Here is a 269,696-nt window from a genome sequence, read left to right as displayed (position 1 = left end):
TCGCCCTTTGACCAGATTTGTTTTTGTAAGAAAAATCATACAAAGCTGTTTGGAGCAGTTTTTAGTGCGAATGCCGAAAGCGAAAGAGGTCCCAAAGAAGCAGAGAAAACAAGATTTTACGTAACCAAAAAAAAAAAGAAGAAAGGCGTGGCAGTCAAGTGAAGACTTAATCGTCTGACAATTAGAAACTTGGACCCAATAAATAGTTCGACGACTTGTTGGTTTGGGCCGAATCTTTGCCGGGAAATTGAAAAGTCACGTAGGCCCAAGCCTACCTCCTCGGATTGGCGGACTGCTTGGTTTCTCTACGCTACACTGAAGTGTGAGGCAAAGCCCAATTTTATTTTTGAACATGAAAGGATTCCTATTTTGAGAATGTCTCTATGCCAACTCTGATCCATCCTGGCCCGTATATCCATTTTTCTTATCAGGGAATGGCTAAGAAAATTACATGAGCCAAGTTAATTTGTCAAGTTCATGAACTGATTCATGAGATTGGAATAACCCAACAAATTAAATTAAAATAAATTATGAAACTCGATTCTCAATGATGATATATGAAATTGAAAAAAAAAATAATTAAAAAAAAACATAGAGAAACGACTCGAATTAACCTGTCAAACCAATTATTTGAGTTATGAGATAGGAACACCTTATAGAAAAAAAACCAAAATAAATCGCGAAGTCTAATTCCTTTTTAATTCAATGTTAAATGATGAAACCAAGAAAAAAAATCAATCAGAAAAGAAGAAAAAACTTGAGTCAACTGAATTAACCCGTCAAACTCGTGGTTTAAGTTATAAGCTTTGGATAACCTCATAAACGTAACTCAATTCTTAATAAATTTAATGTTGAAAATTTAATTAAAATAAAAAAAAAAAGATAAAAAAACTATTCTATGTTATGGGAGGAGAGGCAAGTAAAACCCCTCATCATCTATTTTTTTGTTAATCTCTTTCGTACTATGGAATATGGGCATCTTTGAAGGTTAACTTTTCCGAAATTAAAACTCAAGGGAAGCTGAGGAGAAAGAAACTGTAGAGTTGATACAACACTGTTTTTTTTTTATTATTCTATAAAGCGCCAACAAGTTGTGCTTGATGTTAGGAAATGCCCCCCCCCCCCCCCCCCCCCCCCCCCCCCGAGAAGAAGAAGATAGAAATTTACTGTGAAAATTAGCAGCTCTGTCCAATTGATAATGATAGAAAGTAGAAACACTGCTCCATGCTCGTCTGAAAGCGGTTCTTCCCATAAGTGGGCTTGGAGGCCATGGACCTACATTGGGCCTTCTGGTTAAAATATTTGAGCAGTGTTTCTATCATTATAGAGTGAGGTAGCCTCTCCAGCTCCGGGGAGATGCGTGAGGTGATATAATGACCACCTCGGAACTGACTTTCTAATATTATCTCCATATATAACCCTCAACCCAATACATTTGATCGATTTTCTAATATTATTTCAAGTTAAGGCACCAGCTCGTGATAACGAGAACGACTATTTCGCTTAAGATCCGATAGCCATTTTTCATAACAAAATTAACTACATATTTAAAGCTAAAATATTTTACTTCAAAATATTTCATCTTTGACTTTAATCTATTCTTTTACCATGCATATGAAAATATTGGGGTGTTTATGAGTGTGATAGTGATTATTTTTTAAGATTTTTTTCACTTGAAAGTACATTAAAATAATATTTTTTAAAATTTATTTTTTACATTAAAACAATCCAAAAATATTTAAAAAATTTAATTTTAACAAAAAATAAAATAAAAATAAAACTCAATACTAAAAAAAACCTTTATTTTTATATGGAAACGCAACTTAGGCCCAGCAGCTGCTCTCGGCCTGTCATGTGATTGTAACAACTAATAATTACAAAGATTTAAAACAATACTGTGTTTTTGTAATCAAAGTTCAAAACAAAATGTGGTCTTCGCACCTTTTTCAAGTACATACTAAGCTGTCAAGCTGCTATGGGTACACCAGGACGATGTTGTTCCCTTGACGATCGTGTTTTTTTTTCCCTTCTGTTTTTCTTCTCTCTTCGGGATCATTGAAGATACAGGGCTATACCCGGCGCAGTCATAACCAAGGCATTGGGTATTATTTTTTTCTAAACTTCTCTCAGTCATTCCGAGACAACGATGATGATGTTGACGGTGTCAGTTAAAGATTATAAGTGGGTAGTTTCCGAAAATACCTCTTCAGGAAGGAAATATACTCTCCTCGAATAGTTTGATTAAATATATTAATTATTCCTAACTTATTTTTCAATGCCCGTAAACACTGGAGAAATATTTTTCAGCACATGGAATAGGTGGCGACCTGGAGGAGAACGGAAGAGGCATGAAGAAAAACAAAACGCTAAAATCTAATAAATCCACGTCACCACCCTTGTAGATTGCAAGATTAATTAATAAAAAGAAGAAAAGAAACTCTCCAGAAATTGAGGCTTGATATCCGGCTTAAAAAGAATTGACCGTCAAGTTAAGATATTAATTATTACTAACTATTTACAAGATGGCCACCAATTCCGCTGATTATAGAATAATGATGATAAAGCTGAAGATATCATCAAGTTGAAGATATCATCAAGTACTGTCAGTCGCTGTCTTGGGTGACAGAATGTTGGCAGCCAAAAAGATACATACAGCTGGCAAGCAGGTAAATCCACCGAGCAGGTCCGTGCCAGACAATTGTCATCCATTCATGCACTTGCCCGCTTACCCAGGAAAATAGAATAATAATTAAAAAAAAAAAAAAACAATTGTTTTATCAGGCATGACACTCGTAGAGTATTTTAGAGTGTAGATGCCGTCTTAATCCATCACATCGTCCACCACCTAAGCTTTTATTACAAAAGAGAGAGAGAGAAAGGATATTTACATGTGACATGGGTTTCACGTAATCTAATACATGTTGAAATCAATAGGATATGGTTTGACTTTCCTCAATCCGTGTCGTACACTACTTGCTTGCTATAATTTTTTATTTTTCAATATCAGTATATTAAAAATATAAAAAACAATAATAATAATTTATTTGGAACAAGAGCGCAACTACACAACAAGAGTTTACTGCTGTGTTCCTAAATAAAAAGCATATGGAAGATCGGATGCAATTGTAGCCGAACGGAGCCTAATCATCTTCACATGCAAAGGCTAAGAAGGGACTGCCACTTCATCATCAGGGCCCAACAACCACATTTTTCACTACCCATCATTATCTGGAAATGGATTTGGTACCAGACATGGAAAAGGGGAAAACATGAAATAAAGCAGCAACTCATGATTTAGGCGATGATGACATCCCAATAAATAGAATTCCCGCCATTTCCTCTACAGAACGGGATCATAACTGTTGGTTACAAAAAAAAAAAAAAGAGCTGCTGGGAAACACATTGAACAAAAGGGATTGATTATCATTTGTGTCAGATCCCAATGAAACAAGAGACGAAGAAAACAAAACGACGGACAAATGAAAGCTAATCCACTCTTCAAATATCTGTCTATCTGCATTTCCTACACTCAAAAGCACCAGAAAAATATAAACTACCAAGCCAAAGGGTGGGGGTGGTAAGAATCACAAGCTAAGCATTCAGAGAGAGCCACTCCTACCACAACCGCCTGTTTACAGACTGATATCGCTAGACACATGACTTCCTTTACCTTCCTTCTCTACCGTCCATCTGCTGATGTAAACGACTCCGCAAAGCCAGATGGCCGAGTAGGTATGCTAGTCTGGGTATTATCCCCACTGGCAAGAAATGAAGAGCTGCTTCCATCAAATGCCTGCCACTTCAGGAGCACTTCGGGCAAGGGCATCTCAAAATCAATCCCATACATTTCATCAGAATCTGGTTCTGCTGGTTTCCAAATCTCAACAAGAGATGACAGAACATTAACCACGTGACCCATGTCTGGCCTTTGGTAGGGCTCCCTTGCAGTGCAGTGGCCTGCTAGATCGGCAACTGTGCTAATGCTACCAAGGGTTTCCTCATCAAGATTAATGGTTGGGTCAATGGTTTTACGGAACGTGTCTTTGTTGATGTGCATCCTACGGAACCAAGTAACAAGATGCAAGCTGTCCTCAGGCTGGGTCTCATCCAGTGCCTTCCTTCCTGTGATCATCTCCATTAATATGACTCCAAAGCTGAACACATCAACCTTGGTAGTCACTCGACCAGTCACTGCCAAGACGTACAGAAGAATTCAGGTTTAGCTCCTGACTTATCAAACAAAAGATACAAAATTCCTTTAACATGCTGAGAAGTCTAGACAAAGAAGAGTGGATCATTCATCATTTGAAATGCAAGGAATTTATTTGGCTACCAGTGACCCACTTGAATTGAAAACCAAGAAAATAAAATACAAAAGGGAGCACCAGCTGACATTATAAGAGAATGAATATGTTCCAGTTCAGTTCAGTGTGCCCAATAAATACAATAAAGCAAAGTGAATCGTTCATCTCAGCCAATGCAGTCATGCTAACTATTATCATAAGCATGCAAACACAAAGATCATTTATGTGTCAAAACAAGGACCAATACTGTGTAGGAGGAGGCTCTTTTATAGTTTTATGAAATCTCTCCTATACCTACAAATGTTGCACAAACAATACAATACCATGGATCAGGTTTATTCACTTTATTGATTTTTTCTAGTTATTTAAGGTAATAACATGGTCCATTGACAGAAAGAGAACTCTGGTGTTGTTTCTGCAATGTTTTAGCCATTAACAGCCTACATGAAAAGGAATTTTCAAATAGAAAATCCTTCCAAAAAAAAAAGAAATAAAAGTATCAAACTCAATTGCAATTCTTTGCTGCATCCTCCCCTGTCCTTCTCATGCTTTTTTATTCATTCAGTTATGGTTTTCTCACAACCTAATGTTCGTCTATTTCTTTTATTGGTTACTCTACAATAAAATAATAGAATAACTCTAGGCATGCAAAGTATGGAAGTTGAAAATTTAGTTACCTGCATATTCAGGAGCAAGATATCCAAAAGTTCCAGCTAGTCTCGTTTCAATTGAAGCTTTCCCTTCTGGAGCAAGACGAACCAATCCAAAATCAGCCACTTTGGCCCGCATATCATCTCCTAGAAGAATATTGGAAGGCTTGAGATCCCTGTGAATAAAACTTTGATGTGCCAGCCCATGTAGGTATTCAACGCCTCTAGCAACATCCAAGCCAATAGTTAATCTTCTAGTCCAGTCGAGCGGTTTGACACCCTCCTCCTTCCAACTAAAAAGATGACTGCTAAGAGTCCCCCGAGGCATATATTCATAAACAAGAAGCCTCTCATTTCCATCCAAGCAATATCCTAGAAGGGCGACTAGATGGCGGTGTCGAACCTTGGTAAGCACTGCAATCTCAGACATGAACTCTGCTAGACCCTTCTCGCTAATCACTCCCGACTCCATCCTCTTTACTGCAATTTTTGTTCCATCATGCAACTCCCCCTTGTATACAGTCCCAAATCCACCTCTTCCCAATATATTTTCTTCACTAAAATTATTCGTAACATTTCTTAAAACTTGAATTGAGATCACCATATTCTCAGTCCTGACCACTTGAATGTCACTGGGTCCAACACTATCAGTAAAGCTCTCAACTCCACTATTTGCACTTGATCCAGCAACAGTGATTTTCACCTCATCCTGATCCCATGAGCGGCGCGGGTGAATAATCATCATATTTGGACTCTGAACCTTACTAGATCGCTTTTGTTTCTTACTATAAAAGAATACACCTAACCCAACCACACATACAACACCAACAGCACCAATCACAGAACCCACAATCTTTCCACTAGCTGAGTTCTTGTTTCCACTACCATCCGAACCACCACCTGTACCAGAAGGTGTACTTCCAGGAGCACCAGGGGGAGCATAGCTAGTGTTAATCTTTCCAATATCAGGATTTCCACCATATTCCACTTGCACATTACTTCTAAACTTGGGTATTTGACCAGAGAGTTTATTATTCGAGACATCTAATAAAGCAAGATTAGACAAACTTATAAGCTCATCGGGTATCGTACCAGTAAGCATGTTATCAGAAAGAATCAATTTCTGTAGTCTCGAAATCAAAGAAAAGTCTGAAGAAATGGTACCGCTAAGTCCTGCTTTCTTCAAGTTAATCACCAAAATATCCCCTCCACCACAAGTAATTCCTTTCCAGGCTTGGGTGGATGTGCAAGGATCATTTCCTTTCCAAAGGTCAGCAAGACTAGCAGGGTATCCAAAGTTTTTTGCAACCGACAACAAAACATTAACAGTAGCATTACAAGCAACACCAGGATTATCCAAACAAAAATTATTAGTCCCGGGAATCATATCCGCATCAACTGTCCTAGCAAAACTGGGCGTCGGTCCCTGGAGCTTATTATTAGTGAAATTGACAACACGAAGTGTAGAAATGTTCAGCAATGATGGCGGAACAACACCCGTCAAGCTATTATCCCTTAAATTCAAATCTTCCAATGAAATCATCCCAGACAAATCAGGCAAAGGACCCGTAAAATGATTTCCTTGGAGCCAAATTTCTTTCAATGAAGTCATGTTTTGCAGGATAGAAATAGTACCATTTAGCCTCGAATTACTCTTTTGGCCGTTAAGCCATAAAGATTGTATAGTAGACCCCGAAAAATTGAGGGGCAATCCACCCTCAAAATAATTAAAAGCTAAATGCAAAGTCTCCATGCCAGGAAACACATCGCTGTTAAAAAATTCAGGGATTTTGCCAGCTACATTAGCACCGTTCGCCGAGAATTCCTTCAAAGCACTAGCATCCTTGAGACTCTCCGGTATCTCCCATGATTCAAAAGGATTGTAATCCAAATAGACGCTGGTTAAGGACGTCATTCCGGCGAAAAAATCAGGAGGAATTGAAGAGAGAGTGTTGTTATGTAAAAAGAGGACTTGGAGAAAGCTTAAACCTGATAAACTCGGTAATGCGCCCGTTAACTGGTTGTTCATGACCTCGAACCGAGTTAGCTGAGTCAAGTCTTTGAGTTCTGGGGGGAGAGTACCTTGTAAATTCTGATTGCCTATTTGGATCCGAGTGACCCGGTTATCTAAGCAACCCACGTGGAGCCAGTTACATGGGTCAGAGCCAGACCAGCCGAGAGTAGATGGGTTGCCAAGGCTGCCTCTCAGTTTCATCATGGCTGCTGCGTCGTCGTTTTGCTGAGAATTGGCTAGACATAGTAGTAGGGAAAGAAAGAGTGAGAAATTGGTGAAAAGCCAAACACCCATGTGGCGTTTCAGAGAGTTTTTTTTTTTTAAGAGAGAGAGGGTTACTCTGCTAGGGTTTACGAAATCAGATGAGAGAAAGAGATTTTATTTATTTATGTTTTATTTGCAGGGAGAGAGAATTTTGGCAGAAAAAAACGCGGAGATGGAGGTGAGGAAGAGAGTGGCGAGAAAAGTGTGAATTAAAAAAAAGATAAAACCCTTTTTCTGTCTGAAGGAACGCAAGCTTTCCTTGTATGTATTTTGGACTGAAAACTCTACGGATTCCACGTTGGATCTTTTTCTCGGATTACAGTTGGCACAGGTGAGTGAGTCCAGCCTTGACTAGTCTATTCCGGGTTATGTATTTGAATTTCTTTTTAAAAATATTTCATGTTTTTTATTTGAAAATATATTTTATTTTTTAAAATTATTTTTAATATTAATATATTAAAAAAATTTAAATAAAAAAACAAACGGGTTGATAAATAGGAGAAAAAAGCAAGTCTTCCACCGTCAATTAATTAAACCAGGAAGGCATCGAGGAATCATCTCTGACTTTTGATATTTTTCACGAACACCTTCTATATCCTGAATTTATAGATATAAACAGATCTTTTACATATTTAAATTAAATATTAAATATTTCACATTCAAATTAGTGATTAGGATTATAAGGAGCCGGCCGGTTACTATTGTTTTGTTGTGGTGCATAAAAAGAATTATTCAACAATAAGAGAATCTTTGAACTAATTTACATGTCTGCATAAATTAAATTATTTAAAAAGTAATATTAAAAACACATCCTTCACATTGATCCAGTACATTCAAAAAAAAATTATTTGTTGTTGTTGGATTAATTCGATAAATAAATAAATAAATAAACAGACAAACTTATATGTTACTTTCCTACTCAACACGGTATTCATATTTTTTATTTCCTTTTTGGCTTCATTAATTGAAAATTCAATGGATTTTTATTAATTTATGTATTTTGAGAATTTTCATTCGATAAAAAAAATATGGGAAATGACCCAGCACATTGTTCATTCATTCATTCAAGACATGGAAATATTCAAACCCTGGATCCGTGGCTTTTAATTACAGCTACTGCAACTACAGCTATATTACAACTAAAACTAATCGTATACAACTATTACATATGATCAATCAACTTCAATTCCAAGCTCTCCAGATTTCACCACGACCAACTATTCCTTAATTTTAGGAAAAGTTCTGGCATTGTCTCCAATAGATCTCGTGTTCTATACGTCCATAGCCCAGATCTCGACCAACAATGTGACGAGTGGCATCTAGTAATCTCTCAGCCTCCAAGGTTGCTTGGTCTCTTAAGACTTGTAGATTTCTTTTACTTTCAATTTCTAAAAAATATAAAATCCTTCTAAGATCTAATTGCTATCCCTGCAGGTTTGAAAGCAAATGCATCACACTGGGAAAATCCCAAATCAACGCTTCAAAAAAATATTTACACATGACATTCAACACATGGAAAGACAATAAATCACACAAACAAATCAGATACCAATTTTCTGCAAGCAATATCATCAACATAAATAAATATCTACCTAATATCACATTACAAATATTCAAAGCGAATAAAAAAATATTTGTTAGGATCCAGCTATCAAAAATGAGCAAAACATACTAGATCAATAAGAAATAATGTTGGTGTGTGTTGGTCACGCACTTACAAGTTATGTGTTGTTCTTGATAGTGGTGTGTGGTCCTCATGTTGCTACTATAACCTGGAAAAATAAACTTGCAAAAAACAACAACAATAACAACGGGTTTTTAGGTAGAATCAAAGTTGTGGCCTTTGAGTTATCATGGGTGATGATTTAAAATTTTTTTTGTTCGATTTTAGGTTGAGAATGAGTTAAATTTGATGGTTTTTGGCTGGAAAAATAAAAAACTATTTTTTTGACTTGTTTCCTAGGCAGATCAAGGTCGAGGCTAGAGCAAGAAGGTCATGGAGATTGAGTTGGCACATGTGGTAGTGATTGTTGTTGAATTCCCAAATTTCTTATAAGCAATAAATCAAAATTATTCGAGAGTCTTAGAATCTTATTCGACAAATCTAGAGTTGTTTAGAAATTTATTACCTAAAGATCTATTCTTCTTCGCTTTGAATAATTTTTTAAATCGTCCAATTGTCCGATCTCCAACAGTAATTCACAAGAACCATCAATGAGAAATTTCTTAAATCCTTACTCAGGAAAAAGAGATTGTTATGTCTAAAATATTGATTGATGTCAATCTAATATGAGGTTAAAATTTTCTTTTTAAAATTTCTTACTTGAGAAATTTACAAATCCTTACTTGAGAAATTTCTTTTTGAATATGGGGTTAAAAATTAGTTATGATAAACCCGTGTTGATTGATGTCAATTTAATATGACGAGATCTCAAATGCATTTTTTTATAGATAAAAAAAAACTGCTTTGTCCCGCGATGAAAAATAGAACCTTGTTTTTTCTAGACACATTAGTGGCTGGATTCTAGGCACCTATATAAGACGCGTCGTCTTTTTTTTTTACAAAAAATTAACTAAAAAAATGAAAGACCCTCGTGCAGGGCCCTTTATGGGTGGGTCAGACACTAGGCATGACTCTATAGACCCAACAACACCTAGTCTCTTTCATTTTTTTTTAAAAAAAATCTGATTTTTTTGTTAATACTTGTTTTTATGTCTTTTGTAAAATCATTTCTAAATATATGTTTTAATTAATACCCATTCTCTATGATTTTTTTTTGTTTTATTTAGCTTTTTTGAATCAATGATTGTTATTTAGTTAAATTGGGTGTTTTATTTTTTTCAAAGGTTAGTACAATTCATTTGTAATTTTTTTTTATATATATTTATATTGATTTAATATGTATTTTTTTAATTATTTTTAATATATACAGTCTTGTTTATTTTTTTTATTTTATTCAATAAATTTTATTTGTGTCAATTTCTATTACAAATTAATTTTAACAAGCAAATTTATTATACATAATTAGGTAAACGACCAATGTTGCGATATTAAATATCTTAATTTATATTGGTCTCTTAAATTTCCTGAATTACATTTGTATTAATCATTCATGATTTTTTTGTAAAATCTATTTACAAAATGGCTCGTGATTTATTTGATTTGATGCATACATATGTTTATCGATTTACATTTATTATTTTTTTATTTAAGAAAACACATTAAAAAATTCTACATGTTCAAATTTATATCATATATTAATATTTTTCAATTTGATCCTTATTCTTAAGATTTCTTAGTCTTTTTGCTTAATCTTGTTTATAAAAATTTTATTGTTTATAGTTTTATTTTTTAATCCAACTAAATAATGTATAAAAACAACTATTTAGTTCATCAAGATAATATCCTGAGTTATTGTATTTTTTTTCTTCTTTCAAAACGTACTTGTGATCCCTAAATATTTCAGTGGAGAAATAAGACGGACCCGCATCTTAGCGTGCGCACCAGCCTAATAATATCTATACGTGGAGTTTCCGAGGAGAACCAGCTTTTTTTAAAAGCATAGTATTGCCGATTCTCTAGGCGGATGAAACACACATAGTGGAACATTTTATTCTTTGTCCGCAATATTAATTGGACTCGTTCCCCACCCTCTCTTTTTGAAAGGTGCAACAAATCGCATACCTGTCGTGAATATAATAAAGTATGATTGTTCTTATCTCTTACATTTGTGCCCAAAAAAATCATAAATTATGAATGGTTTTGAGTAAAAAGATGCATATGGGACATGACATTATTGGGTTTCGAAGGCAATCGGGGGAAAAATGATGCGTTTGGGGCAGCAAAAAATTGAAAGAAATAATAAAAAAAAAGGTGCATGTGGACACGGGGCATTCTAGGGCTTGCATGATTGCACTCCGCACAGAATCCTCTAGGAAAGATCGAGGCCTTGGGAAGGCTGAGAAATGCTAAACCCAGCATACGATTAAAGGGAGTTGCTATCGGCACACCCAATCTATCTATCTATCAGCACAGCCTTATATTTTTATTTATATTAAATACATTAATTGTCCTCAGATTCCAAAAATCAAACAGTTTATTGGCTCTCGCAATCTGATTTTTCTCTGCCGAAAATCCATGGTGGGTGATCTGACTCTTCATCTCTATTTTAAAAGGTATTAAATGATCTGGCTATATTAAGGAATTGTGATGCTACATGGCTGGAATTTGTTGTGGCCTGATATATCCAGTGGATGTCATGGTTTTGGTTTTAATTAATTAATTAATTAATTATAGCTATAATAAATATTATTAATTATAGTGATTGGAATACAGGGACAATTCGAGCATTCCATGTGCAAAAAAAATATATAAAAAAGGTTGTGCCAATAGCCCCTTCCATAATTAAAATCCCAAACCAACCCCCTTCCTATGAAATAAATCGCCGGTGAAATGAAATAAATTATTATTATGATTATTGTTATTATTATTATTATTATTATTGCTCCTCTTTGACTGCAAAGCGATGGCAGGCAATCCTTTTCTCTGGAAAGCACACCTCATCCTCCTTAAATTTTGAACCTCAACTAATTACTAGAAATCCCCAATATTACAAATCGTTAAATTCTTTTTATCCTCTTAACAAATCTAAGGCGTGCCTTGATTTGATGGGCTTATGCTCGGCCTGGAAATCGCACTGAAAGCTAAACAAGTCTAGCAATGGGCTGATGGCTATTCAGGCCTGATCTCCGCCTTACGGTGGCGAGGGCTGGTGAGGTAAAAGTTGAGCAAGGACACCGTATATATAAATATCTAGTAGTAACTTTTTTTTTACTCTTTATGAAACAAATATATAATTATTTAAATAAGTGAATTCCGTCCTCTACCGACTTTAGTTATTGTATTGAAATCAAGGAAGTATGGTTAATGTTATGATATAAAGAAGAAGAAGAAGAAGAAGAAAGCATGTGATTTTAGCAATTTTGACAACTTGGATGAGCTGTCTGGATTGAAGTGGTAGGAATCTTCTGAACCAATGTCCACCGCATACGTGAAAGTGATCCTTCTGAACCACTGTTATGAGGAAGGTCTGGTCTTCGTATGAGAACACCTTATGTCCATCAACATTCAACTTTGCGGCGAGTTGTTGCTTTGACAAATCGACCTACGTCCATAGCTACTTCACCATACCTATCAACTTCTGCTTAGTAATTAAAACGCCGCTTATTTTTGCATTTCAAAGGAATTTTTTGAAAAACTTGAATTTTTTCTTGTTTTAATTTTTTTTTGATATTTTTAAATTATTTTAATATTAAAAATAAATATTAAAAAATAAAAATAAAAACCATTTCATTCCTGTTTAAATACCAAAAAAGGAACACCCGGAGCTGAAAAACATCTTAACCCTTTCTAAGGGGTGTATATTGCAAAATAAAACTAACGAAAACGAGGGTGAGAGAATAGAAGGCCCAGAAATATATTTTTCACAAACTAAAAATAGCATACAAGTTATTGCGTGTTCAACTTGGTGAACTTAGTTGTAATTTTTCCAGAACATATTCATATATAGGAGGACAACCCATCAAGGTTAAGAAATCAGACAGTGCAAGCAACCATCAAAAGAGAAGTAATGCTGAGCTCTAATTCCGCAGCTATGAACGCACTTTCAACAGAAACTCGTTAATGGCACGTTAGAAAATTGTCTTTATTAATCCCAAAGTTTCCAAGCAGTTGACAGAGGGGTTAGATATCAAACCACCTGTAGAGGGGGGCTAAAACATGGCGCCCTCCAGCAACTCCCTGGACGGTGGAATTAACAGAAAAGTTTCATTGAGCATGAATTCCTATAACATGGCTTTCTCCATCAATTATCCAAGGCAATGCGCATGCAATGATGCAAATGGTTTCACTCTCAACTACCCTTCTATGGCAAAGCAATGTCTAGTCAATAAGTCTTGCTGAATAGGTAACAATACAAAACAAGGGTGAAGACTCCTCAGCAACAAAAAAGGAAAAAGAGAATAAGATTTACAACTTTTGCTCCTCCCACCTCCCAATGATCTATACATACAAGTGGGGACGGAGGCTTCTCTAGTAGTATACATGTGCTTAGCATCTATTCAAGTTAAACTGAAGTTGGTTAGAAATAATTGCCCGAACCTGTAACTATTTTCGACGATGAATCATCAAAAACCCAAGGAAACCAACGTCCATTATCCACTCGAGACCAAGTGCACCAGCAGGTGATTCAAAATTGCTGGTTCAGATCAACCAAAGAAACTCTCCAATTTAGATTTTCCCAGTTCCCACGAGGCAAGGGGAATCCTATTATGACTTTAAAGTGGATTTGCTATCAAAGAACCTGGCAACTGCCTGATAGAGATTTTCTTCCTCGAAAGGCTTTGAGACGTATCCATCCATCCCACATTTCAAGCACTCATCATGTGTGGCATGTATCACATCAGCTGTCATTGCTAATATTGGAATATGCCACTGTCCTTTTCTAGCTGTTCCTCCTTCTACCATGGATTCACCATTCATCTGCTCATTTGCCTGGCTCTCCATCTGCCGGATACGACGTGTAGCCTCAAACCTGGAGGAGAAAACCCATGTAAATGGTACTTGGAATGTAAACGTCATGCAAAGCATGCCAATTGTACTTGCTTAGTTCCTGATGCAAGTGCAATCAAATCTGTTAAGTATGCATAAGTAGTGGTAGAGAATATGAGTCCTAAGCCCCTAGATCACCAATTTGTGTATCCTCCAAGGTTTGAAACTTATGGGAGCATGAAATTTGCTCTTTAAACTCATTTTAACAAATAATGGAGCCTAGTTACTTTTCAATCAGATGAAAAGATACAAGAACCAGGCAATTCAGATCTCCAGAAACAAGGACCAAATGCCCTTCCATTCCCACTACTGCTCTGATCCCAAGCTCTGGTTGCCCAAATATGACTCGCACAAGCATGGCTTCTTTTAGCCAAAAATATTACATTGCTCCTTGCAAACCACAAATTGGAGCAACTAAAAACACACCTGACCTAATAATTTCTCCATATACGAACTAAAATTTCTTATGCAATATTGTTATATGATGCCAAAAAGGTTCGTTAACAAAAAAAATGGAAAGAAAAAAGAGAGGTAATCAAAGACATTGATCAGTTTGGCTTTTATGAGAAAGGGGTATAGACAAAAATAATTTCATTCTATAAGCAACCAAGGAAGAAGAGCTGAAAAATAAAGGACATTGCAATCCAAAATCATAAAACAAAATCTCAAAGTCATACCCATCCATTTCTGGCATTTGAATATCCATGAAGCATGCATCAAAAGTGTGTGGTAGTTGAAGCAATTTCAGTGCTTCTTTACCACTGTCAGCACACTCGACATCAGCTCCAAACTTCTTTAACGCACCTGCAGCAACTCTGCGGTTTACCCTATTGTCATCAACCACCAGAATCTTCTTTCCACAGAGAAGGCTCTGAAGGAAAGAAGATCCATTTGGCATGCATTTCCCTTGTGATCTCTTCTTGCCCATGCCCAGCACCTGAAGAAGACATGCAGCCACCATACTTGCTCTCAAAGGTTTCATGATCACGGTATCAGCAAAACCTGCTGCCTTTGCTTTATCAAATTCTGAATTGGTAATATTGGTAGCAAGAAGGATCATCTTAGGAAACTTGAACGCATGTCCGTTTTGTTTCCAGTCCAGTTTCCATACATTTGAAACACCATCCTCCCCAGAAATCCATGTATCCTTCTCGACTAGAATCATATCTGGCTGGATTTTACTTCTGCAATTTAAAACAAAGAGGTTATGCCAAGCACAAGGTAGCATGGAATTTCAAATTCTCAACAAAATGTAAATGTAGGAGCTCTATCAATGATCTATTTTTATCGGCCACTTCACGAGTTATCTTTTATAAAAACTATTATTTGATACGTTTTTTATTCAAATCAATTCTTTTATGGTTTCTATATCAGCCAAAACTACAAGTGCTCGCACAATAGAAGTGCACTCCAAAGAATTTAGGAGACACTCCATGAGAGAGTAATTTTCTTTGATTACCCTATCAAGGAAAATTTCAACCCAAAAGTTTTTATGAAAAAAGCTTACATTATTAAGTGAAGGAAAAATATAGGCTTTTATACTTTTAACATGCTCTTTCACATAAAAACCCGGCTGCCCTTGAAGTATGGGTTAAACATAGGCCTACAGCTATCTTACTCTGAAATTATTTTGTGAACATTGGAACTCAGTCGTGACAGTTAGGCCAAAGCTGTCAAGAAGGACAAGGAGAGAAAAAATCCATCAACCATCCCCAACCAACAACTCAGTGCAATAAAGCTTTAGTAGAAATCTTGGCATTGCAAAAATTCAATTACAACTACACACTCCCAACAATGTTCCTGATATGAATTCTATATGACAAACACATTGCAATCTGAATCTTGGGCAGATGATGTGCATCATAGTAGCAAATGACATGAAAATAAGTCATTTCTAAGTTAAAACACAGAAGCCACAATCTAGTAAACGAGCTTCCCCTCCCGAAGACACAAAGTGGCATGAAAAGTGGAATGATTAACGTGTTTTTTCATTAAGATCGAACCAAAAGGCAAACTAGAGACATCAGTGATGGGCAGAAGATTCACACATGTTTCTTGCTATTTCATTAGAACCTTTCAATTTCTTAATTAAGTTAAAATGATTAGGGGCAAAGCCAGCCAAATGAACTTACCCAGATGTTAGAGAACCATTTTTCCCACAGCTACCAGCAGCCACCTTGAGGTTACTCACAACTTCAGCTAGGATACCAAGCCTCTTCAAATGGTATCTGGTTACAGCAGCCCTAACTGGTTTTCCATCAACAACTAATGCTTTCAATCCTCTAAAGCCAGAAGGCAAATCTTCAGCATTGCGTTTTTCCATTTTGGTGAAAGCATTTTTCTTGCACGTGCTAAAAACAGCTGTGAATGAAAATGTGCTTCCAACCTCAGGTCGGCTAATAAAGCTTATTTGACCACCCATGAGCTCAACCAGACATTTGCTTATACTCAATCCAATTCCAGTTCCTCCATAATGTCTTGATGTTGAACTGTCTGCCTGCACAAAGGGCATGAAAACACGACTCTGGGCTTTTAAGGGGATGCCAATTCCTGTATCCTCCACGCATACCATCAAAGTAATATTTTCAGAAGCTTCATTGCTGGTCATTACATTTATTGAGGCATCAAATCGGAAATCTTCATCGGAAAGATGCTTAAAGACATCCCAACTGTTCTGATCATCTGCTGCTTCACAACCACTTAAGGTTTTGAACTTTTGGGACCCTGATATAAGCACACTTTCATTGGACCCACCAATTAAACAAGTGTCTGCTTTTGTATCTGTCGTGGCCTTGGCATGTTCATACAGATGAACTTTAACGAATGTATGTCCTCTTTCAGTGAACTGCCAAACAGAATTAAATGTCAATTATAACAAGAGGTAGAATTCTAAAGAAGGCAATAAAGCTAATGGTGAAAAAAAATCATTATTGGATTAATCATAAACTGCATAGTAAAACATAATATTTGTGCTAAGACAAACCTCTATCACTATTACTGTTGGCTAATTGATAAATGAACTAACAAGAAATCATACAGATACATTCTAGTAGGTTGAACTGTATAACAAAATTCAAGCAATACACTAACCTTAACAGAGTTCCCCACCAGATTTGTGATTATCTGTCTGAATCTCCCAGGATCACCGACAACAATTTCTGGAACTTTATCAGAAACAAACACTGCCAGCTGCACTTCCACAATTGATTACGCAACCGTGTTTCAGGCATTTTTTACAATGAGATAACACATCCAGAATGCCACCACCAATTGACATCAGGAGTCCACGGAAAAGAAGAGAAAAAGAAAAGGTCAGATTCAACATAAAAGAGAAACTTGCAGTTTGTCTTTTACAAAATCCAAAAACCAGACGTGATATTTCAACCCAAGGAAAAGAATGAAACAGGTCTTCGGTCCCTTTAAGAGAATTCATTTCAGCTAACAAGAAAAGATATGAATATACTGACTTGCCCTTATTGTGTTTCCCTAGGACTTACCTCAATGCCTTTGTTTCTAGACTTCTCAGAAAATAAAGAAAGGACATCATCTACTATGGATCGAATATGGAATGGGACTGCTTCCAGCTCTAGCTTTCCAGCTTCAATTTTTGCCCGGTCAAGCACCTCATTTATCAAAGCTATCAGTGCCTTTCCACAGACTTGAGCCGTTTGAGCATAGTCCCTCTGGGTTGAACTTAAATCTGTATCTAGTAGCAAAGCAAGCATTCCTGCAATTGTGCACAGACCATACCACTGATTATGAAAAGACAAGAACCTAGAATATTTTTCATATTCCAGAAAAGAAAAGGAGAGATCTTGCATACCAAGGATGCCATTCATAGGTGTTCTGATTTCGTGAGATACAGTAGCTAGAAACTGGCATCAAGAACACAATGATACTCAGGTAGGAAGATGCTACAGCAAGAAAACAAGGGGGGTTCAGTTATATTCTTTACAGAAATGTTGGGAAAAATACCTGGGATTTTGCAACATCAGCAGCTTCAGCCTGGACTTTCAAATCCTGCATTTCATGGAAATCATCCTCGACCTTTACAATATGAATTGCTGCTTCGTACAAGATGTAACCCACTAATAAACCGATCACAAAGAATAAGAAAGTTGTGGTGAGTGCAGTCCATGAAGTGGGCGCCTTCTCGTGGTACCTGCTCAGATTTCAAATTATAAGCATCTGTATGCTGGAAACTCACTCTTCCATTTATCTTAGGAAATCAAGATCAGTGATTTGATACATTTACCTGCATGTCATCAGATGCCTTCTGAATGGATCTCCAAAATCAAGCTTGCTTTCATGCAAAAGAGACATGTCACCGTCTTGATTTTGGTGACCATACATGATTAAAAGGTCAGAAGAGTTAGTTATGTCATAAACATTCACCAAAATTGCCTGATTCCCAGCAAGTTGTCCAAGTAAATTCTCCACAAGGGACTCGACATCAAAGGCTCCACCAAGGTATCTGCTTTCAATTTGAAATCTATATTAATAGATGAAACCAGATTTTCTACAAAATACATGGCATCAACCAAACTGTAAGGGATGAAGCATTCCAATGCGGGGAGCCCAAATAGCCAGGAAATAAAGGTGACGTGGATGAAATTCCAGCCATAATATCAAACACTACCACAGGCCTAAAAGAGCATTTGACTGTCCGTTTTCTAATTGCTAATAGTGAAATGCAATTCAATAAGAAGTTTTAAATTTCCATCTCTAGACAGCTCAGGAGAGGTAGACTTGAAAAATCAGAAATTGGTTCAAGGTTGTAGAACAACGATCACAATGAGGAGCAAATTTGCATTTAAACACGAAAATATCGCTGAAATTCAGAGGCAGCATAGTGGAAATAAAATTCATCATATCCACATCGAAGAAACAACACCTCAATCTAAACTACACACCTGATACAATAACGATTGCCAAATTTTCATGTCAATGACAAACATATAGAGTAACAAAGGATTTACCTTGCCCAATCTTTTAAGCTATTTTACAAAAATAAAACAATTGAATCATTTTGAAGCAACAAAACTGTCTCTGTGAAACATAACGAAATTTTTTCTTTTTCTAATATACGATATTGTAGATATGCAGCATTGCAGCAAGAAGATAGGAAAACAAGGAAAAGGAGAGATGAAACAAAGTCTCAAAACGTCATATTTATTATGCGCCAACAGATCAAATTTAATGGCATCAAACAAATAATCTCATCACACTAACAAACCGAAAGGCGAAACTTTTAAGCTCAAAATTAGTATCTAAAATAAACTGCTGAAGCATAAAGAGAATTTTTTGAGTAACATCATAGAACCATGTTTTGTCGAATCTTCTAGTCAGCCTATATATTTTTCAAATCGAAATTGAATTTAATTGAAAATGTTAATATAAACCAGCACTCACCCAGCAGTTGCCTCAATGCGCTGGGCCACAGTTGGGCTTGGAGGAAGCTTAGACTTGTAAACAGGGAATGTCAATACAACACCGAGGTGATGAGAACCTAGTAACCTAAAGGGGCCCGTCAAAACAGCTTTCCCGGAAGCCCTAGCCCTCAGTATGTTTTCTCTGTCCTCCTGCATCATGCCAAAGAAAACTTAAAAACTAGATACTAAAACGTAAATGGTGTAAACAACGGATCCAAATTCAAGTCACAGACTCAAAAAATTACCTCCCCTGACATCATGTCAAGAGACTCAATGTAGGAGACCGTCTCCTGAGAAAATATTACAGGTGCATATTCATCTCGAATGGGTGAAGGCTCCCTCTCCATTGTCTTTATTGTCCACCCATGTTGCCTCTCAAATTCCAGCCGCTCTGAATTGACCACTCTTTGTGCATAGGCTACGCCACTTAACAATGGCCTCTCAAAAGCAGTTCTAGCAGTGTACTCAGCAAAGGTTTCCTGCAGTTTTTGTCAAAATCAAATCTCAGCATGCACAATCAGAGAACAAGGTATCGAAGGATGAAAGAACTCCCTAGTCGTATACAAACATTTGACGAAGTCATATCGTGTTTTTTTTACTCTTGCAAGCCAAATCGCAAGGAAATGTAAGTTTCCAATGGCTTCACCATAATTTGTTGAGGAACAAAACAGCCTAAACAACTTCAAAGCAAAAAAAAAAAAAAAAAAACAAGAAGAAGAAGAAAGAAAGAAAGAAAGAAAAAATTCTTCAGAAATCAAAGTTAACTAAACCTTGCATGACTTGTGGCTAAATCGAAGTGAGTTTTCCATTTATTTATTTTTTTGTTTGGGAACAGAACAGCAAACAATCTGAGATTCCAAAATCATCTTCCCTTCTTTTATTTCTTGTCTTTTTCGCCGGCAACCATTTAGAACCTTCAAAATTCAACTAACAAAAACTGAAATCAAAAGTTTCAAGAGAAAGAAAGGAGTACAAACCTGGTCAATTGCAGATGGGTTCTTGTAGTAATGAAAAGTGGAGACAAGAATGGCAAGGGCATGAACATGGTTGACACTAACATTGAATTGATCTTGCAGCATTCTAGCCCTTTGATCACACATGCTACTCAACACCTCCTTCCTCCTCACTCTATTATCAGCATCCATGCCATTGTATATTGTCAAACTAAAAAGTGCCATAGCCATGACCCAGAGCAACAAAATCTTGGGAAGCCAAGTCCTGTTGGCTTGTATAAATGTATACCCCCTTTTGGTCCCCATTTGCTGCCCATTCATTTTAACAGCCACTGAGTGGTGGTAACTTTGCTGTATATTCAACGCCATAGATGGACTCAAGCACAACAAGAACTAAAATCTCTCAGAGTCTTCTTGATTTTCTCCTTGTTTCTCTGACCCCCAGTTCATATCTAACAAGGAAAAAAGCCAACAACACAGGGACACAACACAGCCATGTATGTCTGAGGTAATACTCTTTAACAAGGTAGCAATGTTGCAGCTATCCTTTTTTCTTTTTCTGATGTACAAAGACCTTTTTTCTTCTTCTGGTGTACAGAGAAAAGTGGCACTGCTGTTGCTTAACTACAAGTAAATTATCATTTACAGCATTGTTTAGCGTGATTTGAGCAAAAGAGGAAGCCAAAAGAAATTAGAGAAATAAACAAATCCCTCTCAAGAAACCCATCTGAAGAACTGAAATAAAGAGACCCGGAATTGAAAAGAAAGAGTTCTGGATTGTTAATTAGACACAAGCATGAGGAGTCTCGAAAGGTAGAAAACAGCCCAAATTCCAAAGACACTCTCTTTCATTCACTTCTCAAAACAGACTGTTTTGTATAAAAAGAAAAAACACTAATCATTTTCATCTCCAGGCGTGAAGATTTTAGTATTTTTAATTTTAATTTTCACTTTCACTTCTTTTTTTAACTATGCATGGGAGACAGGAAGAGAGAGGGGAATAGTGTGCGCGAGAGGCAACAAGACAAGGAAGAAGCACGTTCACTGCTGTTTGTTTAGTATTATAAAAACTAGCAGCACTAACTGCAAATCTAAACACATATTGACCAAAGAACACGAACAGCGAAGCACAAGCGAGCAAAATGCTTTTTAGAGATAAGAGGGAGGTTGTTGAAAGAAGGGAACAAACTCAATCAACAATGGTGGGTTTTTCTGTAGTCCAAGAGAGAGAAAGGTGGAGGTGCTTTGAATAATGGCCAAGTTTTTACACGCAGTTTTTTTTATTTATTTTAACTTGATTTGGACAGTCTTGATCTTGGGTTTTGTATTTATTTATAATATAATGTTTGTGTATATGTACACTTTTATCTGCCCCTTGCTTTTTAAAGCAAACTGAATCGAATTTTTAGGATTTTTGGAGATACGCCAACCCTCTCCCTTCTTGCACAATCTATTAAACTATGAGTTATGACTCTTACTCTCTCTTCTGAGAGCCATGAGTCTTCACTGACCCCCTCCCTCCCTCTCTCTCTCTCTCTCTCTCTCTCTTCTCTGTCTTTCTTGTTTATTTTATTAGGGCATCTCCCACGCCATACTTTCTCCCCCCTTCTTGTTTCTCTCTCTTTCTGTTTATAGTTTGCAGTTCACATTGACTTGACATTGATACGTTTTCCTTGTCTGTATTTTTTGAGTCCAGAATACAGCAAGAGGATGCATTTTCAACTCTCCTTTTCCTTTTCTGTGGTTGGATTTGCATTTATTTGGATGACTTTTTGTTTTTCCTCTTACTTTTGTCTGATCTCTAGCTTGGGTTGGCATTAAAATTCAAGACTGCTTGCTATAGAAGCGTGTATTGGTGTATAATGTTTTTTAACAATGTTATTTATTTAAAAGTATATTTAAATATTTTTTTATGTATTTTTTTAATATTAGCATGTTAAAATCTTGCATTAAGAATATATATATATAATATTTTTTTAAGAACAATATATTTTCAAATCGCACTACCAAATAAGCACAAAGTGGCTTCTAGAATCCACACATAAGAGTAATGCTCCACGCTACGACTCTAACATGATTTTGTTGTGTTATTGTTAAAAAAAATTAAAAAAATATTATTATTTTAGTATTTTTTAATAAAAAAATATATTATACATTATGTTACCAAATATGTAATAATAATCAAAATTGTCATAAACTCGTTATCAATAAAAAATATATGGATTTCTTATCTTTAATTTAATTGAATACATAAATAAACATAACATTTTCGCACCTGAAAAAATAATTAATAAGAACTCTAAAATGCGTAGGTTTTTCACTGTAGCAGCAGTTTTTTTTATTATTATTGCTTTTGTTTTTTTTTTTTCAGTTTTGTTTTTTGCTTTTGTTTTTTTTTTAACATGTTTTTTTATGGTTTTTTTTTACCCAAAATTGATTTCTTCTTCTTTTTTTTGTTTTGTTTTTTTTCTTAATTTTTTTGTTTCAAAATTATCTTTGCTAAATTTTTTTAAATATTGAGCTGGTTGAAATTTTAACTATGTAGTTTTCTTCTTTGAAATATTATGGATTGCTATAATATTCTCATACATTGTTTTCTTTTTTTTAATGATTTCTTTATTTTTTTTCTTCAAAATGGTCTTTGTAGATTTTATTTTTTTATATTAAGTTGGTTGAGAATTTAGCTTTGTAGTTTTTTTTTCAAAAAAAAAATTCCCCAATATATTTTTTTAAAAAATTATCTTTATCGAATTTATTTCTTCAATATTCAGCTGGCTGATAATCTAGCTTTGTAGTTTTTTTTTTTTTCCAAAATTGTCATTTTTTACATATTTTATTATTATTATTATTATTATTATTATTTTTTGTCTTTTTCTTTAAAATACTGTAGCTTTCCCCAAGTGTTTTTTTTCGCTTTTGTTTCCTTTTTTGTACATTTTTTTTTCATTTCTTTTACCCAAAATTGACTTCTTCGTTTTTTTTTAGATAGCCTTTGTCGGTTTTTTTTTATATATTAAGCTGGTTGAGAGATTAGCTTTGTAGCTTTTTAAAAAAAAAAAAAAAACACTATGGATTACTACAGTGTTTCCCTTACATGATTTTTGTTTGGCTACAGTGTTTTCCCCACATGTTTTTTTCAAAAAATTATCTTTGTTAAATTTATTTTTTTCAATATTGAGTTGGTTGAGAATTTAGCTTTAACTTTAGCTTTCCCCACTTTTTTTTTCATTTTTTGAAAATTTCCCCACGTTTTTTCATTATAATTATAATAATAATAATTATTATATTATATAATTGTTTTTTCCTTTTGTTTTTTCTTTTTAATTTTTTTATGAATTTTTTTTTATTTAGTTTGTTAATGTTAATTTTTTTTTTATTTAGTTATCAGATTTTCATGATACGAATCTCGGGTTTGATGGGTTAACCTGATTTGACGAATTATTTTTTTCATTTAGTTTAGTTTGTTAAAGTTATTTTTCTTTCTATTTATTTATCAGACTTTCATACTTTCATGACACGTATCCTGGGCTTGACGGGTTAACTTGGTTTGATGGGTTAACCCGGTTAATTCTAGGTAAACCCGTCATTTTTTTTTCTATTTAGTTATCAAACTTTCATAACGCAAATTTCAGGTTTTACGGGATAACCTGGTTTAAAAGGTTGACCCAATTAATTCAATTTTTTTTCCTTTTCTTCATTAGTTTTTTCCTTCCTGTTAATTTTTGTTCTTTGTTTTTTTTAATTAATCTATTTAATTATCACACTTTTATGACACGACCTTATAGCCAGACCCACATCCAGTATTCTTGGGTCCGGTGTTACAGCCAGACTCACTTAAACTTGGGTCATACAAGTTTAATTTTATTATTAATATTATAAATATTACTCTTAGATCAGGCGTTGTAGCCAAACCCAAGATTCTTGGGTATAACTTTGCAGAAAAACCCAATATTTTTAAATTTTTTTTTTAATATTTTTTATGTAAAAAAAATGACCTGCGGCATTGCGCGGGTATCAAAGCTAGTATAAAGATATATATCATCAAGCATAGCAATAATTATTTAAAAAAAAAAGTTAACTTACCATTGAAAAGTTGTATTTGGTATGAATTTTAGAGTACCTGTTTTGTGTTTGGCGCTAACAGTGTTTTTTTTTGTTATATTTTATATTTTTTAATTGTTTTGATGTGATAATATAAAAAATAAATTTTTAAAATAAAAAAATATTATTTTAATAGATTTTAAAGTGAAATTTTTTTTAAAAAAACAATCATTATCACATTCTTCAAAATCTTCTAATACATAATTACTAACAGAGAAAAAATCATATTTAGTTTACTAATAATATTTCCACTAATTTAATTTTTTTAGTTTTTTTTTGTTTATATCTTCTTTTTTATATTAAGAAGGTATTTGACAGCATGTCAGAGATTGTTTTTCAAAGTGTTTTTTTACTGAAAAATATATCAAAATAATATTTTATTATTATTTTTTATATCAACACATTAAAATAACAAAAAAAACATAAAAAATTATAATTTTAAAAAAATCAAATTAAAAAAAAAAACACCTTTTTTCTCAAACATCAATCAATCCAAAAATTGAGTTTCCTCTGTTGTGGTTGCATATCATACCATCCATTTCGACGGTCAAATTGCTGCTCCTATAAAAAAAATTCATCAATGCTCACTTCCTTGTCAAATGCTATCAAGACCGCCGAGAAGGCTGACATTGAGAGGAAGAACAGTAAATTTGACTCACCATCCGAAACAAGTACGAACTGAAAAAAAAAAACCATGGTTTAGTTCATGAATTTTAAATTCAAGATCTTCGTTTGATTCTCTCTCTCTAATTTATTTGAACTGTGCTTGTGAGTTGTGAGTTTTCTTCTCCGTCCTTTATTATTATTGTCTCTCCCTTGCTTTCAATTTTTCTTCATCATGTTGTTGTTTTGTCAATTATTCCCGTGAAAACTTAAAAATGTCAGCTAACCACCATACTTCCAAATCTCATTTAATTTGAAGATCTTTTTTTTGTCAACTATCCATTTATAATTTCAATTTGTCATTTAATGTAATTTTTAATTTTAATTCACTTGAGAAATCTGTTAAATTTACTGAAGAGTTTAATGGAGAGAAAGATTGGATTCTCACCTACCAATTAATTTTTATTTAAGACCCTATTTGTTTTTGTATTTTTAAAATATTTTAAAAAAAAATTAAAAGTTTTTTTTCTTTACTTCAAATTAATATTTTTTTGATATTTTTAAATCATTTTGATGTGTTAATTTCAAAACTAATTTTTAAAAAATAAAAAATATTATTTTGATATATTTATAAATAAAAAGCACTTTGAAAAACAACCACAACCACACTTTCAAGCAACCATAAATTACAGCCGATAAAGATACAAAGACTGTCTCCCACAAAATAAATAAATGACGATGTATTATTGGTAAAAATTCTGTATGTTTGAAAAACCTAGATACAAATTATTATTTAAAAAAAAAAAACGTAAAGCAGAGAAATGAATTTTTCCAGTCTTACAAAAAAAATTACCGGACAGATTGGAACTATAGGGGGTTAGCTGAACAAATTAAAACTATACATGATCAATTGACAAGGACACTAAAACCGGGAAGATAATTAAAATTTACCTTAAATCTATAATTTTCAAAAATATCTTTTTAACATAAAACAAACACGCTCTAAAATAATTTATGGCATAAAGAATCTAAATTTGCAAAATAAAAATAAATGAATAAAGGACAGAGGCTAAATATCACTATCGCATATCTTTGGGATGTTGACACCGAGAAAAGGCAATGGATCTCATTCCCAGCTATTTTTTTTCTATCGCTGTCTTTTACAACTCTACCCTTCTATGTCATGAGGCGACTCCACTCTCGTGTTCTATATCGACACTATTTTCTTTCCTTCTTTCTTTCTTTCTCGTGATAGAATAGGAAAAAAAAAAAAAAAAAGGAAGACGCATATTCAAAATTTATTTCTCAAAAAATTCAGACGGTAAAGAAGATGTTTGGTGAGAATTTGAAAATATGATAGTTTCTGTTTTAAGTATATTTTCCTTCAAAAAATTTAATAAATTGATGTTTTTTTTTTTATTTTAATGTATTAATGTTAAAAATAAAAAAATATATTTTGATATACTTTTAAATAAAAACATATTGATAAAAGAAAAAAAGATAAAGGCATGGAATACAAATCCTTATTGTTCGGTTGACAGAATAAAATAAATTGGAACTAACCCCTTAATTTACAAGGAAGCACATCATTACACTTTTAAATTGATGATATTTGAAGAACATAATCAATAAAAAATATCTCATAGTCAATCACAATCACAAGATACTTTTAAATTTTTGAAAGATGATTTACAATGGAAAACACTCTATAAAAAAAACTTGTATTGATAAATAAATTGGAAATTATTATACAGTCATTACACTTACATTATAGATTCCAATAAAAAACAAAGTCTCGTGGTGAAGTTATTCTTCACTATGAGATAGATAATTGTAGTTTACAACAGTTATTCACGGTGATATTTTTATTTTTATTATTTTTTTAATTTGATCCTTTGATATCATGTGGGTTTTTATGCCTTGTTTGCGCATTGTTTTGAATATCCATGAACGGGGACATTGAGGTGTCAAACTAATACTTCATTGCTGAGTTAATAACTGATTTTGTAAAATAAAATTATATTTTATTTGTTTATATCAATTAAAGTTTTGAGAATCGTATTGAAAATTTTTAAAGACCTTTAATTTTATTTTATATCAAGGACTGGCTTGCTTGGGAAGGAAAAATATTTATGATTTTTTTATATATAATTTTGATCATTATATATATAAAAAAAGCTTCGTGATTTTATTTGATTTCTTTTCTATCAATCTATAGTGATCTCAAATTCTCAATACTAGGATTGCAGGTTAACCCAAGTTGACTCGAGTTTTTTTTTTTAATTCAATACTTTCTTAATTTCATCATTTAATATTAAAATGTTTTACAAACAAGCATCATTGTTGTTGTTTTTTTTTTGCTTCTATTAGGTTATCTTATTCGCATGATTCGGACCACGAGGTTTGGCAGGCTTGCCCGATTTGCTGGTGCTTTTTTGTCATTTTTTCAAAATTAATTTTCTTTCGATTTCATCTTTATGCATCATCTTTGTTTGGAATTGGGATTCATTGTTTTTTTATATTTGTTTTTCTCTTGGTTTATCCTAGTCCAATGAACATAGCTACAGAATTTGCATACTTGCTTAGGTTAATTTAGATAGTTGTTTTTCTTTTTACAATTTCAATCTACAATGAAATCATAGATTTTATTTTTACTTATTTAAAACACATCTGCATCGCCCGTATATTTTCCAATGAACATGGCTATAGAATTTGCATGCTTGCTTATGTTAATTTAAGTCGTTGTTTTTCTTTTTACAATTTCAATCTATGAATTTTTTCTTTTTTACTTATTTAAAATACACTTGCATTGCCTATATTTTTTTAAAAAAAAAAAATTTGTTTAGCACTCAACCATAACGCGGGGCATCTAGTTACATGCTAACACTTCTCTGGGACTCATGTAGATAAACAAGTAAAAAAAAAACTCTTTGACCAAAAAAAACATTTTACTATCTGCATGAAAAAATTTATCACTTTATTATCTCCTTAAAAAGGTTATAGTTGCTCATTTTCTATATTCATTTTCCCATGCGCAACAAACACTAATACATGATTTTCATCTAGAACACTCATACATTAAAAATAACTCATTTTTCAAGAATTCTTTTTAGTATTAAATACATTATTTTTCAAATACAAACGCATCTCTGAATATATACTTTTGGTTCACAGATAATGTGTAAGTGAACCCATTTTTCTTGCATATATATGGTACTAGCAAGAGTTTTCCATGTAGCTAATGGCAACTTAGTTGAATGACAAGGTCCGGTCCTGTTTTAACCACAATGGCCTCCTCCACGAACATAAAAATCACACCAGCTACGTATTGTATTTTAATAAATTATACATTAAAGAGATTACAAATAATCCATATTTATAATGGATAATACATGAAGAAAGAAAATATTATTACAAAAATAAACAAGTCAATTCATTGAATCGCCACAGTAAATCATGTGATCTATCTTCATAAATTTCTTGATTGATTCTTATGGTTTCGGAAGGTTAATATACTCTTCACCATTCCTTCTCAAGACGAGCATGAATCGTAACAAAGGGATCAAATTACAGTTGACAATATTGTGGCTGGAAATACCCACTGCCAGCAAACAGCGAAATTTTGTAACTTGCAAAATACGTGGCATCTTTGTATTGTGCTGGGTTTGTTTGGTGGATATAATCGGGTCACGAGGGGCATTCTGTGTATCAAGAACAAGTCAAAACATGATTAATGGAATTCTTGTAAATTTCTTTGCTTTTCGTTTATGGAATCTAGTAGGACTTTTATTTGTTAACCGGGATTAAACTAATGTGAAATTATATTATAAATTATATATGATTATATGAAATTTATCGGAAAATAAGGATGCAAAGTGATACTATCATTAAATTAGGAAACGTTTTAGATAATCTATCCCGAAAGAAAATAACTCTTGCTTTCAAAAGGTTTAAAGACATGATCATCCTTTGTAAATACTTGATAAGTTTATAGTTCATAGAATCATCTTAAACTTTTTTACAAGTCTTAGTCAAAGACAAGAGTCTTCGTCAAAGACAAAACACTACTTGGTCACTATGCTAGTCGATCACAACACAGGTTATTGAGTTATTTGTGTGTTTTAAAGTATAGTGGTAGTTATTTTTTAAAATATTTTTTATTTGAAAATGTATTAAAATAATATTTTTTTTATTTTTTAAAAATTATTTTTGACATTAGCGCATCAAAATGATCTAAAAATACTAAAAAAAATATTAGTTTGAAGCAAAGAAAAAAATAAAAAATTTTAAATTTATTCAAAAACGCAAAAAAAACAGGGTTACGGATGGGAAAAAGAAACAAGTTGTTAATTCTGTTTTGGTTGATATTTTTTTTTAATTTGAAAAATAAATTTTGATTTTGAAGCATTTTAAAGTGTTGTTCGTAGTTGTATTGTTTATATATATAATTCAAAATATTAATTCAATAAATATAATTTTAATTTAAATCTAAAAATAAATTAACTTGAAATTATACAATTTAAATTCCAAACACAAGTAAAAATAAAGAGTTGACCTGATGTAAACCGGTCAATTCGACGGGTTCAAAGACAACTTGAACAACCAGTAAAATATAGTTTTATTAAAAAATTTAAGACGATATTTTAAATAAAAAAAAACACTAAGGCGACAACATATTAGATCGACTTGGGTCATGATGCCATAAAACAACCTAAGTCTACTTGGATTAACTCGCAAAACTCGTGACCCTTGATAATGAAACTGTGATAATTTCATAGAAAACAAATCAAAATAAAATAAAAAGGCTTAATTCACAATCAACAAAATATTGAATGATGAAACTGAAAAAAAAAATCAATTAAAAATTAAAATAGACAAAACAACCCGTGTCAGTTGAGTTAACCCATCAAACTTGTAACATGGATCTTAAGATCAAGTTAACCACAAAAAAAAAAAATCAAACCACGATAAATTATGAAGTACAATCTCCAATAAATCAAGTGTTTAAAGATAGAATTAGAGAGAAAAATGATAGATTTTTTTTTACAAAAAAAAAATACATTATTTGGACGGGACAAAACTGGAATGTTCCAGCTAGAAACTGGCTAGAATTTATAGAACGGGCTGAGATTCTGAGCGAAATAAAATATATTGGCATTTCCGGACATAACAGAATATAATTGACAACCTTGATTCCAGGGACTAATAGGACATTGTTATTAAATTTGGTCCAACTTTACAAATAAACTCAATGATCTGCTAACTTGATATTTAGTCATAACTAGATTTTAAATTAAATCATGTGGGAGTTGATCTGGTGTGATCAAATCAAACATTTATTCAACTAATGATCCGATCCAAATTTAGTTTGATTTTTTAAAAAATCAATATCGTTTCAATTTTTTTAAAAAAATAAATAAAATAACATCATTTTAAATTCACTAAGTAAATCCACACAACCAAAAATTGAGGATCGGGACAAGTCAGGTCTAATAAATTTGCAATAAGCAACACTCTGTAAGAGGACGACATGATCATGATCATTTATTGAACAGAGAGGGAGGGAGGGGGGTTGTGATGGCAAAGAGAAAGAGGACGACATGATCATGATCATGATCATTTATTGAACATAGAAAGTTAGCAGCCCACATGGCCGACATCTACACACACACTTACTTTGAGTGGCAACAAAAGTTTCTACAAGAGAAGAGTCGTCTTATAAGCCATTGCTAGCAGACAACGCCCAGGTCACACTCTCCCCCTCCCCGTAGTCGCTTTGCCTCTGTTGTGTTGAAAACAATGGTCCCTAAGAAATCTCACACTTATTCCATCACAAGATATCCTTTTTTCAAAGAACAACCAGCATCAACTACTGTTTAAATCTCCTTTCAAAGATATACCCATCACATCAAACCAACTAACATATCCATTGTGGGGACGCGTTAGGTTTTATACCCTCCCCCCTCTCTCTCTCTCTCTCTCTCTCTCAAACACACGGTGCTGCTCATGGAGGTGCTTGCTTCCCTCAGCAAAGATCCTGGCTTGGACTGGGCCTCTTCTTTTCCTCTTTCAATGTCCTGCCATGGCTATGTTGTGGTCCCGTGGTTAGGCTTTCCTTCTCCCATGTGATGCTCTCAGGCTTGAATACGGTTTAACTTGTTTATAAAAATATTAAATTGGTGTTTTTTTTAATTGTTTTAATATATTAATATTAAAAAAATATCTTTATTTATTATATTTATATTTATAATTGACAATGTTAATATTATTATAAAAAACTATAATTTTATTTGAAAACTATGATAAAATTATATAATATTTTTAATATATTTTTATTCATAATCAATTCAACTAAAAAGAATTAGAGAGGGTAATATAAAAAGAGATCAAGTGTTGGCATTGAGGGTCTTGGCCTGACGGTAGGAGGGGCTTGTCTCCTCCTACTCCTCCTGCTGCTCCTGGGTTCGAGTCCTCATGTGCACGCCTGTCATCCCCGTGATGTCTTACATGCCCACTGGGTTTGCAGGGTGTTCAGTGGGCCGTGGGATTAGTCGTGGTGCGCGCAAGCTGGCCCGGACATCCACGTCAATCAAAAAAAAAAAGAAGAGAAACCGGGTGCTTACGGGCCTATAATGCCATGCACTTAGCCTTTAATTGTTTTTCTCTTTTTAATGGATGGACAACACGTAGTTCATCCAATTTATTTTTAATAAAATAGATAACGTGATATCCGTATGGATGAATAAAATGTTATCATCTGGTTCAAATTAAGACCATTAAAAATTGGGGCTAGGATTTTTTTTATCTAAAAAAACCCATTTATCACTTGTTTTCACCTAAAATTACTTAAAATACATCATAACAGCCTATGTAAAACCGTTTTTAACATCAAATACCATAAAATAGATTCAAAATCCAAAAATTAAACTGATTCAAAAACCTTTTCCGGGTTTTGATCTATTTTTTATAGCAAGATAAAAGTTTCAACTATTTTCATGAAATTTTATTCTTTAAAAAGAATTTATTAACATCAAAATTAGTTTTTTTTATTGGCATAATACGAGTGAATGAATGTTTTTTTTCTTGTCTTTTTTTTTTCTAGTAACTTTATCTCTCTTCCCTTAATATTAGAAACTACAACTTAAAATAAAATAAAGTTTAGGATGTAGACATGACATTCTTAAAGAATATTGACCAAGTATATAAAAAATTAAAACTTCAAAATTAAATTGAAGTTTCGTGATATAATTTATTTTCATAAATTATATATTATTCTTAAATAATATTTTTTATTATAAATATCAACTTCCCATTTTAACCTTTAATTGGCCTTTGCAGTTATTGATATAATTTATCAATTCATATATTTTAAAATTAATTTTAGTAAACAAGGCATTTTCTTTTTATTTTTTATTAAAAATTTCTTGATAAAAAAAGCTTAGCTCTTTTTTCGTTTAAAATAATAATAATTCGTGATCAGCATCTTTATTTTTTCTTTTTTCATTAAAACTTAAATTGGAATCCTGTCGAAAGCATACAGCAGGCAAGATAACCAATATATTTAAATAATGCTTAATGGAGAATCTATTAGCCAGGGTTAGCAGTGAAAAATCCATTGCAACGGAAGATGTTCCTAGCAGATCGCAGCTTTACCATTGCCAGTTTGTGAAAATTGTTTTGTCTTATGAGATAAATGAGTCCTCGTTCTTTTCATTATCAACTGCGACCACCTAGATCGTCCCTCACTCGAACCCAGCCTTCACCACCTTGACAATCACCCACGCCACCAATTCCCAAATCAACGACCACAGCAAGCCACCTAGACCGATGATGATGCTGGAAGGGAGGTCAGTGATGAGGAGTGGCTCGGCCAGGAGAGGAACGGTCACGAGCAGGAGAGGGTGAAAACTGTTGCGGAGACAGCTACCGGTGGTGGTTCCGGTGGGGATTAACATGTGGTAGTAGTCGGTGGCTTTTTATGGTTGATTCGAAGAATGTGGTTTTATGGCTTCGGCGGTGGTGGCGAGGGGCAGTTGAGTTAGAATTTCTAGATGGCCAGGAAAGGGCAGGGAAAGAAAGAAACACCCAGGACATCCTAGTTGAAGAATTGTGTCGGGGAATAACTGTAAAAAAACGAAACAAGTCGGAACTGTTGATCGTGCTAACATAGCTATCCTCTTTGTGGGCGCGGTTTCATTCCTTTGTTTCGAAAGGACACGGATGGGGAAGGTGATCATGATGAATCTATCATAGCGAGCATAAAAGAAGGAGAATTCTTGTAAAATAAAAATTCACTTTGCATTATTAGGGATTAAGGTTTAATGAAATCAAGAATATTATCTTTTATCTTTTCAGTAAATTTGAAAATCTTATATATTTTATAATTCCCTTTATTTAGAAATTATGACCATGGCTTTTTTTCAACCAATAATCAACTTATGGATTGATCATGTTCCTACATTGCATAACAATCTAATAAATTCAAATAAGAATAAATTGATTCATTCAAGAATATAAGTTTATTATTATTTTTCGAGTTAATTATTATCAATTTTTATTTATTTATTGTTATTATAGTTTTTATTTTTATTATTAAATTAATTAAGTTTATTAGACTCAATCAAATCAATAATTAAAATATTAGATTTTTTGTTGTTTTCTTTGAAACACTTAGCTTCATCTACGCATTATTTCTTTACGTTGAATTTCTTTTTGACTCGGCCCGTGGGGCACCTTATAGAACGACATTATTTATTATGTGATTGTCTTAAAGGCCACTTGCAAACGACATTGTTTTTAAAAGAAACAAAATCATAGCTTGTGATTTGTGAAGTTAAATTACAATTGATCTTCCTGTAGTAACTGCAGCATACATGTCAGCAGTCTTCTATATCTATATATATATATATATATATATAAACACATACGAGCCAGGCTCACAATCAAGGGCAGAGAAAAAAGACAAGACAAGTCAGGCAACAACTTATAGAAAGTCTTCGTGGCGTATGGACGTACCTTCATCCGAATATTATCTTTTTAGTTAAAAATGTCTATAAATTGAATTCCAATGTACGTAGAATAAGTTCCCAGAAATCTGAGTTGATTTGAAGATATGTGCAGAATTTTTTAAAGCCACAGGCCATCAAGCCAGCTTTGGGCTCTTTCATGATTTGGTATATATGTCCATCTGAGGTCCCGTAATATGCGATACGATTGGTTGTATACCAAATCCTTTTGATTTGCTCACAATAAAATTAAAGCATATATAGAAACCAAAAAATTCTCTTGACAAAGCAGCGCAAACGCTGAATACAAATATGCTGATACTTAATCGACTAGTCAAGACAGGAAAATTACTTGGTTCCATGGTCCAAAAATATGCCCAAAACTCGTGGTAGCCATGCATGCCTATTATTATTCTCATGTTCATTTTTCCGGTTTGGAGTAAAATTCACATCCCATCACTCCTCATCCGATATAGCTGTTAATTGTTTTTTAAAGTAACGTAACTATATTAAAATAATTTTGACATTAATAAAAAAATCTAAAAATACTAAAAAAAATAAATTTTTTATTTATTTAAAAAAACACATAAACAAAACCAAATGAAGTTTCTATACCCCATCATTAGGTGAAGTGGATGTACCACGTGATCTTCAAAAAGCATGTCCCGAACCTGGATGAGGTGGGTGATAGTTTGGTGCTATAGCCACTAAGCTACACAGTAAAATAAAAAACTCCGACAACGCAGATTTCTCAGTATTGTTCGGCGCCCATACTCCAGTTTTGCCTTGAGAGTCTATGAAAGGTGAAAATATAGCTACATGTCATTAAGGGAAGGGAAACAAAATGATAAATATAACTATGGCATAGATTATATTTACTGAGAATTAGCTCGAGAAATAACTTAAATCGTTGAATCATCATGTCAATAAGCAAGTCATCTGATAAATATGAATTAATTATTTTTATTAAAATAATATCATTTTTTTTAAAAAAAAAAATCTTGAAAGTTAATCCAACCAAGTTTTACATGCTTCTCAGCTCAAAAACATTTTCCAACCTCGGCAGGGTTTAACATCTTGTAAGAAATAAAATTGAAAAGACAGATGTTGGCAAGCAGCATATTTTATATGTACAGGAAAAGATGGGCTTGGCCCATTCCAATGTATCTGTTCGACATAGATTTGCACTCAATAACAGTAACACTCCTGGGGCCGAAATGATTTTAGAATCTCCACAAGGACTACTACTTGTCTTTTCAACTGACAGGAGAAAGCGAAAAGAGATTCTTATCCTTTATAAAACGCTCCGTTTCCATGAAAGAGGTGTCTGGAAGTTACTATGATAAAAACACACACAAGCTCGTTAATTAGATGAGTAAACTTGAAGGATAAAATCTGCAGTCTACGAAACATCAAACTGAATTATTTTATTAATAAATTATAAGTTTCCTTACCACTAGATTACTCCATCGCTTTGAATAATGAACTACGACAAACCTAATTTCATTATATATTGTTTGTATATTTGAGTCCTAAAACTTTATTTCCACTAGTGTTTCAGTTCATTGATGTTGAAAAAAAATCAATTTGATCCTTAAAGTTTTTTATTTTTATATTTTTGTTCTTATGGTTTTAAATGTTTGATATTTTATCATAAAACTTCATTTTATTCATGTTTTGATCCTTAGATGCTAATAAAAAAAAAGGAAGTCATTAGAGAAGGGAGAGGAGAGAAAAATTTTGGTTTGCCACTTACCAATAATAAAAAAGGTTGAATTTGATTTAATAATTTTGTATTTGGAAATAAAGTTGAATATATGCGGTTTTTCTCTTTAACCATGTTGGAAGAAAGTAAATCAAGGTCCATAACTGTTTTTTTATTTGATTTTTAAACTAATTGAAGGTTGTTTTAGAGTTGAAAATAGAATTATTGAGGTTTATATGATTTTTTATAAGTGTTTTTTTGGCTAAAATAAGTTAAAGTATAATTTTTAGGAATCACAAAGACTCATATCTCAATTTAGAGTTCAATATTTTAGTAAATGACACTATATTTGCCATAAAAACACTTGAGATTTTCCTTTCATGCCAAGCTGGTAGGTCTAACCTTTTAGCCAAACAAAACTTGGCTTTTTTTTTTTTTAGTTTAACGTGGGTGTCCGGGCCAGTTTGCGCGCACCTCGACTAATCCCACGGGCCCTGAAGTTAACGATCATGTAAGCCTCCAGTGGCCATCATATGAGCAACCACAGGGCTCGAACCTGAAACCACAGAGGGAGTAAATCTCTTGGTCCCAAACTTTTACCACTGGGCCACCACTTAGATGGTTAAAACTTGACTTCTTTGTTTTTTAAGGTTAGATATGCAAGTTTGATCTTGTAAATCTAAACATATCAAGTCATTCTTTGAAGCCTAGTCATGTACGGGTTGTCATTTTTTTTAAGGCTAGAGGCGCCTGCCTTGCCTTGCAAGTCCAAACATGCACGAGCTACATTAACTTAATTAGCCTTTATTTTAAAATAAAATTATATTTAGATAAATAATTAAGATGACATTTAAAAAATAACTTGATTATATCATTTTCTTTAAATGAGATTAGAGCTTTATATGATAATTTTTTCAATTATTTTATGAATAATTATATATAAATCTAATATATAATTTTTTCTTAAAAATATTGCACATGAATATTCAAGAAGAGTAAAATATTTTTTTTTGTTATCATAAATTTTGTATATAATTTTCATGAAATAATTATTGTTTTGTTTTTTCCAAACAAGTGTCTAAAAACTTATTCATGATAAGTTTTTATTTAAAAAATATGGTTTTAATAAAAAAATATGTTTTCTTCAAAATAAAAAAATAAATGAATAAGAAATAAGAGATTTTGACTAAAGAAATATATTTTTTGTCATGAATTTAAATTATTAAAACTCTTGTGAATATTTATTTTAATTACATTAAGTTTTTATTGAAAAATCATGATGTTAATATAAGTGACATGTTCTGTTAAAACATGAAAAATGCATAAATAAAAAATGAATATTATGACTAAAGAAATACATTTTTTTTCTCAAAAACTTAAAGCCTTCAAACTCTTGAAATATTTATTTTAATTGTAATAAAATTAAATAAAAACCAACTTTAAAAATGGTCTCGTTGTCTTCGCTTGAATCTCTATTCCATAATTTATTACCTCTACGTTACCGTTAACAAGCACAACTCTTTATAACCTATACGGATAAAATATTTATACATGTATCTATATTTACTTTTTTTTATTATAAATATCAACTTATACCATTTTAAACCTTTAATTGGCCTTTGCAATTCTTGTTATATTTTATTAATTCATATATTTTAAAATTAATTTTAGTAAAAAAGGCATTATCTTTTTATTTTTTATTAACAAGTTTCGTGATAAAAAATGCTTAGCTCCTTTTTTCATTAAAAATAATAATAATTCGTGATCAGCATCTTTATTTTTTCTTTTTTCATTAAAACTTAAATTGGAATGCTGTCGATAGCATACAGCAGGCATGATAACCAATAGATTTAAATAATTCTTAATGGAGAGTCTATTAGCTAGGGTTAGCAGTGAAAAATCCATTGCAACGGAAGATGTTCCTAGCTGATCGCAGCTTTACCATTGCCAGTTTGTGAAATTAATTGTTTGTCTTATGAGATAAATGAGTCATCGTTCTTTTCATAATCAACTGCGACCACCTAGATCGTCCCTCACTCGAACCCAGCCTTCACCATCTTGACAATCATCCACGCCACCAATTCCCAAATCAACGACAACAGCAAGCCACCTAGATCGATGATGCTGCTGCAAGGGAGGTCATGATGAGGAGTGGCTTTGGCCAGGAGAGGAACGGTCACGAGCAGGAGAGGGTGAAAACTGTTGCGGAGACAGCTTCCAGTGGTGGTTCCGGTGGGGATTAACATGTGGTAGTAGTCGGTGGCTTTTTATGGTTGATTCAAAGAATGTGGTTTCATGGCTTTGGCCGTGCATGGTGGCGAGGGGCAGTTGAGTTAGAATTTCTAGATGGCCAGAAAAGGGCACGGAAAGAAAGAAACATTGAGGACATCCTAATTGAAGAATTGTGTCGGGGAATAAATGTAAAAAAACGAAACAAAGTCGGAACTGTTGATCGTGCTAGCATAGCTATCGTCTTTGTGGGCGCGGTTTCATTCCTTTGTTTCGAAAGGACACGGATGGGGAAGGTGATCATGATGAATCTATCATAGCGAGCATAAAAGAAGGAGAATTCTTGTAAAATAAAAATTCACTTTGCATTATTAGGGATTAAGCTTTAATGAAATCAAGAATATTATTATCTTTTATCTTTTCAGTAAATTTGAAAAAATATATTTTATAATTCCCTTTATTTAGAAATTATGACCATGGCTTTTTTTCAACCAATAATCAACTTATGGATTGACCATGTTCCTACATTGCATAACAATCTAATAAAATCAAAATTGAATAAATTGATTCATTCAAGAATATAAGTTTGTTTGATAGGCAAACTCAAGTTCTTATTTGCAATTATTTTTAGCTTAATATTCTTTGACCATGTTCTTACATTGCATAACAATCTAATAAATTGACCATGTATGAATTAATTTGCAATTATTTTTAGCTTAATACCACATGGATAGCATATTTTCTTGCCCAAAATCAAAATAGTTTATGAGTTCGCACACTCATTACTCGTTATTACCATAATCACACACAAAATAGTGTTTGATTATAAAAAGGTTTGTCTAAATTCTGACAACAGCATAAAATGCTAAAATACACTCAACAATTCACAACTTGAAAACTATACAAAGTAATCATGGCACACGTCATTCTTTATTGATTGGATTGATGTAGCCACTACGAGCAGCCAATCAATAATCAATTTGAGCGAAAATGAATTACAGATGTCTATAATCTAAAATGTCAATTTACTTTTTTTTTTTTAAAAAAATATCATGTTTCGTGCGATGATGATTGATGTGAATTTAATTTAGTATTGTAAAAATCTTTAATCAGAAAATAAGGTGCGATAGAGGGGCTTGAAATCTCTTATCCATGGATAATCACCGTAAAACCGATGACTTGATTCTCTAACAAAATAAATAAATATAATAATAATAAGTTTTTAAAATATTTTTTATTTTTTAAAAATCAATACGACTTCCCAACATCACGGAAGGACGGAGATGCTTAGTCTTGGTATTTACGACTTATCCTACAAAAATAGTCGGGATCCCAGCTAATATCTTAATTATAATTAAGAAGAAAAAATTAATGATAGTAGACGTTAGAAAAAAAGGGTCCTCATCCGAGGCTATCGTCTGGTCTATGGCCTTGTCTCATTTGTGAGTGACATCAACAGGCCACATTATCTTGCAGAACTGTTTGTAGAGAGTATAAAAACGTGTGGGCTAGATGAAGGTTCATGTGCGTGTGAGCTGCAAAAACCAAGTGGGAGAGACGGAGATGGCATGGGAATCCATCTTTACAATAAAAGGGAAAAGAAGCAAGGGGGTAAAAAGACAACGTAAAGAATCTGATATCCAAGTGGAGACTGGAGTACTATTTCTCTTTTCTGTTTTTTTTTTTTTTTTTAAGAAAAAAAGTGGGGTGAGAACGAAATTTTAGGAATGAAATGAAATCACGAACACTTGATTCGAGTGTCTTTTTGGGGGGGCTGTCTTTGCTTTCTCTGTCGTTTTGTATGCTTTTCTCTCTCTCACACATCTTCTCTCTCTTTATTCATGCATTCATTGATATCAATGTACTGTGTAGCTGTTGTTGATTGAAAGACTTGGAAAGGGCCCAAAATTCAACATCAGAGTGCTTATTGCGTTATCTGCTTTTATTTTAATTTCTTCTGTCTCTGACTTATCTGTCTTTGCACCATCCTCTCCATTTCTTCGACTTCTGCTTTCCCACAAGTGCTTGCATCGCTCCCTCTCTCTTTATTCTCTTTTTATCTACTTTCATCTCACTCCATAAGTGGTAAAAACTAAAAAAAAAACTACTTTGATTACTCACACGGACTCTCTCTCTCTTTTCCCAAAACAGTAGTACTATGTCCTTGAAGCTCACTCGAGAATTTCAAGATACCATGTAAGGAACTTCAACCGCCTCCCTAATTATCACTGCATATTATTTCGTTTTTGTACTTCCTTCTTTCGGTTTTTGATTATTTCTTATCTTTTATCGTTTCTTTTGTGTTACTCTAATATCTTCTTTGTTTTTTGGGTATACTCTACATATGCTGATTCACCCTATCATTTAGTGTTTGTTTATGTTCTTCAAATGTACTGTTTTGTTAATGATTTTGGGTTTTATTGATGGCCTGCAGCTGAGTTCAATTTTCTGCTCTTTTTTTCTTAGAGTTGTTGATAATGAGGGCTTTTTGCATTTTTGCCTTTTCCTCTCCCTTGTTTTATAATTGATTTTGCACAGAATTGGAATGGTAATCTGAAATGCAATTTTCCCCCCAATAACTGAGGCAATTCCTGCTTCTTGCATGAGTGTAGAGCTTTCGTTCAGATTGAAACTGCATCAGACCATACAACTAAGAAATGTTTATCCTTCACTTTAACCATTATTTTCGACCTCTTCCAAAGGAGAAGGGGTTGTACGCGCATTCTTAATTTCTTAAAATGCTTTTCCTAAATGTAGGATTTCTTGGTTCTTAACTTAATTGGAATGCCCTTAAATGTAGCCTAGTCATTACATGTTTTGACATGGGGTGGTGTTGCAGTTCTATTTGTTTTAGGTATGGTATGTATTGATATAATGGAAGCCGGCCACTTTTATCTATTCACAAGTTGTGGATCAAGTTAAGAGCCATTTGACATGTCAATTGAAGTAATTTTCTTGAGATAAAAGTTTGAGGAACTACAGATGATCTGTAAAAAATGACGTAGTCTGGTTCTGGCAAAACATTAATTGAATGATGCCTCTGTTGTTTCGAAGAATTATATATGCATGATAGATAATGAAAATTCATGAATTTTGTGGGAGTTTTGGAGATCTGCAACTTTACCATGTGAGGTCAAGTCTGAATAGTTGTGAGATGCTCTGCAGTTCAGAGGTGCATGGTTTTTACTTTCCATCATTTCAAAGGTGTGATGCTACATGGAAAAGTCAATTGGGGAAATGGTTTTTTTACCTTAATTGCTCCCGTTTGAGTGAAAAAATAATAATCTAAAAGCTCCAACACAATGCTTTTTTATTGCAAAAACATTACAAAGTAGTCTAGCACAGACACATAAATACATGCATGTGAACTCTTATAACAGCGATATACATATCACAGACACTAGGAATTAGGAATAACTAACCAGTTCAAGTGTTTACGGGGAACAGGGAGCGTCTAGTGATTTGGTTAATGATTCGTTGGAACTGTGTGATGAAAAAGATCCTCAAAATAACTGATGTGAAATCAAAGCTAAAGTTGAGGTGCTTTGTGTGGGTCAAGCTTATTGGGAGTGAAATCAATCAAGCAAGTTCACAAGTGGCCGATGGACTTTCTAGAAATGAGGTTAAGATGTTGTCTTCATGGAAACAGCAACAAGGCCACAGAAATAGGAGATGATCCCTTTTTTCCATCAGATGCTGCTAACTAGTCGAGGAAATTTTCTTAGAAAATTGATGCACTCATTTAGAAAAGTTGAGGGAAGCTCGTATAGGATGATTCAATCACGTGTATTGTAGAGCTTGAGATATATTAGTGGGTGACCTGCATTCAAGGAGAACAAACCGTGGAATGAAGTCATTGATCTGAAAGTCAGTTTGGCTGAAGTTATAAAAAGGACGGGTTTACAAGGAAAGGATATATATAGGCTAAATATCAACCCTGGACATGACAGAAAGAAAAAGGAATTCCTTAGATGGTTTGGCATGAGTCAGTTGAAACATATTTGAACACTTCAAACTATATTATTTACCTCCTGATTGAGATTTCATCAGCTCTCCCCAGCTGGTGAAAATTTGGCCTAAATTTTTGAAGTCATGAGATGTTGGTTTGAATGGTTCCAAAGTTATGTTCCTCTCCTGGAATGAGAGCTTTTGAGATGATGAGATCAGCCTTTTCTCTCTGAATAAATAAATAAAAAGAATAAAAATAAAAAGTTAGCCTTTCCTGTGGTATCATTCTATTCATTAAGAATGGAAAAGAGAAAAAAGATTTTGGTTGGTTGAATTGTTTGGATCACCTTAACAGGGGCACGTTATGAACGATGTAATGATTGTTAATCTTTTTGAATTGTTCTGGAGTCTGGGGTGTGTTTAAGACATGCAGGGAACTTTGGACAGGATTAGAGTTGTCGTGCTGTGATGTGCTTTTAGACTATTTTGTTGTGCTTTCAAGCTAGCAAACAGGCACTATTCCTTAATTGCTTTAGTAGATATGGTATCGGGATAGAACGAAGCATATATATCTGTTCCAATGTTTACTCTTTAAATTCTCACTTCGAGGCAATTAATTGAATCATTGTAACTGCAGGTGAAGCATTATCCGGTTATCAGCAGTTTTTCTGTGGTAGTACATATTGGCCCAAGTACTTCACTATATCACCCAGTCATGATACCTCCAAAATCCAATTTGGATTTCGAAAATGATTCAGAAGTTAGTAGCCAAGTAGCATCCAACTTACCTATGCATGCACCGTCCCCCGATCCATCAAAGGAAAGCACCACCCCTTCTTCTTCTCTCACAGATCTCATTAAGATTCAAGAGAATCCAGTGCCTGTTTCCCTTGATTTATCACTCCATTTCAACTCCAGTGAAATTGAGTTGAAGGGAACAGGTGAGACTAGCAGTGAAGTGGCTGCCCATGCTCCAAACACAACCATCCCAAGAGTTTTCTCTTGCAATTACTGCCGCAGAAAGTTCTACAGCTCACAGGCACTTGGTGGTCACCAAAATGCACATAAGAGAGAGCGAACAATGGCAAAGCGAGCAATGCGTATGGGAATACTTTCAGATAGATATACTAGCTTGGCTTCTCTTCCACTTCATGGTTCTGCGTTTCGGTCTCTTGGGATCAAAGCCCATGCTGCGATGCACCAAAGTCTCATACAATCTCAAACGCCTGCTAATACAAGAGGTGGAGCTAGGTTTGGGCAAGGCTATTATGGAATGCCGATGTTCATGGAAGAAGATGATGTGGGTTCATATTGGCCTGGGAGTTTTAGGCAGGTTGATGAGGATGTTGGTGGTAACTCGGGATTAGAGTTTGCTCAAAGTCCAAATATGAATTTTGAAGCAAGGGCACCACCATCAAGGACAGATTCATCAGCACCTGATCTTACCTTGAAGCTCTGAATTCCATTTACTTCTTTGAATCTTATTTTTCTATTAGACATGCTACTCATAACAGTCTTCACTTTGTACAGTGAGATATGCATCAGCAATGGCTATGAGCTTTCTAATTTTCATTAGAACTTTGCTCTCTATCTCTTTATTGTTATCAATTTTTTCTTATTGTTGTGTCTTATTTTTCTATCAAACAAGCTACTCATAACAGTCTTCACTTTGTACAGTGAGATATGCATTGGAAATGGCTATGAGCTTTCTAATTAGAACTTCGCTCTCCATCTCTTTCTTGTTGTCAATTTTTCTTATTGTTGTAATTTTACAGCACTAACTATGTTGTTGGACTCCTTATATACGAGAAATATGGAACGCGGGATGTTGACATTTGATTCATTCAAAACTATATCTTTCAATCGATCTCAAGTCTGAGGTGCAAAGTTCTTGCAATATAATTAAATCACTGGTGTTTTTTCTTTATGGAATTACAGTGTCATCCTTCTTGTTCAATTTTTTCCCTGAATAAAGTTATGTATGGTGAAGTCGAATTTTATTTTGGTTTCTTGAAACACTTCAACTAATTATGCTGGTTTATGTTCAAATGGAAGCAAAATCATGGGTGCAGGTCATGCATTCCCATTACCTTAAGGGTCAGTCAATCACTGGTTGATTGCCATCCAGGGAGTGGGATCTCCCTACTTGCATTGCAATTCTAAATGCTTTCAGTTTCCTTCGTGATGGTTATACCTGGCGTGTTGGTGATGGGCACTGTATCTCCACACTACTTGGCATGATCACTGGGTTGGGGATGCTGTCTCGAAGCTTATGGTGCCAAATATCAATTTTCTGGATTATCATTTTTTATGGTTACTGACACTACTTAAAGCTCAAGAACCTGGGACACGTTCCGACTTCATACTTCACTTCCTGGTGATCAGGATTTTATATCTGCTGTTCCTTTAGCTAATCCTCTGCACCTAATAGAATAGTAGTAGAAAGCTGGGAGGAATTTCCTCAGGTTCCTACTCCGCGAAGTCTGGTTGCTAGTTGGTCATGAAGCTGCCTTGCCCACGTTCCATGGGCTCTAACTCGAAGGTTATTAATTTGGAAACTTTGCCGCAAAATTCAGATTCTTTCCAACCAACGAGCTTCGTTATCATAGGGAGCTCACGCCTGATTTCTTGGTGGAAAAGGATTTGAATCTCCAGTCCATCCTGTTCCTGATTGGCAAGAATCTGTTCTGATTAGTTATCCGAGTGGAGTGCCTGATTTCTTTAATGGTACCTGGGATTCATGGCTGCTGATGAAGGTTTTTCAACCCTCTTATTATGTGTAGCTAGAGATTGTAGGAGCATTTATTGTACCTGTTGGCTGGTTTGGTATGCTCGCAACAAATAGGTGATGATCCAAGTCGTTTCTGGTTTGGTGAATTGTTTTCACTTCGGTTTGGTATTGAGAATGCACGGGAGTCGGACTCTGGGAAATAAGGCATCATGCTTTAAGGGAGCTAGAAAGCGCCTAGGGTAATCAATGTGTGAATTTTCTGGCCAAGCTTGGAGAAGCAAGTCCAGATCGATGATTCTCGTATTTAGGTGACTCCACCTTCTGGGTTAATGCCTCAGCTGCAGTGGGGGGGCTGCTTGTGTCCAGTTTTTTAAGCTATCAACGTCGTCGTTACTAATTGTTCTTTGGCACAACAGTTAAATCTCAAGACTTGCGGCCTTGAAAAGGGGTAATTTAGAAAGTTTAAGCTTCTACTAACTAAGATTTTTATAGCTTATCTATAAGAACTAGTCAAATACCGTGCGTGCTCTGCTGTGTCCATGCAAAGTTAATTTTTAATGTAAAAAAATAATAATGAAGAAGCTGTGAACACATTTTTAATTTGTTATCATGAAAAATATAATTTATTATTGGAAAGTTTGTGCCTGTATTTAATAAAATAAATTAAAAACTATCTTATCTTGTAAAAAATTAAAAAATTACTAATACCAACTAAAAACTCAAACAAGAAGCTGAAAAATTAACATAAAAATATTTGATTGCCACAAGCTCTTAAATTTTATTTATTTAATTATTTCAAAAAAAATCATTTTCTAGTATAAATTTTTCTTCTCTTATTAATATATTTTTTGAACATTGTTTTTAGCTATATTGTTTACTGGGTAAAAACTAAAAATAATTAAAAAAAATCTAAAAAATTAATAATAAAAAATATCCTTTTAATAAAAACCTCTTTCTCTTGTTTTTTTTTCTTACTATTATTTTTTAAATAACAACTTAGTGGGTTTCAACCTTCGATAATAAATAAAGAAAAAAATAATGAAATGATAGTTTACGCTTACAAGTTAAAGAACTAAAATTAGTATTTATCATTCATCATATAAAATAAAAATATTAAAAAAATAATCGAGATATGCAGGAGGTAGTCTGGATATCAACATTAATAAAAAAAAATTAAAAAAAATCAATAAATCAACTTTCTAGACTATGGAGGACAACGAAATAGGCCGGCAAAGTGATCACAGCTTTTGAAATTCCTTTTCCGAGATATGCTTTTGCAGTTTCTTTCATCTTGGTCAGATGGAACGATTTTCATCTCCTTTGATCATCGAACCTCCTATCGATCAAACGCTAAGTTCAAAAAACTGTATTGCTTGGATTAGTCACAGCCTGACGTTTTGGTGAGTGCCCACAAGCAACTCTCCCTCTTGGGTAAAGGCAACAGCTGAAGGGGCTGTCCTAGGTTTTTCAGCATTTTCAATAACTTGAGGATTCTGTACACACAGATATGGAATGAATTAGAATTAAAGAGAAGAGATGCCATTCAAATATTCCCTTTCATACGGTCAACACATGAATTTGTGCCATCCCCAATCAAATACCAATAAAAAAAGCAAAACGAAAGAAATACAATGACCAAAACCTCAATAAGCTACCTGAAAGATCTGGACAAACCAATCCAATTTTGTCTGAAATTAGAAGGTTCCCACGGCGGCTTTCACATTATTAGTCAACTGCGCAACAAATAAAAACCATAACTCAGCCTTTTCACAACCCTAACCACAGCTCTCAAACAGCTTTTAACAACGCCATTTCTCCAGTCCTGTTGAGCAACAGGTTCATTATCAACATCTTTATTACCAACACAAAAAAAAATTGATCCTCCCCACACCGGCAACACATCCTCTCTCTATTTTCATCCTAATCTATGGATTTTGCACATGAGATTCAATTTTGGTGTTCTTCACATGGGTCTTCAGACTTGCTATTTGTAGTTGGGAGCGTTTTTACGGGTAGTGTTTCCAGTTTCTACCGTGTTTTTTAAAATTTAAAATAATATTTTATATTTTTAAATTAAAAATAAATTTTAAAAAATATTATTATAATATATTAAAAAAACATTTTTAAAAACAAGTTTTTGACAACATCATACAAGCTATTAAAGCATCCCAAAGAAAATAATAAATCAAAATAAAAAAAATATTAGTTGAAATAATATTTTTTTTCACTATTTTTATTTGATTTGTTATTTTAATATATATATATATATATATATATATATATATATATATTTATAAAATTATTCGGGTCACGTAACATTTATTATGAGTTTATAAGAATGGATTCGAGTTATTTATTTATTTTTAATTTATTTATTTATTTTTATAATTTAATATTAAATTGATTGAGAATTATATAAAATTTTTAAAAAATTATCAAATTAACCGATCAAATTAAGTTATTAAAATAATTATCTATTAACTAAAATATTTTTAAATAATTTTTTACCATTAAAACACACTTAACTAAAAAAAACAATATTCACACTATTAAAAAATATATCATCAATTTGACTTATCGGGGATGTTCCTGGAGCTGGGTTTTTTTTTCGGAGAGCAATCATCCTTGCTTTATCTCGATGAGCAAAAAATGGATGTCTATCATTGACCCACGTCTCCTAGTTTGAAAGAAGAGAGAGAGAGAAAATCCATAGTGCACTGTATACGTGTATATGGCTCCACAGTAAAAAACTCACGGGGAGTGTTTCGAAAAATAAAAATTCATTTATTTTTTATAAGAATTCTTCCATCTACTCGATTCTTGGAGCCTCTGTGGTAATTCATTTACGTACGGCTTTTAGTTTTTTTAAATTAAAAAAACTTGAAAATATATTAAAATAATATTTTTTTTATTTTTAACCAAGTATATTAAATAATGTTTTTTTTATAATAAAAAATCTAAAGAAATTTATTCCAACCATTCCCAAACGGTGCCGTGGAAAACGATTCTTTAAACGTGTTTGCTTTTCTCTGCCTATCCGAACTCGCTGACCAAGGGTACTAATCTTCCCTCTAGGTGTTTCTACCAAGAAAATCTTTCTGTTTTTTTATTTTTTATTTTTTCAGTCGTCCAAGAAAGACGCGTTTGGTGTCAATTTTTTTTTTATAGAATTTGTTATCATTTGATTAAACAGGACACGCTTACGGTTACAATGTTGTTGTTGCTGTTGTTGTCGAAGGAAACGGTGCTGAGTCACTCTGATTAAGGCATTGCTTATTTTTGTATTTAGATCCTTAGAAATGTGTTTGGTACATCAAACAAAAAAATTTCAAGTTATTATATTCTTAGTATTTTATAATGATTTTAATATATTAATGTTAAAAAAACAAAAAATTTAATAAAATATTTTAATAAATAACATTTTTAAAAAATTAATCTACATTAAAATACCGTACACATATTAAAAAAAAAAACTTGACATTTTGCTCAGCCTTTCAATCTTCAGTTCAAATGCTCGCGGTAGATAAACCTGGAGTTACTGTACTTCCACCTTTATCTATATTCATCGATATTCCACTTCTATTCCTATAATAATTTAAAAAATTTCAATGTTACTCTTGTAATTTTATAAAAGATTAAATTTTACCCTTTACATACTTTACGTTTTCCCATTTGCTATCAAATCCCTAAAAATGTTACAAGCCTTGTAGAAACATTTGTTCTTTTTTTCTTTCATTTGTTTGTCCAATAAGACTACACAGAATCTACCGAGTATAGAACTATGAGGCCAAGCTTGCTCGTGTGCTCTAAAAAAATACAAGAAAAAAAAAACTCGTACACAAAATTCAAAACATGGCTATTTAATTGTTGTGGGAAAAGTTGAGACTTTTTCAAAATTAAAATGGTGTTATTGAAAATTAAAATGAAACTCCGATGAAATTTTGTTTTTGTGTTTTAAAAAAAATTTAAATTTTTTTTAAAATGTTCTTATTTTTTTTACTTTAAATTAATATTTTTTAATGTTTTCGGATTATTTTGATGTATTGATGTGAAAAAAATTTTATTTTTTATTTTAATATATTTTTAAATAAAAAAATATTTTAAAAAACAATTGTCATTATACTGTCATTATACTCACAAACAGTAAAAAGATCCATAGGAACAGCAACAACAAAATCCTATCAAATGATTACCATTAAGATGCTAGATCACTGGAAACAAGGATCTAAACCCAGGAGATTCAAGATCTCAGTTTTATTATTTTTTTAAAAAAAATTTATGCATTTATACTTCTTTCTCTTTGGTAAACTGAGTGTTGGGATTACTATGTATATTAATATGTATTAGTCGCATGTTTGACAAGAAACAATGTTTGTAATAAAAACAGAAATAATATTATTTTTTTCACTCTTTTATCTGGTTGGATAAAACTTAAGCGTTGAAATTAAGCGTTAATAATCTCGAAACACCAACGTCATGGTGACCTCTCTAACCATTACTTTGGATTCCTCGAATCCACGTTCAAGTAGCTGGCCTGGCATGTGGCCCTAAGGTCCTAACCTCGGCTTGCCCAGCTTAACTCTCGTTTTCGAGTCCCCTGGCTCAGCACTAGCCCAAACTCAATCTTAACTCCAAACAATCCCCATGATCTCCTAATCTGCTAGTAAGATCTTGACCATAGAAATCTGTGGATCGAACTCTATCTTAAGTCCATCATACTAATTATATTATAACTTATAATGTGCTTCAAGATTTCCCTGTAATCTTCGCCAGGTTAATTTTTGATGTAGTCATTATTACAACTCTTAATGTAATGAGGAATACACTTGCCATCACCGTTATTATATTATAGCAATATACATTATTTACGTTTGAAGTAGAATTGCTGCCCTAACTTCAATGTTTTTTTTTTATATATATATTTAACGTAGGTGTCCGGGCCAGCTTGCGCGCACCTCGACTAATCCCACGGACCCTAAAGTTAACGACCATGTAAGTCTCCAGTGGCCATCATATGAGCAACCACATGGCTCGAACCTGAAACCACAGAGAGAACAAACCTCTTGATCCCAAATTTTTATCACTGGACCACCACCTAGATGGTTATAATTTTTTTTTTGATACAGCGAGCGGTGTTGTTTCGTTGTCTCGAAAGTGTTAAAAATTGCATCCCAAATAAAAAGGGGAAAGACTGCACCTTTCTAAGGTAACAAATAAATGATTTGTGGTCAAAAAGGCACACCAAAGTTCCAAGCAAAAAAAACGATATCGTAGCTTGTTTGATATTTTAGTGATAATTGTTTTTTTAAAAAAAATTTATTAAAAATATATTAAAAAATATATTTTTTTATTTTTTTAAAATTATTTTTGATATTAATATATTAGAACAATCTAAAAATATTTAAAAATATATTTTTAAAAGATAAAAATAATCAAGTGCTGCTTAGAAGATTGACCAGCAGCAACTTATTAATATAAAACAACAGTTTTAGATGACCGGTGAAATTAAATGAGAGAGAGAGAGCAACGACAAGGAGGCTTTAGGGGACAAGGGTCTCGAACAGCTAGATGACGCGTAAACCCCCACCTTTTCCGGTTCCGCCCCTGTCAATTACAGCTAAATTTTATTTCTGTCCCTGTGATTCATCAATATTTCGTTTCTACTCCTTTATAAATCTTTCCAATTTAGTTTCCAAAGAATTCTATCTTTACCCCTATCTGTTATTAGACCTACTTTTTTTTTTTTTTTGAGATATATGTTAATATTCATGGGAATTGGAAAGAATTGGAGAAAAATAAGAAAAGGTGAGTCTTTTAATAGTTGTCTAGCCATAAAGGGTAGAACTGAACCAATGTTTTCATAAGCATTGGAAGTAGATATGTAACATTTCAAGAAGCCACTGACAAGAATAACTCAAATTTTTAAGCTGGACGAGCTGTTCTTTTTTACTCATGAATCCATGCACAACGAGTCCTACTAACCTGTCTTATAATGAAATTTCAATAAATCACTGAGTTTCTTTGCCAATAATAAATCAATGGTCTCTTTGAGTTGGATAATTAGTTGATGTCTTCGTAATTTTATCTATTTTTCTTCATCAAGATGATTAATAGCTATATTTGATATTTAATAGGCCAATATGGTTTATGATTAATACCTATAAAAGATTTTATTTGAAGAAATTGAGAATTCTTAGTATTTGTTTAGAGAGAGAAAATACAATAATATTATAGAGAGAGAATACAATGATATTTTAAAAAGAGATTCTTTGAAAATATATACGAAATAGAGAATGAAGATTGTAAATCTTTGTTCTGAATATCTTATGGTGTATTTACAGCCTATGAATCTTGTTCTTTTGTAAATAGGATAAACTGCAATGTAATTTTACTTTTATGATATTTTGAGTTGTATCATAAATTATATTTCATTTATTTTATTTAGCTAAAAGATAGTGATATAGATGATTATAAAAAACTTTATTGCAACTAACGGGTCTTGATAGAGTATAAACTTATTTAATTAAGTCTATTTATTAAAAAATAATTCTTTTATAATTTTATATAAAAATATATAAAATTAATAATATTAGACTCAATCATCTTTTAGATGTAGTGACACACCTTCACTAAACATGTTCGTGTTTGAAAAAATTATACTCATAATTTTTTTTATAACAAGCTATTTTTTTTCCCAAAGACATACGTTCTGCTCAGTAATAAATTTTTTTAAAAATACTTCTTTTAGAGGAAGCACCCCTTTTTTTGACCTTTCTTTCTCCCCAGATATACATATAAAGATAAAGAAACAATAATAATTAGTACATAAAATCAAAGGTTGGAACAGAGAGAGATTCCTTCCTTAAAAAAATTGATGTTCTGTATTAAGAAAATTCAACATTCACGGCAATGATACAGACCGTCGGCCTAGAATAAAATATTCTATGTACCTTACATGGGATGTTACCGTTAATTAGGCTAAACTAACTCATTACAGCCATGAAACAGGGGAGGTGAACAACTTTCTTTTCTGGGGAAGCTCTCTCTCTCTCTAGTCCCTCTATGGAGAGAGAGAGCTACATTTTGTGTGTTTCTGGGCTAAGAAGCAGCACTGCAGCAGTGAATAGGAAACACGATTTGAGTATTTATCAGCAATTCGAGTAGTCAATAGTGAATACTGTATAGCCGTTTTGTGTAAAATGCTTTGAAAGTTTCAGCCGTTAAAGAAAAAACACAAACAAAACAAGGACAAATCAGAAAGCTTGGTTGTGTGATGCTGCAATGTAAGACTTTTCAGTTAATTGTACTAAAAAAATAAAACCCACCCAACTTGAACTGAGGCAATAACCTTCTCACCCCCTAGATTCCCTCATTTTTTCCATTATGCCCTTCCAGTCCACCATCAAAGCAAAGGTCTCAACTCTCTCTCCCCGTCTCTCTCCTACTCCTCCTTCTCCTCCTATTCTCTCTCCTCCCGTTAAAAGTCTGACCTTTGAAAACAAAACGAAGGCCATGTTTGGAGAGAAAGATCGTGTCTCTAATGGCGAGGCTGAGTCTGAGAGGTCTCTAAACCAAGGGAACCCAGGAGAGAAGATGAGTGGTTTCTCTCAAAAGGGAATTGATTTTCTCAGAGAATCAAAGATGGGTTTTGATGGGTTTGGCTTAAAACCCCAAGAACTTACTCTCAGCTACCTCTGTGAAAACAACCACAATAATCCGAAACTGGGTTTTTCACTCAAGGGAAAAGAAGTTATCTTTTCAGATAATTCAAACCAAGATGAGAAATGGGTTGAGAGGGATTTCTTGAATCTGAGTGAAACCAAATCTAATTCTTCCTCCAAGCGACAAGTTCCCCGTGAAGAAGATGAAGAAGTTGAAGAGAATTCCTCAAGAGACAAGAAACCAAAGCTAGAGAGTACTTTAAATCTTTCTCTAGCTTTGCCTGATGTGTCTCTCTCTCTAACTGCACCCAATGCATTGCAAAATGTTGATCCTTTGATTGAGCGAAATCGACATGAGTTTTTGGGTGCGGCGGCAGCAGCAGCAGCAACACTATCAAACAACAACACACAAACAACATGTTCTAATGATTTCACTGCCGCTTCACTTTCATATTCGTATTCACATCCGTTTTCACATAATCCTAGTTGTTCTATGACTCGCAATTCAACTGAGAATTACGAGTACTCTGTAGGGAGAGATGATCAAATTTGGTGTGGAGGGGAAGGGACTAATGGATCGGTTCATAGCCGGTTTAGGCCTATTGCAGACGGGATTGTTGCTCTGAACAATAACAATCATGGTGGTGGTGGTTCTGTGATGCAAGGTAATCGTGCAACGAATAAGGATTCGTGCAATAATAGTCTCTATAAGACTACCAGTTCTGATAATCTTTCATTTTTTCCATCTGAATTGCCGGCCAGGCCTCGCTTAGATGCTTATTCAGGTGATTCTAGGAGAAGGGATTCGGAGAATTTGAGAGGTTTGGAGAGTGGAGATGCAGAAGGTAGAGCAAAAAAGCTTTCTAGACCGGGGAGAATTCTTCGTCAGATTGTTTCTGAGACTATTCCTGTTATGGCTCAGATCATTCAAGAGGTAGCCGAAGAAACATTGGAATCCACCAAGGAGTACTTGAAGAATCTTATCGCCATGCCTGAAAAGAGAGACGAGTTAGTTGGCCTTCAAAACTGGCTTGAAAGAAGGTCTGATCTTACCAAGGAGACTCTCTTAAAGAGCCAAAAGGACCAGTTGGAAATTTTAGTTGCGGTCAAAATGGGGCATGGAAGTTTTGTTTCTGGGAAAGTTCGGCTTCCTACAAACGAGTTGGTGGAAATTTTCTTGTTTTTGAGGTGTAGGAATGTGAATTGCAAGAGCATATTGCCTGTGGATGATTGTGACTGTAAGTTTTGCTCAGGGAATAAGGGATTTTGCAGCTCATGTATGTGCCCTGTCTGTATGAATTTTGACTGTGCTAGCAATACTTGCAGTTGGGTTGGCTGTGACGTTTGCTCTCATTGGTGTCATGCTGCATGTGGCATACAAAAGAATCTCATTAGACCTGGTCCTAGCTTGAAGGGTCCATCAGGGACGAGTGAGATGCAATTTCACTGCATTGGATGCAATCATGCTTCGGAGATGTTCGGTTTTGTCAAGGATGTGTTTGTGTGCTGTGCAAAGGATTGGGGACTAGAAACACTGATAAAGGAGCTTGATTGTGTTGCGAAGATTTTCAAGGGAAGTCAGGATTTCAAAGGCAAGGAGTTAAATACCAAAGCTGAGGACTTGCTTTCCAAGCTTGAAAGAAAAATGATATCTTCTAAAGATGCCTGTATCGCCATTATTCAGTTCTTTACCTGTAAGTTTTCGAACTTTGAACTCCTGCTTTTTCTATGCAATATATGCGCTATTTCTTCTCATTAGTTAAATCGTTAGATGGTTGAACTATCCAAGTGAATTTGTTGGTGAAAATCTGAATTCTTCTGTCACAAGGCTGTCGTTTGAAGCCTGATAGAATTTCTAGAAGAAAAAAAAAGATTTCTCTGTATGGACAGAGCTTTGTTGATTAAAGTTTGCATGTTCTTTTCTGGTCACTGATGTCTTCTTTTAAGCTGTAACCTTTATCCTTTTTCTCCAAATAAATTTCCTTACATAAATAAATTAATCTGTTGGAGCTCAAATAAATGCCTACAAGGGTTGAGCTAAAGTTTATTGAAGGTGATGTGATAAGTTGTGCATAGGTCATTTTATATTTATCTGTGTGAATAATTCTGCTGGTTTCTTCACCCTAAACAATTCTTTTATAGTAACTATGTTGAGTGTTTGGCATGGCTTTTGATGGTTTTCTTCTAAGCTCTGAGCCTTTTGATGGTTTTCTTCTAAGCTCTGACTCTTAAAGACGGGACATGCCCAAAAACCTGAGGCCAAGGGCATAGAAGTTAAGATCATAAAAGACTCTAAAAGTGCAATTAAAACATATTGACTCTGAATAAGGAGTTAAAAGCTAGGGGTACAAAAAGGTTTTTCTATTTGTATATTTTTATGTTCAAGCTCAGATCAAGCCCAAGTCTGGCATGAGACATTATATCCGAGCTCAGCTCCAATAAATTTTAAGAAGGCTTTGTTTTGGTTTGAGATCCAATTGTTATGTAAAGAGGAGAAGCCTAAGCACACAGATAACTATGTCACACATGAAACTTGGTCTATTCATTATTGCAAGCCAAGCTTGAGTGCCAATCTGAAAATTGTGCTGCCTTTTTTTTTGGCTGCAACTGAACGAAGTTGTTTGGAGGTTTGATAAAATCTCTTTTAGGTTCATTTAATTTTATTATTGCTTATGCGCGAGCATAATTGGAGAGGGTTTATTTAACAAGATGAATTCAAACATGTTTGATTTCATTTTTGAAGAGCTCAATAGATTCATGTTTAGGCTTGTGAACACAGTCATTATTGGTGTAACATGTTCTTTAAGCCCTTTGATGGTGCTGTAAATTTGATAGTTTTATTTCTGATCAGTTGTGGCTGTATAATGGACCTGAGGTGTATATGATGGACTCTTGGGACTTGAGTTTGGTTATCTTGCATTAGAAAATCAATTTGAAGTGGTTGAGCTTGTTTGTAATCTTTTTTACAGAACGGTGTCCAATTCATCAGTCTGTTTACTTGATTATTTTAGATTTTTGTAGAAGACAATTTTAGATAATGCAGATAGAAACAAAGATGGTAAACAAAGATGGTAGATCTTTTTCGAAACCAATAGTGCAGACATGCCTGCCACCTGCACCACAGGTCATGACGAAAGGTTTCTGGAGAAGAATTTGATATTGGGGAAAATTTACAATGCTTTAGAGACACCGGGCTAAAGAGAGCTGAAGAAAAACAATCGATCAGTATGTTAAGGATTGCATTAGTTTGCCTATTAGTGAGAGTATTCAGGCTACAGTTGATAGACCACATAATCCTTCAAAATATCTTTGCATCAAATATATGTTGAAGGTTTTCTTGGTCCTTCCATACATATTACTATTAGCAAACAACTCTAGGGACAACATCAACTGCTCTTCCAACAGCTTTTTTTCCTTTATGAATTATCTAAATCTGTAATTTGTCTGAAACGTTTAGTTTGTAAAAACTTGATTTACAAAATGAATTATCTAAATCTGTAATTTGTCTGAAACGTTTAGTTTGTAAAAACTTGATTTACAAAATGGCCTAGGTTATTTCTTTAATGTAGGATGCCTGGTTTCTTATATCTGGGTGATTACATGCAATAGTTACCATCTAAAAGCGGATCAGTTCAAACACAAGCTCTCATTTCTTGAGCTTTGCAGTTTTGAGCAACGAAGGTCTAGGTCATGCAGTATGTGTGCTTATCCTTTCAAAAGTATGTAGTGGTAGAGAATTTTGGTTACAAGTAACTTGCCTAATAATATGCCTTCTGATGTGGGATTGGTGGCCATGTGTACTGCCTTTTTGATTGCTCTGAACCTCGATGGAGCAAGTCAAATGTTCATGTGATGTCCTGCACCTCGCTTGTGCTGATGTTGTTTCTCATAACCAGGAAATGTCATATCCTTGACTGCTTGCGCTGGACTGTAATATAAATGGGATTTTAGCATGTTTGTTCAATGTTTATTTCCTTATTGTATATGAAGGGGAAAAATCGAAGTAAAATCATTTTTTTAAAAAAAAAAAAAAGAGGAAAGAAAAGTCCCTTCTTTTACAGCATTAATCAACATTTGCTATCCCTAGATTGTGAACTTCAACTTCTTTAATTTTCATGGTTATTTATTTAATTATTTCTTCAGAAATTCAAATTGTATAATGTATCTTCCTTGGGGATTTTAGATGCAGATAATATGTCAGATTTTCCTGCTTCTGGTGTTTCTGCGAAGGAATTGATGCCAACAGAAGCTAGCCTTAGAAAAGATGCAGTCCCCATGCTGTCAGCACCTTCTCTTCCTCCAAAATATACCATTGACAACATGGGCTCTTCAAGTGGAAGACGTGATTCACTACCAAATGATCTACACCGGAATAACATCAAAGCTGCCCTCCTTGATGACCTAAAAATTGGAAGTGAGTTTAAGTTTGGGAAGTTACAGAAGAATGATGGATTTGATAGCTTAGAAAGCGTTGTGCGGATCAAAGAAGCAGAAGCAAGAATGTTCCAGAGCAAGGCAGATGAGGCACGGAGGGAGGCTGAAGGTTACAGGCAGATGATTCGGGCAAAGTCTGATAAGTTAGAAGAAGAATATGCAGAGAAGCTGGCAAAACTGAGTTTGCAAGAGACGGGAGAAAGACGAAGGAAGAAAATGGAAGAACTGAAGGCTTTGGAAAATACACATTGTGATTACTATAACATGAAGCAGAGAATGCAAGAAGAGATCGATGGTTTATTGGAGAGAATGGAAGCCACAAAGCAACAATGGGTGTAATCTATTCCTTTTTATTTATAATTTTGCTGACAGATGATGCTTAATAGTGTGCAATTGTCTTATATCTTTGCCATTTTGGGCCTGGAATGTTTGTCCTCCAAATGCAGAATGCACGACTTTCCTTCCTAGCCGTGAAACTGGGGAGCTTGAAAGCTCATTGCTTTAATATAAAAAGAAGGAACAGAAACAGCGAGATTTTATCTTATAGTATATTTCAGGTTGTTTGATACTGTTTGATATTCTTAGTGGCCGTCTAAAACTGGTAAATACATGGCAGGATCAGGCCTCAGAGGGCGACTGTTGTTTCTGCTTTTGACCCTGAACTCGATGGTATCCCTCCAATATAACTCATGAATTCAAGTCTTTGTCCATATCATTTGATTTACCAATATTTCGACTATTAAACTATAATTGTCAAATATATATTTTGGGAATATAGTTTTCAAAGATATTGTTAGCACTGGTTGATGCAGCTGTGAAGATTTGTACTCTAAAATGTATATATATATTATACGATTCTGCAGATAATATATGAAACGTATTTTATGTGACAAGACACGAATAGCACAATCGTATGATGCTGGGAGCCTTAAATATGGATGCCCAGAAAGGGATTATGATGCCGGCACCATTAATAAAAACCGGGCACTGCGGATTGCACCTTAAATACATGAACCATTGATTCGCTGGGGTGTCGATTTTTACTTTTGACATTAAAGATTTCATCGGTACCATAACCATTAAGCCTTAATTAATTGCTCAATTGACACCGGATATTAATCAAAAGAAGTGCTTCAAAGTTGGGAATCAATGGTGCAAGTCCACCCAACCCGCTCTTGTTAATGCGGTGGGGATCGTGATCGTGCATACATGGTCATGTATAATTATTGTCTCATAAAAATAAAATAAATAAAAGTAATACTCGTTGTTCAGTGAGGTTAGTGAGAAAGTTTGTTCTCTGTATTATTATTATTATTATTCAAGAACCTTTAAATAAATTAATTAGTTTTAATGTGTAAGAATTAAGTGGAATGCCTCGCTTTCAAAAAAAGAAAAAAAAGAAGATATGTTATAGCCCCACTTTTATTTGTAGTTAAAAGTTAAAACCCCATCATGGGTATGGAAAAAATCTAGTGCTTTTATTTGATGTTATTAATAATATCCTCGTGTAAGGACACACCACTCAGCCCAACACTGACCGCAAATAGATCTAGTTAAATTAATTATAAATTTTAGAGTTATTAAAAATTTATATAATTATTAATTTTATAATCTTAAAATTGATTGAGATGTGTATAAACTATCTTGAACATTCAAAATTAAAAATAAAAAAAAGAATCCAGTGAAATTGACGAGACTTTTTCCAGCAAACCCGTCTGGGCAGTGCATGTAGAGAGGAAAAATATGGCCAAGCCACCAAAGACGTGCCATGGCCTGTATGTGCCTCTTGCTGACATTTCTGCACCTGGGAACACAAATGAGAAGAACCCCGGCATCCGATATTGTGTTAGCCAGTGATCAGAACACTAAAAAAATCGATGATGCCGTTAATTAAACTAGCCTATAACACAGTAACATTTGGGATATTGTCCGAAAAAACAAACGGTTTTTCTTGTCCTAACAAGAAAGAAAGATTTACCTGTAAACCAGGTAAGCAGAAAGTGATCAGGCCAAGCCAGGAATGTAAACTAGCCATGTCTTGATCACCCACCTCATGCTTAAACCTGAAAGCTTTTATCTTGGTGTTTTTATAGTTTCTAAAAAAATTCAGTTTTCCCTTGACTGAATTTCTTCGTGTTTTTATCTTCTTGTTTGTATCTCACATTTTCCTCTCAGGTCCCCGTAAATGCTGACAACGTTTCTTAAAAAAAAAATTAGAAAGCTAAAGAAACTCTAAAAACCAAATTAAAAGGTAGGCTATTTAATGGTTAGGGGTAACATTGGAACGTTTTGAGGACAATAAGGATAACATTGAGAAATTTAAAAATAAAAGGATAGAAGTGGAAAAGCCGATGGAAGATGGTCCAGGTTCAAATGTTGTTGACTAATCCTGCAAAAGTTTCCTGGCTCTATTCAATTCTTCGCTTTGTCAATGGAATTTGAATTTATTAGGTTAACGGTTATGTGATCAAACAAGGCATCGTGCTGTCGAGACTTGAAAGACGAATTCGAGATAAAAGTTGGCCTCAACGGACGGGTGGGCCTAGGGTTAAAGAGATGTGTGTGTTCATTTCATTTACTTTTTTTTAAATTTAAATTTAGAGTCAGGGTTTAAAAAAATTATTAAATTATTTTAAGTATACCATATTAATGTGTGAAATATTTTTAAAATTATTCAACAAGATATTTAATTTTGAATATTGACATATATATAACCTAGTCTGAAAATAACCTCACAATAAATAAAATAAATAAAAGAAGTTGCTTTAAAAAATGCCTCTGTATGAAATTAATAAAATCGTTTAACTTGGAAATATAATTTCAATGTACATTTTTTATTCTCTATTTTAACTGATAAAAAAACATGTAATTAGTTAATGCACGTTATATTTATTATACTTCAAATACTATAATCATAAATTTATTTGAAGGAATTATAATTATAGTGCTTTTAAATTAAAAAATATTAAATATTTTTATTTATTATATTATAATAATTTATCTTATCACTCAGTTACGTGATTAGTCATCTCGTAATTATGCTAGTTAATTATTAGTATTAGTGTAGATCATGTTCTTACCTTAAAAAGAAATTATATATAAAAAATTGAGTATAATTTCAAATAAAAGTTCTTTGTGACCTCAGATCGAGAAGAGAAATAACATCATTTAAGAAATTATTTTTCAGTCCTTACAAATTAATAAATATATCTACACTTATGACGTTATAAATACTATTTTATTATTCTGTAAACTTAAAAATAATGTCTTGAAGAAGGCCCGAATGATTGGTGGGCCAGTTGAAGAAGAAAAGGAAAGTTAAATGGTAGGTTTCATCGTCAGCGTAGTTTGATGAAAGTTAGGAGCCCACGATAAAGGCACAGAAAGCCCAACAAGGGATTTTTAGTTTATTATAACTTGTCTGGAATGAAAGGAACATGCAGCTACCAATAGACATGGCCACGTGGCCCGAGATTCCGAAATTATTAATAAGAAAATATCAATACATTATAAGCAACCCCATCACTTGCTTGCTTTCAACGAATCAAGATATAAAATTTTAATATATTCATACCCACACACCGAAAAAAAAGATCACAAACCAATCACAAATCAAAAAATAAACGGTGAAAGACCAGAGAGGCAGAGTACAGAAAAGTCACACATAACGGGCAAGAGCAACCGAGAGATCAACGAATATGCCAAAGAGAAGGACAAAGAGTCCAGTGAAGTTAATCAAACGAGCCTCCCTGTGATTCTTTAGATTGAGGAATGTAGATTTCTCCATCAACCCAGTTAGGGCTGCACATATCGCCATGTATAACAGTGCCCTTCCCCCACTTACGTGCCATGGAAGCATACTTGCCCTTGTACTTGGCGCAGCTTTTGGAAACATGAACGCAGAGAAGCCCAGAACCCACTGCATGGCGACCCAAGTTCAATTATATAGCAGCAAGAGTCACAAATTTGCATAAGATAGATTTATTTGGTAAACAAGCTCACACATAAAGTTAGGCAAAATCACCTTTCTTGTGTTTGTGACAGATAGAAGGTCATATCTCTTATGTTTCTAACTTGGTTGGTTGACATCAAAATTACTGTCTTTAAATAAGCAGTTAAAAAAAGAGCTAAATTGCAGCGCTAAAAAGTATAAATACTTGAATATTGAACGTTTATGAGAAATCCACCCCTTCATTGACTCATCACAATATCCTAGCCATGAAATTACCTCAATGGTGTCTGGACGGTAATGATCCCAACGTCGAGGCTACTGGGATTTTTAAGAAAAAGTTATGTTCAATCCCTATATTTCTTAAAATCGCAATATGGTCCCTTTTTTATCAAACTAATTAATGTGTGCGAGTTATTGATTGCCGAGGCTACTTCATCGACATGTTGTCAGTTTTGGTGTCAATTGACAAAGTTTGAAACACAGAGGGTGAAAATGACCAATTTCCACATACACAGGGGGCAAATGGGATGGTTTTGCCTAAAATTTAATCAGTTCGAAGAAAGACAATGAAAGAATTCTTTCTCATCACTAGTTAAAGTTTATGGTTAAGCAGTGAGTTGTTCACGCACCTGCAAGCAAAATAAGCAGAAGGTGACTAAGCCAATCCATGAATGCAAGCTATAAACATCCTCGGCATGGATCATATCATGATACTTGAAAACAGCACATATGCCAACAATACCAAGACATAAGGCGATCAGATGAAGTATCATGTGGATAGATTTCTTTACGATCCCTCGCGATAATACTGTTTTGTATGCCATCATAGCTGCTCACAACGCCAACATATATTTATATAAGAAATTAGGAGGCTGTAAAAAGTCATTAAATGGACGAGACAGGAGAAAATTACTATATATGTGTACGTACGTTACGTAAGAATCCCAACAAGGCTTGAATTTTTATATCAACAATATTTATTTATTTTTTTGAGATTAATTGTTAATGGGTGCTTGAGAGTTTTGGATTTAAAATTATGCTGTCCCAAAAATGCACTAATAATGAAATAAATAAAATAGCCATTATTCCAACATCAAGTTGCAAATACTTGGAAGATTCTTACTTCTTGATGATTAGGAGTATTTTTGTGAAAAGTTAAAATATACATACCTTCACCAACAAGAAATATGAATCCACAGAACATAAAAAATGGATGAGCCTACAAACCAAAATTAATAACGTCATTATATTAAAAAAAAAAAAACACCAACAACAATTTAATTATAATTATATGACAATAACGAAACAAAGAGTGAGGAAATTTTATTTACATTGAAAACACGATCAGGATTGTCAGAATGATACTCGATACCCCCACGATAATGCAATAACCAAACCAGCATGAGAATGAAAGCCAAGATGCCAAACAAGTGTGCAACTACGGTTAGACGGGAGGCTGATTGCCTGTAAATAGCTCTGCCGGAATCCATCGTTGGATGGGAGGAAGGGTGTTGTGTGCCCAATTAAATACGTGTAGTGTTGATGAGTGCGTTCTTATAAATCTCTCTTAAAATATATAGTGGCATCCAGGGTTCTTGGGATTGCTTGTCTAGTTGGGTTTGGTATATTACTTAAGAAACTTTGTCACTTTTTTACACGAGAAGATGCTGGTTTGTCTTAAGGAAAGCATCATCAGTACAAAGAATGACAGCTCTAATTGTACCAGGGAAAAAAACTCGAAATAATTGATATGTCAATCTAGAGCATGATAAAATGGTTGCTCCTAGATGATTAATCCCTTGATTGTTTTGATGAACCTATTTATTAACATTTATAGTACTGTTAGGTAAAAGTTCATCAATTAGATTGTTTAATTAATTAATTATTACAAAGAAATTAATATATATATATATATATGGGATATTTGGGAGTGCCTTGTTTTTTTAAATATTTTTTATTTGAAAATATAATAAAATAATATTTTTTATTATTTTTAAATTTTATTTTTTACATCAAAATAATTTAAAAAATATTTAAAAATTAAAATTTAACAAAAAAGCACATAATGCCAAACACCCCATGATCGCCCCCCACAGCTTTTAAAAGTACGAGATTTTCTAAAGAAACGAATCACAAAAAGTGTAATTAAGGGTCCGTTCAAAAAAAAAAAAGGTGATGGGATGTGTAGAAAAAGATAGATCATAATATATTTATAAAGAAGTTATTAGAAAAGAAATGTAACACGCTTATTATATATCGCATGTATAGAATCCAAGAATCCTTACAAGTTTAATTTAGAGGGTTATAACACAATTAATTAGATTTTAGATTTATTTTTAGAGATTATTAATTTGAATTCTACAAATATCAGAATTACTGAAGACTTACATAGTCGTTAACTTTAAGACCCGTGAGATTAGTTGAGGTATACACAAATTAGCCCGGACACCTATGTTAATCTAAAAAAAAAAATTCGGGAACATGGTTTTAAGAAATCGTTAATGCTGTTTCATTAAGAAATCTTAGTTTTCTATATGTTATAATCTATTTTCTAACATTAAATAACGTTTATCATCAAAGATCGCAATTGACCCAATCGTTACATATATTAAAAAAATATTGTTTTCTTGTATCATTCTTTTTATCAATGTATGCTAGTTATTCATGATTGATAGTTTTATATAACTTTAGTATATTATTTAGTAATAATTTTTAAAATATTTTATGAATGATAAAATCATGACTGTCACGTAACATCCACGATGATCTGCTTTACCACGATTGAAACTCCAAATTAAAACCATGTTCTAGAAAAATAATAACCATTAATTTACACAATGATTACTGCTGGCTATTTCACAATGTACTCCTTCACTTGATGAAGTGGCGCATATGTACAGTAAAAGCTGGCTATCGGAGGGACGACTAGTATAATTAATGTGCTAATCCTCCCACCTTAATTTAATTTAATTTAATTTAATTATGCAGAAAGATGATGAGAATCATGAAATGTTTATAAATGCATTCCACGTCATAGATTCCAGAGCCATTCGTGTTGCCTTTAGAGGATAACAGGGACGGTAATTGAGATATTTACATGACAGAATGATGCTAATTCTTGATCTAAAGCCTTGACTCCATGATATCTGGTGAGGAAAAAACGTGTTGAATTTGAGTCCACCGAATTGATTTTTTGTACCTGATTGGATAATTTATTTTATATATAAACTTTATTTCTTCAATATTCTTTAATCAACGGTGATTAACTTTCTATGTTTTTTAATAATTAGTTATTGATTAAACAAGTAGAGAAAATCAATATCTACTGTAAAGCTGATAAGCTATGTAGGTCAAGTCAATGCAAGAAGAAACGTTTTGATGATCACGGATCATATTGTAAAACAAAAGATTTTTATTGATTAAAAAATAAAAAGTAATTAACGCTATCATATATGAAACTGTGAAGCCCGGTCCTTTTTTCAAAGAAAAACTCATTAATTAAAATACTAAACCATCTAGGTTTCCTGTAGTTCATTCACAGTGAAATACTGAAATGTGTACAGGAATACAGTAAAATTATTGTTTTTATAGTGGGTTTATCTTTTATTTACTTAAAAAAAAAATTTAGTAAACATAATCCGGTAGATATCGCATCTTTATAGTTTCTTTCTTGGTTATTATTAACAATATTTTTTTTATTTACATAAATGATTATTTATCTATTTAGTTTGATGATTGCATAAGCTTTTCAAATAATATTTTTAATTTTTCATATAGAAAAACAATTGCAGTAGCTAGTATACCTGGTATTTTTCTTTTAAAAAATTTATATCTTACATGCCAAATTCATGATTTTAATGTTTTTTTAGTTTGTTTTTTTTCTTTACACTTTTTTTTAGAAAAAAATTTATTTTTTTATTTTTCTTCTTTGCACCTTTTGTTTTTGGAAATTTATTCTACACAGACTAAGAAAATGGTGTCTTGTTGTACCAATTGCAACATTGTTTAATTTTTCAGTTACATTAAAAATTAGCTTGAGATTTTACTTATTTTTATTAATACACATAATCTGTATTATATTTTATTATATATAAGTATCGACTTTGTGATTGACGGTTATATTTTTTTACTTGATGGAAAAAAATATGTTAATAGCATCTATACATTAATTCTTTTGTGTTGAAAAAAAAAATTATTCGACCTACAGCTAAACAAGTTGAATCGACGTATTAACACTTTATTTTTTGCATATATTGACACAAATAATTCTCATAAGCTTTTTTATTTGTAATTATAATTTTTAAAAAATAAATAAATTTGAAAACTTACATGTTTATTTTTTATTTTTTTTATTAAAAAAAAATTATTCAACCTGTGGCAATTTACAGGTAACGAAACCAATTACAATATTTTGTTCCCCGTGAAACTTCAAATGAAATAATTTCTCTATGACGATGCTTAAGAAAAATAATGTTCGACCTTGATAACAACCAAGTGAAAACTCCACTCGGGAGTTCTGGCAAAGCATTGGAGGGAGTCTACGAGCATTTTTGGCGGTTGAAAGTTTTTACGAGGAAATTTCAATTATTTCTTAGAATATTCAAAATATTTTTTTTTTATCTGTTCTTGGAAAACAAACAAATTTCATTGCTTTGTCGGCCATCAATGCTAACAGTGGTTCGAATTACATGGCGTTTGTTTATATGTAAAATATTTTTCCTTTTTTTTTAATAGTACTTAATAATTAATGATATAAAAAATATAATAGTTGTGGATTAATGATAACATGTTGTTGTTGATAGTTGTGACGATCATAATAATAAAAATAATAACAGTAATGATAATATAGACTATGATGATGAGATAATGGTAAATTAATCATTAAAATATTTTATCAAAATTTATAAATTGAAAATATTTTTTAACAAACTAACTACATCGTCATAAAATGTTTATTATTAACTAAATATTTCATATAATATTTCATGAGAAGCAAAAAAAAAATATTTCATCCAAATCAAACACTGAACAAACACATATGGGCACTTGATAATTCTCGGGGAGCCATGTTCCCCTTGGAAAATATTATATTATGCTATGTATATACTAAATGAACGGGGTGTCATTAGGCCTGAATGAAGGAATAGGCCCGAGGGGATGCCTTCAGGGTTGGAAATATATATGGGGGGCCGAAAAGAGAAAATCCATACTTCCATTTGCTCAAGCCCAGTTCTGAATATTTATAAAAAGTAAAAAAAATAATAGCAACTAGAATGCCGTGGCTAACTTGCGAGCCTATGATCAAAAATTATTTCTCTCAGATTTCAAGATTGAGACCTGAACGTATAGTCTGTTTCTTTCTCTCTAGTTTACCCCTCTCTTAAACTTGACCGGCACTTGCTTCATGGAGTTGGGGACTGCAAGGAAATCATTCGAAACAAGAATTTGATTGCTGTAGATTAGTTGAAGACCGTTTTACTTACCACCTCTCCCTGCCTGCTCCCCGCCACACACACACACACAAACCTTCAAATATATATAGGACCATACGCAAAAGATCATATACACATAATTTCAAAGCTATATAGCAAGCACAAGGGGAATAATGGCTTCTGCTATGATCAAAGACGCTACACGAGTACTTGGAGAAGCCAGCAAATTAGGTCCAGTAGAATCTTAAAGCCCTTGAATATTAAACCTGAGTGGCACCTTTAATTTCTAGCGTCGAATCAAGCCTAACATGAATTTACAGTGAAGGGCCCAGATTTTCACGAATGCTGTCAGCTTGACATTGAAAATATCGATAGATGGCTAAGCTCACACAACCTAAAATGAAGCAAACCAAGCAAAAGATAGAGCATTCAAGCAAAGACTAGTGAAGAAAGGAAGGTACCCTCCACTCCAAAGACTCACTCATGACCATCATTTACTAACGTGGACTCATAATCAACTGACCGCTGTTAGCTGGACAAGCATCCACGAATCTCATTCAGCAGTGCCAATTGAATACCACCAGCATAGAGCCACTGGAAAAGGCCTTGAGGCACGCTCACTTTCCTTCTGGGCCTGTCCATACCAATTAAAAATCATAGGCTTCTGGTCAAGTGCCCGAGTTTGCATGAAATTGAGTAGACAAGATAGGATCACGCCCTAAAAGTAATTCATGTAATTGTAGAATTCCCAACAGTGATTCTTTTTCTTTTTTTTTACATATGTTTTTTGGTTATTACACGTTTTTCTTCAGGCAACTCATTCCCTGACCACTTCAAATGTGTATTGAAAAAGAGAAACGGTTGCTCTGGAATTATTGGTGCTGCCATTATTAGTGCCTCTCTATTTCTTTCAAGAGTGAATTGTTTTTTAATTAGTGTCTAAGTTTGAAAATCTACAACTTAATTGGTTTTTCGACTCTTAGAGACCAATGTCTTATTAAAAACGTTTGTTGGTATTTCTTTTTTCTTTTTTCCTTTTCGTGTGTTTGTTAATCCCAGTCGGTACCTTTAATAATTTATATAGAAAAAAAAATAACATAGAAAGGGATTTGAGGAAAAACCAATATATTTCGATAAAAGAAATGTCAACGAGAGGCAGTGTGTTGATTGTAAGTTTCTAAACATAAGGAATTCAATTACAGCAGTGTTCAAGATCCAGGGATTAAAGAATAATTTGCTCCTCCTTCAAGGATTATCCTCTTCTTTTATTTATCAAATATTTTGATTAGCTAGCTATGGTCATCATTACTAGACTTGCAATCATGGAATTAGCAAACGGAAATCATGGTGTTTGTCAGATAACTAGAAAAACACCTTAGATCATGCTATAGAGTAAACTAAAAAATGTGCCTCCGAGGGCTATTACTAGAACAATCAGATTGCACAACAAAATAATCAATTTCTCAAATGATATTCTCAGGTTCTAGGAAAATTGGCAGAGAGGTTGAACTTGAAAAGGGTTTTAGGCTGGGATGTTGCTATGCAATCCAACGATCCAATTTAAATAAATTTATACGAATGAAGGAACCCAATTTTATTTCGTAGTTTTGATAAAAATTGGTGATTTCTCCCGAGTTGAAGGTCAAGGCTAAACAAACCTTGAGATGATAATTACCTTAAACCATGGTCATGCTGGTTATCTCTATAATTTTCATCACCGCTGTTCCATATCCAGAGCAACTAAATTTAACAAAAAAAAGAAGAAAATATTCAAATTTCGAAGATGTATAACATCTGAAATCTAGACCTGTAGACCATTCCGTGACCTCATCAGTCTTATCTAGAAAGTAAACGTTTCCATCATATCTTGCCAAATTATGAATGTAATGCAGTCTTTTCCAAAGTGGGTGACTTGTTATGTCATAATATACACGCTAATCCACGTCACAACAATGTGGATCCGTTTGGATCCAAACGCCCCCCTACATCTCAATTTGTGAAGCCAACTTGGTTTGTTACCCTTTGATCGCCGTTCATTTCCTATCCCATTCTCTGTAAACTTACACAAAGAAAACAAAAGAATAAAATTGCGATCTTAACTTCATTTATTCTATCATTTTGTTTGAGGAGGACATTGTTAATTCGGGTTGGATGGGTTTTTTTGAGAACAGGTCAGTGACAAGCTAAACAAATCTATCAAATTTGTAGAAATAGTGATATATCAGCCAAGTAGAGAGGGTGCGACCGAGTAGTACAGAATGCGGGAGAAAGAGCAGCCCATGCTAGCAAGGCGCAGGTTAAAGTGACGGACAAATGGTAAATAGGTCTAAAGTACAAGTGAAAGGAACTTTGAACATTGTCAGATGAGTGGGTGGGTGAGCTTTTAAGAGTAAAGAGAGAGAGAGAGGTTTAACTAGAAAGCAAAAGAGCTGAAATCATCTCGCGATGATGATGCGGGATTGATATTTATAGTGCAACAAGGATAACATTGAGCGATCAAGTCATCTAAGTTTGGATGATAGAATTTACTGCAAACATACTTTCAACACATATAATAATAGAATTCTAACCTGCATATTAAATATATATTTAAACATGTAATTGATGTTAATTAAAAATTTTAGCATGTATACTAATAATAAAAATATATATTAAAATAACATGTATTTATGATTTGGGATGAAACATAAAGCATTAAAAAAGAGAGGAAAACACTAAAAAAAAAATAAAGTGGCGAAGAGCATGTAAAGATCTGGAAAAAAAAATGTGTGTAACTTTTCCTTCACCCCTATTTAAGTATTTATATAATGAATTTTAAAAGCTAACCTCAAAACTCACCTTACTTAATAGTTAATACATCTTTCTTTAAAAGTTTAGGTGTTTCTTTGATCTAAATTTAAATTTTTCAACTTTCTATTTTATTAACACCAATAAAATTTTGTTTATTTCATACTGGAATATAATTTGTTTAGAGAGTTTTGAATTTCATTAAAATATATTGTGTTAATGTTTTATATTAAATTTTAAAATAAAAAAAAACTTACGTTTAATTTGACATCAAATATGCTTAATCATAATTTAACAAATTTTCTAACAGAAACGGTTAACTTCGCCAGCATAAGAAAATGGCTACCGAACAAAATTATAAAACGGTCCAGTCTCTTTCCTCGCGTGTACTTCCCATAAGCAACAATGCACAACTGCAGTTATGTAATTCAGAAGGCCTTTTTTCTCTCTCGGTTTTTGTAATCTTGCTGCACAATACACCGTATGATTATGAAAAAGAAAAAACTCAAAACATATCTCATAAAAAATGAAATAACGACGTCTTGTTAAGATCACTCACTTTTACTAATTAAGAGGCCAGATAAATCCAAATGCAAAGCGTGGAGGAAAAGGATATTTTCCGCATTATACGGTCCCACTATTGTATAAAAAAAACATTATTATTGGATTAATCATGAGATTTCGACCAAGTATATTTAGTGTGTTATTAGTAATGGCGCGTAGAAATGTTTTTGTAAAAATAAATTTTAGTTGAGATGTATTAAAATAATATTTTTACATTTTTTATATTTATATATTAAAATTATAAAAAATATTAATTTAATTTTTTTAAAATATAAAATAATTTAAAAAACACTTAAATCCAGGTTAAACCATAAAAATAAACACACCCATGCCATTGTAAGCTCCATTAATCATTTACAGGGTTTTATTTTTAATTTTGTCATTTTATATATCTTAATTTATAAGCAAAAACCTGAGAAGCATTTTTTTATTGAATCTTTTTATTTTTTCATTTCAAGAATGTTTTTAAAAGATTTTGAAAGAAATTTATTTTTAAATATTTTTATATGTTTTTAAATTATTTTGATATATTAATATTAAAAATAAATTTTAAAAAAATATATATTTTTTGAAAAAAAAAATATATTTTTTGAAAAAAATATATTTTAAAACAACTACTATCGGCGCATGTGTGGAGGCTTTGGTGTGTGTGTGTGTGTGTGTGAGAGAGAGAGAGAGAGAGAGAGAGAGGAGAAGGCTTAAGACATGGTATTGTCTTATGTGTGTCATATGTCGGGAATAATGCTATTAATGGACTTACATACAATATATATGACCCATATTTCCATGAAAAATCCTGGGGGCTCGACTAGGGTTGGTAAAGGGCTGGCGTGGGGCCCCACCGCATTCAGAGATTGCCGTGTTTTCTTCGAGGCTTCACAGCTGGGGTTCGGTGGCATCTCGTAATTTTCACATGCAGGCGTGCATGTCAGAGCACTGTCGAATGCTCTCTTTTCTCGCAACGGCTATATTCACATATGATTAAGGTCCCTTTTAACCGTGTAGCTTCTGTTTTTAGATATTTTTAAAATTCATGTTTGTTTAAAAATTTTAACTTTTTAATATATATATATATATATATATATGTTTTTAAATAAAAATTACTTTTAAAAACACAATGCACCATAATACTAAATAAACAATAAAATAGCAAGTAAAGTGTTTGATGTTTGTGCTTCTCACCTAATTATCCTCTGAATTAATTTGGTAATTTGAATTTGGATATCATTCATAATTGAAACGGGAAGAGACGGATAAGAAAATCCATTGATATATCATGACAATAAAAAAATATTTAAAATAATAATAATAATGGTAAAAGGAACATACTTATAATTTAATAAAAAAACTAGAATTGAATTACTACATTGTGATAAATAGGCCAGGGATGTATGCATCCATATATCTGCAACATCTTGTCTCTTGATGTCGCGTATATTATATATTTTTTTATTAATATAGGTGTTCAGATTAATTTGCACGTACCTCAACTAATCCAACGAGTTCTGAAATTAATGACTATGTAAACCTCCAATAACCATTATATTAGCAATCACAGAGCTCGAGCCTGAAATCATAGGAAAAACAAACCTTTTAATTCAAAACTTTTACCACTAAATCACTTACTAAAAAGTATTCTATTTATTGATGCTTTGCATTGTGGCTAAGTGATTAGAAATATGAATGTTTTATTATTATTGTATCGTGCAGCCACTCTCAAAACTTATTTTTATTTAATTTTATACCTGTTAAAAGAAATAATCATAAAGATTACAGTGATTTAAATTCTGGAGCAAAAAATATATTTTCATCAAAATCCTATCTTCTTATTTATGCATTTTTTTATTTTATTTTGATGAAACATTGTCTTTTTTATTAACAATATGATTTTCTTTGAATAAAAATTTAAAGCGAGAAAAATAAATATTCATAATAATTTCAATTAATTGATTTTAAGAGAAAAAATGTATCTCTTTGATAAAAAAAAAATCTCTCTTTTTTATATGAAAACATGGCTTTTTAACATCAGCATCTTTTTAAATCTAAAAACCTAATCGGTAAATCAATTTTCAAACAAAATACAAAATAATATACTGATTAATTTTATGCAACTATATAAAAAAATAAAAAAATATATAGATCTTGTTCTCATTTAATATTCATGTGTGGTTTTCTTGAAAAAAAATGAGAATAGTAATTTCATATATAATTATTGAAAGAATTGCAAATATTACCATGAAAAAAATCTATTTAAAAAAAAAATATGAGATGATTTGAATGATTTTTTATTATTATTTCAACTATTTATTTAAATAGAATTTCATTTAAAGATATTAAAAGCAATAATTAAAAAAAACAGAGGGCTAGGAATACCAAGCCTAAGACACACCTGGGCCTAAAAGGGTAGGCTAGACACGCCTAGTCTTGTAAATTAAGCTCCGAGTTTTTTTACCATAAAAACTCCAAATTTAACCTTTTTCATTTAAAAACACACACCAAAAAAAAAATCAGCAACCTCTACAATCTATTCTCCAATCATAAAACACTTTTTAATAAGTGTATGTAAAACTCAAAATCAAATATCCTCAAGCCTTATATATTTTTTTTTAGTACCATTTTAGGCCAAAACCTTTTTTGTCAAGCTTCTCTTTAAAAAAACAAATTCATTAATACTAAAATCAGAGTTATTAGTGGTTAATATATAGTCGGGTGATGAAAGCTTTTTTCTCTGTTTTTTTTTAACAACTCTTTCTCTTATTTATTGGCTGTTAGAGAATAAAATATATAAAAAATAAAGTTTTATAATTAAATGATCAAAGTTAAAAATATAAAAAAATAGTGATGTAAGTAAAAAAAGTCTTAATCAGTGGTGTACGTCTAGTAAAACACCTAGAAATTTTAGTTTTTGTTTTAATTTTTAAACTTAAATTTATTTATTTTTTATTTTAATGGCTTTGCCTAACATAGAAGATTAACAGGGAGGGTAATTTCATTCATCTTGTAGTAAAAGTCATATTTTGATCCCATTATAAACTCATCAAGATTTCTAAAAAAAAATCAGATTCTTGATTCCTTTTCCTCCTAGGAAGGTAGGCATTTTATTTTTAAATCAGACCATTTTGACATGGTTAAGATGAAAGCATTGTTGGCCAATGAAAGAAATCATTTTCTATTTATTTATAGTTATTTAATGGCAACGATAAGAGCATGCTCAGTTTACTGTGCCAAGTGATCCTACGGCACCGAAAGGTATTTCGATCAAAAAATTCCTAGGCTCTGTTTGTTTCCCCTTAAAAAAAATCCCTTGTGAAAAAAGATAGACGAAGAAAGTTTAATAAGCTAACACGCTTTATTATTTGATGCTACCTAATTACTTGATCCTGTCATATATATAATTTTATACACACACACGCAAACTTAGAGGGGGGAGCAAGAAAAAAAAAATAAAAAGAACCAAAATAAAAGAATTATTTTAAAAAAACTAAAATTTAAGTTATTTTACTTCTTAAATTATAAACATTATCAAGAGAGAGACTGAAAAAAATATTTTCTTGCAGAGACACGGCCTCCTGTCTCCGTCACTGTGTTTGTGTCTATATATATATATATATATATATATATATATATATATAAAAGTTTATGTGCACTTTAATTAATTATCTTTTTCTGTAGCAACTAGTTATTATCTGGCTTGGAAAAAATAGTTATATATATAACAATAAAGGGTTTCAAACCTTAAGATTTTCTTAAAGAAATAGGGACATTATGGCAACCACTTACCAGGAAATGTTTATAATATATTGGTTATTTTTTACTCTAAATTAATTAGCCGTAAATAGTATTAAGACACCAATGAATTTATAATCCAACTTGCATCTATATATATATAATTCTTCTCAAAAAGTTTCATACTCGATCCCTTTTTTAATTATAACAATAGAAAGTTAGTAAAGTTTATCGGTGAAGCAAGCAACATGCTGTACAATACACCTCGTCTCAAAGCTGCCAAGAATCAAGTGGTCACAATTTTCAATTAGGACTGCGGCACCAATAATCAATCTGCCAAATGTTTACGTGTTTAGAGATTTTAGTCAACTTACAAGCACATGCAGCTTTGAAAAGAATGAGTCTTTCTGGGTTAATAACTACTCAGTACTAAGAATATATATATATATATATATATATATATATATATATATATACACCCTCAGCCTGGCATTAAAGGAATATTACAGTATGTTTAGGGTCCAACATTCTCCAAGAGATTAACAATGAGCATGGGACTTGTGTCACGCTGTGATCTTATCATTTACTCCCTTTACGTTAAAAAAAAAACAAGAAATTCAAACAATAATTGAAGCATTTATGCTCGCCCTAAGCTAGCCCAGCCTGATTTTAAAATACGAATTATCGCGCATCGGACCAAGAGCATATCTTTTATTTTCAACTTTATTAAAACATGAGATTATCTCACAGCCTTCCATGTAATATAGTTTATTACTCTTATTGCTATGTATATACAAACACAAATTCACTTGTTTTTTTTTTAAAAAAATCCTAACAGTCATTAAAGCATGGCTCTTTTTTTTATTAATTCGAAAAACTTTATATATTAATTAAGCATGGAGATATTAAAATGATGTTCATTAAATTAAGAAATCAAGAATCAGTAATTACGTTTTTTTTGTGCTGATGACACCTTATCTTGCTAAGGCCAGATCAAGTTAAAATAAAAAAGTTATAGTAATCTTTTAGCAGGTGATCCAGTGGTAAGAGTTTGAAATTAAAAAATTTACTTTTAATATGGTCTCAGATTTGAGTCATATGGTTGCTAATATGATGGTCACTGGAGGCTTACATGATCGTTAACTTCAGAACCTATGGGATTAGCCGAGGTGCGCACAAGCTGACCCGGACACCCACGTTAATAAAAAAAAAAAGTATAGTTCATATATTTTATTCCTGTCTATATTTTTTATGTCACATCATGTTAGGATTATTCATTAAAACATAGTTCAATTTCATGGATGTATTCCTTCAAATAATAAAAACGATAGGTAAATTTTATGAAATTGTTTAAAAATTCATAAGATGCATGGCTTCCTTTATATACATACTGGTTTTCTCTCGAGGATATGAATGCATAAATGTAGAGTGACGGGAAGAACAAATACAGACAAATTGAGGGGTGGGGCTGGGCCGCAGGCCCGCAATGGGAACCGGATAATCCTAAATAGAGTCGGTGACACGGCAATGCATATCTGGACCAAGTCAGCACGCAAGAAAAAAGAAAAGCTGGCAAACGAGGACCCTTACCCGTTTCGACACGTGTCAAGAATCGTTGATGGATCCCACTTCCTGTCGAATAAAAGTTCAATTTAGATAAGGAAGAAGATAGATTGCTTAGAAAGACAGGCAAACATCCTCCCATTCCCAGAGAAAGAGATGCTAAAAAAAGCAAAGTATTTTTTATTTTATCTCCGCGGAGGCAAAGAACCGAAACTCTTGTCCCCCTTCCCCACTATATAATATTTTGATGTGACCAAACTGCCCTTGTTACTTGATTAATTTTACCAACACCAGTACTACCTTCTAGAAGTGTGTTCCTCATTGTAGTGTTGAATCTGAGTTTGATTATGTTTTAAAAGTGTGTATAGTTTAAAAAAATTAAATTAAAATGTTTTTAAGGTTTTGATATGTTAATAAAAAATTAAAAAAATATTTAATATATTTTAACTAAAAAACTTCATGCACCATAATATTAAATACACATTAAATACCAATAACAGTATTGGTTAAATATATATATATATATATATATATATATATTGGAGTCAGTTTTTTTAATTAAGAAATCATTGTAATTTTATTTGAATGACTAGAACTATAATATATTCGCCAAACATCCCCATATCTCCTCAGATAATTTTGTTTTGATTCTCTCAACGTTCACTCTATCAGCAAGAGTAATCGCGTGTGTGGCTCTCTCCTGAATTGCTGTATAGCCTGCATTCTCGTGACCTTGTATGAGATTAAAGTGGTCGAGAATAGTAAATGTTATTTTTTATTTAAATATATATTAAAATAATATATTTTTATTTTTAAAATTAATATATTAAAATAATTTAAAATTATAAAAAATTAATTTAAACACAAAAAGAAACATATTCTTGGTTCTTTCGTACTTATTGCTTTCATTTTAATAATCTATTTTGTGCAAATTAATAAAATAATTAATTATGTGTAGTTTAAGCAATTTATTGTTGAGTTTTCCAACAACCAGCTAGCAGCACAACTATCAAAGCTGAGGCTTCGCGTACAATTCCAACGTGGGTAAAATTCTGCTGGCTTGTGAGGGGAAAAAGGTAGGGACAAGGTATTCACCATGCAAACTTTTATCTCTCGAATTAATTAATTTTCAAGCTCGATTTACTATGATTTTTTATCCATTTTTTTTTCTTTTTTCTAAAACAATAATGGTGAGGAAATTGACAAAAATACTTAACAGAGAATTGACAAAAACAATATGATCAAACGGGGTGCTAGATTGTGAAAAAGGCAGGTGGACTATCGTGTCAAAGTTGAATTTTACAAGTGTGGACAATTAATGTGCCTTGAATCTTCCCATCAATGTTTTACCAACCAGTCCCTCCGTCCTTCCTTGACCATTTAACTGCCATTAACTATGCCAACATGTCCCAACTAGAACTGCAACTAGCTCATTCTGTTTGGTCTTCTCTAAACCCACATAGTCAAAATCTGACATGATTGCGGATTGCCCATCATGGACGAAGGACGATTATCTGCCCCCGCGCACCTCGCCCGTTGGATAATAATGTAATCACACCTCAATCTTTGTTAATTATCCCCTGCGATTAACACAATTAGCAAGGCAGTGCCGGAGAAATCCCACTTGGAGTGTTGATTTGCCAATAGCTACTAGTGGCAAGATCAATGGCTGAGATTGGCAGACTCGGATTATTCTCGCTGGCTAGGGATATTCACTTCTGGTACGGATTCATATTGTGACTCACGTGCATGCATGGTGTGTATCTAGCATTAGCATCACCCTCGGTGCTCCTAGGGATCCATGATCAAATGGAGATCCCCTGTGTGCGTATTTTAGCACAGCATTTGTCTGTTTATCTAACATGGACCCACCCAGCGGGATTAGGAGACAATGCCGTTGAGTCCTTTCCAAGGGAGGTGCACATTTTCCCAGAAAAAAAATCAAAGGTATAAGAAAATGTGAACTTTTTTCAAAAGTAACACGGTATGTATTTTGGGAGAATGACAAGGGATGAAAAGGTGTTTAGAAAATAACACGGTTATAGCATAACTATGTTTTTTAATATTGTGTTTTGTACATGATTGTTATTTTCAATAATAAATGTTTATTTGTATTTTAAAATATATGTTTTTTCAAATTAATTAATCTAAAAAAAATCAAACCAAAATTTTATAAAAAAATAATGGTAAAAAAATAATTTAAAATCCAATAGTTAATAAAGAGAGAGACGATAAAATGATAAGAGAATAATAAGAAGGAAAAATAAAAAAGAATTAATAGGTCACCGGGACACATCATCTGTTTTTTACATACCTAGTATTGTTAGAAAAATCTTGATAAAATATTTATAAGTACACTCTATAAAACTGTCAAATGAGGTCATAATTAACCCTGAATTAATAATGAATAAAATCTCTGACCAATTATGGCCTTATTTGATAGCCATCAAAGGTATGATTGGAATCGTCTCGTCGAGAATTTTCTAGCGGCATTGGATGTGTCAAAAACAGAGCTATGATGTAAGTTACTTTATCTTTTTTCTTTCATTCTTGGCTATTAGATTTTAAATTTTATTTATCAAGCATGGGATCTTCATAAAAAAAAAATTAAGTTGATTTTTGTATATTTAATATTTTAAATGAGATATAAATTCTGAAGCAACCACTATTCTAAATAGCTGGTATATTCAAATTGTTATTTCCCTAACTATTTTAGAATGATAAATAAAAAACGTGGGGAAATAAATCACTCTCCTTACTAAAATTGTAGTGGCTTGATGTTATTAATTCCTCAATTAAAAATTGAATTTGAAAAACACAAACAGGGTCAGTCATGTGATGTAGCCTATACTCGCAAAGTGTTTTTCCTTTTCTTTTCTTTTTTTACCTCAATCATTATTTTAAAAAAAAATCTTTTAATGTTATATTGATTAGAATTTGAGATTGATATTTGTTTTGATTTATTTTAATTATTGTAATTTTAAAAAGATATTCTAACATCTTATTAGTACTTGATTTTATAATAAAGAATTCAATTTTCTTATTTTCAAGAGACTGACAAGGACGTAGGCTAGCAGACCCCGCTTCTTAGCTATTTAAGTGTGTTTGGTATTGTGGTTATTATTGTAGTTGTTGTTTTAAAAAAATTGTTTTATAAAAAGTATTTTTAGTCGAGGTTGGTTTGAAAAAATACATATTTGGTTAAAATTATGGTTGAAATTGAGATTAAACAAAAAGTAATTTAATTTGTTTGGTTAAAAAAATATTTTTCAAATTGAGGTTATAAAATAATTAATATATATATATATATTAATATTAATGATTTTTAATTTAAATATTGTAGATTTAACTACTGTTATTACATCATGAAATAAATAATATTGATATCAAATATTTTTTATTATTCCATTGAACTATGTGCAATGTCATTACATACGAAATCTATCCAATAATTAAATACTAGTTTTTCGAGTAAAACACAATTTTTTTTAAAAAAAAATTACAATTTCATTACGTACAAAAGTCATTCGACATGAACTAAAGTTTCATGATTTTTTGAGCGTGCAATAAAATTAAATAAAATATTATCAGGAATAAAATTGAGATTACAGTATGAGTAAATTTAATTCACCTTAAACTAATTTTTTAAAAAAACAAAAAAAAAATATTTTTCACGACTAACTGCACTGGTTTTTCAGGGAAAAAAAAACTAAACTTTTCTCACTGGTTTTTGTTTTTTAAAAAAACTGAACAGTGCCCACTGTTCCTTAAAAATACCCACGAGAAGCAGCAAAATGCTGCTACTCCAATCTTGCAGCTGGGTAGCAAAAATTAGTGGGTTCTACCAAGCAAAATCAGTTTTGCTTGCTTTACTAAACACTGATATGTGTGGCTGCGGGTGAACTTCACCCGCAACCACATTACCAAACAACGTTTTAATGCCCGCAAGCCTAACCTGTTTTTTCACATCATTTATGTTTTTATTTTAAATCACCTACTTTTTTTTTTGACATCTCTAAATATTTTTTTTATTAATTGAGTGATATACAAAAAAAAATACTTGATTTTCTGTTGAAATTGAAGATATTTATAAGAAAATGAAGAATTTTATAAGCAAAATAATTTTTTAATCGAATTTAAATTATAACTTTTTATAAAAAAAATAATAGTTTTATGTAATTAAATTAATTAATTAAAGTGTTTGTCATGTTATATTACCATGTATTTTTATCTGTTCCTGTTTTTCAAATTTACGACATAGTCTTTAGTGGACAATTTAGTTAGATACGTGTGATGGCAGGGTCCACGAATTAAGCTACGAGGGAGGCATTGGAAAGGTGATGACGCCGTTCTCGACGGACGGAGGCGACCGAGTCCACCGAAATTGAATCGCTTTTTATTCACTTTAACGGGACCGAACCCTTGATTAACGGCGTTAACGTCGCGGAAGAGACCTGAATACCTGATCATTCAGGCCCTTCAGTTGCGGAATTGTGGTTCTAATATTTAAGACGGAAGGAAAAATAAGCGAAGGCTGTTTAAGCGGGTCCCGCATACCAACGGCTAGGACAGTGCATAAGTAGGGGTACGTCATGTCATGTCAGTTTAGGAATAAAACGCCTACTCCACTGTAACTAAGAATTAATGCTGAAAAATAGGAATTCAGAACCAAAAATCGAGTCTATAGAAATAGAATACAAAATTGGAAAAAACGAAAAATGCTGCCATCAGGGGAGCTCAACCAATCCCTTCTGTAATGGCAATATAAACTAGATAATTTCCAGGATCAAGATTTTTTTACATATAAAAAATTAATGTTCAGCCCAAGAATTTTTTTTACAGTGTTTTTAAACTCAATTTAATGGATTAAACTTTAAACCTTTCAACTATATTCTTGTCTAACTTCTAACTTGAAATTCAAATTAAATTATAAATTATTTCAACATCATTCGGGTTAACTTGATAGTTTTAGACAAATAAAACGACCGATAAAATATGATTTACTGTAAAAGTATTTCCATGATAGAATCTTTTAAAAATATATATATAACTTCAAGATAAGTATCACATCAACTCAATATTGGTAATTTTTTCAAGAAAACGATAATTTTGTAGAAGGTAAATTAAAATAAATAATAAAATCTAATTTCTACTATATTACTATTATATTTTGTTGGAGTCATTTTTAATTTAATAGCATGATAAAAAAAAATAGATATTCAAAAAACCAAGCACCAATCAAATCCTGGTGTGTTTTTCTAAGATCACAATAATCTCCTACATGATGAATCAAAATAAATTATAAATTTAATTTATAATAATTATATTTTGTTGATAACCATCTTTTATTAAAAAACATGATGAACCATTTTTTATTTAACAGTATGATAGATAATTTTTTATTTGATAATAAGATAGAAAAAAAGTAGGTGTTCGTAAAATTGAGCACCAACTAAATGGCATAATGATTTTTTAAAACCACATAACCATGTATAAAAAAAACCAAAATAAATAACAAAGCTCAATTCATAACAAACTCGATGCTCGATGATGGAAATGGAAAAAGAAAAAGAAATTAAAATAAATCATGAAATCTAATTCATGATATTTTTTTCATGATTGTTTTTTATTTAATAACATGATAAACTATTTTTCTATTTAATAATACAATATAAAAAAGTATGTGATTGTAAAATTGAACACCAACTTAATATCTTGATATTTTTTAGAAATCACGATAGCCCGTATAAAGAAGACCGAAACAAATATAAAATCTAATTTTTAATAAACTTAATGTTAAAATATAGAAATGAAAAAAAATTCAAAAACTCAATATTTGGAGGGTAACAATGAATAACCTGTATAAAAAAATGAAATAAAAAAATCTAATTTATAGTAAATTCAATATTTAAAGATGCAAATAAAAATAAAACCAATAGAAGAAAAGAAAAAAGAGCATAAAAAGAAAAAAAAATCATGCGAACAATAACATGAGAGGAGAGTAACAGTAATTTTCCCTAGTCACTTAATTCTTGTTAATAATACATCTGCCAGTAACAGTAATTCATGCGAACAATAACATCTGCTAAATTATTTTTAATGTTAATATATTTAAATAATTTTAAAAAATAAAAAAATAATTCAATTTTTTGAAAGCACGGTCTTAATTAACTAATTATTTAAACCAAGAATATTTGATTGAATGACAGCCCCCCTAGACGGAAGCTAATTGTCTAGAGGAGCCATTGTTCATTTGAAGAATTTAAAGGCAATGAAACAGCAGAGGGTGCACCGTATACACTCCCCGTGACAAATACAATGAAGCTGGAGCGTTGATTGTGGGATTCGGCGCTTAAAGTGTGACACGTGTCATGTCCGTGACAACCACCTAAGCGCCGAAATATAGACGCTGTCGCACGCGATTCTCGTTGAATAGATGGCAGCGAACGTTTTTCCCTGCCTTGATCAACGGTATCTTTATCAGAATGCAAACAAACGGGACCCGTAATGGGGGCAAATCAGTAGATTTTGTTGGATTGATGAGGGTATCTCAGGAACAATGTAAACTTAATAAACCTGAAAAAATGGGGCGGCGCGTGACGCAGAGTACAACAAAAAAACGCTGTCCCGTTTAGCTTTAATTTATTTATATTTTGTTTTTAAATGCATTGGCTATTTTTATTTTATTCTATCCATTAAAAAGAACAAGAAATTATTAAAGGGCCAAGCCTCCTTTTGCCCTAAAAGCCTTGATGACAATCATTCTTGCCCTGATGATCTGTCCTTTTTCACACACTGTGCCTTATAAATTTACCAAGTATTGTTTTATTTGAAAGTCTTGCAGAAGGGATAAGGTGCCCATAATCATTCTAGGCGCAATAATTTAAATTAGGATTGCTGTTTTTAAGTGTAAACATTGTGACAGCAGTTGAGATTTAAAATATATTTAATTCAAAAATATATTAAAATAATATTTTTAATATCAATAAATTTAAAAATATAAGATAAATAATTTAAAAAAAAACTATTAAATTTTTTATAAACATGATTTATTCACGATACAAACACCACCGTCATGAATCATGATCTCTCTTTCGTACGGTGGAAGGTGGTTTCCATTTCCGTGGATCTTCTGGCTTGCCTAATAATGACACAAGCAGGAAAAATAATGGCTGTGAATTTTTTATAATATTTTTTTTTGAGTTCTTGGAGTCTTTGGTTAACATAACATTGATTGAATTTAAAAATAAAGTGGTTTCTTAAGACAATATTTGACTAATATAAAAGATATCACGGGGGATCATTACCATGATGCATGTCGGATTACAAAACAAGAACTACATTTGATTTTTTAAATTTGTTTTCTATACTCTGCTCCCTGGTTCCAACGTTCCCTTGTACATGATTGGAATGCCATTCTTTCAAATCTACATTGAAAAAAAAAAACCAGGAAGAAAGAAGGTTGAAAAAACGAACATGTAACAACTGCGAGGATCGTATTGTTATCAAATCAGACAAGCATTTTGAGAAGGAAAATGTTTTAGTGTGAGCTAAGATTATAGAACATACACAATTAAAAAAAAAAAAACAGTCAAGAGCATTACATTGTAGTAAAAAAGGAAATTATATTATTTTCATTCTCCAGAATTTCTTTTTTTTTTTCCCTTTAAAGTCTGGAAAGCCATATAGTGTATACTAGATAGGGGGTGCTCCGCCCATCCAGACCCAAGTTCTTTTCAATGTAAAAAAAGATGTCGAGGAGTCACAAGCGTTCATGAAAAGGTGAAAAAAATTTGAGGCTGCGATTATTGACTCGACTAATTTAAATAGTACTAGTAAAAAAAATGCAATGACAATAAATAAATTAACAAAGAAAAAATGCTGAAAGTGAGATTGAGATAACTTTATAAAAGTAAAAGTGAAGAAAAAAAGTATGAAGATGAATTTCTAATAAATCAAATGTTGAAGAATAAAATTAAAAAAAATAATTTTAAAAAGAAACACAAAAAAGATCAAAGTTAACCCATGTTAACCTTTAAAACCCGTGACCCAATCATGAGCATGAAATTAACATCATATAAGGCAAATCATAAAAAAATAACAAAAAATATTATAAATAAATAAAATATCGAGGGATGGAATTAAAAAAAATTATCTAAAGCAAAAGAAATAAAAATAAAACAATTAAGGACTAAATTTGATGATAAAAAAATTAAAATAAAATACTGATTGATGAAATTGAAAACAAAATTCAACCAGGAAAGGGATAAAAAAACAAACAACAATAAAAAAAATAAAGATCAAATTTAATGTAAAAATTAAATGAAACCAAATGATAAAAGATTAAATTGAAGAAAAAACCAATAATAAATGGATAACAAATAAAAATCAAAAGAATAAGAGTCAAATTTAATAAAAAAAACAAATGAAAAGACACCTTTATATTTTAATAAGGAGAATAAAGAAAAGAGAAAGGGGAAAAAAAATTCATCAGAGCCCAACTACTACGCTACACCATTAGAGAGATCACAACGAGGTGCTTCCAATACTATCGTGGAAAGGTAGCGTTTGGATGTGAAACGATACTTCATGCGCTGTCTATTCATTTATGCGTACGATACACACGCCAATTATTTTTATCCTGAAAGCAATATTTATATTAATAAAAAAACCAAATTATTCGTAATTAACTTGTTAATCACTAAAAACTAGTTTGAAAAAAAAAATCCATTGATGAAAGTTTTGAAAAATTTATTTTAAAAGTAATATAGTATCTATATTACACTTTGAAAATATAAAAAATCAAATTATCCCGATAGATTTTTTTAAAAAAATACTTTTAAAGATACATGATCTTCACAATGTGGTTTTAAAAGGTCAAAATACCGGATTGTTCCAATTTATATGGGGAAAACATTATGATTTTTTATTAGAAGAGCAAAAGAATAATTGCATTATTATAATGAATAGTGACATGTATATGGGAATTCTCCATGCCAATAATTTTCTTTTTTAATGTAGCGTGGCTGTTCATAAAAAAACGTAAAGAAAAGTTAAAACTGCATCCAAATCCAAATTTAGTATTTCTAATTTCCAATTCTGTATACAGATACACTGTACATAATTTAAATACGCGTCAATAATAATAATAATAACCATAAATGCAATACAAATGAAAAAAGAATACCGAGTAGTAGTAGTAGGTTGGGGGACGGTACATTCCAAAAAAACTAAAAACCTTTCTACACAAGAACAGCCCACACCTCTCCCTCCACTGTAAAATGACCTCCCTTTTCTCTCGCTGCTCTCATTAGCCCTTTGCTCTCCCTCTCCTCTCCCCATAGTTCTAGAGGCAGAGATATTCATATTCTTCCACACACCGTTCTCTCCTTCCTCAACACTCTACTTTCTCTCTTACTATATATATATATATATATATATATAAATTCATTCATTCACACACACAGCTAATAGACACCGTTCTTTCATTCTAGTCAAGCGAGGAACTTTCTTCCTCTGTTTGATTTTTTTCAAAAGAAAACACACCATTAACACACAAAAGAAAAGATGGCGTGCTCTTATCTTGGTCCTTGTTTTCTCTTAATTTGCTCTCTTCTTGCGCTTTTTGTTTCTGGGTCTCAAATTCAAAGAACTTCATTGCCTATTATATCCTTTGATGAAGGATACACCCAACTTTTTGGGGATGATAATCTGGTCATGTACAGAGATGGAAAGAGAGTCCATTTATCTCTAGATGAGAGGACAGGTTCTCGTATTTTCATAATTTCTGTTTTGGGTCTATGATTCTGTTTTTTCATTTCCTTATGTGTGTGTGTTGCGTTGGCATCCATTGAGAGTTTCTTTGGGTTGTGTATATGCAGGGTCGGGATTTGTTTCTCAGGACTTATACCTACATGGATACTTCAGTGCTTCTATCAAGTTGCCAGCAGATTATACTGCTGGAGTTGTGGTTGCTTTTTATGTGAGTAACAGTACTGTACATATCAAAGAATTTTAATGTGTTTTTAAATAAATAATGGAGGTTTAATATTTGAATTCAGTTCATCATTTATCAGACCTAAATTGGTGTTTTTTCTTTCTTTTCATGGGGAGTATTTGATTTATCTTTCAAGTCTAGTGCTTTCAATGTATCAAAGAAACTCAGATTGATGTTTCTTTGATTTACAGTTTTTTTCTTCTTCATGCCAACTGTTTTCTCTGTCATGCTAACCTTGAAAGTCTGATCAGACTACAATAAACTCATTCTCATGGGTTTGTTAGTTGTCCATTGATTTTATGGTTCATGTCTAAGCTCTGTTTTAAGAAACTGAAAAAAATACAGTCTACCCTCAGCTTGCCATTTCTCTCCACAAAATGTTTATCTTTTCTTTAAAATCTAGCAAGGAAAATAAATAATATCATTATCATGCTAATTTTCGCTGATAAATTTCAAAATTTTGATAAAAGAAAAATTAGAAAAAAACTCTTCTTATTTCATGTCTGTTTCTTTTCTTAACAGATGTCAAATGGTGACATATTCGAGAAGAACCATGATGAAATTGACTTCGAGTTCTTGGGTAACATAAGAGGCAAAGATTGGAGGATCCAGACAAACATTTATGGCAATGGCAGCACTAGTGCCGGCAGAGAAGAGAGATACAGCCTCTGGTTCGATCCCTCTGATGATTTCCATCAGTATAGCATTCTCTGGACCAATTCTCAGATCATGTAAGCAACAAACCCGCTTCCCCATCTTTTTTTTTCTTCTTGTTTTGTTTACCTGTGTGGTTTTACATGTATTATTTTTCTTGCAATTAGAGCTTTTTAAAGGGTGTACTTTACCTTTTAATCAATAATGACCTCATGGTATATACGGGATGTAATTTACTGTTTTGGGGGGTAGGATGAATGCATTCTCTGTAGGTAGAGACAAAGTTCCTTCTTTTAGGTGACTAGCACAGAAAGTTCTCTGTTCTTTTACCTTTAGGGACATGCACCTGTTTTAACAAAACCAGTCTGGCAGCTTTGGCGTGGCTAAAGTTTGGTAAACTTATTTGTTTGGTTACTGAGAAAAGTTAGATTAAATTCGAGATAAGAATCTATTTAAACATTGATGTGACGGAGCTGTATGCAACCCTGTAATTCTCAGGGAAAGACCGAAAAAGCATCCAATCTTGTCAGATATTCACAATTTTATATACTTGTTTCCTCAATTTTTCACATTTACCAATTAGAAGGTATTGGTTTTCTATTTTGCATATGAACAAGTTGTGCTGATTTTGTTTTAGGAGGATTAATCCTTTTTGGTGCATTGACTACCATTCTAATTCCGTGTCCATTTCTTTTATATTTAGATTTTACGTGGACAACATTCCAATTAGAGAGGTTAAAAGAACAGAATCTATGGGAGCAGATTTCCCTTCCAAGCCAATGTCTTTGTATGCAACGATATGGGATGGGTCTGATTGGGCTACTAATGGAGGCAAATATAGAGTGAATTACAAATACGCCCCTTATGTCGCTGAATTTTCTGACCTTGTTCTGCACGGGTGTGCTGTCGATCCTGTTGAGCAGTTTCCAAGATGCGATAATACAGAGAGTTCTCAGGCGATCCCCACCGGTGTCACACCAGTGCAAAGAATTAAGATGGAGAGCTTTAGGGCCAAGTTTATGACATATTCTTATTGCTATGATCGGGTTCGGTACAGGGCTCCCCCATCAGAGTGTGTGATCAATACCAAAGAAGCAGACCGACTCAAATCTTACGATCCTGTTACTTTTGGCGGAGGCCGGCGCCACCACGGGAAACGACACCACCATAGTCGGTCAAGTCATGCTGAAGTCATTTCCATTTAAGAAATATGCAATGGTGGCATTGTCGTGTGATGGATGGGGGTTAATGTTGTCATCTTATTCTTAGTGCATTTATGCTATTATGATTTAGCTGGGGTCATTTGTTTTTGTTGTGAATAGAGAAAAAAGAGCATAGATTCTTATATGGTCGATGGTGGGTGGTTGGGCGAGGATGTGTATAGTTCTTCATACCTTTAGTTTTCCAGTTGTTCATCTCATCATTGATGTTGTCTCTTGGCTTTACAAATTGAACTTGGTAATGATTTTTTCTGTACTCTTGACACGCTCTAACGGGTTAAATAAATTCTTAGTATATGGAGTCCCTCTGTGTGTTGGTATGGGTTTTGGCTGTGTTTTTGCACTGAAATGGATGTTGTCATCAAGCATCTTGTCTGTTGTCTAATATTTTATTTTATTCTCCTTTTGTTTGATCCAAGTGAGAAAAAAAACATCTGCCGATCAGTATACCCAGGACATGTCTTTAAAGGTCAAGAGCTCGGGCCCCCTGGTCTGTCTAGACGTCTCTTAATATTTTAAAGGTCAGACTTGTCATCTTCGGAGGACATTTTGTCAATGGTTAGTTGGAATCCAAAGTCGGTTTAGACGTGACAACTGGTGAAGGCAACGCTGCTGCAAATGGCAGAATGTTGGACTTATATAGCTCACAGGTTCTGGTCTCAACGGTTCTAAATTTTGGAGAGGGGTAAGAGGGTTTTCTTTGAAATTCCTCAAATATGATGTCAATGTGGAGTAGATATATTTTGTGAATGCTGTAAAAATTACGTTTTTAAAAATTTTAATTTTTTTTTTATTTTTTTAATGTTTTCAGATCGTTTGAATATGCTGATGTCAAAAATAATTTTAAAAAAATAAAAAAATATCATTTTAATTTTAATATATTTTTAAATAAAAAAATACTTTAAAACACCACCATCGTCACAAATCCCCGTAACATTTTTCAAGAACACTGTATCAGTTGTAAAAAGTGAAGAAAGATCGGTGCGTGACAATTGACGAATTTAGATTTTTCTTCTCCGAATACCAAAAGAAAGACCTCAATTTTCTCTCTAGGAGTCAATTTTTGGCAGAAGAGAAGTCGAAGGAGAGTTAGATTGAAGCAAGGGAGACAGCCAGATGAAGACAAGCAGCATCAAGGATTTCTTTGAGCCACTTTGGAGTGTTTTTCCACTCAAAACTTCATGATAGGATCCCACCTGGCCTCGCAATTAGTTGTTCTGTGACTCTTTAATTGGATGCTTTAAAGCAGCAAAGGTTGTTGATACTTCATTCTAAGGTTAATGTACCATATTAATTATAAAGACATTAAAATATATTAGAAAGCAAACCCCAAAAGAGAAGATAAGGCTGACCAGATTGGTAGATTAGATTAGGAAAACAATTAGGGCACTGGCTTTATTGCTTTAATTGTATCGTGTAATGTTTTTTTTAAAGTAATTTTTTTGAAGATATATTAAAATATATTTTTAATTTTTTTTAATATTAATATATCAAAATCATTTAAAAATTTTTAATTTAATAATTTTTTAAGTGAAATATACGCAACAAAAAAAACTTGTTTTTTTCCATCATTCTTTTCTCTTTTGTTTTTCCTTTTCTATTCTTTAGGATAAAGATTTAGATTTGATTTGTATTGAAAGTTTCTCTTAATTTTACTACAATGTATAATTCATTTAATAAGATTTTGATGTTTCTTTACTAAACTATGGTGATTTTCTCTTGTTTTTTGACGGTTTAAAACAATTCTAGAGGAAGAAATCTTTAATCCATATGATGCAACTCATTCCCTTATTAATCTACACGGTTGATTGGTGGTGCTTAGAAATCTCATTATTTTTTTTTATCATGGAGTTCTATTGAGCTTTTGAACGAGTTCATGAAAAAATCAAATGCTACCATCAGTAGGGCAATACATTTCAATCTTAATTTTTTTGTATTATCATGGTATAAAAACAGTGATGTATTTGTTTAACTTAAATCATTAATAAAGTCAAATGTTTTTTTATCAAAAAAGAATTGTAAAATATAGTACTACAATTTGTTCGTGAAATTTTATAATTTCTTAGACACCATAGTACACTCTGTTCAAATTAAAAAAAAATACAGGGAAATAAGGTATAGAATGCCAAATTGATGCAAGGTGATCGTATCCAAGATTACGAGACAATGAAGTATATCATGTTTGCTGACTTCGGGGAATCTCTCACTGATCATAAACCTTGTAGGAACAGATAGATCCTTGTCTCAGAAACTCGGAGGCCTGTCCGTCAGACGCAGCCTCACTCGTTTCACTCCAAGAATATTAATTGATCCATGAATCTTTTCCAATTCTTTTCAAGACAGAATGGCACCAAAACTGCTGCAAGATTACTAACTTCGTTGCCAATGGCATCATCACTACAAACTAATGGTAATGGACTCAAGAAAGGCATCCCGTAAAGCAGGTTTAAACTTTGAAGTACAGATTTGTGGGAAATTATTTTAAAGGCATCTTGCAAAATTTATGCAATCTAATAATCAAGGGTTTGATTTTAACTATAATTATTATATTTTTTTAATAATATAAGTTATTTTTGGATTTGGTTTTCATAAAATAAAAATACCTGTTTATTCTTCACAATTTCTATAATCAAGTGCTTGGGTTTAACTATAATTATTATATTTTCTTAGCAAAATAAGTTATTTTTAGATTTGGTTTCTCTTAAATAAAAATACCTATTCATTTTTAACAAATTTTCATATAAACTATTAATATATCAATTGCTATATTTATTAAAACACGAATTATTTTCTTTTACAGTTTTCCCATGATTTGAAGATACGGGGAGCATACCTCCACGTATCAGTAAGCTGGGATTCCAAAGGTTGGGTATAGAGAAGGAGACAGTAACAGTAAGCAATAAGACTTTAGCCTTTCGCTTTAAAAGTTCAGTTGCGAGGAAAAGATCCATGGCCATAATGAAAAAGCTAGAGACGTGGTTTTTATGAAAGTCTTTGATGCCTCTAACCACAGAGGTTTTGATATCGGTGTCACAGCTGGAAAATGATAACCAGCTTCACAAAAAACATCACAAGCACTCATCACCTTTTCTTTTCCTCAAAAATTCATGTGGGAAGGAGAGCATTTGAATAAAAGTTGTTTTCTTGCTTATCTGACCCTCCGATGTCGCATGGCTGGCCAACTCGGACCTGGATGAATCATAAATAAAATCTGAGTCAATTTACTCGCACAGTTCCTGCCACACTTGCCTACTAATTTTTGTAATTAACTAAACGATCTTGACCACAAGATTTTTAGTCTCATCAAAAGCACCTTTTCTATCAATCATAGAAATCATGTGTGGTGCCTGTAAATTGTTACAAATTATATGATCGCCTTTCTAGTCTAGGTCGGGAAATGATATTATCAATCGGCTCCTACTTTAAGCTTAAGAAATAATACTTTTTATGTTCATAATTTTGTCACTAGCTTCTGCTGGGAAATGTTTTCTGGTGTAAACTTGACTCAGAAAATGGTTTCCCACTCCTTAACTGTTTCTCTTATTTCTGCTGTCAGAATGGTTTGCAAACTCTTCATGCCAGTATTGCTGAACAAAATTTGGAGAAGTAAATTCCATTGCTCTTCCATTATATATTAAATGCTATTTATTAGTTTGAAATAGGAAAAAAAAATTGTCAATTTTTCAGAAACTACTATTGATCAAGGAAAAACGAGCATTCAACACTGTTCTGCCCCTCTTTGTATTCAATCGTGGTGCATTTGATCGTTTTTTTTTAATTTTTAATTTATTTATTTTTATACAGGGTTAGAAGCTTAGAAAGGTCTCGAGGAAAAAACTATATTGCTTTAGTGAATATGATGAGTGTGAAATGTGAATGACTAGGTTACTTGAAAAACCTTGGTTGGAAGAGGTCTTCCTAGGCCGCTTTATTCTCCATCTATGGGCCTTGTCATCTTGCTCAAGAGGCCTTTGTATATTGTTTGGAATGAATGCATCAATGGGCCTGACCATTTTGTGTACGGAAAGGTTTTAATTAGAGGAACAAAATTAATTAAAAATCCAAATCTATAATTACATTAATAATAATAATAATAATAATCCGTTCATACTATTCTCACATTTTTTTCTAAAAACATATTATATATATTAAGAGACCCCATTCCCTTAAATTTCATATTTTTTTTGTTAACTTATTTTTTATATTTTTAAATCGTTTTAATTTATTGATATTAAAAATAATTTTTAAAAAATAAAAAATATTATTTTAATATATTTTTTAAATAAAAAATATTTTAAACCACAGTATCACAATCCCAAAGTCTTAAAACATGTGATTCTCACGTCATCCTCTTCTACCGTTCGAGCAAGGGATGATTTCGACCATAACTTACCAAACAATTGCTAAACATTTGATTTTCATTTTTAAAAATTAAAAAAATATTTTAATATATTTCTAAATAAAAAAAACTTTAAACCAGAATCACAATCCCAAACCATTCTTAAAACATTTGCTTCTCACGTCATACTCTTCTACCGTTCGAGCAAGGGATGATTTCGACCAACATACCTCTCGGTGAGTCATCTTGGAGCTCTAGGGTTCAAGTTCAAGCCAATCGAAGAAATGCCTGATTATTTCATTGTTTCCCTTGTGGAACAAGGCCGTCTCTCTTCATTCAGTTTGGCTATAAACTTGTCAAGACATGATATACTGATCTTTGTTACTAAATCTTGAACTCAACTTCAGACTCAATTTAAATCTTTCATTCAGAAAAACAAAATCCGAAACAACTTTTCCTTTATATTTTTGAAGTTTTTTTCAAGTGCCGATTCAATTGTCAATTTTAAGTTCAAAGGATAATTTTTTCTTTCTCTCCAGTTGCTACAAAAAAAAAAAAAAAAAAAAAAGTCTATCTCCATGGGATTAAAGGTAGCTTTGATTATGCAAGTCCAGTCCAACCCAAAAACATAAGCCCTCAAACAACGCCTGTTGTTTTCTTGCAAGCAGAAGCAGCAGCATTCATGAGACACATAGAGAAGGAAACCAGTCCACCTTCGCCTTTCTCTCCACCTACAACGGAAAACATAGAAAGCAATCGCCTCTTGTATCCCTCTCTTTATTTTTCTCCCTTTCCTTCAGGTCTGGTCTAAGTACGCTGCGTTAGAAGACGACAAGTGTGCTCTAAAATTAGAGATGGGAGTCCTGTATCTGATTTTTCTCCCTTTCCCTCTCTTCCCCTTTTTTGTTGCACGATGGTGATTAATATGGGTAATTCAGAAATGTTTTGTTGGCTTGGTGTGTTTTCTGTAAAGGGCTGAGTGTGCTTTGCTAATGGCGTAGCTTGCCCTCCTCCTATTTCTCCCTGGTTTGTAATGAGGCTGGCGATAATCCATCTTTTCGTGTCGTTCTTGCTGTTTCTGTTGATAGTTCATGTCAATTTTTGGATAGGTTTTGGTTGCTCAAGATTCTCACGAATGAGTTGTCTAGATACAGATCACAGATTAATAATAATAGGCAGTTTAACTCAATATATTTGCGTTGTACCGGATTATCTGCGTTCTAACAGGTCCACACAACTCACAAGAAAGTTCAGCTCTGATAGAATTTTGAACACATATAGTAGATTGGCCATGCTATTGTATCCTATTCCTACAAGAAGCCGCCTTAATTAGTGTGAAGGTACTCGTACTAAATGTTCCAATATGATATGGTACCTGCATATTCCTCCACGATGCTTACTATTGTGAATAACTCCTTTGCAGAGACTAGTTCACTCCATGTTTGAGCACAACATGTCTGCAATTTCTGTTCTTTAGCAGTGTTAATCACTCTTGATTGAATTGAACACCTCCTTAGGCAGACCGACCCCAGTTGCCATCCCAAGTTATCTAGAACAGCAATTGGTTCTTGTGGTAATTCAAATTCGATCATCCTTCTCGCTGTCCAAGTTTAAACGTTATGAATTCATGTTTTCATGTTTAGCAAGGCTGGTTAATGATCTTTGTTGTGTGATTTTTACACCCTTTTTACCTTCCTATTTCAAATTCAAATTCAATAAAATTAATCTGATTAAAAAAGCACGGCTTATTTCAACCATCAATACAAGGGAAATTAACGAGAAAATATCCTAAACGGAACTTCATACACCTGTGGGTATGTGGGGAGAGGAGTAACCTGAATCCTGCTCTCACCGTGGACGAAACAAGCTTAAAATTTCAATAATAAAGGGAGAAAAAAACCCAGTAATGCTAAAGTTTATTGATTGTTTATATCAGTACTTGCATTAAGCTAGTCATATTCAATAACAAGTCTTTGGAAATAGATCTCTATCAGCAGTAGGTTCCAAAACTAAGTGTAGAACTCCACAAAAGAGGCAAACCAGAATGAATCCCTCTCGTGGGACTTCGTGATCACATGGGTGTGCGTGTGCGAGAGCTAATTCAGTCTTGCAGGTTCTTTTTCCCAATAAAGAGGGGACTCCTTATGCTGATTCGACGCATTCATGCAACGAGCCAATTGCTATTTGCTTCAATCAGAGAAAAAATTGTGCATGAAAAATAAATAAATGCCAGTCCAAAAGCTACACATCAAGTACAAAAAAATAAGTAATGGTTTAAAACCCACACAGTAAGAATATGGAAGAAACAGAACTACCAGCCCAAAGGTCCACTGTTTCTGCTGCTTCCTGTTTTTTTACCTTTTATTCACTGTATATCTTGATTCTTGACATGCTTCTAGTTCTCAGATTCAGCCTCTTTTCTCTCTACCATTTTGATGAAATTCCTAACAATTGTCTTGCCTTCAGATGTTATGATGCTTTCTGGATGGAACTGCACCCCCTGCAAAAATTTCAAACATTTTCAATAGCATCTTATAAAGACCTTACTACCTGTAAGAGCAATAGAAAGAAAGTCGATGGACCCATGTAACCAATTGAAATAAGGAAATCATCAGTCATCAGCAAGTCCAAGGACAAACACATCTTGGAATAGTCCATCGTATATTTCTTTTTTTTTCTAGAACCCCAGCATGTTTTTTCTCCATGTGGCTGAGTGTGCATAGATTTTGGCATATTAATACAACAATCTGAAAGGGGCACCTCTGTGTTTCACCGTACGTTGTTTTCTAACCACCATGCGAGACCCCTAGTTTGTAAGATCCTAGCAACATCAATTTTGGTATACTCGTGACATAATAGACCATGCACTGATCAAGAAAACAACATTTATAAATCATATAAGCCTGTAGAACAAGTTGGGGAAGGAACACCACCGACAGGTTGCAAAATGATCTAGGAATACTGATCACATGAAGGTTTCTGGGCAATCCGATGAGTGATTATAATCATACAGCTTGATAGATTGAACATTAACACGGGTCATTTCTAAAATAATAGCTGTCAACTGGTAATTCACAAATAGCTTGAAAGACATATCCCATAAAATAAAATCTCCATTTTTCTTCACCAAATTGATCTTATGCCTTCACGTGGGTAATATCAAGGAACGACTCAAACCATAATTTTTTCCCCCTCAAATTTGAGAGTAAAGGAAAAAAAGCGCCATCATGTTAAAGTAAGAGCTATGACTATGAAAGTCCAATATTTCATGTTAGAGAGCAATTTTCTTGCCCTCGCTAGCACTATGTTTTTCCTTGAAGAAAGGTGGGGGCGAAAGGAAAACAGTTATTAGAATGTTTCACTCTAAATATTCCAAATTTCTTCTTTTTTGTTGGCAGATGAAGCCACGAGTCTATATGCAAGACTTTCAAGTGAAGAAGACAGATCACAACAAATTTCGTGCTACTCTACATCTAAGCAAGCAAATATGGATGCCGAGCTCAGACCTGTCAAATAATTGTATGAAAGGGCAATTTACCAATAAGTGGATAACAAATGAATATATTACCTGCAGATGCTTATATTTTCTATGGCGAGCAGCCATTATGAGGCCATCCTCAGTCCATGCTGTAACCTCTAGTTCTTCACCAGGGAAACTCTCTTTTTCAATCACAAGGCTATGGTATCTTCCAGCAGTGAAAGGACTGCAAAAGGTATACAGATATCGAGGCAAACCATTACCATATACGGACACAATCAAGATGAAATTTAATAGAGAAACTTATGGCAAATCATGGCACGTATATTAATAGAATTTAATGCTTTACCAATTTGTTTTCCCTCGGAATTGTCTATAGTGAGAAAAAAAGTTATTCAAGCGTCAATTCTGGTATAGCATATTAGCAGGCTAACCAGTTCCCAGATATTATTTTTCTACAAACATAGAGGAAAGCTGATGTAAAATTCTAATCCAATAAATTCATAACAAAACACACAGAAAATATCAATGATAAAAAATACCTTTGACACGCAAAGACCAAGGAAAATTTGGAAAAAGATTCTGTCTAAACAGAGAAGTCAGGTTTAAGAGAATCATTTCTCACAGCAAACATAACCCGCTAGCAGTGTAATAGCTGATCAATTGGACAAAATAAATAGCGCCATATACTTGTTGTCATAAGAGCATGATTCAAGTCAACCTATTGCTTAACAAGACTTTGTGAGCCTGTTTGGTATTATAAAAATAATTGTTTTTCAAAATGATTTTTGTTTAGAAATACATCGAAATAATTTTTTTTATTTTTAAAATTTATTTTTGACATCATCACATCAAAATGATTTTAAAAAAATTATTTAGAGTAAAAAAAATATTATTTTTTTGCAAAAATACTTTTCAACTGCAAAACCAAGTATTTTTTACCAAAGATTTTTTTCAATCATTACCTTCCCTCTAAATGACCAACCCAAAGACGTTCAGACCTTGTCCAACATGTTTGCTAATTTTTTGTACTCCAAATACAACTACGATACATCAGTAAATTGAGGTAAGGAAAGGACAAAGCTTGACTAATGTAGTCAAATACGCATATAAGCAAGAGTCAAGATGAATGCCAGTATGAAAGCCATTTTATTAACCACAGAAAAATTCCACTCCCTGTGGCCTTGCTATTTTATTTGCAAATAACTGAATAAGAGGTAAATCTGTCTAGTATCGCCAACTTGCATGTAGGTAAATCTGATTGCATCATATACAAATGTAAATCTAACTAAATTTTGGTTGTGGCAACTCATGAGGACAAACCTACAGCAAGTAGTCACGGCCTTTCACCAATTTTCTATGGTTGCACTTTCCTGTGAATTCAATTGTTTTATTGCCGTTCAAAGTGTGAGTAATGTCTCATGATCATACAGTAAAATGTTGTATCCATGGTTATATGTTGAAGTTCAAAGAAACCCAGCTATTTTTTGTCATTTTGAAAACATTTTAATTAAAAGGTTTGACTTTTATGAACATGTGAGTACAATTAGTAACCGTTATAATTTGCAACCTTTTCATTTACTTTGGAATTATGAATCAGATCTCAATTTACAGTTCACAAAATAAGGATGTAATTCGCATGATAGATGAACAAGTTAAGCAATTCTTTCAAAGTTATATTAGGAATTTAATAATTGCATGTAACTAGCCAGACAAGGCCAGCAAAAAAGAGAGAGAAGATAATAATGTCAGATCAATTGCTCAAAAGTTCCTTACTTAGACAACCCAGCGAACAAGCCATCTTCCCCCTTCTCGTCATAATATACAGGAGAACCTTTTCCATGCACGACACCATAAGGTGAGCGCACAATCTTTCCTGAAACGCAACAATGTACTATGTATTATGTAAAGAGAACTCAATCAGAAGACTGCAGCATGTTAAAAATAAAATATCTTGAACATCGTTCAAGTTCCTTGATGATTCTCGCAAAAGCAAATATCGGACAACTAGATAAACAATGAAACATGCAGATGGCCAAAAAGATTTGAAGTGTCACCTCCAAAAGCCTCTCCAATGCACTGCAACCCCATACACACACCAAACAAAGGCACGGTAGGTCCAAGCTCTAGAACCGTCTGTAGGGAAATTCCAGAATCCTGGGGTGTTCCTATAAAAGGAAATGACATACATAAATATAGTTTTCAACTTTATTTTGTTTTGGTCTTGCTGCACTTTGATTCTAGGCAGTAAAGATAACGTGTTAGCAAAAACTAACCTGGGCCTGGGGATATGAGGACGCCTCTTGGCTTTTTCCTGTTAAAATAAGAGGAAGGTAACAAGTGCAACTGGTGAACACAACAAACACCTCATGTGTGATCCACTCTTATAAATAGGATTTAACACCTAACAAATGCCAGATAACTACATAACAATAAATTCTTACCTTTCTAAATCCTCCACAGTTAACTCGTCATTCCGATACACCTCAAAATGGCAGCCCACCTCTCCCATATACTTCAACAACAAAAGGCAACAGAGTTCAATGTTTTGATCTATAAATCAGTTCAACAAATTGATGAGAGAGAGACGGAGAGCAATCAAACAGAGCAGTATAAAAGAATTAATCATGCAAAACTATAGACACTGACACTTTTGCAGAAGTGATTAAAGACTTTACAAAGTTTCTAATTTTCTCCCAGAACTATAATTTTGATGGAAACTTGTTATAGCTTTCCTTTGACATATCACAGGAATGAATATGATTCTTTTTAACATGTGGAGTCACTAGCAATGTCCACTTCGAAGTGAAATCACTGGTGCTATTCTCAATTGTTGACAATAGTCAGGTCATTTGAAGAAAATGTTCAAATTAAAGAGTTTCTTTCTATGTTTAGCAATGTCTTGAGACTTTTTGCCACGTCATTTAAACAAAAGCTCACCGCTGCAGTCATAGCTGTTAAACAAACAAGGAATGCGTTGCGTGTGCAGTTTTTGGTTTCTATAAATGATGAAAACCATATCACATACACACACACAATTAGAAATGTCATTCCTCTATGGAAACAAAATCTGTGATTTACTTTCCATTTACATAATGCATTTTCTCAGCAACCAAACAGGGGGTACAATTAAAGATCCACACAATCACAAAATCTTTAAAACAGAGAAGAACCCAGAAAACAAATTAACATTGAAGAGATTTCGAAATTATCGAATGCCATGTGAATAATCTAAGAAGAGAAAGAACTAACCTGGCACAGATTATAAGTGAAACTGTCATAATTGTCAATGACAATTATAGGATTCTTGATTCCCCTGTCATTAGAAGCCGCAACCCTGGAATTGAGTTCTGCAGCTGCCACCGAACATTTTACTACTAGCCCTTTTTCGCTGTTTGCTCCAAAACTCAATCCTGCATTATAAAAAACCGGTAAGCCTACATGTAAAATTTACGTACATAGACACAGAGAGATTAAAAGGCAAGACATAAAGAGAGAGAGAGAGAAGAGTAGAGAAAGTTACTTGATGGTATTGAGAAGAGATTTAAAGGAGAGGCATGCTGGGTTTTGAGTGCAAGAGAGGGCTTTGATTGATTGCAAGCGGTTTGACGTACCATGCTTGCAGCAGCCATTGTCACTGGAGAGTGGAGAGAGACAGGCAGGGAGAGATTTGTTAGATTCTCAGCTGCTGCCCATAACAATTAAGAAATAGGCTGGAGCTTCTTAGTACTACTATGTGATATATGTCAAGCTAATAAAAGAAAGATTTGCCAAACAATCACTTCAAACTGTAATCGAAAAAATGAAAACAAGAAAATGAGAAATTATCTATTAATATATGAAAAATGCTATGCAGACAAATTTTAAGAGTGAAAGCTAAAATCTTTTAACATAAATGATTGATACACTTAATTTACCTTTGAAAAATTTATTTATATATCATTAGTCTTTTTTTAGTTTTATATACATATTCAAGGGTGTCATTAAAAATTCTTTCTTTTCTTCATTTTCATGACTCTAGTGTATATATTAGTTTATTGACTGGATGATTGTGTTTTGAAAATTAAAAAAAAAATTCAAGACTCAACTCTTTTATCGAACTTAATTTTAAAATTAATTTGATGGATAAAAATCAACCTAAAAAACATGATTTGATTTAAAAATAAAAAAGAATTATATTTAGTTTTTTTTATACCACAATTTATATCTTTATTTCATTTAATTAAGTTACAAAATGATTCCATCGAAAAGAAGTTTCAGGATAGGATTAAAAAAAAAACAGCTTCACTTCGCTGTTCATAAGTGAAGTTACTCATCGTGTTTTTTTATTTATAATTGTTTTTTAAATATTTTTTATTGAAAAATATATCAAAATAATAATTTTTTATTTTTAAAAATTATTTTTATCATTAGTACATTAAAATAATTTAAAAACATTAAAAAAATATTAATTTGAAATAAAAAAAATAAAACAAAATTTAAATTTTTTAAAAAACGTTTTTTAAACGAAAAGACAAACAGCACTTATATTAGAAAATAATAATGCCAGGTTTTTGAAATATTATTTCTGTTCAAGTACTTTTACTAATATTCTATCTTTGGAAAGTCCCCGTGATGGGTGTCGTTCAAGTAATCCTTGAACACCTCGGGCAAAAATTCAGTTTCTACCACAACCCTCTCTTGTCCTCCTAATTATTATAATTTAATGTAAAAAATAGAATAAAGTTGAGGTTTTTAAAAATATAAATTCGGTTAAATTTTTTATGAGATAAATCTTACTTTAAATAAAATAAATTTATTTAAAAAAAATAAAAAACATGCTATTTTAATTTTTATAAAAATCAATATTTAAAAATCAATTATATATGAGACAATATAAAAAAAACAGAAAATATTTAATTAACCAAATGATTTTTTCCTACGAAAGAAGAGTTGAGGAGTTGAATACATGTTGCTAAAACGCTAATTCTCAATCCTGCCCTTCTCCCTTCCTTTGAACGCTCCGTTCAAATTTCAAAATCGCTGCTATTACTTATTAGTAATGAAAAGCAAAACATCGAACAGTTGATGGGAGTGAAGGATGGATGCATGGAGAGATGCGAGAGGGGAGAATCAAGAATCGCATACCAATGTGTAACTTCTCGGAGAGAGTATGTGAGACAGCGCACTCAGGCAAAGCGCGAAATGGATGGATGGGACTTGGGAGGAACGAGCAACGCCGAGAGCTGTTTCGGTCAAGCCAGGATGGAAGCTATTCAAAGTGAATAGATATAAGACGGAAGGAAAAAATAAAACCCTCTCCCTGCTCATTTTTTTTCTGAGCGGAGCAGCGATTGCTTTCTTTAAGCTACATCGATCTGCAAAGGTCCTTCAATAATGAAATTAAGTGGTTGATGGGAAAAGCAAAGGAGGAGATACAGATCCATCGTCCGTACAAGAGGTGGCAAATATAGAAACAGAAATTTGAGTCCACCCTTCTATCTAATCTGGCCTGCAACGCATGCATGATGGTGGCTGCTGGATAGATAATGTTAATTTTTTTGCCCCTTCTATCTGAACAGCTACACTAGTGCTGATTCATGACCATGCATTCTACAGCCGGAAAATAAAAAATGGTAGGTAAATTATATTTCTGTGCTCATATATTTCTTACTGTATTAAAACATTTAAAAAATCTTAAAAACCATATATATATAAATGGTTTTTAAGATAGTAGCTAGCCCACCGGGCTGTTCTATGTTTTTAGACTTCACCCACTGGAATTAGCACCAACCGCCAAATCCTCATTGAATTTGTTACTAATTTATACGGTTGTTTGAAAATATAGTTATTTTTTAAAATATTTTTTATTTAAAAATATATTAATATAATATTTTTATTTTAAAAAAAATATTTTTAACATAAAAACAATATGAAAACATCATTTAAAAAAAAATGAAGTAAATAAAAAAATAAAATAAAAATTTATTTTTAAAAAATAATATTGCATGGCCTAATTTATTTATTTTAAATTAATATTTTTTTGATAATTTGATGTGTTGATGTCAAAAATAATTTTTTTAAAAAAACATTATTTTAATACATTTATAAACAAAAAAATATATTTTAAAAATCAATTATATCCATATTTTCAAGCACAAAAAAAAAAGAGACAAGCTTCACAATTACCATCACCAATAACAACAGCTAGCTACCTTTATAACCTTAATGCACCCACAACCTGTTTTAGGTTTGATTGATGAGTAAGTTAGAGACATAGTTGAAAAAAAAAATACCCACAACCCTTTTTTTAAAATCTAACTTTATTATTATTATTTTTTATCTCTCAACATTGTGTTGGTTGAGATTTTGGCTTTATAATTCATTTTGATTTAATTTTATTAGGTTTATCATATTCTCATTATTTTTGTTGCAGTTGGCTAGTTTACAAAGGTTGACTAGAGCTATTTTTTTTTAGATTGAATTTTTCTTTTTAATTTCACCCTCTAACATTTGATTGTTTATAAAATGAGTTTTGTAATTTTTTTGTTAATTTTTTATCATTACAGGGTTATCGTGGTCTGATGACTTGGGTCATGAATTTTACAAGTTAACCAGAGTTAACCCAAGTAAATTTGGTTTGTCATTGTCCCAATGTTTTTTTAAAATATCATCTAAGCAATCTTAGTATATATAAAAAAAAGTGGTGACTAATAGGTATCATATTTTGAATTTATAATTGATTTTTTTTTCTAGAAAATACATTAGCAACACATTTATTTATTTTTTCATTTAGAAAAAAAATGATCCAACCCCTAGGTTGATTGGGTTGAATAAATTAATTTTATTTTAGTTAGAAAAAAAACAACAACAAATAAATAAAATTTAAAAGGAAAAGTGATCAAGAAAACTTGAGGAAAAAAATATTTTTTTTCAAAAGGATACAAACGAGGCATCTTAATTCATAACCTATTAAATATGGAAGAAAGAATTGAGGTAAAAAAAAACTTAAAAAACAGCTTTAATCAATCCGAGTTAGCATGACAAACCTACAACATTGTAAATCAGGGCCAAACCAACTTGGGATATTATGCAAAACTCGTGATTTAGATCATGAGATTAGATAGCCCGATAGAAAAAATAGAGATAATTACAAAGCATATTTTTTTAATGAAAAACTTAAACTCGTGTTAAACTTTCAAATTCATGGCCCAGGTTATTAGACATAAAACATGTTATTTGAAAAAGCCATAAAGCTTCGTTCCTAAACAATAATTTTAATTATACAAAAGGATTAATAAAATAACAATTAAAAGAATGATGATCAAAATTGAAATACAAAATAAATTTTATACTAGATAAAATGGTGGAATTAAAAGAAAAAAATCAATTTAGTAAAAGGACAAGAATAAAAAACCTAAAACAATAAGGATTAAAATTAATATAAAAAATAAAATTAATTTTTTTATTGAATGATTAAATTAAAAAAAAATTATTTTTAACAGCTAAAAAACACCACACACATACCATTTAAAGAGTGCAGGTGTCTCTCACGCATTAGTATATATTAGTGTATATATAGCAAGAACCAATTGCCCCTTAAATTACCACGTAATAACCAAAAAAACTTCGAGGAAAAGATGAAAATGTTCCTTAAGATTAGCTTTATTTGTTTTGGCTCTCACGAGTAATTTAATTATTTTGTTATATTTTTATTTTTATTTTTTATACTCAATGAAAGATGTGAAAAAACAAAAATGCTTCTCGACTCTAGTTTTAAATTTTTTAATTCTAAAAGTGTTTTAGTCGTTTCATTATGCATTCTAAAAAAAAAAAATATTTATCTTCCTTCCATTAATCAAGTAATGATTAATGGAACATGTAGAAAGACAAAAATACTCTAATTACTAGTGTTAAGTTTTTCAAGTTAAGGGGCAAAACCATGAAATCACTGTTCCAATGAACAATAATTTCACTCGTAATGGTAAAAATGTCTCCCTAATTAGCTTTTGTTAGGCATTGTTTGTTTTTGTGGCTTAACCGTGCTTTTGAAAAATCTTGATTTTTTTAAATTATTATTTTTTAATGTTTTTGAATTATTTTGATGTATTAATGTCAAAAATAAAATTAAAAAATAAAAAAATATTATTTTGATATATTTTCAAATAAAAAACACTTTGAAAAATAATTTCTATCCCAATCTCAAATTATTTTTTTGGATATTTTTAAATTATTTAAATGTGGTGATATTAAAAATAAAAAAAATATAATTTTAATATATTTACATAAAAAAAACAATTTTAACGCAATTACAAATATTTCAGAAGTGGACACCTAGGCACGTTCCCTTGTATTAAAAACGAAGGTCTAGAAGCAGCATGGCTTCAATGAAAGTAGGGTGTAGGGTTTGGGAGACCAAAACTCCAAAGAAGAAGACCAAAACACACATAAAATTCAGAGAATATTCTCAAATGGTCCTATCCACGCCACAGTAGAGAACCCAGCTCCAAAAAAAACCGGAGTTCCAAGACTAGTACTAGTAGTCTTGTTAATTAACAATGTGAAAATGGGTACTATTAACTTATTTGTTTTGCATTTTCTTCTCTGATTAGCCACCATTTAGGACCATAGTAGAGAAAATAAAGAATTCTCTGACATGACGATGACGATGATGATGCGTACTCTATAAGCCATTTCCATAGCCCAAACTCATAAACCAAAACCCTAGATCTTGAACATCCTTTCTTTTATTATCACTCCACTCACTACCTATAAACACCTTTTTGTTTACCTACTTATACACACACTGTGTGTGTGTATATATTATCTCAGATCCGTGCATTTCTTTTTCGTTAGAAATTCAACACTTAGCTTGTCTAATCCTGATATTTAGTGCTACTTATTATTGATTTTTAGTGCTTAATTTCAGGTGATCTGCTTAAAATAATACCAGATTATGAAATTCACGAGTATTGAATTAATTAACTAACTATGGTTGATTTAGATCTAGGACTTGTTAGTGACGTGTTTTATATGTGATACTTTTGGGATTTTTTTAGTAATTAAATTGTAAAAATGGCAATGCCACCAGGAAATGTGGTAATACCGGACAAAATGCAGTTTCCTGCTGGTGCTGGCGGTGGTGCTGCTGCTGCCGGAAATGAGATCCACCAGCACCACCCCCAAAGGCACCAGTGGTTCCCGGTTGACGAGCGTGACGGGTTTATCTCGTGGCTGAGGGGGGAATTTGCCGCTGCCAATGCGATTATTGACTCCCTCTGCCACCACCTGCGTGCTGTTGGGGAACCTGGTGAGTATGATTTAGTTGTTGGGTGTATACAGCAGAGGAGGTGTAATTGGAATCATGTGCTGCATATGCAGCAGTATTTTTCAGTGGGGGAGGTTGTTGCTGCATTGCAGCAAGCTGTACTGAGGAGACAGCAGCAACAACAGCAGCAGAACCATCATCATCATCAACATAGGTTCTATCATGATCAGGGTAAAGTTGGGGGAAAGGATTTTAAGAGATCTTCGAGTGCCGGTTTCAATAGAGGGTATAGGAGTGGTGGCGGCGGCGAGGCAGTGAAAGAAGGGGTTAATTCTAGTGTAGAAAATCGTACTTTCAATGGAAATTCTTCAGAGAATGTAAGGAGTGAGAAATTTGAGGAGGTTAAATCTGGTGGTGACTGTGGGAATTCTGACGATAAGAGAGGTAATATTTGAGTTTTAGCTTTGATTACGCACTGCTGAGAGCTTGTTTCTTCATGGTGGTAACTAGTGCATTTAATTTAATTGTAACTTTTTTTGAATAAGAAAAGTCTTGTTTATCAATGTTGATTTGCTTTATGTGAATTTTATCACAAAAAAAGTCTTGTTCTAATTGTGAGTTGGAATTTGTCAATCCTGAAGCTGGTTATGAAAGTGTTGCATTACTGCAGATCGTTATCTTAGTTCACTCGACCTTTCCAATTTGGGCATTCTCAACATTGTTGTTGTTGTTGATGCTATAATAATAATAATAATAATAATAATAATAATAATAATTTATTTGTTTATTATTTTCTCTTGGGGTTTACTGAAAGAATACCACACATCATTTTTTTGGTCATGCGTACATCATAGAATACTTACACCCTCATGCCGAAAAAAGACTTTTTTTTTTCCTCAAAAATTCATTTAGGAGCTTTGAACATGTAGTCCCAGGGCTGTCAAGCTGGGTGATTGGTGATTACAGCAGATTGTACTGGCAATGTTCTTAGTGTTTTTTTTTCTTCTACAATTCTTTGTTTGGAGATGAAAGAATTGGTGTGAACTGCCAAGTATCTGTGCCTTGTTTCTGTATGGCTTGGAAGTTTTGGTAAAAAAAGGTTGCTGGTGCTCTAGCTTGACTGCTAAATATTTACCCCTATCAAGTCGGATTTGGACAAGTTTGACCTCTCTTACAGCGTTCTTAGATGTGCCATGTCATAACTTGATGGATGCATATTATTTGTGAGTACTTTCCTCATTTTGTTTGTTTGGCACATCATGTCTGGGAAAAATGGAAAATCTTCTCCTATGTAATTTATTTTTAGCCTAAAACTGTTGAAGCTTTTATTCTGATATGCATGCCTGGAGCTCCTTTTTGTATTTACTTCTACTGATATATTTCTATCCTTTGTCCCCTACTCTACTGTGACATTGAAAGCTTTGGATTATTAGTTGTTCTGTCTGACTCTCCTTAGGCTACATACTCTACTTATGAACGCCATATTGTATGTACAAGTTTAAGAATAATGAATAATATGCAGTAAATTGAAACAATGCCTTGTCCTAGAAACTCTTTGGGGAAACAACGATGCTCATTTAAGTTCTTTGTCTTGTCAGCAGATGTTACTGCAAAACCTCATACACATAACCTCTTGAATAGTTCGGGGAATTCACAAGGAACCTTTTCTGGAAATTCAGAAGCTGTGGTTGGTGATGATCGATGCAGCCCCAAAGGTATCTTTCTTGTGCTCTCTTGGGGTTGGCAACAGGCAACAGATTTTAAAGCTCTTTGAAGTTCTTTAACATGGATTATCATGATTTTCTCACTAGTCCAGTGGAAGATTTAATTGCTAACAATGTTTTGAGCTCACACATTGCAAAAGGCAAATTCTTTATGCCTTGTCTTGGTTATTTTCAGTGTAGAGTCATTTGCACCTTTTTAAAGGAGCCTAAGCAACATGCTATCTTGGTTCATATCTTTTGAAATTTATTTGTTGTAAAACCATCGTCCCATGTCATGTTTCATTTTGTTATTTTGACATATTAATTTTGTTATTGAAAGATCTTGTGGTTTTACCAGAGAGTGATTCACATCCTAGTAACAATCAGAATGAGAAGCAGAATCTTGCTATCACACCAAAAACATTTGTTGCTGAGGAGATGATAGATGAACAGAAGGTAACACTTTTACAAACATCATTTTTTTTTTGATATTCTCAACGAATTCATAGTTTGTATCTTCTACTAATTTGTTTATATCTACTCCAGGTTAATGTGGTTGATGGACTGAAATTGTATGAAAAGTTGCTCGATGGCTTGGAAGTCCCAAAGCTTGTTTCTTTGGTTAATGAGTTAAGAGCTGCAGGGAGAAGAGGACAATTTCAAGGCAAGTCATTAATGGGGCCTTATTCTTAAGAGAAGTTAGTAATGTTCTGCATCTTTTCACGTTGCTTCTGCTTTCATGAAATAATTTTATGCATTAATCTGGTTCCTCCAAAATATGCAAACTACCACAGAGATTCACATTTTATCAACAATATAGGGAAAGTATAGTTTTTGTAAATACTTATTGCAGTGTTCATAATTGATTAATTGTTTTGTTTTAAAGATACTTCATTGTACTCCTTAGGGGTTGGCCAACATTATTTTGCTTGGGCCTGAGGTTGAGACCGGTCAAGTTAGGTTATCAGGGGGTAAGAGCCATCTTGCTTCATGGCCCATTCTTAGATGTGCCTCTTCTAGTTGGTAGCCTGTACAGTGTTATGTTTGAGGCACACACACCATTCATGCAAATGCTCTTATAATTTAACAGATTCTCAGATGACATTTATCAGAGTGAAGTGTGTTAAAGAACATATTAATTTTCTTAATCAGTACCCTTAAGGATTGGCGTGCTTTGTCAACGTCAAAATTTAGGTACTATTTCTTAAATCATTCTATGAAAAAATTAAGCAGAGTAGCTCCCCATATTACAGCAGTATTTCCTGCTTTGGTGGAGGTCTTCCTGTCTGTCACATACATACATGCAAAAAGGAATTTTCTTGTAGCAAAAATGTTGATCATGGGAAAATTCTTTGTTGAAAAGCAGGTCAGACATATATTCTCTCCAAAAGGCCCATGAAGGGACATGGAAGGGAGATGATTCAATTTGGTCTTCCCATTGCAGATGCACCTGCCGAAACTGAAAATGAAACTGGGACCTCCAAAGGCATGTCACATCTTGTGCAGAACTTTTTACATATATACATGTGTTTGGTTAAGATGCATGCAGATTTTTCTTTTCTTTGCAATGCTAAAGAAACATTAGTTCTTAGACCCTTGGATTTTGTCATGAATAAATTTTGCAGATCGAAGAGTAGAATCCATTCCTGCAATGCTGCAAGAGGTAATTGACCGTCTGGTTGGAATGCAAGTTTTGACCGTGAAGCCAGACTCTTGCATAATTGATATCTATAATGAGGTAACTACTAGTGGTATTATGTGTAATGATTTCAAATAGCATTGATTATGTAAGCAAGCCTAATTTTTTGTGGAAATTTCTGCAGGGTGATCACTCCCAGCCTCGCATGTGGCCTCCATGGTTTGGAAAGCCTGTTTCAGTTCTTTTCTTGACAGAATGTGAGCTGACTTTTGGGAGAGAAATTGAAACTGTGCATCATGGGGATTATAGAGGATCTCTCAAGCTTTCTCTTGTGCCTGGGTAATCATTATCAACTCTGCATATTTGTTGTTTCATCGATAGTTATTGGTGTTTATGATTAGCTTTGTAGTAATTAGCATTTCAGCTTGAAATTAGGTTATGGAATGATATTGTTTGTATCCTCTGTGATAAGTGTAAAGTTCTATTTTATTAACACTGTTCTTTTAATTAATTCCTTAGCAGATGTCAGTGCTGAAATGAACATACAATATTACTTTTCATGGTCAGATTTGCTCCTGTTACAAATTTTCATGGTGTCAAGTTCTCATGAGATGAGTTGCAAATTTGGTCTTATATTTGTGAAGTAATGTTTCTTGCTACAAAAAACAGATCCCTCCTTGTGATGCAAGGGAAGTCATCAGATGTGGCCAAGCATGCAATTCCCATGATTAGAAAACAACGAATGCTCATTACCTTCACCAAGTCTCAACCAAAGAAATTTTCTTCTACTGATGGCTCGCGTCTTCCTTCACACGCTGTAGCCCCATCTTCCCATTGGGGTCCTTCTCTGAGCAGGTCCCCGAATCATCCTCGCCATCCTGTGCCCAAGCATTATGCAGCAATTCCAACAGCTGGTGTACTGCCAGTGCCGCCCATTCGACCTCAAATTCCACCTCCAAATGGTGTCCAACCAATCTTCATGACCACCACAGTGCCTTTTCCTGCTCCAGTTCCCATCCCACCAGTTTCAACTGGATGGCTTACAGCTTCTCCAAGGCATCCTTCAGCTCGCCTACCTGTCCCCATCCCCGGAACAGGTGTTTTCCTTCCTCCACCAGGTTCCGGCAATGCATCATCTCCACTACAGTTGTCGACTGCTGCTACTGAAATGAACTTTCATACGGAGACAGCTTCTTTGCCAGAGAAAGAAAATGGACTGGGAAAATCCAATTGTGATACAAGTGCTTCTCCAAAAGAGAAGTTAGCAGAAAAGACTCAAAGATTGGACTGCAACGGGATTTTGGATGGAAGAGCTGTGAAAAAGGAAGAACAGCAAAGCGTTAACCATACTGTAGCTGACCAGTCAGCTGGAGCAGTGTAAAGAAACACTGTATGTTGTCAAAGGCTAGAGTGGTAGGCTGCGGCTTGAAATGAGTTCGAAGCAAATGTAAACAGCGGAAAAACTTTTAAGACTTTGACATTTCATACTACTGGCGGGGAAAAAGGGGAGGAGGAACAACTCAGTTCTCCTGGCAATCCCTTGTGTTCTCTGTTTCTTTTTTGTTGTCTTAACAATATGAACTACATACACTAGGCAGAAATCTCTTTTTAATTTAACGCTCTTATATCTTCTTCACAAGTTTTGTTAAGCTAGTTCTGATGGGCATATTGTTTCTAGGAACTGGGGGTGTTTGGCCCTGGAGTTTTTAATTTTTTATTGTTTTTTAAAATTATTTTGATATATTAATATCAAAAATAAATTTTAAAAAATAAAAAAATATTATTTTAATATATTTTTAAATATAAAATATTTTAAAAAACAAATGTTTTTTTTTATACAAGCAGATGGTTTACGGGTAACTTGGGGCTGGAATTTAGGGAGGCAAAACGAAAATAATATAAACCGAAAACGTAATCACAGAACTAGAATTGCGTACTCGTAAATTTTCAAATGGCATAACAATATCACATGATCCATTGTAGTGGGAATGGTAAGGGAAACGTTTTCTACTCTCTCGGTTCACATTTTTTAATGGTTAAAGCACGAGAACACCCTGTCGTTTTGAGAAGGATAAGAATAATTTTTAGTTACACATGAGAGCTGGGAACTTGAGATGTTTGAAAAGAAATACCAGTGTCGGATAAGGAATTTATACTGTAAGACTATATATTGTTCAAATCTCAACTCCTAGGATATGTATGAATACCTTTTTCCTCCTACTTTCGGATCATCAGCCGGGTCCATGGATATCGTTTTAACTGCATTAGGGTACAGTTGACCACTAATGCTTGTGCTATGTTGTGGGGGCAAAAAAAATTTAATTTTAAGAAAAAAATCAATATCTTAGGGAATTCTTAGGTACCATTATTAAATTCTAAAATACATTTTTAATTAGGATATTTTTTTTATTAATGTACTTCTTATTTATCTTAACATCCATAGTAATTTTAAAAATTATGTTCAAACTGAAAAGTAAATGAATCTAATAAATTTTTGTTTGAGGGCAAAATAAACCAAAGAAATAAAAACTTTAAGAATAAAAAAATATTTGAATTGAATTCACATTAATAAGCAAGATGGGCAATTCTACAAATTCAGTCATCCAAATCAGTTCGGGCTCTTCATAATGATTTAATATATAAGAAAAACTAAAACTAATCAGATTCCATTTGCATTCTTGAAATAATAATAAAAAAAATTGACATGTGAAAATCCTGATATTTGGTTTTTTCCCATGTGTTATTATAACTGAGAATTTAAGCCATAGAATTTGATCTTGGCATAAAAAATATTTTTTCAATAGAATAAAGTCCGTGTATTGCTGAAGGTTTCACTTCTTACCAGTAACCTTAATTACTGAAAACAGATGAAATACACAACAAAAATCAATTTTCTGTGAAAACTTCTCAAGTTATAGCTGTGTTTGTCAACAATTATTCATCTGCAGCAGCAACGACACCAGCTCAGAAGCCTCTGGGCAAAACTCTCATACTTTAGATGGTTCAGAGGCATTCTCATCCGGACACAGAAGTACACCATATATATATATATATATAAGAGCATTCGTGAGAATAGGATGGATGCATCAATTATCTCTTGATTTTGGAAAGACTCTTATAGAAACCGCCTTATTATACATATTGGGCACCGTTTATTCAACGGCGGCGCCCATTATACCAGCTTTTACACTGTTTTTTTCATGGCGCTCGGAGTAAATAACATTAAATTGACTGTCAATAAAAAAAACTAAATTGCATCAATGTTACTACACATGATAGCAATTTTTTGGCCACAATATATATATAAAAGGCATCTAGTATCTAGAATTTTCAAGCGATTGTCACTAAAACTCAGTTTCATGTTAGTGACAAGATGGCATTAAAGCTCGTCAGAAGAAAAGAAAATCTTCAGACAATGGACCAAGCAGAAGACACTTGGTCTGCTACACTTCACCTTTGACTGCAAATGCAGACCAGAAGCTCCTTGCTAGGTAGGGAAGAGGTTTCATTAATTGTTCCTCAGGAATTCGGGAAGAACATAAAACCAGTGCTAACTTATACGGCAAAGCAATTCTGGTGCATGGCATGTGTTAAGCAACTATCAGTAAAACCAGTGCTCCCTCAACCTTCTTCCCAGTCTATATCATCATCCTCCTCTCCAGAAGCTGGTGCTTCATCATTCAAATCATTGAGCCTGTAACTTTCACTTGTATTGCCTGCAATGTTGGAATCAACAGTAAGCAAACTGGTAGAATGGCATCATTGTTATTGATAATATGGGAGGAACAGAATAGAGGTCAAAAGGAGACTCAAATTTCATCACCCTATATGGTCAAAATTTTCTACACTTGCAAAGCCATCCAATTTGGTTTGGCTCAGTTTGACAGTAATGGTTTCGGTCACAATGATGCCATGCTATACCCTAATATGAAAGTTGGTATCAGCTGAAAATACAAGGACAGGAAGTCACTAATCTGTCTCAATATGCTCTGGATGCATTATGAAACATATGCATGCGTCATGATTTCTAATAGTAATCAAACATTGGATCATCTTCTCTTGCATTGCTCTGTTGCATGCAGGTGAAGAGCAGTTTTTTAGTGTGGATCCCAATATCCCAAAGGAGCTGTTGCCACAATGCAAAGGTTTTGGGAGGATGGAAAACAATAATCTTTAGAGGCGTGTGATTTTTTGTATATGGATGAACCATAACTCAAAACTCTTTCGTCTCTCAGCTACTTTGAGATGAAATTATTTTCTAGGATTCTCATTTGTGTGTTTTTTGTGATTTGGAGTATATGGATGAACCATAACTCAAAACTCTTTCATCTCTCAGCTACTTTGAGATGAAATTATTTTCTAGGATTCTCATTTGTGAGTTTTTTGTGATTTGGAGTATATGGATGAACCATAACTCAAAACTCTTTCATCTCTCAGCTACTTTGAGATGAAATTATTTTCTAGGATTCTCATTTGTGTGTTTTTTATTTGATTGGTAGAATTGGCAAAATTCAGTTTAGAACAAAAAATAATGTTTGGAATCCTCAAGCAAATATTCAGTTTCTTTTTCAAAACTCAAAATCCCAAACACATGCTTTAATGGTGTTTCACCATGATTTTTTTTTTCTTTCTCCTGAGGAATATCCTTAGTGGACATGCAAGGAGATCGGAAAACTCTTAGATATTAGTTGAGTGAGATTATTGGGTACACCTGGAGTAGTGCTCCCTCACTCACATAAAAATGAGGCACGTTGGTGGTTATCATGGACGGTCCCACTGTTATGTGAGTTGGAAGGATACTTCTCCCAAAGTACCTAATAACTTCTCTTTACAGAGATTTTTCTCTATTCCTTGAGGATAACGTATCCTTCATTCACACTCCATTCTTTTTACTCGCTTAGTAGAATTCTTATTCTATCAGGAAAAACAAAATGAATCATGGTATTACTCATGTGGGGGACAATGAATGCAGGGGGCTGGAAGACTCTTGCTAGATGTGCATAGAGATGCACTGACTATCCTAGTCCCTAATAGGATAGGAGGGCAATCAAATTCCAATTATTAGACTTACCTTCAATTGGAGCCTCTTCCCATTCAACATCATCATCTCCCTCACCCTCCTCACGTTTGGATTTCATGCCCACTTGACGATTAGAAGATGATTCAGAAAGGCCATTGGACATGGATGTCTGAGACAACTCTTGTTGTTGCTTAGCAGATTCTTCTGCCTGTCTTTGTTGTTCAAGCAGAGCAGCATAATAAGCTTTAACATACTCCTCCTGTCATATAAATGGAGTAAAATTATAAGCAAAATAAGCTTTAGCTGGTACATGAAAAAAAAAGAGAGTAAAAAACATGTATGCCAAATCAAAACACACAAGAACATCATATCATTCCAGAGACCTTTATACTATCACCATTCACTTTAGCAGACTTCTTTTCATCTGAGAATTCTACAGCTGTCGAACTGCTATCCATCTTACTCTCCTGCTTGACCTCTCCACGTTGCTCCTTTGTAAGGTTCATTCCCTGCTTGATCATCCATGGTGGTAATACTTTTAGACTTGTACTTGCAGTTTCAGATTTGATATTCTCTTTGCTTTCATCACCAGCAAAGGCGACTTCGACCTGTCAAGATTAGCCATAGATAGCTCATGAATGATCCAAGCCTTGCAAATGACCAATGCTAGAAGAAACTATAATGAAATGAAAATGTTCATCGAACCAAATGTCTAAGCAAGAAACAGAAGAAAGAAACATTGAAAAGAACCCTTACCAAAAAAAAATAAAAATTGAAAAGAACCAGACAACAAAATAAGTTCATTACTTACAGATCCTACAATTTTCTAGCTTTTCCACAAAACCTTTATTACAGGAGTCCAGAAGACCAAACCATTACAAAGAGGGAAACGATTCGTAATAGCATAGTACATCACTACCTGGACCACTTTTCTAAAATAATAATAATAAATAAAAGAAATCTATTTCTTTTTATGAGAAGGAATTTATTATGAACAAGTAATGTACAAAATATTATTGGAGAATAAGGCATCCTCCAACCCAAGCAAACAAATTAAAACACAAAATCAATATAGAAGGCAAATAAAGGGTACCGGGATAGTGCCAGCCATGTATGAGTTCAAGAAATCAATGGGACAGAAATTCTAATCACTGACAAAGACCAACTACTCTGAAATACAAATAATGCTAAGACTCAAACAAAAAGACCTCAAAGATGCTTAAGAGGATTCATCAATTTCAAACTCTCCTGATAAAGTTCTGAAAGTGGCAACAGAAAACATTATCCAATATCATTTTTGCTTGCGCACAATCTGCATCCGAGGAGAATTAAGAAATGCCACATTTAATATTCAATTGTTTTTTTGAGGATACCGAATTTGATTTCCAAATTCTTTCTGCCTACTTAGAGGATGACTCATCCTCCGTTTTGTAGAATGCTGTTATACACACACAAAATAAATATAGGAACGGGTATTTAGGCATTTTTACCAAGCATCCCTCTTTTACATGTATAAGCTCCCAAATAGCATTAATGATGATTCATGCATGCTTGTAGTTGACCGGCATGCAACAAACAAGAAGCAAACAGTGTCCCTTGATACATGCAATTTATGAAAGTAACGTGACTGAATTTATGACTTCAAGAGGTCATATATAAAATGCTTATAACCAATTCCAACTTCATAAAAGTGACAGCAAATTTTTATCCGCACAAACTTAAAAAAGGAGAGATTGCAGCAGGCACAAAGAAAAACGATACCTTTGTCTCGCCAAGAAATGGCATTGGTGTTCCACCATACCCTGGTCCTTGAGAATATTTGAAATGATCATCGGAATTAGGATCACCATTTGTCGCACGCCCAGCAGCATTTTCATGAAGTTGCCATGCTTGAAGACTTCCAATTTCAGGAATAGGTAGATCTTTCACTCTGCTAAGTTGATCCATCAATGGCTTAAGTTGTACCTAGACAATACATTTTGGCCACTCAAAATGACAAAAATAGGCTGATGTATTGCAAATAATGAGTAATAGATGCAAGCGGACACAGGTACATGGTATTGAAAAGTGGATACATCCAGCCAAATGTTCTTAAATTTATGCCTCCTCTACAAAATATGAATATGAAAAATGTCCAAGGTTCAAGAATTAAAACCTATTCTCACATGCTTGTGAGAATGAAGAAGCTGTCAACTTGAAGGGGGAAAAAAGAGTTTCTCCCAAAATGAATACACCACTACATCCCCTCACAAACCTAGGGAAGAATGCCGTACCAGTCCTTCATTGTGTTTCAATTTTCTTTCATGCCCCTTCTCTCATAAGTAGGCAATATGCACACCAAGATTCCATCAAGATGCATCTCCTATTTAGTCAGACTTCAAGACTTACTTTGGCCAGCCAAAATCTGGCTGGCCAATTTTTGCAATTTATTGACTCAAAATCAAAATTAGGCACCATAAAATAGCACTGAAAAGTAGACACTAGTTCTGGTTTACCGAATGTAAATTACACGAAATATAGAAGAAAAAAAAACCTCAAGGGAAGGAAACCAAACTGCAAATGAAATAGATACAAGTCTGAAAAAAAAAAGGCTTTCAAACATACATGCCATAAACCTTTACAATTACATAGCACTCCACAACGTCTAGCAAGAACATAACAAGTTGAATCCTCATGGTGACAACATGGTGAGATTTTAATTAACAATACAAAATGATTCAGTCATCTAAATGTTGGAGAAACCCCATGAATGAAAACAAAACCAAATGCAGAGACAGAAACTAGCTACTTACTCTACTTGATTACATGGAGTTCACATTGTTAATACAAAACCAAGAATATGACATAATAAAAAAAATAACACAGCCACAGCAAAGACTGAACAGGTTCAAATAGAATCACATTTGCACAATTAAAAAACCTTCAACCAAACAACTTTTTCTACTCTAAATCAAGTTTAGTGAATAATAAGCATTCTTTTTCTACTCTAAATAAAGTTTAGTAAATAATGATTCAATGGGAAAGAATTACTAGCGTGTTAAACAACCAGGATTGCTATAGTGAATACCAACCTCCATATTTTGAAGCATGTCTTTCAATTTTTCACGCCTCCGCTTCCTTGCATTGTCATCTCCATCTCCTCCTTCTTGGGCAGCCAACTTGTCACTTTCAGCCACAAGTACCCCATCACAATTCTCACAGTGGAAGTCTTCATCAACTAGAGAAATCAAGCGCAGTGCATCCAAAGCATTGTATCTGTTAAGACATCACAAAATACTAAAACTCCAGGGAAAATTAAGGAAAAAAAGAAAGAAAATAAAAAACACTAACGATAGATACCTTCTAATAGAGGATAATTATCCTTATATTTTAGTTATTATTTTTCAGATTCCATGCCGGTTGTTTTTTTTAAATTCCAGCTAACCTATCTTTCACTCAAGTTTTGTATTTTAGTTGAGATAGGATAGATTTTATTTGTTGTTTGAATTTAAATCAAACACAATGCTGCATGTATATACCAACACATGAATACAAGTAAGGTGTAATCCCACCATTTTCCTAATTGCGAAACATACAACAATTATCGAATTATATCCGTTACCTTCTTTCACAGATGGGGCATATATACTGTTGAACAGCGTTATTGTTCTCCAATTCATCCTTGATCATTTTCCTCATGCGGTGCAATCTATACCTAACAACATCATATATCTGGAACCCGAACATTCAGTATAAGTTATCAATACAAAAACGAAACGAAAGGTTTGCTTATTGCAGAGAGAGAAAACCTGCGCATAATCTAGACAACAATAAGAGTGAGTATGGAGCTTGTTTTTATCATCCTCTCTACTACCAAACTTTCTTTGACTATCAGCACCGCCAGCATTCGGTTTCTTCGTAACCTTTGCTGTCTAACAAATTTAATTATTGGTAAATAATAATGTACTGCAGTATTACAATATTAGGCAAAATAAATAAATAATAAAAGAAAAAGAAAAAAAAAGAAAAACCTCTTTCCTATGAGCACGGGTGAGGAGTTTATCTTCCTCAAAAAGGCGGAGAATCCGACGAAGTTGCTTAATGTGTATTTTCAAGTCTTTAGCCAAACCTTCTTCGTTAACCCATAGTCGCCTGCACAATAATCAAAGAGAACTTTCATCAATCAAGAAAGCGAACAGAAGAAGAAGAATAAATCAGATTTTGATTTTTCAAACCTGGTGAGAGCATCAAGAACGACGACGGCAATGCCTTTGTTGTCGCCGCGAGCGTTGTTTTTGGACTGATTTTCTCCTTTTGTTGATACATCATCATAAAATGCTCGAGCCGCAAGCTTTACAAGCCTATTTCATTTCGAAGAAGAATAATTAGAATTCGGAAATCGCTTGGGTTCAATTGAATTGATCAATTAACTACAACGAAAAAAATTTCTGTACCGCTTGAAAGGCTCAACGCTTATCGTCGTGTTCATGTCCATGTGCAATAATTGAATAGATTCTCTTTCAAGTTTTCTGATTTTATTTCAATACTATTGTCACTCGAGATTTTGATTTTCTCATAGATATCGATCGCAGGGAGAGAGAGACGGGGGAGGCGCACTTGGGTTGGTTTGGGTTTGGCCCGTGGGAGACTTCTTCTGGTCTTAAAGGGTTAAATAGCGTTATTTCGTCCCTGTAGTCTTGATATTGTTTTAATATGACCCCTCTACTCTCTTTTTTATCCGATTCCTCTACTCTAGATATTTTCCCAAGGTTGGAGATTGCTTTTATATCTTAACAGTGGACTCAATTTGCAAAATCTTGAGTAAGAATAGTATATTTATGCTCTCAAAGATTCAGTAGCCAATCTTATTGCTTGAAACAAGCTATTAATTCATGATTCATGAACGCCAAACACTTTTTTTTCGTAAATAATTTGAAAACATCCTTATCCAACCACATGGATAGATCACAGCTAACTAGGATTAGAAACAGATAGTGCCGAAGACACATGCACATATATATTTACAGATTGTCTCCAGTTGCTAAAATACTTTTCACAATATGCTAACTGGTTTATACTGCTGAGTGAAGCTCCTTCAATGCCTTCCATTCGTGTAAAATCTTGCCAAAAGCGTTATAGAACGTAATCTCAGCATCGTTCTTGGTCAATTGCACTGACATGAAACCCTGACCGTCGTAGAAGAATCTCAAATCATCCTCCTTATAGTGTTGGTTGAGGTCTCCCCTCCATGCCTTTGAACCAGCTCCACTTGTTAGATATTGGATTGGACTGCTTTTACGGAAAAAGATGGAAGGAATTTCCCATTAGAAAATATTTTCAATATGGTAGAAGGTTTTTGCCTATCTTACCTATCAAGGCTGCTGATGTGTTCGAGGCAGTGGTCATGCCCATTCACGTACATATCGACATTGTATGCCTACATTTTCACACCATGATCAAGCATATTATAGTACTAGTACATATCAACAATATTATATTCTCATCTACCGCGAGAAAAAAAAAACTATATATTCAAGCTTGTTACAGGACCAGAAATTCTGTAGCTCTTTCAGAAGGATGTTTACGATTAACAATAATACTGCTAATCGTTTTACCTTGAGCATTGGTAGAAGTAGATCATTGAGTTCCTTTGTGTCTCCATGATACCCAGCACTTTTGATTGCATGGTGACCGACAACAATTTTCCACCTCGCAGTTGATTCGCTCAATGCAGATTCCAAATCCTAGTGATCGTATACTATATTTTCGTAAAGATTAATCTAAAAGGAAGTGTCCTCAAAATATATACTTGTTCAATACTAGTAATGGGATAGAGAAGTTACTTCATATGTTTACCTTAATAAGGCTATCAAGGTATGCTTTTCGAGGAGTCACACCTCGCCAATCATAAGTATGATCTATGTCAGTGAAATAGTCGTTGACAAATGGAGTGGTGTCGACGAAGAAGAACCCCGCTATTTCTAGTGAATTATGAGCCAAAATAACGAGATCAGAAAACAAGTTTCGATACTGAAATAAATAGTGGTGGATGTCAATGCCAATGTACCTGCATTAAGGATGAAAGATCTAAGGCAAAGCCATCTACTATCAACCTTCCTAAGCGCAGGGTGTACTTGTGCCTCTACATCACCTCTGTAGTCATGATTTCCCAATACTGAAAAAACAAAATGGAGGAAGTATAATCTGAGATTCTCTAATCCTATAATTATTCAAAGCCTGTAAATAAATGCATGGTTTATTCATTTGATGGGGAGAAAATTAATTTTGTCATGGACTGAAGACTTACCACTATACCATTGTTTTTGCAGGCTCGTAGCTGTGTAGATCTTGGTGAATGACTCTTCGAATGCTTGATCATTTAGACCCGTTAATCCATTATCATAGAAATTATCTCCCGTTGAGACGACAAAATCTATGTCTAGTTTCTCCCCAATCTTTCCCATCTGTCATGTATACTTAAAGAAATTAGTCTCATCAGGAATTAATATAGATTAACAATATAGTAGATAATATATCAACAAGTCCTTTCCTTTTCTCCTTCTGATAAATAATAAAGTTAAACTTGGCGACTGCCAATTGGTGATGCTTTTGGCATAGATCTTTTAGTTTCAGTTTAGCATCATCCAACTGCAAACAACTACTCCCTATATAGTGTTTCCTGCAATTTGGATGTTCATGCTTTCTGGACACTACAATGCTTCCGTTGGCAATCTGGGCTACTCTTACATGTATAACAACAAAGCCAGGCAGGTATAGGCCATAAAAACCAGGCCAGAACAGAGAAACAGAGAGGTTTCAGACCTGAAAAGCAACATGAGACTGGTTGTAGAAGCCTCTTCTCCCCCAGTCTCCAACCACCAAAAAGCTAAGTGATCCATCACCTTTAGCGGGGTGTTCAAGCCTTTCAAGCTCTGCAAAACTAGGAATAACTAAAGACGTGCAAAATAATAGTGCCACACCAATGCATGAAGCCTGTGATTTTGAATAAAAGCCATGGCTAGTCATGACGAAGTAGAATCTGAATCAAAGGAGACAAGGTTGCATAAAGGATTTGGAAAGACAAAAATCTGCAATATATTCAACAAGTACAACACTTGACAGTTAAATAGATTGAGGATATCCTCTGTTTCTGACCTGGAGAATTAATAGCTGGAAGACCATGTTTCAAGGATACAAATGCGGATAGGATATCCGTGGAGCATGTGGAGATATTTACATCATTATATGTCTGCCATTAAATTCATGGTGGTTTAGAAATTCCGTTTAGCTCACTAATTAAAAAGAGAAGGAGAAAAGAAGGGAAAACATCCAGACCAGATTCTCATTTTCTTTTTTTCTGTCTGGGCTAAATTAAGGAATCCAACTTACCATAATTGAAAAAAGGATCTATAGTATTTTGAAATAAAAAAAAAAGTTATTTCTGGTTTCGTTCAAGATGAAAAACTTAATCATGGCAGATACACACACAATGAAAGTGAAAGAAATATCTATGTATATTTCATTTGAGATTTATCCTCATAATGCTAACAAAATTGTAGTCAGCTCCTAGTACTTACCTATCAGCATTGAATCAAGCTTAATACTAATAGGGTTACTTATATATTTTGGAGATTTGACAGCCTAAACAGCTGTTATAATTTTCAAATCAATTATCTCTGATATTTATTTGCGAGGGCAAAGCCTGCAACTAAACTTTGTGAGAATCAACCAAGTATTAAAATGCCTTTGCAACCATACGCCTTTCTTCTAATTTTTTGATCAACCAAGATAACTTGCTTGGCATTACGTTAATGAAAGTAAGATTCTTAAAGGGATGTATTAATATGACCACTCAATGGAAATCTTACGCCTAGGTATTTTTTGCATGGCTTGCTAATCAGAGCTCATAATTGATCTTAACTTGGCTATCTTGTGCAAAAGAACCTGCCAACGAATTCTGAATGATTGGAACTTGGAAGATATAACAAAAATTATCATCCAAAGTTTCAGCCTTATTGGAAAAATTCCAATTCTTGGAAGCTTTCTGAGTCCATGGATCATTTATCAAATTCATACTGCAAGTATTATTCTCAAATAATATTAATACAGTACAGCTAAATCAACATCAGACCCCATCCTTTTGATAAAAACAAGCAAGCAAGCAACCCCACCCCCCCCCAAAAAAAAAAAGACAACTAGAAAAGCTTTTGTGTGGTTGATGCAGAAATTTTATAATTGACAAGCGAGGCACAAGGATAGACAAAAACTCCATCCAGTTCTTTCCAACTTCACACTGCTTTCTTTTGCTACGTTTAACTGCAGAATCGCTTGTTTGACGTCAAGGAAACTGTATGCCATGTTCTATATCATACTAGGCAATTGCTGGCCTTTGTGGTTTGTCAAATTACTAGTCAGGAATCCACATAGTAGATAACACAATTCCACAGAAGATATCTAGAGCTAGAACTTAGAGCCTAAGAGGGAAAGAAGGAAGGCCCTGTAGTAACCTGACGTATCTGAATGGACAACTTCAACTAATGGTCTTTTGTAACTCTTCAAGTAATCTTCCTTGATCTTCTGCAAATCAATCTCAGCTCTCGTAGCTAATATCCTGATAAGAGTACTATCATCTGTACCCAAACCTTTCATTGCCTTGCGCAACATCTGTAAAGCTATGCAAATTAGACTACTAGCTGACAAATTCAGTTGCTAACTACTACACTTAATTTCAAATTGAGTTAAAAGATTATAAACGAGATAGGTTAATCAGTTTAATGTATCTCTTTTCTTTAGCAAGGAAGTTTAATTGTAAATTTGCTGGAAGATACCGTTGCATAGTGCTTTGTTGGATCAACAGCATATTCCAAAATTGTTAGAAGGGCATACTTGAAATTCCCTGATGTTTCTCTTTTAATTGTCTGCAGCATGTTGGCATAGTGTAAGTACAGTATAAGAAGGGCATGGAAGGAAAGGTAGATAAATTACAACACAATGCAGATGAAAATGCACCTTTCTCAATTCTTTTCTGAACATTTTATGGTAAGCAGAAGCAAGGGCAGCCAAATGTGCCGAGCTTCTTTCAGTAAAAATCTGAATAAATGTACTCTCATCCATTCCAGATTTCTTCACCTCAATTTTACTGATAGCTATAGCATCTTCCTCTACCAACACTCTCTCAATTTCTGGACCATCGTATCGTGTTGTGTCTATATATGCCAGCAGAAACTATTAAGAGGAAAAAAAAACAGAGAATCAAACCACAATAAATTTTGAAATTGATATTCCCAATAAGGGATATATCTATGAAGGAACCGAACTGCCAAACTAAGTTGCTGGAGAGAGGTGCATCTGAAGCAGCAGCTAAATAAAAAATTCAAAGGCAGCTTATACTGATACACGCACGCAATAAATAGAACCTGGGTATTTACAGACTACATGTAAGAAATAGTCTACTTTTAATACCAATCTCATGATCTCATTAACAGTGAAGCTTAAAGCCCTCTGGTCATTTCAGACAACAGCCGATGCAAAAGAAACATGTATAACTTCTCATTTATTCCTTCTCTGGACTTCAATTGGCCCATACTTTGCTTTCTTTCAATGACAAATATACTGATGAATTTAAAGATAGAACCTCGGTAGCTAGGCACAGTAGAGACTTTTATCAGGACAAAACAAACAGCAAGCATAATATTGTCCAGGCAAATAATTAGGTAACAGGAAAGTTACAAACTATAACAATCTTATGCTGTAGAATTAGAGGGGGGGACCTTTCTATGATCACCAGATGTGTGATACCCAATATCATACTCAAGTAACGTGCCAAAAGTAGGAGTGTAAACTTGCTTAATCTGCCGAATCTGGGATGAAATGCGGGTACATATTATTTCAGTGGCGGTTTTGATATCAATAATAGGTCCAGTCAAAGCCTGTCTCAATGTTGTAACATCCCGTTCTACTGGACTTTTCATCCATAGTAAAACTGCTTTCTGAAAATTAAAGATATACCAGGATCAGGATCTCCTCAATCCAACAGGATTGGCTAGGCATGAGGTATAATTATACAATAATAGAAACTCCAAAGTTTCTGTCCTAGACGCACGTACCTTGAGATGGCCATGAAGCTCGAGAGCCAATTGTTTTTTGAGGTCATCAGAGAACAAGGTCTCGTATTCTTGTTGAATGCTATCACGTTGAGACGCGTTTCTATTTCCAAGAACATTGACAACTACTGCAGTATCACAACCTAACCCTGATTATAAAGATAATAAATAAAAGAGTAAATGCAACGCCATAAATGTTTTTCCAACATTTCAGCTGGAGATTAGGGAGAGAGAGCAATCTAGATCAAGCAGCTATATAGATAGCTAGCTATAACATGCAATAAAAACCGAAAAATTAATAAGAAATCAACCGAAGTAAAAGAAATATTATTACGTAGTGACCTTTGAAAGCACGGTTTAGTTGCACGGCATCATCACGCGACGATGTTTGCATCGAAGGTTTTGGCAAGGTTGACATCTCTCTTTTTTCCAGAGCCTGTCTTTTGAATATAGAAATGATCGAGTAAACAATCGTGTTCTTCGACCATGGGCCGGAAGAAGAATGGTACCGTATATGCCAGATTGATTTGGACGAAGAAATGGGAGTGAGATCGCACAATAAGAAGCAAATTAATGACTTCCTCATTCCAAAAAAACGAAGCCAACTCATTATTGCCTGTTAATTAACTCAAGTTTAAGGCAATCAAATACTCTCTCATTTTTACACCCTCCAATTTCTCCACGGGCTTTTAGGAGATTTTTTAGGTTTTAAAAATATTTTTTAAAAAATTTTAATTAATTTTTTTTCTTCACTTTAAATTAATATATTTTTAATATTTTTAGATATTTTAATTCGTTAATATCAAAAATAATTTTTTAAAATAAAAAAATATTATTTTATAAATTTTCAAATAAAAAATACTTTAAAAAATAACTAAAATCAAACATATATTTTTAGAGTTAAAACCTCTCTTTTATAACATACGCACAAGGGGGAGAAAATGAAAGATAATTACGCCATTATGAAAGAGTCCAAACTATATAAATGTTTCTCGTGATGTTACAAAATTACGTTCACAACCAAATAAAACAAATTTAGTACATCATGCATGTATTCATTGCATTTGGTTGGTAATTTAGGATAAAAATGATAGATATGAAAGAAATATCGGTTAAAAATAAAGATATTAAATAATTATGTTTATGAGATAATTTTAAAATAAAATTATATATTTTTAAAATAAAAAATATAAAGAAATATATCTCGAAAAATTAAAATAAAAGGGTAGTAGTTAGATATATTTAATTGTGTCTTTAATTTTCTTTACTCTTTATTCTACATCACATGCTATTAAAAAATTAGCACAGCCACCATTATTATCATTATTATGATTGAAGAATAAATTTATATTATTTAACCAATATTTAGATACTCTCTCAGATTTAAGGTGAATAAAGATTTTAGAAAAAACTATATATAAGATTTTTAAAGATATTTAAGAAATTTATTTTTTATTTTTTATGTATGCCTAACAAGTGGGACTTTAAACAATCTTCATTTCATTCTCGTGGTATTTCATATTCATTTTATAAAGCATAATTGATAAATATACCTTATTTATTTTGAAGTTTTTTTTTATTAAATGGGGACTTTGAGTCATTGTCCAAATAACCTTTATGCTCTAGCCCTATACTATTTATATATTTTTTTGATAATTATTTTTTTTCTTGATAAGATTATACATTCTTTTCTTGATATTATATTTTTCAAGTTTATAAAATTTTAATACAACGCATGAGAGAATATTGATAGAAATACATAAACTCAAGTATAAAATCTTCAATATGATGTATAAGAGAATATATCGTCTCTTCATATTCTCATTAAAAAAAAAAGGGGGATAGATTTGGGGGTTATTAAACAACATATATTTCTGTCTACGCTTACTAATTAAATTTTAATTAATTCTAAGAAAATCACACCCATAGCTAGTGTACTATAAATTTGCAAGAGAACAAAAAAAATAAAATTAAATAAATAAATCTCATCTTGGATTTGGTAGCTATGCTGATTTTTGGATAGATTAAGGGGTCTTTCTAAGATTTTTTGTGAGACAAATTTAATGAATATATAAAATAAAAACTTTAATTAGTTGGAGAGTGCTTGCACTTTTGTCCCTATAACATAACATAATACTTGCTCCAAATGGCAATAGTATTGCTTTGCACCAAATGCTTGGATTCACGAATCTGGACAAAATGATGAAATAGCTTTGCTAGCAAGCGTATCCGTATGATTAGGAATAGGAAATTATTTGATATATAGACCTAATTTTTAATAAACAACGAGTTTATTATTAAAAATATTTAATTTTTTCTTTCTTATTTAAAGAAGCAACTGAGTACTGCCATGAGCAGATCTAATTAAATTCATGGTTTGTTATCTTGATCTCAATTACTTAATTTAATTGGTAATGGTTTTTTATGTTATACATTTTGAACAATGATGCTAATAACCTTTGATTTTTTTTCAGTCATTCCATATCCATATCTTATGAGATTCTTATGAGATCGCAAGAAATTTTATAATACTAGAGAATAATTAATAATATTTTATTAATTATTTTTTATACTTATTTTTAAAAAGAAATAAACATGTGATTAGAAGATAAAAACATTAGAAAGAGATATTCTTATTATTTTTACTAGTTCATGAGTTTTTTTTTTGTCTTTTTTTTTTTCAAAACAAATCTAAAATATAACTAATAAAATATTATTAATTATGCAGCATAAATTTTCCGGGACACCCCTCCCCAAGAAATGTGCTTTCTAAGGCCCAGTCATGTTATCCGAATGTTGTTTGTCCTAACCAACCTTATCTCGGACATAAGGTCCGCAGACAAAATTTTACTTAAATATGTTTTTATATACAGTTTTGGCTTTTAAATTAATTGAAATTAGGTTGAATTAACGAAATCATTCCCGTTTCTAAGGGGGTGAATATGAAACTTTTGTTTTATTATTTTTTTAGTAAAAAACCATTATATGTGTTTAATGAAAAGAAATCGAGGTATATAATTATCCAAAACATATTTATTCCTTGTTATGTTATGTTTATTTTATCTTTTAAGGTTTTAAGAATGCGCTTAGAAAAAATAAACCTGATATAGTTTGTTTATATTTTCTTTTTATAAAAAACAAAATACGTTCACAATTAATTAAATTTAAAATGTAATGACACATACATGCATAGGATTAAATATTAAATATTAAAATGAAACTCATGATATTAAATCTTTATTTTAATATAGCATATTAAAAAAGATTATATGGTCATAAAACATATGTATATATGATTATTATATTGCTCCTCTTGGCAATGCGAACTGGCCCATAAATTATGGTCATAAACCATGGTTTATTTAACTACAACTCGTAGGGTTGGATGATGGAGCGCTGCTTGCTATACATGCTAGCAATCCAAAAGTTCCCTCTCTTGAAATCTTGAAATCTTGTCCAGAATATATATGCGCCGAATGCAAGAGATTAATCATTAATCTAAGGAAGTTTAGTCATCAAGTGTCTATATATACTGTTATGATCTTCATAAATTAATACCAGTTAAGGTTCTCCATAATCCTAATATATATATCGAGAATATATTTACTTTTCAGATGACTGGAGCAAGCGTCACCATCATCTTTAAAATATAGCCTAACATGCGTACTCTATTATTTCTTGTTCAACAACCATGTAATTATATAGAATCGGCACCCATAATTTCTTTTAACCCACTTGGAGTTCTCTTGAATCATGTCTGTGATTACATGATTACATATTGGTTGTTGAACAAAGTATCATGCCCACAGTTCATCTATCTGGACTGCTCTGTAGCTACCTGGTGTCGATCCTGTGCTCTTTGTTTACATTTTCAATCATCTTTTCTTTAAAATTAGATATTAACTACGTGGTTATTTAGATTAGAGAATCAAATTTGATTCTTAGACTGCGCAAATCATTGGAAGTTGAATTTAATTAAGCATCCAGTTGCACGAATTAATGCATGAGGTTAGGATACAAACTCTCCAACTGGGAGCATGATTAGATGATAATTAGTTGCGTAATTATACTTTTCTTAGAAAGATCTCTTAATAATTGTAGACCTAACAATCATTAAATTTATAATGCAAAGAAAATGAAAGCATGACTAGGACACCTTCTGATCTCTTATACAATCACATGGAGACTCTAAAACAAACAGTTACTGTACAATCATCAGCAGATTCATATCAACTAGCAGAAATCATTTCTCTTCTTTCTATATAATATAATATAACACACATCACACTACTTTATGCATGTGTGTGTGTATAATTATATGTGCGTGGCTACTATACACTCAATGTATCTTTTTACAATTTGAAGATCTGTCCCTGCATCGAAATTTATCGGATGATGACATCTGATCAAATTTGGTTGTTATTTGATCAAACCTCTCTGACAGGAAGAATTTTTGAAGTCCTTTTAATGTGCTTGATACCTGAACTTGTGCAGTAAATATTGCCTTGACTGGTCTATGATCAGACAAGTTTGATTCACCTCTAGTATACAGACGTTGCTGTAGTCCCTCTCCGTACCAAATAATCCGATCACACCTGTATTAGTAAGGACGGAAGATCATAAGAACTCAACATGATCTTTAATTTCACCTGAATGATTGTGTAACATATACGTAAATAAATTCTTGATTAGAAGATTAATGTTTTTGATAAGTTAATTAATTACCATGCTGGGGCGCGCCACTTTCCACCTTTTTGGCCTTCAACACATCCAAAATATACATTTGAATTCAGGCAATATTTGTAAGTGGGAGCAAATTTGATAAGTCCTTCACGCCAACCTTCAAATACTTGACCACTCATGAGCTCCATCCTTAGCTTCATTAATTCCCAAGGGAAAAAAAATTCAAGTCTTAGATTAATGTATGACAAAAAAGAAAAAAAAAATGTAAAGCTTAATTTCAAATATTATTCGTGATTTACGTACTTTAATTGTATGTATATACCTGATCGTTTTCTAGCAAGGCATTCCATTCTTTTCTATCCACCAATAATCGAGTTGTTGCTTCTGGTAGAGAAATTCTATAATTCAAATCTCCAAGCAAAATTACTCGGCTGCACTAAATCAGGAAAAATTAGCTGACATCACTAAGATATGCTCTAATATTACATTAATCTAATGAAGTAGCTTTTACAGTCTTAAGGAAAATAAAATTAACTTCATTATTAAGAAGTTGACTTGTTCTTGTTCTAAGAAAAGGCTTGCTTTATATATATATATATATAGATGGTTTACCGGGGTAGATATCAACCCTCCAAGCGGTTTATCTACCAACTATACGGAGCCCGATTCTTCGGCAACTACCGAAAGTTTTAAAAATACAGTGCACAGAAAGTCATTTATATAATATATAATTAAAAAAAATGGTTTTATAGTTTTGATGGCATGATAATATTTAAGCCCATGATTACGACAACTTCAAAGTTGGAAACTGGCAATAATGGTGCTGTTTAAATTAACTCTTAATTTATTGGTTGTCAGTGTCTCATTTTCTTGGTTACTAGCGAGACTAAGACCATGATATAATTTGTCGAATAATTAAAACATTGATTAAGAAGGTAAAATATATAAAGAACTGGTTTGGACGGTTGCAACAAATCTTAAACCTAATTCACGTACTCATGATCTAGAATCTTTCGCGGCAAATCAAACGAAGGCCCTCTAGGGAAGCTTGTTCGAGAAAATATTTCAGCTACGTCGGATTTTCTATGCTTTTCATCCCCCTCTCTACCTCCTGAAGCTAGATGACTACACACAAAGCAGAAGCTTGTTTCATGTAACTGAAATCTAACTGACACAGATCCCTGCAAAATCAAGTTTTAGAAAGGAAAACGAAATATAATTAAGACAGTTCTCTAGAAGATGGGAATTATAACATGGTCATCTTTGTAAGTATATTAATTGTTACCAAAATGATCAAGTCGGATACTGGGCCGTAGTTGATTAATGATGTTGCCATTGTTAATTACCTCAATTAAAATCCACTTAAGTTTCTTTTCAGTTGCCTTCATTTAATTAATTAATCCGAGTAAAATATATAACTAAGATATACAAACAGTACCTTGTTTCCTAGGTAACCCATGATGCCACAGCCTACACAAGAGGCCCTAGGATGCCGGACATAAGGACGCAGATCACTTCGAATCCAAACTGATATTAATATTCCGACCATTTGCTTACTAATGACACACCGGAAGCCTTCAGGAATGCTGCTTTCGAATATTGCCTTATCATCTTCAGCAGTTTTTTGTTTTCTTCCTAATTTATTATTGTATTGCTGTTTTTCTAGGCAATGCTGAATCTTCTTGTTCAATGCTTCTCTAATCAATGAATTCCATTTCACTGAAATCTTACTATTTTCGGAACCTAAAACATATGATGCTCTTAGAGGTACAATCTCTTGAAACCTGTAAAAAGAATAATTAAAAAAAAAAAACTAACGTGAGACGAATTTTAAATATTAGAAACTGTGCCGATTTGAGAAACCTCAACTTTTCCTTGTCAAAAATTTATACTATTTACCCAAAAACGTATATGTCACACATATTATTGGGAGTATCTAGCCAATCGGCAATGTCCAAATCGTCCTGTGGTGCAATCCCGCCAACATTCCATGTGCTGATGAAGATCCTTAATTTACAATCAAAGAAATGAAAAAAAAGATTTAACTCTATATATTAATTTGAAAAGGATAGAGCTTATAACATGTTTGCTTAATTACTTGTAGTTTTGGAAGTTGTGCTTGCGCTGATTGAGGATGTTGTTCTCGCTCAAAGATGGCGAACCTAAGCTTGAATTATCCAGCAAGCTGCTGGCTTCTGCGTTGCTTGGAAAATCTGCCACAAAGTTGTTGTTGCTCCTCAATCTTTCTCCAAGAATCTTCTTAGTTACTAATCTTGGCCACATGACCTGAAAACATAAAGAACTAAATTATGAACAATTACACGGATGAAAACATTCGCAAGCTTTTAGCGTAAGAGCACAATTACGAATGGGAGTAACAGAACTATAGGTAATAAGTTGATGTTTGTGAGGGCTCACTAATTCTTCTTGGTTTTCTGCCATGATGAAGCTCATAGAGAGAGAGAGAGAGAGAGAGAGAGATTAAGGAGAGTGAAGAGAAGGAGAATAGTATGATAAAGGGTTTAGATAAACAAGGCCAACAGCCATAAAAAGAAATGGCTGAGAGATAAATCATGCTGAGGAATGAAGAGAGAGACCCCTGCAAGTTGGCAAGGAAGCAGCACTTACTCTGACGTGAGCGGGGTGCGACTGCCTTCAATTTTTGTTTCCTTAATTACTATGTATAATATATAGCTTAATTTCCTCAATCCACGAGCATAAGACTCAGGAAGAGAGAGACAGATGTAGAGAGAGCAGAAAACATTGGTCTCTTCGCAGGGATTAAATTTTCAGTTTGCTGGGTTGCTTTTGATTTGAAAGATATCGTATGTTTTCTCAAAGATTTGTTAAAGGACCTAAGGTGGTGCAAGTGGGAGTGGGTCCGCTACCAAAAATCTTAAAACTTGGTGAATTCTTACACTCAACACTTCGGCTGACATGGGAATTAGGATGTTTTTTATTGAATACTATTTGCTGGGCCAATTTGTATTTTATAGGAACTTTCCAGTTTATTATAATTCATAACCACAATATTAGCAATAATGTTCCGATTCTAACAGGCTCTTGGCCAATAGGATGATATTTGAAAGACTGCATGAGCAGCATGTTATTCACTAGGGATTAGGGGAGCACCGGGCCAGACTCTCCCTGTGGTAGTTGTTTGTTCATTTTGTTAATAAATAAACAAATTCACTAACTAGCAACCTAAAATTAGAACAGAAAAAAGCTACAAAAGAGGTAAAAAAAAACAAGGGGACCATGTTGTCTTTGGATGACCATACTAATATGCACTAAATAGGAAAACCTGAGTTGATAACAAAGTTGAAGGAAACAAAATGATATATATATATATATATAATGCCGGCACAAATTAGTTTACATGCCGAATGAATAAGAACGGAGAAACAATCCCTGTTGTAATTCTGTCGTCTAATGGATATTATTTAGAAATGGCATATGACTTTGGAACATCATCTAACCTAACCCCGTATATAAAATGTTTCTAACTTTATATTTTGATGATGTACTGAAATTCAAGATATATTAATAATATATTATTTAATGTTTGAGATAGTTAATGAATATGTTTAAATATTTTAATTTTTTTTTAGTCTAAGAAATCTCAAGGCTTGTGATAAAAGTTTAAGTACTTGCAAAAATAATTCCAAACAAGGAGACTTAAAGACCATTAGATGATAAATTCAGTATATATGAAAAAGATAATAAATGTTTTAAGGCAATAAATGACTTAAAAGAGCTTTAAATTTAAGGAATAAAGATGTTTATTCTTGAGTTTTAAGTGGTGTCGCATACACATGTGCGGCGTCGCGGCGAAAAGCGTCCACTCTTTGTAGGTTTGAAGTAATCAGGAAAATGAGGCAAACAAGGAATTCTTGTCTTTTATCAGTGAAAAGCGGGAATGAGAGTCGCCACCTAGTATTTTGGTCACTAGAAACCCTAACTGGTCTAAGAGATCGGACACGAGGACTGGTTGCGTAACGGGAAGGTATTAACACCCTAAATACACCTTACCTAAGGTAAGCTGTATTGTTTAATTGTCTGATAAAAAACTAAGGTCTTGCCGTGTTTTATAATTGTCGGTCTATCTAAAGTTTAAGAAAAGTCCCCCTTCGTAAAGAGATCATTATCTTATCGGGTAAAAACCTAACTGTTCTAATGTCTGTATAAAAGAACTACCTTTTTAATATCGGGAATATATTTTACGTATAAATTCGTAATCCTAGATATTAAAAGAAAACAAAATATTTTTTGGGTGTTTTTGAAATATTGGTCTAGTTCTCATGACTTTAATAAACTGGTTATTAAAGCCAAAATGCATGTTAAACATAGTTTTGAATTTTTGTAGTATGAAAATATGATATGATTTTCATAAATAAAATATTAAAAAAGCTGCTAGAGCATACAGAACACGCACCAGCAAATGGACGCCACAAGCACCCTTCGAGCAGCGTGTGTGATGACCGAAATTTCCAAATCATCGTGTTGTCTGAAACATCCAGTGGAGGCGAAAATGTTAGGACGACGCGTGTAACTTAAATCACGGCGGTTCAACGATGATTAACTTTTTTTCTCCTCCCCTTATTTTCTCTCAACTCTCCTTGAAATTCACGCCAAGTCAACCAAAAATTAGGATTGTCCTCCACTTTATTTTGTCTTTCAATTATGCTCCTCTTTTTTTTATTGATCTTTATCTGTTTTGAATTGTTTTTTAGATTGTTTTTTTCCTTCAATTTCATACATTTTCATTTAATTTGATTTTGTTTTGTTTTATTTTTATATCAAATATGGTACTCATTATTTTGATTGTTGTTTTTTTTATCCTTTTTTTTATTTGTTTTTTTTTCTTTCAATTTTGTCCCTCAATATTTTTTTCCTAGATTCGGTCCTTATCTTTTAATTGTTCTTTTTTATACTTTTCTTAATTTGTTTTTTCTTTCAAATTGTCTCCCATTATTTTATTACATTTGTTTTTTTTATCCGATTTCAGTTCACATTCTTTTAATTGCTCTTTTTTTTATCATTTTCTTAATTTGTTTTCTCTTTCAATTTTGTCCCTCAATATTTTATTTCATTTGTTTTTTATTCAATTTTGGTCTTTATTCTTTTAATTGCTCTTTTTATTATTTTTTGATGATTAAGAATTTTATTCAAGATTTTTTTTTCCCTTTGCAGATCTCGATCTTATGAACATGATTGCTAGTTTCAAAGATTAGCCCAATTTATTTTATTATTTTTAATTTGATCATTTCATATTAATTAGGTTATTGGGCTTTGAACTTTTTTTTCCTTTCCTTCCTCTAGGTTATCCCGGGTTGTGGGTTAGTCAAGTTAACCCGGGTTGCTTTAGATTTTTTTTCAATCTTTTTTAATTTTATCCTTTGACATTGAGCTATTGTGTCTTGAGATTTCTTATTTTTTATGCCTTTTCTTTTAATAGGGTTATTCCGGGTTGCAGGTTCATTAGGTTAACCCTCAATAACTTGGGTTTTTTTTAATGTTTTTTTATTATTTAACTTTGATCCTTTGTTTCTAGGTCATTTTTTTAAAAAAATAATTTTTTTATCTCAATCTCATGTCACAGGTGGTGGGTTAGTAGAGTGAATCCGGGTTGACTCAGTTTTTTTCTCTTTTTTTAAAAATTGATTTTGTTTTTTAAATTTCATCTTTTGAAATTAATTTTGTTGAGCCTATTATTTTTATCTTTTATTTTTTCTCGGTTATCTCGGATTGTAAATTAAACAAGTTAATCCAAATTTAGTATAGCCCTGGATAAAAATTAGGTAAATACAATAACATTTACATATATTCCTGCAAGTGGGTTGGACTTGAGAAGTTCCTATGGCAACCATATGAACCCGAGAACAAAAAATTTCCTGCACACCTGGCTGCAGGATCGAACACTCATGCTATCCATTAACAGTAAGCTATTCATTATAGTCATAAAGAATAATAATAAGAAAATCCTCATTGAGAAGCTGACAAGTACGGCGTAACAAGAGTACTGTTTCTTGAGCCGGGGCTGCATCAGATTTTTATTCGGAATCAACCAACCGAGAGGTCACCTTTTTTTTTTTTTTTTTGTTATGGTAACCCCAGCTAGCATTAATGTCAATAAACGTCTCTATCCCTCCATCAAAAAAATTGTTAAATATTTTACTCGTTTGTTCCCATGCAGCTAACCACAACAAACTCAAGATTCACGGCTAACTTCGTTTAAATATTTATGTATCTTCCTAGCATATACACATGGACAAGTGACTGAATAAGTTGAGCAATAACTCCTGATACCCAGCCATTCTTAGCTTGGACAGTTAGCCCATCTTGCCACTCTTCCACAACATAATTAAAGGTGACCTGATCTCATGCTAGTGCTGCCTGCACGTATTTTTGTCCAACGATATATAGCCCCACAAAGTCACAATGGAGTTAGATTTGATGTTTTAGTATACGACTTTATGAGCATGTTGCTGATATAATCATAATTAATATGTGGTGCTCGATTTTCTCCTTGAAGTCCTTTTTTATCTTACTTTCCTTGCATTAAACTATAAGTGTGCAGATCTTATTGACGTTCTCATATCTTTTTAGTGGTCGTATGAGCAACTTGGAGAATAAAAATGACAATAGTTATCTGAGGAGGTTGCTAGGTTAGCGACGTCTACAAACATACATAAAACATAACGAAAATGGAGGTTCTAGACCGTGAAGCTTTTTAGGAATTCAAACGGGGCATTTCACTAGTATAGAGAGAGAGAGAGAGAGAAGTCCAACTTATAAGAAACAATGATTTATTATATATTTGGATACAACATTATAATTAGTCTTTATATTTTTAAATGACATGAAATTGAGTATTTCTTTGAGAAGGAGAGATAAATTTACAATACAATCTAAATACGAGGAGTAATTAATTATATGTTAACACTTTGTTTGATATGCAAAAGCTTAATCTTGATGCATTCATATGATTAAATAAATAGCTCTGTCAATTCGGTTTATCTGTTCTTCTATGATTAATTTATTATAATAATTTTACCAACTCTAGAAATTATGGCGTCTCACGATGTTACCTTCAAAGTTCAAGTGGTGCAGTAAAAATAACGAAGTCATACGCAGTTTCCTATTCTTGGATCTGCAAAAATGGATAACCCCATGAAATAAAAGCAAATGTAAGGCCTCTTCAATAATTAGGACTTTAGGAGCACAATGCCAGAAACTTATGGGTTTGTATTCTCTAATATTAATATTAATAAAAACAATCTATTTCGTTCATAAAAAAACACTTATAATTGATAAATTACAAAAAACATCTTCATGTGAGGTTTGCCACTAAGTATTATTATATCCTTATTATCTATTCAAAAAAATTATTTAAAAATAATATAAATTATATATTAAAATCTCACCTCATATAGCATTTGTAATTTTTAGTACATTATGCTTATGGAAGTTGTCTACCCTTTTCTGCAGATAGGAGATTTTAGTATTCTGGTAAGATATGGTTTCAGTGTACCTAAAGCCCTTTTCTTTAACTTCCTCTCAGCATTGGTAGCATTAGCAGGAACCGCACTGGTGAGTACTGTCTTCGTAGTGCCCGGTCAATGGTAATCCTTTATAAGTTTGAATTATAGGGAAAAAAAGTCAACTGAAAGCGACTTCTATTGCTCTAGGCTTTGCTCCGGGGACATGATCCAGGACAGTCATCTTTGATTGAGGTTAAGTTCCGTTTTTGGAATATGTTTCCTGTTTTTGTGGCAATATAACTTTAGTGAAACTAAAGGGTTTCTGCTTTCTATAGGGATTTACTGCAGGCGGATTTGTGTACATTGCTGTTGCTGGAGTCTTGGTGGAAATGAATAACAGCAAGTCAACATTGAGAACTTCAGCAGTTCACATTACCTCGCTAGTACTAGGGATGGCTGTTGCCCCTTGCATCTCACTTGTGGAATGAATGTACATTTTATACCTGTAATCCTAGCCCAATTTGAGTGCAAAGGTATGAGGATAAGCTTAGATTGTTTTCTGATGCCTTAAAATTAGTTGTAATCTCATTTTTTGTGAGGTTCACGTCAGTGGAAATCTGAAGGCCTGGACCCTCCTGGGACACTCACACAGTATAGCGGGCATTACTTGTGGCATCTGGGAAAAAAATGACTGATTTTTAGCCAGATTTGGGCTGTACTCAACGGCGGCATGGATTATCAAGTTGAAAGGGATTATTTTTACCTTTCCCTTCAAAGCTTTCAGGAGCTCGGCAAAAGAAATGTAAATGGTGTCACATTGTAGCCCAGACCTGGAAATTGCTGGAAATCAATCAATTGCCTCTTGGATATCATTTTTTTTTCTTATTAAATAATTTTCAAGATTGCGGCGTTGTATTAATGAAATCAATCATATGTCTTGTGTTATCTTTACAACTTTGCTGGATAAGATTGGTAGCTTGCCCATCTTCAGCTTTTATCACAAGAAAAGATTAATGAAATAAGATGATGGTTCTCTCGCAAGGGAATTTATCCTTACCTTTATGCCGGGGCGAGTGCCTAGTTGATTGTGGTCTTGTGGTAAAATGTCGGACAGTCGCTGAAATAACGATGGCGGTACAATGTTACAGGAATGATCAATGATTAAAGGGCTTGGAATCCTACAATTAATGATTTCTTTTTCCTTCTTTTTTTTGTTTTGCGCGCGCGCCCGCCAGAGCGTCAACTTTGGAAAGAAATCGCTTCTCTTTAGCCTCATGATTATTAGCGGCCTGGTTTGAAAATGGTGCAAATCTTATTCCAGTCAGTCAGGCATTCATGATGTGTCAAGAACTAACTACAAGGCAGCTTCTTTCAATGTTTTTAATTATACTTATTTGGCGTTACTACTTGAAGAATCTCACGATCGTTTGTTTGTTTTATTCTTCAACCTTTCCTTTCAATTTTCAGCGTTCCATAATCAATTGCAGCATTCTGTCAAATTCACTCCTCTATCAAGTCCTTTATACTATTCCAAAGTGGTAAATCCAGTGTAAATGACATTACGAAGATATGTTTGGCACTGCAGTCAAAATTTTGTTTGCTAAAAATTTAATGTTTTTTATTTAAAATTAATTTTTTTATATTTTTAAATCGTTTTGATATACTAATATATTTTTGAATAAAAAATATTTTAAAAAATAATATTATAATGCCACACAATGCTGTGGACAATGCTGTGGGTAGACATTGTTCGGTTCATCAATATAAGTTTTGGACTAGACCGGTCACAGGGATCTGGGTTTTAGTTTAAAAGCAGTCTCGCCCAAGTAAATAAATCAATAAAAAAAAATGATCAAATAAATAAAGCTGATGGATAACAATATAGACGAACTATCATTGATAGTGATTTTATAAGCCTCCTGCAAAGATACCTAATAGATTGATATAAATTGAACATTGCAATGGATGTTCTTAGGTTCTGAATCATAGGCTACTTTGCAAATAGCATCCAGTTCATGATCTTTGCAAGTCGCCGTATTAGGCTTGGTACAACTCTAGCGAAATCTTCGAGACTCTGGGGCATGAAACTATGCTTATGGGATGTTGTTCTGGTTACGTGCAGGCAAACTTTCAAGGCGTTCATGTTGGTTATTGGATTATGCTTGTCTTCCCTATAAAAATTGACATGATCCAAGTATTTAAAGAAATTATTAAAAGAAATAGTTGTTTTGAATAGAAACATAATCCATATAAAAAGATAGGTTTTCATTGTTGAAAAAACATGGTTTTTTATTTTTATTTTTTTATTTTTATTCTCTGCATTAACTTAGTAAAATTTACAAAAATATTTGTATTGCAGAATATCATTTTAGTTTTAATAATTAAAATGACATTGAAATAATTAATCCAGATATAAAAAGGCTAATTCTCGTTTTATTTCTACAGTTCCTTTACCTCACGCGATTACGGATTCATAATGGATCCGGTGGAACATCTGTTCCATGCAAAACAAGGTATCTCTGTTTTTTGTTGCAATGACATTAGGCTGGACGATATCATACAGAAATATATATAAACCAAAATCATAGTACAATATGAGTACGACATCCGCTGCATATCTATGATATTTCTTTCCCTTTTGAACCCAAAATATAAAAACACGAAGAATTCCTTTACCACTCCACAATGGAATGAAAAGAAGATATTAAAGATGGATGGACAGAGACTTGGGATTCCTAAGTAATTTATTCTATTTACCTTGTTAATACTGATCGAACTTGTCGAATTCTTGAAGCATTTGAAAAATGGTGACGTTCTGAGTTGGTATAGCAGGAAGAGAAGCCATTCTTGCCAAATTAGGTGCTATTACACGGTGGTCCGGACGGGTAAGAGTATGATGCCTCTTACGCACTGCTCGGACTTGGGGTTCTGCAGCCACCACGAAAATGCCTTGTTTGTTCATTACTGCTGGTAGTGGTAGGTCGTCTGCTCTCTTCTCCAAGCTCTCCTCATGCGCCCTTCCATTCTTCAAGATATAGCATATATTTATTATGTCAGAATGCATGCATCTACATGAGTTCTTTCTTCTAGCAAGAGTTAAGACTATTTTTACCTTGATAACAGAAGAGGTTGGCATTGGACATTTGACGGGACGATCTTCATCCTGTGGTTCCATTGGGTGTTCCACTGGCCAGAATTCGACATCAAATTCAACTGGATGATGATGATGTTGTAAATCCATATAGCCACCCCTGGCTCTAGTCTCTCCGCTCTCAATTATTAATGGAACTCCATGACTTTCATTCTTTTCCTAGGAAAAATGAAATATGAACCAACTTGGATTAGCATTGATGATATAGCTATATGTGTTCAATAAAGTAAACATATCCAGAAAAATATTAACCACAAGAACGACATATAGGTGATGAAATCAACTGTCAATTACTGGTTAAGCATGAAAAAATGAGAGCAATTACGGTACTTACAAAATCATCCTCCCCACATGACAAACCCATAGGAAACGTTCATATGCTCATGCCAGAGGCACAAAAAATGTAGCTTTGAGTGTGTGGGTTTTAGAGAGAGAATGTAAAGATAAAAGAAAGAAAAGGAAAAGTAGCATGAAAAGGAGGAGTACCGAGGGAAGAGAGGTGGCATTGGCAATGTGGGATCTCATACACAGTGAAAGTCGAAGAAAGATTCCCACCATTCCCTACTTTTCTTGATCTTGTTACTTGTTTATTTACCTCTTTTTCTTCCTTTATTGGGTCCCTATATGGCTATATCTCTGTCTCTCTCTCCATGAACGAGAGACAGAGCTTTCTTGCTTTTAAGAACAGTGGCAGTTTTGGTTGAAAATCTTACAATCTGCCACTTTGTTGCTTTTCTTGGTTTCGCAGAAGATGAAAAACGCAAATTAAACATACATACATGAGCTGTGATATCTTGAGCCAATATATAGATGCTCATTGTAAGAAATTACATCAACTTGCAAAAAAAACAAAAGCTAACAGAGCGGAAAGCACGAGATAGCACCTTGCCTTGATTCAGACACTCTTACTAGACGTTTGTTTCTTCCATTGTAATGAGCGTCGTATGTTGTAAAAGTAGGCAAGTTGTATGCATATGCAATGCTTTAGCCCTTTCTCTGTGTTGTTTTCTCTTCTCTAACTAAAAAACGGTTTGGTGGTGACCAATTTTATTAAATTCGTCCGGTAAGGTCTGATCACAAATTCAAGTTATTCTCCATTTTTTTAAAAAAATCAAAAGTATCTATTAAAAAAAAATTTTAAAAAAAAATTAAAGTTTTTCACCAGATTTTAATATTCTAATTACAAGTTAATTCAAGTTTTTTTTGTGAAACAGAAACTAGTTTAGACTCCGGATTGATCCACCCGAGAATCCAGGTTTAATAATTATGATGGGGAATGAATGTTTTATTATTAAATTCATCTGGTAAGGTCTGATTACAAATTAAAAACGTTAATTCAAGTTAATTTAGATTTTTAGAAAAGATAAAAAATATTAATAAAAAAAATTCGAAGAAAAAAGTTAAAGTTTTTTTACCGGTTGCGAGTTAATTCAAGATTTTTATGAAACACAAACTAATTTAGGTTCCGGATTGATCCACTAATTATGGTGGGGGGAGTGAATGTTCTATCCCTGTGCCATCTTCTGTTAGCTAATTGGCTTGTTTATTGCCTGTAAGTAGTAATATTCCGTCGCTTGATTCTCGTGTGGATAAGACGAAGATAGAAATTAGAAAGACCCCAAACAAGAAGTACCGATTCGATGTCAAGGCATATTCCTGTGCAGCATTGCACAAAAGGAATGAAGACTGGGAGTTGTCGACGCATGCAATACTCTTATTAATCTGTCTCCCAGCTCCAAATTGTTTTGTGCGAAGGGAATCAGGCAGCTGACCACCAAGCCACGTTAGCTACTTTGAAGGAGGTGCCTCTTTTGATCTGGAAATCCCTAGAACACGACGCCGATACTAACATTGGACTGATCCACACACTCGAACTTAGGCCCGAATCTGATAGATACTCCTTCAATTAATGGACGCCTTCTCAATTTCATGAAAATGTTAATAATAGAAATATTTACAACTCGAGTGAAAGCATATAACATTTTAATGATAATATCAACCAAAGTGATACTTGAACAATTTAATTAGTGGTCGCTAATAAGTGCATTTCTTTGTAATTAATTTTTTTTAGGATATTTCCCCTATGATTAGTTTGAATTAATTAATACTAAATGGTAGATCATCACACTTAAATTTTGTAATTTTTTGTTTAAAAAAATTATTGACTACTTTTTGTGTCATGAGAAGTTTTAAACTACATACAATAAGTTGTTGATTCAAAATTTCGAGCTAGTTAGTTTAATTTAAACTTAAAATTTTATTATTTGGTGAGTTTCATTTTAGTTTCTTAATATTTAATATGATGTCAAGGTGAGTGTAAAAGCATAATTTACCGTTGTGATTCAGGAGAAAAAATAAATAAAAAATTAGAGTGAAAAATATAAAATTTGGAGAGTACTACAGGAAGCGCGGTAAGGAAAGAGAAAAGGAAAAGGAGGAGCTAATTTCTTTTTTTAAAAAATAATAATAAAGAAATTATGAAAAAATCCATAAGAATTAAAAAAAATAAAGGAGAATGAGCTAGCCCTTTTTAGTAATTCTGTACCAATGGACAAAAAGAGAGAGTGAGAAAAAATATAACTTGCCTTGTATTGAATATATATCGAAGGGTAGGCTCTCCTAGCTGGCACTACTACGCTGTTCCAAATTAGAAAAGGGCGAAAAAAGCGTAGGAGTATCATGATAGAAACTAAAAAAGTCACCAAGTAATTATGTTTAGAGATAAAGCATAGAATCGCAACGGTAAACTATGTTTAGGCTTTCCTTGTTGGCACGATCGACTTCTCCAACGATAAGATGACCAGAATTCTTTGTTGTTTCAATGATCATGTTTTATATGCATGGCCATAACGACACAGCAACCATGACAAATTGTCAAAAAGACCAACTCTAGCCACAACGGACGAACTAAAATAGGGAAACGTCGACCTTGGTTGAATTACACAAGTTGCTGGGACAATAGAACAGGAAATAATGAAGCTGTGGAGGGGGGCTGCCGGAGCCTCTCAAAGACCAAATCAGCATATTGGCCGTCAGCCTATCCGGGCAAACTCGGTATCGGAACTCAGATCTTGAGGCAGCATTCGTTAACGCCAATAGTCATGATGAGAGCTACGTGGATTACTGGAGTGCCCAGAGAGTGTTTGCATGGATACGCGAATCTCCCGTGAGCTTGAAGCCCTTGATATGGGCGCTCGCTTCATGGAGCTGGGTGGTAGCTATCAAGGGATTGATGCTAATGCATGGTGTTTTCTGCTGTAAGACCCCAGCCGTACAAAGGATCGGAAGGTTGCCATTAATTAATATTTGATCTATCAAACTTCACGGATGGAAACTCAAAACCAGAAAAATGTGGGGCTTCAACACCTTATTCGCTCTTATTTCTCGTTTTTAGACCAAAGACCTGCCTTGTTGTACGTACAAAACGGAACCAAACAGAAGAACCAATGGTGCAGGATCATGTAAAGTTGAAAAACTGGCAATCTTTGCTTGACATGTTGCTCCAAATTAAGACAATAGGAAATAGGTTCTAATAACAGAGGCCATGGATTGTGTGATCATTGAAATATTCGATGTTTACAGCAGAATATGCAAAGGGATTGCAAGGCCGGTTCTCATGGGGATATATTCAGCTGGGTAACTTGAAGCAACCATGGCATTTAATATTCTTCAAAAGGCAAAAGGTCAAGGTGAGGAACTTGCTAAATATTTGGAATTTTGCAGGGATTTCGGTGTGTGTAACGCATCTCGAGCGCATAATCAATGTAGTTCCTGCAGCGAAAGTTACAAAAATGTTGCATCGCACGAGGATGCTAATAAAGCATTAGTGGTGAGAGAAGATGTTGTCATTGTTCGAGAGAAAGAAGTAGTAAACAGTAGATTGAAGACACTAATAATCTCTCATTTTAGAGCAAGCAACACTTCTTCCGCAGAGAATCGTCCAAATTATCTACCCCTTTATCAAAAACAAGATATACCAGATTTTATTAGTTTCTATTAGTTGTGTTAGGGATTCGCAATATTCACTTCAGCGAGCTTCATCAATTAATTATGGAGTCGATTTTTGTTAAAAACCAATAATAATGATAGTTCTGTTCATACATGTTTTTTCTTTTCTTTTCTTTTCTTTCCTTTCTCTAAACAATTCATTTTTTTATTAATTTTTATATTAACGATTGAACTCAGACTTAAGATTTCATGTTTATCATGTTAAAGCAAAAAAAAAAAAAAAAAAAAACATAACATGCTGGAAAAATAGGAGGATTTAAGGGTGTATTTATGGGCACACTCCTAAGTTCACGGACACGATTTTTTGAATAAATTATCAAATCGTCTTCGATTTTTTTTAATGAAACTAAAACAAATCGTGAGAAGAGTTACTTTAAAAAAAGCAATGGGAGGGTAATAATGGGAGTGGCAATCTTGTAAAACGGACTTGATTAAAGATTGGAGAACAATGCGGCTATAAGTAGAATTCAAAAGGTGAGTTTGTTTTCGGTCGGTCCAGGCGATAATGACTCGTTGATGCGAGTTCTTAGTCTAAAGTCCCGTCATTTTTATTTTATTTTTAAAGATGTGTGGCGGATTTATGTTTGATTCCCACTGCTAGATATATCTTTATTTATTTATATTTTTATCTTTGATATATTAAATATATATTAGTCCACACACTAGCAAGTATAAAAGGTATAAGATTTTCATGGTGCGCATGTAGTTAGCCTATCCATCATAGGTATTAACACATATTCGACTAGGAGGTTATTACGGATCAATATTGTGAGTTTTATTGGTAGATTATATCAATATCGCTGGGGTTGGTAATTATGCCATCTACATCAATATTTATCAATAAAAAAAAATAGGATAGTGTTATCCCCGTTCCATAAATTCTTAATCCAGCGTGGCATTTATTGTGAGTTTTATTGGTAGATTATATCACCCTTATATATATATATATATATATATATATATATATATATATCATAATACTAATTTATAGTATCGCGCTTCCCTATGTTAGATTATCATAACAAAATAACTCAATTCTTTCAATTTAATTAAAAAAATATAATTCATAATACAATAACTATCAAACACTTCATAAGTTGAAATACCTATGTTTAGGTTAACATAACAAAATAACTCAATTCTTCTAATTTAATTAAAAAAAAATATAATTCATAATACAATAACTATCAAACACTTCATAAGTTGAAATATATTAAATCCCTAATTGTTATCAATTCCACACAAATTTTATTTTCCTCAAATTAAAAAAAAAACTACAAAATTGACAAAAACAATAATTAATACCCCACCAACTACCTATTATTTACTCATTTCAAGAATAAATAATATTAATTAATACTCTAATTGTTATCGGTTACACATTAGTTTAATTTTCTCTAAATTTTCAACAAAACCCATAATTACCTAAAATCAATTGGGACTCAACTAATTATCTATAATTTCTTCAATTCAAGCTTATTCAATTTAAATTAACACTTTTAATTATTATTAATTCCACCTAAAATCAAATTTTCCTGAATTTCAAACTTAACCATAAAATTATCACAAGACAAAAATGGTACTCATTAACCATCATTTTTTTCAATTTATAATACACTTAAATTACAAAATCACACTCAATTTTATCAAAAGATAAATTAAGTTCATTTCTCTCAAATCCAAAATAAACCTTAAAATACAAATCATATATTAATACAATATACATAATTATCAGTATAAAACAAGCAAAACAAATAATTAAATATACAAGCAAAATATTAATATTACAAAAAAAAATTCAATGAATTAACTTAAAATATAAATGGACAATTTTACTGACTTGGTGGGGTGAATCTTCATAAGAAATAGAACCAAGGGATGGAAGTTGATGTTATTACTGTGTAGGTGCCAGAGGGTTTGGTGGCTAGATTTGTGAGGGGGGCTCTCATAAATTTTTAGAGGAAGAGAGGGTTGTTGTAATTTTAATTGAAAGAAGAAGAAGAAATAGAGAGAAGAGAGGACTATCAGATTTTATTTTATTTTAAAATCATTGATGAATTGTTGACATGATTTTTTAATTTTTAATTTTTTTATTCTATCATCATTTACGTCTAAAATTTACGTCTAAAATTACAAGCGAAAACTTTCTATCATAATTTTCACTGGCAAACGTTAACAGTGATGAAATATTTTTCATCCGTATTTCTGTTATTTTTTTCTATTTTCTAGTATTGGGAGGAGGTGGTGATAAGATGATAAATGTAATAGTTTAAATAATTGAATGATATTATAAATAGATTACTATTTGTAAAATATTTTATGAAATTTCATGAGTTAAAGATATTTTTCAGCAAATAAACTAAGTTAAAAGATAAATTAAGTTAGAAGATTGATTGTAAAATTTTTTTTATTGACCTGTTTTCTTGTAAAATATTTTATAATAAAAAGTTTTCTAAAAACATTTTTTAAAAAATATTTTACTCAAAACAGAGAAAGCCTCGGAAACAAATGAGCTTTCATCGGAAAAAAAAAGCTGGTAAGCTATGCATGAGAGAAGCAATTTCACCACCAAAAAAACAATAGAAGTGGCAAACCAAATCCTAAGAACATTATCCAATATGGTGCATGATCAGGCCAAAATCACAAATAAATTAAGAATCCAAACGGGAGAATTTGTATAAATAAACATACACTTTACCGATAGCTCTCATAATTAACGTTTCAGGTTTTACGGCATGAATGTAGGGTTCAAATTGTTTTGCACGACGGGCATATATAGATCAGAAAAAGCTGGTGTTTGGAAAAATATAAAACATAAATAGATAAAGTTGAAAATAAAATAAAGAATTAGAAAAGAAGGCCATGCAGGCTTAGCCTTGGGCCCGAGATAAATAACAATACTCTAGTTGGGCTTATGATAACAGCCCACAGAGAATATGGCCGAGTACCAATAGAAAGGAAAAAACACTTGAACGACGTGTCTTCACATTACCCATCCATGGAAAATGAGTTTTTGATCACCTTTTCGCTGGAAAACCTTTCTTTTCTCTCCATTTTGATGCGCACCTTCATAACCAGAAGGTGCTTCAAGATCATCTCTACAATCTCACAAACTCTTCCTACCACGTTATAGAAAGGATTGTCCCATGACACTCTACACAATAAATTCCCACATGGAAGAACAATTCGGAACATATGATCAACACTAAAATAGTCGAGCATTTAGTGAAGAAAAAGTGAAAACGAAAATCATTTCTGAACGCTAAGTAGAGCTCCAGATGCAAAAGGTTTTCCAATGAAAGCAGATGGTGATTCATAAAAGAAGAGGCCACAAAATAATTCTTTATGGAAATATTTTGTTGAGAAAAAGGAAATCGGATATCATCACATCAAAATTGTATATAACATATATTTTAAGCTAAAGATTTAATTTATTTTGTTTTTAATGTAATAAATAAATAAATATTTTTTAGAAAATGATTAGGAAAACTCTACCAAAATCATACCTCCAAATTTCATAAAAGCAAACTCTAGAAATGTAAAGGAAATCAAAAGTGCTATAAAGGATTCTCCAAATAAACAACAGGTATATAAGAAGAAGCTCATCTCAGTGCCATGAATAATTAGAAAAGCCAATACTCACGGGCAAACAATAAATACTTACCGTCTCTTCTCAAGAGAAAACAAGGAAGGAAGGAAACAATAGATACTTGCAATCATATGGCAACGATATACATACAAAACTATCCAGTTTTCCTTTAGATACTATTGCAAGAACAGATAACCTGACCACACCACACAAAATACAGATACGCGCAGACATGGCATCACGAGTCAGTCACCAACGAGATTTTGAGGAACTACCATTCTTTACAAATTACATGCATCAAAAAGCTATGCTGTCCGAGAAAAGAGAATATAATGTTTATAATCCCAGAAGAAATTCAGCAAGTCTAACGTTTAAGAAATAAGGACAATTAGATATCTAAAATCACCATTCTTGCTTTCTTACACCATAAGAAGAAGAATGTTACCTTAAACCAAAGTCATGGAATAGTCTGAAACTACTAAAAAGAAAACAATTAGATATGGTGAAAGGAGAATTCAATTGATAATCTTTAATAAAATGAAATTAACCGCAGAAAAGAGAATCCAATCCAACAAAATAAACTCATCCACATCCTACATCCGGGTGCCAGAACTTACTGGTTGGCTTTTAACACAGACGAAAATGAAAAGTTAACAACAATTTCGAAAAGACTAGATGTCTGAATTTCGAAAACATGTATCATGGCTGAAAATTCTTGAACTACAACGAACCAAATAGATCTCCGCAAGAGGCCACGGATATATACAAGAGAAGCAGGCCACAGGTAATGGGAGTCCCATTACTGGTACCAACAAAGTAAATCTACCTGATAGTGACAAACTTGTTGGTTCCATGTCTTGCCCAGTGAGTCCTTAAATCAATTGGGTTAGCAAAGTTATAACCTTCAGCCGCGAGCTTCTCCAGTACCTTCTTAAATGCACCCTGACTCATTTTCCTTCCAGCTATCCTTGCACCGCGTCTTTTGGTACTCATTGGCAGAGGATACATCGAGACATTTGTGGTGCAACATGCAGACTGCCATCCTCCACAGCCCCATCGATAACATTGCTGAGGAATTCCGGTACATGAGCAGACCGGAATTGGGATACCTGAAATGTCCATATCAATCCCATTTATAACAACATCCACACTTTTCTTAGCTGGCTTCGCACGCTGAACTGTATTGTTGTTACCATCTTTTGGCTTTCTAGGTTTCTTAGGTTTGGGAGTTTTGGGGGCGGTACCCCCAACTTGTCTTTTCTTCAACTGGCTACCTTCCTTACTTACACTAGGCTCCTCCATCCTACTCACCCTCTCATCCCTTGATGAATCGGGTGGCTGTAACATTGGCATGGACTGAGCTCCAGAAGTTTCAGGGTGAACAACATAACTAGGATTTGGGGGTAGCATATTTAAAAACTTCTCCCGGTTTATCCAACTATCCCTCATATAATTCATATGCATAGAGGCATCCGAAACCAAAGACTCACGCGGAAGGTAGGCTCCAGTGGCACCAACCATGATGTTATTCGGATCACGCCTGGGTAGGAGATGCTTCGAATCACGGTCTACCATGGCTGGCATTAGCTGGAGACCTAGTGGCTCCTTGTATGACGGTTCATAATAACCCCAATTGCGCATGTTCAATGCATCGTCGTCCATGAAAGCTGTACATTGTCAACAATACAGCAAAGGGGGGAAAATCAGTATTTCTGTTATATTTTTTAGCATAACCACTAATAACATTGCAATCCTGATATCAGCTTCTGATATGTTCTGGGACCGGTCACCAGCAGCATTGTCACCCTGATCATCGAGGCTATCAAAGAGTCCTCGAGTAATAAAGGCAATTACCTTTACCACTGATAAATACAAAACACAATGACGATGTTTTTCATTAATCATAATTCCCAAATCAACAGATCCAATGAATTTTCAGCAAAACAGAAGCATATGCAAAGAAATCAGCAGGAAATACCATTCACAATGCCTGACATTTGCATCTAAACAAAAACGAAAAAAAATATGAAATGAAAAATAATTGTGTAAAAAAGTTTCATTTCCTCCGGATCTGAAAATGGGAAGGCTTTTAAGATTCCCCTAAACAAAAATGGGAAAAAAATTAAAAAAAAAAAACAACAACAACAACAAAAGATGGAAAAGATTCCAGTTTTCAAAATCACTTTTCAACATCTTCTGACGACACAAACAAAAACCCATTTCCAGATCTACAATATTCATTCAAATATCAGAAAAATGGGAAGGCTTTCCTTTTAAAAAAGCTTGACCTTGAACAGTAATAGATCTCTGCATTCAGGAAATAAATAACAAAGCAGAATAGATATTTGAGCACATAAGGCAGGTTTTCTCATAGCATATCATCAGGTCCCATATATTCAAAATTTTGAAAAGAGAGAGAAAGAAAAGAGACATGAGAGAGAAAACTTACTTGGGGGGTGTAAACGTCTCTTTAGGATTTTGCCCTTCTGGAGAGAGAAAGAGAGACAAAGAAGAGAGAGGAGAGAGAAACCTGAAAGAGAGAGAGGAGAGAGGAGAGAGGAGAGAGAAAACCCTAAAAATGAGAGAGAGGTAATGAGAGAGACGGATTTATAGTGTTTTTTCTTTTTTTAATTAAAAACATATTAGAAAATCTAAGAGAAGATTTCAATGTTGTTTTTGTAGGGTATATGTTCTTAGGTCACAACAAGCTCCAAATTCTTATCCTCTCTCTTTTATATTCTTTCTGATTTGAGGGCCATCCGACTTTATCTTGTTCCTCTTTTTTGAATGGTTTTAATAAAGTGTAGAGGTGGCCTTTTTATTTATTTATTTATTTCTTTTTTCTTTTCTTGACAAAAATGGCATTTTACGTTATTTACGTGGACAGGCATGGTTTCTTGACTTTATTATAGCCTCCTATGCCAACATAGATTTCCCAAATAAAACCAACATGACTAAATATTAAATATTGTGACTTTGTTTGGATGGAGGTAATTTGTGCTTTTTATTTTTATTTTTTTTAGTAAAAACATATTTTTATAATTTTTAAAGGTGTGATTCGTGCTTAAAAGGTATTGTATATTTGAAAAAAAATCATCACACCTCCAAGCTAAACACACATTAACTCCCTTGTTTTCGATGGTGTCAGGGATGTCAAGGTTTTTTTTTTTTTTAACGAAATTGATTAAGGGCAGTTCCTTCATTAAGAATAGAAATTGAAACTTCACACCAAAATATATATTTTGCTTACAATTTCTTTTTATTTATTTATTTACGTGGGGTGTCCGGGCCAGCTTACGCGCACCACGACTATTCCCCACGGCCCACTGGACATCCTGCAAGCCCAGGAGCAGGTAAGGCACCGCGGGGGTGACAGGCGTGCACATAGAGGATCGAACCCGGGACAGGAGCGGAATAAGTCACACGATTGACCACAGCAGCTAGGCCATCAAGTGCATTGCTTGAGGGTGATGATTTGCAAGTTGGAAATTTAAGCAAAGCCGAAATCTCGCCTACATCAATTAGCTGTAATGCCAATTAACTGTGATTAAGAAATAAAATCGACAGCCTAAAAAATTATTTAAAGGAAATGAATAAAAACATTTTTTTATAAAAATATAACCACAAATATTATAAATATAATTTTTAGAAATTTTTGGCTATTAAATGATTTAATTGTTGTTGTTGTTGTTGTTGTTGTTATATGTATTCATGACCAAGTTATTGCCAGATTTCAATAATGTATGTTATTATGTTTTAAAAACAAGTTAGCTACATAATTAAGACTTCAGTTTAGAAAAACTGAACATTGTATTGGAAAATTGTTAAGCATACAGTTATATGTTCATGAATCCCATTTATTTTTTCAGAGAATAATGAATTTAGAAATAGTAATTTGCTAAATTAAACATATGAAAGCTGTCGTATTTATAACTTAATAATAAAAAATCCAAAGTCACATTATTTATTAAAATAGAAAACAAGTAAAACAACACATTTTTGTTCAATCAAAACGAATTAAAGCGTACAATAACACAAAATAAAAATTATAGGAATAACATTAAGAATCTGTGCCTACCTAAGAGAGGGATCTTAGCCCAACAAAACAAAAAGCCTGGGTTGTAGCCCTTTCAGACCAAATCCCTCAACAGATCTCAGCTGAGTTTGGTATGGGCTTATGATCCGTTATGGCTTCGGTTTTAATATTTTACCAATAATCTTTGAACAACAAGTTACCAATCTCAAATTCAAAAATCTCTTTTAACCTTTTCAAGTTTCAATGATATTATTGTGAAATAAATATTATAGAAATATATAATCCAAAAGTTTAAGGTTTGGTTTATTAATTAATAGTTAAGTACTTGGATGTTTATATATATGCTCAAAACTTCTCCTCTTCCCTCGTTCTTCTATCATTTTTTTTAAAAAAAAACCTTTCAAGCAAGTTGTCATGGAATAAAGCTTTTAAATTGATAACATATATTGATGCTAACTAGCCATAGGAGTAGTTGGCCAAGAATTGTTGCGTTTATGTCTGTCCATCCAAAGTAAAAATCAACATTTCCGAGCTGACCATAGAATTTTCCGGAATGTAAAGAAGGCTATTGGTTATCTAGTAGCATGATCAAAGCATGGTTTCATTTCTTTACTTCACAAAAGCATTTCATGGCATAGGTTGCCGCGATAGATTTGCATGGAGGTCAATTTTAAACAAATCACGCGTCAAGTGAGTTGTTCCTAGCTCAATTTAATTTGATAAGCTGGTGTGCTCTTTTGTGTCCTCTTCAAGTTTATGTTTAGGCACTAAGTGTGTGAACGATTAAGCAAGTTATAAAGGTACAAGGCCGTGCCGCTTAACTTTCTCTCTTGAATTTCTACTCGATTCCTCGATGCTTAGAGTTTCTTCTGTTCTTTCCTTGCTTTAGCAATCTTCAATCTCCTTGCTTTCATGATGTCTTATTTGGACCTAATTAGCAGCAAGAAAAGGAAGAGAGAAGAGAGGGTGTTCAGGTTCAAGATTTTTGGTGAAAATGGCTACCCAGTTGAGTTTGACGGGTCATTCCAACAAAATATCAAAAAGCTTCTTGAACTTGGGCATTTTCAGAGAAATATTTGCAGTAGAATGCCAAGCTGGTCATTTAAGCTTGAAGTCATACGCCAACCTTCTTTTCACATCTTGTTGTTTGTTGTCGAGGAACCAATTGAGGCATCGCTAGAACATCATTGCAAGCACTGCCAGTATCTTGGTGAAGTCTTGATTCCCTAGTTCAGTGCTTTAATTCTCTTTCGTTACCTACAATATTGAATAAATATTTGGTTTCTGTCTTGAACAAGACAGATTGACTCCTTAGCATTCTAGAACTCGTGATGACATTCTATAGTAGTTGGTTTAGCATGCATGCAATATGTGCTTAATTTATTAGTCAAACGATTTCTTGCCTTGCATAATTAAGAAAAGAAAAACAGTTAAAACCAAACACGGGCATGTGGTATAATGTTGCTAGTAACTAGTAAAAACTGATTATGGCACTTAATTTGTCGAAGTTTATATTGCAGAATCATGCATGACATTAATCAGCTTCAATTTGAGAACCTGATTTATAGATGTCTTTTCTAACATTCTTACATAGGAGGTATGATGTTGGTGCGGTACTGTAATCTTTGTACTAATTAAGGACATTTGCTTAAATTATTTATTAGACGATCCATCTCCCAAGTTAATCTATGCTTTTTGTAAGCATGCATATTGCAGATTAAGAATATATACATGTTAATTGGTGTGTTTTATTCTCTCACTAAGCTGGTTGTTCCTTTATAATATAGCTCAGGCTGGGGTCAGAATATGATTTGCAACAGGAAGTATCACTTTGTTCTACCTTCGAAGGACATAGAAGCAGCTTTTTTGAACTGTCAAGATGGGGCAATTTCAACAAAAGACAACTTCAATTTAGTGCAATCACGGGGCCATCTCATGCATGGTATCTTCCACTCTAATGGGTTCGGGCATTTGCTGTGTGTCAATGGGATGGAAGGAGGTTCCGACTTGGCTGGATGCCAGATCATGGAATTTTGGGATCGGTTGTGCACGGGATTGCGAGCAAGGTTAGGCGCATCTATCTCATAACTTTTTATTTAATTATTGTCACTTAAGAGAATTCTGTAATCGTTTGTGAACTTTGCTTATAAGAACTGGCTCTTAACATGTAGGAAAGTGAGCTTGAATGACATTTCACAGAAAAGAAGTATGGAATTGAGACTACTCCACGGTGTAGCATTCAGTGAACCATGGTTCGGTCGTTGGGGTTATAAATTCGGGCGTGGAAGCTTCGGGGTCACTCAACCAATGCACCAGAAAGCCATTGAAACTATACAAGGCATGCCCTTATGCATACTTGTTCATTATCTTGGGAATTCTAATCATCATATTCCAGTCATTCTCTCTAGGTACCAAACGGTATCAGATCATTCTTTGGTGACACTTGGTGACCTATTCCGCTTCATGTTAGAACTCAAGACCCACCTTCCAGAAGAAAATTGTGTCGATAGCCATATTGTGAAACCTACTTGTAGATGGTCTCCAAAACGAGTTGAAATGGCAACAAGGGTGATTGTGGAAGCTCTAAAAAGGGCTGAATTTAGGTGGGTTTCAAGACAAGATGTTAGGGACGCTGCTCGTGCCTATATTGGCGACACAGGTTTGCTAGATTTTGTGCTAAAATCACTCGGAAACCATGTAGTAGGGAATTATTTAGTTCGGCGCTGCTTGAATCCAGTAACAAAGGTTTTAGAGTATTGCTTGGAAGATGTCTCAAATGTACATCCTGAACAACAAGGTTTGGTCATCAACAATTCAAAAATGAAAGGTAGATACAGGATGACAAGGCCTCAACTAATGAAGGACATGCTCTACTTGTACAGATGTATCCTCAAAGACCAAAAACCAACAATGAACCAAGGGATTCTTAGCGCAATACCAGCAGCTACAAGGATAATTCTTGACACCAAATACCTTGTCAAAGAATATAATGGCGAACTGCCATGGAAAATTCATCACACCGGCCATGAGGAAGCTGGGAAAATGACACTGTATTGCACGGTTTTTTTAAGAGACAAACAAGAGAGCAATGAAGTGATGAAAAAGGCAATGCCACCATTGGAATGCATCACCTTGAAAAACAACGCTACCTTCAATGAGCTTAAACTAGAAGTGGAAAGGAAGTTCAGAGAATTGTACTGGGGATTGAAAAGCTTCGTTGTAGAGTCAATAATGAACTTGAATGTGAAGGGCACGGATTTGGTTTCCGAAGTAGTTGAAGTGGGTCAAAAAATTGTGTTAGAGGGGAGCAACGCAGAGAGCGGAACAATCAACGAGTTAATATATGAATGTGGCGTTAATAACCGAGTCGTAGATTGTGCCTGTGGAGCCAAAGAAGATGATGGTGAGAGAATGATATCATGTGATATCTGTGAAGTTTGGCAGCATAGTAGATGTGTTCAAATTCCAAATAATCAGGAAATGCCTCCTATATTTCTCTGCAGCCGCTGTGAGAAGGAAATCATGATTTTACCATCTATGCCATAGCAATTGTATATCCTTTTTCTTTCCTTTGAGAAAGTTAAATGCAAGTCGCCTTATGTGACTTTAGAATTTAGCCTGGCTCCTATCTATGTTGTTTGTGTTCTTATGGTGTCATCGAAGCAAGCACGCTTCCATTATGTAGTCAGTCTACACTTTTCTTTTCTTTTTTCTTTTCACTTCGTCTTCTATTTGTTTTTCCTTTTCAAGTTTTTTTCTCCCCCCTTTATGTTATATAGTTTATGTTCTGCTGTCTATTCCAGGGATCGATCTTGAAGAGTATAAGGACGTTCATGATGGAGGGCCGGCGTTGATTGGGCTACTATTGCCTTAAAACCGGACTTGCATAGCTAGGGCCACAGAGATTAAACAGGCCTAAAAGCCCAAGCAACAGTCCATCCAATGATTACCATGCATCTTCAAACTTCAAAGTAATCTACCCAGGAAAAAAAAAAAAACCCTTCTTCAAATGAATTTTTTTTTTTTTTAAGATGAGGTATGGAATCTTTTATCATGTATTATTTTGGTATTGATCTATAATTCATGAAAGATAACCGATAGCTCACTTGATTAAATTTTATATTTGTTTTTTAATAACTGTAAATTTGAGTATTTTTATGGCCACTAAAAATTTTCATAATCATTAATTTTAGATTTATAGAATTAATTAAAGTATATATAAATTATTCTGAATATCCATATTAATAATAAAAATAATAATTTCAAGAGAGATCAGTATAGATTTTACTCGACCAAAGCCTTGATTGTTGGATACGGTGGCTAAACTTTTTCCAGTACTTCTTTTAATCTTGTGAAATTATATATCACACAAGTATATTGTTACAATAATTTAATTTAATTTAATTTGGTCCCGTACACCTTTTTTTTTTTTAGTTTAATATGGGTATCCAGACCATAATTTGATCTCGTACACCTTTTTTAACAGTCAAGACATCACCCATTATTTAACAAAATCATGATAATTTTATTAGCAGAATAGCTTTTTCTTTATTTTTGTGTTTTAAAGTATTTTTAAAAAAATTGAATATTTTTTTTAAAATTAATATTTTTTTAAATCATTTTAATACGTAATATCAAAAATAATTTTTTAAAAAAAAAATTATTTTAATATATTTTTAAATAAAAATTACTTTAAAAATCAATAACAATTACACTCACGTATTTCTAACCTAAAGCTTGTTTGTCAATCGTGAGCTTTATAGCCCAACTCATAAATAATTAAATATAGACTCGATTGAGACTTAAAGCCATAATTTCATATCTTCGTCTCGTCGCTGATTTGGATCACACGATCCCATGATAACACGATGCATGTATAAAGATCAGGAGATAAAATAAATTAAACTATAGTTAATTATAATTTATGCATTGTATCTGGGAAAACAGAAATTGATATTTACCAAATAAAAACCCGAATTTCCTAAAAAAAATTCAAACATGTAGGAAGCAAAAGCCCAAACCTATATCCGAAGCTCTATTATAAACCGTAAAGAATGATGGGTAGTTAGTCCGATGAAGCATCCTGTTTACTATTGCATTTTAAACGGGGGAGGGGGTCAAATTTAAAAATCTTGTTTTGTTTTAATTTTTTTTATGTTTTTAAATTATTTTGATATGTTGATATTAAAGATAATTTTAAAAATATATTATTTTAATATATTTTTATAAAAAATATTTTTAAAAATAATCGTTAATAATCTTATAAATAGATAAAAATTATGAAACTATGATGTTATGCAGTTGTGAGTGATTTCTTGAAATTTTCTGGGTTGGCAATAATGAGAGAGAATGTTGATGTCCGAACAAATCTAAACCAAAGCACAAACTCTGTATGCTTTTTCTATCTCAACAAAAATATAAAAGCTTTCGCACGGTTGTTTGTAATAATTGTTTACTGTAATTAAATTTAATTATAGTATTTAATTAAAATTAAAATAATAAATAAGTTGAGTTTAAATGATGTGACGTGCCAAAATTTGAAGAGGACTTGCTTTATTGACTTTCAAGAAGGAACTCCCTTAAGGCACAAGCATTTGTCTTTATCTTTCCTTTCCTTTTATGATTTTATCTGCTTTTTATCCCTTGGTAACTTTTTTCCCCTACGTATTTTAATTATTCATAACAGAGCACGTTGGCTTTTCAGGCCCTGACAGTACCTACCAGAGAAAATGGCAGTCTCTTTCTCTCTCGGACAAAAAAAACATAAAAAATAATTAAGAGCACAAAAGAATCTCTAGAAAACAAAATGAAAGTTCCATGAAGGTGAGAATACAAACAAAGTGAAACAAACAAACAAAATCTTCTCTCTAATGCCTCGAAAGTAAGTAAAAGGGGCGTGTGATGGGCATATATGCTATGGGATCCTGGATTGCATCTGGGTCCTTTATCCCAGCTTTGGTTCACTTCTCAGGATACTAACAATCCTAAACAAGACAAAGGCCTCAGGTTTCAGTGCAGTAACCGCGGGCTACTAGTTGCCATCAGGAAGGGACTGCGGGGCACACATTATCTGCTCTCTTCTTCCCTGTTCCCTGCTCTCTTCTTCCCTGTTCTCTGCTCTCCCTGGATATTGATGCATCGACTGCATGTTCAAATTCAAGTAAGCAGTCAAGAACGTACCTGAAATATCCCTACAATTAATGCTTTGCTTACGAGTTTCAAAGAGTGAAGTTTAACTGCTGGGAAGGAAATCAAGCCAGTTGGAGTCTTGCAGTCAACATATTGTTGATTAAAATATGATTTGGTTTACGAGTTTAAGCTATACTTTAATTTAATTTGGTCGATTAAACTAAGAAAAAAATCATTACGTTAATTTGGGAATCCTGGACAATTGGGAAGGATGATTGCCACCTACTTGCTTTTTTGAATGCAGCATGTGTTCACAGTCCTTATTCCATCATCGACTTCTTATTCTTTCCAGCCCGACAAACAAATACAAGCATCTTCCCTCCTTTCTGTCATGATTGTTCAATACAATTATCTCCGCTCAGCTGTCATTCCCAATTTGCATTTTATAAAGTAGGAGCATTTAATTTTTAGGGTAACAAATTTTCAAGTTATTAAAGGTTTTGTTGAAGTGATTTTTTTTTTCTTTTACTCAATGATACTGAATATTCTTTGATAAGCTTTCACGTTAATTCTTGTGCTTGAACAGCAATGAAAATTATATTTTATATATTCTTTTACTGATGCAACCACGATCTGAAAGAAAAAATGCAATCCATGTTGGATTTTAAAACTATGAAAACTAAGATTTATTTGCCCTAGCTAGCTAGAGGACCAGTTTACGTCGAGGGTCGTATAATTGTTTCCAAAATTATTTTTCAAACAGGAAAATTTACTCTCAAATGGATATGTTTTTAATTATGTTAATTTGTGGGTTTCAATCCCTTTTCATTGATGGATTTAGGGGTATAGAATTTGTTTTTCCTCGTATAACTATTTGCAAAAATACATATTTGATTTGAAAATTAAATTTGACTTATTCAAATACTAATTAGTTGAATGATTTATTCTGAGGTTTATATATATTATTTATTTATTTATTATTATAATTTGAAATTCGCATTGGAAGGCAATGAATGTTCACTATAAGAAATGCTAATTATTTTATTTACGATGAAACTAATTTATCCTAATATAATTTATTTTTCTATTAGACCCATTCTTTGTAAAACTTTTACAATAATTTACCGGTAACCTTGTACTTGAAAAGTAGAAAGAAAAATGGCCCTATTTTTTCTTATATAATGAGATGAGTTTCAAACCTTTTATTCTATTTTTTTTGGGGTCAAAATTAATATAATTAATTATGAATATGACTTCATATTATATCATATCAAAAATAATAATCTACATATGGTCACAGAAGAAAGAGAAGTAGAGGGGTCTAGCCCTCTATATTAAATTATGTGTAAGACTGATATAATTAATTTCAATAAAGAAATTTCACAGAATAATAAAAGTAAAAACCCAGACATTTTATAAAAATCAAAATTAACTTAATTAATTACGGATATGAAAATATATTAATCAACAACCCATCGGTTTATTTAAAACAAAGGCCATTTCTCCAAGCAAAAAATCGTGTACTTTTTGTATTCAATTCACACAAGAAGTTTTGCATGTTCTGACTTGACAAAGCCAATGAGCCAAAGTTATCATATAGAGTTATTGAGTCGTCGGCCGATGGCCCAATACGCGCCCTAAATTCCGAAAGGAGCTTAGTTTTCTATTGCAGAGATGCTGGTTATATTGTCTATCCAAGTAAAGGGAACTGCTCGGCCATTTATTTAATATTTGCTAAAAATATTCCATTTCTCGTGCTTCATGTTCTAAATCTTCATCAAGGGACCTGCTAATCTTTCATATTGTATCCTCGTGTCTAAAGTCTTTAATTATCCTCGTATATATGCTGCAACGTTAAAGGACTCCTTGGATGGAGTTTTTATGATTGTTTTTTAAAATATTTTTTATTTTAAAATATATTAAAACACTAAAAATTACTTTTAATTTAAAGTAAAAGTATTAAAAATAAAAATAAACCGGTAAATTCCTTTATATTTGTGGGTTAGTAACAGGAGTTATGGAACTCATCTTAACTCGGTGTCGTATCAAATCAGTTACCCGTCTACTTAGAATTTATCTGATGCACGTCCAAAAAAACGTGAGACCTCCTAGTTCCTCATCATAAAAAATAATAATAAAAAAAAAGTCAAGAAGTCCAAATAAAAATGAGTAACAGTTCTTTTACATTTTCTTTCCCTTGGTGACACAACAGGGCCCTCCTGTATTTGGGTCAACTGAATCATCCTAACCCAGTAAGTACATATCTCTGTCAAAAAAACTCTACTTTTATTCTATTGTTGAAAAAAAAAAAAAAAACAGGACAAGTTTCGTTCATGTCAAAACAGAAACCGATTGCAAAAGCTCCACGGCCCGGATTAGTTTCATTTTTGTTTTTGTGTTTAGAAGTATTTTAAAATAAATTTTATTTTTCTAAAATTAATATTTTTCCATTATTTTCAAATTATTTTAATGTGTTATGTTAAAAATAATTTAATATAATTTTTTAATAAAACAAATATTTTAAAAATCAACCAGTCTCTTGTACATGATTTTGGGATGTAATCCGTGTTTCTTCGGTTAAATAAAAGTCAGTATAAAACATGAAATTTTGTGATATTTAAGTTAGTGAAAGAAGCGTAATGCATGAGAGAAAATGAAAGGAGCAGGAGAAGGGTAATTATGGTACATTTTTTTGTATGTGGTTATGTTGTTCAGTCGACTTTCGTGCCTGCTGATCTATATATCGCATCTTATGAGTAAGAGTGCAAGATTACTTACAGAGATAATAATAGTGAACCGTTTTTATCGTGAACGATTGCACAATTATATAATGTGAGGATGAATTCTAACTATTAGGGTATACTTTAACTGGTCAGTTATTAAATTTGTTTTATAAAAATTACTAATTTGAATTTTATAAATTTTAGAGTTATTAAAAATTTATATAATTATTAATATTATGATACGTGAGATTAGTTAAGATATTTGTAATAATAATAATTATTATTATTATTATTATTCTGGCAGATTTTTCAATATCCTGGTAGCTTGTGAAATAAGGCTTTTCAGAAGGTGTTGTTCCGTCAATTTGCAAGATAGAGATTTCAAGTGACGTTGTCCTGATGGATTCATGGAGGCGTTGCTCTAACTTGTAAAATGAGAATTTAGTTTGAGTGGTTGGGCGTGAAAACTCGCGTGGCGTGCTGTGTGTGTGAGAAAGGAAGAGCCGCCATTTCAGAGGAAAAATCAAAAGCATATAGACTTTTCTCGGCATTACAGGCCGCCTCGGCTGTGCAAAAGACATATTTATCTCCCAGCAAACATTACCCAGTTAACTAGCTCTCGAATAATCAGTTAATTATTTAAAAAAATTTAATTTTTTTTATATAATTTTTTTATTTTAAAATTATTTTAATGTGTTGATATCAAAAATAAATTTTAAAAAATAAAAAATATATTATTTTAATACATATTTTAATAAAAAACACTTTAAAAAACAACCACAATCACGCTTTTAATAAACACTCAAAAATAGCAAAAATGACATCACCTTAAACCAAATAGTTCCTCCTTTTTTTTTTAATGGCTAGAAAGGAAAAGGCTTTTATTAAGATGGGGATCTAGTAGAAAATAATTCTTAGGAGATGTAATTGAGAATTGGACGATATATAGTTGGGTGATCAACACGTCCTCGGTCCAAGTTTCTACCGAGTGGTATAGTAGAAAAACTATTTTTAAATTTTAGATCCAATTAAGCTTCAAGAAAAGAAATCTCACAAATCCAATGATGAAGGGTACAGGTCTAATAACACAAATAACTCGTTAATTTATGATCTTTCATTTTATGGTGATCCTGTGGCATTTATGTAAATCCAGCTACTATCTCTTTTCTCCTCTATATATTGTTTCCCCCCCCCCCCCTAGTTTTTACTTGTTTTCTAGTCAAATTAAGATCAAGTATATTCAAGAACCGAATTGATGGTCTAAATCAAATCATGTAACTGTAATGCCTTGTACTTGTAAATATAATAAGCTTGGTATATAAGTGAAAACCTACCACAATTGTTTTCCCCCCCTTGTTTTTACTTGTTTTTTAGATATTGTTGCGTTGTTTATTGTTTATTGAGCATTAATTAGGTACAAAAATCAATGTAAAAAAAGAGAGGAAAAGAGGGAAAAGAGAAATGAATTGCCAAAGTCACACTACTAACATGTTACACGTTGGAAGGAATATCTCAAAAAGAAGATTCCAAAGGCTCCTAGGATGGACCGCGTTTAAGCTCGAAGAGAACTACATGCATGAGCCACCATAATGCAAACACTTCGCTTACTTACATGAGACATTCATTTCTCTTTTTATTCTATTTATTCCTTAATTCTCTAATAGTTATTTAACTTATATTCTGATTTTTTAATAATTATCAAAGAACCATTCCAACCCAATAACTTAAACTGTTAGGTAATCAAATAAATAGGGATGATAAGATTCGAACTCGTGACTGCTTGGTCATTAAGGTTTTGATATCATGTTAAAAAACCATCTTAATTAAATAGTTTAAACTGTTAGATAATATTGTAGAATATAATTTATATTAATCTCTAATAATAATTTTTAAATTGAAACTAAACCTAGGAGGTTTTCATTGTTCACAAGCGGTACTTTGGAGATTTTGCAGGTCTTCTTTAGGTATTTCGATTATGTTGCATAATTTTTCTTTGCCTTATCATTTTTGTCCTTATGTCATAATTTCATTTGAGGCCTTCAAACTTTCACAAATTTCATTTTGCTCCCTTCAAAATTTGAAAATGTTTTACCAAGTCTTAAACTCTACATTCACGAGGAGGCATGGGCAAGGACAGGATACAAAAAACTGGTGTCTGGTACGGAAGATTCAGGACACGTACGTACAAATATATATATATAAAAAGTTTTTCTTTTGCAAGAAGCATCGAAATAAGCATATCAAGGGTGCATGAGTTGTTAAAATATGTGAACCTACACGTTAGCAATAAGACTGTTAAAGCCACATTTTTCATTTCCTTTGATAATATTCCATCAATTATTATTGAAGCAGATTATATTGTTTTGTCTTGATATTGTAAAATCAACACATACATAAAATTTTAAGAAAATCATTATATATATATATATATATATATATATATATTTTTTTTTTAATATCTAACTGTGATGAGAAGTGATGAGAGGAGGAGTATGATGTGATGTCACGTGTAAGAGAGCTCTGGACTGCATTTATTCATACAAATTACAGTTACAGTGTGATGTGAATGATGACTGTTTGTTTAGATGTGGAGAAGGATGTTTTTTTGTTTCTGTCCAAAATGTTCTGAGTGTGTGGGCTCATAGATTTACGCAATGGTGACTGGGTCAGTTTTTTTTTTTTATTATTATTAATATGAATATTCATGTTATTTTATATATACTGAAGTAATTCTATGAAAACTATATAAGTTTTTAATGTTTTTAGGATTTATGGGATTTAAATTAGTAATTTTTAGAGAATAAATCTAAGATATAATGAGTTAAATTAAACCCCGTTGGTTCCTCTCTCTCTCTCTCTCTCTCTCTCTCTCTCTCATATCTGTAATGTATTAAACTGTAGATGGAGCTTTGCATACAAGACTTTGCCTCTCGATCTTTACCTGATCAAGATGCGGTGAGGGTCAATGAAACAACGACAACAACAAAACTATAAGAAACCTCACGGCTAAACAGAAAAGCTAAAAGAAAGAAAAGAAGAAGTTGATTTCAGAAAGCAAAGAGCTTTTCTTTCTTCTTCTTTCTATCTTTCTCCATGTTCTCCCAAGCTAGCTCTTAGCTTTCTATCTCTCTCTCTCTCTACCCATTTTCTTTCTTTTATCATCAGTAAAGCTGAAAACCCCACTACACCAAAAATACTCCAAACACCTGTACAGCTAAAGATTGATTTGTTTCACTTCACCTCCAACAGCATATAGCCACCAAAACCCCCACCCATGTTAGACAGCATCACCACTTCAACTGCTCCTTCTCCTTCCTCTGATCCCTTCACGAGTTCCTTAGATAATGGGCTCACCAATAAAAGAAAAAGAAAACCTGCAGGCACACCAGGTAGGAGCACTCCAAGGACAAAAAAACAAGAATAACCCCCATATCGAAACTCTCTATCCTTTGTGTATTCATCTCATTTCACTTCACTTCACTTCTTCTTCTTCTTCTTTTGCAATCTAATTCATGGGTTTTCTTTCTTATTCTAATCTGCTTAATTAATCCTTTTTCTTCGTTTGTTTTAAAAAATAGATCCAGATGCAGAGGTTGTATCTCTATCGCCCAGGACCTTACTAGAATCAGACAGATATGTCTGTGAGATCTGTAGCCAAGGGTTTCAAAGAGACCAGAACCTACAAATGCATAGGAGAAGGCACAAGGTACCATGGAAATTACTGAAAAGGGAGACACAAGAAGTGAAGAAGAGAGTTTATGTATGCCCTGAACCAAGCTGCTTACACCATGACCCATGCCATGCTTTAGGAGATCTTGTTGGCATAAAGAAGCACTTTAGAAGGAAGCACAGTAATCACAAGCAGTGGGTTTGTGAGAAGTGCTCTAAAGGTTATGCTGTTCAGTCTGATTACAAAGCTCACCTCAAAACTTGTGGTACAAGAGGTCATTCTTGTGACTGTGGCCGTGTATTTTCCAGGTACTCTTCTTTTTGTCAAATAATCCAACCCTAAAAAATCCCCACGAGCATAAAAGGGCATGTTTTTCCTTTTAGGGATTTTCATCTTGCTGTTGGTTTTATGATAATGATCCCACAAAACAAATGCAAGTCTGTTTTTATTTTTCTAAATAATCTTTTACTTGGCTGTACCAAATCCAAGAATGATTTCCATTTCTGTGGTACATGACTTCATGAATGCCTATATAAACGATCTAGGCCAACCAATGTCAGTTCAAGGAGCTGTGAGTGCATCACTGTTCCCCAAGACAGTTTCCATTATAGAAGTAAAACCCAATTAATTACTTGTAGCACGGAAACAAACTGTGCGCTCGTTTTGCACACACAGACCCCATCCCACTTTTTTTTTGGGCTATATGTATTTAATATATAAACCTTATATGATCAATTGTGCATATCCTTGAGCATTTTTATAATGCTTGTTTCTTAGCATCCCTACACGTAGAGACCTTAATTATGCCTACTTGACTTGGTTGTAATTGCCTACCTCGGCTATTAAAAGACACCAAGAATAATCCACGCCATTAATTAAACTTAACAATCACTTTCAACCAGTCACGTTCCTTGTCTTTTTAGGGTGGAGAGTTTCATCGAGCACCAAGATGCTTGCACAGTAAGGCGAGCCCAGCCTGAACTACAGGCATTGCAGCCGGCGGCCTGCTCATCCAGAACCGCCTCAAGCACCAGCCCTTCAAGTGATGCCAATTTTAGCATAGTTCCGTTACCAGGGATACCAATGTCAAAGGCAACCGAACCAGTTTACTTTTACTCGGATAGAAATGATGCATCTACTAGTCAGCAAGAACACAATCTTGAACTTCAGCTCCTACCATCTTCAAGCACTCACTTCCCACAAAATCCTGACGAGGGTTACGCTACAAATTTGAAGCTTTCAATAGGGTCAAGTGATAGTTTAAAAAAAAACGAACAATTCAAGGCCATTATGGATCCAAGTGGCCCGAAAAGAACTTATGAACCTACACTAGAAGCAGCAAAGTTAGAGGAGTTTGCTAATGAACAGTTGAGGTTGGCTATAACTGAAAAGGCCTATGCTGAGGAGGCTAGACAACATGCAAAGAGACAAATTGAGATGGCTGAACTGGAATTTGCAAATGCGAAGAGGATAAGGCAACAAGCTCAAGCTGAGCTTGAAAAGGCTCAAGTTTTGAGAGAGCAAGCTACAAAGAAGATTAGCTCTACCATTATGCAAGTCACCTGCCAAGCTTGCAAGCTACAATTCAAACTATCAACGGCTGCTGCATCGGCAGACGAAACCTCCCTTGCTATGAGTTACATGTCCTCAGCAACTACTGAAGGGGACGGGGAGTGATACCCCAAAAATTTCATGCAAACAGTATTAAGCAAACCTTCTCTCTTTGTTTTGTTTTTATATATATTTGTTCATTTAAATTGTCTGTTGTAACCTGTAAAAAAAAAAAAAAACTCTCTGCCTATATCAAACTTGGTGTTTTTGACTATTTTTATTGCTAGTTAACTAAACTGGGATGTGGGATGGTGTAACAGTACATTTGTACTGATTTAATATAAATATCTTCATTTATTTGAAAGAAAAATAGCTAGCCAGACACCATTATATGAGGTTTCAGTTTGTTTTTTTTTCCTGAGCAAGACTTATGAGGTTCCGTACATAATGACCCATATATATGCAGTGCAATATTTACAAGGAGATTCCAAGGAAAAAACTGATTCTTACAGTTACAGAGACCACAGAACTCATTCATACCATCGTAAGACGACAGGATGTCTCGTGAATACCTCACTTGATAAATTTGTAGTTTCTTAATTATAAGACCGAAATGCTTCAAATCTTTGTTTTTTTTTTTAATGTACATATATACTCTCCTAATTCCATGCTTATTACTAATAAAGATGGAGAATTCTCTCCGGAGACATGATCATGAATAATATGATAGCTTCTATGCAAAAAACACCTCCTTGAGTATCCTTTTTTGCCTAGCTAATAATTAAGTAGTTTGTCAATTGGCATGTGACCGTTGGTTTGAATATGCATTTAATTACGTTTTGGATTAATATATAAAGAATAGAATTGTGTCAACAAAAGGTGTCATAATGGGAGATGGAGGGAGCCGACTTAAAAATTACATTCATGGATCTACGATTCATGCACAGCTTTAAAGGTTGGTAAACTAAAGCATGCATTGTGAACTGTCTGCGCGACCCTTTCTTAGTATGTAATTATGCATGACATAAGGATTACTGGCAGTATGCCTCTAAGCTTAAGCGATTAGATTTCTTGGGACCATAGCTAGTATAAAATAGGAAGAACCTTTCAAAGGACCCATTTTTTAACCCAAATTCAATGTTAGTATAAGAGAGAATGAGAGAGACAAAAGAAAGGAAGAGTCTTTAAAGAGCGAGAAGGAAAGGGAATGTCATTTTCATTGCATTTGTGTCTCCTTTAAATGCTTATAAAAACACCATGTTTTTCAGCGCCACAGCTGAGATGGTTATAGACAGGCACTCGTCCCTCTCAACGTAAACAACACACAAACTTGAATATATTTATGTTTCTCTCCCTCTCTCTAAAACACACACATCCTTTGAGAATCAGGAGGGGTTGCAGAATTATACAGCACAAGAGAGAGGGCACAACACCTTTTGCATTTAATACAGAGGCCAATGCATGACTCCCAGTTATAAGACCTGATTTGTAGTGGTTAATAATAAATAATAATGGCAGCAGCTGATTTTCTTAATTCATAGTTTAAGCCAAAACAAAAGCGAAATGCAGAGGCAAAGAGATGCACCAAAAGGCCAAAGGGTTTCCATTGCTTTCCTTTCTTTTTTCTTCCTTTAGTGGGACCACTTGCTCCTCTTTCCCAACCTTTTAATGCACCTTCCTTCCATGTTCTGTCCACTCGATAACGATCGGTGGCACTTCCGTTATTTTCATTCAGTTTTAGGGCTTCGCTTTTTTACAGCTATTTCTTCTTTTTATTATTTTTACTATTACTATTAATAAAACTGGATGTTTTTTTTTTTTATTTCTCTTTCCTTTCCCTTTTAACAGTAAATTTTTCTTCTTCTTTCTATCAATTTTTTTGGTTTTCTTTTTCTCCTTTTTCTTCCTCCATCCACGTAAACAGTATATTTTTTTGGATTTTTTCACTGTTCTTACTACTCATGGCATTGTTCATGGGAATAGAGCTTTATTTTTCAATTTTTCTTGGCATTATTCACAATGAATTTTTTTCCACTTTTTTGTCTTCATGAACAGTCTATATTCTTTGCTGTTCTTTTGTTATTTTGCACTATTTTTACTATACATGTGGATGTTACAATTTTTTCCCACTATTCACATTATCAGTGCAATTTTTATTTGCACTATTCACATCAACAATCCATTTCTTTTTTTTTTTCTTTTTTTTTTTGCAAACCAAAAAGACTAGGGTGTTGTTCAATTTTTTTCCTTTTTTATTTCACTATTGATGTGAACATAATCTATTTTTATATTTTCCACTTATAGAAAATTGTTAAATAGCAAAAGAAACACCAACAAGATATTTTTCATTAGTATTTTCTAATGATAATAGCTACAAAATATTTTTGTCAAAAATCTCCAACATAATAACCTATAAAATAATTTTTATAGGTATTTTTTTTGTTGTTAGTTACTAATATAATTATCAATAAAATAAAAAAAATATTATATCAGTGATTTCATTGTTAAGATGACACGTTATTATTTGTCGACAGATTTTTTATCGGTGTAAATCAATTTTTTTTATGGTGATATGTTGCTATTAACGTGAACAAACTTTTTTTTTCCATGATTTATATTATTCATGATATTTTTCATGTTACTACTACAATTCTCTAATTTTTTCTTTTATTTTCACTATTTACATGATCAATGCAATTTAAGTTAGTGCTGTTCACATGAATAATGATTTTTTTTACTATTCACATGAACAATCTATATCCTTGGTTTTTCTTCTCTCTCTCTTTCTTCACTATTCACATCACCAGTACAAATTTGTTGGCAATTTTCACAAGAATAGTGGATTTTTTTTTCCTTTTTTTCTTGTAATTTTTTCTCTCTGTTTTTTTTTCATTGTTCACATCAATGTTCTATTTTTTTTTGTGTTTTACCTTTTTTTTCTTGATCTATTCACATGAAGAATGCAATTTCTTTTTTTATTATTATTTTTTTTTCAATTTTCCATTGCACTATTAATATGAACATTGTATTTTTATTTTTTTTATCATTGAGCTTGATTTTTTTGCAACTTAACCCTTCCAAGTTATATTAATAAGGTTTTATATGTTGAGTGTTTTTTCATGTTCCCATATATGTGAAATGACAAAGAACATCTTAATCTTCAATTCAAGGTTGATTTTGTGAAATAGAATTTAAGATTATATTTAAAAATAGAATTAAATAAAAAAACAACAAATTCCATTGTTAATTTGACGTGTTTTATTTGGTCCCTAAAGTGCGTCTTCTGATTTTTTTCAAAGAAGTTTGGGGCGGGTGACATGTCGTTTACCCCAGTTGCAAATAAAAAAATCAAGGACCCAATCATGCGGACCTCCCAGGGACATCATTAGTGGCATTGTTTGTGGAAAACTAATAAAAAAACCATTGATTTCTTTCTAAAGTTTGCTTTTGATATTTATAGGTCTTTCCATGTTACACAACCAATGCTCACCTATGCTAGGACTTGGGATAAGTCTAATCGTTACCTTGGATACTCCTACCTAACAAGAGCTCAAATAACTTACTAGTCATATGCAACTCCTTACCCAAGCTGTGTTGGCATCTCGAGGGCAAAATCAAACATTGTCATATCAACAAGTCTTAACACCCTCAACAACTCACAATGTATTAGCGCCACGACCACCAACTACACTAGGAGCTCAAAGATGATTATATTATCTAGAGGAGACTAGTTATAATGACATTTCTATAAGTTACTCAAGGGATCACTAGCACAATTGCCAAACCCGTGCATAGAACAAATACTCTGAATGTACTTCCATGCCAAACTATCCAGACTCTCAACAGCCCAATAGACAAAGAGTTAAGAGACAGTCTATGCATGAGCATACCAAGAAGAATGTTTATGTCCTCATCAGTGGATAATTTCTCCCTTTTCCAAACTCATATTGAATACTCGACTTCCTAAAAACTACATTTTCATGGAAATAAATTTGGACAGCTATGATGTCTTGGCCGACCTAAAAGAACATGTACAAAATATGCGCAATATCTTTTTAGTGTTGCCTAACAAAAAGGTAAGACAACATATCTATCAAATACATAAGTTCATAGTTTTCATTCTCTACTACATACATGTTTGAGAGCATCTCTCTCTAGTATATTATTATATTTTCTCTCTCTAAAAAAGATACTTAAACATTTGAGAGTCTTCACATCCACCAAATAAGATCTTTTGCAGGTACTAATTACAAGACATTTTGGTCAATCAAAAACAAAGTATAAGCTATCATCCACCTTGATCAAGGAGAATGAATGAAATTGTTAGGACCGATTGATTAATCATTTATTCAACTCAGAAATCTTATTCCTAGACTAAATTTTTTAGATTTTATTATAAAAATATCTTATTTAAATTATGAAGAGGATGAAATAAAAATTTAACAATAAAAGAAAAGTTACGTTACATCGTAAAAATCCAAAGAACCTCTCATTGAAAATTCTAAACAATAAAATAATGACAACTTTTCAAGACAGCCTTCCTCTTCTAAAAAGAAAAAAAAGACTGGCCTTAAGTACTGTTTTGCCTGCTCTCTTTTTTTTCCCGCGCTCATCCATCAGTTAATTTCCTTTCCCGTTGTGCCTCGCCTTAAGTGCTGTTTGGTGTTTGCGGCAAAAGTCTTCAAGGATACGTACTGAAAACATTATAATTTTCCAAATATTTTTTTTATACGGTTTGTAACTTTAAAAATTCTTCTAATTAAATCTGAGTCATTCAGTTAAGGTAACATAACTATCATGCTCTATGAAATATGAGATGACTCTATATGAGATTTAAACAATTATATTACAAAAATCCTTAAAAAAAATATGGAGATCCATTACATCAATTAGTTATACAGTTTTGATCTAAGTTAATAAAATTTAGTTCATGTAATAATTTTTTGCTCACACTCATTAATTTGTTTTTAGTCCATCTGGGTAAGACAATCACTCCATCCGAAGTGGTTCATCGATTTAACAATTCGTTCTATTATTTGCTTTCTATCTCTCTAAATTTATGCAAGCACTAGCAGAAGCATGTAAACAAATAAGCAGAAACCTTGTCGCCAAAGAAGTCGAAGTATGTTTATTGTGTGTTTTAAAAGTATTTTTAAAAGAAATTAATTTTTTTTATTTTAAATTAATTTTTTTTATTTTTAGATAATTTTAATATACTGAAACAACTAGATAAAAAAGCAGGCTAACATGGTTAATCACGCGTTTCCCTAAGCTTACATGGTGGATTGCAAAAGGTGACTGCAAGAATGTGTAAGCGAATCCAATCACATTTGCAGAGAGCTACAGAGGTAATATCCATACGATCAAATACTTAAAACCCAATTGCAAGAGAAGTTATTAGAGGATATACAGAGGTAATTCTCCACTACCGGTAGACATAGATATGCTTGAAGCGAGCGAAGAGTGACTTCCCGAGATGCCAGGTTTTTAACTGTAGCAGTGTCCGTTGCGAGAACAATGAGAGATGTTAGAAGCAAAATCAACGTAAACACTCTCATCACTAGGGCTGTTGTTGGCAAGGCATTGGAAGGCTGGGCAAGTTAACACACTGTTTGAAAAATCTCACTTCCATAACGTGTGATTTATCTATATGTATTCAATACAATAAGTTCAAGAACGTAAATCTCGCTTCTCCTATTAATTCAATTCTTTGATAATCTATTCTCCCGTATATATATATAACACAAGTACCAAGTTAATCTTTAAGTTGTTGTCAGAGAAATTACGTTGAAATTAAGTTCTTATGGTGGCTGGCTTTCAAGCAAGTCCGGATTCGTTTCCCTCCTTTCTCTTGTTGGAAGAGTGCAATTCCACGAGTATAGGGTGGGAATGCCATATTTTTGGTCATTGATCTTGAGAACTGGGAACAAGGAAGGTAAACAGATGGATGCAAAAAGGATTATGAAGCTTGATTTGCAGATCCCAGGATATGAGGCTCTCTACAAAGTATTGCATTTCATGAGGAAGAAACCATATTTTTTATCATAATTTCTGTTAGGCACTAATCAACAAATCAAAATTAAAACATTTGCAAATCAGATACAAGAAAATTCTTAAAACCTTGGCATAAGATATTGAGAACCTTAACTTCTTACACTATACGATCCACAAACAATACGTTTTGTTCAACCACTATTGCTGCTTCCACTGGCTGATCCAGGCATCAGCTCTCTCAACATGGCCACCACTTGCAACATGCTAGCCCTCTTGGAAGGGAAATCATCAACACACTGCAATGATATTTCCAAATACCTTGTCATTTCTTTAACTTCTTCTGCCTCAGCTTCATCAGTTCCTTTAGTCACAGATAGCAATTCTGGGTCTATCACTTCCATTTGTTTCCCTTCTCTTACCTTCATTTTCACCCAACCCACCAAGTTAGTGTCTCCAAAATCATCTTTATCGGTGGGACGTTTACCTGTTAGGAGTTCCAGTAGAACAACACCAAAAGAATAGACATCTCCTTTTGCAGTGCACCGAAAGCTTTGGTAGTACTCCGGCGGCACATACCCCGGCGTTCCTGCGAGTGTGCTTACACTTAGATGAGTGTCAAGTGCACTTATAAGCCTTGCCATTCCAAAATCTGAAACTCTAGCTTCCATTTCGTTGTCCAATAGTACATTGCTTGACTTCATGTCTCGGTGAATAATGTGTGGGATGCAATTGTGATGTAGGAAACAAAGTCCCTTGGCTGCACCCCTCGCAATCTTCTTCCTTTCATCCCAAGTTAGAATCCGTCTGTCTCGTGCTCTTCCTCTTCCGTGAAGCATTTCATCGAGACTTCCAAACTCCATGAATTCATACACAAGTAGTCTCTCCTCACCAATTTTGCAATATCCCAGCAGAGGGACAAGGTTCCTATGCTTTATCTTCCCTAGAGTTTCCATTTCGGCCATGAACTCTCGATCACCTTGGCAGCTTAATCTTATCAGCTTCTTGATTGCAACACTAGAACCATCCTTCAATGTGGCCTTAAACACTTCTCCAAACCCACCACACCCGATAAGGCTTGCTGCAGAGAAGCCGTTGGTGGCCTCAATGAGCTGGGAAAACTTTAGCTTCCTCAGATGCCTCTGAAATGTGGCTACATTGATGCTTAACGGCTCTTTCTCTTTGTCAATCTTCCATGTTGTGGCAGCATAGGATGCTTGCAAACTCTTAAGCATCTTGACTTCCTCTGCTTCCTTATGCCTCACACGCACTGCTATTGCCCACACAATCAAAATGCACAAGGAAGCAATGGAAATAAGGATCCCTAAGACAATGCTATTAGCCCAAGATGCAGCTGCAGTCTTTCTACCTCCTCTGCCACCATCTGAGGGTGGATTAGATGCTGTATGACTATTTCCGCTCCCACATGGGGTCAATGGAACCCCACAAAGTCCTGGATTGTTTGCGTACTGGGTTGCTGGAAGTGTACTGAGCTGCCCCCTCTGTGGGATTTCCCCTGTTAATTCATTACTTGACAGATCAATTTGCACCAGGAAAGACAGATTTGAGAATGAGTCTGGGATTTGACCCTGCAATCTATTATGTGATGCATCGAACACACCCAAATTCTTGAGCTGGCCAAGTGATGCTGGAATCTCTCCAGATAGCTGGTTATGAGATAATTCAAGAACTTGGAGGGCCATCATATCCCCAATTTCGTCTGGAATTTTCCCTCGGAGCTCATTGTAAGACAGATCCAGATACTCCAGTGTTTGGTATTGTGTAAAACGGCTCAAGACTGCTCCGGAATACATTATTGTGAAATCACAAGTCTTAAAGGTTGGGACCTGCAAAAGTCTTTCGGCTTTGATACCAGCAAATTCCAGCAAACCTCCAACTCCTTTGCATGAATTTCCCACGTTCCGAACAAACACCAAAGTGTTTCCGGACAAAATTCCACTCAATGCTTTTGCCCCCAGCTGCCGGCCAAGTCGAGGTGGGATTTCACCAGTGAGCTTGTTGCTGTTCAAGTCTAACCAAACCAAGCTGCTGCAATTTCCTAGCTCTGTCGGTATCTCTCCACTCAAACTATTGTTCGCAAGCTGCAAGACTGCTAACCTTGACAGAAGGCCGAATTCCCGTGGGATTTCACCTGTGAATTGATTGCTTGTGAGAGAGATCCATTCAAGATTAGTGCAACGGAATAATTCAACTGGGATTATGCCGCTTAGGTTGTTATTATTGAGAATAAGATCCTTCAGGTTTCTGCATTTCCCCAATTCCGGTGGAATCTTCCCTTCCAAGCTATTATACCATGCTATTAGCTGCTCCAGGTTCTCAAGCTTTCCAAGCTCAGCAGGGATCGAACCATTGAGGAAGTTAATGCTGAAATCAAGTGTCTTCAGCTTGGAACATTGTGATAGCTGTGCTGGGATTTCTCCGATAATGAGATTATCTGGCAATCTCAGCTCCTCAAGAGAGGCTGCACCTGGGCATATATCTGGTGGGATGGTACCAGAAAATCTATTGGAACTAAGATCCACAATTTTTAAACTCTTGCAGTATGAAATGGAAGCTGGAAATGATCCAGATATTAGGTTGTAACTTAGCAACAATCTCTCCAATGAAGCAAGATTTTGAAGGATAGAATCTGGAAAGGGCCCTGATATATTGTTGTTAGACAAATCAAGAGTTTGAAGCAAAGAACAAGGGGACAAGGAGACAGGAACCGGGCCTGAAATGTTGTTATAGGAAATCTTGAGTTCTAGAAGTGAATTACATGCATTTCCCAACTCAGAAGGAATCCAACCAGTGATATGATTGTGAGAGAGATCCAATCTCTGTAAACTACTTAGTTTACCAAAAGACCTTGGGATCTCTCCTGTGAGCATATTGAATGAAAGATTCAAATTTTTTAGATTTGTACAATTTGAAAGGGTAGGAGGAATGGAATCCATTAAATGGTTTCCAGATAGATCAAGCTGCGACAAGGAGTTGCAGGAATTCTCGATTTTTAAACCTGAAAAGGACCCTGTAAAGTTGTTATAAGAAAGGTCAAGTGTCTGAACTTTATCGGAGTTCAATAAGAGATCATCTGGTAACAACTCTGATAAATTATTATGAGAAAGGTTTGCGTAAACAAGATTCGGGTTCTTGGAGAAGAAATTCTCAGGAACCGGACCTTCAAGTCCGGTATAACATAATTGAAGCTGCTGGAGTGCATATGGGAGGTGAAGCAAAGAAGTGGAACTTACAGTAAACAAATTCAAAGACAAATTCAAAGCAGATAACATATCAAGAGAAGATAAAGGATCGAAAGAGATAATGCCAGCAAGAGAACATCCAGTAAGATCAAGATGAGTGACTCTTCCAAGAGTGCAAGAAACACCATACCAGACGCATGGACTTCGATTAATCTGCCATCCTGATAAAACTCCTTGTGGGTCATTTTGAATCATCTTCTTGAATGAAAGAAGGGCTGCAGCATCCGTCCTTATCGATGGAACGAGACCTTGCTCGGTCACAGAAACCGAAACAGAAAACATGAAGAGAAGAAGCGCAAGTGCAAGATGATGGAAAAGCTGAACCGGGTTGCTCTCCATTGGAGAAACAGGATTTGCAGAAAGAAGAGTTGAGAGCCGTAGTAGTGTTGTGTAGTGTATATAAAAAGAGAGAGAGATGGGAAAGAAAGTGGTGAATATGATGAGGGATCGTTGTTGTTGTCGCGAAGAGGGGGAAAGCTTCAGGAAAGGAGTTGCTTTCTATTATGGGTTTTTTTCTTTTATAAAATGAAAAGGGAGGGAACGTGGGGAGGGAAAAAGAAAAAGGAAAGCCTCACTGGGTTGACTGGATTGCCTTCTCGTCAAAAAGGGCGTAGTGTATATTCTATTCTTGATTTATTATGAGATGAAAAATAACTTCTTATAATATGTATAATTTATATTCTTAAACGTACTTCGTACAAATTAATTTAAATAAAAAATCATGAAAATAGAGGATGAATTTTGGCGAGCATGCTTGTGCTACAGCTGAGCACTAGAAGAAACTCATCGATAGAGATTGAGAGACTATGGTAGGAGAGATGATTTGATTTTTGGTCAAAACCGGTGGGGACCGCAGACAAGGTAAATCTAAGATCGGCGGCTTTTTGTTGAGAGGGGGACGAAAGAGAAAAAAATTGGATTGTGTTCGATCCGAGATCAATGTCTGCCAGGGAGGCGTGGGAGAACCTTTTTGTTTTTTAAAATATTTTTATTTTAAAATATATTAAAATTTTATTTTTAATATAGAATATCAAAATACATCAAAATATTAAAAAATATATATTAATTTAAAACAAAAAAAATTAATTATTTCAAAAACAATTTTTCACTGAAAAACATACAGGATCTAAGTGTTTAAGGTTAAATGCCTTTATGAAGATAGCAAGGTTTCAGGTTCCACATGATTGTTTATCATATATAAAATGATTTTTTTTCTAGCATTTTAATTTTAAGCTGCTTTTTTTTTCCCTTCGCTTGTGAAAAGTAAGGAGTACGGATTACTACTCGAAATAAAATTCATTTTTTCCCTTCGCTTGTGAATTATTTGTCGTAAGATTTATCGTTGCATGCTTAGTTTAGGTGGTAAAAATGTTATTATCTAGGATTTGATTTGGAGAAATAATTTTTTTTTATGAATATACTAACTTTAATTTAAATGTCATACTTAAAATTTGATCTGAAAACTATAGTTTTAATATAAAAAAATGGTTTAAAAATACTCCAACCATTAAAAAAAAAAAACAATTTCAAATTTGTATATGGGAAATATTTAAAATCTAATGTTATATTACATGCTAACAATTCATGTATGTTATTTTATAAATATTTAGTCTTCAACGATTGCACGGCACAACTTAAGCCAGAGTCTCAAACCCTTATTACGCTAAGAATTTATTTTTCTTAAAACAAAGGAAAACCAACTTGACTTCTACATAAATAATTTTTTTCAGCTCCAACCAGCTTTTTTAAAATATTTTTTATTATTCCAGAAAAAAAAATATGAATGCATAATTCTTAAAATGTTAATAACTTTCAAGCAATTACTAACAACAATTTTATGGATATGAACAGAAATATAAATAAACATTGTTAGTAATCTTATTAAAAAAATATAATTAATTTTATGAGATTTAATTCACTATTCTATTTAACACATTTATATATAATTTTAAATATTTTTTGAAATATTATTTTTAAGAAACGACCAGAAATAAACCGATTAATTGTCAAATAAAAGGAGTATTTTATCGCTGCAAGACAGAAGGTAGCGTGCCAGGGTGCTCTGTTTTCTCTGCAATGTCAACCTGTGAACCCAAAACGGTGGTAAAATCTGAAGTTGTATGGTTCTCCTCCCCACTGATCAATACGTGCTACAGCTTCCTTTTTTCATAGAATACGGCTCCTCCTTGAAAATCTCTTTGGGATTATATCAGCTACACACACACACACAAGATGAATGAAGATAATTATGCAAGTTAAAGTCAATGGCAGAATTTATAAAGGAGAGATCGTGTTATATTGGGGGTCCCAAATGCTGAAATATGGGGAAGGAATCAATGATACAGTTTTGAGATGCATCTGTTTGTGAATGCGATGTCACTCACCGAAAATTAAAATACATCTGTGGGAGAGAATAAAAAGGAAATTAAAGGGAAAGAGATAGGCCCACAAAAGGAGCAGCATCAATGAGGCATGGTGGATTAAATGGCATACCGCCATGGGAGGTGATGATGGCTCCATTTGGTTATCTTCTTTTCCCTACCCTTTCGATGCTCAAGCTGGGCTGACCCTCTTTCTTGCTCACTGTTCGTCCCCTCGAACCCTCTGCTGTCCTCAAATTCTCTTATCTTAACGTTAAAACTTCAGCTTTATGGCTGTTTTGGGCCCACTTTTGCTTTCTTGCATTTGAATATATTCCCAATATCGGATGATCTTCTATTTTATGTTCCTTTAATTTTTTTTTTAATTTCAGTAGCGTGCAAATTTTTTGTAAAGCCACTACTTGTAAGTATGATTGATTCCATTGTTTACTCATGAATTGCAGAGTATTTTCTTGTTTTTCAAAAAACAAAAAACAACATGGAGAAGAAAAGCTATAAAATGTACAGAAATATTTTCAGCAAGTTTCTTTTATCTTTAAAAGATTTAAAAAACTACTGAATATAAATTTTGAAGATATTCAATTTTTTGAGCACCCGGCACGGCATGTGAATGTGCTTCCGATGCTGGGTTCTGACCCTCTTTCAGGTCGGTTGTTTCTTTGCAGAGGGGTTTGGAAAAAAACATGCTACGAAAACAAGAGCCATCACTGTATTTTTGAGAAAAGTAAAGAAAACAACAAATTTTTTTCCCAAAAAATTTAAAAACCCGAGTTATTCCAAATTTGTCCATGCAAAAGGTATTTGAATTCGTTAAGTGAAAGCCATTGCCTTGTAAAACCAGAGGAACAATTTATGAACCTTTTTAAACAACATACAAATAATGATGAGGAAAATAGCATTAAATGGTACGCAGTTTATACATGCAAAGCATCAGCAAAAACATAATGTAGATGGGCACGTAAGATATTTGAACTTGTAATTATTTAGTTATTAAAATTTTAATATCATATTAAAATATCATCTTATCTAAAAGTGTAAATTATTAGGTGAAGTTTCAATATATAATTTTATATTATTCTTTAATACATACCTTTAAGTGAAAAAATTTAGACTTGAAATTTGCATATATCCATACTACATGATGTTTAATTAATTTTTTTTAATAAAAATGATTATATTTGAACTCGTGATCATTTGATCAAATAAGGATCAAATATCATATTAAAGAATCAATTCAACCCAATAACTTTAAGCTATTAGATGAAATACTAAGATATAATTTATATAAATTAATCTCTAACATATACTTATGATTATTATTGTATATATGAAAGCGATTAATAACAAAATATTAAAGAAATTAGTAGTCGCGTGACTATCCTTGGATTTAGGGAAATTATTTTTAGAAAGATGTTGGCAAATTATTGTCAATTTTCTTAGTTTGTGTTATGTATTTATAATTAAGAACTTTAGATTAGTTAGTCTACATAAATAATAACGTTAGTACATTAATTATTTGATTTACTTTTTTGTACATTTATACGCATTTGAATCTAAATAAGCATGGGACATAGCCATGATCGATCATTACATAATATCTGTAACAGTTTATTACATTTTAACCGCAACTGAAACCATGTTTTAATCAAGACAATTCCAGGTTTAGAAAAAACATTTGTCTGAATATACAAATATTAGAAAACCACTCATGTCAATACAATACATCTTTCTCAATTGCAATTTTCTTAAGGCGAAAGACGCCGCCGGCCCTCACAGACTACCCCATATCAATAGCAAGGAAAAAAATAAAGAAGAAAAGAAAAGGATGGGAGCACGGTGAGGTTCCGGGAACTCCATTAGAATTAGAGCAGAGATCTCATATTATGACAATGGTAGATTACAGTTTGACAGCTAGGAAAGCTGCTTAAAACTTGTTATTAGTAAGCTAGATCAAATGATCATTTTAATAATTACTGTGATGATGGGGCCAGTAAGAGAAATATTGCTGTCAGCTCAAGTCTTCAAAAAAGTTATATCAGAGAACTGAATTGCCCTCGAACGAGGATATACTTTTGACCGCTCCTATTCAATGGGATATTTCCGAACTTGTCACATTTGTTATCCTCTTTCCCAAGTCAATAAAATCATGAAGTAAGAATAATTATACTGATAATTACTAGCTAAAGTTCTTCGTTTAGATATATCAGTAACCTCGATCCTCTCACTCTGCAGCAGGCCTCTAATTCTCGGATTTTATTCAAGTTTTTTTTCTTTTTTCCCTCCTCAAACTGTCTCTGATTTGCACATTTTTACACATATGTTTACTGAGATGCAAAGCTAACATTGCGGCCTCACAAAAAGGGAACTTCATGAGTTATGAAACCAATTTATTATTTCAGCAGTACTTAATTATACATATTGATAAGAGTATAATTATCATATATATACACATAATTAGTCTATCCATATATATATGGATAGGCTAATTATCATGCGTGCTGCCTTGCTTGCTTTTTCGAAATGAAAGAAAAGGTGATTCCTTTTGTCAAGGGCGCACGCATGGGGTTAATCTTCGAAGTTGGACCGTCTAATCGACCTATAGTTAATTTACTGTTAACCCTCACAGGTAAAATGATTCTTATCATTGAGTTTAGGCATGCTCTTGAGTAGACCATGCACCGAGGCAAGTAGTCTGTCTCAATTTCCAGTTATTTGAGGAACGACTGGTGGTGTTTGAGTTTAGGTATTTAATAAAAAGAATTTGAAAATAATTATCACATTAATGCTCATACGCATAATGTACGAATCATGAAAAACTCTTAAATTATCATGATTTACATAAACGTGTGTGTATTTATATATCAAATTTTTTTATAAGTTTTAGAAATTTGTTTTTTTCCCTAAAGCTTTTAGTTTTTTTTTTTAATTCCGGTGCTGCCATGAGGATTGTGAGGGTTTTTTAAAATGTTTTTCATTCAGAAATGTATTAAAATAATATTTTTTTATTTTTAAAAAATTAATTTTAATATCAACATATTAAAACGATTTAAAAACATAAAAAATTAATTTTAAATAACAAAACCCAAAATTTAGCAAAACAGCCAAACACCCCTTAAAATTGACTTGATCAAGAATGGTTATAATAAATAGTTTTTTAATTTATTTTTCAAATTTGTACATAAAATAGATGTGTGTGCGCTTTTACAATAATTCAAAGGCAAAATTAGAACTACGATTAAAGTAATTACGTTGTAGATTTCGTTTCCCTGAATTAGGGGAGAAGATGGGGAGAAATATACCATCAAAACAAGCCAAAAAATAGAGGGTGTGTGACTTTTGATGTAAAAATAAATTTAGAAACTGAAATGGATAAAAAGAAGGAATTGAAAGAAGACCAAAATGTCGTCCATGGCACGCCGGGCAACACCCACTTTATATCACTTCCCACTAACGAGATTTTTACAGAATCCAAATGATTGGCCATGCCCTCCAAGCCCACGTCTCCTTGACTGCCTCTCCCTCTCCCTCTCCGATCTCTATCTCTCTCGTGAGAAAATGTAAAAAAGTTGGCATAGAAAACAAGAGAATTTCAAAGGTCGTTTTCAAACACTGGAAGATTACTCCCTTGGCGTGCAAGCTTCGTTGGACTAGGTTCTTGTTGATAAACAGTATTAATCATTGTTCCTAATAGGACGGTTCAACTACTAATTAAATTAATATTTTTACTTGATGATCTCGGATTCGAATCTGGTTATAATTGCGGTTAAAATTCAGGGCTAGGAGAGAGCTATCTGTTGTGTTTCAACCTTCAGTGAATAAGAAGAAAAGAAAGTACATTAATGATTCATTAAAAAAAAAACAATGTATTTATCGTACTTCATTTGAAAGAAGAAGAAAATGTATACTTCTTATTTTCAAAAATACCAATGGATAAATAATTGAGTAATTAGTTTTGAAAATCAATATGCATTAAATGATGCTTAACGAGCACTGTGCTGAAATTGGTAACATATGTTTCATTGAAGTGGATGGCTTGGATAGATGTTGAATGTGTAAGTTACGAGATTTTCTTCCTTCTGCGAAGCTTCCTCCTTTGTCATTTGTTGTAGCGATCATCTTTCTTTACTTTAAGTGGTATGTTCCTATATTATGATTTATGATTTAAATTTATTATGAAGGCAGAAATCTGAATCCTGACTGCCTACTTGATATATACCACCCAATTGAGCTTTGAAAGCCAGGATTTGACACAAAAAAAACAGAGGCAAATATCATGGAGGGACAACACAGTATCCAAAAGGTACTTTAGATATTAATCTATTATTATTATTTCTGATTTTCCCGAGAAACGAAATTAGTACAGTGTTAGGAAATGCATTTTGTTGCACATACTAGGATATATGTAAATTCTGGTAAATTAATTCTCAGAATTAGCACAGAATAAATTCTCGTTTATTCTGGTAAATTCTGCTGCTTTTACACTTTAATAAATGAAATCAGATCCTGCCCTTACTAGGATATGGTAAGGGAGCTTCATAGCTAGCGGAGCAAATCCTCCATAGATACATTAATGTCCTGCCTTAGAAATTTAATATAAAAATAAAAGTTCCTTTGCTTTTCCCCGCCTCCTTTTGCACTCCACCTCCACGTCCCAAATTTATATCTGAGTCATGCTTCTGTAATTTTCAGAAGTGAGATGTGGAATAGGAAAAATAAGCCAGGGAAAATGATCGGATGGCGAGAAAACAGTTTCCTGTCTAGTCTCATTATCCAAGAAAACAAGTAAACTATTGTATTATTTTTTCAGACAAAAAAGAGGAGCAAAATATAGAGGAATTTTCTAAAATGGTTGTAGAATAAGTTTAAGTTTTTATAACGAGTAATTCTGATATCATCAAAGTTTATCCAAATATTTATAGAGTTTAAATACTACCATCCCCCTTTTTTCTTCTTATTAAATATTTAACAGCTCAAGGCAGTGGTTGTTTCACAAGTGCATGTGTTATATAGGAATTAAGGAGGAAAATTTCAATTGAAATACTTGAAAAAAAAAAGGTACAGATATCTTGAAACATGAAGGATATGGCCTATAAGGACTAATCAATATTAAACCAAGTGTATCCATATATGTAAAGAGGTCAGTAACTGCAGATACAGCTGATTTGCAATAGCTAATGGACCTTGAATAATAACTTGAAACATGTATTCTTTAGGCAAATTATAATCCTGTTACGCTAGGCTTGGTTACCCTGCACTGACATAGAGTTAGGTACAAAGAAATTTACTGTACAATTCTTAATGCTAGTAGACTCATGAATTGAAAAGTTGAAGCTGCGGGCTGTCTTCACCAGCAGAAGCATTCATTGTGTAATTCAGAAACACATCGTCAGAGAAAGGGATAAAGGTAGTAGGAGTAAAACCAAATTGAAACCACAGATAGAAATCTAGAACCTTTGGACCTCTTTTATGCGATGCAAATTAAAATGTTTAAAGCATAAAGAACTGGTGTAACTCCACCACCATCGATAGTCTTCAGCAGCAAGCTGAAAGTAGGTCAAAGCCACAGTAACCAAAGCAGTCGTCATCAGCAGAAGCGTGGAGAGAAGTAACAGGAAGCCATATGTGGAGTAGATATTGTAGCCCCAAGCACTAGCAAATATGCAGTACAGCTCATTGAGAATCAAACTGAAAGGAAGAAACCCTGCCAACGCCATCTGAGGTATAGAATCCCTATACAAACGCATTGGAAGAATGGGTTTTGGACTCTTTGTGGCGCGGCACGGAGCCTGAAACTCGGCTTTGCAATTTTTCCCATCAATGCCACACAATACGAGCAAAGGTCATGCAACTAGCATCCATGTAAGAAAGAAAGATGAACACAATAGTGCCAGAGGCTAATGCTGCAGTTGCTTTGTAAACAATTGCGATGGTACTAGGGTGTATTTTTTGGCGTGTTTTTTTTTGAAAAATAATTTTTTAATTTAAAATTAATTTTTTATGTATTTTTTAATCGTTTTAATACGTTGATATTAAAAATAAATTTTTTTAAAATAAAAAATATTATTTAAATGTATTTTCAAATAAAAAATACTCTAAAAAACAAATATTATCACAATGAGAAACACTATTCAAGAGTAAGAATAAAGTATTTTTAATAATTTTAATATTATGATATAAAAAAATTATTTTAAAATAAAAAATATTTTTAAAAAATACATTGGATTGTAATGTTAAATATACTCTAGATATTAAGTGGTTTTGTTTGATAGACATCCCTGATTTTATTCCCACTCTTATTTTTTGTTTTTTTTTATACTACCTTTGCTACAGTGAAAAAACACAAGTCATTAACTCATTCAAATGCTTCTTCTTTTTTTGTGTATCTTTTAATTTTTCATTAACCTCTGATCTATCACTACCACGCTCTCATCTAGTTGGGAACCAAAATATGCGGAAGAACAACATAAAGAATTGGACTGTTCCAGAAAACATTGATGCTGCTACCAGTGCTGGATTCGCGTTCATGTGCAGTCGGTGGTTTTTAGAATTTTTAAGTAGTTATTTTTTAAAATATTTTTTTAAAAAATATATTAAAAAAATATTTTTTATTGTTTAAAATTTATTTTTAATATTAACACTAAAAAAAAATTCAAAAACTTTTAAAAATATTTTTTAAATGAAAAAACAAACACAATCTTAATTATACAAGACAAGTAGAACCTTACTTTAACAGGATCTTGTTTAGGAGTGCGGCCCGGGATATGTGAAAGGTCATTTATTTTTTTGTATAAAAATAATTTTTTTATTATTTTTAAAATTTTTTAATATACTAATATTAAAAATATATTTTAAAAAATAATAATAAATTTTTTTTTAATATATTTTTTTTAAAAAAACTCTAAATATCAATGGAATCACACCCACAAACATCCCAAGCTCTCCCTCCACCCCTTTGCTACTAAAGTTCTTTTAAGGTTAGGTTATGTTAAAAAGACTTGAGATTTTTTAATTTTTTGAGTTCAAATTTTAAAACTAGAAAAATTATTTGAATATATCAAATATGCATTTAAAAAATTATTTGAATAGAAATTTAGTTTTTATTAACCCACAGAATAAAAATAACGTTAGAATGTCATCATGAAAAAAAAAGTTATTCGATATTACTAGGGAGCAGTAATTTATTGATGTTGAGATGAATCGATGTTTCCAAGTATATTTTCTCAATTATTAAAAAAATAATAATAATTTATCAGGATAGTTTTTGATGAAAATGGTAAAATCTAAAAGAACTTGTGAAGAGAATGGATTCTTATTAACCAACCAACCAACCAGAAGCATCAAACGGCGATGTGCTCTGAGTACAATATTCGAATAATTGCGTGCAAAGGTGAAAGAAATATTTTCCGAACCCTACAAATCAAATCACATCGTATGGTAGAAATTCGGACAATTTCATTATAATAAAGAAGCAACGTCGTCAGACAGTTGACGACAGTATTCTCACTGTCTTATTATCCGTTTAGACCCCATTAATTTGGTACTGCAGATTTGTTTTACTTATCAAGGATAAGAGAAAAGAAAAGGTCAGGTCAGACACTCTCTCTACTAAAACAACCAGTTTCAGTGGAGGTGGAAATTGAATGGGGAGTGTTACAGAAGAAGAGGGAGTTTTACTGTACAGAGTATTGTCGTCGTCGTCTTCCTCGTCAGCTTCTTCGGATGAATGGAATCCAACGGACACTGTGATTTTCTTTGGGTTAAGTTTGGGGCTTGGGATTGCGTGCAGACATGTCTTGCGTGGTACCCGAGTCCCTTACACTGTTGCTCTACTCGTCATCGGCATTGCTCTTGGATCCTTAGGTTATTAAATGTTTTGTTTCTTTTTAATCAATCATAATTTAGTTGGATCAAGAAAGAAGGAATTATCTCGATTGTTGTTTCTTTTGCTGTGCAGAATATGGTACCAGTCATAAACTGGGAAGGATTGGGGACGGAATCAGGCTCTGTAAGTTTCATTTTATTAAAGCCTCGATTGACTGAGACTATTGTTTGCGATGATAATTTAGTTGATGTTCCCCCATTGTAATTGAATGATGCAGGGGCACATATTGATCCTGACCTTTTATTGGCTGTTTTCCTTCCTGCCCTTCTTTTTGAGAGTTCCTTTTCAATGGAAGTCCACCAAATTAAGGTTTCTCTCACTCCCTTTTAAACATTACCAGTAAAACTCCTGCAAGCTTTTTGTAATTCATCAGGTTCGGTATGAGTCTAATGGTTCTAAGGTGAGGAAAACCGAAAGTTGGTTGCTTATGCTTAAGGTTCGATGCTTTGTAGTTCATATTTGATCAAACAACATGACTATATTGCATATTTACTGAGATCCCATGTTAGATAAACGTGATTAATTGTTGGACTTGAAATCAAACATTATCTGGAAGTATTTGAAAATTTGGTACATTTGTACATAGTTTCTTTTGGCTCTTTGTTGTACCTCCTTGTTATTTGGTTTGTTTCCCTTTGACACCTCATTATGTTCTTAATTCCTCCGTAAGAATTTTGGTGCTTTTATTGCTTATATTGCCTGGTTAGTGTAGCTGTGTGCATTTCATCCTCTGAAAATTTAGGTTTTCTTGTTCTTTGCATGAACCAACTGCTTTTTGACAATTTTTCTATAGAGGTGTATGGCACAAATGCTTCTACTTGCCGGTCCTGGAGTTCTGATTTCAACATGTTGTCTTGGGTGTGCTTTGAAGGTACCCTACAAGGCTAGAAATTTTTTACATGCTATAGTCTGCTTGTTGTAAAATTACTCTGCAATTTTATGCTGCAGCTCATTTTCCCATATAATTGGAATTGGACAACCTCCTTGTTGCTTGGTGGACTTCTGAGTGCTACTGATCCTGTGGCTGTTGTTGCTCTGTTGAAAGAGCTTGGTGCAAGCAAAAAATTGAGTACAATAATTGAAGGAGAATCCCTAATGAATGATGGGTATTTAATTTTTATTGATCTTCTATGTTTTCCTGTCTGACTGTCTCTGTAGATAACTTGATAAATCTGAGTAGGTGAAACCAGCAAACTAACAACATATGCATGTCTTTTTCTGTGAAAAATCCAGTCCTACTACTTTTTATATCTCTGGTCTTCTTTTAATGCCTTTAATTTCTATGTCCAGGACAGCAATTGTGGTCTATCAGCTATTCTATCGGATGGTCCTTGGGGAGAGCTTTAACTGGGTTTCCATACTCAAATTTCTAACTCAAGTCTCACTTGGAGCGTAGGTGCCAGTTACCTTTAATTTGCACTGAGCGAAGGATTTCACTCTTGAAATGAAAATCTTTTCATGATTCAGTGTAGGCATTGGTATTGCTTTTGGAATTGCATCTGTTTTGTGGCTCGGGTTTATCTTTAATGACACGGTGATAGAGATTGCGCTGACACTAGCTGTGAGCTACATTGCCTACTTCACTGTAAGCTCCTTTCCAAACCAGGATGCCTTTGAAATTTATTTATTTCCCTGTCTGAATGGCAAGCAAAATGTTACTCTCCATATTAGCTAAATATCTTAGTAAACATTTTTTGAAGTCTACCATTCTCATATGAGTGCATCACAAGATCTCTTATTTAAATTGCAATTGATAATCGGAAAGCTTGAGTTTTGCATTCCAGTAATGAATTCCATATCTACTTAGTCAATACACTTCCCCTCTGTTTCTCTCCCTGTGACTATATTTGGTCTCAACCCCGTTCAGATTTTTTGGCTGGTTTTACTGTTTCTTATGATCTTTTCTCTTTTATCTTTTGTCTAAAAACTAGGCTCCAGTATCTGTTAATCCTCATTATGCTTCAAGGTGGATCTCCTTGTTGATTGATTAACTTGATTTTTACTGCCACTCATTTATTATGAAAATAAGAAACTAGCTTTCAATGGTGAGATTCAATGTCCAGAAAGTTTCATAAGGATGGAGCCATTTTGGAGGTGCTTATTTTCTCTTGTTGCAGCATTTCTCCATGCAACAAATTATATTGGTGCCTTATTTGCAATTTGAAGTAAGAAATGCTTTGTATGAGAAATTTGATTCCTGTCTGGCGTGCTGTGGATTGTATCAAAGGATTTAATATCTCTCAATATTGAGTCGGAATTGGTGTATGATCGCCCTGAATGACTCAAAAGGATTCATATACTGGAACCCAACTAGTTTGGGCTTGGTTGTGTTGTGTAATCTTTATAATTTATAGGCATTTCCATGTTTTTAATCTTAATGGCCAGCTTATGCATTTATGTTATTCAGCATATACATCTTGTTCATTCATTATCAATATACAGTTGAAATTGTAATGGCATACGATGGATTGAGAAACTTATGACACTGATCACATTACTTCCTGTCTTTTGTGCACAAGAAACTTAACTTGCATTTTATGTGGTAGGCTCAAGAGGGTGCTGGTGTTTCTGGTGTTTTGGCAGTGATGACTTTAGGAATGTAAGTTGATAAACTATCAATAATTTCTTAGCAACTTGGAGAAATGGTTTGTCTTGATATTACACTGGACAGGTTTTACGCTGCAGTAGCCAGGACTGCTTTCAAGGGTGATGGTCAACAGAGCTTGCATCATTTTTGGTATGCCTAGTTCTTATCTGTCACACTTAAGGACCCTATCTCTCTGTTTAATGACTGCAAAGATGAAAGCAATGCATGGATTCTTCTATAATGATTAAGTTCTTTAAGAAAGAAGAAAATGAAGAGAAATCAATGGTTGATTTCTCCAATAGGACTCAAAACAGTCATGTAAATCCATAGAAATCATCTGCTTCATATGATGAGATAGAGGTTTTAGGATATTGTAAAAGTTTTGATTATTAGTGTGGGTTAAATATTTTTTGGGACTATATTTTGTAGAAAACAACATCTTGTACCAATCTGTACTGTTTACTTTTAAACATCGATCCACTGTTCTCTAACAGCTTGAATTATTTTAACACTAATGAAAAGAAAGGTGAGGTAAGAAATGAGAAAGATAAAAGTGGAAAGGAATCTTCCAGAAGACTTTCAGATCGAAGTAGCTAAAATCTGATTGTATGATTGCCAGCTTAAGGGGGAATAAATACAGTGACAAGAATGATCTCTCTTAGCTTCTATGATTAATATTTTGAGATATCCTTTATTTGTAGAAGGAACAGTGACATTAGTATATTGCAATAGGTAATAATTTTATATACATAGGCTCCAAAAATTTTCAGAGAAGTTTGTTTGAGAATGTTGGGTGTTTGATGCAGACTGCAAAAGACCTGAGATGCTCCACTTCAAAAATTAACACAAGGTTTATTTATTACTTGCTGCTGCTAATGTAATTTTTTTCCCTAAGAGCCATGGCAGTTATAAATTTCTGACAGTCGCCACAGAAACTGAAGATAACAGATATCTTCTGAAATTAAACCTAAAAATAATAGTCATCCACTGTTGCCACAAGAGCATGTGTGGGATCCACAATCCCAATGAATGCATTTCTTGCTATCATGTGAATGCAATTTTTCAACAAGATTGTACATTTAATCCATTTCACCCAATTTTTCTTCCAGGGAAATGGTTGCTTATATTGCGAATACTCTAATTTTCATCTTAAGGTAAGAAATCGATTTAGCATATTTCTTAAGCCGTTGCTATTCTTCATGTATGCTTGGATGAATTTGACTTGTCGATTTATTTTTGAGATTTCAATGATTATGTCATTGAGATAGACAAAACATAAAGAAAACCAGAAGGCATTGATTAAACTGTTTAACATCATGAAAAGACACATGAAGCTTGTGCTATGCAACCCACCTTGACCCATAGATCCACATTTGATTTCCAGATTGGGAGTAAGATCAGCAGTAAATTTTCGTTGTGTTTGTTATATTTAATGCCTAGATTAGGCAAGAAAGAAGACAAAGGAATGTCAATCAGCTCAAGCGAGGGAAGCAGTGTGCTCTACTCTTTCAATGATTAAATTCTTGAATTACATTTGGATTTTGTCTTTGGTGTTTCAATTATCAGAACAAAAAATCTCCTTTTAAGTACATGGTATGTTTCTTCCTAACACTATTCCACCTTAGAATGGACCTTTAGCTTTAACAAAAAGAAATCATCGGTGATGGTTGGTTACTGAAAATGTGAATTTGTTAAAGAATACTTGCCTCTTTGGCTTAGGGAAATAAGGAAACATTATCATCCACTGGATTCAACTGCGCCATGAGATTGTCATAGTCATCGTATTCCTTTGAGTTCAATACTAAATCATTGTCATTGGGTATCACACCAATGGATGAGGCAAACCATTAAAATATTTTTTTCTGCTTATATTTTTTTTTCCAGCAAGTTATTTTCCAATTAAATAAACATATCTTATTGCTATTTTATAGTATATTTGTAGGTAATTGTGATATTCATTAAAAGTTTGATGCTCTTTTCCTTTGCAGCGGCGTTGTTATAGCAGAAGGTGTTCTGAGCAGTGGCAATATTTTTCATAACCATGGTATTTTTACTTTTAAACTACATATCCTTGCATGGGCATACAATACACCTGTTTTCCATTTTTCAACTTTGCTTTCCAACAGCATTTGTGCATGACTGATTTACAAATCTGCCTATGATGATTTAATTGTAGCTAAGCTAGAGCTAGGTCAAAAGGGTTTGGCGATGTAGCAGTGGATGTGTTTGCTTTTTATGAATTGGTTATGTGTTGGAATATTATGCATTTATGTTAGAATATTATCTAATAATTATGAGATTGACTTGAGGCTTAATCCATGGGAAGTAATTCTATTTGCAATTTAGGTGTATAGATTGTGTATAAATAGCCATGTACACCCTCAAGTTACATATACATAAGTTAATCAAGATTAATATTTTGGGTTACTTGTTTCTTGAAGTTTTCTTACTGTTATTCTACTTCTCTAAATTCTAATAATAGTAAAGCGTTTAGATTTTTACAGGTCGATTTGAAGTTCATTAACGTTGATAAATGATAATGGAATATATTAATGATTCCCATACCATGTGGCCAATGGTGGAAGGCCACATCATGAACATGTGAAAACCCATCCAAAAAGTCCTAAAGTTCTTCAAGACCATTTCTGATAAGCTAGCATAGCTTGAAATCTACTTAATTTCCACTATAAGGGTGCAGGGCCGTAGAAAACCAAGTTGGCTTAGTATACCTTGTGGCCATGGAAGAAGGGATTGGAATTTTCGGCTTGTGCCTTTAACCGACCTAGTTCACTTTCCATGTGCACCATGGGCACTCCAGCTAGCAACCACCAAGTGGAATCCTGATAACGTGGGACTGGGGATCCTTCACCATACTAGCCACCAAGTCATAGAAGGACCAGTGTCCTGCTTTAACATTCTGGTCAATTAAACATCATTTTAGGCATCTCAATCTCCATTATAAATAGTGTTTGAAACACTGATTCTGCTATCAATTAGCATCTAGGTCACTACAGTACCTTGAAAAAGTTACTGAAAAGACTCATTCTTCCTATCTCAAACCACCTATGTCCTCTAATCCTTGCAGCGAGTCCTTTTCAACTGCTACATCTGTGGATGTCTCGCACTTGAGCTGGTCCAGTTTCACCTTTGATCTCTCTTCCAATTGGTTTTATTAATATACCTCTTAGTTGATCACTGACATGTAATCTGCTCATCCTACTGAGCATTCTCTCCATGCACAGAAACTTTTGTACTATTATTGTCATGTCTTGGTTGTCTAAAGGAATCTTATGCCTTGCAGAGGATGTCTGGAAATTTGATACTTAAGGTTTATTTCCTGATAGTGTAAGCATTTTGAATTGAACATAATCATCTTGTCTCATAACATCTACATCCTTTTGAGGGTCTTTGGTCAGATCTTAACCCAATCTCTTATGAGTAAAAGATGATCCACGATTTTTTTCAAAAGAATTTTTTTTTTCCCACTAAAACATAATGAAATTATAATAAGTAAAAAACATGTACTAAAGTAAAAAAATTCAGTTTCACTGCATATCAACTAAGAACTCTTTCTAGAAGCACTATAAATAGATCATTGAGTACTCTATTCCACAATAGTATAAATTAATTATTAAAAGTGCCGCTGTTGTCTTCCATCCAAACTCTAGGCCTAGTCATATCTAAATATATTATTATTATTATTATTATGGTAACAAGTCTATGATAATCATGAATTCTTGTTGGTGATGCATTAATATTAGATTTCTTAAGAGTAAACTAGGGATATGAAGATTCTTACAAACTGACATGACACTTGTCATAGAGGAAGTTCTTAAATCATAGTGATGCAACTTTTAGCCTTTAATATGATAATTCTATGTCTGTAAATGCATCCTGGTTTTGTTTCAGGGCATGCATGGGGCTACCTATTTCTTCTGTACATTTTTGTGCAACTATCCCGGTTTGTAGTTGTTGGAGTATTGTATCCATTTTTACGATATTTTGGTTATGGTTTGGATTGGAAGGAAGCAACCATTCTCATATGGTCAGGTCTTCGAGGGGCTGTTGCATTATCACTTTCATTGTCTGTCAAGGCAAGCAAGTTTTTTGGATTCAGCCATCTATTAATTTTGTTTTCTTTTCCATGCTGTTGTGACATCACATGTCCATGCACTCTTTGATATAATTCATTTGGATCCTTATTTTATGGCTGAATATCTCGATAATGACCATGAGATTATAAATATGTGAGTAGTTTTCTGAACCAAAAGTTTCCTCATAGTTCCCATGACCAAAGACTACTTACATGACATTCATTCCAAGCTTATAAATGATTGATGTCTATTCAAAGCCATATGAAGAAAATTGTGTCTGTAAAGCTTCTATTATATCTTTGCAATTTTTTTTCCATATAATTTACTTCTAGTGATTTTACTTCTTATATGTATCAGCGCACTAGTGACAGCTCAATGTATCTCAGTTCTGAAACAGGAACCTTGGTGAGTTCTATAAAAATACATGCTATTTTATTTATTTGATCCTTGACTTTCTATTGGTCAAATTTATGCATCAGACAATATTAGTAGTCTAGAAATATAATAAAGTGTATTAGGAATCTATTGCGTTCTCTGTCAAATTTAGGTAGCAGACTATTTTAGCATAGCCAATTTTTGCAAGTTGATATATGTTTTATTATTCTCCACCTTTACAGTTCGTTTTCTTCACTGGTGGAATCGTACTTCTGACTCTTATCGTGAATGGGTCAACAACACAGTTTATTTTACATCTTCTAGACATGGATAGGATATCAGCTACCAAGGTGAGGTTTACATTAATGTCTAGTTATTTAGGATTCCATACTTTTAGATTTTTTTGGCTTATTTCCTTTTAAGCTAGTCATAGTCAGGAATTATTGCATTTCATATCAATGGGAGTTACATTTGTTCTGCTTGCACATGAATTTAGCTTCATAATTTGTTAATATTTTACCAGGGTTTGTGTGTCCGTAAACGAGTATCTATCATTATATTTGACATAAGCTGACTTTATGCTTGTCAAACGGAATTTGAATTTATAATGTTCCTTCTCATTGCTTTGCTTCTTCTTGGTTTCTCCACTTTTCTCACTTCCATTTGATATTTCTATCCTAAATAACTATTTATATTTTGCTCTTATTGTATTTGTGTTGAAAATTATGCAAGTTAAGGATGTATCCACTATTGCTGAAAGACACCAAAGAGGCACTCTTATATTTTGATGAAAAATTTCTTTATCTGTAAATTAGTGAAATTATTACTTATTCTATTTTTTATTTTTGTAGCTATTTACTTATTTTTGTCATGTGTGACATTTTATCTTCAGAAGCGTATATTGAACTATACAAAGTATGAAATGCTGAACAAAGCACTAGAGGCTTTTGGTGATCTTGGAGATGATGAGGAACTTGGACCTGTCGACTGGCCTACAGTTAAAACATATATTGCAAGCTTAAATAATTTGGAAGGGTCATTTGAACACCCCCATAGTGCATCTGAAGCTGGCAATAATTTAGACCCAAATAATTTGAAAGATATCCGCTTACGCCTTCTAAATGGTATGTATGCTGTTTATTGTTACTCTGTTTATTATTTTAATTGCTTATGCTTTTTCTGTGGTTGGTCTGGGTCTTTGGCAAGAGAAATAAAACCTTAAAATGCCCTGCACTTTTACTTTATCTCCAGAAGAGAGGGGGATTTTGTGTGTTTGGATGTATATTATTTTATTCACAGACTAAGGAATTGAGTTAAAAATCTGCTAGTTTGTAGAAAAAATGCCTGAAAGTTTGTGTAGGATTTAATTTTTGCAGAACTGAGAACTATCGGTTAGCAAGGGAACTAGTTTGGAGTTGTAGAAATAACAAAGTATTTCTTAGATAGTGAGAACTGTCACTTCATTTTTGAAGGGGAAAGCAACAAAATGAAAGAAAGGAAAGGATAATCAGGGTGTGGTATAAATGAGAAGGTGTTAAGCATCCATTTTTTAGATTAACACCTAAATGGAGATGGGCACTTTCTCTAGGTCAATCTATCATGATTACCTAAACACAATTTTGAATAACTATACACAATTAGAAGTATTAAACCAGACAAAATAGAGGAGAAAGAACATTCAGCTTTTTGGAAAAAAATTGGTTTCACAAGAATGATGCTTTAAGCTACCTAAATATCCTCTTTGAATGCAGTACCAAATGCCATGCGGTTTGCCTAAGGATTTCATTTTAGATTCTATGAAGAAACTCAGTTGTAATTCTACTGTCTTTTATACAGTTCTAGGAAAAACTTCGAAAATGGATGTTTCCTCTGGAAAAAAAAAACTATAGATTTTCCAGCGTCATATTGTAACAAAAATTCATAATTCATACAAGACCTAAAATCAGAAGGGAGAAAGGAAAAACTTGCATCACATCAATCACTAATTGCATGGATAATTGAAAGGACAAAGAAGTACTTTTTAAGGTGCAAAAGCATCCTCCTAGATCCAAATACCATGTCCATGTGCGGAAATAGCAACGACCATATCCAATAAACAAATGTTATGAGCTTATAAATCCAATCAAAAGCATGTTATGCTATCTAGTGGATGGACAAAGAAGATGCTGTTTTCATCAATGCATCGAAGTTCTATTGTGGAACTTTTTTTTTCATTTAGCAGACAATCATTATCAATTTCTTTCTTAAACCAATCCTTGCTAAAAATATGCAAGTAACTTGATGATTATAGAATAATTTTTCATATCAGGAGTCCAAGCTGCTTATTGGGGCATGCTTGATGAGGGAAGGATAATGCAAACAACTGCAAATATTTTGATGCAATCAGTAGATGAAGCAATCGACCTGGCTTCCCATGAGTGTCTATGTGATTGGAAGGGCTTGCGATCCAATGTTCATTTTCCAAGTTATTACAAGTTCCTTCAAGCAAGCATTTTCCCTCAGAGGATGGTTACTTATTTCACTGTGGAGAGGCTTGAATCTGCATGCTACATTTGTGCTGCATTTCTACGTGCCCATAGAATTGCACGGCGGCAACTACACGACTTTATTGGTAAATTGGGTACATTTCTAATAGACAAGATTTACTTGATTTAATACTTTTTTTATAAAAAAAAATTAGTTTTCTATTTAAAGTTTTCCTTGAATGCAGTCTGTGGAGCGTGTTATATTTTCTATTAATATAGTTGTCTGCAGGATTAGAAACTATTAACCAATGTGCAGTTGCAATGCATTGTAAATGTGTTAAGTGCCTGGTTCTTGTGTGCCGCTCTTTCCAGAAGAAAATTGAACCTTACATGGCCATTATATTTCCTATAATTTCTTTTTCTTTCTTTTTTTTTTGGTTGATTTTTCATGCATCACAGTTTACATCATTTTGTAATGGCTATTGCACACAATCTAACTTTTCCAGCAATTTTCTTTAATGAGATGTCTTATTTCAATTTCGAGGAATCTTATATTTAATTTGCATTTAAAGATACTGCAACCATGCGTAGTAGCCTTGACCAAGGCTAAGTATGATCTAGAAACTTAATGTATCATGGTGATTCAATACTTTTTGCATGAACAGATTGATGACATCATGGAAGATAGATTTCTACTGTTAGTTTGTGTATATTTCAGTTGGGTTGGTCCAGGTATGACAACAGAGTTTGAGCTGGTCCCTGTAGTGGAAGAATTGTTTAAATTTGTCATGACTGTTCAATTACTCAGTGCATGAACAGACTGATTACAACTTGGAAAGTAGTGGAAGAATTTGTTTATCATCATCTGATGTCTGTGGCTAAAATTGTTTTTTATTTGATTTAGAACAAATCTGATTAGGAAGAGAGATATAGAGTGCTTAATTATAGCTGATAGTTATCAGTTACAAGGTCTGAAGGTAGAATGGCATGGAGAGGGAGATAACAATCGCAGATTTTTCTTATCACAGTCTAGTGTGAGAATAGCTTGGCAGTGAATCTTTTGGGGGGAAATGAAGGAATTCTGATGGGGAATGAAGGACAACAGTGGGAATTAGTATTTGTTTATTCACTATTATTTAGGAATATTAGTATTTATTATTTAATATTCAAATTAGGATTCTAGTTTTCTTATGGAATTAAGACTTATTAGGTTCTCTTATTTTGTTTGGTTTGGTGCGTATAAATAAATAAATAAAATACTAATTCCCAATGTTGTCTTTAATTCCCCATCAATCACTCATTTAAATTCACAGAACTACCTCCAGTAGACAGAATCTTAGTCCGTAGCTGGACATACATGGAATACAGTTAAAAGCCAGTCAGTATACAAGTTTGTAAAGGTATGTTGCAGTGATACAAGTCTATTTTCTATGTTAATGGTGAAATTGTTCTAATCCCTGTACAGTTTTTTCCCAAATACATCTTACTAAGACAGTCTTAGTGCTGCCATGGCGGAGGTAATACTTGTGAGGTTATGAAGGTTTTCACATGCTGTCACAAGATTGTTTAAAGTGCCTTACAATGTTGATTTGTGGTCTGCCTGGAATTTGCAACTTAAATATTTGCGTAAGAGTTTACATGTCTGAAGATGTATTAGATGCATTTTCATGGAGTTGAAGTTAGTCTTATGGCTCATTCATTGGCAGATTCTGTTTAAGTCAAAATTGAGTTCTGCCTGGATCCTTTGCTGATTGTTTTATGAAATACTTGCCAACCTTAAAGCATGTCCCAGTTTTTCTTAAAAAAAAAAGAAGCTAGAATTAATTGGAAACTGGGATTTTCATTGGCAAATGGTGTGTTTCAAAGAAGAATTTAGAATACATTTAAGTTAATCTTGTAGCTCTTTCTTAGGTAAATGTACTTGGAAAATTTCTACATTTTACTCCTACTTTGCTTTCTAGTTTTCCTGCAGTCAATCATGCGCCCAAAATTCATAGACTTCCATTCCACAAAGTAAAAACTGAAGTTGTAGTTCATGTTGAGATTGTTGCTTATTCTAATGGTAGATTTTAGAGGTTTCTTCTCATGTCATGCAGTTGTCTCTTTTCCAATGCAACCTGGATTGGAGAGGTTTATTTTTGTGGATTCTGACTATTGGTTTATCTGCAGTCTAACTCTTTGAAATCAAGTTCCTTTGGGTAAAGGAAACAACTAGTAATAGTCAAAGGAAATTTAGGATATTTACTATAGGAAGATAAATAAAAATAGATTAGAATTAAAAATTTAATTTTGGCTCCTTAACTGGTTTTATTTTATTGTTCTACTACTGCTGGTTTCTCTGCAGTCAACTCTTTGAAATCAAGTTCCTTTGAGCTAAAGAAAATAATTAGGAACAATCAAAGGAATTTTAGGATATTTACCCTAGGGAGAATAATAAAATAGAAACTAGAATCGAAGTTTAACTTCTGCTCCTTGACTTTGGTTTCTATTTTATTGTTCTATTCCTAGTTAGGTGTAGAAACCTACTTGTTCTGAATGAATAGTCGTTCCTAATCCAGTTGGTTTTGGTTTGGAGTCTCTTGAAGAAAACCCTGTTACCCATACCAGTCAGGTTGCTATTGATCATTAGCTTTTGAACATTGAGTCTCATAATTGCTGCCAAAACCTCTATGGTCCATTCTCCTCTCTTCTCGCATTAACTCTCTCTGCTCCCTTAATTTTTTTTTCCATCTTGGTACTGCACTCAGCCATTTCCAGGATGAATTGGAAAGTCAACTTTATAGGAGCTCTGAGATGCTCTGCGATACCTGGATCATGATAAATGATAATCTTGGTTTTGGAATGATAAATAGTAGGTGGTCATACTCAAACATAATTCCTGCATGATTTTGGGTTGGGTAGAAGAATGTTGTTTTGTACTTCTGTTGTTATAATGTAATTGGGAAGATATTTTCTTTTGGAATAAACATCTTCGTACCCCTCTAAAAATATTTTGAATGTTAATAACCTGAGTTAAATGTATGCTCAGTGGCTTCTTGTGGAGTGATACATTTATTTTGTTTTGAAATGGCATATTTGTTTTCTATGTATCTATAGTGTAAAATTTTGTGAGAAGATTGACTTTTCCCATTTATTTATATTTTTAGGTGGCAGTGATATTGCTTCTATAGTCATTAACGAAAGTGAGGCAGAAGGAGAAGAAGCAAGAAAATTCTTGGAAGATGTCCGTGTTACATTTCCTCAGGTTTGTGAGTTTAACTGTCCCTATCTATCTGTTTAGTCATAATGAATTCTGCTTGAATTAGGTAGGCTGAGGCCTGTGGGTCATCGCATTTGTTTCATTCATATGGTTTGAATTGGGTTGGTGGTGGCAATTCAAGATGAGTTTATTGTTGATACAGGTTCCGTTTGGTATGACTTTTGCAAATTGATTTAAGTTGTTTTTTAACTTTTGACTTATGAAAAAGTTGTTACAAAATCAAGTCCAAATTTTGTTTTAGTCAAAAGTTAAATTTTTAACATCTTACTTACATTATCTCCCTTCGTAACAATGCTTGCTTTGAGTTAATTTTTCATAAGTTACTTATAATAAATAACTTTTGAATTGTAAACCAAAATTCATCTTCCATAAGCCATGCCAAACAGAACCATGGCTTCTAACTCAAGGATACCAGAACACAAGTAATTATTCAATGCTTTTTCAGGTTTTAAGTGTTGTGAAAACAAGACAAGTAACATATTCAGTGCATAACTTGCTGTGTTAATTTTTCCAAACATACTTCTAACTTTATCATTTTTGTCTTAAGTTATTTAAAAAAAAAAACTTTTGAGTTTTTGAATTATGAACTAAAAGTCAAAAGTCATCTTGCATAAGCCATGCCAAACAGAACCATGGCATCTACACGGTAATTAGAACACAAATAATTATTCAATGCTTTTTCAGGTTTTACGTGTTGTGAAAACAAGACAAGTAACATATTCAGTGCTGAACCATTTAATTGATTATGTCCAAAATCTTGAGAAGGTTGGGTTATTGGAAGAAAAGGAAATGCTTCATCTTCACGATGCTGTCCAGGTAATTTTGGTTGTCCTTTTCAAATTCTACATGCAATTGTGGGCTTTTGTAATCTGAAGTTAAGATATTTATATCTTCTAATGCAGACTGACTTGAAAAGACTTCTAAGAAATCCTCCTTTGGTAAAGGTTCCCAAAATAACTGACTTGATTAGTGTCCATCCGCTCTTGGGAGCCCTTCCTTCTATGGTGCGTAAAGCCCTTGAAGGTTCTGCAAAAGAAATAATGAAACCATGCGGAGTGCCCCTTTACAAAGAAGGCTCCAAACCAAATGGTGTCTGGCTTATTTCCAATGGTGTTGTCAAGGTAAATAAAAGTTTATATGGCAAGTTTGGTATTTGAGGAATAAGTCAAAATACCACTCTTGGTTTCCTTGTTAACAAATTTATCACAATTCACAAGTTAAAATTATTGTTTGGCAGTGGACAAGCAAGAACATTAGGAGCAGGCACGCACTGCATCCAACTTTTACACATGGGAGCACACTGGGCCTGTATGAACTGCTAGTTGGGAAACGTTGCATGTGTGACATAATAACAGATTCTGTGGTACTCTGCTTTTTTATTGAAAGTGAGAAAATACTTTCGGTGCTAGGGTCTGACCCTGCAGTTGAAGATTTCCTATGGCAGGTATGATGATACATTTTGGTTTAGAGTAACTCATTTTTCCTCCATCCATGAAATTACTCGCATTGATTAAGATGAATAAGTCAAGAGTTGGATGTTTCCCAAAACCATATTGTCTAGTTGCCTTGTAATGCCCCTAATTTGGAAGAGGGTAAAATTTCTTCAGTTATGTTAAGTGAGGTTATTGTTACTTGAAGCTATATTCCTCTTTCCTTTTCTCATGTGGTGTTTCAGGAAAGTGCAATCGTTCTTGCCAAACTCTTGCTTCCTCAAGTATTTGAAAAAATGCCATTGCAAGAATTGAGAGTCCTTGTTGCACGAAGGTCAGTGATCACCACATACATTAGGGGAGAAACTATAGAAGTGCCGCATCATTCTCTTGGCTTTCTATTAGAAGGATTCATAAAAGCCCATGGTTTCCAAGAATTAATTGCATCACCTGCAGTCCTTTTGCCTCTGCAAGGAAATCAAAGCTCTCAAAACATAGAGATATCAGGTAATTTATGCTGAATTTGTTTAAAAAATAATGGATGATTTGTCTGTTTTAGTTTTGGAAAAATTGCAAAACAGTCCGTGAGCTTTTGGTGCTTCTGTTCTGCTTGAAACTCTCAGTTACTTTGGTCCCTTGGACAACCACAGGGTCGCAGGCAGACAGAGACTTACACCCTGTTGAACCATCAAAGAAATTCCCCCTTTTCTTTTCTTTTCTTTTGGTTTTTTTGGTACACAAGAGACCTAGAGGTCTTGTAAACACCCAAACCGACCCCAACCCAAGAACCTATCATGGCTCAAACACAGGACTTGCTCAATGAGCACTCTCAAGCCACCAATTGCCAGAATGGGAATGTTTGCACTCTGGATAACATCAAAAATAGTCCTTGAACTGTCTGGAAATTCCTACTTGAGCTCGATTTTTTCCCCTATAGTATTTGAACTTCTAATTTTTGGTTAAAATAGGTCCTAAACGAATGTTTCTTAAATACATTAATGCAGTGATTGTGATCATTAAATGCTTTTTTGGATGTTAATGTCTATATCCTCTGCATCTGCGCAAATGCATAATCCATAAATGAAAGTACAAACTTTTACTGAAATATTTGACTCAAACAAAATACCTTAAATATATAAGAGACTTTTGTCAAAATACTTCACTCAGAACAAAATATAAATTATAAATAACAAACATCCCTTAGCTAGATTAATATCTAACTATTCTTGGCACTTTATGCAAAGGTTATAGCATTATGCCACTCAAAAACAAAATAGCTATATCACTCCTAATCTTTTTAATGACCTCTCCTCACTAGTTTTTATATTTTTAAAAACTTGCTAAATTAATTAATTTCTCAAGCCATATAGTAGTGCCTGTGGAGTTCTTTTGTTAGAGGGTTGGAGATTAAGAGGAGAGCGACAAAGAGGCCTGGAACTTAGCTTGATATTTTGGTGGCATAATATGTTACTTTTTTCAAACGAGCAATTTTGCAACTGTTAGGGTTGATTAGTTGGTATAGCTTTGCTCTATGGTTGTCACTGGTATGGTGGTATAGGTATTGGGTGCTGTTTTGGTTAATTCAGTGTATGTATCTTGGTTTGGAAGTTTGATTTGCAGTGGTTTGAAATGATTTTGGAGGATAGGTGGCCTTCATTTGTTTTGGACTAATAAATCAATAGTAACAATGTCATTGATGTGACACCTATTGGTGCTACATCAGTGTCTAGATAAGCCTTTCCAGTGATTTGCTATTTTCAACTGTACATCCATTTTGGACTCGATTTAAAAAATTACACACGATGGGCTGTCATAGATATCAGTGCCCTAATGAATGAGTCAAGTATTCGATGAATTTGTATTTAGATTTATAAATTGTTTACTGTTAATCATAACTTACTTAACCATCATGTAAACAGGTTATTGATGTGTTAAGCTACTCTAATTCAACCATGCTCTTTTTGGTTGATGGGTTATGACAATTAGAAGGTACTTGAACTAGGTCACTGATTCTGATGGATTACAGGTTCCCAGGCAGCCAGTTTCTCTCATCAAGGATCCCGATATCAAGTTGAGGCGAGAGCAAGAGTAATCTTTTTTGACATTGCAGCATTTGAAGTTGATGGTGCTTTGAGGAGAAGGCCATCCTCATTAGCATCAGTTGATCGCCCCAATAGACCTTTAACTAGAGAGCATGGTGGTCTTATGAGTTGGCCTGAAAATTTCTACAGACCAAGGGAACGTAAGCCAAACTGTGAAGGGACATATCGACCAGCAAATAGCTTGTCTGCAAGAGCAATGCAGCTGAGTATCTTTGGCAGCATGGTATGTTCAATTGACATCTATTTGCAAAGATATGTTCCGAAGCACCTTTCGGGATCATTGCTGGTCAAAAAATGGATGTCTGGAATTTTTATATTGATGGATGCAGGCTCGCTGGCTTTATTGTTTAATAAATTAATCATTCAGGCAACCATTTGATGTCGTTCATCGTGCCTCCATGCTATGAAATTATATAAGAGGGAGCTCGAAATTATGTCTTGTGGCAATTAGAAATCATCACACGTACTTCTTGATAGTGGAACTTTACCATCAAATGTCCTGATTCTTTTTAATTTACCGGCTTCTTGTTTCATTTCATAAGGTTGATATGCGGAGGCGTGCCCACAGCTTTTCCAGTAGCCAAGTAAAGCGATCACACAGCATGTCAGTTTTAAGAATGGCATCGTTTCGTAACCGCCAACAAGTTCCTGTCCCATCAGAAGGAGCTACTTCTGCAAGGATGAGTCTTGAAGTGAGAAACTTGATTGGAAAAACTCCTGCTCCCCAACTGCATAGTGCAGGCACAAATGAGACTCACACCATGGATAATTACAGTGATGAATCTGATGCTGAAGATGAAATCGTGGTAAGAATTGATTCACCTAGTAGGCTGTCATTCCATCAGGAATCTTAGTTTGTGTTGTCAGTGATCTCTAGTGTGATTATTGAATTTCTGTGGCTTTCGGGTTTTTTATGTTAAGTGAGTTTGTATATAAAGAAACAAAATAAACAAGTTGTGAAGTTTCTCTAATTCAGATCTAGTAAGTTGATTCTTCACATGTTTTTTTAACGTCAGAATGGGGATTTGCTTCCAACATGTTTTTAATGCAAATCACAAAATTGATACACATATTTTATTAAATAAATTAAAAATAATATGCACTAATAAATAAATAAATTATTAACGAAAACTAAAGACTAAATTAAAAAATTATATATATAGATAGATAGATAGATAGATAGATAGATTTAGATATTTAATTTTATAATATGAATTATAAAACTGGTTAGATATAATAATTTTATTTTTTAAAATTAATTATTCATGCTAAGGGAATTTACTGAATAAGAATAAAGTGAAAACATTATGTAGGGTTGAAAACAAATTGCTAATATTATAAAAACAAATGTTACAATCTTATTAAAAAACCAAGCAAAAATTAAATGCTATTTTGTTGAAAAAATATCACAAATTTTTTTAAATAACTTATTTTAATTAATTTGAATTAAAATTAAATATATGTCATGTTGAGGATCCCACACATTCATTTAATTAAGCTTAGTTTAATTAAAAATAAATAAAGCTTTTTAAAAAATAAATAAATAAAGCTTTAAAAAAAAAAAAGCCAATACCAACTCCAACAAAAAAAAAAAGCCCGCAAATGAGGGCTTGCAAGGTCAAGCTTGTGCTCTTAGATTTTTTTTTTTTTTTTTCGTTCATATAATAAAATGGATGATATGTTATTTGTTTTTATTTTAAAAAAGATATTGTAAGTGATTCACTGCTTACTTAGTTTTTGACCAATGAAAAGGTGGCCATAAAATAGGATAGAGAATTTTTTAATCCAAAATATATTTTTCATTTTATTTTCATCTAATAAATACTTTTAAAATCTAAAAACAATTAATTAAATAATTCAAAAAAATTCCACAACTTCGATTTACTTTTTCAAGTAAAATAACAGTTCAAAAACATTTCAACAAAACTTTCTCGTTAAATGAACCTATCAACATTAAAAAAAAATTTAAGGTCGAAATGTGGTCAGCTGACTTTTTTTTTTCTCATTTGCTATTTTCTGGTAAGTTTCTTTCCTCTTCCATCCAAGGATTGAAAAATAAAGTTGTAAATCAAAATGAAAGATCTAAAAAACTAAAGTGACTACAATGGAAGGAGGAGGGAAATAAGGGGACTAAAATAAATTTTGTCACGTGAATTCTAGGCTGAACCAGAGTTTTGAAACCCGGTCCGGTGGTCGACTCGGCCGGGTCACGGGTTTTGACCGGGTCACTGGGTCAATTCTTTTTTTTAACTCAAAACAACGTTGTTTTGGTAAAAAAAAAATAAATCAACGGGTTACAACCAAGTTTTTGACCGGTTCTTGCCAAGTCAACTGGTCGGGTCACCTCTAGTCGTAACTTCCCCTGTTTTTTCTTAAACTCGGCCCGATTCCAGCCCCGAGTCGGGCCAGGTTTCAAAACTATGGGTTGAACATGTTATTCTTCCATGCTTTACAATTTGGTCCCTTATCTGTAAGTTTTGCCTTTGTGTAACATTTTACTATAATTTGGTTGTTAATTTAATCATAAAAGGATGCGATTGTAAAGAAAAAAAGTATGATAACAAAAATGAAAAAAAGGATGGGGTTATCTATTATTACTTGCAATTGTAATTTCAATGCTCTTTATGTTCGTAGGTTGCTCAGCTTTTTTGTCTTTTTTTGTTAACTGTGGGTTTCCCTAGCACTCAAATCCAAATGTTGAACCTATGTAAAACATCTCTCAGTATCTATTTATTCAATTCTCAGGCAGCTTACAAAATAGAGCATTAACATGAGAAATGGTGGGATTTCTTGGCTAAAAATACAAATTCCATGATGCACTTGTAGTGATTTTCCTCTTATATGGCTATGCATATAATAAAGCTTTAATCCATTCAAGCTTCATAGAGCATTCCAACCTCAATACGCTGTGGTAGTGGCACCCCAAGGGCTGGCAGCGCAGACCTACAATTACTGTGCAAGAATTCATAAAATGCAAGCATGCTTCTTTCAAACCAACCACAGTTGTTGCCTATATAAAACCTTGTCTTCCCTCGAATGTGAACCACTCCAGCCAGCTTTGCTTCTTCAAATGTAGAAATCTCTTCCTGAACCTCTTCATGATCGGATGTTACGCAGCCAGAGCAGTTTTGTATGCACAACTGCAAGCTATCTGTAACTTGACTTAAAAAGTCATCTCCTTCGAGATTTAAGGAATCTGCATAGCCATATTGAATCACGCACCCATAAACTCCTTCAAGGCCAAGTTTGTTGACAACAATCCTCTCATGCGCAGCAACCTTGGGCACCAATAAATATCGAAGCGTGGTGAAAATAGTGACTGTGTGTAGAGATTTCATGTTTTTAATATAATGTCCAAGGATAGGCGTCAGGCCATCTTGAATGTTGGTGTAAAAGAAGCAAAATCCTGGAACCCTCTGTATACCTGGCTCGGATAATAGTATTCCCAGTCTTCCCAAGTCTATCTTGTGAGTCAACTCATACTCTATCTTCTTCTGCCTTCCATAGAACCAGCCAAACATGATGAAAGCAAGGATAAAAGAAATGGCAAAAGGAATCCATCCACCCTCAGGTATTTTACTCAAAACAGCACTGGCATAAACCCCTTCCATCGTAAAAAATATGAAGAAGTAAATTGCAACCAGCCATGGCGGAGTTCTCCATATCATGATCATAACTAATGTCAGTAATATTGTGGTGATAAGCATCACTAGACTAACAACAACACCTGCAAGCACGTATAAAAAAATTTAATAGGTTGTATCCTGAAAACAGAAAGTACATGGGTTTCGTCAGCCAGGATGAAGAGCCACGTAATGACTCCAACAACAGCATAAAATGCACGGCTTTAAGCCAATAAGAGTCAACTTAGAGAAAAGCATTATCCAATTATGTTTCTGTTGAATTAGGTTGAAGAATTTGGAAATAGACCTACCTTTCAGCATTTTTTAAAGAAATGGCAACATTTTATTGCAGAAATTGTTTTTAAAAAAAATGATCTGAATGAAAGATTAGCACTATTATAACACTTTTATAGATGCTATCATCACTAAACTTAATAATGAGCAAACTTTGAGAATTGTAATTGCCTCTAAGCAGCCAGTGCAGTCTCTACTACATTTTATTGGGGTTGAAATACGCTGAGGTATAACTGATAACAGTGATGTGAAAAGAGATCAGATCTACAAAATGAAAGCAATGTGTGGTTGTTGAAAATGTCATCTAAAGAAAGCTGAGTGTACCGATTTACCATACCAAAAGCATTTCCGATATCCTTTCCATCTCCAAAAATAAGTATCACTGCAACGCAAAGAATCATGAGAATGCAATTGACTTCTGGGGAGTAGACTTCACCCTCTTTGTTAGAAGATGTATGCACCACCTTAATTTTAGGGAAATAATCCAGAACAACGGATTGCTTGATGACAGAGAAGGTGGCTGATATCAATGACTGGCTTGCAACAACAGCAGCTAGGGTGGCTATGATAAAGATCGGCCAATAAATTGTTGTAGGTATAAACTTGTAAAATCCATCATCATGATCATTTGGGTTCTTGATAAGGTATGCAGTTTGCCCCGCATATGTCAGAACAAGTGATGGATATATTGTGAGCAAAAAGGCGATCTATTGAACAACGAACATAGAATAAGCTATCGATATATTAAAAGAGGTCCAAGAAAGTAAAATGAAAATCAACAGTTTACCTGAATTGAGCTCCTGTTAAAATGACCGAGATCCGCAAACAGTGCTTCAGAACCTTTATAACAGAAAGTCAAATAAAAAAGTGCAAGTTTTAGTTTTGATATATGGAAAGGAAGAAGGAAACTCACTCTGACATTCTTATCAGCATTTTCAAACTGTTATAGGACATGCGAGCAAGTCTAGACATCCAATGAAACACCAAACAAGCTACTAGGAATTTCTTCTCCAAATTCAAGGGAATTTTAGTTCTAATATTTTAAGCAATGAATTTCTTGAAAAGAAACCTGGCTGTCATATCTAAACTCCTCGGATAGTTAGAAATATTGGAACAATATTCGAGTAGCACAAAGTCAAATCAATTAGAGCAGAAAGAAATGTTCAATCTTTTAATTTAAGAGCAGCAAAAAGTTCAACCTGTGATACAGAGAACAGTTCCTCCAAGTAACAGCCAGCCTTCCTTTCCATTTCTCCAAAAGAAGCGGAATATGTAGTGAGGTGACAAAGCCTTGAATATGCTAGGGTAATGCTGAATGATGCTATAAATCCCTACTAATGGAGTACACAAGGTCCACGCACCCATTATTGGGGAAAACATAAAACTCACTCTAGAGGTGCCAAACTTTTGTAGCAGAAACAAAACAACTAGAACTCCTGCAGAAAGTGCTTCCACCAAAGCTGGAACAATATATATATAAAAAAAGTTAACTTGTAAACTCAAGGAGAGAAAATCTCATTTAAGATGGAGAGACAGATATAACTCAAATTATGACCTTCCATTATCCCGTGTTCAAGCATAATTTGGCAAAGCATCAAGGATGTTTGAAAATATATTTCCATCTAAGATAGTTCCTTGAAGTTTCCTTTGACCTTACACTTTGATTGTTTTTATCTTCACTTACTTGTTCAAACTACACATATGGTATTAAGTTTTCTTTACCAGATGATAGTGTTACGTGATTCAATCTATGCAAGTTGTATATGGACTTATCTCACAGTCAATAAACAGGGTATATCCATGATTGAAATCATCCCAATTCACTTTATTGTTCACAAAACTCAAATGGCACTATGGATCTATATAAATCCTTAACCTGAAATGATATATATATATATATATATATATATATATATATATATATATATATATATATATATTCCAAAAAAGCAATCTCAAGAGCATTGAAGGCGAGAACAAATATGTTCAGTGGACATGGGATGACTTGACAAGAACTGTGCAGTGGCATCTTCATATCTTTGGGTATCTGAATAAGATTCTCGAGGTAATTGCAACTTGCAACTTAAAACATTCATCATTACCACTTACATTTGCTGACAGAAGGAAAAGGTGCTCTTATTCCATCCATAGCTGACAACACTGTCAAGAGATTTAAGAGTTCAAGGAAACAATCCAAGAAAAATACTATTGTGCATGAAGGAAAAGGAAAAGGAAAAGGATGAAAAACCTGAGATTGCAGGTGTAAGTATACCATCCCCAATTAACATGCATGTGCCTAACATGGCAATGAAAAGTAGTACTCTCCTGGCAACTATGCTTCTTTCAAAAAAAATTCCAAGTCTGCTTTTATTCTCAGTGCTTCCATGCAAGACAGAGTGAGATAAACTTGAGTTTGTCTGTGCTTGTTTGGAGGAAAGGATACCGATATTCATATTCCTACAGAGCAACGAGTACAGAGCAAATGTTCCACCTGCATACGATCAGTTGTTAGCTGTTATGAGAGTATACTTTTCTAGCAACTATTTTATGTTCATTCTGGCAGATCAAGGACCATCTTGAAGTAACAGAGCAATCAAAAGTTTAGGTAATTACAAATGAAAAAAACATAACTCTTGCATAGGCACCTTGAAAGTGAAAGAAATCAAGGTGCAAAAACTTCTATAGACAAACAATCATATACCAGTTATCCAATCTACCACACAGTTTTGAACAACAAAGTGCAAATTCAAATGGTTCTACCAACCTCTGGCAACTCCTCAAAAAAGAAATTCGTACTTCATTCTATAAATTGAACATCTGCTCAATCCTTACTTCCTATTATCCATACAAATTGTTCATATCTCAGCAGGATCCAATGAGCAGAAAACATTTTCAAACTTTAAAGATTAAAATGGACAGAATGAGCCCTTCTTTTTTTTTTCAATTGCAAACCGCACATGTTAGGAGGAACGTAAACTAACCATGTTTAGCTACATCAATAGAATCAAAATACATCTTAAAAGGAGATTCTATATAAGTGAACATGTAGAAGAGATGAATTTTAGAACTAAAAAAGAACCCCTACACGAAAAGAGAGGAAAAAAAAGAAGAGTATCCATCCAAATGCAAACAAAATTCTGGGGAGGGACTAAACCATAAAACTTAAACCAGAAGGAATCAAAGACACGAAAAACCACATCATTCATCTTTAATACTAATATATTAGTTATACACACGAAAAAGTTAAAAAGACAAGAAGACAGCTGGGGCAGAACTTGAACATAACACAAAGAATAGAATGCAAATCAACAAGATGGATTAGCTGCTCAAACCTTCGCCCTGATCATCAGCCTTAAGGGCTATACTGGTGTATTTAACAACCCCGATGAGTGTGAGAGTCCAAAACATGATGCTATAGATTCCCAAATAGTCCTGTTCAGTAGGAGACTTCAATGGCATTGATGGATATACATATAATGGTGATGTCACAAGCCCTCCAAAGACAACTCCAAGTGTCTTGTATGCTAGCACCACTGTCTCCCATCTTCCCCTCTCCTAGTTAACATCCAAACAAATTCATTACCAACAAAGCTAGGTTCCTCTTACTTTGCAAGAGTGCCAATGCGCTATAGCCTATAAGCCCGTTGGCATGTAAATAATTAAATCCAGGGTAAACAGGAATAACCCACAAGAAAATTTAATCAAGGAGGAAAGGAGAAACAAGAAGTCTAACATGCAAACACAAAAATATTCCATCAAGACGAATTGATACGGTCATGTTTAAATTTGAAAAAAAAATTGCAAAAACAATAGAATGGTTACGTTATTATCGTATAATATACTCACCAAGTCCATGAATGCTTTTTGGCCAGCTGTGATGTATAAAAACAGAGAGAGAGAGAGAGAGAGAGTAGAGTAGTGCAATAGGTAATACCTCGGGGTGAGCGGTAGTAATAGTAAGTGGTGGTGGTGGGATGAAGAAGGCGCTGTTGCGAAGATTAAGGGAGTGGCGATTCGAACTAGATGACTCCACATTTACAACAAACTCCCTCTTATTTGCCGCTGAGTCTGCCGCTCTCAACTCCTGCCCAGACCCACCCTGCCCTCCTCCTCCTCCTCCTAACATCTTGATTTCAAGAATTTTATTTTTCTTTTCTATAACATTCACGTTACTCACTACTGCTACTTTCGCTTGTGTGTGTTTATATAAGCACGACCAGTCGACCACTCCTCTGGGCTCTGACTCTGACGTAGATAGGAGAAGACCACAAGGACTTCAGGGTGGCTGGTTGACTGGCTTTGATTCCACTTTTTTTTTCCACGTTATAATGGGGTGTTTGTCATCACGCCAATATAGTACCGAAATTTAAAATAAATAAACGAGATTTGGCAGGATTAGTATCGATGTCTTGTCTTTAACATTCATCAAGTAGATTTTGATGGTATTTATAAACTTGGTACTCAGTGGCGGAGCAAGTAATTTTGAAATCAGATGGTAAATTATTAATAAATGTTTAATGTTATATATTATATAGACACGTGTTATATAAAAAAAACAATTAAAAATATATATAATAACTCATATCAAAAAAATTAATTTAAAATTACTTTTAAAATAAATAAAGAAAACTTAATGTTATAATTATTCTCTTTAAATTATCATATTTTAAAATTATTTATAATAATTTTATTATCAATATCATCGAAGATTTTCTCATTATATACAACCAAACTGTCATTCATTTATTTTTAGTTTAGGGTTCGGTTTAATACTTGTGTTTTCTAAATCTTCCAAAGAGCAGTGAAGTTATTGGCAACAATTCTATACTGATATATGGTAAATATTAGCTAAAACTATAACTTAAAAGGATTGTCATGACAATTTGATATTGTTATTGTTGATTTATTGTTTTATGCATGTGAGTTAAACGTAAATGTTAAAAAAAATTTCTCTCTATTGTATCCCTAATTTCTTGAGTAGTCCTATACTTTATTTTTAATCACTAGTAAATTCATCACCATTCATTTTTCATATGAAAATCATAGCAAAATATTTATTAATTCATCAAAATTCATTTCAATTTATATCTATATGTATATAATATTACCCATACACATATTAATTCAACAAACCCTTAAATTATCATAAATCATAACATTTTCAATAACTAATTATAAATAAATAAAACTAAAATTAGACAATGAAACAAATAGAAAAAAATAAATGAAATTTACCTAAAGCACAAAGTATGATAGGTTGTTTAATTAACTAATTAATAGATTAGTATTCGAAGAGAAATTTTGTAGAAGAAAAAAAGACAAGGATAATAGCTTGAAATAAAAAAGAAAGACTCTCAATTAATTAATGAAAAAAAAGGGAAAAGTTCAATGAAATATACTGGACATATATATTATATTATGCTATAAGTTAATAATAGCGAACTTCAATAACTAGTCAGAAAATGAAACCTGTTAAGATATTATTAATATTTTAATATAAAAAAGTATTTAAAAAAAAATTAAGGGGGCAATTGCCCCAATGTGGCCCTGCCATTGATGGTACCAATTATTTTTTAAAATATTTTTTATTTAAAAATATATTAAAATAATATTTAAAAAAAAAAATAACATCAATATATTAAAATGATTTAGAAACACTAAAAAATAATTTAAAGTAAATAAAAAAAATAAATTTAATGTTAAAGATTGAAATTGAAAATAGAATAAAAACTAATTTCATGAAACTAGTATATAACTCAGCAGGAAACAATTTGAAAAAAAATTACAAAGAACAATTCCTAAAACAACCAGATGAAATTTCAAAAAAAAATCTAAATAAATAAAAAGTTGTCGAAGGGCTAAATTGAAAAAAAAAACAAGACAAGTAAAATAAAAAATTATTATAATAAAATAGTGTTTTGTAGGTATGGCTATAGTGATTTAACTACATTCATTAATATTTTGTTAACTAATCTAGTGACTCGCACTATATCACAAGTTAGGTAAAAAAAATTAACATAAAAGAAAAGGTGCACTAGTTGACAACATGTTTTTTAACAACAAGATTTTTCTTTTATTATGAACTAAAAGTCTAATTGTATATGTTTAATAAAATAGATTAAGGATTCAAGATATCATTAGATATCAAAATGAGTTGTTAATGAGAGATAAAAATAGATTAGGATATTTGATCCATGTGCCCTTAAATTTTTTTTATTTAATTATATGATAATTATTATTATTTTTTGTAAGAAGAGTTACGACTAAGATTCCATTAAAACAAAATGATTTGCTATTATAATTTCTCATTTCCTTTTTTTTTCTATGAAGAAATATAACTATTTTGTTTTGTGATCTTCATTTAATAAAAATAAAAAGCCCATCAAAATAAACAAGTAAAAATGGATGATTTGAAATTAAGGCACCTCCCAAATTAAAATTCTTTTATCGTATCAATATTACCCAAGGATGATGTGTGTTTATCCTCATATATGGTAGAACTTCTAAAAAGTATTGTTCTACTAAAATCACATGATGAGTTTTGTCATTTTAAGAAGTGTCTCTTGAAAAAAAAAAAGTGTTTTTTAAGTAATCAAAATCCTCGTTTCCTAACTAATATGGGATTGGTGGCATCATCGTAGGCTCTCAAGACGAGGAACTTGGGTAGTCGCACATGACTAACATCCTCACAAACGACGATAATAATAATGTGTGTCTATATTCATACATGGTAGGATCTTTAAGAGGTATCGTCTTCCTGAAATTATGTAATGAGTTTTATATTTAAAAAAATATTTTTTGAAAAAAAAATGTTTTTATATTTATAAAGGACCCAGGCTTTCATCTCATAATCGACGTGGTATTAATGAAATCATAATTTCCAAGTTGGTTAATGGTTGTGAGAGTAAAATTGTTTTACATCAGTATGCGAAGGTACAATTATGCACCCACTATTGATTTCAGTATTATCTGAACATATAATTGACTTGACCAGGATCCAGTGGCGGAGCCACGTAGGGGCAAGAGGGGGCAATTGCCCCCCCTTCCCCTAATTCCTTTCTCTTATCTGTTTTTAATAAAGAGAATTCTATATATATATATATATATATAGAATGAGTGGGTTTGAGTTGCTTGCCCAACAGTTATATTTTTTATACTTGTGCTGTTAGAAACTTTACTTGTATAGGAGTGTGATTGTGATTGCTTTTCAAAGTGTTTTTTGTGCCGAAATGTATTAAAATGATTTTTTTTATTTTTAAAAAATTATTTTTGAGATCAGCGCATCAAAACAATCTAAAACATACTAAAAAAAATTAATTTTTAACAAAAAATTTTTTTGAATTTCACTTCATCTCTTCCTAATAGGTCAATCAGATATGGAAGCTCCAAAAATACTAGGTCTACATCTCCAAAAATTAGTTATTAAAAATGTTAGGGTTTATAATAATTTATGGGTTTGTTGAATTAATATGTGTATGGGTAATATTATATGCTAATGGATATGAATTGAAATGAGTTTTGATGAATTGATAAGTTTTGTTATGAATTTCATATGAAAAATGATGATATTGAATTTAATAATGATTAAAAATGAAGTACAAGACAACTAAAAAAATTAGGGATATAATAGATAAATTAAAAAAAAACATTTAATAATTATATTTAATCTACTTGTACAAAACAACAAGTCAGTAAGAACAACATCAATTTGTGACAATTCTTTTAAGCTATGATTTTAGATGTTATGTACCATATGTCAGTATAGAATTGTTGTCAACAACTTTCCTAGTCTTTGGAAGATTTAGAAATAGATAAATGAAAGTTTGTAGTATATATTGAGAAATATATTTTTAATGAAATTAAAAATAAAATTATTATGAAGCAGTTTTAAAATATAAAATCTCGAAGAAAATAATTATAATATAAGTTTTTTTCATTTTAAAAGTATTCTTAAATTAATTTTGCTTGACTTGAGTTGGTACATGTATTTCAAATTAATTTCTATATATAATATATATATATATATAGTATATAATATCAAATATTTATTAGTAATTTACTTCTTTATTTAAAAATTTATGGCCCCGCCACTGCAAGGATCTGTCTAAATTCATGGTAAGTTTCATTAGGTTTTGAAAAAATTACGCACTGTGAAGCAATCAAAGCCGACCGTTTGTTCAATTTTGACCAAGGATGGGATCGGGTTTTAATGATTGCTTCTAACTTTCACACTACACAGTAGAAAAAGAAATTCAAGAAACTAGTTTGATAATTAGGAAGGTTTTCTTCATTTTTTTAATTTTAATTTCACAGCCAGTATTTAAGATAATTTACCATTTTTCTTATAAATAATCAGGTCGGTGTAAGAACATGTTTCTAAAATCATTCAAAAAAGATTTGGTAGACATCCTAACATATTTTACTGGTGATTTTTTTTTTAAAGAAAAAAGAAAGAAAGAAAATATCGAGTGGCATGAAGGCCCATTATCTATGGTTTTATATGCTCACAAATCATAATGCTGGACTTCTACAGCCTTCATTGAGCACGAAGTTGGATCGGTTCATGGCCCAGATTTATATAATCCAACTTACCGCCGGGAAAAAGGAGGCCTGCCGGCTGTTTTACCAAATAGCAAGCCCATGGTCAAGGACAGGCCATTCCTGGGCTCGACATTCGAACTCGAATAACAAGCCCATGTCGGCTGTTTTGTCAGGGCTCGACATTCTCCTGACAAAAGGAATTTACAGGCTAAACCATGGAGAACCCTCGAATCATTGAAGACTTTAAATTGACACTCACCTCATCAATTTCATACTTTAATATATCAAATCTGTGTAACAGATACGCCGGCTTGAATAAATTCAGCTGATACATTTCAGATAGTATTTTAGGAAACGCCCAGCCATTCTTTCAGTGCAAATCGACGAGGCAATGGGCTAAGCTGGGGTTCTTTTATATTTAATAATATAAAAGTTGATCGGGTCCTTTTATATTTAATAATATTTATTTTCTGATTTTCTATACATTATATTTTATTTTGAAAGTGCCTTTCAACCATTAAGAAACAGAAAGGAGAAAAAATGCGAGTCAACGAAATTGATGGAAATATGTCACGTTATTATTGACGGTGCAATTGCTTCTCCTCGTTTATGATGTTACTAACGAAAGGGTTAGTATTAAGCAAATTGCTGATGGAGAGGGGCTCAATTAACTCTTCACTAGTTAGAGGGACCTGATTAAACAATGTTTCATATTATAGGGATTATTATGGTCATTAACCAAGGAAAAAAAAGTTCCTTCAAGGCCATTGACCAAGACCACCCGTGTCTTTTAGTATTTTTTTAAAATTAATATTTTAAGAATCAATTACCGTCAAATCATTAGCGAAAGAGGATAGAAAAAGTCCAATGATTCGTACTTTTCGTACTTTAAAAGAGAAGGTGTCTTCAGGCGCCAGGAGGACCTTCAACGCCACAGCGTGTGAAAAAGCGGAGCGGAGGAGGACCTGTTCAATACCAAGATAGACTGCATATAAAAGAGAGTGATATGTGCGATGAGATGATATATCTGTGCTTAAGAACATAAAGAGGGTTTAACACTGCCTGGGCTTCTGTTTTTGATCTTATAGTCTCTTTTATAATCTCCGCTCTAATCCCACACACGGCTTCTTTCTCGTTCCCAGCTCGGTTTACTTCATATTTAAACTTCAAGTCGGTTCTCTCTTAGCTTCCCAACAAGTGCCCAACAACTGTGCCCAAAACATCCATTGCCATTGATAGCAGGCAGCAGGCAGGCACCACCAAAAAAAAAAAAAAAAAGGAAAAGAATTGGAAACTGCAATTCGATATGGCGGCACCACATTCACCATCTATGGCTCCTCGTTATGTCCCTAAACGAGGCCAAGTTATGAAGAAATCCTTAAAGAAAATCTTTGGACTCTGTTTTGGAAACAAGAGCATGATCTCCTATTCATTATCAGCAAGGGTTTCTTTCTAATTGACGTCACCATGTTCTCGTTAAATCTTTGATTTTCACGAGACTCGTTTCTCTAACTTGGTTGATGTAGGCCTTTTTTTCATTTTGTTTTTTGATGTCTAGTTACTAGCTAGTTGCAACGAGTCTTTTTTAAAATCAGTTAGGTTCTTCTGAACAAGTAGTCTTGTTTTTGATCGAGGGATACTCTGAACAGTGAAGACTGTGCAATTTTTTTCTCTCGGCTTGTAACTTGTAATGCTGATCTTTCTTTCATGACAATATTTTTCTATTTGAATTTCTCTTCAACGATTTGTTGCGTTGATTTACAGTCCGAACTTAGCAGCAGACTCTGTTTCCGGCGGGAGTGTTTAAAATCCCATGAAGCCACGTCGGTTGGCACGTGGGAACCAATGATTGGGAAATCAAATGCTTATAATTAAATAGAAAAAGGTGAAAAAATTAATTAGAAAGTTCTTTTGTCGTCATATAGTTTGATTCTGGATTTCTGGGATTGCTAAAATAGGATTAAATTAATCAGAATCGCCTTTATCCATCACGTGCACCGTCTTGAAGGGGAAAAAAACATCAAGAAGAAGAAGAAATTAAATCCAATGCCCAAGAACATGACTATTTCTAAAATGTAAAAAAAATGTTGCTTCCCAGCTCGGAGACATCTTCACTGGCACTGCCAAGTAGATTACCGATCATTATTATTATTTCTTTCATGGACCAGAGAAAAGGTTTCCATGTCTGATACAAGCAATCCATACAGAGCAATGAGAGGAATGATAGCCGAATCACTGGTACTGGTTGCCAATCTAGCAGCTCTAGCCAACCAATCTGCTGCATTATCAGCGTTTCTACGAATTAGACTCTCCAACAAGTGTTGATAGTATACATTTACTTTACTAATCAGATTACAGAGTAAATAGAAGTCGGAATAAAAGAGTCTCAATGGAACCCTGCAACGTTTTCTGCTCTAATTTTTTCAACAGAGAGAAAATACAATAAATCGTGCAACCATAAACTATATTAAATATATGAAAAGAAACTGAGTCCATAATTTTACCTTAATTTTATACAAGATATAACTTTTACATCTTGAGGAGGAATCATCTTGTATGAGTGGAAATTAAATATAAAAAAAACTCGTGTGTGTGTGTGTGTGTGGAAGTTGTCCAGAGATTTCAAGGTCTTGAAGCATAGCCCAGTTGTTGAGCTTTTTATCTTTACTCTCTTGTACTTGGGCCCAGGTGGAAAACACTCAAGTGGGCCCTCGAGCTCAAGGGAGCAGGTGGTACGTAGTTAGGATCCAAATTAGCACATAGTGGCTCCGACATTGATCTGACATCATTGCAGGCCCTTTTGACATCATTGGTCGATATAAAGTAGCATGAGGTGATTGATTAAAATATATATTATTTCCTGAAAGTATTCATATACTAAAATCATAAAAAAAATTAAATTCTCTTCGTTTGGGATTCGGAAGAAAAGGCAAAAGCAGAAAATATTCTCACGTATACCCAGGTTCTTCTTCTTTTTCAAAGATAAAATAAAGAGGAAAAAAAGAAAATAATTCTCTATGCTTTGAACTACGTACTTTTTTTTTTGTCATGTTACGAGAAAATTATTCTTGTAAGTTTAGTGCGAGATGTAAATAATATACTTCCTATTATATTCTAGAATTTGAGTTTAATCTTCCTAAAATTATTAGTTTTATTGTAAATTGTTTGCTCAAAACATGACTAAGAAATTATATAATCTTAGCCTGGATTTAAAAAGATATATATAAAAAGACTTATATCCTGAATATATATAGTGTTGGCTGAAGAAATAAATAACATTATATCAGGTTTACTGGCAACGATGAAGGATTTTTGGGTGATCATGAAATTCGCATTCATGCCTTTTCCTTTATCATATCGACAATCCAGAAGCTGCAATAACTCTTTACCATTTTAATATTGAAGCATTATATATTGCCGAAAAGATTGTTGTTTCATTGGCCGAGTATAAAACAATAAAGGTTTGAAATTTAAACCAGACAGACAATTAGCAGGCATCTAGCTGGGGTCTACGTACCCATCAGATCGATTTGCAATAAAAACAAACATGCCTATAAAGGTCAAAAGCTTCTTCACCTAAGCAACAGTAATCATTGCTGCAGAAAAGAGAGAAAAAACCCTGATCGACATAATTCCTTGTCACACCTCACTAAGTTTCAACCACGTAGGTGGGACTTTTGCCGTCCAGCTGTGAAAGGTCCCCGGCTAGTTGTGTTCGTCTGCCTTGAATCGCCACCACTCAAATGTTTGACCCATTCCGAAGCTTAGAAGTCAAAGGGATCCAAAGGTCGTGATCTAGGTTAAAAACAGTGACGAGGGATGACTGGGACAGTTAGGTCATGTATAGGGTCCCGCGTGTTGCATATTGTACCGGCATTTGTGATTTTTGAACATGGTGGGTGTTGACCTAGGTAGAAAGAAGACATGATAGCACATTAAGAATTTAGCGAACAACCACCATAATATTTGACCAATGATTGAATTACTCCATGAATTTTATAAACTACTATCTCTTCCTCAATCCACATTACTATCCCAGAACTCGTGAAGTTAAGATTTGATTTATATAATTTTTTTTAATATATCATTTCAAGTTAAAGTCTATTGAATTTGAAATATATATACGGCTATATTATTTTATATTTATTTTTTATCAAATAAAATAATAATAATAGGACGAAGAAGTCTGGTTTAGAAATCTGTAGTCAATAATAAATGATTTAAGTTTTTTTGGCTGCCCGTGATGAAGTTGTGAGAGATCACTAACTAGGACGGTGCTCCACTCATTAGAAAAGAAAATGGAATATACTGGTAGAGTACTTAATTCTCAATCTTACTGCTCCTCTCTCTCTCTCATTCATGCTGATGTTTTGAACATTGGTAATGTATATTGGAAGAGCATCAAATTAATTTAATCAGTGAATTTTATTTAAATATAATGGTTCCAATGGCAATTGATACCTCTTTCATACCTCCGAACGACTATAGTTTGATTTTACTTTAATTCAAGAAAAAAAATAGTTTTTATTTTTAGCTCTTCATTTGATTTAATTGCAGTTCTTCATCCGACTCCCGAACAACCATGGCAGCAGGCCATGCCAGATAGGAATGGCAAAATGCATTGCCCGAGTGTCTTTGTCAGACAAGATTGCCACTCTCGGTTTTGGATATGACTTTTACCTTTTTCTCTCTCTTATTTTTTCCCTACACACTTCCATCGGAGTTCAGACCAGAAAAGTGCTGTGTTGTTGTTGGTTTAGCACTATTCAAGCACTAACATTGCCTTCCTGCCAATGTATATAAAACAACTGACTATAACTCTGTAAAAGTAAACCATTTTACAAGCATATCACTTTCTATACAATTCAAACGGACAACGCATGAACTAAGCACAGAAATGAGCAGCAGTACCAGCCACCAATATTTTTAACCTTTGGTTCTAATAATAGTGATTGTGCCTCTCCCTTGCGTGTGGACTCTTGTAAGGGCCACCACAGCTTTCCCAGAAAGACCGGGGCCATCAGCAGATACACATGGCTTACAAGCAAAATCCCCTACCGGATGTCTTACCGGCCTTGTTGGTGGCATTAAGATCCTCTCATTGATATCGTTTATGGTCATGTCCCCTTCTAAACCTCCTGGCTTCACTAGTGCAAATGGATACACCACCCTTGTTCCCAACCTCCTCTTTCTCTTCTCCCCGTCATCATCTAAAGCACAAAACACTAATAACAATAAGAAGCTAACCATAATATTAGCCATAAATTATAATCGATGTGTGACCAATGGACTTATTACTCAATCAGAATTTTTGAAAAGTAAAGAACACTGATCAGGAGAGGTGGACTTAAACTCGGTGTATACAAAATATATCCCGAGGATACCCAACCACCCTAAAACCAAAAAAAAACAAAAGAAGAAAAGGAAGAAGAAGAAGAAGAAACCGACGATGCATCATTAATGTACAAAAGAAAGAAAAAGCTGATTGGGGGTGTGTGTGTGTGTGTGTGTGTGTGAGAGAGAGAGAGAGAGAGGTACCAGAAGAGTGAGGGATGTTGTCTTTTTCAAAAATGGAGTTTGTGCCAGCCAAATCTTTGTAAGAAGATGATGATGAATAATCAAGAGTTTCAGGGGCTGATATTCCCTCTTCTGGTGTTTTTATCTCCGATATGACATTTGCTTCCTCGCTAGTATTGCTCATCGACGTGGTCATGGGCTCATCTACAATATTAGAGAAGAGAAACAAGTTAAATCCCCCATAACAATTAATTAGGATACTTAGAATTATTGATCCATAATTAAGAACCTGTACAAAAAGCTAGGCAAATATGTACCTGAAGTTCCACGAATACCAGTAATGTGGCTCAAGCAACTAAAATTCTCTGACATCAATTCCCAGTCGTCAAAGTTTTCTTCATTCCAGTTGCTCTGCACGTAGAACATTAAAAACCAATCATTATTAGCTAAACAAGATACCAAGCAAATTATACTTCATAATCAAATTAAGATTTCGAAATTAAGTACCTCAGGTAGGTCATTTGATTTTTCGTATTGATCATGGGCATGATCATGCTCAGTAGAGAACAGCAGCAAGCGTCTTCGTTTGGATCGCTCATTAAATTCAAGCAAAGCATCTTCTAAGTACCCGGTCGAGAAATCAGACTCTAGAGAAGAGAAAAACGGCGAAGTTCTTCTATCCATGGCTGTAAAATAAATATGTTCATATCATCAGCGGGTTTTAGATTATCCAAGATAAGCATTGAAGGACAAAAACAGTAGTAGCATAAACTATAAAGAAAGAAAATTAGAATGAAGCTTTGGTGTACCTAAAGTCATGTCTGCGTTGAGAACTCCAAGGTTTTGAAGATCCCAGCCTAGGGAAGAGAGGTTACTACTACTACTACTATGGTAATAAGCCATGGAATTGGAGTGAGTTTAGCTCAGCACCAGCCCGTGTTTTTGTCTCTGATTTAATAATTTTGACATATCATTTCATATGGGGTGGTGGCGGCCTCGTATCTTAATGAACCACCCGTACACTAAAATGATGCGAATTGGTGCTATTTATTTATGCAGTGGTTGTAGAAAAAAGAGAAAGAATTATTCAAGCAGCAGCATGATCTTGGAAGCAGCAGGCAGTCAACTGCAAGCAAGAGAAAAAGTGGCGTTTCTTGGGATACGGGAAATGGGGTCGCCCTTTTGTGTCATTTTTCCTGGTTTTTGTATATGTGGAAGGGTTAATGATGTTGGGTGGGCCAAAACCCAATAATGGCGAAGGTTATGATATGATATCATGTTGCTCTTGTTCTGTGCATGTAAAGCAAAAATGTTTGTGCGATAGGGAATGATAAAAGAAGAACAAACCCATGCTTAGCGACGCAATTCAAATCCCAGCTTTTCCTTCCTTTTCAATTTCACCTCTTCCTTCTGATATTTGTTGTTACCAACCGTTTCCCCTTTGCGCAACTTTTTTCTTACACATCCCTTCACGGTTGTCACTGGGGGTCAAATCAGCTGTCTTCGCCCCTTAATTTGCTTTGCTGCTGGGCCCATTTGCTGGCGGATCCATTCTTTGGCATCCTGGCGGGGCCCAGCATTAGGATCGAAGATGAAGGGTTGATTCATTGTGGGACCCACCCCCCCTTCCATGGGGTTTGATTTGATTTGAATCGTTTTAACTTTGTCACCTTTTTGTTTGATTGTCGTTTGATCAAACGGCAGCGTAAGTCCGAATGACCACAGCAAAATACATTCTTGGAATCCACAGGTGTGAATAGCTGCTTATTAAGAACTTGAGGTGGGGTAGTCATTTCTGTTTTTTATATTTTTAAAATTATATTTAGGGTTTTTTTATATAATTTTAGTTGCAATAACGATTTAAAATAACATTAAAATAAATTATTTTTTTAAATATTTTTAATATTAACACATCAAAATGATCTAAAAATATAAAAAAAAATATTTAAAAATAAATCAAAATTTTCAGGAACACGGTTAAAAATTTAAAAATTATTTAATTATATTCTACATTACAATACAGAAACACACTAAATAACGATTTTTTTTACTCTCTTAAAAATTGGTTTGATAATATCCTGCGGTTAAACAAATAAAAACAGCGAAAAAAACAGCAGAGGAGGTTCGTTTCATCGTTTGGTGTGTGGATGCCACTTTTTATGGTGTTTTGTGCCGAAGGGACAGATAATGAGAGTGATAATGGGCCGGGCTTGATGTTGCAAAGTTTCCAGTCTCCGTAAGTCTAAAAGTGATGGACAGATAATCAGTTATCTTCTGTTTTCTTACATGGGCCCTTCGGTTATTTTTGTTTTCATCGAACTTGTTGGTTGTTGGTTGTTTTGTTACCATTAGGGCAATGTTTGCTAGCCCATTAATTCCTTGCATTTCTCTCCATGGATGTAAATTTGTATGGAAATGTAATGAAAATGGACATAGAAAATAGAGTTGTTTACTGTTTAAGAATATAGCGCTTCGCCGCGGAGTTAAATTATTATTTTTTCACAAGAAATGATATTCAGCAGCTGCAGATATGTTTTAAAGAGGAAAAAAAATGTGTGATAGAATAAGCTGGATTTATTTTTAATATAACAAAAAAAAAAAAAGCAATAGCAGATGATTTTATATAAAGAGATTTTGATGGTAGCACACATATGAAGCTACAAGCAACATCAAAAACAACTGCTGGTGCTGCCGCCTTCACGGGTCAGTGGTTATATAGCAGAACCTGACCCTCAATGGCAGCTCTTATTAACACACTCTCTGCTCTTCTCGCGTGGAGTTTGCTATTTCCCTACCGTCTATGCTCGGACTTCCGTCATGCTCATGGGAGCGTGTACTCTGCAAAGAAACAATGGCAAGAGTAGCTGTTAGCCTGTTATGGTAAGATTCTTGGGCTCTTAGTTCATGAGTTAGTTGAGATGCAGTTGGGTTACTATTTCTGATAAAATCAAGACGGGATATTAAAAGGTAGTATAACCCCCGCCCTTGTATTTTTGCAGGAAATGTTCTTACCCTCTATTTTTTCAATTTTTTTTTTTTTTGATTTACGTGGGGTGTCCGGGCCAGCTTACGCGCACCACGACTATTCCCCACGGCCCACTGGACATCTTGCAAGCTCAGGAGCAGGTAAGGCACCGCGAGGGTGACAGGCGTGCACATAGAGGGTCGAACCCGAGACGGGAGCGGAACAAGTCACACGATTGACCACAGCAGCGCTAGACCCTCAAGTACTCTATGTTTCAATTTTGATTGTTTGACACCACACATTCATAAAATGTTCGTTCATATTGCCCCAGTCAGTATCGAATTGGGATTGTTATAAGTATGGAGGGCTGCTTTGATCTTCTTATTAAAAAAACTACAGAAGTCTCACTGGGATCTTTGCAGTTTGGCAACCATCAGCGTGCTGTGGTGGCCAAAATGGTTATGAGCTGGTGACAAACAACATCAATGCATCGAGGGATGGTTTAAAAAACTCAATCAGATTTAAAAGGTTCATTTGAGTCCTTTTCAAACGGTCTATTTGGCAAAATTTATTGATTGAGATGAAAAGACAAACATTTTATTGATCTTGGTGTTTGAAACACAGGAGTAAGACGTCTATTTGCCATAAATATGGGGGGCAGAAAGATGATCATGTTGCAAAAAAAGAATGGAAACAAATTGGAAATACTATCACTTACTTCCACACTTCTTTCCAGCTTGTCTGTTTTTAATGCTGCAACGCTTTGGAATGGTGATGGCAATTCCTGGTTTGATTCCAGCTTGCTTTGCCAAAGGTGACAACAGAACAGCACAAAGACATTTTGGAGCTGTCTTGATCAAGGCAGTAACTTTGGAGCAGCAAGCTGGTGGCACAGCGGCCCTTGCATTCCCTGCCGCTCCCAAGCATGGGCTCAAGCTCGCAGCTGCTGACCTAATTGGTGTCTTCCCACACTCTCCGGCCGCATTAACATCACTTATAAAAGCATTTGAAGCTACCAGAACAACCAACACAGTCACAACCCAAGCTCTCATGTTATAGCTCATTGTTTCTAGGCTTGAAGAATGCGATTTTACTCGGATTTTGCTACATGTATTACCAAATATGTAGCTTATATTTATAGGCACTACAAATGTACAAGGTAACAAAATAATAATAATAATAATAAAAAGAAAGTGCCTTTTGATAGTGGGGTGGTTGTGGAAACGCGGAAGAAGAATATGGTTTTCTGTGCTTTCAACATGTAATGATTTAATTCATTTCCACTAGGAAACTTAAGTTGACACATAAGTTTTTGTTCCATAATTGGATTACCCTCTTCTCCTTCCTTCTCTCCTTCGAGCATTTTCTCTTCTTCCCATGAATAAAGAAACTCGATTAGCCACTCCGATGCAAAATAGTGTGTAGAGAATTATTACTAGAACTGTTTGTTACTATGAAGTACGGTGTTTTTTTTTTAATATATTCAAATGATTTTTTGATATTTTTGTTATTTTTAATATTAACATATAAAAAACATTAAAATTCCATTTGTGAAATAAAATTATAAGAGCTATAGCTCCAACGTAAGAGCACAATAAGAGCTAATATTCAAGAAATGAAATTCAAAATTAAAAAAATGTTATTTCCAAAAAGTTGAATAAAATTATCATTTCTTTATGAGTGATTTATGAAGTCACGCACTGTCATATCTCTGATTTCTCCTAGCTTTCTCAGGGCTTATTTTTATGGGGCTGGGCTTGATCTGTATTTCTTCATTTTTAGGCTCTTTTCTTGAGTTGGTTAGAGCTCTCTCTCCGGGCTTGTGTGCATTTTAGTGCTTCAGCGGAGTCACTCCCTTTGTTAATTAACGAAAACAATTTTTTAGGTTTCTAGCCTGTGGTTGGACTCGAGTTTTGAAACTTTTGGAATATTTTATTTAAATTAATTTTTTTATATATTTTTAAATTATTTTGATGTGCTGTTATAAAAAATAAATTTTAAAAATATTATTTTAATATATTTTTAAACAAAAAAAATATTTTAAAAAACATTCTTATCACTTTTCTATAAAATTATTATAAAATTCTGGTTTCAGGTTCTCTGCTCTCCATCAACCAAGGAAAACCGCACGCAATCCTGCAGCCCAAAACAAAAAACACAAAAAAGCAAACAACCGCGATAACCTGCTTGGTCATCAGCACATCTTTTTTCCGTTTTACGTCCACAAAACAAACTACAGAATTTAACGATAAGAAATGGTATAACTATAACCAATAATGTTTTTTCAATAATAACATTAAATCGAAATTGAAGAAATTCGACGGATCAAATACTAATGCAATTATGCAGTTAAATTAGAGCGCAAGGTTTACAAACTCTCTCTGAGGAAAAATGCAAAGCTAGAAAAAGGACTACAGATTTAGACCAAACAAATTTGTAATGACAAAAATTTTTTAAAAAAATAAAAAATTTGAGCAGGGCTCTCTTTCAATCGATATTATTGCTAAGCAGCTCTAACAAATTTTATTTCTGTTGGATTTCTTGGCCGTGACAAAGTTTTTCCAGTAAGTAGTGATTTCCCTTTGCGTTTCAGCGGCTGTTTTCTTGACCACAGTAGTGCCATTCTTTCCTGCCTCGGTGTCATTAATCTTTCCAGAAATTTTAGCTGAGAGTTTTGCAGGAAGTGAATCAAGCTCGTGCAAAACCTTCGTTATGTCACGCACAAGTCGCTCAGCAAGGGTGCGGGAGAAATCTTCTCTGATAACAACTCGAAGCACGGTAATGTGCTTAGCATCTGCTGGCATGGTGTAGGCTGGCACAATCCAACCAAAGCGACGTAGCGTTTCTGCGATTTCAAACTCGTCGTGCCCCCAGCTTTTATCCACGAGTGAAAAGGCCACAAGAGGTACTCCAATGTCTTTTGACACAATCTTAAAGCGCCCTGTTTTCTCCAGTCCTTCTTTCAGCATCATAGCATTTTCATGGCAATTCTCCATCACATTTCGGTACCCCTGGTGAACAGAAAATTTTAGTTTTTTTTTCCTGGTGAAAATAACGTACCGGAAGAGAGATGGATTCATTATTTTATTAGATCTCTCACCTCATAGCCCAAGCGGATTAGTTGGTAGTACTGAGCAATAATTTGACTAGAACCTGAAATTGAAAAGTATTAGTATATATTCCATGTTAAACAAGTTAAGGGGGTTAAGATCCCTTACAATAATATTCGAATCAAATGTTTATTCACCTTTTGAGAAGTTGAGAGTGAAAGTGGGTTGATCCGCTCCAAGGTAGTTTATGCGGAAAATGAGTTCTTCTGGCAAGTCTTCCTTGCTCCTCCAAACAACCCACCCAACTCCAGCATAGACAAGGCCATATTTGTGGCCACTAACATTAATGCTCTTCACCAACGGGAGTCTGAAATCCCATTCAAGGTCCGGCCACAGGAATGGTGCAATGAATCCACCACTAGCTGCATCGACATGAATAGGGGTATCCCACCTGCCAAACATAAAATTAAGAAATCAAATTGCATGCTCTATACACACAGGATTATGCACTGTTCGTATATGCATGGTACTGCTTCAACCGAATGAGCTAGAGGATTAATGTGAGCTAGCGATTAGTACCCTGTGATTCTGTTCTTTTCAACCAAAAGATCGTTTAAGAGCTTGACATCTTCAAATTCTCCATTGAGTGTATAACCCAAGATGGCTGCAACACAGATTGTGTTCTCATCCACCATTTCCGCGGCTTTCACAGGGTCCATTACATAGTAGTCCTCGGTCAGCTTCACTTCCTTCAGTTCTACCTCGAAGTACCTTGCAAATTTCTCCCAGCATACCTACATAAATGCATACACAGATTAAAAACTGAAAATTCCTTCTACAGCAACTTCATTTTCTCGTCAAGAATATATAATCTTGAATTGCACGTTAAGGGAAGATTTTTCATGACACTGCTATTTTCATATTTCTTTTGCCTTCATGTTCTATTCCGGCCCAATATAATGGGCCTTGGTATTGGGGGAGCCCAAGCCTACTCTTTATCACAAAAACTTTTGATTTTTATTTATTTATTTATCTGTTTTAGCTCACTGCTAGTAATCATTATAAAAAAGAGAAATATGATGTTAGGGTTCGTGCAAGGTTTATACCTGGACATTGGCACCAGTGACAATGTTAGGCTTGTCATAAGGTTTCCCTTCAGCCTTGCGCTTATTCTGCCACTTTCTCTTGAATGCAAGCCCAGCCAGCATTATTGCCTCCGATGAACCTACAGTACCGACCCCGACTGCAGCCTCGGATTCCCCCAACGGAGCATTGAATAGGTGTGCTATAATATTCACACAACGATTCTGCACAAAAATATCAAGTGATAATTTAGTGTTAGCCGATCGAATGAATACTACTAATTAAACACATATTTTGATTTGTCCAACCCCACAATTTAGCTAAAAAAAATGTCTGGTTGATTGATTATAAAAAGAAAAACTCGTTTGAATTGATTAATTAATTTAATTCGTCAAAATCACACATATACTGACTAGACAGAAATAGACTAGGTCTGTTAAAAATTCTCCCAATGCTCATAGTTGCGTATCTTCTGCAAGTAGAAATACCAGGTCTGATGACTGCCTCTATGCTTATTAAATGATACGATATTGACCAAACTAAGCACCATAGGACTGGGAACTCCTTCAGCTGAAAAGTCAAATCTCATCTTTCTGACTCAATAGTCCAAGAAAACGAAAAAAAAAAATCGAAAACAAACTCGCGTGCATCGTTTCCTTAAGACAAACAAAGATCTACCTCCCAAAAAATAATAATTAAAAACACTGTTTTCTTAGTGGTAATTTTATTCTCAGAGAGAGGGAAATAATGCATCGCATGCATGAACTTTCTAATCCTTGCTGATGGCATCAGAGCTAAAAGGAATCTGTACAAAGCTCATGAAAACACCAAATACATATACGTTGATTTTTAAAAAGAGAGAGTTGGGAGACCTGAAGCTCAGTGGTAACGGGGTACTCGTCCATGTCAACATAGTTTTTGTTGATGGAGTCCATAATAAGCTTATCACATTCAGGCTCCATCCAAGTAGTGACAAAAGATGCCAGGTTCAGCCTTGGGTTCCCATCAAGCATCAGCTCATCGTTTATGATCTGGAACGCTGCCTCCTTTGGTATCGAGTTCTCCGGCATCTTGTACCTGCACATATTATAATATATCCACGTCCAGCATATATCAACATACTGTACATTCCAGCTCGCACAATTATATATACAAAAAAAAGAGCAACAAATTAATTGTGCTCTATATATATATACCTTGGAAGGGACTCTCGGACGTAGCGAGAGGCGAAGGTAGAGTGCACAGAGACATCGGACTGCGAAGCAATTTTTGATAGCACCATAGTTTAGGATAGAGAACAGACACCAGAAACTGTAAAGTGGGAGCTTAATATAATTTATTTAGGGTTTTCTGCCTTGGTATGGTTGGAGAACTTGTGGTATTTATAGCTAGCTAGTGGGGTGCTGCCTATCCATTGCCTTCTCCTAATTAAGTTCTGGAGGAAAGTTGTACAGCATTGAATAAGGGATTTCAGATTTGGTTTCCTGTTCTAGAATGATTCCAAGAGAGCGAAGACTTGAATGAATACCAAAATTGACCGCGTTGATTGTTTCTCTGCTTCGCTACTTTGGTCACTAAGTCTCAAGCTATGCTGAGTACTTTTCTTTGTTGACCGTTTGATTCAACCATGTCCTTTTCATGTTAATTAGAGTGTTTGAAAGTATGATTATTATTGTTTTTTAAAATATATTTTATTTGAAAATATATTAAATTAATAATTTTATTATTATTTTTAAAAATAATTTTTGATATCAACATATTAAAATAATTAAAAAAATAAACATGTACATGGGATCGCTCTGGTTTAACAAAAGCTTGTGTTTGTGTTCTTTAAGGTTTATCTTAGACAACTTATTTATCTTGCAACTCCACCTAAAAGATTTTAAGTAAATTGCTTGCGTTTTCTTCTTTTACTTTTGAACTAAAAAAAGATAAATTTCTTGCGCAAGGCAAAAGACTAGGGTGAAGGAAGTTTCAGGATATATTTTTATTTCCTTATTCTTTTAGGCTACACAATATATATAGACATTGAATTTTTTTAGGATAAATATTATATATAATACTAATACTTTTATATCCAAATTACTTTATATCAATTTTATCATTAAGCTATGCCACAAATTTTAGTTGTAACATTAAAACTATTTATATAGTTGTAAGAAAATTATTTGGTCCCCAATTGTTTGATAACTCTTAATTTCTTGATTATGGTCTCTAATTCTTGGATGATTCTTTAATTTAGCCCCAAATTTCATCAAATTTGAGCCCAATTGAGGCCCAACTAGGGAGAAAAGATGGGAAGAGAAATGAATGGGACAAATTGCCAAATCAGGTTAGCTTATTGTGTTCATATCATGACTCGAGCTATGAATTTAATAGTTTTAATCCGGGTTGACCAGGATCGATCCAATATATCATTGTTTTTTTGTTTCAATCCTTAATTTATTGTTTTATTTTATCCTTTGGCGACCCAATTTCGCTTGATTAAGTTAGACAAATATTAGAACAATAGTGAACTTAAAACTTTTTGGGAGCCAAATTGAGTTTTTAACATAAAGACGTTGCATGTGGGTTAGTATGGTCAAATGAGCCACACTCAGCTAACTCCAACACAGTTATAGTTAAAACCTAGACCATGCAAGAACATGCAAAGCTGAATAAATTAAAAGCATATAAATTGTGTTAATAAGTTAGTTTTTTTGCTTCAAATTGTATTTTTTTTTTCAAAAAGAATATTGACACTTGATTAGATAAATATGTTAAATATCATGACACATCATATAATTTTTTTTGTCTTTATTTATTATTAATATTTTTTTATTTTTTTATTTATTAATGCATGGAATAATCAATTAATTAGTTTTATTGATCACGATGATCAAACTTTGAATTTGCATTTGAATGTGCATTTCAGATTTTTCATCGCGGACAACAAAACTAGTCAATGTTAGTAAGTAATATTTTGTTTCATTTTATCTTAACAATAAAAGTATCATTGAGTTCAGGGTTTCTCTCCCTTTTGGCATAGCATGGCTCCGGCATGAAGCCCGCACAATAGGTTATTAGCGCGGTGATAGAGCACAATTGCATTGTAGTGCCTAGACTGTGAGGGCTATTGGCCACATAAGTAGGCTTGTGCTTTTTTACGAGCTTATTTTGTACAGTGGATAAGTTTTTTTATACAAAAATTAAAAAAATTTATTTGATTTTTTTATATTTTTAAATCGTTTAATATATTAATGTTAAAAATAAATTTTAAAAAATAAGCTAAAATCTATTAATTTCGTACATCAAAACTAGATCATCAAATACATTCATAATAAATAATAACTTTTGTTGATATGAATTATTACATACACATTTTAGCGCCTCTTGAACATTGAAAAAAAGGGCAACAAATCAAATGGTAAAGGAGTGGATTACTGTTATGTAATTAACAGCAAGAGCCCATGGTAATTATAAGTAGAAAGTCGAGTCAAAAGTTGACAGCTTCAAGGGTCCTTCAATAAGATAGCAAAAAGAAGCCGGCAACTCTCGAGCCCATTTCCCCGAATCGCCGATGCGGCAACTCTCAGGCCCTTCTTTTCCCTCTCTCTATCTTGAACTATTCTTTGAGGTGGTCAAAAGGAGAGAAGAAGCAGTCCGTGTTTGTTCAGATGGAAAACATTCAAAGGGTTAGGCTGTATATGATCAAGAAAGTTAATTAGTGCTATTTTTTAAGCATTATTTTAGGTTTATGAAAAAAATGTACTATTAAAACTGTTTTAAAAGAGATTTAGTATCCATTGATATGGAAATTAGCCTAAAAACCTATCCTATTTTGAGAAATGGAAAACCTTCTCTCGGTGGGGAACCACCGTGGCCAGGATCGAATGGTAGTTGAATGGCTAGAGTGTTTGGAAATATTGATCAACCCGTGTTTTGAAAAATATTAAATTTTTTATTAAAAATTAATTTTTTTATGTATTTTGAATTGTTTTAATTTTCTAATCTCAAAAATAATTTTAAAAAAATATAAAAAATATTATTTTAATACATTTCAGAATAAAAAAACACTTTAAAATATAATAAAACACTTACGTCAGTCACAAGAAGAATTCCTTGGAGGATTTTCTAGTTTCAATTTCTCATGTCACCTAACATAAAACGTGTCCCTTTTAAAACACAAGTGTATGTTCATATTTGACTGCGTTTGTATACCTTCTCGTGTAAGATAAAATGTGTAAATGCATGCACCGGTAAGCATCGGGTGTTCCTTGCAAGACTTCACTGTCCAATGTTTCCCCTTTTTTTTTTTTTATGAAATATTATATTTCTATAGGTAAACTGTCCTTTTCTTTTATTTGTCAAGCAAAAATTTCAATTTCAATGACTAGGGAAACACTAATCGTAAAAGCACGTTTTGAGAGAGAGGGAGAAATTTGGCAAAACAACATTTTGAAATTTGAAGAGGTCAACGTTGTTAAGATCACACAAAGTAAATGGAGAAGAAGATGAAGAAACATCTATGCAATGTAGTGATTTTACCTGGTTTCGTTATGTACTAGTTAGTTAATTGGCCCGAACTTCACCGCGGGTTAGATAAATATTTTTAAATATCAAAAAAATATTAAGAATATGGATTGGAGAATTATTTTTATTGTGTTATTAAACATGGCTTAATGGGTCAATTTTTAAATCTCGCGACTTAGCTCTTTATCTAATTTGAGTTTCCAACTAAATCACGAGAAAGTTAACCTAAATTAAATTGATTAATTTCATTAGTACAAATGCAATTTTGATAACCAATAAAAGCATGCCATAACTTTTAACAAAACTTCAAGATAACAACTTTTTTTAAAAAAATATTGAGATAGTGACATATTAGATTGATCTCAGCCCCCAGCTATACGTGTCATGGATTATATTGAGTTTAATATTTTTTTATAAAATATTTTTTTAATTATATAATAAAAATATATGCTCACAAAATTAAACATCAACCTAAAAAATAGATATTTATTTGAGACAATGATAACTCTATAGAAAGAAATAAAAAATAAATCATGCAGTTTGTTTCTCAGCCAATCTAATATTGAATGATAAAATTGAGAAAAAAAAATTAAAAATCAAAGGACTAAAAACAAAAATATCATTTTCATCCACTAGATAAACTCATCAAACTTGCAAGCCTGGTTACCTGGGCTAACACTCTGAACCTGTGAATCAGGTTATGGACTCTAGCGAGATTACAATTTGTTTTGTTTTTCAAATTATTTTTTATTTAATATGATAAAAAAATAAATAATCGCTAAATTGAACACCAACCCGATACTAAGATATTGAGAAAATAAAAATAAAAAACGTTAAACTCTTTAGACATGTGAATCAGGTCAACCAACCAACACATGTGAATATGTCCGTGGATTTTATAAAGTTTAATAATATAACTTTTGTCTTGAACTATTTTTTTACTGTATGGGGAAAAAGTCACATCCAATCAGAGAAAAAAAAATATAACTTATCAAACCTGTAAATCGGGGCAATCTGAGTTACTCTAGCAAACCCATAAGCTAAACTAACCTTGTAGAAAAACAAAATAAAACGAAGGTTGGCGTTATCATGACCGTGATTACTATTGCTACAGTTATTACCATTATTATTATTATCATTATTGTTGTTGTTGTTGTTCTTAATACTATTGTTGTTGTTGTTGTAATTAGTCTTGTTATTATTATTACTATCCACTATCATAAGTATTGTTATTACTACTATAAATATTATTATAATTATAAATATTATTACTATTGTTATCACCACCACCACCACAGTTATTATTATCATTGTTATAACTATTACTATTATTGTCAATAGCATTAATGTTATTATTGTTGTTGTTATTGTTGATAGCTTTACCGTTATAGATAATATCATTATTATTATTTTGATTATTATTGATATTATTATCACTGTTATTTATATCATCACCACAGTTACTAATATCACAATCACCATAACCACCCTATTAAACTATCATTATTGCTATTATCATTAATAAAATTATTACTATTACCATCATAATTATTATTGTGGTCATCATCACTATTATCTCGATAAACTACTAATGTTATTGTTATCATTATAGTTCAACTAATATTATCATTGGTTACTATTATTACTATTATCATCACTACTATAATTACCATTATTATTATTATTACTAGTACCACTGCTATCACAGTTATTCCTATTATTAATATTTTTATCACAATTATAACTATTATTGTTATGAAAAAAATACAATCATTACAATTATCAGCAGTGTTATTACTAGTTTCATCACTACTATTACTATTATTACTAACAATATTTAAATTTAAATTATTATTAATGTTATTTCGATTACTATCATTACTACCGTCACAATCATTACTATTATTAATATTATTATCACAATTATCACCATCATCACCATTATTGCTATTACAATAAACTATAATTATTAATAATATTATCATAACTATTCGTACAATTATTATTATTATTGAAATAATAAAAATCATAAACTTAATTTGAAAGATAAAAATAAAAACCACGAGAACTTTGACAATATTATCATCACTATTCGTACAATTATTATTATTGAAATAATAAAAATCATAAACTTGATTTGAAAGATAAAAATAAAAACCACGAGAACTTTGACAATATTATCATCACTATTCGTACAATTATTATTATTATTGAAATAATAAAAACCATAAACTTGATTTGAAAGATAAAAATAAAAACCACGAGAACTTTGACAATATTATTATCACTATTCGTACAATTATTATTATTATTGAAATAATAAAAATCATAAACTTGATTTGAAAGATAAAAATAAAAACCACGAGAACTTTGACAAAAACAAAAAGGAAACAAATAAGAAATCAAAAGAAGAAGGACCAAACTGAAATAAGTATTATTTTTTTTGTATAGACTATCTTTCATTATATGATAAAAAATTATGGTCATGTAGTTTATTTTTTTATATATCAAATATTGAATGATAAAATCAAGAAAAAACTATTAAAAATAACTAAAGGAGCAAAAACCAAAAAAACATATTCGTCCAGTAGATTAACTCATCAAACTTGTAAACCAGGTAACTTGGGTTAACACGTCAAACCTGTGAATGGATTGATGAACTCCAACGGGATTATTTTTTTTCCAAAAATATTTTTTTTAACCACATGATAACAAAAACTAGACGATCACAAAATTAAACACCAAACTCTAGTGGGATTGCAATTTTTTTATTTAATACTGAGATGTTGAAAAGAAAAAAAAAGTTAAACTAGTCAAATATGTGAACCAAGTCAATCAGCAAAACTTATGAATATGTCAATGGAATTTATAAAATTTAATAACATGAATTTTTTAAAAAACTATTTTTTTTTAGAATATGAAAAAAGAAACAGGCGAAAAAAAGAGTCAAGTTCAATAAAAAAAAAAGAGAAAAAAGACAACCCAACAAAACCATTTTTGGTTTGTTATTTTTTTTCTAAAAAAAGGGGAAAAACTAAAATACAAATGTAGATAAAAATATTTAATATTATAATATAGATAATTTACTTGGTTGTGTTTAATGAATTTCTTTATTAAATTCAATTTCAAATAGAAATCGACACACGCACAAGATTTATTGGATAAAATAAAAAGTAAAAATATATTATGCAAGACTGCACAAATTAAAAATATCATAAAAATTAAGTATTTTTTATTTGTAAAAATAAATTTAATATATATAAAATATATTTTAATTACAAATGAATCATACTAATCTCTTAAAAAATTTAACAAATCCATTATAACTAAAAATTAATAGCTATGTAAAAAAAGATATATAAGAAAAAAAATCATAGAGAAGTAAAATACAAAATACAAAATTATTTAAAGAAATATAAATAAATTCAAAATTAAAAAAAATCAAGACTATATATATATAAAAAAGAATAAGGTTAAGCGCCTGACCCATGACCAACGGGCCCGCGCTCGGGCCTGAAAGTCAGGACCAGTCACGCGGCCCATTTGTTTAAAAAAAGATAACGGGGCGGAGGCGTCGTCCTCGATGGGCCTCGAGTAAGGTCTGTATACGCTGTGAAGGTTTCTCAAGTTCCCTTTAATGATATAGTTTACAGCTTTACATCTTTTCCATCCTAAAAAACAAAAGAAAGTATACCGTAATTTTAAAGCGAAAAGGGAGCTAGAGGATAATTTTGAAAGCAACATGACATTAGACAGAAGAGCATGCAAACCCTAACAGTTATTCCATCAAAATAATCAAACACCAGATATTGAACAATTATAGAACTAGTTTTATACATTCTCAAAGTGCTGACTCTAGAGTATGAAAACTGCTCTTTTCTTTTGATTTTGGGCAGTTTTGTTGAAATTCAAAGCGGATTGCGAAAAACAATTTTAATTTTATATATCAATTAATTGTTTTTCGGTGTTAATTTAAGACACAAATCCTACTATGAACCCACATCAATAACAAGTCAAGTCGTGATTCTAATTTTGAATAAATTAATAAATAATTTTAAAAGGAAAATACATTGGTAGAAATATAATTCGAAACTTTTTATTGCATAATAGTGTTCGAATCAAACCATTGATTGAAGATAACAGTGATAAAAACAAAATCATCAGTCAGTGCTACGGACAAGCAAGGCTAAAGCCTTATTAAAGCCTAACATAAATCCAAACAAATCGAGCACCACGGTTTCCTTCGGCCCATTTTTATTTCTAAAATTATGTGGTTTCCTTTTAGCCCTTATATTTGTACTAATCTCGCAAACAAGCCCCTTTAAAACTAATCTCGTCAATCTAACCCTATATTTATCACTTTTTTGTCAATTTCATCTCATTAGATTCAACTGTAAACAAACTTCCCATTATCCCATTGACTATTTCTTACGTGGAATTTAACAGTGATATGGAATATATTTTTCAACAAGAAAGTGTATCACGTGATGCTCACCCTTTAAAAAATGTGCAAGACAAAAAAAAAAATTCTAAAAAACCCCAATAATTTTATTTTTTAAAATGAAAATTTTTTTATTTAAAATAATTGAGAATTATATGATATTATACTAACCTAATTAAATGTTCGAAAAATTGAAGAAATGAAAGAATAGAGGAGTCTCGATCACTAAAACCTGGAAATTTTAAGAATTATATATATATAAAAATTAAACACAATTAACCATCAATTTTATTTTTTTTACTTCTCAAGCATTTTAGAAAATAGAAAAATTTTATACTACCAGACAGATAGTTTCATCTTGTTTGTTGAAAATAAACAAAATCTTTATGTTTTAAATATTAAAAAAAATAAATTAAAGGGCGAGTCTTATAAGAATGAGTTTAATTAGTACCACATAATTTTAAAGCAGATTTTTTTTATTATTATTATCTTTTTTTTTTGTGAACGTCACATGATACTCTTTTTGCATAAAAAAATAGGTGACACGTGGCCATTAATTTCGATCTTAACAGGAGTTAAGAGTGCCCTTAAGTTGATTTAAAATTGAGCCTAACAAACGAAGGGTAAATTTGATCGAATGCTTTTTATAGGGTCTGAAGTAGTTCAGATACTGAGACAGACAGAGATGCAACCAAGCCTGAAAGCCGAAACATATTTCGATCTTTTGGCGTTCATTCAAGAGTAGTGACAGACACAGCTACCCTGGTTCTCCTTTGATCCCCCCACTAAAGACATCGATCATCCGCAGGTCTGATTAGTCTCGAACACAGTTGGATTTGTTTATGTATCATGCGGCTCGTAATTGTTTTCTCAGATCTAATCTCGTAATTGTTTGCTCAGATCTAATCGATCTCTCTATTCATTCATCTATTTTTCATAGCAATTTAGCTAAAGAGCATCCGTTTTATTGTGAATCCTTGTGTTCTGCAAATCTATTTTTAAGATTAGGGTTTCTGTAATGTGATGGTGATTTTGAATTTGGAGCTTTTGATCGAATTCCTTTTTGCTATTATTAGGTTTTTTTGTTTATTAATCTGCTCAAAAGGGGATCAGTTTTGCTTAGTTTCTATAGTGAATTAGCAGCATCTGAATTTCTGTGAATTCTCCTCATGTGGGTGGTGCTTTTATTCAATTATTTTCTTATGAAATTATTCGGCTTTCATTTTTTGGGCAACAGACGACAGATCTTTGTTTAAATTTATTTTGGGTTCTTGGTTCTTTGTAGGAGAAAAGAACCGTTTTGATTACAAAATGCCGTCTCAGAAAATTGAAACTGGCCATGAGGACACTGTCCATGATGTTGCAATGGATTATTATGGCAAGCGGATTGCAACTGCATCATCGGATCATTCAATCAAGATAGTTGGGGTGAACAACAATTCTTCTCAGCATCTTGCAAATCTGACCGGGCACCAAGGCCCAGTTTGGCAAGTAGCTTGGGCTCACCCGAAATTTGGCTCGTTGCTTGCTTCATGTTCTTATGACGGGCGAGTCATAATTTGGAAGGAGGGTAATCAGAATGATTGGATCCAAGCACATGTTTTTGACGATCACAAATCATCTGTCAATTCCATTGCTTGGGCACCTCATGAACTGGGCCTTTGTTTGGCGTGCGGTTCATCTGATGGGAATATATCTGTTTTTACTGCACGAGCTGATGGCAATTGGGACACATCGAGGATTGATCAAGCTCACCCTGCTGGTGTAACTTCTGTTTCATGGGCCCCATCCACGGCACCCGGTGCCCTTGTTGGTTCTGGTTTGCTTGACCCTGCTCAGAAGCTTTGCTCAGGTGGTTGTGATAATACTGTCAAAGTGTGGAAACTGTATAATGGGAATTGGAAGCTGGATTGCTTTCCAGCTCTTAATATGCATGCTGATTGGGTGAGGGATGTTGCTTGGGCACCCAACTTGGGCCTTCCAAAATCTACTATTGCTAGTGCCTCGCAGGATGGGAAGGTTATTATATGGACTGTGGCAAAGGAAGGTGATCAATGGGAAGGTAAGGTCTTGCATGATTTCAAGGCTCCTGTTTGGAGGGTCTCGTGGTCACTAACTGGAAACATACTGGCTGTTGCTGATGGGAACAGCAATGTAACATTGTGGAAAGAAGCTGTAGATGGGGAGTGGCAACAGGTGACAACTGTTGATGCCTAGGACTTGTGATCTTTAAACCTTTTCTTTTAAAACTATATCGTTTTGATTCCATGATAATCCGTGTTGGAACTCTTCTCCCTTTCACATCTCACCCTACCCTTCAACATTATTCCATATCTGATTACTGTGCTAAATATTTTTGGATGCAAAATTTTGAACTTTAGTTTTGATTGTGTGTGCAATTAATAGACCTTTTGTTTTTTTCTCCCTTGAATGCATGGAATATCATGTTCGATAGATATTTTGGACAGTTTCGATATTTTGACAACATAGTGGGGAGGTTATATGATTTTATTACCGTTTCTCCGTGTTCACCAACACGGTTACTAGTTTATCTTGGCCATATGTTTGTAACTATTTTCGCCTGGTAAATCTGTTTTGTAAACTTTGAGTCGGAAACCAAAGCAGTGGGACTGTGATGATACCCCTGCTTTTCCACCCAATTCCTCTTTTTCATTAAGAAACTAATCTTCCCTGGTCTAAGGAAACAGGAACAGGATGTGAGGCTTCGCCGATTGAAGAATGTGATTTTTCTTTTTCTATAGCTGAAATTAACCTTCTTTTGAGAGGGAGGACAAGTCCAACATTTCCCTTCCCGCCGAGTAAGGTGCACTGGAGTGAGTTTATTCCAGGCAAGAAGACAGAGAGTGACCTTGAAGTGTGCTTCTTGTTCGTTTTCTTCCCTCGGCTCCATTCCATCCTTTATAAAGTACAGGTCCCAGGTCCGCCCTTTCCTTTGAATATGAGCTCTTAGATAGATATCAGCATAGCTTCTTGATTAAACTTCTCGTACTTGGAACTCCAGTATATTGATATAGATGTTGGTCATTCGGGACAACTCGTTGTTTAGGAACTTCTAGTGTTTTTTTTTACCTGCGCTTCGCCCGGGCTCAATCATTTTTTTCCAACCTTGAAAAATTGTGAAGACATCGGGAAGTAAAAAATTGATGGATACTAAACAAACACTTTTAAATTACTTAAATAATAACATATTTGAATGATACTTTTAAATTACTTAAATAGTGATATATTTGATGAATTTTTTTAAAAAAATATTGGGACGACGGTATATTCAATAAATTTGGGCTAACCATGATTAATCTCTAAAACTCATGAATCAGGGTATGAGACAGTAATAACTTCATAAAACTTATATTGAAATAAATTAAGAACTGGAGTTTTTAAAGAAGCAAAAAAAAAATTAAGACTATTTTTATTGAATTAATTGAGTTTAATAAGCTTTTTTAATTTAATAATATTAAAAAAACAACTATAATTTAATAATATAAAAAACAAAGTAAACTTAAGTAGATCTCTTAAACTTGAGTTAATTATCCAAATTCATAACCCATAAAATTCTAGATTCATGCTCAATAAAGAAATTCAATCCCCAATCAAATTAAGATTAAATAATTTATTTAAAACAACAATCAATTAAAAAAATTGTTAAAGCAAAAAAATAAATTAATATTTTATCAAAAGAATGATGATGAAATCTAATAGGAAAAAAAGAGAGGGATAAAATAGTAAAAAGAATTAAGTTTTAAAATAATTTTAATTAAAAAAATAACAGTTAAAAAATATAAATTAAATTTAAGAGATAAAAATGGAAGGAAAATGAATTCAATTTTTTTTTCCAAACCGAAATAATCTATTCAAATAAAAAAAAAAAATGCAACTAAAAGACTATATATCTCTGAAGGAAAAACAAGCTGAAAGGTTCATGTGAAGTTTTTTAGGGGCGGCACGCAGTTCGAGAATGAGAGAGAGAAAACAATCCAACCAATGACGGACCAGCGAGGATTACAAACACCTGTATTATAATGTTCTGATAAGCTCAGGCAGCAACGTCACGGTTTTCAACCATATGGTCTTCCCCGAGACTGGAGAGAAAAATCTTTAATATATACCATCCTTTATCCTGCATGTACCAAACTACCGCTATCAACTAGATGTTTGGAAAAGTAGTTTAATTTGTGTTTTTAAAATTTTTAATTTTTTTATTTTAAATTAATAGTTTTTTAGTATTTTTAAATTGTTTTGATACGTTAACATTAAAAATAATTTTTTAAAAATAAAAAATATTATTTTAATATATTTATAAATAAAAAATACTTAAAAAAAATAAGATGACACGATTAGAAGAAAGTAACGTAGCGACAATAGAAATTGTTTTCTCTAAAGTATTGTATCACATCACTAGAAGGATTACTTAATTTTTAAAACGATGGATAGGGAATCAAAGTGGATGTCGAGGAATCAAAGTGGATGTCGAGGAATCGAGATATTTTGTATTTTATTATTGCGACTTACTTGTCAATAAATCCTCATGGCTGAATATTAAAAAAAAAAACTAAAGGTACTTATTTTTTCACACCTAGATTTATTGTATTGGGAATTAGAATATTATAATTATAATTATTATTTGACTTTTTTATTATACACAAAAATCAATTAAAAAACAAGAAAATTTTATTATAAATCAGACTTGATAAAAATTCAGACTTGAATAATAATTCAAGACCTTCACTTAACGAAAAAAGCTTTAAAAATAAGTAAGATATATCTGTTGATTATATTCTATAAAATAAAAATTATCTTAGCAAAAATTCTCAAATATAAAATGAAAATTGCTCAAGAATTCACTTGTGGGGTACACATAAAAATAATAAAAAACTATTTCTTAAATATTTTATTTATAATTTTATATAAGATTTTCATTCACCTTAACCCGATAACTATCGAACAGTAAATTGAAGAAGTGAACTCACTTGTTTGGCATCAAATATCTATCCTTTTTTTTACTTTAACAATACCACCATTTCTTTGAGAGTCATGTCAGTGAGACATGATCTACTGCTGGGAAGGGAAATCGAGAGATTGAAGAAGAGAGTAAAGTATGTGTGTAGTTCAGATCGGGTTCGAAGGTCGAGAAAAGTTATATACATACTCTGACCTTTCGACTTCCGGTATTACTCGAACGGAATGGGCAAAAAAAGGTTCCCCTCTATTTGGATCGGAGTTAGTGTGAAATTGCCATCGCTGCAAGTAAAGGACGACATTGTTAAAAAGCATATAGTTTAGGGGTATTTTCAAGTTACTGAAAAAAGGTTGACGATTCAATGAATGAGATGACGTAGGATAACTTATTGGGAAGGGTTCCCTGCTAACTACGCTTTCTAAGGACTACACGGCATCTCAAAGTTCATTGATTCAAGGTTCAAAGTTGAAACTCCCCTAACAACTTTTGTTTTTTTTCCCAGACTTATTTATGCTCTTAAGAGCAAAGGACATATTTACCCTTAACTACAGCATGATTCTCAATTGAATACCTAATTAAAAAAATTCCCTATTCGACATGATGCAATTAACTCCATAAGAACCCTCTTTTCTCTTTTTTTTTTTGAAAATGTGTAAAAAAATAATATTTAAAGACAAATAGGTCTCTTTTAGTTTTTCTAAAGGGAAAAAATTAGAGGCAAAAGGTCGATTGGGTAATGAATGCCAAATAGATGGGGACCAAATTTGGTAATTATATTTGTAGGGGGATGCAGTTTAGAATTGTATGATAGTTGGGGGTAAAATCGTCATTTTCTTATTTGTTTATTTTTTTCTTATAAACCCGTGGGCCATGGGTATCTTCTTCTCTCCTAACTCCCGTGGTTATCTCTGTTTATAAACGAGATCGTCGATCGATCGGATTAGATTTTATCATCTTCTTCATCGGAATTGTGGTCGAACCTTAGGGTGCTATTAGAGAAGAGAAACATAATAAGATGGGTTCGGTGGAGGAACATTCATCGCTCTTGGAAGATGGACTCATTCAACAGGTATCTCTATCTTTATCATTCTTCTCCCTTCTTTGAAGATTCTTATTAGGAATTCACTCTTACCTACCAATCATTCAAGTCTCCCCAAACCAGTCCCAAGCTTGGAAGATTTTTTTTTTGTTCAAAGGTCATGAATATCCCTGTTAGAATTGGTACCTAGCTAGCTACATGTTATACAAAGTTGTTTCTGGGTTCTGGTGTTTTTTTTTTTTTTTTTTGCTATTATTATGAAATTCTGAATCCAAAAGAAGAAATAGAATTGAGAATTGGCAATTTGTTTTGATTAATTTCGGGTTTTTGATGCTTAAATGTTAATTAAAATTGAAACTCAAGACAGCTTTTACATGCAATGAGAAGCTTCGTTTTCTGGTCACTTGCATTTTGCAGTGACGACCACTGCCTCTGTTTATAGAACATTGGAATTGTGATTGTCTTGCGATTGGTGGCCGATGTAATTTACCGCTATGATTTCTCCAGTATGCAGGTTGTAATCAAGGCATAGCAAAGTTAGGGTTTGGGTTTCATAGGGTGCAATCATGGCTGTTATCAGTTTTTTTGTTCTCTCTCTCTCTCTATATATATATATATATATATATATTAAAAAAAAATGGTTTTGCTAGGTTCCTGGTGATGGAGTAGATATGTTATCTTAGAGAAACATTCTCCATTTTGGAAACCTAAAGCTACATTAAGTCTTTTTGGTGATGGAGTAGCTATGTTAGCTTCATCAATAAAGAAGTCTTTTTGGTGATGGAGTAGCTATGTTAGCTTCATCAATAAAGAAGTCTTTTTGGTAAAAAAAAACAACTGTCCTTGGTAGATTTTTGTGTTTGAGGTTTAGAGCTCTTTGGAATTTTGATAGCGATTGTTTTTCAAAGCGATTTTCACTTGAAAATACATCAAAATAATATTTTTTTATTTTTCAAAATTCATTTCTGGCATCAGCGCATCAAAACAATCTAAAAACACAAAAAAATATTAATTTGAAGTGAAAAAAATTCAAATTTTTGCAAAAGCGCTTTTCAACCGCATAAACAAATGGGGCCTTAGAGTCTTGGTTTATGAGCTATTTTGTAAGGAGGGGCAGAATTGTGATTTCTGCATGTTCTGCGATTTGTGGGCTATTTTAGTAAATTTTCAGAATTACTTGGATCTCTGGTCTTATTTAGGAATTTGGTGTCTAAAATAGCCCAGAATAAGAATGTATATTGATTAACCACCTGTGTGTTTGACATATTGTTAGCTTTTGCGGTCGCGGTTTGAAAAATTAGGCTTAAAAAAAGATACAAATTGTAGTTTTTTCTTAACTAAGGTTTCAAGAGAGTTTTTAGTGGTAGCTATCCAAAATTGTGGTGTTGTGAGGGTTGATTAACCGAAAACTTTCAAATTCATGGTTGGGGCAAAACGCAGACCGCATCACACGCCGGACCACATAATCAAATGGAGAAGTTTATTAGTTTATTCCTGTTTAGTTTATTTCCTAGCCAAGTATGAATTAGTTATCCTAGTCTTTTAGGGAGTCTTAATCTCACTATATAAGAATGCTATGTTTTAATTTTTAGGAGAGTTGAGTTATGAAATAAATTGAGTTTTTTAGAGTCATTTTGAAGGCTTAGTTGCCTAAGTTTCCTTCTATTTTCTCTTATTTCTTGCTTTAATATTCTGTTGCTTCAGTGCTTTGAATTACTGTTCAAATCCTAATTTCTCCTTATTTCTTTCTAAACAAGCTCTATTCTACCCTAATTCCGCAAACAATAAACCTCACCTCACCACAAATCCTTAGTAGAACAGAAATCTCAAATCTGACCTTCATCACCTGGTTTGCCCTTGGCAGTCGTTCAGGTGGCTTTCTTCTTTGATGCTGCATTAGTTGATGGCTAAGATTAACAAGTATCCAGTCCTTGTCAGGTATTGATAAGAGTTCTAAATAATAAAAATACAGGATTTATCTCCAAATTTGGACACGTTAGGTTCACTTTCTCCCGAGGAAATAGATATTTAACTAGCTAGAGGTGTGACGTCCCAGAAAATTTGATTTTTATTGGGTCCAATGTTTGGTAACCTATCTATATCTGATTAATATAGCTAAGTTTGCGTAACATAGAAATTTAGTGGAAAAAAAGACATGAAAATTAAGTAAATTCTTAAACCATCTTGTTCATGTGAATTGCAGTTTAGTGAAATTTAAAAAGCAGCTTGTCTGAACAGTATCTATGATATGCATTTGTGGTGTGTCTTAGCTGTTAATCCTCAATTTCTTGCTTTCTTAGAATTGGGTCTGTTGCCATATAGGTGGAGTTTTCCGATTCTGTCCTGTAATTGTGTCCACGCTGCATATAGAGGGAGCCTGTCTTATCTTTTATTTTTGGTGGCATTTAAAAGGGTTGGTGCCATTTTTTAACCAGGGCGGAAATACTAGTCTGATTATCTGTGGTCATTATAGATGCCCTTTGGACACACTCACAAGCTGTTAAAATCAGAAACCATGTCTCTCACACATGCAGTTTCGTATTATATTTCCAGGATGAAAGCAATGGACTCTACACAGGAGATGGCTCAGTTGACATTAATGGGAACCCTGTCCTTAAGCAGAAAACTGGAAACTGGAAAGCATGCCCTTTCATACTGGGTACTATTTATTATACTTCACGCTACTTGGATGATTAAGTATCCTATTGGCTTTCTGACTTTTATCTTACCTCATACAGGTACTGAATGTTGTGAACGCCTGGCCTACTATGGGATTGCTACTAATCTCGTCACTTACCTTACCAAGAAGCTACATGAAGGAAATGTGTCGGCTGCAAGAAATGTTACCACCTGGTCAGGGACATGCTATCTTACACCCCTCATCGGAGCTGTATTAGCAGATACTTGTTGGGGAAGATATTGGACTATTGCTGCTTTCTCCTCAATTTACTTCATTGTAACTGTGAACCGAACTCATTAGTTTTATTCTTTGCCTAAAGCTCTGATCAGTACCTCATTTCTAATGCATGACTATATAGCTTCTATTCATGCTCATATCTCTCAATGTTGATGGAGCTACCTCCGGCTCTTATTACTTTTCTTTTCTTTTAAATACAAGCATATGGTGAATTTGGGCCTGTTATTCAAAATAATCCCTTGAACATCTCAAATTTTTAATTCATAAGAGTACCAAAAGTAAGGCTTGTGATTACTAGAATAGATTATTTGGTGTCTTGATAGAAATGCTCTCTCCTAAGCACCATGTAATGCCTCATCATATAAATGACTGATCAAGTATTACCTTTTGTTGAAAATCTTCTTAGCTTATTCTATGGCCAAGAATTTATGTTTGGATGAGGTAGAAGATGCTTTTTATTTTTTATTTGGTTCCTCTTTTTCTCTTAATTCAATTATTTCTAAGGAATTCACTGGTTTTGATAGCTATCAGGCAAAGTTTACCTGTCAGTTAAATATTTGGAAAAAAAAATATTGCAATTTTGTGATTCATTTAAAGAATTGCAGTTATAACCACGTAAGTATGGCATCGAGATATTATGGAATATAAAAAAGGAACTTGTCTATCTGCCCTGTATGTAGATCACTGTGTTAGTCATAGTGGACTTGATGATCATTCTACAATATATATGTAACATGCCAGAGCAGCCCTTCTCTTAGGATTTCTTGCAAATTGTATCAAAGGACTTGGGAAGCACAAAAGAAAGTGACATGATTTAGTTGCAGTGGCTATGCTTTGAAAATAGTGTGATAAAAAGGATATTAAGGATCATTAATGGTGTTGGTTACTCCTGTTAAACAATAGTTTCTGCTTTTATCAACTTTCCTTTCTTATGGTTTATTCCAGGAAGCCATGTTTGATGTTTAGGAATGGAAAAGTTTCTTGTTTTGATTGTGCCACTAACCATAACTACAATAAAAAGTCTGAATGAAGTTTTGTTGATTGTTTCATTTTTTAGGTGTCAGATGTATTAGCTACGTCAAGCAAGATATATATTTTAAAAAACATGCACCACTCCTTTACTTGATGCATGTTTTTTTTCCAGTGTTGGTTAACTTCTACATGAAAATTGGTGCAGGGAATGTGTGCGTTGACTCTCTCAGCATCTATTCCTGCATTAAAGCCAGCTGAATGCGTAGGTTCTCTGTGCCCTCCAGCAACTCCAGCTCAGTATGCAGTATTCTTTTTTGGCCTCTATCTGATTGCGCTTGGGACGGGTGGCATCAAACCATGTGTTTCATCCTTTGGGGCAGATCAATTTGATGACACTGATCCCAAGGAACGGGTAAAGAAGGGATCTTTCTTCAATTGGTTCTATTTTTCAATCAATATTGGTGCTCTTATATCAAGTAGTTTTCTGGTATATATTCAAGACAATGCCGGTTGGGGACTAGGATTTGGAATTCCTGCACTGTTCATGGGCATAGCTATTGCTAGCTTCTTTTCAGGCACACCCCTTTACAGATTTCAAAGACCAGGGGGGAGCCCTATTACAAGGATGTGCCAAGTTTTGGTTGCATCATTCCATAAGTGGAATCTGGAGGTTCCTCTAGACAGTAGCCTCCTGTATGAAACACAAGACAAACACTCTGCCATTGAAGGAAGCCGGAAACTGGTGCACAGCGATGAACTAAAGTATTTTTCTTATTTCTTTTTAGCTGATTTATTGTTCTCAGATCTGAACATTTTATCCTGATTTGATGTTGGTTTGGTTTTTCTAATCAAAATTCCTAGCTGTTTAGTGATTCATTACCACACAATCAGCAGGAGTGGTTTTGAAGTTTCAACATCCTACCAAAGTTGAATCTTTTTTTGTGTTTTATAGACAATTGCCAGAGTTGGTCATTCAATGTGAACAGTGGTCAAGAATGGTCTGTCTAGTTAATACTAAAATGCCTTATTTGAAACAGTCTGAGCATAACCAACAAACTCATATAAGCCTTTATGAAAGGTGCTACACAGAATACACTGAAAATTATTTTTTTCTGTGAAGTTTAATTGCTATCTTATTTTAATTTTTTTTACTAATTGTGTTTTTTTAAGCTTACATTTTTGTAAGTGCTGGTCTGTCTAACATGAGCACACTGTTAAATTTGCCCCCTCTCCCTCTCCACCTTCTAACTTCTGTGTTGCATTTGCTGAAATATATATATATATATATATATATATATATATGTGTCTTAAGTTTAGAAGTATGTGCAACACAAGAGGCTTAGCTAACACATATTATCTTGTGGAACACTCTTTGTTTATTCTCTATCTAGTAGCAGAAGAATCGTGGACTTCCACTTGGATAGATTGTTGGGAACATTTGCTGTTGGATGTATAATTTATATGTTCTCCTTTCCTTTGGAACTTCATCTTTCCATGTTCTTGCAATTTTTCATGGCAGTGGAATCTTGTCTCGTGTGGTTTCTGAGGAAAGACTAGAGAGCAAATTTATACATCTAGAATTCCTCTTTAATCTTTACAAATAAGACAACATCCCAAATGATTACTGGAAAGAAGGTTTAATTAGATCTGTTTTTTGTGTCAATATAATAACAGATTTGTTTTACACTGATCTCACCTTAGTATGTTTGTGTGGAAGTTTTGACATCTGACAAGCACTAAACTTTGCCTGAAAATTTTACTGAATTGCTATTCCATGCAGGTGCCTTGATAAAGCTGCTGTGCTGTCAGAGGCTGAGATGAAAAGTGGGGACTTCCCCAACCCTTGGAGGCTTTGTACTGTCACGCAGGTGGAGGAATTGAAGATTTTGATCCGCATGTTTCCAATCTGGGCTACAGGAATTGTCTTTTCCGCTGTGTATGCCCAGATGTCTACTATGTTTGTGGAACAAGGGATGCTGATGGACACGACAATTGGTTCTTTCACAATTCCTCCAGCATCTCTGTCATCCTTTGATGTTATTAGTGTTATTTGCTGGGTGCCAATCTATGATAGGATTGTTGTTCCCATTGCAAGGAAGTTCACAGGAAAAGAGAGGGGCTTCTCAGATTTGCAGCGTATGGGAATTGGCCTGTTCATTTCAGTGTTATCAATGACAGCTGCTGCTTTGGTGGAGATTAAGCGCCTACAGCTTGCGAAAGAGCTTGGCTTGGCTGGTGAAGCTGTTGCAGTGCCTATCAGTATTTTTTGGCAGATCCCCCAATATATGTTGGTAGGTGCTTCAGAAGTTTTTACATTCATTGGTCAGATTGAATTCTTCTATGAAGAATCTCCAGATGCAATGCGGAGTTTATGCAGTGCGTTGTCACTCCTGACTACGTCTTTGGGTAATTACTTGAGCTCTTTTATTCTGACTATGGTAACTTACTTCACAACCACGGGTGGGAAGCCAGGATGGATCCCCGATAACTTGAATGAGGGCCACCTCGATTATTTCTTCTGGCTTTTAGCTGGACTCAGCGTTCTCAACATGCTGGTCTATGTTTTCTGTGCGAGGAAATATAAGCAGAAGGCCTCCTAAGGTCTCCGAAAGGGATGGCCCGGCGGCCGGCTGTGGAAAAGGTTAAATTTAAAAAGGTTCTGTACATATGCAACGACCGTCACATTATTTGCTTCCAGGTTCGAAGGAATGTGTACTATATTTATCGGCATAATTTGCTTGTCATATGCCCACAATTATGCCTCTGCATCTTAATCAAACATCACATCTCACTTTATTTTATGGTGTCGCCTTCTGAGTAAATTTAAATGAAAGGAGCTGTGGGCACTTGATTTTCACAGCTCAGCCTGGTTTACATGCATTATGATTTTCTTCTCTCTTGACTTGAAACTGCATTTAACCTTGGTATGTTAGAAAAGCAACTACTACCGTGTGAAAACTAGACGAATTTTTATTCACTTGAATCTTTTAATCCAGCCACCCTCGTATTCATCGGCCGTACTAGAGTTTCCAAGATTTATTCAAATTTAGCCCATTACAAGCAATTTTTATTAATTATTAGTGATTTTTGCATTTGTCTGTTATGAACCTGTCCCGTCAGAAAAAAAAAATGATTTGTTATATAATCAAGGAAATATTTCAAAGTTTTTGTTTGCGTACTTTATGAAAATAACTTTAATTATGTCCTGTAAATTCGTATGGTATTGTTTCCTAGTCAAAGTATGTTGAAAAAAATAATAATGCATATAATAAAAATTAAATCCATTTTAATACAATAAACCATAGGCTAGTTCTGTTAATTTGATGGATATTTAATTTGAAACGAAAAAAAAAAGTAACATTAAAAAGTAACTTCAAAGCAGACCATGTGATATGCTATTAACGAGTCCATTGTACTGTATTATTAAATTTGATTTAATAATTTAATCTTGAAACTTGTAACTTATTTGTTTAATTTTAGTTTAAAATTAAATTATACAGAAATTAGACCGAATTAAATTGATTAATTTTATAAATCCATGTGTAATCTTAATGATTGGTGAAGGCGTAGCTTAGCGCTTAAAAAAAAAACCTCAAGATAACAAGTTTTTTTAAAAAAATTAACGGGAGAGGGACAATGACAAATTGAATTTTATAAAATTTAATAATATGATTTTTCTTTAAAACTATTATTTTTTTACAATATGAAAAAAATAGATAAAAAAAATTAAGTTCAATATAAAAAAAAAAACACCCCAACAAACCAATTTTAGCTTTCTAATTTTTTTTCCAAGAATTTTGCTATTTTGGTGACCGGAAAAATAGGATCCATGGTTTTTTCATCCAAAAACACATTTTCAATCAGTTTTTTATTCAAAACACTTTGAAAACACCATAATAACCTTGTTAAACTAAACTATAATCTCTAAAAACATAAAAAAAATACAGTTCAAAACTCAAAATAAAAAATCTTCTCAGACTCATTTATGTTTTTTAGGTGTTTTCAAAATAAAAAAAATATGATCTTAACCCTTCTCGTTATATGGAATCTTTTGACACAAAAATTGAACATTATAATGACCTAAATCTTTCATAGCATTAACTTTCTTTTTCTAAATTGAAATTTGGCAACCATCTCTCTCTTCTTTACTTCAAGAATGACTAAAAAAATAAAAAATAAAGTTCGGTATCAAAATATATTTTGTGAAAATTATAGGGACTGAATACCTAATTACTTAAAAAGATAAGAGCCAAAAATAATTTTTTCAAACAAATTATATAACTGATACTAATTTTAACTGTTTTCATCACTCACTCTATTCTCTTTATTTTTTTAATTCAACCCTCACCCAATAGAAAAACATGCAGCTAAGTTCTAATTTGAAATAAAAAGAGTTTAATCACGCAAAAACAAAATTCGAGAATCAAATTGAAATTTTACTATTATAATTCATAATGAAATATGAAATAAAGAACAATATTCCACTGCAAAAAAACACCACAACATTTTACTTTTCTTATATAATTTCATTTTTTTTAATTCGCATAAAAGTCAAAGGGGACAATATTTTCAAGAGAGAGTAATACTTACTCTTTTTTTTTCCTTGTAAAAATACCAAATCGACCGTAGATTAATATGCAAAGGAAGAGAGGGTCCACGACTCCACGTAATAAAGAGTTCACAGTTAACTTAGGATTAAAAGGTTTGCTTTCTCTGTTATCTCAGATTCGAGTCCTGTGGTTGCTCATATGATGGCCACTGGAAGCTTACATGGTCATTAACTTCAGGGCCCGTGGGATTAGTCGAGGTGCACGCAAGCTGGCCCGAACACCCACATTAAACTAAAAAAAATAAATAAAAGAGTTCACAGTTAATAATTCATTGTATTTTAGTTTGTATTGATTTTTAACGGATACGTCTCAAATAACTTTCATAACTATGCTACTGTGAAATTTTAATATAAAAAAATTAATGGAGAGTTTAGAAATGCGGACCAATCCATGTTTTTAAAAATTTTAATTTAAATTTTTATTAAAAATTAATTTTTTTTATATGTTTTGAAATGTTTGATACGCTGATATCAAAAATAATTTTTAAAAAATAAAAAAAATATTATTTTAATATATTTCAACATGAAAAATATTTTAAAAAACAACCGCAACCACACTTCTAAACAGCCTAAGCAAAGAAAAATAAGTTTTTCTAACCAATAATCATGTACTCACTGGTTAAATTCAAATGCCTTTTCCAATATAGACTGCTTGAGCATACTTTTATTATTAATTATTACCTTTCTCCAATTATTTATTCTTTTAATTGGATTCTCAGGTAATGTAAATAGTTAATTATACGTTTGCTTTTTTACACTTATCAAAATCAAACGTACTGATAAAACATATTTAAACTCAAAACTAATAACAAACATGATTTTTTCTTGAAAATTAATGTTTATTTATTTTAATTTTATTAACTTTAATTTTTTTTTTAAATATCAAAACATTACACAAATCTTATAAACTTGGTCGTGAAAACGTGCAAGTACCATACCATAAGCATAGATTTTATAGAAGAAAATTATTAAAATGTGATTTTTTTCCCTTGATGATATATGTGAAATTAACAGTTTAAATTCGAAAATAGAAATAAATATTCCTTTTATTTCACGAAAAGAGTAGTTATAATTTAATATTTCTCATCCATAATTAAAAAACAAAACCCAGAACTGCTATTTATTGAAGGACAAAAAAGAAAAGTACATAATTAATTAGGAAACAAAAAGAAGCAGGACTTGGGCTGGAGGAGAAAGGGCTAAAATATGTGGCCGTGGCCCATAAGTGGAGATATCTGTCTCCTAGTTTAATAAGATAGAAAGAGAAAACCCTAGCTGTCCTAGCTCCCTGCTGATAACCTGAAGTTCCATCTTCATCTCCTTCCTGCGAATCATCAAACACAATCAAAATAATAATTCTCTATAAAATAATATAAAAGATGAGACCAATCTTGATGAAAGGGCATGAAAGGCCCTTAACATTCCTAAAATACAACAGGGAAGGAGATCTCTTGTTTTCTTGTGCTAAAGATCATAATCCCACCGTCTGGTTCGCCGATAACGGCGAGCGTTTGGGCACATACCGTGGCCACAACGGAGCCGTTTGGTGTTGCGATGTATCAAGCAAGTTCCTATCTCTCTCCTTCATTGAATTATTTTTTTTGCAAGGATAAATTATGAAGATTTTTGCGTCATTTTTTTTTTGCTGTTTTAGTATGTTAATGTTTTATTGTCTTAGGTTAATTATTATTAACAATGTAGGAGATTCGATGCTGCTGATTACTGCTAGTGCGGATCAGTCGGTGAAGCTGTGGAATGTTCAGACTGGAGCACAATTGTTCACATTTAATTTCAATTCACCGGCTCGGTCTGTCGATTTTTCTGTTGGTGATAAACTTGCTGTTATTACTACCGATCCTTTCATGGGAGTCACTTCTGCCATTAATGTCAAAAGCATCGCAGAAGATCCTTCCCAGCGTAAGTTAGTGTATGTTATGGGCCTTATGGCTCATATTACATTTCATTGTGTTGTTGACCTAATGTTTTTTTTTTTTTTTTTTTTTTTGTAGAGAGTGGTGAATCCGTGCTCACCATCACCGGACCTACGGGAAGAATTAACAGAGCTGTTTGGGGGTCCCTCAACAAGACTATCATAAGTGCTGGAGAGGATTCTGTGGTCCGCATATGGGATTCCGAGGTAACTGGCTAGTTATTTTTTGCATTATTATTGTTGTTGTTGTTGTTATATAGGACAGCCAGGGGATATGATAAGCTCCCTGGAGTGATCTAGAAGCTACAGAAGATTGTTTCTTACCTGATGTTCTTGAGGCCAAAAGGCTTAGAAATATTTGTGTGGACCTATATTTGTTGAGAACTCAAATTTAAATTCAACTCTACAAGAGCAGTTCAAGATTTTGTGCTGTAATAGTCCCATACTGGGAAAGTGAAAAGGCACCCTTTACCACTGTCCTGGGGATTATCTGATTTTACTTTTGGTTGTTCTGGAAGACTTGTGTATTTTAAGAGCATAAAATCAAATGTTAAAATTTCTATTTGCAAAGTAAAGAAAAGATTGAACTTTTTCGCTCTTTCAAGTTTCATGCATAGTTTTTGTTGGAATGTTGCTCGGATGGATATTGCATTAGAGAACCTAAAAGAGAGCTGAAGAGCTCTAATATTTGTGTTAAATTGTTCTATTGGTTGAGATATTGTTTTGATTGAAGATATAAGAAAACAACTACAACTTTTGAATTTTTCATTTGCATTTTACCACGAGCTCTGACATTTTGCAGTATTCTGTTTGTTGGTTGGTTTGATGTTTGAGTTTATACTGTGTCTCTTATTTGCAGACTGGAAAATTGTTGAAAGAGTCAGACCCAGAAGTTGGGCATAAGAAGCCGATAACATCACTCACAAAATCTGCTGATGGTTCCCACTTCCTGACTGGTTCTCTAGATAAATCTGCCAAGGTAGAGTGCCTGACTTTAATAATTTCTTTTTTCTGATATTTTCTAGCTGTAAAGGTGGCTTGACAATCTCTTGCACTGCTTGTTTTTCTGCAACATTGTAGCTCTGGGACACCAGAACTTTAACTCTTATCAAGACCTATGCAACAGAACGCCCGGTTAATGCTGTTACAATGTCTCCACTTCTTGATCATGTATGTGTTACAAAACCTTTTTCCAACTGTTCTCACGTTGTACTCGTGTTTTTTCTAAATTTGTTCATCATTCTTTCAGACTCCATCAGAGAGTTTTGCTGCTTGAAAATGTTACAGATTATTGGCTGTCACTCTATTCCTTTTCCATAAAGATCCTTTTTTATGTGCTGATGAAGCTATCTTGCTGGTCAATTCCCACCATATCTTTGGCAAAGTATACATAGTTACAATCATTGAATGGGCCTAATTTAGGTAGAATGAATTGGTTTGTAATCACTGTGAAGTATACATAGTTGTTGTCGACCACAATTTGTACAACATCAATCTAGGGAGGCAGATGATTTTCATTACCCTAAACCTTGTGAGCTTATCCTTTGGAGGGCTGACATGTCATTGTATCGAATTAGCTTTTGATTTATAGTCTACTAATTGGTAAGATTATCAGCGTACTTGCCTTTCAGGACCATAATTTGGTGGACCTAAAATTGGGCTTTTTTTTTGGTTGATGGTTATTGATGATAAATAAAAGTTGATTATTTCTTCAATTCTTTTCCATGTTTCTTCATTTCATTTTGGTAGGAACTAACTGTTGTTTTTCTTGTAGGTCGTGCTTGGAGGTGGGCAGGATGCATCATCTGTCACCACAACTGATCACCGTGCTGGGAAGTTCGAAGCCAAATTCTACGACAAGGTTACTTCATGCTGATGAATGTTCTTTTTATGATATGAAGATCTGTGGTTGTGCAACCTTTTGAATTTGTCTTATTTGACCATTTTATTTTGCAGGTTCTTCAAGAAGAAATTGGTGGTGTGAAAGGTCATTTTGGACCTATAAATGCTTTGGCGTTCAACCCTGATGGGAAAAGGTATGGTTTCTGCCACATCTTATTTCTTACTTCTTAAATTTGTGTCAATGAATTTTAATCAGATAGAATTATCAATGACATTCCATTTTTTAACGCAAATCTGTCTACACAGTATCCTTTTTCTGTAGTTTTAAACAGTTTATTCTTGCACACGCACCCAAAAACACTTATAAATATAGTATATGGATTTTGCTATAGCACTCATTAGCTGCAGCTATAGATGATGTGTGCATACATGAATAAAATATCATTCTTTGACATGCTAAATGAATTTAGTTTTTTTTGCTAATGCATCGGTTGGCTTTACCTATAGATGATGTATGTATATATGAATCAAACCATGCTTGACCTGCCAAATGAATTTCTTTGAATAAGTTTTTAAATTTATAACCAGTTTATATAAGGTTATGGATGATATTGTAAAGTGGTGGCACCTTCCTGGTATTGCTGGTACTATCAGATGACCGATATTTGTGGGTGTGATGGTACAGCTGTCCTCATAGACTGGCCATAAATTAACCTGGATAGTTTGCACTGTTTTTGAACAAGGTCATTGAAACTTTCAATGTGTAAACAATGACTATCATTAGTACTGGGGATGATGGTGTGCAAATGTTGAGATGGGTTCTACAAGGTTTGCCATGTGGTAAAAATCGGGAAAAGTTTTTTGAACTTCATGTTAGATTAGTCACGCAGAGATCTTAGCAATATTATTAAGACAATCAATCATTCAGGAATCTGGAAACAATTATTTTCTGGTGTTTTGTGCCTCGTTGCTTAAATAATGTCAAAGCTTTTAATTACCCTTGAATGCTTCGTCTGATGTATTCCATAATCTTTTCGAACCTGTAGTTTTTCAAGTGGAGGTGAGGATGGTTATGTCAGGCTGCACCACTTCGATCCAGATTATTTCAACATAAAGATTTAGATTGTAAGCACATGTATCAATACCAGAATCTAGCCAATATAGTTTACTTAGTTAATGTTGGAGAGGTTCGAAAAGAATTTTGGTGTGGTGTTGTGAGTTGGAGAGTGGTGCCACACGAGATTCTATTTTTGCACATGCGCATTTTCCTTCTGTTCTACAACGAATTTGAGCAAGGAATTTTTGTCGGGTTCAATGTTCCTATCAGTGCATCTTTATTTCTACAACGTCTGCTCAAACATGTAATGTGAGAACTGATATCCAGTTAAATGCTCGTCCATGAACTGGTCTATTGTCATAGCAGTTGGGTTTCTAACAGCGCTTCGGGATGGTCTCAGACAGCTGGTGGCCGTTCAAATTTAACTAACATTATGTTATTTGATCTTAATTTATATCAATTAACGACAACAATCCCTAAGGTATTGTGAAATTACCGTCATTATTATAAAAAAATACGAAGATCACTTTTGCATTTGAGAAATGCAAAATACACTGTTTCAAAGAAGCTACGTATTGGAAAAGAACAAAAAATATTAATCATGGGAGTAGACAGTTTAATGTTTTTGAGAAATAAACCATAGTGATTTCAGTTACCTTTTGTTTTGTTATTATTTCTGTATATTTTATTAAATTGTCATGCTAGGTTCATTGTTTGGTAGATGCAAACAATTAAATATATGTTAATGATGCAGTAGAGAAGTTGATAAGTAGTCAAGTTCGAAAGAGTAGTTGGCTTGGACTCTTGAGTTTCTTGGATTCTAAATTGAGGGATGTGAACGGGAGATCAAGAGTCAGAGAAAGGTTCCGAAGATAACTAGTCAAGTTCGATAGAGGCGTTGATTTTTATTTTCTTGAAAGGTAGGCTGTGAATTAAAAAAAAAATTTGATAACTAGCAAAAATCTAATTATAAATTGAAAAAGTTATACATATATTTAACTAAATAAATCAACATCATCATCTGTGTCAATAAAAAAAATATATTAAGATTTTATTCAACTTGTTTCGGGTGGAATAATTTTTTTCTAACATAAAAAAAATAAGAATGAATGTGCATTTGTTATCGACATGGTTTATAATATTGAATAAAAAGTATAATTATAAATAAAAAAATCAATGCTTATATATAGTAAAATAAAATAAAAATCATATAGTTAATAAAGATGTGTAAAATCTCAAATTAAATTTTAATATAGTAAAGAAATAGAACTATATTACAATTACTACAGTGAAATACTATTTAATTTTATAGTAATTTTTCTAAAAAAAAAATGTAAAGAACAAAAAATTACAAATTATTTTTATAAAAGAATGAAGATAATAACAAAAGAAATTGTAAAAATAAAACAAGTATTGAGTGATAGATATTAAGTGTAAAGAAAAAAATCAAAAATTTTCAAAAAAAAGTGTAAAGAAAAAAATATTAAAAAAATAAAGATAAAAAAATAATAATAATAAACATGCTAAATATAAAATGATAAATATAACAAGTATAAGGAAAAAAATAAAATATATAAAAAATATTTTTAAAAAAACTATAAATTAATCATCGCTGTGGTAAATGTTTTTTTTTTTTTTAAATTCAATTATACTATTTTTACATTTAAAAAGGTTTCGTTTTAGTATATTACATGTACAGTAATGATTTATCTATTAACTCCATTGCGGAAAGCGGAAAACGGAAGACGGGCAACTGCAAAAACTATTCTCTTCAATCCACAGTTTAACTGCTTCAACCTTCTTTAAGGTATCCACCAGAACAAAACAATAAAAGAATTTCTCAACGTACTGATGAGAATTATTTTGGTAACCTTGTTGATGATTTTAAAAATCCAGTTCAATTACATGCAAAATAATGAAGCCGAGATGGGCAATAACAGTAACTATAAACAGACAACCTTTGAATACCAACGGATTTACAACAGGAATAAAGCGAATATCAAGCTTAATCATTTTGTGTTTCTTTTTAAAGTCATTAATTATTGGATGAAAACTCTTTTTTTCTTCCCTAAACAAAGTGTTATTAAATGAAGTTCTATAACCCTGATGGAAAAAGGAGTGAACTTTAAGTGATATATTCTTTTTATTATTTTTTTCTCGGATGTGATACCACCAGCTATGCTCCGCATAAAACCAACCACTTCTGTGGCCATTTTTCTGATGCCTGCATGCTTTGACAGTTTTTAACTGAACAGCGAGGTTGATGCTGTTCAATGCTGCATTACGGTCTATTGCCACCTCTCCAAATTATGTAGCAACCTTGAACGAATGTATCTCCCTTGGTTCTCTCACAGTTGGTTTTATATTTTGATTCCTCAATGATGTGATAGCAGTGACGGTGGCACGCATCATTATTAGCCTAGATGCTGCTGTCTATGACCGCATGTATTGGTTTTCTGGGCACATCAGCAATCAGAGAAATCCAGCGGATCCTCATAGAAGGCTTCAGCATTCAAATCGTGCCTTGGCCATCCAGCTTTTGCTCACCTTCAACAGCTGTTTATTTTGATTCAGGAAATGTATGGTATCTGCCAAAAAAAAGTGGAGATATTGAATTGTGATAAAATTTTGTTAATCAGGATTCGGGGAGTGATGGATTTGTGGCACCACTGGGATCTTGTTTCGAGCATCTGTAGAAGACCTAAAAGAGCATATTATGACTTATCAGACATGATGAGCATCATGTATGTTAATGTCATGCAAGATGATTAGTAGTTTTGTTTGACTTTTCTCAATGGCAGATTCCCCTTTTTTAACACTTTGATGAAAATATTCTGTTATTGGCATACCAGCGTCACTGCTTGCTTGTGAAGCTTGAGCGTTAGCATGCTGGTAGCAGATTCGGCCTGCCATCCACTATCCAAAATCCAGCACGAGGGAGACGTTTCCATGTTTCTTTAATGCTCCATCCCCTCAATTTTCACTTCGTTGCAGGGAAAGCCACCTCTATTATAAATGGACTCCGTAGCCATTTCTGCAGCTGGTAAAGATCCAATTATTTCTGTTTATCACTCGAACGTTGACCGAATGTGAATGAAACATATAACCATCATATTTCATACATATTCGATCAATATTCGAGGGATAAACAAGGAAATATTCGATAAGCTCTGCATCAAGCCAGCCAATCAATGGGATGCTACCCAGGTATTTCTACCTTAGATTTTAGACAGAAAAAAGCTGCATCTTGATCAGCGTCACCTGAAGGCTGGAACATATTTCTAGGCCTTCTCCTTGTACTAAACATGTACGATCTGTTAGTACAAGAGCTACGCAGTACAACATTTTGTGTTAGTACGCAAAGGTCTGTAGTACATAACCATTTCGTAAAATGTTAGTAGACCAGGATGGTTTCTGCCATGGCTCGTTGGGTCTAAACCCCAACTATCTCGTGATTACTTACAATGACTTGAGAACAAATCTTAACCTTATCTTGAACTCCCGATAAATGATCTCAACCGTTGAATAAGAAGGTTGAGGTGATCCACAAAGCTTTATGTCTCTCTACCTTTGAAACACTCTCTCTGTTTGACCCAAAATCTGATGGAAGATAAATGGTTAGTTGGGTTGCTTGAAGTGAATTACAACACTATCTAAATGGGACTCCCCATCACTAGGGGTGAGCAAAAAAACCGATAAACCGATTAAACCGAGAAAACCGGAAAAAAAATAGCCAAAGAAACCGAACCGAAAAAAAAACCGAATTAACCGATTAAAAAATCACAAAAAAATTCCGGTTCGGTTTGGTTTCGGTTTCTAAAGTCTGAAACCGATTGAACCGAACCGAACCGAACCGGTTCAATCAACCAGCATTTAAAAAAAAAAACAACTATAAATACAAACATTTCCTAACCCTAGCCGCCCCCCCCTTCTCTCCCTCTCACTTCACCCCCCCGCATCTCACGTTACCCTCCCCCCCCCCCCCACCCTCTCCCTTCTCTGTCTCTCACTTTACCCTCTCACTTCTCTGCCCCTCACGTTACCCCCCCCACCCCACCCCACCCTCCTCTGCATCTTTCTCACTTTACCCTCTGCCTTTGATTTTCCTCCCCTCCCTTATGGATTTGGTTCCTTTGGGTTTTAATTTTCTTGTTGAGTCTGTGCCACAAATGGAATTGGAATAGTAGATCCATTCCTCCATTCTCTGCATCTTTCTCACTTTACCCTCTGCCTTTGATTTTCCTCCCCTCCCTTATGGATTTGGTTCCTTTGGGTTTTAATTTTCTTGTTGAGTCTGTGCCACAAATGGAATTGGAATAGTAGATCCATTCCTTTTCTTTTGTTTTTCATATCCGTGGATTTCTACAACTCCCTGTCATTTGATTAATTACAATGAAATGGATGAACTTTCCCTCGAACAATCAACGCTATGTGCAGTTGAACGTTGTTGCGGTCAAGGTTGTAGGAGAAGCAGAGAGGACCATTGGGTTTGAACCGGTTTGGAAGGGAAAAAAACCGAACCGAACCGAACCGAAATTAATCGGTTTGAACCGGTTTTCGGTTCGGTTCGGTTCAAAAAATTAAAAAAAAAATAAATTCGGTTTGGTTGTTCATTTTGGTTTAAAACCGGACCGAACCGGAAATGCTCAGCCCTACCCATCACTGTGGATTACAACAAATAATTCACGGTAATTCTTTCCTCTTTTTTTTTTCTAACTTTTCCCCTTTTTTTTCGTTTTTTTTCTTTTTTTTTCAAAATTACTTTTTTTTTCAACTTTCCTTATTTTTCTTTTTTTTCATTTGTTTTTTTTCAAAATTATTTTTGTTGATTTTACTTTTTAAATATTGACCTGGTTAAAATTTTTGCTTTGTAATTTTTTTCTTTAAAATACTGTGGATTGCTGCGATGTTTTACCACATAATTTTTCTATTTTATTTTTTTATTTTTCAAAATTATATTTGTCGATTTTTTTTTAATATGGAGCTGATTGAGAATTTAGTTTTGTAATTTTTTTTCTTTAAAACATTATTGATTGCTACAATGTTTCTCCGCATGGTTTTTATTTATGATTTTCTCCGAAATTATCTTTTTTTATTTTATTTTTTAATATTGAGCTGGTTAAAAATTACAGTTACAATATGTGAGGAAAGCACTGTAACTTTCCTCGAAAATTACTGTTGATTTCTACAGTGTTTTTTCCCACATGGTTTTTTTTTCTGTTTTTGTTATGTTTTTCCCTAAAATTATCTTTGTCAATTTTATTTTTTAAATATTAAGCTGGTTAATAATTGCAATTACAAGTAAATACAAGTTTTTCCTCACAAAACACTATGGATTGATACAATTTTTCCTCACATGGTTTTTTTCCAGTTCTTTTGTGTTTTCTTTTTTTGTAATATTTTTTTTCAAAATTATCTTCGTTGATTTTATTTTTTTAATATTGAGTTGATTAAAATTTAACTTTGTAATAAAGCTTAATCATATGGGGGAAAGCATTGTAGCTTTGCTCATAAAACATTGTGGATTGCTACAGTGTCTCTCCGCATGATTTTTTTTTTATAATTTTTTTCAAATTATCTTTTTCAAATTTATTTTTTTAATATTGAGTTATTTGTGAATTACAATTACAAGTCATTACAAATAAAGCTAAATCATGTGGGGAAGCACTGTAGCTTTCATCACAAAACACTGTGAATTGCTACAGTGTTTCCAATATGATTTTTTTTTCCTTTTTTTGATGTTTGTTTTGTTATTTTTTTTCTAAAATTATCTCTGTCGATTTTTTTTTTAATATTGAGATGATTAAGAATTTAGCTTTGTTATTTTTTTTCTTTAAAACACCGTGAATTGTTGCAGTGTTTTTCCATGTGATTTTTTTTATGATTTTTTCCAAAATTATCTTTGTCGATTTTTTTTTTAATATTAAGTTGGTTAAGAATTATAATTACAATAAAGCTAAATCATACGAGGAAAGCGTTGTAGTTTTTCTCACAAAACACCGTGAATTGCTACAATATTTCTCTAAATGGTTTTTTAGTTTATTTTATTGGGAAAAGTGCTATAGTTTTCCTCACAAAACATTATCAATTGCTGCAATATTTTTTCTCATGGGTTTTTTTCATTCCAAAATTATCTTTGTTGGTTTTTTAAAAAAATATTATGTTGGTAGAGAATTTAGCTTTGTAATTTTTTTTTGCTTTTTATTAACTGAAAAGCTAAATCATGTGGCGAAAGCATTGTATCTTTCCTCACAAAACACTGTAAATTGCTACAAATCATTTTGTTCAGTCTCTAAGTTTTTTATCACCAACACAATTTTTTTTCCCGTCATGAAATATTTGCTCCATCTCACCTTTAATTTCTATTACTTATCTAGCGTTGGTTCATAATTATAACACTATCAAGTGTATTTGTTTTATAAACCTGCGGCAACGCGCGGACATGTCATCTCGTGTATCCTAAAACTTGTGCGCGGGTAAAAAGTGACGATACTCAATAATGTAAATCTACTATTAAGTTGGCCACAGTTCCTTTTATACCATCTCATTATTAGCATAATCCAGGTCCTAATTTTTTCTTTTTTTACAAAAGTAAGGTTTGAACTCGAGATCTCTCAGGACGAGAAAGATACTAATGAAGATTGAGTTACAGTTCGTTGGCTGATCATTCATGTAATTAACATCCTAAGATTGCTACCTGTACTTGGACTTCAGCTTAATAGATCAAGGGAAGAAGGATTCCCGAATCAGTCATTGACTATGTACTCTGAAAATAATGAATCATTAAGTATTGGCACAAAAGTCCTTGCTCATTGAATGTAGTTTCTCAATAAAAACCATGTTGGAAGAATTACGCTGGGATTTGCAGTTTCTTACTTGTAGGGTTATTTTCTCAAGATAAATTATCTGATCCGATTTTGACCAAAAAGTTGCTGCTTGCTATTTATTTCACGTGAAAGGATCAGAATCGTATTTGATAGCTTAACAAGAAATTGGGGGAGGGCTGAAAGCTGGAATGCAATATTGAGGTTTCTCTTGTTTTTGTTTGTGGGTGAAGTATAGATAATTAAATTCATCACATCTGAATTTTATGATCACGATATCGTATAGCACAGTACTTGTATATATATTCGTTTTGGACTATATATGCTAAACCATGTTTCAGGACTATTTGGAGCTGGAACGTGAACTTTTAAGTTTGAAGTGTGATCCCCTTCAAGTCCATCTGTCGACTGTTTCATTGTTTGATGACAAGCAGTTGGCAGTTGCCTCTGCTGCGAGGCTTAAAACTTGTACTTCTAATTCTGGCATATGTTTCTGCAAATTGTGAATGGATAGTACAGGACAGGCTTGATGTCAATCTATCAATTACTGTCAATTGACTGAGATTATATTCGTTATGATATGCCTTCCTGATTCAAATCCAGCTAGCCCATAATTCACCAAAAATGCTATTTGGAGTTCTTACTTCCTCCTCCTGTTGGAAAAGATATCAAAGTTTCCAGTTTCATGTTGGTCTAAGAGATTTCAAGTAAATGCTTACTTGATGAAGGTAAACTGTGCATGGCTGGTCATTGGAGTTTGGCCATACTTTCAGGCAGTGGCAGATGTGTTAATTGGATGACTTCAGAATAATGAAAGAAACAGCAAAGAAAAGCTAGAAACCTAAAGTGATTGGATCTTGATCCTGAATTTTTCCACTATAGTTTTTGATGTATTCATTGGTAGATAGCTTGGATTATAAATCTAAATCAAATTAAAACAATTTAGTAGCTTGCATTATCTATTTCAATTATTTTTTCTATTAATTTCTGCAATTTTGTATAGACTACTGGTAGATGAAACTCATGTTACTACTAGCAGCGGTATAACCCCCATCAACAAGAAGATTGCGTGCGTTTATATACCCGGCTTCTTCACTGGCAAGAAACAATACAGATTGTGCCACGTCTTCCAGGCTCGGACTTCTTCCTCTCAAAAGACAACCTCTCTCTCCAACAATCTTGCTCACTTCTTCAGGTTTCATATCCTTTTTCCCAAGGATCTTTCTGTAGGCATCAACAAGCATCTCTGAGGCGACACCATGGGGGGAAATGCAATTGACAAGAATTCCATGCACCCCTAGCTCACACGCAGTGCTCCTCATCAATCCAATAATAGCTTCTTTTGACATTGAATAAGGATGTGATCCAAGGCCTCCCATGATGGCTGCAGAGCTTGACATGCATATGATGCACCATCCTTTTCGGCCTTCGATCATGACCCTTGCAGCGTGCTTGATTCCATGTAGAATTCCGTTGACATTGACACAGAGCAGCCGCTTCACCTTCTCCATGTCTATGTTGGTGATGCTCCCTTCAGTGCCAGCGATTCCTGCATTGTTGAACATGATGTCTATTTTCCTTTTCCATGTCAGTGCAAGATTTACAGCTGATTCTCTATACATCGGCTTCATTTACAACATCACAGTGTATGTATCGGCCTCCAATGGAATCAGCTAGGGAGGTCCCCAGCTCGTCGAGTATGTCAGCAATGATAACACTCGCTCCATTTTCTGCGAATACTTTTGCTGTGGCTGCCCCAATCCCTCTTGCACCACCAGTTATAACAGCAACTTTGCCCATCAACCTAACAAGCAAAATTCAATCATCCAAGATAGCATTTTACAATTGGACACGAGTGAGATTACAATAATCCATCAAGAGGAGCACAAGAACCCTCATGAGGTTTAGAGTAAATATATATGTTTCATCATTTTAAATTCGTGTGCTAAAATACTTGACCTGAACATTCTGGCATTTAATTCCTTGAGGATTTCACTTCAAATAAGTTTCAGGAACTTGGCTCTCCCGGGGAAAAAAAAAGGCCGAAAGATAACCTCAATAAGGTCATTTAGATGATAAATAATGTTGGAACTCACCTCTTTGAAGATATCCTCGGGACATCATCACAGTGTTTATGAACAACACGTGGCTCCATTTCATACCTAAAATGCCTTTTAGCAACTGCATGCTTACTTCATATAAATATCCAAGGCAGTTCAAATTCTGTATAGAGGTTAGTGCTTAAAGAACTAGTGGTGCTTTTGAGAGGTTTATGGTTCAACTTTTTTTTTTTTTTGAACTTTTTCGAGAAGAAGATGTTTATAATTTACTCTTACATGCTCTCTTCATTCCCTAAGTGCAACCACTTCCAAACTGTATGCTAGCAGAGCTTCGTTTTCTTTAATATCGGCGGCATCCTTCTTATTTAAAGGAGTACAGAATGAAATGGATGCTTATATATATATATATATATATATATATATATATATATATATATATATATATATATATATATATTCAAGAAGACTTTGAAAGGTAAATATTCGATCTAAGCAACTTGCCGGTGCTTGACATTGAGAATTTTTCCAAGTGGAAAATTTCGCAAGCATATATAGGTCGAAAAGTATAGCCATCTAAAAAACAGGAATTTCAATTGAGATCAAAGTAGTAAATACATTCCGGTAGCCGTTCCAGATTTAAATGAAGTTAATATTATAATATATGACACTGTTTTTATACATTTAAAGATTTTTTATGTATATCAATTGTCTTGGGATGTGGACCAGCCCTACGCCTTGGGGTCGGATTTTTTATATATAAAAAATTATATCTATTTTGTGATTATAACATTTGAAACTGGGAATGGAAATTTAGTGTAGTCGTATAAATTATTAGAATTTCACAAGAATTGAAATATTTTTATTTTAAGGTTTGCAAGTTATTTCTTCTTCGGAAATATTAAAATAGAAACTTGCAATTTGCAAGGGTATTGTCATTATAATTCCAACTTTTATTTATAGAAAAAGAAGGACTCCAAAATTGAAAACCAGAAAAGAGAAGGCCAAAATAGCCCAATGGAAATTAACCGAAGCCACAAGTCCACAATCAAGAAGCCCACGCCACTATCCTCCGGTTGCTAAGGCTCCAGAACGTCAGGACTGAAGTCTGAGAAAGAACGAACATTACATTAGGCTTAGCCAAGCCGAGCCCCGAACTGAATCGAAACAAAAAAGGAGAGGAGAGGAGAACAGAATCCCATAATCAATCAATCAATCAATCAATCGGAGGAGAGAAAGAGATGGAATTGCCAGGATCATCAAAGCCAATGATAGCAACGCAGGAAGAAATGGTTGAGGCAAGGGTCCCAATTCCATACAGAGACCAATGCGCCCATTTGCTGATCCCACTCAACAAGTGCAGGCAATCTGAGTTCTTTCTTCCATGGAAGTGTGAGAACGAGCGCCATGTTTATGAGAAGTGTGAGTATGAGCTTGTCATGGAGAGAATGCTTCAGATGCAGAAGATCCGTGAAGCTGAGGCCAAACTCAAACAATCACACAAGCAAGGAACCATCCCTCTCATCCCCAAGACTGCAAATGCCTAGCCTCTGTTTCTTTCAGTGTTCTGGTAAGTGGGTTTTTCATAAAATTGGAATCTTGATTGCTTTTTGTTGGATTTGGTTTGTGGGTTTTGTCGGCTTTTTTGAGAACTTTGGGTGGTTTTGTTTAAGTGGGTGAATAAGTTTTGGCGTTGATTATCTAATGTGGTTTATGTTGCGGTAAAGCTTTGCAGATTATTAGGGAAAATTTTGGATGATTTTTAGTGTTTGATTGTGATTTAGGGGCTTGCCTTCCTATTGTTTGGTTTTCTGATATCAATTTCTACAGGTTACTGATGAATTGTGATTTTTTCAGTGAGTTATTGAATTTGGAAATTTGGGTTTTGATTATATGACTTGGGTTATGGTCTTGTCAGTCAGTAATTGATGGTTTTGAGCTTAAAGTAATGTTTTCTTGATGAAGTTTCAGAACAGTTTTGTAGGAGGCATCTTTTGTTTTCCTCTCTGCAGTGCTGCTAGATTAGTTGTTTTGGTTGATTTGTCTGTGGTCTGTGTGTTATCTAAAGTCTCCATTAACACAAAGAGATTAGAACAATTTAGTGAACTAAGAGTCTAGGACTAATGTTTAGTTTGGAATGGGTTTCTTTTTTGCTGTTCGACCAATCAATTAGGTTTGATTGGTTGTGGAGTGACGAGTATTAACATGAATTGGAATGCGGAAGGATGCCCGGACCTTAGTTGGTGATGTGATATGTTAAGGTAACTCAAGTAGATCTGCTAGTTCAATGCATGAGATTGTTCAATTTTCAAACCAAGAATATTTTTTCTTAAAGCGTATATTTCTCAAAGTATTGTGGATGTTTCCCCCAATTCCTGTGACCTTTCTCTCAAAACATTATAGTTAAGTGTCAGAATAGTTTCATTCAAGTGCTTAGTTTCTTGTGAGTAGCTTTTAGTACTATTGAATTTTTCTATGACCTCTATATTCTTAGGGATTTGATTGGTTGTGAAGTGGTAAATGTTGCTTCTGAAAAGTTGAGGTTCAAACACGGGTTGTGTGGCATATGCAGAACACGAAGGGGAAATTTGAAAGGGTCCCAGACCCTAGTTCATATTTCGATAGGTTGGGGTACTCGTATCAAGATGGATCGGCTAGTCCATACTAATAATGCCATTCAGCCTATTCTAAGTCCAAATGCTCAAATTTTGAAATGCAGAATAGATTGGTATATGGAAGGCAATCATTTTACGTTGTATGTAATTGAGGAAATCCCTTCGTCACGTGGAACTGATTGGTGATCACTTCTCCATTTTTCTTCAGGGAACATTTTGGCAGTTGTAATCATGTGAGATGACAATCAGATGATTGCAAAGTCTCCAAAATTTCTCTATTAGGAATTTCTAGTTTCAGTTAAATTTGCAATCAATTCTAATGATTTGTTTTTTTCTTGCAAGAAATCACTAATTGAATTGGTAACTGTGATTTACTTTTGGAATCAGAGCCTGTATCTTACTTTAAATTGCTACCTACCTCTGACTCTAGTTACTAAGCTACCTATACAACTAATCTAATGTAATACAAACAAACTCCACTTGCATGGGAAAAAAAGGGGGGGAAATTTCGATTATCTTTAGTCTTTGCAGTTTTGCAATTGAGAAGTAGGATAAACATTGACAGAAAGCCTTTGAAATCTCCTTCAGGAGTCACTAACATCAAGATGTTAATCTGTAATGAGTTTGGATGTGAAGAAACTATTGGAAGCAAGTTCAGTACAGTAATGCTTAGTGCAGACACATGTCCCTTACAAAATCTTTTCCGTTTCTCATTTCAGCTCACATCCACTTTGAGAATAGCTCATATCAACCCTGAGAATATTAAAGAGCAATTTCCTCTGCGAATCATTTCTCCATGAGTTCCGTCTTTTCTGATTGTTTTATTTTATAAGTGGCTAAACTGTTGCCCTTGGATAGTACATGACAGACCATGACAACATGCATACCAGCAAGAGGTGCAACCATGCATATTTAGCTTTAAATGTGATAGTAAAAGTAGTTAAATTATTAAACCATGAACTTCAAGCAAATCCATAATTCAACCAGTCTTCAAAGGAAGGACCTGCCACATGTGATTATGTATTGACATGTAGTCTTCTTTCTAATTGATTTAGATATTGATGTACTTGTTGTAATTGCTAGCAAAAAAGGTCATGATATTTGCCAATAGTGCAGGTGAGATATATTCGTACTTCATACAAGTCAAGTTTTTGTACATATTGCGTTTGGTTTTATACCTTCTTAGAACACTTGCAGTGGAAAGATGTGTACATGGACGTCAATGGGGATTGATCCACACATGGCTTGATTTTTTTTTTATTGCTGTTGACGATTTGGTTGTGTTTTTAAGATGAAAGAATAGCAAATATTCATCTACTCTTATCTTTGTAGACAGCAGTCAATTTGAATGTTGATCTACTTGTTATTATTTATACATCTAGTTTTCCTCTATGCGGTTACCATTTACTTCCTACTCTTTTATTTTGTGTTTTGGTTTGTGGTTCTTACTCTGCTCTGCATGTTCTGCCCATTGACACTGGTGACAGGAAGCTTTCAAATTACTGAGATATGGGTCGTTTGGTGTTTCTGGCTGCTGTTGGCGGGAAGTTATTTTATTGGGAACTGTCAATCTGGAGACAAATGTTAAACACTCAATAATTTTCGAATATTTTGGGTTCTGCAAACTTGTTCATGGAATAAGTTCCTAACTAGCACTGACATTTTATGATTTCACATCTTTTACTGGATTTGAATTTGGCAAAATTGAATTTTACGGATGATGCTTGGGACAGTAGCGTTGTTGTGTGGACATCGCATGTGCCATGGCTACTCTTCATTAGTACAAAAGTGAGTTTTACATAAGATGTGAGATTGGATTTCCAACATTGTTGATTTTCTTCTTGTTACCTCATTTTATAGGGCACTATTAAATCAAGTTGCGTTCATCTTTTCTGGTTCTCTGCATCACAAGCGTGTGAAAGAATGTAATCGAAAAACTCTTGGTCACCCCCATTAATCTTTCTTGAGTTTGGGAAGCGATTGCATGCTCTTGTACAAATAGTTGGAAATATAACATAACCTTATAAATGCTTGATTCTGCAGAGCGCCGTCCCAATTACCGTTGAGTTGATTGGTAAATTTATAAACCGATCGTTGGAAGTTGATGCTTCAAAGGACTCAGTTTCGTTTTCTTCTTTGCTGTGGACCACTCATCATTCTTGAAGGAAAACTATGAAGCCCAGCTGAGATTTCAATAAATTGTTCGATGTCTGTACAGTTCAGCTTGCAACTTTCAAGAACGGAAATGCAAGCTCCCCATCTTATTATTTCGTATACATTGATCTCGCGGTATGTAAGTGGTATAACCAGGCCCACGAACTACTACAGCTCACAGTTTGAGCAATGGAGAAGGCCTGTTAGACTCCCAAGAGCAGGCTTGCTTGGGCTAAGAGGGCATGCAGAATACTGAAAGATTAAAACATCTGTCGAAGCCACGGCATTATTCTAAATCAATTATATAGCTGTAATAAGTTACTGTATACAAACAGAAAAATTATATAAAAAAAGAATTCATAGTGACATCTTTGAAATTTATTTTCAAAGGTGAGATCGGGTTATTCAGAATAGTGCTGTGTAGCCCTGCAGGCTTGGATCTCCCGGTGTGTGAAAACAACAGTATCAAATTCTTGTCTTTCATTCCTTCTTTTTCCTGGAAAAAGGTCCCTATTGGATGTGTTTGAGGTTCTATACTTGTAGCATGGCCCTTCACCTAAAAGTTGTGATAAAAGTGTGAAACATATCCCGATGGCGCAATTCATGTCGTTTTTTGATATATTAGACAAGATGCATGGAATGAAGAATCCATCCAATTATTCAAACCTTTTGAAACGTGATTATAGTATAATATTGTAACACAAATACAGACCTAGAGACTATTTCCACGTGATTTGCACCCAGATGCTCTTGCCCTAGTTAAGATTAGCCTGAGTTGGTAATCTTGACATAATATATTAAAAGCACTAGCAAGGACACCAACTTCTTTTGGATTCCAAGTTTGAAAACAAGGGCATCATCTTCTTGTTTCTTCTTCTCTCTCTCTTCTCACACTCGCGCAAAGTCGGCTCTCGACCCATGTGGGAATGAAAGTGATTATGACACTAGTGTTAACAAAAATGGTAAAGCATTGCTTGCAGTAAAGACTCTCTCAGTTTTCCTGATCTTCTGCTTTTATTTGTCATTACTAAAAAGTGAAATACAGTGCGTGCCAATTACGGAGAGTCACGACCATCTTTTTTAATGATAGTCAAAGTTTTCTTTTTAATTTTATGGGTTGAAATTAACAGTGCAAGTGCTTGATGACTCCTAAAAAATAAACTCTACTAATATATGTTGCATTAGACAAAGTCTAATAGTTTTTTTTTAAAAAAAAAAACCATAAGAATGATCCATTTTTTTTATTTTAAACATTAGTACATTGAAAAACATTTAAAAATACTTATCTGATATATTTTTTTTTCTGATAAAAACAGATAAAAAAAGAGAGCAGAATCACAAGAACGAACACTCCTGGAGTAAATAATTTGTAGTAGCCATCAAGAAATGGCTTAGGAGTAAGGGACACGACAGCTGTAAGATTTCTTACGTCAACATGGAAAGAAGTAGAAACCTCGAGAGAATGTTAAACAAGTGTATATATAATCTTGGTGAGAATGAGGTAGAGAATACCTAACACGTTGATTTTTATTTTTCTTTTGGATCGTGTTTTTCTAGAAGAATTCAATCAAAAGTGTGTAGAATAATAAAAAAAAAAGAGCAACTGCAGCACGTGTAAGCTAGGGAATGTTGCGATATTCTTGCCAGGTCAGGCAGTGCATCATTTTTTATATGGCTGGACCAGAGGTTCGAGCCAATCAATGAGAAATGAAGGCAATCGACCTTGTAATATTCAACCACTAATTCCTCTCTTCAATTATCAAGATTCAAAAGTCAAGCAATGGTGGGTCCTGCTTCTTCGATCATCACATATTCCCTGCGCCAATTTGAGACGAGAAGTTGCATTTTTATGCTTTGTCAAATATTAATGACATATTTTTTACTAATCAATCTGCTCAAAGAATTCATGATAGCATCCTGGGATGCTCGGAGTCGATGATAGTTATTTTTCATATTAATATATTAAAAAGATTTAAGAAAATAAGTAAAGAACAGTTTAATTTTTTTATAAAAATATCGTTTTATACACTACACCCTTTTGTTTTGGCATCCGCTCATGTATAATCAAATAACGAGAGCGAAGAAAAACACAGAAGAGGTCAAGAGTACTTCGTCAGTTCCTTGGCTCTGGTCATGGCTTCTCTCCTCGCAAACAAAGGAAGATGGATATTGGGGTGCCAAATGCCGATTTCACAGACTAGAAGGGTGATTGATGGTTTGATATTCATCTGCCAGCCTGCCTGGACGCCTGTAGCTTGCATTTCAACCAAGAAAAATAAAGGGGTGACACTACACATGCTCCTTTATGTGTTTTATTTTTGTTTTTTCAAACACCTCAGCTTTGATCAAAAGTAATTTTTGGCCGCACATGAACATATGACAGGGTGATGACAAAACTAGAATTCATAGTAAAAAAAACTACCCTTTTTTGCAAGTCTTTGAAAATTAATGCACCCACGTACGGTAGCACTGCATTACGACTTTGCGAGAAAGGAAAAGTTCTATCATATTATCATTTTCGTGTATCATAATAAAGTTGCAAAAGGTTACTTCTAGGTCATTTCAAAATTTCAACAAGGCATGTACAGCACGCTAAAGTTAAATAAACATGCATAGACAATGAGCATCGCAATACAAGTCCAGGACTCCCCATTTCTAGTAATCCCAGATGTTGTTTTAGGGAGAGAAGATTTTTTTTTATTATTTTTACTTTCTTAATTTGAATTTTAAAAGTATCGGACAAATATAAGGGATAGGTTCTAATTTGTTTTTTTAATAAAAAAAACTTAATTTCTCTTAATTTACAACTTGCAAAACATAACCTGATTTTGAAAACCAAAAAAAAAGCAAAAAAGTAGAGAAAAAGAAAGCGAAAACGAAAACGAAAACGAAAACACTCCTTTGATTGCTTTTTATGTAAGCTGTCATTTGTAAAAGATCGTGGATCCTCGTTTGATCCAGGAATGTACTCTAGAATAGAAGTAACAGCAACAAGGTTTGATAAAATGTGAACAGCTTACCTGTACCGGAAGCTCTTCAATCAAGAAAAGAAACTCAATTATTCAAACTTTTAACCTAATTCATTGACACGAGGTTGTAAAGTCAAGATGGTGGGAACCTTCCTTCAATCATTGTTCATTCCCCTAGATCATGAGAATGAATAATTTCAATTTTGATATAACCAAAAGGTTTCATTCCTCATTCCTGGATCCGCTGTTCGTAGTAGCTTTCCATGCATAGTTTATATATCCAGGTAAAATATTAAAGGATTGTTAGCTTCTTTTCACATTAATATTTTTGAAAACTCTATTAATCAAAATACATATATATAAAAATATTCGTCAGACCAGAAATTATACTTCGTTTTCTCGTATAAATGTGGGCTGATCTATAAATGATTTTTACAGTAGGGTTCGCATTTATATGAGAGAAATTAATACAATTATTGATGTACTTAATACATCAGTCAAAATAGCTGGATGCAATTCTCCCTTTCTCCAATACTTCATGTTATCGCGTGCAAACGTCCTGATAATAGAAAAGGCGAGGCTTATATCACATTCCAAAGATGCAAGGCCTCATGTTCTATTGCTTGCATGAAAAAATTAAGAACAATACAAGTGAACACTGAATGCTACTCTCACAAAAGATGCTACTATCTCAAATCTTGGCGACGGATTGCATTTTGATCAAAACGGAGATATATAGATATTAAGTATGGGGTGGATCAACACTTTTGTTTTGGTTACTGTTCGGGCAAAATTAGCTGGTTACAT

At 33.4% G+C, this 269,696-nt stretch overlaps 26 protein-coding genes, 4 long non-coding RNA genes and 1 pseudogene across 49 annotated transcripts; 12 read left to right on the top strand and 19 right to left on the bottom strand.

Moving 5' to 3' along the window:
* Window positions 1–3,270: 3,270 nt before the first annotated feature.
* LOC7462656 (receptor protein kinase TMK1) lies at window positions 3,271–7,478 on the bottom strand. The gene is made up of 2 exons (XM_002314730.4): window positions 4,982–7,478; window positions 3,271–4,191 (listed from the first exon to the last, which is right to left on the bottom strand). Exons 1-2 carry the CDS (start codon window positions 7,260–7,262, stop codon window positions 3,680–3,682), a joined length of 2,793 nt encoding a protein of 930 aa, XP_002314766.3. The 5' UTR covers window positions 7,263–7,478; the 3' UTR covers window positions 3,271–3,679.
* A 5,658-nt stretch (window positions 7,479–13,136) lies between these two features.
* On the bottom strand, window positions 13,137–21,495 carry LOC7462655 (histidine kinase 4). Its single transcript, XM_002314729.4, has 11 exons — window positions 20,252–21,495; window positions 19,520–19,753; window positions 19,255–19,424; window positions 18,098–18,316; window positions 17,818–18,004; window positions 17,666–17,717; window positions 17,340–17,569; window positions 16,933–17,031; window positions 15,975–16,687; window positions 14,520–15,026; window positions 13,137–13,825 (listed from the first exon to the last, which is right to left on the bottom strand). Exons 1-11 carry the CDS (start codon window positions 20,594–20,596, stop codon window positions 13,561–13,563), a joined length of 3,021 nt encoding a protein of 1,006 aa, XP_002314765.1. The 5' UTR covers window positions 20,597–21,495; the 3' UTR covers window positions 13,137–13,560.
* Window positions 21,496–32,415: 10,920 nt separating this feature from the next.
* LOC127905841 (uncharacterized) lies at window positions 32,416–38,276 on the bottom strand. Its single transcript, XR_008060294.1, has 2 exons — window positions 37,752–38,276; window positions 32,416–32,750 (listed from the first exon to the last, which is right to left on the bottom strand). It is a non-coding gene; the product is annotated as an uncharacterized LOC127905841 (long non-coding RNA).
* Window positions 38,277–39,655: 1,379 nt separating this feature from the next.
* On the top strand, window positions 39,656–43,537 carry LOC7459094 (zinc finger protein 4). The gene is made up of 2 exons (XM_002315808.4): window positions 39,656–40,066; window positions 42,456–43,537. Exon 2 carries the CDS (start codon window positions 42,534–42,536, stop codon window positions 43,275–43,277), a length of 744 nt encoding a protein of 247 aa, XP_002315844.1. The 5' UTR covers window positions 39,656–40,066; window positions 42,456–42,533; the 3' UTR covers window positions 43,278–43,537.
* Window positions 43,538–45,613: 2,076 nt separating this feature from the next.
* Window positions 45,614–46,650, bottom strand: LOC112328759 (uncharacterized). Its single transcript, XR_002983907.2, has 2 exons — window positions 46,205–46,650; window positions 45,614–46,042 (listed from the first exon to the last, which is right to left on the bottom strand). It is a non-coding gene; the product is annotated as an uncharacterized LOC112328759 (long non-coding RNA).
* A 4,945-nt stretch (window positions 46,651–51,595) lies between these two features.
* LOC7462654 (protein OBERON 3) lies at window positions 51,596–57,193 on the top strand. The gene is made up of 2 exons (XM_024610207.2): window positions 51,596–53,904; window positions 56,394–57,193. Exons 1-2 carry the CDS (start codon window positions 51,933–51,935, stop codon window positions 56,981–56,983), a joined length of 2,562 nt encoding a protein of 853 aa, XP_024465975.2. The 5' UTR covers window positions 51,596–51,932; the 3' UTR covers window positions 56,984–57,193.
* Window positions 57,194–60,088: 2,895 nt separating this feature from the next.
* LOC7459093 (probable transmembrane ascorbate ferrireductase 3) lies at window positions 60,089–62,153 on the bottom strand. Its single transcript, XM_002314726.4, has 4 exons — window positions 61,928–62,153; window positions 61,767–61,815; window positions 61,226–61,425; window positions 60,089–60,563 (listed from the first exon to the last, which is right to left on the bottom strand). Exons 1-4 carry the CDS (start codon window positions 62,084–62,086, stop codon window positions 60,303–60,305), a joined length of 669 nt encoding a protein of 222 aa, XP_002314762.1. The 5' UTR covers window positions 62,087–62,153; the 3' UTR covers window positions 60,089–60,302.
* Window positions 62,154–83,918: 21,765 nt separating this feature from the next.
* LOC7462652 (probable xyloglucan endotransglucosylase/hydrolase protein 28) lies at window positions 83,919–86,843 on the top strand. Its single transcript, XM_002315806.4, has 4 exons — window positions 83,919–84,434; window positions 84,550–84,650; window positions 85,188–85,396; window positions 86,023–86,843. Exons 1-4 carry the CDS (start codon window positions 84,236–84,238, stop codon window positions 86,522–86,524), a joined length of 1,011 nt encoding a protein of 336 aa, XP_002315842.1. The 5' UTR covers window positions 83,919–84,235; the 3' UTR covers window positions 86,525–86,843.
* Window positions 86,844–91,042: 4,199 nt separating this feature from the next.
* Window positions 91,043–92,551, top strand: LOC112328863 (uncharacterized). The gene is made up of 2 exons (XR_002984083.2): window positions 91,043–92,218; window positions 92,302–92,551. It is a non-coding gene; the product is annotated as an uncharacterized LOC112328863 (long non-coding RNA).
* Window positions 92,552–92,775: 224 nt separating this feature from the next.
* LOC7459092 (anthranilate synthase beta subunit 2, chloroplastic) lies at window positions 92,776–99,927 on the bottom strand. 2 transcript variants are annotated; one of them, XM_002314725.4, is made up of 10 exons: window positions 99,484–99,927; window positions 97,880–97,993; window positions 97,609–97,769; window positions 96,801–96,871; window positions 96,633–96,670; window positions 96,414–96,524; window positions 96,133–96,232; window positions 94,447–94,582; window positions 93,237–93,378; window positions 92,776–93,065 (listed from the first exon to the last, which is right to left on the bottom strand). In XM_002314725.4, the coding sequence occupies exons 2-9, from the start codon at window positions 97,986–97,988 to the stop codon at window positions 93,274–93,276; spliced, it is 831 nt and encodes a 276-aa protein (XP_002314761.2). In that variant the 5' UTR covers window positions 97,989–97,993; window positions 99,484–99,927; the 3' UTR covers window positions 92,776–93,065; window positions 93,237–93,273. The 2 variants fall into 2 exon arrangements, with proteins under 2 accessions (XP_002314761.2, XP_024465727.2); XM_024609959.2 differs by lacking the exon at window positions 99,484–99,927 and having other exon boundaries at window positions 92,776–93,058; window positions 97,880–98,169.
* Window positions 99,928–102,732: 2,805 nt separating this feature from the next.
* LOC7462651 (RNA demethylase ALKBH10B) lies at window positions 102,733–108,584 on the top strand. Of its 5 annotated transcripts, XM_024611200.2 has the most exons (9): window positions 102,733–102,905; window positions 103,427–104,047; window positions 105,202–105,318; window positions 105,647–105,762; window positions 105,853–105,970; window positions 106,673–106,792; window positions 106,932–107,044; window positions 107,130–107,284; window positions 107,615–108,584. In XM_024611200.2, the coding sequence occupies exons 1-9, from the start codon at window positions 102,902–102,904 to the stop codon at window positions 108,324–108,326; spliced, it is 2,076 nt and encodes a 691-aa protein (XP_024466968.2). In that variant the 5' UTR covers window positions 102,733–102,901; the 3' UTR covers window positions 108,327–108,584. The 5 variants fall into 5 exon arrangements, with proteins under 5 accessions (XP_024466968.2, XP_024466966.2, XP_024466967.2 ...); XM_024611198.2 differs by having other exon boundaries at window positions 102,733–104,047; XM_024611199.2 differs by having other exon boundaries at window positions 102,735–104,047; window positions 105,205–105,318.
* Window positions 108,585–110,060: 1,476 nt separating this feature from the next.
* LOC7462650 (transcription initiation factor IIE subunit alpha) lies at window positions 110,061–116,580 on the bottom strand. The gene is made up of 10 exons (XM_024611332.2): window positions 116,399–116,580; window positions 116,180–116,305; window positions 115,976–116,096; window positions 115,754–115,876; window positions 115,567–115,676; window positions 115,037–115,220; window positions 113,727–113,930; window positions 112,349–112,573; window positions 112,017–112,224; window positions 110,061–110,661 (listed from the first exon to the last, which is right to left on the bottom strand). The coding sequence occupies exons 1-10, from the start codon at window positions 116,437–116,439 to the stop codon at window positions 110,567–110,569; spliced, it is 1,437 nt and encodes a 478-aa protein (XP_024467100.1). The 5' UTR covers window positions 116,440–116,580; the 3' UTR covers window positions 110,061–110,566.
* A 181-nt stretch (window positions 116,581–116,761) lies between these two features.
* Window positions 116,762–119,300, bottom strand: LOC7462649 (purple acid phosphatase 17). Its single transcript, XM_024610309.2, has 7 exons — window positions 118,767–119,300; window positions 118,252–118,408; window positions 118,012–118,119; window positions 117,801–117,925; window positions 117,560–117,688; window positions 117,314–117,381; window positions 116,762–117,233 (listed from the first exon to the last, which is right to left on the bottom strand). The coding sequence occupies exons 1-7, from the start codon at window positions 118,968–118,970 to the stop codon at window positions 117,017–117,019; spliced, it is 1,008 nt and encodes a 335-aa protein (XP_024466077.2). The 5' UTR covers window positions 118,971–119,300; the 3' UTR covers window positions 116,762–117,016.
* A 704-nt stretch (window positions 119,301–120,004) lies between these two features.
* LOC7462648 (annexin D5) lies at window positions 120,005–122,705 on the bottom strand. 2 transcript variants are annotated; one of them, XM_002314722.4, is made up of 6 exons: window positions 122,390–122,705; window positions 122,051–122,196; window positions 121,715–121,933; window positions 120,954–121,169; window positions 120,773–120,862; window positions 120,005–120,608 (listed from the first exon to the last, which is right to left on the bottom strand). In XM_002314722.4, exons 1-6 carry the CDS (start codon window positions 122,655–122,657, stop codon window positions 120,405–120,407), a joined length of 1,143 nt encoding a protein of 380 aa, XP_002314758.4. In that variant the 5' UTR covers window positions 122,658–122,705; the 3' UTR covers window positions 120,005–120,404. The 2 variants fall into 2 exon arrangements, with proteins under 2 accessions (XP_002314758.4, XP_024466076.2); XM_024610308.2 differs by having other exon boundaries at window positions 122,051–122,175.
* A 3,478-nt stretch (window positions 122,706–126,183) lies between these two features.
* Window positions 126,184–129,548, bottom strand: LOC7459091 (type IV inositol polyphosphate 5-phosphatase 9). Of its 2 annotated transcripts, none has more exons than XM_002314721.4 (8): window positions 129,359–129,548; window positions 128,829–129,016; window positions 128,630–128,737; window positions 128,169–128,514; window positions 127,727–127,911; window positions 127,053–127,161; window positions 126,773–126,924; window positions 126,184–126,642 (listed from the first exon to the last, which is right to left on the bottom strand). In XM_002314721.4, the coding sequence occupies exons 2-8, from the start codon at window positions 129,011–129,013 to the stop codon at window positions 126,387–126,389; spliced, it is 1,341 nt and encodes a 446-aa protein (XP_002314757.3). In that variant the 5' UTR covers window positions 129,014–129,016; window positions 129,359–129,548; the 3' UTR covers window positions 126,184–126,386. The 2 variants fall into 2 exon arrangements, with proteins under 2 accessions (XP_002314757.3, XP_024466081.2); XM_024610313.2 differs by lacking the exon at window positions 129,359–129,548 and adding an exon at window positions 129,149–129,286.
* A 7,212-nt stretch (window positions 129,549–136,760) lies between these two features.
* On the bottom strand, window positions 136,761–137,864 carry LOC7459090 (uncharacterized). The gene is made up of 3 exons (XM_002314720.4): window positions 137,700–137,864; window positions 137,327–137,524; window positions 136,761–137,239 (listed from the first exon to the last, which is right to left on the bottom strand). The coding sequence occupies exons 1-3, from the start codon at window positions 137,727–137,729 to the stop codon at window positions 136,976–136,978; spliced, it is 492 nt and encodes a 163-aa protein (XP_002314756.1). The 5' UTR covers window positions 137,730–137,864; the 3' UTR covers window positions 136,761–136,975.
* Window positions 137,865–145,462: 7,598 nt separating this feature from the next.
* Window positions 145,463–147,584, bottom strand: LOC7459089 (protein BASIC PENTACYSTEINE2). The gene is made up of 2 exons (XM_052456703.1): window positions 147,412–147,584; window positions 145,463–146,629 (listed from the first exon to the last, which is right to left on the bottom strand). Exon 2 carries the CDS (start codon window positions 146,622–146,624, stop codon window positions 145,785–145,787), a length of 840 nt encoding a protein of 279 aa, XP_052312663.1. The 5' UTR covers window positions 146,625–146,629; window positions 147,412–147,584; the 3' UTR covers window positions 145,463–145,784.
* Window positions 147,585–149,780: 2,196 nt separating this feature from the next.
* Window positions 149,781–152,717, top strand: LOC7462645 (PHD finger protein MALE STERILITY 1). The gene is made up of 3 exons (XM_002315802.4): window positions 149,781–150,208; window positions 150,791–151,064; window positions 151,170–152,717. The coding sequence occupies exons 1-3, from the start codon at window positions 149,911–149,913 to the stop codon at window positions 152,542–152,544; spliced, it is 1,947 nt and encodes a 648-aa protein (XP_002315838.3). The 5' UTR covers window positions 149,781–149,910; the 3' UTR covers window positions 152,545–152,717.
* Window positions 152,718–160,718: 8,001 nt separating this feature from the next.
* LOC18102538 (zinc finger protein SHOOT GRAVITROPISM 5) lies at window positions 160,719–163,441 on the top strand. 2 transcript variants are annotated; one of them, XM_006378365.3, is made up of 3 exons: window positions 160,719–161,239; window positions 161,429–161,828; window positions 162,444–163,441. In XM_006378365.3, the coding sequence occupies exons 1-3, from the start codon at window positions 161,125–161,127 to the stop codon at window positions 163,195–163,197; spliced, it is 1,269 nt and encodes a 422-aa protein (XP_006378427.1). In that variant the 5' UTR covers window positions 160,719–161,124; the 3' UTR covers window positions 163,198–163,441. The 2 variants fall into 2 exon arrangements, with proteins under 2 accessions (XP_006378427.1, XP_024465323.1); XM_024609555.2 differs by having other exon boundaries at window positions 160,719–161,303.
* A 5,644-nt stretch (window positions 163,442–169,085) lies between these two features.
* LOC7462644 (serine/threonine-protein kinase BRI1-like 2) lies at window positions 169,086–172,821 on the bottom strand. The gene has a single exon (XM_002314718.4). The coding sequence runs from the start codon at window positions 172,662–172,664 to the stop codon at window positions 169,257–169,259; it is 3,408 nt and encodes a 1,135-aa protein (XP_002314754.1). The 5' UTR covers window positions 172,665–172,821; the 3' UTR covers window positions 169,086–169,256.
* A 9,245-nt stretch (window positions 172,822–182,066) lies between these two features.
* On the top strand, window positions 182,067–199,897 carry LOC7462643 (sodium/hydrogen exchanger 7). 6 transcript variants are annotated; one of them, XM_024610778.2, is made up of 23 exons: window positions 182,077–182,566; window positions 182,661–182,711; window positions 182,806–182,897; window positions 183,382–183,459; window positions 183,537–183,694; window positions 183,879–183,980; window positions 184,056–184,173; window positions 185,135–185,187; window positions 185,260–185,325; window positions 186,285–186,329; window positions 187,164–187,219; window positions 189,085–189,269; window positions 189,627–189,674; window positions 189,887–189,994; window positions 190,537–190,768; window positions 191,953–192,264; window positions 195,256–195,353; window positions 196,053–196,184; window positions 196,271–196,489; window positions 196,606–196,812; window positions 197,044–197,305; window positions 198,825–199,123; window positions 199,443–199,897. In XM_024610778.2, the coding sequence occupies exons 1-23, from the start codon at window positions 182,347–182,349 to the stop codon at window positions 199,752–199,754; spliced, it is 3,453 nt and encodes a 1,150-aa protein (XP_024466546.2). In that variant the 5' UTR covers window positions 182,077–182,346; the 3' UTR covers window positions 199,755–199,897. The 6 variants fall into 6 exon arrangements, with proteins under 6 accessions (XP_024466552.2, XP_024466546.2, XP_024466547.2 ...); XM_024610779.2 differs by having other exon boundaries at window positions 182,080–182,566; window positions 191,953–192,255; XM_024610784.2 differs by lacking the exon at window positions 199,443–199,897 and having other exon boundaries at window positions 182,067–182,566; window positions 198,718–198,861.
* Window positions 199,898–201,467: 1,570 nt separating this feature from the next.
* On the bottom strand, window positions 201,468–207,104 carry LOC7462642 (probable potassium transporter 17). Of its 4 annotated transcripts, XM_002314716.4 has the most exons (8): window positions 206,752–207,103; window positions 206,150–206,372; window positions 205,066–205,308; window positions 204,927–204,977; window positions 204,017–204,277; window positions 203,605–203,657; window positions 203,155–203,524; window positions 201,468–202,627 (listed from the first exon to the last, which is right to left on the bottom strand). In XM_002314716.4, the coding sequence occupies exons 1-8, from the start codon at window positions 206,941–206,943 to the stop codon at window positions 201,774–201,776; spliced, it is 2,247 nt and encodes a 748-aa protein (XP_002314752.4). In that variant the 5' UTR covers window positions 206,944–207,103; the 3' UTR covers window positions 201,468–201,773. The 4 variants fall into 4 exon arrangements, with proteins under 4 accessions (XP_002314752.4, XP_024465668.2, XP_024465667.2 ...); XM_024609900.2 differs by lacking the exon at window positions 204,017–204,277 and having other exon boundaries at window positions 206,752–207,104; XM_024609899.2 differs by lacking the exon at window positions 204,927–204,977.
* A 9,050-nt stretch (window positions 207,105–216,154) lies between these two features.
* LOC7462641 (protein XRI1) lies at window positions 216,155–218,047 on the bottom strand. The gene is made up of 5 exons (XM_002314715.4): window positions 217,685–218,047; window positions 217,383–217,561; window positions 217,193–217,286; window positions 216,897–217,079; window positions 216,155–216,568 (listed from the first exon to the last, which is right to left on the bottom strand). Exons 1-5 carry the CDS (start codon window positions 217,776–217,778, stop codon window positions 216,285–216,287), a joined length of 834 nt encoding a protein of 277 aa, XP_002314751.4. The 5' UTR covers window positions 217,779–218,047; the 3' UTR covers window positions 216,155–216,284.
* Window positions 218,048–219,431: 1,384 nt separating this feature from the next.
* LOC7462640 (non-specific lipid-transfer protein 4) lies at window positions 219,432–221,134 on the bottom strand. The gene is made up of 2 exons (XM_002314714.4): window positions 220,559–221,134; window positions 219,432–219,713 (listed from the first exon to the last, which is right to left on the bottom strand). The coding sequence occupies exons 1-2, from the start codon at window positions 220,902–220,904 to the stop codon at window positions 219,697–219,699; spliced, it is 363 nt and encodes a 120-aa protein (XP_002314750.1). The 5' UTR covers window positions 220,905–221,134; the 3' UTR covers window positions 219,432–219,696.
* Window positions 221,135–222,081: 947 nt separating this feature from the next.
* On the bottom strand, window positions 222,082–225,418 carry LOC7459087 (glutamate decarboxylase 4). The gene is made up of 7 exons (XM_002314713.4): window positions 225,170–225,418; window positions 224,846–225,050; window positions 223,997–224,197; window positions 223,470–223,684; window positions 223,088–223,341; window positions 222,941–222,993; window positions 222,082–222,851 (listed from the first exon to the last, which is right to left on the bottom strand). Exons 1-7 carry the CDS (start codon window positions 225,253–225,255, stop codon window positions 222,354–222,356), a joined length of 1,512 nt encoding a protein of 503 aa, XP_002314749.4. The 5' UTR covers window positions 225,256–225,418; the 3' UTR covers window positions 222,082–222,353.
* Window positions 225,419–233,536: 8,118 nt separating this feature from the next.
* Window positions 233,537–235,311, top strand: LOC7459086 (protein transport protein SEC13 homolog B). Of its 2 annotated transcripts, none has more exons than XM_002315800.4 (2): window positions 233,537–233,734; window positions 234,212–235,311. In XM_002315800.4, the coding sequence occupies exon 2, from the start codon at window positions 234,238–234,240 to the stop codon at window positions 235,141–235,143; it is 906 nt and encodes a 301-aa protein (XP_002315836.3). In that variant the 5' UTR covers window positions 233,537–233,734; window positions 234,212–234,237; the 3' UTR covers window positions 235,144–235,311. The 2 variants fall into 2 exon arrangements, with proteins under 2 accessions (XP_002315836.3, XP_052312562.1); XM_052456602.1 differs by lacking the exon at window positions 233,537–233,734 and adding an exon at window positions 233,787–233,810.
* Window positions 235,312–238,788: 3,477 nt separating this feature from the next.
* On the top strand, window positions 238,789–245,712 carry LOC7459085 (protein NRT1/ PTR FAMILY 8.3). The gene is made up of 5 exons (XM_002315799.4): window positions 238,789–238,973; window positions 241,497–241,602; window positions 241,682–241,899; window positions 243,038–243,594; window positions 244,613–245,712. The coding sequence occupies exons 1-5, from the start codon at window positions 238,920–238,922 to the stop codon at window positions 245,430–245,432; spliced, it is 1,755 nt and encodes a 584-aa protein (XP_002315835.1). The 5' UTR covers window positions 238,789–238,919; the 3' UTR covers window positions 245,433–245,712.
* Window positions 245,713–248,689: 2,977 nt separating this feature from the next.
* LOC7459084 (eukaryotic translation initiation factor 3 subunit I-like) lies at window positions 248,690–252,559 on the top strand. Its single transcript, XM_052456051.1, has 8 exons — window positions 248,690–249,004; window positions 249,143–249,358; window positions 249,451–249,578; window positions 250,231–250,350; window positions 250,452–250,541; window positions 251,146–251,232; window positions 251,328–251,407; window positions 252,260–252,559. Exons 1-8 carry the CDS (start codon window positions 248,821–248,823, stop codon window positions 252,333–252,335), a joined length of 981 nt encoding a protein of 326 aa, XP_052312011.1. The 5' UTR covers window positions 248,690–248,820; the 3' UTR covers window positions 252,336–252,559.
* A 1,539-nt stretch (window positions 252,560–254,098) lies between these two features.
* Window positions 254,099–255,517, bottom strand: LOC112328875 (uncharacterized). The gene is made up of 2 exons (XR_002984109.2): window positions 255,120–255,517; window positions 254,099–254,858 (listed from the first exon to the last, which is right to left on the bottom strand). It is a non-coding gene; the product is annotated as an uncharacterized LOC112328875 (long non-coding RNA).
* Window positions 255,518–260,006: 4,489 nt separating this feature from the next.
* Window positions 260,007–261,294, bottom strand: LOC18102537 (short-chain dehydrogenase reductase ATA1-like; annotated as a pseudogene).
* Window positions 261,295–262,214: 920 nt separating this feature from the next.
* Window positions 262,215–266,331, top strand: LOC7459082 (NADH dehydrogenase [ubiquinone] 1 beta subcomplex subunit 7). Of its 3 annotated transcripts, none has more exons than XM_024611137.2 (2): window positions 262,215–262,721; window positions 265,810–266,331. In XM_024611137.2, exon 1 carries the CDS (start codon window positions 262,393–262,395, stop codon window positions 262,696–262,698), a length of 306 nt encoding a protein of 101 aa, XP_024466905.1. In that variant the 5' UTR covers window positions 262,215–262,392; the 3' UTR covers window positions 262,699–262,721; window positions 265,810–266,331. The 3 variants fall into 3 exon arrangements, with proteins under 3 accessions (XP_024466905.1, XP_006378425.1, XP_024466904.1); XM_006378363.3 differs by lacking the exon at window positions 265,810–266,331 and adding an exon at window positions 263,646–264,101; XM_024611136.2 differs by lacking the exon at window positions 265,810–266,331 and adding an exon at window positions 265,254–265,590 and having other exon boundaries at window positions 262,240–262,721.
* The last annotated feature ends 3,365 nt before the right edge of the window (window positions 266,332–269,696 follow it).

The sequence above is a fragment of the Populus trichocarpa genome, chromosome 10 (assembly GCF_000002775.5).
Source record: "Populus trichocarpa isolate Nisqually-1 chromosome 10, P.trichocarpa_v4.1, whole genome shotgun sequence".
Classification (NCBI taxonomy): domain Eukaryota; kingdom Viridiplantae; phylum Streptophyta; class Magnoliopsida; order Malpighiales; family Salicaceae; genus Populus; species Populus trichocarpa.
This window is presented reverse-complemented; position numbering and strand designations above follow the sequence as displayed.

Coding starts and splice junctions, on each gene's coding strand:
- LOC7462656 (XM_002314730.4), bottom strand. CDS start 7,262: ATGGGTGTTTGGCTTTTCACCAATTTCTCACTCTTTCTTTCCCTACTA. Junction 4,192..4,981: donor TCTTGCTCCTGAATATGCAG/GTAACTAAATTT, acceptor ACGTCTTGGCAG/TGACTGGTCGAGTGACTACC.
- LOC7462655 (XM_002314729.4), bottom strand. CDS start 20,596: ATGGCGTTGAATATACAGCAAAGTTACCACCACTCAGTGGCTGTTAAA. Junction 17,718..17,817: donor CTGATGTTGCAAAATCCCAG/GTATTTTTCCCA, acceptor TCTTGATGCCAG/TTTCTAGCTACTGTATCTCA. Junction 13,826..14,519: donor CAAATGCCAGAAATGGATGG/GTATGACTTTGA, acceptor TTTCTCCTCCAG/GTTTGAGGCTACACGTCGTA.
- LOC7459094 (XM_002315808.4), top strand. CDS start 42,534: ATGATACCTCCAAAATCCAATTTGGATTTCGAAAATGATTCAGAAGTT.
- LOC7462654 (XM_024610207.2), top strand. CDS start 51,933: ATGCCCTTCCAGTCCACCATCAAAGCAAAGGTCTCAACTCTCTCTCCC. Junction 53,905..56,393: donor CATTATTCAGTTCTTTACCT/GTAAGTTTTCGA, acceptor TGGGGATTTTAG/ATGCAGATAATATGTCAGAT.
- LOC7459093 (XM_002314726.4), bottom strand. CDS start 62,086: ATGGATTCCGGCAGAGCTATTTACAGGCAATCAGCCTCCCGTCTAACC. Junction 61,426..61,766: donor CATATTTCTTGTTGGTGAAG/GTATGTATATTT, acceptor CGTTGTGAGCAG/CTATGATGGCATACAAAACA. Junction 60,564..61,225: donor TCTGCTTATTTTGCTTGCAG/GTGCGTGAACAA, acceptor GTCGCCATGCAG/TGGGTTCTGGGCTTCTCTGC.
- LOC7462652 (XM_002315806.4), top strand. CDS start 84,236: ATGGCGTGCTCTTATCTTGGTCCTTGTTTTCTCTTAATTTGCTCTCTT. Junction 84,435..84,549: donor ATCTCTAGATGAGAGGACAG/GTTCTCGTATTT, acceptor GTGTATATGCAG/GGTCGGGATTTGTTTCTCAG. Junction 85,397..86,022: donor TGGACCAATTCTCAGATCAT/GTAAGCAACAAA, acceptor TTTTATATTTAG/ATTTTACGTGGACAACATTC.
- LOC7459092 (XM_002314725.4), bottom strand. CDS start 97,988: ATGGCTGCTGCAAGCATGGTACGTCAAACCGCTTGCAATCAATCAAAG. Junction 96,233..96,413: donor CATTGGAGAGGCTTTTGGAG/GTGACACTTCAA, acceptor GTTGCGTTTCAG/GAAAGATTGTGCGCTCACCT. Junction 94,583..96,132: donor TTGTTCGCTGGGTTGTCTAA/GTAAGGAACTTT, acceptor TACCTTTTGCAG/TCCTTTCACTGCTGGAAGAT.
- LOC7462651 (XM_024611198.2), top strand. CDS start 103,411: ATGGCAATGCCACCAGGAAATGTGGTAATACCGGACAAAATGCAGTTT. Junction 105,971..106,672: donor GAGAAGAGGACAATTTCAAG/GCAAGTCATTAA, acceptor GTTGAAAAGCAG/GTCAGACATATATTCTCTCC. Junction 107,285..107,614: donor AAGCTTTCTCTTGTGCCTGG/GTAATCATTATC, acceptor TACAAAAAACAG/ATCCCTCCTTGTGATGCAAG.
- LOC7462650 (XM_024611332.2), bottom strand. CDS start 116,439: ATGGACATGAACACGACGATAAGCGTTGAGCCTTTCAAGCG. Junction 113,931..115,036: donor ACATGCTTCAAAATATGGAG/GTTGGTATTCAC, acceptor TGTATTGTCTAG/GTACAACTTAAGCCATTGAT. Junction 110,662..112,016: donor GGAAGAGGCTCCAATTGAAG/GTAAGTCTAATA, acceptor CCAACATTGCAG/GCAATACAAGTGAAAGTTAC.
- LOC7462649 (XM_024610309.2), bottom strand. CDS start 118,970: ATGACTAGCCATGGCTTTTATTCAAAATCACAGGCTTCATGCATTGGT. Junction 117,689..117,800: donor ACCTTGATAGCCTTATTAAG/GTAAACATATGA, acceptor TACGATCACTAG/GATTTGGAATCTGCATTGAG. Junction 117,382..117,559: donor TACTTCTACCAATGCTCAAG/GTAAAACGATTA, acceptor GTGAAAATGTAG/GCATACAATGTCGATATGTA.
- LOC7462648 (XM_002314722.4), bottom strand. CDS start 122,657: ATGAGTTGGCTTCGTTTTTTTGGAATGAGGAAGTCATTAATTTGCTTC. Junction 122,197..122,389: donor ACTAAACCGTGCTTTCAAAG/GTCACTACGTAA, acceptor CTTTATAATCAG/GGTTAGGTTGTGATACTGCA. Junction 120,609..120,772: donor CAACAAAGCACTATGCAACG/GTATCTTCCAGC, acceptor ATAGCTTTACAG/ATGTTGCGCAAGGCAATGAA.
- LOC7459091 (XM_024610313.2), bottom strand. CDS start 129,184: ATGAGCTTCATCATGGCAGAAAACCAAGAAGAATTA. Junction 129,017..129,148: donor CAGAAAACCAAGAAGAATTA/GTGAGCCCTCAC, acceptor TTATGTTTTCAG/GTCATGTGGCCAAGATTAGT. Junction 128,515..128,629: donor TGTGACATATACGTTTTTGG/GTAAATAGTATA, acceptor TTCTTTTTACAG/GTTTCAAGAGATTGTACCTC.
- LOC7459090 (XM_002314720.4), bottom strand. CDS start 137,729: ATGGGTTTGTCATGTGGGGAGGATGATTTT. Junction 137,525..137,699: donor CATGTGGGGAGGATGATTTT/GTAAGTACCGTA, acceptor CATTTTTCCTAG/GAAAAGAATGAAAGTCATGG. Junction 137,240..137,326: donor CAACCTCTTCTGTTATCAAG/GTAAAAATAGTC, acceptor TATATCTTGAAG/AATGGAAGGGCGCATGAGGA.
- LOC7459089 (XM_052456703.1), bottom strand. CDS start 146,624: ATGGACGACGATGCATTGAACATGCGCAATTGGGGTTATTATGAACCG.
- LOC7462645 (XM_002315802.4), top strand. CDS start 149,911: ATGATGTCTTATTTGGACCTAATTAGCAGCAAGAAAAGGAAGAGAGAA. Junction 150,209..150,790: donor CAAGCACTGCCAGTATCTTG/GTGAAGTCTTGA, acceptor AATATAGCTCAG/GCTGGGGTCAGAATATGATT. Junction 151,065..151,169: donor TGCACGGGATTGCGAGCAAG/GTTAGGCGCATC, acceptor CTTAACATGTAG/GAAAGTGAGCTTGAATGACA.
- LOC18102538 (XM_006378365.3), top strand. CDS start 161,125: ATGTTAGACAGCATCACCACTTCAACTGCTCCTTCTCCTTCCTCTGAT. Junction 161,240..161,428: donor AAAACCTGCAGGCACACCAG/GTAGGAGCACTC, acceptor TTTAAAAAATAG/ATCCAGATGCAGAGGTTGTA. Junction 161,829..162,443: donor TGTGGCCGTGTATTTTCCAG/GTACTCTTCTTT, acceptor TTGTCTTTTTAG/GGTGGAGAGTTTCATCGAGC.
- LOC7462644 (XM_002314718.4), bottom strand. CDS start 172,664: ATGGAGAGCAACCCGGTTCAGCTTTTCCATCATCTTGCACTTGCGCTT.
- LOC7462643 (XM_024610778.2), top strand. CDS start 182,347: ATGGGGAGTGTTACAGAAGAAGAGGGAGTTTTACTGTACAGAGTATTG. Junction 183,981..184,055: donor ACTCAAGTCTCACTTGGAGC/GTAGGTGCCAGT, acceptor TTCATGATTCAG/TGTAGGCATTGGTATTGCTT. Junction 187,220..189,084: donor CAATATTTTTCATAACCATG/GTATTTTTACTT, acceptor GTTTTGTTTCAG/GGCATGCATGGGGCTACCTA.
- LOC7462642 (XM_002314716.4), bottom strand. CDS start 206,943: ATGTTAGGAGGAGGAGGAGGAGGGCAGGGTGGGTCTGGGCAGGAGTTG. Junction 205,309..206,149: donor GGCTGATGATCAGGGCGAAG/GTTTGAGCAGCT, acceptor GATCGTATGCAG/GTGGAACATTTGCTCTGTAC. Junction 203,525..203,604: donor TTAACAGGAGCTCAATTCAG/GTAAACTGTTGA, acceptor GTTGTTCAATAG/ATCGCCTTTTTGCTCACAAT.
- LOC7462641 (XM_002314715.4), bottom strand. CDS start 217,778: ATGGCTTATTACCATAGTAGTAGTAGTAGTAACCTCTCTTCCCTAGGC. Junction 217,287..217,382: donor AATCAAATGACCTACCTGAG/GTACTTAATTTC, acceptor TTCTACGTGCAG/AGCAACTGGAATGAAGAAAA. Junction 216,569..216,896: donor CAACATCCCTCACTCTTCTG/GTACCTCTCTCT, acceptor TTTGTGCTTTAG/ATGATGACGGGGAGAAGAGA.
- LOC7462640 (XM_002314714.4), bottom strand. CDS start 220,904: ATGAGCTATAACATGAGAGCTTGGGTTGTGACTGTGTTGGTTGTTCTG.
- LOC7459087 (XM_002314713.4), bottom strand. CDS start 225,255: ATGGTGCTATCAAAAATTGCTTCGCAGTCCGATGTCTCTGTGCACTCT. Junction 225,051..225,169: donor GTCCGAGAGTCCCTTCCAAG/GTATATATATAT, acceptor TAATATGTGCAG/GTACAAGATGCCGGAGAACT. Junction 223,685..223,996: donor TCACTGGTGCCAATGTCCAG/GTATAAACCTTG, acceptor GCATTTATGTAG/GTATGCTGGGAGAAATTTGC.
- LOC7459086 (XM_002315800.4), top strand. CDS start 234,238: ATGCCGTCTCAGAAAATTGAAACTGGCCATGAGGACACTGTCCATGAT.
- LOC7459085 (XM_002315799.4), top strand. CDS start 238,920: ATGGGTTCGGTGGAGGAACATTCATCGCTCTTGGAAGATGGACTCATT. Junction 238,974..241,496: donor AAGATGGACTCATTCAACAG/GTATCTCTATCT, acceptor TTATATTTCCAG/GATGAAAGCAATGGACTCTA. Junction 243,595..244,612: donor GTGCACAGCGATGAACTAAA/GTATTTTTCTTA, acceptor TATTCCATGCAG/GTGCCTTGATAAAGCTGCTG.
- LOC7459084 (XM_052456051.1), top strand. CDS start 248,821: ATGAGACCAATCTTGATGAAAGGGCATGAAAGGCCCTTAACATTCCTA. Junction 250,351..250,451: donor CTCTAGATAAATCTGCCAAG/GTAGAGTGCCTG, acceptor GCAACATTGTAG/CTCTGGGACACCAGAACTTT. Junction 251,408..252,259: donor TTCAACCCTGATGGGAAAAG/GTATGGTTTCTG, acceptor TCGAACCTGTAG/TTTTTCAAGTGGAGGTGAGG.
- LOC7459082 (XM_024611137.2), top strand. CDS start 262,393: ATGGAATTGCCAGGATCATCAAAGCCAATGATAGCAACGCAGGAAGAA.